At 42.4% G+C, this 230,792-nt stretch overlaps 4 protein-coding genes across 31 annotated transcripts; 2 read left to right on the forward strand and 2 right to left on the reverse strand.

The window, feature by feature from the left end:
- Nucleotides 1-3,065: 3,065 nt before the first annotated feature.
- Nucleotides 3,066-5,525, reverse strand: LOC126934153 (putative prolyl-tRNA synthetase associated domain-containing protein 1). Its single transcript, XM_050754688.1, has 2 exons — nt 5,062-5,525; nt 3,066-3,529 (listed from the first exon to the last, which is right to left on the reverse strand). The coding sequence occupies exons 1-2, from the start codon at nt 5,368-5,370 to the stop codon at nt 3,095-3,097; spliced, it is 744 nt and encodes a 247-aa protein (XP_050610645.1). The 5' UTR covers nt 5,371-5,525; the 3' UTR covers nt 3,066-3,094.
- An 11,060-nt stretch (nt 5,526-16,585) lies between these two features.
- MTIF2 (mitochondrial translational initiation factor 2) lies at nt 16,586-49,128 on the forward strand. Of its 23 annotated transcripts, none has more exons than XM_050754663.1 (17): nt 16,586-16,683; nt 17,157-17,551; nt 18,245-18,311; nt 19,742-19,809; nt 21,243-21,468; nt 22,510-22,621; nt 30,624-30,795; nt 31,258-31,418; nt 32,800-32,976; nt 35,965-36,104; nt 39,009-39,133; nt 41,238-41,442; nt 41,802-42,054; nt 42,401-42,541; nt 45,655-45,819; nt 48,339-48,479; nt 48,929-49,128. In XM_050754663.1, exons 5-17 carry the CDS (start codon nt 21,250-21,252, stop codon nt 49,099-49,101), a joined length of 2,184 nt encoding a protein of 727 aa, XP_050610620.1. In that variant the 5' UTR covers nt 16,586-16,683; nt 17,157-17,551; nt 18,245-18,311; nt 19,742-19,809; nt 21,243-21,249; the 3' UTR covers nt 49,102-49,128. The 23 variants fall into 23 exon arrangements, with proteins under 23 accessions (XP_050610620.1, XP_050610617.1, XP_050610604.1 ...); XM_050754660.1 differs by having other exon boundaries at nt 16,630-16,727; nt 17,157-17,246; nt 19,672-19,809; XM_050754665.1 differs by having other exon boundaries at nt 16,636-16,727; nt 17,504-17,551.
- A 1,498-nt stretch (nt 49,129-50,626) lies between these two features.
- RPS27A (ribosomal protein S27a) lies at nt 50,627-219,958 on the reverse strand. Its single transcript, XM_050754691.1, has 7 exons — nt 219,955-219,958; nt 53,475-53,515; nt 53,311-53,375; nt 52,778-52,832; nt 51,999-52,084; nt 51,270-51,401; nt 50,627-50,807 (listed from the first exon to the last, which is right to left on the reverse strand). Exons 3-7 carry the CDS (start codon nt 53,356-53,358, stop codon nt 50,658-50,660), a joined length of 471 nt encoding a protein of 156 aa, XP_050610648.1. The 5' UTR covers nt 53,359-53,375; nt 53,475-53,515; nt 219,955-219,958; the 3' UTR covers nt 50,627-50,657.
- On the forward strand, nt 53,586-120,010 carry CLHC1 (clathrin heavy chain linker domain containing 1). Of its 6 annotated transcripts, none has more exons than XM_050754671.1 (12): nt 53,586-53,691; nt 63,875-64,133; nt 68,589-68,776; nt 73,447-73,580; nt 76,366-76,567; nt 76,681-76,793; nt 77,180-77,264; nt 79,839-79,945; nt 107,181-107,355; nt 114,224-114,426; nt 117,762-117,941; nt 119,672-120,010. In XM_050754671.1, the coding sequence occupies exons 2-12, from the start codon at nt 63,957-63,959 to the stop codon at nt 119,866-119,868; spliced, it is 1,761 nt and encodes a 586-aa protein (XP_050610628.1). In that variant the 5' UTR covers nt 53,586-53,691; nt 63,875-63,956; the 3' UTR covers nt 119,869-120,010. The 6 variants fall into 6 exon arrangements, with proteins under 6 accessions (XP_050610628.1, XP_050610632.1, XP_050610629.1 ...); XM_050754675.1 differs by lacking the exon at nt 53,586-53,691 and adding an exon at nt 53,821-53,952; XM_050754672.1 differs by lacking the exon at nt 53,586-53,691 and adding an exon at nt 54,001-54,185.
- Nucleotides 219,959-230,792: the final 10,834 nt, after the last annotated feature.

A 230,792-nucleotide genomic window follows, 5' to 3' on the forward strand; every position in this document is an offset into this window, starting at 1 on the left:
TTTCTGGCCCTGTTTAACCATAAAGTGGGGAGGGCAATTAGACCAAACACCTAAGGTACTTAATTTATGTGTATTCATTAGTACCTTCATTTCATATGCAGAGCAACCTAAAACAGCTACTTTGTGTTAGAGATAGAATACAGAGTATGTAAAAATAAGAGGAACCTTAGAATAAAGTCCTTTTATTTTGCCTTTTAGTAACACAACTTGGTACAGATTAAGTACAATATTTCTACCAGATGGAAACTACTTTTTGAGTGATCAAACTTAGGAAAATGTGGTTCTTTTAAGAATATCCCATTTCAGAAAAAAAAAAAAAAAAAAAAAAAAAAAACTGAAACAAAAGACCATCCCATTTGGTTGTACTAGAAGGAAATACTAGAATTTTCATGACCAAACAAGAACAGGAATAGCCTACATCAGATCCTCCCTCCACTAATGAAGGATTTTGTTTACATTTAAGTGAAATTTTAAAAATGTCAACTTTTCTGTTTTAGAGCTAGCTTTTATATAACAGATGACTCCATATTTTCCTGAAATTTTATATTGTCTCAGATGCCATAACTGAAAGGGGATGAGTAGGCTGGGCATGGTGGCTCATGCCTGTAACCCCAGCACTTTGGGAGGCCGACGCAGGCAGAACATGTGGTCAAGAGATCGAGACCATCCTGGCCAACATGCTGAAACCCCGTCTGTACTAAAAGTACAAAAATTAGCTGGGTGTGGTGGCGCACGCCTGTAGTCCCAGCTACTCAGGAGGCTAAGGCAGGAGAATCGCTTGAACCCGGGAGGCGGAGGTTGCAGTGAACTGAGATCGCGCCATTGCACTCCAGCCTGGCAACAGAGCAAGACTCCGTCTTAAACAAAAACAAAAAAACTGAAAGGGGACGAGCAAAACTTTAGTACAGACTGGAGGACAGAAGAAACTTGGACACGTGTGTTCACATTTCTTTCAGTTCTACTGTCTTAGCGTCCCAAGTAGCTGGGATCACAGGGATGCGCCACCACGCCTGGCTAATTGTATGTTCACATTTCCAACCTCTGAACAAAGACTAAACACATCCTTGTTTTGGGGGTGGGGGACAGGGTTTTACCCTGTCACCCTGGCTGGAGTGTAGTGGCAGGATCACTGCTCACTGCAGCCTGGACTTCCTGGTAATCCTCCCACTTCAGCCTGTCAAGTAGCCGGGACTACAGTAGCCGGGACTACAGGCGCGGTTATTATTATGTGTGTTGTAGAGACAGGGTTTCCCCATGTTGCCCAAACCAGTCTCCTGGGCCCAAGCAATCTAACCCCACCTTTGGCCTCCCAAAGTGCTAGGATTACAGGCATAAGCCACCACGCCTGGCCCCAAATCCTTTTTAATAACAATGTATATTCCATTACCACATTTTTAAACGTAATACTTTGTTAAGACTAGTCAAGTGTAGTAGTAGAGGGGAGGAAAGAGTGGAACAAGGAGTTCCATCTGTAACTGACTGAACAATCAGTTGAGATAACTTAATACCATCAAGCCAGCCTATAACTTTTTTTCTTTTTTCTTTTGAGACAAGAGTCTCACTCTTGTCACCCAGGCTGGAGTGCAGTGGCGTATTCTTGGCTTACTGCACCCTCTGCCTCCTGGGTTCAAGCGATTCTGCTGCCTCAGCCTCCCAAGTAAGCTGGGAGTACAGGCGCACACCACCATGCCCAGCTAATTTTTGTATTTTAAGTAGAGACGGGGTTTCAGTATGTTGGCCAGGCTGGTCTCGAACTCCTGACCTCAGGTGATCCACCCAGCTCAGCCTCCCAAAGTGCTAGTATTACAGGCGTGAGCCACTGTACCCGGCCTGTAACTTTAATAGTACAATGATTATGACATAATATATTCCACCCCTAGCTGTTTTTCTGGATTAAAATTTTGTAAAGATATATTTTCATAGAAAGCTTATTTTTCACTGGAAAAAAAAATCACTGGTTTATAAACAAACCCCAATAATGGAAAGTGTTTACCTTTGCCTTCATGTTTGTTTTAATTATCTTGCTAGGGAGTTCTTATTCTTTAATCCCCATTTCCCAAAAATAGCCACTATCAACAATTTTTTTTTTTTAAAGACAGTCTCACTCTGTCACCCAGGCTGCAGTGCAGTGCTGTGATCATAGCTCACTATAGCCTTGACTTGGTGGGCTCAAGTGATCCAGCCTCCCAATATGCTAAGACTACATGTGTGAACCACCACACTTGTTTTATTTTTCAATTTTTTGTAGAGAGGGGGTTCTCTCACTTTGTTGCCCAGCCTGGTCTGGAACTCCTGGCCTCAACTGATCCTCCTGCCTCAGCCTCCGAAAGCAGAGATTACAGGTGGGAGCCACCACACCTGGCCTCAACAATAATTCCTATATTCCTTTTGATTTTTTCCCTGTATTATGCACACTATCATACTTTTATACATACTGTTTTACAACTTGTTTTTTTCAAGTACAATAAGCACCCTAAAGATGTAAGCTAGTTAATCTTAGAAGTGTTTTTAATTGTTGGAGGCATTCCTGTAATAAGTTGTTATCATGGGAGATGGAAAACTGTATCTCGGAGCTGACTAAAAGTACCTCCATACATCTTTTTAAAAAGAGCTCTTTTATAGGGCCAGTCACAGTGGCTCACGCCTGTAATCCCAGCACTTTGGGAGGCCGAGGTGGGTGGATCATCTGAAGTTAGGAGTTTGAAACCAGCCTGGCCAACATGGTGAAACCCCATCTCTACTAAAATTACAAAATTAGCTGGGAGTGGTGGTGTGCGCCTGTAATCCCAGCTACTTCGGAGGCTGGGGCAGCAGAATCGCTTGAACCCGGGAGGCAGAGGTTGCAGGGAGCCAAGATCACACCACACCACTGCACTCCAGCCTGGGCGACAAGAGCGAAACTTCGTCTCACCAAAAAAAAAAAAAAAAAAAAAAAAAAAGCTCTTTTAAGATGAAATACTATATTCCTCCTGAAGTGGTTTAGATAGTCACCAAACTAAGTGTACCAAATATTCTTACGCTTTCAATGCTTTTTATAAATTACAAATAAGAAAAACAGCTTTCAGAAAGAAATTTATTCTAAACATTGGCCCATTTAGTTGTTTTTATCAAAATTTAGTATTATGGGATCATGTCCTGTCGTCTTCACAAATGTGAGAAAGTCTTCAGGGCTCAATCCCATGGTTGCAGCATTGGTCATTGGATGAAAGTACACCTTTTCATGTCCACCTTCGAGAATAGCAGAATCCAGAACAAACTTCACATCTCCATCATCACAGAAAAGTGCCAAGGGTGTGGCACAGCCTTGACCAACTTTTAGTTTTTCTAGCATGGCTGTTTCATCAGCAAATCGCAGATTTCCACTCCCAACACCTAACTGTTTGGCAAGCTCATTTAAATTAATTTGTCTATCATGAAGAACTGTCACCAGCCAATAATTCTTTTTCTTTTTGTCTTTAAGAAATAGGTTCTTACTATGTGCTCCTTTCAAATGTTGGATATGAGGCATCATTTCTTCAACTGTAAACACCTATAAAATATCACATAATAAGTTTTAAAATAAAGTAATATGCATGTTTACATATGCACACATTTATACCTATTTTGCTTGCTGGGTGAAAACAGCAAGGTTAGGGAGTGCTCATCGCCCTGAATTTCACTGTTAAAGACCCATCTTCACCCCATTACCAAATAATTACTTATAAGCCCATGCCATCTCATTTCCTCATCTCAGGACCTCAGGCAGTTTCTTTGGTCAATTTTCTATTCCAGTGTACTGGCCAAGTCCTCCTCAGCAGCTTTTTGTTATTTCTGAATTTAAGCTTTCAGTACGGAAAGTTTACAGCAGTTCTAGACTCCTATTCCTTAGCATTCCCTTATGTCCAGACCATGTGACAACCTCCATTCTACAAATATGTAACCACAAAGAAGGTGAGTGGGGAGGCAGTAAGAACCCAGACTAACAACATCAGAAAAGCTGGCATACGCACACATAAAGAAGGGGGAGAATATAGGACTATATGGGAGGGAGGAAAGTCAGAGAAAATGATTACGGTTTTGATGTTGTATTTGTGAAGGTGAGGAATACCAACGTTATATTTCTCTACTCTTTGAAGATCACCATATTTAGCCATTATTAACTGTTAAGCCTTGGGTAAACTTCATGTCCTTGCACCACTCAAGTTACACATTCGTTCTGTGAAATATCTGCAAGTGGCCGGGCAGGTGCGGTGGCTCACGCCTGTAATCCTAGCTCTTTGGGAAGCCCAGGTGGGAGAATCACCTGAGGTCAGGAGTTCGAGACCAGCCAGGCCAACATGGTGAAACCCCGTATCTACTAAAAATGCAAAAATTAGCCAGCACGCTTGTAGTCCCAGCTATTCGGAGGCTAAGGCAGAAGAAACACTTGAACCCAGGAAGCAGAGGTTGCAGTGAGCCGAGATCGTGCCACTGCACTCCAGCCTGGGCCACAGAGAGAGATTCCGTCACAAATAGATAAATAAATGCAAGGAAGATTTCCTATCAAAACATAACAAATGTTACAATTTATGAAAATACAGGCCTGTCAGTTTTGGTAAGCACTTTTAGGGGTTGTGGTTTCTGCCATGCTGCATGCTTTGTGATCAACCCTGACCACGGTAGAAAAATATCACTCTGAACCTCAGTGTCCTGCTTTATGTATGGTGCCCGATACGTCGTACCTACTGAACACAGTGTTAACCACTTGCTTATTTTATCTACACAAAAAGTGGACAGACTGACCCAACACGCCAGACCGATTTAAGATGCATAGTCCTCCGTATGTTGTGCTAGTTCTTAACACGGAATGTAAGCAAATCACTCCCAAGAGGAAAGATTTCCTTGCAGTAACCTCATGGTCCCAAGACGTAAGTCCTCTGCTGTCCCTGCAGGGTTACCTTCGTATTTTGAGACCGGGGAAATATTCCAGGAGCGAAGTTCTCACGGTACATTGACCTTGAGACACCTGATCTTAGCCCGACGGACGTGCAGCACAGCCCACCCCGCTGGGCCTGTCTCGGCGGTCACTTTTAGGGGTCTCACCTCAGGGTGCTCCACGACTTCGGTGTGGATGGCCAGGGAACCGAGCCGCTGCTCCAGCGCCGCCCGCAACTCTGCGCCCGCCATGCAGTCGCTGTCGTGGCGATGGGCGGAAAAACTGGGCACTGCTTCCCGCGGCTGCGCAGACCGGAGCCTGAGGCGGAACTGCCAGGAGGGATCTCGGCCGATGCCGGCAGCGTGGTGCTGGTGCCTGCTGGAGGCGGGTCCGCCCTGTCCGAGCGCCTCGCCCACTGGTCCCTGAACATCGTAAGCTGAGGGCACCGACTTGCGAAGGCCTGCGGGAGCTCTCATCAGGCGCCTTGCTGCGGCGGGGCCTGCGATCTCACAGCCCTCCCTGATCCCACTTCAGGTTTCCCAGATCGCCGTATCTTCTGTTGAGGGTTTGGGAGTTTTGGGGTTTTTTTTGTTTTTCGGGACGTAGCCTCGCTTTGTCACCCAGGCTGGAGTGCAGTGGCGCGATCGCGACTCACTGCAACCTCCGCCTGCCGGGCTCAAGTGATTCTCCCGCCTCAGCCTCCCAAGTAGCTGGGATTACTGGCGCCAGCAACTACGCCCGTCTAATTTTTGTACTTTTTGTAGGGACAGGGTCTCGCCTTGTTGTCCAGGTTGGTCACGAACTCCTGGGCTCAAGCGATCCTCCAACCTCCCAAAGTGTTGGGGTTACAGGCCTGAACCACCGCTTCCGGCCGCTTTTATTGTTTAAACCGCAGGTAGGCAGTGCACGGTGGCTGACGTCTGTAATCCCAACACTTTGGGAGGCTGAGGCAGGTGGATCGCTCAGAGCCCATAGTTTGAGACCCGCCTAGGCAACATGAGACCCTGTCTCTAAAAATAAATAAATAATCATTAGTCAATCACACCCACATAGTAACTCCCAGATTAGGGAGTGTGGAGGGGGCCCAGATCCACATTGTTCTAAGGCTTTTCAACTTTTATTGTAAATTATAATTTTACATTTTACCCTTTCTGACAGTTCTTATTATTGATCTAAGAATAATTGACTGTGCCACTATGACTCACCTTTTTCCAAGGTAGTTTGACTACCTCCAGGTAGTTTTAAGCTATCTTGGTGTTTTCAGCTATAAAAAGTAAAGTAGCAGTTCCTCTTCAAAGACTTTCCTTAGGAATAAATAGTAACTTATCTTAGATGCAAAATTTATTCAAAGACCCGTGCTAACATTTTTAAATATCTGCTAGCCGTAATAAAGAAATTAATGTGCTTTAAGTTCTTAACTTCCACAATTTAGCCTAAATATTTGCCCTGGCATGCTTATATTGGTCCAAGCAAGCATTAGGTCATAGCGTATTCCTCTTCCCTATTTAAAAGTGTTCTTGGCCGGGCGTGGTGGCTCAAGCCTGTAATCCCAGCACTTTGGGAGGCCGAGACGGGCGGATCACGAGGTCAGAAGATCGAGACCATCCTGGCTAACACAGTGAAACCCCGTCTCTACTAAAAATACAAAAAATTAGCCGGGCGAGGTGGCGGGCGCCTGTAGTCCCAGCTACTCGGGAGGCTGAGGCAGGAGAATGGCGTGAACCCGGGAGGTGGAGCTCGCAGTGAGCTGAGATCGCGCCACTGCACTCCAGCCTGGGCGACGGAGTGAGACTCTGTCTTAAAAAAAAAAAAAAAAAAGTGTTCTTATCTTTCTCAGCATTCCATAAGTTACTTCCTCCTTCCTTTGTTCTCCTCTACCTTTGCCTCTTTTAAAAAGTTCTAAGTTGCTAGCCAATTGGGGCAAATACAGAATGTGACCTCCCTTTCCAGCCAATGGAAACTGGACACACCAGTAGAGTGGATGTGTCAGGTTATAAATGACGCTGTCACCTTTGCTGGGTGTACTCTTCTGGCAAAACTGCTGGTGAGTGTACCCTTTCTGCAGAAGTAAAAATAGCCTTACTAAATAAATTAATGTTCAAGTGCTGTTTCTTTATGGCAGCGGGGAACAAGCATTTCAAACACAGCTATCCTGGGACACACTCCCCACATGTGTGAGTCCTGGAATTCCACCTTAGGAGTTCATTTATGAATTTAGATTAAGGCTCAAATCCCAGATAACAGGTAGATATACCTAGGGACATTTAACCTTAGTGTGAATGGGTCATTTCTGGGGTGCAAACTGAACGGGGGGAGAAGGAACCCTCTTAAGACACAGTAAAATGTCTTAGTCCTTACCCGCAGCCCTGGAGGAAGCTACAAAAGAGGAGGAATTCAAAGTCAACCTCACAGTTTCACCCAAAATTGGCCTTGGATAGCACAATATTAAAATGTCTCAGTTTAACCTACCTCTTTAATTATTAAATCATGGTTTCCCTTCAAAAACTCCATCTAATTCTGTGATCTCTGATTATAGAATCAACAGGCCACACTTCCCATGGTCTACTAAATTCAGATCAACAACAAAAGCGACATACCACATTACAGAGGATTTAGAAAACAGGAAAGTGGAGAAAGATCATTCAGACTTTCATGGTGTTCATGCAATGTTATTGCCATTTTGGTGGCAAGCTTTCCAGTCTTGTTTCCTTTATTCTTGCTATTTTGACTATACATAATGATTTTTTCAGATAGTTGAAACTTCCTACATATTAAATTTTGTGTCCTGCCTTTTTATTACTTATAAGCATTTTCCTCTGTTGCCACAGTGTCTTTCTTTAATATATATTGTGTAGCTGGATCATATTAGCTATTATGTTTTGTTTTTGTTTTGAGACAGGGTTGCTCTCTGTCACCCAGGCTGGAGTACAGTGGCATGATCTTCACTCACTGCAACCTCTGCCTCCCAGATTCAAGCGATTCTCCTGCCTCAGCTTCCCAAGTATCTGGGATTACAGGCGCACACCACCATGCCTGGCTAATTTTTCTATTTTTAGTAGAGATGGGGTTTCACCATGTTGGCCAGGCTGGTCTTGAACTCCTTACCTCAAGTGATCCGCCCACCTCGGCCTCCCAAAGTGCCCAGAGCCACTGAGCCCTGCTGATATTAGCCATTACTTTCAAGGGCAAAAACCGCGATTACTTTTGCACCAATCTAATAATTTTCTTAACCATTTCCATATGGTGGACATCCTTGTTGTTAATGAATCATGATGTTCTAAATTGCTTTCCAAAAATTATTCTAATGTATAATTAGCAATGTATGAATTAATCTACTTTACTATATTTTTGCCCAAATTTGCAGAATATAATTTTTAATTTTCAAATTTAATAGACAAATTTTCTTTTTTTTTTTTTTTTTTTTTTTGAGATGCAGTCTCTCTCTGCCACCCAGGCTGGAATGCAGTAGGGTGATCTCGGCTCACTGCAAGCTCCACCTCCCGGGTTCACGCCACCTCAGGCGAATCACCTGAGGTCAGGAGTTTGAGACCCGCCTGGCCAACATGGTGAACTCTTGTCTCCATTAAAAATACAAAAAATAGCTGGGCGTGGTGGTGCATACCCATAGTCTCTCTTCTCGGGAGGCTGAGGCAGGAGAATCGCTTGAACCAGGGAGGCAGAAGTTGCAGTGAGCCGAGATCACACCACTACACTCCATCCTGGGCGACAGATGGAGACGCTGTCAAAAAATAAAAAGGAAAGAAAGAAAAAAAAAGGAAAAAGGGAGGGAAGGAAGGAAGGAAGGAGGAAAGGAAAGAAGAAAGGAAGGGAGGAAAAAGTGAAACCTGTCTCAAAAAAAAAAAAAGGCAATAACTAGTTAACTGGTCATACATAATACAATTTCCTTCTTTTTTTGAGATGGAGTCTCGCTCTGTCACCCAGGCTAGAGTGCAGTGGCACAATCTCAGCTCACTACAAGCTCCACCTCCTGGGTTCACGCCATTCTCCTGCCTAAGCCTCCCAAGTAGCTGGGATTACAGGCGCCCGCCACCACGCCCGGCAAATTTTTTATATTATTTAGTAGAGATGGGGTTTCACCGTGTTAGCCAGGATGATCTAGACCCCTGACCTCATGATCCGCCCGCCTCGGCCTCCCAAAGTGCTGGGATTACAGGCGTGAGCCACCGTACCCGGCCCCAGTTTCCTTCTAATTAAACCATAAAATAGGTAAACACATTGCTTGCCTGCCTGGGAAAACACTAGTTTCACGCAATGTGAACAAAACCTACACAGTAGACGACAACTGGGTTAAGCAGAGAAGGAGCATGTTTTTTTTCTTTTCCATTGACTTTAAAACACCCATTTAAAATTCTGTGGTTATAAGGAAGCTTTACCTTGGACAAGCACTGTTTACAGAAGACACAGCTGAGCCCCAGGCTGTGCTATAAACTCCCAATGTGTAACTCCTGAGAGCCACAATTACTGCAATTCAGGAAGCGTGCAGAAGGAGGTCAGGTGAGCAAGACCTGCCCTGAGTTGTTCTTTAAATCACACTTAATTTTCTGGGTCTACCTAGACCACTAAATTAATGAATAGAGTCATATATTCAGGGGTTTTTTCATTTGTTTTTCATTTTTTGTTTTTGTTTTGAGATGGAGTCTTGTCACCCAGGCTGGAGTGCAGTGATGCAATCTCAGCTCACAGCAACCTCCACCTCACTGGTTCAAGTGATTCTCCCACCTCAGCCTTCCAAGTAGCTGGAATTACAGGTGCCCGCCACCACGCCTGGCTAATTTTTGTATTTAGTAGAGATGGGGTTTCACCATGTTAGTGAGGCTGGTCTCAAACTCCTGACCTCAGGTGATCCACCCGCCTCGGCCTCCCAAAGTGCTGGGATTACAGGCGTGAGCCACTGCACCTGGCCATATATTCAATATTATTACAGGGTCTGCAGGTGGTTCTCATAGCAACCCAAGAAAACTGACTTCCACACAAAAGTACTAAAACAGAGATATTTTTCCTGCTTTGCATGTATGGACTACGGATATTTTAAGTTGTGGATTTCAGTGACTGGTTCGACTGGATTAGGTTTGTGGGAACTACATTGGAATTTCTGTCCTAGTCTTACTGGCCAAGAGAAATTTCCTGTGATTTTAATGCTTTAATTAACTTGCAAGTGAAATATATTTGCATAAATTTTAATAAAAATATTAAGTTGAGATCAGAAATCACATATTATTCCTCTATCCCTGCTGGATGGATTTACCTACTGATGGTAAATGCTGATTTGAGTAAATGTCAATAAATATATTTTGGAATGTGTTGGCTTTAAGAACAAAAAGGGCCAGTTCAATTAAAAACAAACTCATATTCAGTATTTTTACCAAACATAAAATAAGTGTCTTTTCTAACAAGTTGCATGCATTTTTTTTTTTTTTTTTTTTTTTTTTTTGAGACGGAGTCTCACTCTGTTGCTCAGGCTGTAGTGCAGTAATGCAATCTGGGCTCGCTGCAACCTCTGCCTCCTGGGTTCAAGTGATTCTCCTGCCTCAGCCTCCTGAGTAGCTGGGATTACAGGCGCCTGCCATTGCGCCACCTAGCTAATTTTTGTATTTTTAGTAGAGACGGGATTTCACCGTGTTAGCCAGGATGATCTTGATCTCCTGACCTCGTGATCCACCCGCCTCAGTCTCCCAAAGTGTTGGGATTACAGGTGTGAGTCATTGCGCCCAGCCCCCTATTTTTTTAAATAAATGTTTTAATATTACACTTTAAAAATAAAGACAAGTTAACAACATATATATAGTTAAAAAAATTAGACCACATATGAAGATACAAAAATTTAAATCACAGGTGTATAAAAATATTCACATTGCACACATAATGTACATACTCTAATGCTGTTTATTTCTAAAAGAGTGTTTTGTTTTGTTTTGTTTTGTTTTGAGACAAGGTCTTGCTCTGTGATGCCCAGGCTGGAATGCAGTGGTGTGATCATAGCTTACTGCAGCCTTGACCTCCTGGGCTCAAGCAATTCTCCCACCTCAGCCTTCCAAGTATATGGGACTACAGGCACACACCACTGCACTCAACTAATTTTGTATATTTTTAGTTTTTGTAGAGATGGGGGTCTCCCTATGTTGCTCAGGCTGGTAATGCTATTTATTTCTAATTTTTCTAATCAAGACAGAATTATATATTTTATAATCTGCTTTTCTGTTTTCATCTAAGAGTCCATGTCAACAGATCTACTTTATTACTTATAATGGCTATATAATATTCCATTTACATATCCAACTCCAAATTTGGAAATATCCAATGTCCAATGACCTAAATGTTAGTCATTTCCAAATTTTCAATATAATTACAAATAAGGCTATGATAAGTGTATTTCTCTTTCTCAGCGTATGTGTGTGTATATATATACACACACACACACATACACACACACATATATATGCACATATATGCACATATATATACACACATATATGCATAACTGTTTCATGTATTCCTTAGAATACCAATAATCTGCAAAGTTACACAGTTTACACATTTTTTTGGTTGTTTTGTTTTGTTTTGTGAGACAGGGTCTCCCTCTGTCACCCAGGCTGGATTGCAGTGGCGTGATCTCGGCTCACTGCAACCTCAGCCTCCCACACAATCCTCTCACCTCAGCCTCCCAAGTAGCTGGGACTACAGGTACACACCACTATACCCAGCTAATTTTATTTTTAGTAGAGACAGGGTTTCGCCATTTTGGCCAGGCTAGTCTTGAACTCCTGGCTTCAAGTGATCCTTCTGCCTTGGCCTCCCAAAGTGCTGGGATTATAGGCATGAGCCACTGCACCTGGCCAATTTCCATTATATATTGTTGAAAAGGCAAAAGGCAGCATTTACTGTATGAATCCCATTTATATAAGATTGTATGCATATATATATATATTTATTATTATTATAATTATTTTAGGCAAAGTCTTGCCCTATTGCCCAGGCTGGAGGGCAGTGGCACAATTTCGGCTCACTGCAACCTCTGCCTCGTGGGTTCAAGCAATTCTGCCTCAGCCTTCTGAGTGGCTGGGATTACAGGCAGCCACCGCACCTGGCTAATTTTTGTATTTTTAGTAGAGACGGGGTTTCACCGTGTTGGCCAGGCTGGTCTTGAACTCCTGACCTCAGGTGATCCGCCTGCCTTAGCCTTCCAAAGTGCTGGGATTACAGGCTTGAGCCACCAAATATACATTGTATCTGTAGGTATATTTATGCATGTTTTAGGATATCCTTCCTTCCTTCCTTCCTTCCTTCCTTCCTTCCTTCCTTCCTTCCTTCCTTCCTTCCTTCCTTCCTTCTTTCCTCCCTCCCTCCCTACATATTTTTTCCTTCCTTCCTCCCTCTCTCCTTTCCTTCCTTCCTTCCTTTTAGAGTCAGGGTCTCACTCTGTCACTCAGGCTGGAGTGCAGTGGCATGATCATAGCTCATTGCAAGCTCGAAATCCTGGCTTCAAGTGATTCTCCCACCTTGGCCTCCAGAGTAGCATAGAACTGCAGGTGCATACCACCATGCCCAGTTAATTTTTTTTTTTTTTTTTTTTTGTAGAGAAGGGTCTTCCCATGTTGCCCAGGTCTCAAACTCCTGGTCTCAAGCAATCCTGTGGCCTCAGCCTCCCAAAGTGCTGGTATTACAGGTGTGAGCCACTGCGTCTGGTCCTTTCTTTTTTAAATCAACTTTTTTTTGTTTGTTTGAGACAGAGTTTCACTCTTGTTGGCCAGGCTGGAGTGCAGTGGCGCGATCTCAGCTCACTGAAACCTCTGCCTCTCAGGTTCAAGCGATTCTCCTGCCTCAGCCTCCCGAGTAGCTGGGATTACAGGCATGTGCCACAATGCCAGGCTAATTTTGTATTTGTAGTAGAGATGGGGTTTCTCCATGTTGGCCAGGCTGGTCTTGAACTCCTGACCTCAGGTGATCCGCCCACCTTGGCCTCCCAAAGTGTTGGGATTACAGGCGTGAGGCACTGCACCCAGCAATCAACCTTTTAATTTTAGAATAATTTTAGATTGCAGAAAAGTTGCTGAGATAGTGAAGAGTTCCCATGTGCCCTTTACCCAATTTTGTTAACATCTTACATTAACCATGATACACTTGTGAGAATTAAGAAATTAACATTGAGGTATTACTGTTAACTAAACTACAGACATTATTCAGATTTTACCAGTTTTCCCACTAATGTGCTTTTCTGTTACAGGATTCTATCCAGGATACCATATTGCATTGAGTTGTTATGTCTCCTTAGTCTCTTCTGATCTGTAACAGTTTCTGAGTCCTTTCTTGCTTTTCCTAACCTTGACAGCTTTGAAGAGTACTGGTCAGGTATTTTGTAGAAGGCTCTTTAATTCGGTTTCTCTGATGCTTTCCCCATGATTAGAGTAGGGTTGTGGGTTTTTGAAAAGGATATTACAGGGGTAAAGTGTCCTCATCACATCATTTCGTGTGGGGGTGTCCATGATATTAACACGACATTGCAGGTGATGTTCACCTTGATCACTTGGTCAATGCATTGTCTGCCAAGTTTCTCCACTGTAAAGTTATTAATTTCCCCTTTCCATACTGTGTTCTTTTTTTTTTTTTTCTTCTGAGACGGAGTCTTGCTTTGTCGCCCAGGCTACAGTGCAGTGGCACTCGGCTCACCACAACCTCCACCTCCTGGGTTCAAGCGATTCTCCTGCCTCAGCCTCCTGAGTAGCTGGGATTACAGGTGCATGCCACCATGCCTGGCTAATTTTTAGGAGAGACAGCGTTTCACCATGTTGGTCAGGCTGGTCTCGAACTCCTGACCTCATGATCCATCCGCCTCAGCCTCCCAAAGTGCTAGGATTACAGGTGTGAGCCACTGCGCCCGGCCTCCATACTGTATTCTTTGGAAGCAAGTTAGTAAGTCCAGCCCACACTAAGGTAGAGATGAATTAATCTTCACTTCCCAGTGAAGGTTTTATATATATGCATATATATATAAAAGTTGGCATCTTCTGTAAGGAAGATTTGTTCCTTCTCTATTTATGTATTTATTCTATTATTTATTTATATTAGTATGAACATATGTATACTTAGTTGATACTTTTGGTTATAATCTAGTACTGTTATTTTGCTGCTCAAATATTTCCAGCTTTGGCCATTGGGAGCTCTTTCAGGTTGGCTTCTCTGTTCCTTGAACTGTTTTTATTCTCTGTCTCTTTTTTTTTTTTTTTTTTTTGCCACTTTCTATATTTTGGTATATTGCTTTAATTTTCTGCATTAGCATGATTAGAAAATCTTAATGATTAGAACATTAGAGGAACATAGAGGCATAGATGGTTATTTTCACCTTAATATTGTGGAAAAATGACCTGGCAACTACTTTGATGGTTTACCAACTGATTTCTGGTTGTTTCTCAACTGCCTTGCAAGGCAAGTAAGACAGCAAAGAATTACTTCTCACACAAATTAAACTTCAGTAGATATCTGAGAGCGGTAGGTAAAATGATAGCGATTGGAATAAACTTCAATAGTTTTCAAGTGTTGTTAGGTTCACTTAAAAAAAATTTCCAGGCCCAGTGCAGTGGCTCACACCTGGAATTCTAGCACTTTGGGAGGCCGAGGCGGGCGGATCACTTGAGGTCAGGAGTTCAAAACTGGGCAGGCCAATTGTACTAAAAATACAAAAAAATTAGCCGGGCATGGTGGCAGACACCTGTAATCCCAGCTACCTGGAAGCTGAGGCAGGAGAATTGCTTGAACGTGGGAGGCGGAGGCTGCAGAGGGCTGAGATTGTGCCATTCAACCTGCGCCACAGAGTGAGATCCTATCTCAAAAAAAGAAAAAAAAAAATGTCCAGGAGAGAAGTTTGCATTAAATCATTCAGTAACACCGATTGCACACCTTTGTAGTAGGCATTGGGAAGGTGGGGGAAAAAAAGAGGGTGGTAGGTTGGGGTGGGGGCATGAGTTAGGAGGTAAGATGATGGCAAGTATGCTTTTGAGTAATGAATTTCTGTACAATACCAATTACCTAGGGGAGTGGTAGATCTTAAAGACAAAGATTAATTGATTGATTTTGTTTTCTTCTCAAATTCCTTTTACCAAAAGACACAGATAATAAAACAATATTTATATTTGAGAGGTGGTGATGGTTGTGGTCAAAAGGACCAGCTGAAAGACATAATGTCCAAGCAAGGTGAGGGAAAGCTCTGGGGGCAGGCTGTAATAACCATAACAGCAAACACTTACTATGAACCAGGCACTATTTATCAACAGTTTATCAACCCATTAAAAGCTTATTACAGCCGGGCGCAGCAGCTCATGCCTGTAATCCCAGCACTTTAGGAGGCTGAGGTGGGCAGTCACCTAAGGCCAGGAGTTCCAGACCAGCCTGGCCAACATGGTGAATTAGCAGGGTGTGGTGGTGTGCGCCTGTAATCTCAGCCAAGCAAGAGGCTGAGGGGGGAGAATCACTTGAACCCAGGAGGCGGAGGTTGGTTGCAATGAGCCGAGATCGCGCCATTGAGCTCCAGCTTGGGCGACACAGTGAGACTGTCTCAAAAAAACAAAAAACTGTCTGGGAGCGGGGGCTCACGCCTGTAATCCCAGCACTTTGGGAGGCCGATGTGGGCGGATCACCTGAGATAGGGAGTTCGAGACCAGCCTGACCAACATGGAGAAACTCCGTCTTTACTAAAAACACAAAATTAGCCAGACGTGGTGGCGCATGCCTGTAATCCCAGCTACTCGGGAGGCTGAGGCAGGACAATTGCTTGAACGCAGGAGGCAGAGGTTGCGGTGAGCTGAGATCGCACCATTGCACTCCAGCTTGGGCAACAAGAGAGAAACTCCGTCTCAAAAACAAAAAGAAACAAAAACAAAACAAAAACCGTATTACAATCCTGTGAACTAGCTACTGTCATTACTATAATGTAGATGAACAAACTGGGACATGGACAGTTGACAAGACATCCCCAACCACACACTAGAAATGAGCTGGGATAGGAAATCAGACACTCTGACTCTATTACTCCAAATGCCATACATACAAGCTGACTTCCGAAAAAAGAGAAAGTACTGTTCGCACAATACTAACTGGTTCTACGGCCACTGTTTCCTTGCATTTCTTTTTTCCTTCTTGTTAGGAACACGTATCTTTGAAGGAGATATCATTTCTCCCACAGTTCTCCATTTAACGTTTCCTCGAGTGCAAGCACCACCGAGGCCACACACAGCCCCAGAGTAGAAGTAATTTGCTTCCTAGAAACCCTCATTGTATCCAGATTCCCTCCCAGAGGAGCCATCAGTTCTCATGGGTGGCACTTTTTTCTCCAGCTGATTACACTTTTTTTCTGTATCAGTTAATTTTTCCAACTTCTAATTGAATAAAGGCAGTTTTCTTAAAAAAAAAAAAAAAAGCGAAAAACGGAAAGGAAGGAAGAGGAAAGAAAGGAAGGAAGAAATGAAGGAAGTAAGGAAAGAAACGAGAGGGACAGAAAGAGAAAAAGGAAAGAGAGAAAGAAAGGAAAGGAAAACAAGAAATGGAAGGGACCTGCAGAAACGATTCACCACGCGCGGCTGACCCTGGGAGGAGCCACAGGTTGAACGAGCGCCTCCCAGGCTGGACGCCCGCTGCGAACACCGCAGACAGTCCCACCCCGGGCAGCTACAGCGACTCTTCTGAATTCCGGAAAGAACCTTTTCCAGCGGGACCGGAAGCCCGGCGGGGACCGTAGCGGGGACGGACTGACTTACCGACCATTCTTCCGGGTGCGGAAGGTGAGCTCCACCCGTGCTCAGAACCCAGGGGCCCGGGACAGTAGGTAGGAGTTAAGTGGGTAGGGTCCCTTAACCAGGGTTGTCCGGTGTGGGTGGTGTGTGTTGTTTCGCCTAACGTGTCAGTGGCACAAATCACGCGAACTCATAAACATTGTGCGTTCGGAAGGCTTTTCAAGATGCGTTTAATCCCTGCGTAAGCCCACGTTAAGCATTCACGAAGGCATGTGCTCTGTTCTCTCGGAAGCGGCCGGCCGGCTTCCCCTCCTCGGGCGCCGCTGCGGGCGCAGGTCCTCAAGTCCCAGCCTCCCATGGGCCCAAGGCCTTCTGGGCTCCAATTTGAGGCGAAGCCACCCCAGTTTCGTAATTTTTCTGCAGTGATTTATTTTTACCTTTCAGGTAAGTTCGAAAGCTTCCAGCTCACTTTCAGACATTTCCACTAACGTAACTACGTATTTGCAACATACTTTTTTCAGATTCCTTGACAAGAATATCCTAGTGACCAAACACCACCTTACTGGGAGTCAGAACGTCTGGGTTCTAGTCTTGACTGCCATTAACTAGCGGTATGACACTGGAGACGCCTTTTTGACCACTATGGATTTACGTTTCCTTTTCTGTAAAATGAGGAGCTTGGAATAAGTGACAAATTTCCTTCCAGTTTTGACATTTGGGTTATTGCCTCCAATATGTCTTTCCAGTTTCTGCCTCAATTACGTATCTGTGCTTTGGTTAATATCTTGTAGTGTCCTTCCTCCCATTCCCTTAATCTGTGCTCTTCTCGAATCTGGTTTCATACTCGTTTAAAAATTATTTTCTCAAGGAATCCTGTGTTTCCCGAGCACTCTACTTTTGGTCCAGGGGCACAACCGTAAGTATGTGCCATTCTTAAAAGTATTTAATGTGTGTAAATACTATTGAATGAATTTCCAAATTTTTTTTTTTTTCCTTTGGACAGAGTCTCACTCTGTCGCCCAGGCTGGAGTGCAGTGGCGCGATCTCGGCTCACTGCAATCTGCCTCCTGGGTTCAAGCGATTCTCCTGCCTCTGTCTCCCAAGTCGCTGAGATTACAGGCGCCCACCACCACGCCCGGCTAATTTTTGTACTTTTAGTAGAGATGGGGTTTCACCACGTTGGCCAGGCTCTTGAACTCATGACCTCAGGTGATCCGCCCGCCTCGGCCTCCCAAAGTGCTAGGATTACAGGCATGAGCCACCACGCCCGGCCTGAATTTCTAAATCTTAATGTGTTTATTTCGTTGGCATTAAGTCAGATTTTTCCTTGATCTTTACTTGAGTAAGCCTTTTAAGGTAAAATGCTTGCTCGATTACACACACATACATAACCTCTTAATTGTCCGAAGGTAAACAAGTTAATGACTTGTGAATATTTTTAACTTATAAGCAATGAATCCTCAAAGCTTATAAGCCAATACTGAAACGTGTGATATGGTTTTAAAATAGCTGATGATAAAGTCTTTACATCATCCCATTTTGTCCTCATAGTCTTGTAATAGGAAGGACAGATATTCAAACACTTATTTATTTATTTATTTATTAACAGAGATCCAGAAAATGAGGCCCATAGGAAACAAGTGACTTGCTGAGTCCAGATAACACTTACTATCAGAGTGAGTGTCCAGCTAAGTTTCCTTTGTTGCCCAATAAGATAATTTCTTCACTATACTGTGCTTGTTTCAGTTACCATTTATTTTCTTTCTTTTAAAAAGTATTCAATATAGGCCAGGCGCGGTGGCTCACGCCTTTAATCTCAGCACTTTGGGAGGCCAAGGTGGGTGGATCACCTGAGGTCAGGAGTTCAAGACCAGCCTGACCAACATGGTGAAACCCTGTCTCTACTAAAAATACAAAAAAATTAGCCGGCTGTGCTGGCAGGCGCCTGTAATCCCAGCTACTTGGGAGGCTGAGGCAGGAGCATCCCTTGAACCCAGGAGGTGGAGGTTGCAGTGAGCCGAGATTGCGCCATTGCACTCCAGCCTGGGCGACGAGCAAAACTCCATCTCAAAAAAAAAATTTCAGTATATTCTATTTACCATGTCAGAACCATAAATTTACTATGTTAGAACCATAAAATACACTTTGGGAAGATTGGTTGAAATGTAACATTTAGGCTAGGCATGGTGGCTCACACCTGTAATCCCAGCATTTTGGGAGGCTGAGGCAGGTGGATCACCTGAGGTCAGGAGTTTGAGACTAGCCTGGCTAACACGGTAAAACCTGGCATCCACTAAAAATACAAAAATTAGCTGGACACAGTGGCGCACACCTGTAGTTCAAGCTACTTGGGAGGCTAAGGCTGGAGAATCGCTTGAACCCGGGAGTCAGAGGTTGCAGTGGGCTGAGATCACACCACTGAACTCCAGCATGGGCAACAGAGGGAGACTCCATCTCAAAAAAAAAAAAAAGAAAGAAAGAAATGTAACCTTTTTTTTTTTTTTTTTTTTTTTTTTTTTGAGAGGGAGTCTGGCTCTGTCGCCCAGGCTGGAGTGCAGTGGCCGGATCTCAGCTCACTGCAAGCTCCGCCTCCCGGGTTTACGCCATTCTCCTGCCTCAGCCTCCCGAGTAGCTGGGACTACAGGCGCCCGCCACCTCGCCCGGCTAGTTTTTTTTTGTATTTTTTAGTAGAGATGGGGTTTCACCGTGTTAGCCAGGATGGTCTTGATCTCCTGACCTCGTGATCCGCCCGTCTCAGCCTCCCAAAGTGCTGGGATTACAGGCTTGAGCCACCGCGCCCGGCCAGAAATGTAACATTTAATGTCTAGTTATCTAGCAAAGATCACCCGTCCAGAGCCTTGATTTCTTTGGTCACATCAAATAACTATTATCATTTGTGAACAATTTTAAAGAATATCTAGTAGAAAATATAAATATATAATATATATGTTGTATATAAATATAAAATATAAGCATACTGTAGAAATGCCATATTATAAGAGAAATCATTTAAAAAAAATTTTTTTTTTGAGGCAGAGTCACGCTCTGTCTCCCAGGCTGGAGTACAGTGGTGCAATCTCGGCTCACTGCAACCTCTGTCTCCCAGGTTCAAGCGATTCTCCTGCCTCAGCCTCCCGAGTAGCTGGGACTACAGGCATGTGCCACCACGTCCAGGTAATTTTTTTGAATTTTTAACAGAGATGGGGTTTCACCACATCAGTCAGCCTGGTGTCGAACTCCTGACCTCAAATGACCTGCCTGCCTTGGTCACCCTGGTCCACCCTGGTCTCCCAAAGTGCTGAGATTACAGGCATGAGCCACTGTGCCTGGCCAAAAATTTTAAAACTTTGTAAAAGTTTATAATTTTGTTCAAGATAGCTTTATATGTATTTTTATTAGAGACGAGGTTTCACCACGTTGGCCAGGCTAGTCTCAAACTCCTGATGTCAGGTGATCTGCCCACGCTGGCCTCCCAAAGTGCTGGAATTACAGGTATGAGCCACCATACCCGGCCGGAAAACGTGTTCTTTTTACATTGTTTTTGTCGTTCCTGCCCCTAAAAACTGAAAAGCAAAGCCATAGAAATGCAGTCTTGAGAGCAGAGGCAGTAGAGGCCACTGGGGGGAAAAGAACTATTACTAATGAGTTCTGTTACAGTTTTCTCTCAAAAAACTCTTCTTTCATTCTAAGAATAATAACTCAAAAGGCATTATTCAATAAATATTGGGTGTCTTCTTCCTACTATAAAGCATCTTTTTTTAGGGGGTGAGATGGGAAGATGGAAAAGTGTTAAGAATTGAAAGACAGTTCCAACTAGATGAAGTGTGTGCAAAGTTTCAGAGATGAGATGACAAGCCATCAGAGATTATAGGTGGGTTATAATAACAAAAGCTTGAGAGGTAGGAGTGTAGAGACTCTAAGAGTGTAAGAAATAAAGTAAGGCTGGGCATGGTGGCTCATGCCTGTAATCCCAGCACTTTGGGAGACCAGGGTGGATCACTGGATCCCAGGAGTTTGAGACCAGCCTAGACAACATGGTGAAACACCATCTCTACCAAAAAAACAAACAAAAAATTATCTGGGCATAGTGGTGGGCACCTCTAGTCCCAGCTATTAGGGAGGCTGAGGTGAGAGGATCACCTAAGCCTAGGAGGTCGAGGCTGCAATGAGCTGTGACCACATCAGTGCATTCCAGCCTCCAGCTTGGACAATATAGTGAGACCCAGTTTCAAAAAAGAAGTTTCAGGGTGTTTAACAGAAAGGTGATCATTTCAAATTTGTACTTTAGAAAAATTACTCTAGTTGTGATTTGGTTAGTTGATATTTCGAGAGTGAAAAAAGTGCCTTTTACAAGTTGTTATTGTATTTCAATTCTATCATAGTAGTAACATTAACAATAATAATAATAGCTAGTATCTAGAGAGTACTTGGTATGGAATCCCATCTCTTGATGAGACTGAGTTTTTTCAGGGCAGGAACCCAGTTTTACTCGTTGTTGTAAGTCTAGTGAGTTAAGTGTAGCCCAGTGCTATGCATATAGTAAATATCCAATTAATATTTGCTAACTTGATTTGAATATTATTTTAAAACCTTTTTTTTTTTCCTAGGAGAAACATGAACCAGAAGCTATTGAAATTGGAGAACTTGCTACGATTTCACACTATTTATAGGCAACTGCACAGTCTGTGTCAAAGAAGAGCATTAAGACAGTGGAGCCATGGGTTTTCATCTGCGTACCCTGTGTGGACAGCTCAGCTGTATGCCTGGCCCTGGCCAACAGAAATGCTCACTGGGGCTGCTTTATCTCAGTATAGGTTTCTAGTAACAAAAAAGGTAGTTACAGTTTTTTTTTTTTTTTTTTTTTTTTTTGAGACGGAGTCTCAACCTGTCACCCAGGCTGGAGTGCACAGGTGCGATCTCGGCTCACTGCAACCTACGCCTCCTGGGTTTAAGTGGTTCTCCTGCCTCAGCCTCCTGAGTAGCTGGGATTACAGGCATGAGCCACCGCGCCCGGCATAGTTACAGATTTCTGTAAGTTATTTTATTATTTGATCTAAAATGAAAGTGCCTAGAACCATGAGTAGAAATCCATTTTGAGTATTTTATCATTTACAGAATATTTATTACTTAATGCTATATTCCAAGCAATAGCGCTTTGTGAGAAAGGGAAGTTCTGGTTAATTGTGTGGTGCTGATGAATTTGGTTCCTTGGGAATCAGTGTACAACAGTGAATTAAGGATGTAGGAATTTAATTTTAGCCTAAGTTTTAACTACTTATGGGAGTGTTTGTTGGTAGAAATAGTAGCTATGGTCAGACACAGTGGCTCACGCCTGTAATCCTAGCACTTCGGGAGGCCAAGGTAAGCAGATCACAAGGTCAAGAGTTTGAGACCAGCCTGGCCAACATGGTGAAACCCTGTCTCTACTAAAAATACAAAAATTAGCCAGGCATGGTGGCGCATGCCTGTAGTCCCAGCTACTCAGGAGGCTGAGGCAGGAGAATCGCTTGAACCTGAGAGTTGTAGGTTGCAGTGAGCCGAGACCACACCATGCATTCCAGCCTGGGCAACAGAGTGAGAGACTCCATCTCAAAAAAAAACCAAAAAACAAAAAAAATACAAAAACTAGTTGGGCATGGTGGTGCACACCGGTAATCCCAGCTACTGGGGAGGCTGAGGCAGGAGAATGGCTTGAACCCAGGAGGTGGAGGTTGTAGTGAGCTGAGATCGGATGAGATCTGGATGACAGAGCAAGACTCTGTCTCAAAAAAAAGAAATAGTAGCTATGATTGTGGTAGATATTTCAGAATAAATCTAAATTGTCACTTAAGTTTTTTCTTCCTTTTTGTTTATATGTTCTGATTTTTTTAATAGGAAGAAAGACCACAGAAATCTCAGTTATCTTCAACAAAATCTAAAAAGGTGGTAGAAGTATGGATTGGAATGACTGTTGAGGAACTGGCCAGGGCAATGGAAAAAAACACAGGTGAGTCAGATATTTTTACAAAGCAAAATATGGGAATGTTGGAAGACCAGGCATTTTATTTGCAATGAGATTAAGGCATTTAAAGATTAAAAACTAGACTGGCACTTAAAAAATATATTAAGTCGGCCGGGCGCGGTGGCTCAAGCCTGTAATCCCAGCACTTTGGGAGGCCGAGACGGGCGGATCACGAGGTCAGGAGATCGAGACCATCCTGGCTAACACGGTGAAACCCCGTCTCTACTAAAAAAATACAAAAAACTAGCCGGGCGAGGTGGCGGGTGCCTATAGTCCCAGCTACTCGGGAGGCTGAGGCAGGAGAATGGCGTGAACCCGGGAGGCGGAGCTTGCAGTGAGCTGAGATCCGGCCACCGCACTCCAGCCTGGGTGACAGAGCGAGACTCCGTCTCAAAAAAAAAAAAAAAAAAAAAAAAAATATATATATATATATATATATATATATATTAAGTCATCGTAATATTCTTCATTTTAAGTCATAATCCCTAGTTTCTTGACTCTGCCAAATGTAGTTCTCTAAGATTTTGCTTTTAATTAAAGTGGAAAAGATTTTCTTGTATGAATTAATTTTTGTTTCTTGGAAGTTTTGTGGGCTATTAGAATAAATCCAAAGAATGTTTTTAGACTGAGGGTCTATACTTATATACTTTCTCTTTGTTTTTCTATAATTTTCTATATCTTCTTCCTTTTTTTTTTTTTTTTCAGTTTTTTTTTGAGAAAGGGTCTTGCTTTGTCCAGTATAGTGGCACAATCATGGCTCACTGCTGCAGCCTTGGCCTCCTGGGCCCAAACAGTCCTTCAGCCTCAGCCTCCTGAGTAGCTGGGACTACAGGCATGTGCCACTATGCTCAGCTAATTTTTTATTTTTTGTAGAGACAGAGTCTTACTATGTTGTCTAGGCTGGTCTTGAACTCCTGGGTGCAAGTAATCCTTCTGCCTCAGCTTCCCAAAGTGCTGGGATTATAGGTATGAGCCACCATGTCTGGCCCTATAATTTTCTGGTTTCCTTTTTTTCACTCATTATTATTATTATTATTATTATTTTTTGAGATAGAGTTTCACTCTTGTCACCCAGGATGGAGTGCAGTGGCACAATCTTGGCTCGCTGCAACCTCCGCCTCCCAGATTCAAGTGATTCTACTGCCTCAGCCTCCTGAGGAGCTGGGATTATAGGTGCCCACAACCACGCCTGGCTAATTTTTGTATTTTTAGTAGTACAGCATTTCACCATGTTGGCCAGGCTGGTCTCAAATTCCTGACCTCAAGTTATCCGCCAGCCTCGGCCTCCCAAAGTGATGGGATTACAGGCGTGAACTCCCACGCCCAGCCTTTTCACTCATTTTGACAATATGAGAAATACTGATAGTAGCCAGGCACGGTGGCTCACGCCTATAATCCCAGCACTTTGGGAGGCTGAGGCGGGCGGATCACTAGGTCAGGAGATCGAGACCATCCTGGCTAACACAGTGAAACCCCGTCTCTACTAAAAATACCAAAAAAATAAGCCAGGCATAGTGGCAGGCGCCTGTAGTCCCAGCTACTCGGGAGGCTGAGGCAGGAGAATGGCGTGAACCCAGGAGGCGGAGCTTGCAGTGAGCCGAGATCGCACCACTGCACTCCAGCCAGGGCGACAGAGTGAGAATCTGTCTTTAAAAAATATATATACTGATAATAATAACTACAATTTGTCATAATATTATTTTTATTTATAAATGGAGCATATTATTGCCATTTTTATATTCCTTCATTGTGATGTGCTTATTACCAGTTTAGGATTTTTGAAACAAAATTTGAGTTTTCATTATAAAGTGACATTAAAATTCAGTATATGAGAAATATACCCTGTTATTGTAACAAAGTGTAACAGACTCTTGGGGAAAAAAAGAATTAATAGTAACTCATATATGTTAAGCCATTAATATGTACCAGTACTTTTTTAACTCTTGTACTTCTTCTCACAATGCCCTAAAGTTAGGTATCCTTATTTACAGGCTGGGAAAGTGAGGTTTAGAGAGGATAAGTAATTACCCACTCTTTCCAGCTAGTTGTGGGAGAACCAGGATTTGAACCTCGGAAATACGGGGAATATTTGATCTTATGAATTATGGCTCCAGAGCACATGCTGTTACTCATCAACCAAATTATCTCTCAAGAATTATTTTGTAAATCACAGCAATGCTAAACTTCAATGTATTTCCTGCCTGAACGTGTTACTACTTTTTGTGCATGTACATCCTTACAAAGAGTACAAAATTGTTAGCACACTGTTTGGCTTTTTTTTTTTTTTTTTTTTTTTTTTTTTTGAGACAGAGTTTCGCTCTTGTTAGCCAGGCTAGAGTGCAATGGCGCGATCTCGGCTCATCACAACCTCTGCCTCCTGGGTTCAAGCAGTTCTCCTGTCTCAGCCTCCCGAGTAGCTGAGATTACAGGCGTGCACCACCACGCCTGACTAATTTTGTGTTTGTAGTAGAGATGAAGTTTCTGTATGTTGATCAGACTGGTCTTGAACTCCCGACCTCAGGTGATCCGCCCGCCTCGGCTTCCCAAAGTACTGGGATTACAGGCGTGAGCCACCGTGCCTGGCCTGTTTGGCATTTTTAATAATTTTGCAGATGGATTATTCAGTCATTTTACAGCTAGAAAACTATGAAAATAAATGAATATGGCTATATCATTTAGAATTTTTTCTACAGAAAATTGTATTGGTGTGGTTTTATAAATAGTATGGATGATAGGCTTGATTTTTAGAACTTTTTTTTGAGGCACAGTCTTGCTGTGTCACTCAGGCTGGAGTCCAGTGGCAGGATCTTGGCTCACTGCAACTTCTGACTCCCCGGTTCAAGTGATTCTTGTGCCTGAGCCTCCCAAGTAGCTGGGATTACAGGCATATGCCACCACACCCAGCTAATATTTGTATTTTTAGTAGAGACAGAGTTTCATTATGTGGGCCAGGCTGGTCTCAAACTCCTGACCTCAAGTGATCTGCACACCTTAGCCTTCCAAATGCTAGGATTACAGGGATGAGCCACTGTGCCTGGCAAAACTTTTTATTATTAGCAATTATCAGACAAATATGGTAGCAGAAAGAATGGAAAAAGCTTAAATTTATGCATAAGTCAGTGACAACAGATATTTTATTTTATCCATTAGTACTTCAGTATATATCTCTAAAAGATGAGTACTCCTTTTTTTTTTTTTTTTCAAACATTACCCCCTACCCCTATACACATAGAGGAACCCATAACCATAATTCTTTAGTATGACTAATAAATAGAATGATTAAAATACAAATTTAGTCTCATGGAGCAGTACTCTAAACCCCAAACTGATTGTTTATGATGAAAATAAAGGGTGTCTATTTGAAGCTTATTTCATATTCAAATCTCTTCTGAATTAAAGATAGTTTTCATGAGGTGATTCTTTTTAACTACTATATATATTAGCGATATGAGTACTTTTTTTCCCTCTTCTCCTGGGTAATTTAAGTAGCTTGATGTAATATTTAATGTTGCAATATGTTGGATACTTTTCTACATGTAAATATTTAAGTCTTTGGTAAAAATAAAATAGTATGTTAATACCATATGCATTTAATACAGAGGGGAAATGATTATCTCTTTATGTAAGCTACTTCCCAAAAGTTCGATATAATGTATTGGAAAACTAGAGTATTAGGTATTTTTAGCATTATTAGAAATAGAATTGTACTCATATATATGTGTGTGTGTATATATATATATATTTTTTTTTTTTTGAGACGGAGTCTCACTGTGTCTCCCAGGCTGGAGTGCAGTGGCGTGATCTCGGCTCACTGCAAGCTCCGCCTCCCGGGTTCACGCCATTCTCCCGCCTCAGCCTCCCAAGTAGCTGGGACTACAGGCGCCCGCCACCACGCCCTGCTAGTTTTTTGTATTTTTAGTAGAGACGGGGTTTCACCATGTTAGCCAGGATGGTCTCGATCTCCTGACCTCGTGATCCACCCGCCTCAGCCTCCCAAAGTGCTGGGATTACAGGCTTGAGCCACCGCGCCCGGCCTGTATATATATATTTTTTTGAACAGAGTTTCACTCTTGTGCAGGCTGGAATGCAATGGCGTGATCTTGGCTCACTGCAACCTCCACCTCTCAGGTTCAAGCAATTCTCCTGTCTCAGCCTCGCGAGTAGCTGGGATTACAGATGCCTAACATGCCTGGCTAAGTTTTTTTTTTGAGACGGAGTCTTGCTCTCTCACCCAGTCTGGAGTGCAGCGGTAACGATCTCAGCTCACTGCAACTTCTGTCTCCCAGGTTCAAGCGATTCTCCTGCCTCAGCTTCCTAAGTAGCTGGGACTACAGGCATGCGCCACCACGCCTGGCTAATTTCTGTATTTTTAGTAGAGACGAGGTTTCAGCATGTTGGCCTGGCTGGTCTCTAACTCCTGACCTCAGGTGATCCGCCCACCTTAGCCTCCCAAAGTGCTGGGATTACAGGCGTGAGCCACTGCCCAGCCTCCTTGCTAATTTTTGTGTTTTAAGTAGAGATGGGATTTCACCATGTTGGTCAGGCTGGTCTCAAACTCCTGACCTCAGCTGACCCACCCACCTCAGCTTCCCAAAGTGGTGGGATTACAGGTGTGAGCCACCATGCCCAGCCAACTAATAATTTTTGTTTTGAAATAGTTTTACAGTTCTCTGAGAGCATATTCACATAGTAAATTTGAGTTGTATCATTCTTAAAATGTGTTTCCTTGGGAAAGCATGTGGTAGAAAGATAAATAGGAAATGGTTTCTTGGCATTATTGGTTGTTAAACACAACCATTTTAAAAAATTAAGTCATAAAGGTAGTAAAAACTCAAAAACTCTTTTACTGGCTGGGTGTGGTGGCTCATGTCTATAATCCCAGCACTTTCAGAGGCTGAGGCAAACATATCGCTTGAGCCCAAGAGTTTGAGATCAGCCTGGGCAACATGGTGAAGCCTCATCTTTACAAAAGAAATACAAAAATTAGCTGGGTATGGTGACGCAAGCCTCTAGTTCCTGCTTTTGAGGAGGCTGAGGTGGGAGGATTGCCTGGGAGGCAGAGGTTGCAGTGAGCCGAGATTGTGCCGCTGCATTCTAGCCAGGGCGACAGAGTGAGACCCTGCCTCAAAAAACCCCAAACAAACAAACAAACAAAACCAACTCTTCACTTCCCAATTATTTTATTGCATTTTACAATTATTTGTGTTCTCAAGGTTATTTATGCCTATCATATCTGTATGGTAGAAAGACTATATAGTAGTCTACTACTGTGCATCTCTTCCCAACTCTGTATTCAGTGACTTTATGTTGGTAGCTTGTAATCAACCATGGTGGGCATATTTGCATCATGGAAATTGGGGAATGCTGTAAATTAGAGGTTTATTTTTGACAGCATAGTTATTAAACATTTGCCAGCACACCAGTGAATAGGATGTTCTTTTAGTGTAATGTTCTGCTTATCTGAGGATGGCTTTCTTCCTTTTTTTTTTCTTGAGACGGGGTCTCACTCTTGCCCAGACTGGAGCGCAGTGGCTCAGTCTTGGCTCACTACAACCTCCGCCTCCTGGGTTCAAGAGATTCTCCTGCTTTAACCTCTGGAGCAGCTGGGATTACAGGTGTGTGCCACCATGCCCAGCTAATTTTTTGTATTTTTAATGGAGATGGGGTTTCACCATGTTGGGCAGGCTGGTTTCGAACTCCTGATCTCAGGTGATCTGCCCACCTCGGCCTCCCAAAGTGCTGGGATTACAGGCTTGAGCCACCACGCCCGGCTTTAAATATATTTTTATAGGGTGACTACAAGTCTGGAACATAAAACTACTTGTTTCATTATCATCACAGATACATTTGTTTATCATCCACAGGGAAACATGACTGAGATTAAAACAAAGCACATTAAATAAAATGAAAAAGAGAATAGGTAAATATTTTTCCTATATTTCAAGAGTTTTTGGGTTAGGTGCAGTAACACCTGTAATTCCAGAACTTTGGGTGGCCAAGGTGGGAGAATTGCTTGACCAGGAGTTCAAAACCAACCTAGGCAACATGGCAAGACCCCTTCTCTACAAAAAATTAGTAGGATGTGGTGGTGGCACCTGTGGTTCCAGCTACAATGGAGACCGAGGCAGGAGGGTTGCTTGAGCCTGGGAATTTGAGGCTACAGCAGTGAGTTAGGATTGTGCCACTGTACTCTAGCCTGGACGACAGTGCAAGACCCTATCTCAAAAAAAAGTTTTTTGTTTTTTTTTGTTTCTTTTTTTGTGATGGAGTCTCACTCTGTCACCCAGGCTGGAGTGCAGTGGCACATTCTTGGCTCACTGCAACATCTGTCTCCTGGGTTCAAGCGATTCTCCTGCCCCAACTTCCCATGTAGCTGGGACTACAGGCGCTGCCACCATGCCTGGCTAATTTTTGTATTTTTAGTAGAAATGGGGTTTCACTATATTGGCCAGGCTGGTCTTGAACTCCTGACCTCATGATCTGCCCGCCTCGGCCTCCCAAAGTGCTGGGATTACAGGCATGAGCCACCATGCCTGGCCAAAAAATTTTTTTAAATAAAAAATAAAGACTTTTTGGACACCCTAGATACATAAACAGGTAAATGAATTGAGGATACATGTATTCAGAGAGAGAGAGATATATATATAGTGTGTGTGTCTGTACGTACTGTCAGTTCTCATTATGCGTGGATTATTTATTTTAGGTGTGGATTCTGTATTTGAAAATTCACCTACTCAACAAAATGTATTTGCAGCTCAAAAATCAGTACTTGCTGGGTGCAGTGGCTCACGCCTGTGATCCCAGCACTTTGGGAGGCCCAGACAGGCAGATCATCTGAGGTCAGGAATTTGAGACCAGCCTAACCAACATGGTGAAACCCTGTCTACTAAAAATACAAAAATTAGCCAGGGATGGTGGCATGCACTTGTAGTCTCAGCTACTTAGGAGGCTGAGGCAGAAGAATTGTTTGAACCTGAGAAGCAGAGGCTGCAGCTAGCTGAGATTGCCCCACTGCACTTCAGCCTGGGTGACAACAGCAAAACTCTGTCCCAGAAAGAAAAAAAAAAAATCAGTACTCAGGTTCTCTTGCAGTTATTATTGGACATGTGCAGAACAGTGAAAAATGTGAGTTGTGCATTTTGCATGTTCTGAAGCTGAGGTTGAATGAGGTGACACTCTGTTTCAGCTGTTGTACTGCAAACAAGTGTCCTTTTTGTATTCTATTTAGTGCCACATTTTTTTTCACATTTTTATACTTTTTGTTGGTAATTTTGCTGTTTAAAATGGCTCCTAAATGTGGTACTGAAGTCCTATCTAGTGTTCCTAAGCTCAAGAAGGCTGTGATATGCCTTACAGAGAAAATATGCATCTCAAATAAGCTTGTTCCAGCATGAGTTATAGTGCAATTGGCCATGAGTTCAATGTTAATGAATCAAATATATATATAGTATCTTTAAACAGAAATGCATAAAACAAAATTATGTATTGATCAGTTAATGAAATGTCACTGAAGGCTTGCAGGAACCCAACTGTGTAGTTCCCCTCAGAACAGTGGTTCAATATTTGCTAATTCAATAGTTTTGGTGACTTTATAGAACATAATTATTGCAAATAATGGGAATTGATTGTATACACACACATATTCATATATACATGACATTTGTGACTAATTTTTAGAGAAGTAGACTACAGTCAATTATTATAAATACTAAATCTATCTTAACATTTTACTGATGATTCAGATGGCTTAGAATACATAAATTCAAATATTTATGAATATGCAGAAAAGTCAGTAAATAGAAATGTATCATATTTTGAATAATTTAAAAACATTTTTTAGCTTCCTTGTGATTTATTAATTAGAGAACCAGTTTGCATAGTTATTCCTCTCATTGAGTGTATTATTCATATAAACATTTATTAATAGAGATTACTTTCTTGAGCATTTGATTAATGATCCTAAAAGGTTTTATTTTATTCCAACCAGATTATATATATGAAGCTTTATTGAACACTGCTATTGACATAGATTCACTGGAAGCAGACTCACATTTAGATGAAGTCTGGATCAAGGAAGTGATAATGAAGGCAGGGATGAAGTTAAAGTGGAGTAAATTGAAACAGGACAAAGTCAAAAAAAATAAAGATGCTGTAAGAAGGTAAAACTTAACTGTATAGACTGGTGGGGTTTGGGAGAGACTACATAGTTATATTCACACTTTTTAATGGAAAGATTTGCTTTAAAATTTCTTTTGTAATAAAGATACGTGTGTATAAACTTTTCTTCAAAGTACTTAGAGCATTAGAAAGTATATTAATACATTCAAGTTATTATAAAACTGTAAGGTTTTTTTTAATTTGCTGAATGTATACATTGGTCTGAATTTTCAGATTTGATTAATTCTCATTCTTATGAAAATGTAAACCACAGGTAGGTAGGCAGTTATGAAATAGTCTGTCATAAGTCATTATATGTATAAGAAGGGGAAATAGGCCTAATCCACACTGAATATTGGGTTTTATTGTTAATGGTAGCTCACAGGGATAAATGTGAACCAATTCACAGGCTATAAAGTATTTCTGATATTTAAGAAATGAAACTCTTCTGCTGTTAATTGTAGGCCCCAGGCAGATCCAGCTTTATTAACCCCAAGGTCCCCGATTGTTACTATAATGGGCCATGTTGATCACGGGAAAACGACATTACTTGACAAACTTCGAAAAACTCAAGTGGCAGCAATGGAAGTTGGAGGCATCACTCAGCACATTGGTGCCTTTCTTGGTATGAACACAAATTACCTTACAATGTGCTTGGGAACCCCACTTACTATTTTCTTAAACCAAATGTCATAGTGTGAAGTATACAAATTCAAAGTAAAAGAGAAGGCTAAAGCTTACAGTCGTTGGTTTGATGAAATGTAGAGCAAGTGATTAGTAAAGCTATTTTTTAACTTTCTATGAGAAGAAAATTGTGTTAACTGTTTTTTTTTTTTTTTTTTGAGACAGAGTATTACTCTGTCACCCAGGCTGGAGTGCAGTGGTGCAATCTTGGCTCACTGCAACTTCTGCCTTCCCGGTTCAAGCAGTGCTCCTGCCTCAGCCTCCCAAGTAGCTGGGACTACAGGTGTGCACCACTGTGCCTGGCTGATTTTTGTAGTTTTAGTTGAGGCAGGGTTTCCCCATGTTGGCCAGGCTGGTCTCAAACTCCTGACCTTGTGATCGCCTGTCTCGGCCTCCCAAAGTGTTGGGATTACAGATGTGAACCATCGTGCCTCGCCTAATTTTTTTGTATTTTTAGTAGAGACAGGGTTTTGCCATGTTGGCCAGGCTGGTGTCGAACCCTTAACCTCAAGTGATCTGCCCATCTTGACCTCCCAAAGTGCTAGGATTACAGGTGTGAGCCACTGCACCTGGCTGAAAATTGTGTTAACTTCTAATTCTAGCTCATTCTTAGTTTGATTTAATGAGCCTACAATTTTTTGTTAATTAATTATGTTTATATAACCTCCTTTGCTAGGTTGTGATAATGTTGCTGATAATAATTAAATAATAGTCCCAATTATGAGCACCTAGCATGTGTCCAGAACTATGCTAAGCACCTTATATGTTTTGTCTTTTTTATCTTACAACAACATCATAAGGTAGGTATTAACAGTTGCACTTACAAATAAGGAAGCTGATACTTCTTTGAGTTAAGTAACTTTCCCACAGTATATAGCCTGTAAGTAGCATAGCCAGGATTTAAACCCAAGGTCACTGGACTCAAATCCTGAGCTACTGCCTACTAAATCGCCTTTCTGTGGCTCAGGGGGTTGTGCAATTCTGATTTGCTAATGTAAGGGTGGCTCCCTGTACAACAGTTGGTCTGTTCTATCTCTAAAATAGATTTATCATTGATACATTTATGAAAGTAGTTATGTTCTAGAAATATGGAGACTTTAGTTTAAAATTTTTACGTGGAAAAAAACCCATAAAAGTTTCACTGGCATTTTATCACTTTGCATTGTGAAATTATTATGATCTGTGTTCTGATTAAGATTAATGGAAGGAATAAAATTATTTTAAAGAATTATTGATGGTTTCAGATAATGTCACATATATTCTTTGGTATTAAGGAAGTACATGTTTGAGTCCTTGATGTTCTTGAATTTCTGTTTCCACAGTTTCTCTGCCTTCTGGGGAAAAGATAACTTTTCTTGATACTCCAGGACATGCTGCTTTCTCAGCAATGAGAGCCAGAGGGGCTCAGGTCACTGACATTGTCATCTTGGTTGTAGCTGCAGATGATGGGGTGATGAAACAAACTGTAGAATCTATTCAGCATGCCAAAGATGCACAAGGTACTGTGTGGCTGACTTAATGGATGTACTACATAAAGTCAAAGTTCTGGGGCCATTTACATATAGCTCATTTAGTCTTCACAACAATCCCAGAGTTATACCTGTATTATAGATAAGCCTCAAAGATAAATTGTTTTCCCACAGACTTATAACTAATAGGAAGAGTATAGCAGGATTCAACTTGGGACTTGTGACCATAAGTACATACCACAGGTACAGTCTTTCCTATGCTTTTTTTTGTTTTGTTTTCAACTTTTTATCATGGAAATTTTAAGCAGATACAAAAGTAAGAAGATAATAATGAAATTCTATGTACCCATCACCTAAATTCATTACAAGTTGCATAGTGGTTATATTCTGTTATTTCCTGTTAATTTATTATGTGGAATTCTTCTCTAAAGAGAAACTTTCCCTTCTGCTTTAAATAAGTTCTTATCTGATCAAACATATAAAATTGAAACTTTTGGAAAATCACTTAATGATCGTCTCCCTTATTTCTTCATTTAAAAGTTATAATAATAAATACCCACACATGTAATTACACATTCTAGGCTGGAGTGGTGGCTCACACCTGTAATCCCAGCACTTTGGGAGGCTGAGGCCGGTGGATCACCTGAGGTCGTTGGGAGTTCAAGATCAGCTTGACCAGCATGGAGAAACCCTGTCTCTACTAAAAATACAAAATTAGCCAGGTGTGGTGGCGCATAACTGTAATTCCAGCTACTCAGGAGGCTGAGGCAGGAGAATCACTTGAACCCAGGAGGCAGAGGTAGTGGTGAGCTGAGATCACACCATTGCACTCCAGCCTGGGCAACGAAAGCAAAACTCCGTCTCAAAAAAAAGTTACACATTCAATATATTCATTTTTATTCTGAAATGACTGTACCCCTACCCTTACTGAGAAAATATACTTGATGAAGTGTGTCATATTCCCCCCAGATTTACTGGCAAGATTTTTAAAAGGTTGGGAGTTATTGAGCTAGTCCAGTTCTTTTATTTTACAGCATGGAAAGTAAGACTCAGACAGCAGCCAGAACTCTCCGTAATTATATACAATTATACAACTAATTTTCAGTATGTCTGCATTTGGAATTTAGATCTGCTAGCTTCCAATGTTATTCTCTTTCCTTTCTAATTCCTTAAAACTGCCTTTGTGTGATGTACTATGTTCTTAATGATTCTAGGGAATGCATGGCAAGAAGAGAGGGATAAATTTGCCAGGGATCCCATTACAAAACAATTGGCTGAGATAGGATAAATTCATTAGATCATGCTTTGTACACCTCTTCTCTTGGTACCTACCTGTTAAGTTCCAGCTCATCAACATGGAATGTACTTTTCCTGTCTCTTTTCTTTTCTTTTTCTTTTTCTTTTTTTTTTTTTTTGAGACGGAGTTTTGTTCTTATCATCCAGGCTGGAATGCAGTGGTGCAATCTTGGCTCAGGCTCACTTCAACCTCCTTCTCCCAGGTTCAAGTGATTCTCCTGCCTCAGCCTCCCGAGTAGCTGGGATTACAGGTGACCGCCACCACACTCAGCTCATTTTTGTATTTTTAGTAGAGATGGTGTTTTACCATGTTGGCTAGGCTGGTCTCAAACCCCTGACCTCAGGTGATTTACCTGCCTTGGCTTCCAAAGTGCTGGGATTACAGGCGTGAGCCACCGTGCCCGGCTGGGATGTACTTTTTTGTAATAGTATGTTGTGGATTGCAAAACTTTTTTGTATATTTTAAAATTTCTGTTTGATACCTGAGAAAATTACAGAGATGATGAAATGCAGCCACAGAATTATCTCATAGAATTTTGTGTGATTTCTCTAAAGAGAGGATATGTCTAGTGATAAGTAGATTAAAAGATTATTTGGTCCTTTCATTAAGTAAACATTTATTGAGAGCCTATGTGTTAGTCGACTATATGTTGGTCACTGACCTAGGTGTATGAATAAATAGTATAAGTCCTAAAAGGAAATTTGTGATATTGGTACTTAGTTTTAACCTAGGATGAGATGTTGGGTTTTAACAATGTGTTAATAAACCCTGGAAAGAAGAGGCAAATGATCTAGTAGTATTGAATTGGAATCTTCTCATGATTTTTTTTTTTTTTTTGAGATTATCTCCAGTGTACTTGTTGATCTTGCTTTTATGTTTAAGGATAGGCCTTTTTCTACCCAAAATACAGTTGACCTTTGAACATCACGGGTTTGAACTGTGTGAGTCTACTTAACACACACATTTTTTTCAACCAAACATAAATAAAACAGCATTCACAGAATTTGAAACTTCCTTACATGGCTTTCTGTACACACGGTTCTGTAGAGCTGGCTGCAAGACTTGAGTATGCCGGGATTTTGATACAGGCAGTGGTGGGGGGTTCCTAGAACCAATCCACCAGTATACCCAGGAATGACTGTATTGTTTGTTGTGTTTTTTTTTTTGAGATGGAGTCTCTGTTGCCCACGCTGGAGTGCAGTGGCACGATTTCAGCTTACTGCAAGCTCTACCTTCCCGGTTCAAGCGATTCTCCTGCCTCGGACTCCCAAGTAGCTGGGATTATAGGCGTGTGCCACCACGCCCGGCTAATTTTTGTATTTTTTAGTAGACATGGGATTTCTCCATGTTGGCCAGGCTGATCTCAAACTCCTAACCTCAGGTGATCCACCTGCCTCAGCTTCCAAAAGTGCTAGGATTACAGGCATGAGCCACTGCACCCAGCCCAACTGTATTGTTTTTTTTGGATAATCTCAGGTGTCTGTTATTCACTCAAAATCTGCTTATAATTATACTTTTAACATCTTGCATCTGGATTTCTTTATGTGTAGAGAGCAGAGTAGGGTGATATGACTCTAAAGTGGGTCATTTTGGCCTTTTGTTAGATAAAAACATCCACTGAATAAAGAGAAAACTGGAACAGAAAGTTGGTGTCTTTCACTGTGAATACCTGGAATTGAAGGTGTCATCATTTTCACTCTATTTAACTCCGTTTCTTTCAGTTCCTATTGTCCTTGCCATAAATAAATGTGACAAAGCTGAGGCTGATCCTGAAAGAGTGAAAAAAGAGCTGCTGGCTTATGATGTGGTATGTGAAGATTATGGAGGTGATGTTCAAGCAGTGCCTGTCTCCGCACTTACGGTAAATGTGGGGACTTCATATGAATATGCCTGAATGGGAACGCTGTACACAATGCACACAGTATATTACATCTAAAGAACATTTTGATGTACATAATTTGTGTTGTTTTTAAAACATTTTCCGGGTGTCAGGCAAAGATGGTATTATCTCGGTTTGGCACATTAGGAATTAGGCTCAGAGAGGTCAGTCACCAGCTGATCAGTGTGGAGTCAAGTCTAAATGGAATATGTTTTTTATTATGAGATACTTAGGATGAGAATAAATGGGGAATAAGGGAAATAGTAGGATAAAGACGTGGTGCGATCACAGCTCACTGCAACCTTCACCTCCAAAGCTCAAGTTGTCCTCCCACCTCAGCCTCTTGAGTAGTTTGGGTTACAGGCAGGTGCCATCCCATGCCTAGCTAATTTTAAAAATTTTTTGTAGACATAGGGTGTCACTGTGTTGCTTAGGCTGGTCTTGAACACCTGGCCTCAAGCCATTGTCCCACCTTGGCCTCCCAAAGCACCGAGATTACAAGTGTGAGCCACTGTGCCTGACCAAAGACTGTCTTAAGCAGAAATGAAATCCAGTTGTTAACAAAAAAGTGCTTATATTTCATGCCTCTTACAAGTGGAAAACAGGCCTTACAGCATTTAAGAGATTTAAACAAAAAGTTCATGAATACCAAGATTAAATATTAAGTTGATTTTGTTGTTGATTGACTGAATGTTTTTGTGGATTAAATTGCTACATGTTTTAAAATGTTATTTAAATGAATTCCATTTTCTTTAAAATTACCATCTATTCTTTCTTGAATATAAGCACCAAGGAAAGTCAGTACTTGCCTCATATCAGTGTTTTCCAATTCTTTTACCCCGTAGAGGTTGCTGCTAAGTAACCTTTTTTGTCCATCCTTGTTATATAATATAGTCTTTTTTTTTCCTCCTGATCATTCACTGAAGGGATGGTGGGCTAATCTACACCTTCCTCCAATTAAATCTCATTTCATCTTTACTTTTCCTAAATGTGTTACCTCCAAGATACTTAGAAATTATGCCTCCATTAGTAGTAAAACTGTGCATCTTTTTCTCTGAAATTTATAAAATGCTGACTTAGACTTTGTTATCTTCTGCACTATCTCAATTGTTATTGCACTCCAAAAGCCACACGTTAAGCTTACTACAATAAGATTAAAATATTTGGCCAGGCACAGTGACTTACGCCTGTAATCCTAGCACTTTGGGAGGCCGAGATGGTCGGATCCATTGAGGCAGGAGTTCAAGACCAGCCTGGGCAACATGGTGAGACCTTGTCTCTACAAATAAACACAAAAATTAGCCTGGCTTGGTGGCATGTGCCTGTAGTCCTAGCTATTGGGGAGGCTGAGGCTGGAGGATCACCTGAGCGAGGGAGGTGGAGGTTGCAGTGAGCTGAGATGATGCCACTGCACTCCAGCCTTGATAACAGAGTGAGACCCTGTCTAAAAAAAAAAAAAAAATTAAAATATTTGAAGAGTTGACTACCTTTTCTGACCAGATACCATGAGATGAGTAGGTAGATATAAAGCTGCTTAGGCAGATTTGGAGGTGTGTCAGAGATGATTCCAAGGGAATGGAGGGCATTGGAAGAGAGTGGCAAGGAGGTAAGATGATTTTCTAAGGTATGTAAAGGATTACTTCATGCAAGTTAACAACTCTAGTTCTGCTTTTTGGAGCAGCATTTTGTAAATTGGAATAAATACTAGGAATAAGTGGGTGGGTAAGCAAAATATTTAGTCAATTTTTTTTGTTTTGTTTTACAGTTGTCTATTGTTTTATTTTTTATTTTTTGAAACAAAGTCTTGCTGTGTGTCTCAGGCTGGAGTGCATGGCATGATCTTGGCTCACTGCAACCTCTGCCTCTGGGTTCAAGCAATTTTCCTGCCTCAGCCTCCTGAGTAGCTGGGATTACAGGCACGTGCCACCACACCCGACTAATTTTTTGTATTTTTAGTAGAGACAGGGTTTTACCATGTTGGCTGCTCTCGAACTCCTAAGTGCCAGTTTCAGCTTCCCAAAGTGCTGGGATTACAGGCATGAGCCACTGTGCCCGGCCCTTGTCTGTTGTTTTATATTTGGTAACAACTGTGAGCAATCTCTTAGCTGATACGAGGAGTGGAAAAATACCTTGCCTATCAGTTCCAGTTCCATCACCAGTTAATCGGCTGTGTGATCTTGGAGCCCTAGAGAGCATAGTAAACATAGACCATGAAAGGTAAAAGAATCACCCACTCCAGCTTCTTCATTTTATGGTTGAGGTAAGAAGATCCAGGGAGGTGAGGTGATTTCTTTTTTAAAGGGTGCACAGCTGGGTGGTTATAAAGCACAGCTTAGAGCCTAGATCTCTAGTTAGTGCTTTTTCTCCTCATTTATTTATTTTCTCATCATTTATTTAATAAGGGTAAGTAATGCTTGATTTAATTTATAGGATTCTTGAGTTGATCAAATGAAATAATAGATGTGAAATCTCGTTCAGTTGGGCAGAACTTAAAAAAAGAAAGCAAGAGGAAGGAAACACAATTGTAGGGACAGACGGAGGAGAAAGAATGAAGCATTGCATGTGTTTATGAAAGGGATAGTAACAAGTACCACCAGTGGCCATACTTTAAAAAAAAATAGCCACTGATTCCTTGCAAGATCTGTCCATGGCTCAGGTTTTCTTGCTGATCCCTCCCTCCCTTCCATTCTTCCCATTCTCTTTTTTCTTATTTTCTTTTCCCCTCCCTCCCTTCCTTTCTTTGTTAAATTGAGTAATCATGCTTTTAATGATTAAAGAGAAAAGTATAATATATCTTGCAAGGATTATGTGACTTTCTGTCCTTGGTATTTATATTTACTGATAATATTTATTAACGTGTATTAACAACCTTTGTTATTGTTAAAGGGCAATAATCTGATGGCTTTGGCAGAAGCAACAATTGCTCTTGCAGAAATATTAGAATTGAAAGCAGATCCCAATGGTCCAGTGGAAGGAACAGTAATAGAGTCTTTCACAGACAAAGGAAGAGGGTAGGACTCTTAAACTGCTTGCCTTTTTAATTTGTTCTGTGGTTTTTGTGACTTGATTATATGATGATATATTATTCTTGTTGCATGTTATTGTTCATGAACAATATTTTCAAAGCATTTGTTTTATTTTATTGTTTGTACTGACACAAGAACACAAGAATGCGGTTATTATCAGTAGACCATAGCAACTATCCATATACATCTAGTAGTCATATTTAGATGACATAAGTAGTTCAATTTGTTTTATTTTTTTCCCCCACTGACTCGACTGAATTGGTAAAGTCTTACAGATAACATAAATTAGAATGAAATACCAATAGTTGCATTTTAGGGTTTGTAAATTCTTTATACCGTACCCATTAATATAATACGCAGAAAGATCTTTGAAGTGGTGTGCTTGAATTTTCCTCCGTATCAGCAAGAGAGGTTTTCTCATTGTTTTACACTCTCTAACAACTGTGAGTAATCCCTTAGCTGATGGAGACTGGGATAGAAAGTGGGTTAAGATTCTGTCAGAACACTTTGCTTCCTGTTTCTTCTCTTAGCATAACCTTGTAAGAAATTATTTTTTTAAAATTGTGGTAAGAAACACCTAACATCCCATTTATTATGTTAACCATATTTAAATATACAGTTCAGTATTGTTGTTTATTCACATTGTTGTACAACAGATCTGTTGAACTATTTTATCTTGTAAAACTGAAAGTCTATACCTTTTAAAATTACCTTAGTCCTTCTCCTGAGCCCTTGGCAACCACCTTTCTGTTTTCTGTTTTTCTTTTATTTATTTATTTTTGAGACAGACTTTTGTTCTTGTTGCCCAGGCTGGAGTGAAGTGGCCATGATCTCAGCTCACTGCAACCTCTGCTCCCTGGGTTCAAGCAATTCTCTTGCCTCAGCCTCCCAGGTAGCTGGGATTTACAGGCACCCGCCACCACGCCTGGCTACTTTTTGTATTTTTGGTAGAGACAGGGTTTTTGCCATGTTGGCCAGGCCAGTCTTGAACTCCTGACTTCAGGTGATTCACCCGCCTCAGCCTCCCAAAGTGTTGGGATTACAGGCGTGAGCCACTACGCCTGGCATTGTTTTCTGTTTTTATTTTGTGACTACTATAGATACCTCATATGAGTGGAATCATACAGTATGTGTCCATTTGTAACTGGCTTATTTCATTTTGTATAATGTTCTAGAGTTTCATTCATGTTGTAGCCCGTGAAAAGATTTCCTTTTTAAAAAAAATTTAATATTTATTTATTTTTTAATTTTTCTTTTTTTGACATGGAGTCTTGCTCTGTCACCCAGGCTGGAGTGTAGTAGTGCGATCTCGGCTCAGTGCAGCCTCTGCCTCCCAGGTTCAAGTGATTCTCCTGCCTCAGCCTCCTGAGTAGCTGGGACTGTAGGCACATGCCACCACACTCGGCTAATTTTTGTATTTTTAGTAGAGACGGGGTTTCACCATGTTGGCCAGGCTGGTCTCGAACTCCTGACCTCAGTTGATATACCCACCTCGGCCTCCCAAAGTGTTGGGATTACAGGTGTGAGCCACTTCACCCAGCCTATTTTTTTTTTTAATTGAGATGGGGTCCTGGTATGTTGCCCAGGCTGGTCTCAAACTCATGAGCTCAAGTAGTCCACCCACCTTGGCCTTCAAAAGTGCTGCTGGGATTACAGCCATGAGCCACTATACCTGGCCAATTTCCTTCTTTTTAAAGACTGTATAATATTCCTTTGTATGTAAAATCCACATTTTCTTTGGAAGAAATGTCCATTTGTCTTTTGATGGACATTTGGGTTGCTTCTACTTCTTGGCTATTGCAAATAAATTTGTTTAAAATGGTCTTGATAGGCTGACTTTGAACTCGGGGGCTCAAGTGATCCTCTTGCCTTAGCCCGCTGAATAGCTGGGATTGCAGGTGTGCCATTGCACCCAGCTTTGAAATGTTTTTATAGTATGAAAAACTGCTTAAGAAGTTAAGTGGCAGAATTAATCTTATGTATACACATGTTTATGTAATTTAAACTTCATAAAGATATCTTTGCTCTACTTAAAGTACAATTACATCCTGATTATGACATTAAAAATATACTTTTATTTTCATTTTAGTCCTGTTACTACAGCTATAATTCAAAGAGGAACTTTAAGAAAAGGCTGTGTTCTGGTTGCTGGAAATTGTTGGGCAAAAGTACGCTTAATGTTTGATGAAAATGGAAAAACAATCCATGAGGCCCATCCCAGCATGCCAGTGGGAATTACAGGCTGGAGAGACCTTCCTTCTGCAGGAGAAGAAATTCTTGAAGTAGAATCTGAGGTATATCAAGCTTAATTCCTATATGTAGGATGTAATATAATGATTTTAAATGTCAGTTTACAATGTTATACCAAATATGTGTATTACTGTTAACAAATAATTCTAGATTATAAGAGGCTGTGAGGATGCAATTGTGCTATTATAGCATTAGACTATAGAATTTTGGGGGGATAAGATTTTTAAATCATTTCAATTATATAAGCTCTCAAATTAAAATTTTACATGTTTCTTGAAACTTATAAAAGTAGCAGTTTCATACATGAGTTACGCTAATTTCCTAATGGGGGACAACACAAAGGCTTTAATCTAGCAGTTATTGTTGTCTACTTCATTAAATAACGCGTTTTTCCCCTATAAAGCCAAGGGCACGTGAAGTTGTTGACTGGAGGAAGTATGAACAAGAACAGGAGAAAGGTAAAGAGGATGTGAAAATAATAGAAGAAAAGCGAAAGGAACACCAAGAAGCATATCAGAAAGCCCGTGAGAAGTATAGCAATGTGCAGTGGAAGAAGAGATCACTTCTACAGTATTTAGAAATAAAAGAACAAACATCCTTAAAGCGAAAAGAGGAAATGGAAAGAGATTCAAATGTACTTCCTGTGATTATTAAAGGTATCTTTTTAAAGATTTTACATTACATTCTCTGAATATATATATATATGTATATATATAAACTATTCTCATAGTTTGGTCCTTTACATTTACATGAAAATTATTTCAGTATTTTAGGAGAGATTTTCTTATTCAACATATTTCTTGCTGATTTTGTTGTAAATGAACCTTTGGGCTCATTATATGCTATTAAGTCAAGTAGGTATATGTAATGCTAAGCCTACATAAAAGTGGATTTAGTGGTAAATGACATTCCTATCATGGCTTTAAATAGATTATTGTCATTTTTATGTCTGCTGATGTCTAACTCGTAAAAGCAACAATTATAAACTTTTTTTGTATTTAGGTGATGTTGATGGTTCTGTTGAGGCCATTTTGAACATTATAGATACCTATGATGCTTCACACGAGTGTGAACTAGAATTAGTACATTTTGGAGTAGGTGATATAAGTGCAAATGATGTTAACCTTGCTGAAACATTTAATGGTAAGGATTCCATTTTTTCTTGTTAATCTGTGTTCCCTAAATAACACTGAACCATCTGCTTCTGTCTTTTGTTGCTTGGCTTGTCACACCTGACATTTATTCCCATCAGCATCACCCTTCCTGCTATAGTCCAGTCCCAGCTAGCAATTTAAACTGAATGGGATGTGCAGTATTGTGGCCATAGCTCCATTTGTTGTGGTTGTATTGCAATTTTGGGGAACTATTTCAAGACCTAGTCACGTTTATCTTTTTTTTCAAAGCACCATTACTGCCCCCTCTCCCTACTCCTCCAAGTTCTTTACTATCCCACGGTTGATTCTCATATCTTTCATCAGACTTCTGAATGTTCCTAGCACTGTAATCACCCTATTCAGTCTTTCCTTCATCTTTTACTTTTGGCTTCCTATCTTTGGTAATTGATAACTTTATATGTCATATCTTTTTAGAGCAAAAGGTCTTTTTAGCTTTATAAGCCTAGAAGGCATGGAACTGTCTTTACTAGTTGAATTTATGATACACAAAAAGGGGGACTCATGACTGTTAAATAAGTGGAACACTTAGTAAAGCAAAAACATTGTTGAGTTATTAGGAATCATTTAGGAAAGAGATTTCTTTGAAACCTGACTTGATTAGAGTTAGATGTCACCTCTACTGAAAAGGATAGAGGTAACATCTAATTGATTAATTAAACGTATTTCATAGGCACTGACTGGCTTAGTACTGTGCTGTAATATAGACAGTGTATTGAATGATATTGAAATGACTTTTTTTCTTTTTTTTTTTTTTGGAGACAGAGCCTCACTCTGTCACCCAGGCTGACATGTGGCATCGTCTCGGCTCACTGCAACCTCTGTCTCCCTTGTTCAAGGGATTCTCCTGCCACAGCCCCCACTGAGTAGCTGGGATTACAGGCGTGCACCACCATACCTGGCTAATTTTGTATTTTTAGTAGAGACAGGGTTTCACCATGTTGGCCAGGCTGGTCTTGAACTCCTGACCTAGGTGGTCCACCTGCCTTGGCCTCCCAAAGTGCTGGAATTATAGGCATTAGCCATTGTGCCCAACCAATTGAATGACTTCTTTTTCTTGAGACGGAGTTTTGCTTTTGTCAACCAGGCTGGAATGCAATGGTGCAATCTTGGCTCACTGCCACCTCTGCCTCCTCGGTTCAAGTGATTCTCCTGCCCCAGTCTCCCGAGTAGCTGGGATTATAGGCACCCACCACTACACCCGTCTAATTCTTTTTTTTTTTTTTTTTTTTTTTTTTTTTTGAGACAGAGTCTTGCTCTGTCGCCCAGGCTGGAGTGCAGTGGCCGGATCTCAGCTCACTGCAAGCTCCGCCTCCTGGGTTTACGCCATTCTCCTGCCTCAGCCTCCTCAGTAGCTGGGACTACAGGCGCCCGCCACCTCGCCCGGCTAGTTTTTTTGTATTTTTTTAGTAGAGAAGGGGTTTCACCGTGTTAGCCAGGATGGTCTCGATCTCCTGACCTCGTGATCCGCCCGTCTCGGCCTCCCAAAGTGCTGGGATTACAGGCTTGAGCCACCACGCCCGGCCCTAATTCTTATATTTTTAGCATAGATGAGGTTTCATCATGTTGGCCAGTTTCGTCTCAAACTCCTGACCTCAGGTGATCCGCCCACCTCGGCCTCCCAAAGTCCTGGGATTATAGGCTTGAGCCACTGCGCCTGGCCAGAATGACTTCTTAATGATAGGAGTTTCAAGGTGATTGTGTTTTTCTCCGTCTTAAACTGTGTGGGTTAATCTTTTTTCATTCATTTTGTTTAAGACAAGAGTGTCTTAAACAAAGCTTTTTTTTAAGACAAGCTTTTTTTTTTTTTTTTTTTTTTTTTTTTTTACTTTTTGGGTTAATTTTTTTTTGAGATAAAGTCTCGCTGTCGCCCAGGCTGGAGTGCAATGGTGCAATCTGGGCCCACCGCACCCACCGCCTCCTGGGTTTAAGAGATTCTCCTGCCTTAGTTTCCTGAGTAGCTGCAATTACAGGCATCTGCCACCATGCCTAGCTAATTTTTGTATTTTTAGTAGAGACAGGGTTTCACCATGTTGGTCAGGCTGGTCTCAAACTCCCAGCCTCCAGTGATCCACCCGCCTCGGCCTCCCAAAGTGCTGGGATTACAGGCATGAGCCACCGTGCCCGTCCAGGTTAATTTTTTTCATTCATCTTTTTTAAGACAAGAGCGTTTTGCTTTTTTTTTCTCCCAAGTATTTACAGTTAAATACATTATTTGTTTTTTGGTGCAATGGTCAGCTCCATGAAACTTGCTTCTTAAAAATAACTCTTGACCCTTACCAATTAAGTCACTATTTTTCCCTCCACCCCTTTAAGTCACTATTTTTGGGCATCTTTTGGCCGTCTGAATACCTAAGTGCAAACCACAAAAATTGTAGACAATAAGATTATAATTTAATAATGTAGTGTTATTAAAATGAAGCAATAATATTTTAGCCCTGGTCATTTTTTGTGTTTTTATTTCTCTGGTATAAAAACCAAATTTTGTTTAGCATACTGCTTTACACGTTATAGGCACTTAATGGTCCTTAAATGAATGGATTTGAAATTACAAAGAAATTTTGTTAAGCCACAATACAATTTATAAAATTCTTTCATCAATTGGAAAATTTACTAGTTTTGGTGAGAAAAAAATCATAGACCTTCTAACCTCCTCTAATTGCTATTTTTTTTTTTTTTGAGACAGAGTTTTGCTCTATTTGCCGAGGCTGGAGTGCAGTGGCACGATCTCAGCTCACTGCAACCTTTGCCTCCCGGGTTCAAGCGATTCTCCTGCCTCAGCCCCCCGAGTAGCTGGAATTACAGGTGCCCGCCACCACGCCTGGCTAATTTTGTATTTTTAGTAGAGACGGGGTTTCACCGTGTTGGCCAGGCTGGTGTCGAACTCCTGACTTCAGGTGATCCACTTGCCTGAGCTTCCCAAAGTGATAGGATTACAGGTGTGAGCCACGGCACCCGGCCTCTTTTTTGCTATTTTAATTTAGAAAATAAAACAATTTAGATTCAAGTTTCTGCTTGAAAGACAAATAAATGATTATAATGTAATCTTTGTGCTACTTCATTCATCATATTTCTGTTTGCTAGGTGTTATATATGGCTTTAATGTGAATGTAGGCAAAGTTATCCAAGAGTCAGCTGCAAAAAAAGGTGTAAAAATGAAACTTCACAAAATAATTTACCGTCTTGTTGAAGATTTGCAAGAGGAACTGAGCAGCAGATTACCCTGTGCTGTGGAAGAGCACCCAGTAGGTGAGTGATCACTGGGTGTTACTTTTAAAAATTAGTATAGTAGGTGCTATAAATAGCACTTCAGCGCTTAGAGGAAATGTTTTCAATGTTGAAAGATATATCCTGTGTTCTAGAAAAAAAGACTACCATGAGAATTCATTGTAGCTTCTTATGTAAACACCTGCCCTGTGTAACACATTGTGCCTATGCCTTGAGGATACAAAAGCAAATAAGGAATTAAGAACTTGCCCTCCAGTTTAGATATGAACAAATAATTATAATACAAATTATACTACTATTGAATGCATAAAGATTATTAACAGTGTCATGGAAAGAGCTGTTGACTTTGTTGTAGGGCTGGCAGAGAAGTCTACCATAAGAAGAAAATTTACATTGAAATATTAAATATTTAAAAATACTGTTTCTAGCATATATCAGCCAGAGTAGACTGAGTTTATTTAAAATTGATTAAATTACCTCATCTGTTTTTTTTCCCTCCCCATGTAGATTTTTTTTTTTGGTTAACTTTTAATTTTGATAATAGTTTTAAATTTCCAGGTAAATTGCAAGAGAAATACAAGGAACTCCTATATATCTTTTACCTAATTCACCAGTTGTTTACATTTTGTCCTATTTGCCTCATTTTTGTCCTGCTCCATACACACGGATTTTTTTTTACCTGGACCATTTGAAAATATTTGAGATATAATGCCTATTTGCCTCTAAATATGTACATCTGCTAAGCAAAAGAGACTATCTTATAAAACCATAGAACTAATCAAACTCAAGAAACTTAACATTTATTTATACAATGCAGTTATCTAATACACAGTCCATATTCACATTTTGTCCATTGTCCCAACAATGTACTTTTTTTCCCCAGTCCGGGATCATGGATTATAATATATCCATGTTGTCATATCTCTCTGGCTCCATTTAATCTGGAACAGTTCTTCAATTTTTGTCTCTTTTGACCTTGACATTTTTGAAGCATATTGGCCAGCTGTTTTGTAGAATGTACCCTGATTTGGATTTGTCCAGTGTTTCCCCATGATGAGATTTGATTTTGCATTTTTAATCTACATAACAGATTTATTATTTTAGGTTTTTCTGACCTGCTCAACATGATTGTACAGAGATTTTTATGTTCTTGTGCTAAGAGCAATTTGGAACACTAAGTCATGAGGGTTTCTAGGATTAAGCAAACACACCAGTCAGATAACACTACCACCACCAGTAAAATAGCTCCCTAGAAAACTGGTTCATTATAGTGCGTGTTACTTCATTATTGGAATTTGTATTAATTTTTAGTCAGTAAAAAAAACAGACTCAGCCAGGCATGGTGGCTCATGCCTATAATCCCAGCACTTTGGGAGGTCGAGGCATGCGGATCACCTGCGGTTGGGAGTTTGAGACCAGTGTGCCCAACATGGTGAAACCCCGTCTTTATTAAAAATACAAAATTAGCCAGGTGTGGTGGCACATGCCTGTAATCCCAGCTACTTGGGAGGATGAGGCAGGAGAATCACTTGAATCCGGGAGGCAGAGGTTGCAGTGAGCCAAGATTGCACCATTGCACTCCAGCCTGGGCAACAAGAGCGAAACTCCATCTCAAAAAAAAGAAAATAAAAAAGACTCAATTAGTAGTTCTAAGTAGATATAAATTACCTGTGGCAAAATGAAAAATAATGAGACCAGGTGCAGTGGCTCACGTGTGTCATCCCAGGACTTTGGGAGGCTGAGGTAGGAGCATCACGTGAGGCCAAGAATTCAAGACCAGCCTCCACAAAAAAAAGGTAAAAATAAAATAATTAGTTGTGTATGGTGGCACGCACCTGTAGTCTTAGCTATCCAGGAGAATTGCTTGAGCCCAGGAGCTTGAGGTTACAGTGAGATATGATCATGCCACTGCACTCCAGCCTGGGTGACCCATCTGTAAAAATTTTTTTAAAAAGATAAAAGAGAAAGTAATGACAGATGATCTACTCTTGAAAATATATTGAAGGAAAGCTTAAAACAAGGTTTTCATGGAGCAGACAAGAATAGGCAAAGATGGCTGGGTGCAGTGGCTCACGCCTGTAATTTCAGCACTTTGAGAGTCCGAGGTGGGTGGATCACTTGAGGTCAGGAGTTTGAGACCAACCTGGCCAACATGGTAAAACCCCGTCTCTACCAAAAATATAAAAATCAGCTGTATGTGGTTGTGGGCGCCTGTAATTCCAACTACTTGGGAGGCTCAGGCAGGAGAAACACTTGAACCCCGGAGGTGGAGGTTGCAGTGAGCCAAGATCATGCCTGGATGACAGAGTGAGATTGTCTCAAAAAAAAAAAAAAAAAAGAATAGCCAAAGATTTTCATGCATTTTTATTCTTAATATTGGTCAGGAAAATAAAATTGGAGTTAAAGAAACCTAGACTTTTTTCTAGGCATGAATTTGGATTTTTGTCATACCTTTAATTCTTATACCACAGAATGTCAGAAATTGCATATTTCTCAGAATCTTTAGTTTTCTGCACATTAATGCTCTCTTCTTCCTAAAGGTGAGGCATCTATACTAGCTACCTTCTCTATAACAGAAGGGAAGAAAAAAGTTCCTGTGGCTGGCTGCAGAGTCCAAAAGGGACAGTTAGAAAAACAAAAAAAATTTAAATTAACCCGTGATGGACATGTAATTTGGAAGGGTAAGCAACATCAAAATCGCATATCCAGTCACCAAAACCTGTTGACTACATAACCATCTGAAATCTGTTCATCTTTCATGTCCATAATCTCAGCTCAGGCCATTTCTTATTGCTGTTGTAACTCCTAAATTGTCTGTAGTTGATCGGTTCCCTTTGCTTGAGATGTATGTTGGTTTTATATCTCAAGTACCATCCTATCCTCAGCAAAAAGTTTGTGTCTACCTTTGAAATAGGAGATTTAGGGTATTTTGCTATAAATTAAGTCTTAGTTACAGCAAACTTCATTTTTCAGGGGGTTCCCCTGGTATTTAGTCCCATTGTTTAACATGACAGGACCATGCAATTTTTAAGAATTTCAGTGTAATTTCCTGGTAACACCATATAATGTAGTATTTAGTAGGTACTTATCATTTATTGAATATACTGACCTTAAATTATATCTTTTTAAGGTTCATTAACCTCACTGAAACACCATAAAGATGACATTTCAATTGTCAAAACGGGAATGGATTGTGGTCTCAGTTTAGATGAAGAAAATATGGAATTTAAAGTGGGAGATAGAATTGTTTGTTACGAAGAAAAACAAATTCAAGCCAAGACTTCTTGGGATCCAGGATTTTAAAATACATTAAAGATGTAAATAACTCAACGTGTTGCTTTTTTGAAGGTAGAAATGCACTACTACTGGCCAAAAAGTATCTTAAGTTGTTCTACCATGTGTTCATATGCACAAACTGTCAGAAGTGCTCAGAAATAGGAAATCTTATTTAAGGATGCCTCCAGCTAGAAATCCTTTAATGGAAAGACTGGCAATATGGTAAAAGGTAATTGTTAATTACTTACACATCACTGATTTCTTTAAAGTGGATGCTTTAGGCCGGGCGCGGTGGCTCAAGCCTGTAATCCCAGCACTTTGGGAGGCCGAGGCGGGTGGATCACGAGGTCAGGAGATCGAGACTATCCTGGCTAACATGGTGAAACCCCATCTCTACTAAAATACAAAAAACTAGCTGGGCGTGGTGGCGGGCGCCTGTAGTCTCAGCTACTTGGGAGGCTGAGGTGGGAGAATGGCGTGAACCCGGGAGGCGGAGCTTGCAGTGAGCCGAAATCACGCCACTGCACTCCAGCCTGGGAGACACAGCGAGACTCCGTCTCAAAAAAAAAAAAAAAAAAAAAAAAACAAAACAAAGTGGATGCTTTAGTTAAGAGGCTTATCAAGTGAACCAGCTTTCCCTGAATTGAGCTCCAAAGGAAGATATGCTACCCAAGTCCTGCTTGAAACTAAACTGTCTTTTAGTGTTAACAGTACAAATAAGTAATCATTCCTTTATAGGGATCCATCCTGAACAAACATTAAATTCCCAAGAGTTGTATGACAGACAGCAAACATTCCACTGAAACCACCCAGAGACTGTGGATGCATTTTTTTTTTTTTTTTGAAACAGGTCTTGTCCAGGATGAAGTGCAATGCATGATTACAGCTCCTGGGCTCAAGGGATCCTTTTGTCTCACCCTCCCCAGTAGGCAGGACCATAGGAGTCAGCCTATGGTTTTTTTTGCAGAGATCAGGGTCTTGCTATGGTGCCCAGGCCGGTCTTGAACTCCTGGACACAAAGTGATCCTCCCAAAGTGTAGGGATTGCAGGCTTGAGCCACCACTCCCAGCCAGTATCCATTTTTGAGTTGGCAACTTTAGCCTTTAACAGAAGTATGCTTAGCCAAGGTCTCTTTTAAGCCAAGGTCTTAACACCTACACAAACCGTGATTCTCAAAGACAAGAGATAGGCACTACTGGCCACTGAATGGGTAAAGGGAAGGGATGCTGCTCATCACATGACAGACCGCACAACAAAGACTTACCTGGCCCCAAATGTCTATTGTGTTGAGGTCAAGATGGACAGAAACAAAAACTGGCTTGTATAACTTCTGCCAAAGTATAGGTATTCTAAGAAGTTACTATGAATTGAAAATATAAAGACCTTTACAAGTGGTTGGCACCTGGCAGGTATACAGAACCACTGGGTCACACAATCCCCAGAAGCAACATTCATACAGTGATAGCAGTAGCACTAATAAAGGAAATGGTGTGACCATCAATTTGGTGCTTAAAAACTATTCTTTTTACTGCAATGAAATCCAACAATAAAGGTTAGTTCGTGTCTTTTATTAACTCATACAGTTACTTGTCTTCTGGCTTGTTGAAACAGTAAGTCAGACAACATTTGCCACAATAATGTCTGTCAAAGTGGCTTGCCATAAACACCCCAGCACCACATTCATCAGATGGGCACTCTCGACGAAGGCGACTAATTTTGCCATTCTCATCCACCTGAAAAGTACAAACCTGCTGTAAGATAATTTTACAACACATTCTGAAGTCTAATTTAAGTGACTCAAAATATTTAAGCTTTTACTATGTAATACTGGTAGTTTTCGTGCTTACAAACCAAAGCACCCTAAATTCTCACCAGTTATTATTACTACAATGAAAATATTCAGAAGTCTTGGGACTTCTGAACACTAAAGGTCAGCTTTGCAAGTCGTAGACAAATGTAAGACCTGAACCCAGACCCGACTTTAAACTCAGAACCCTATTACGTAAGTGATTTCAAAAACCAAACAGGAAAAACCCCAGGAAGTCTGAATTTCTCATTTCCAGAATACCTCATTTAAACCAAAGTGGGGTAATACTAGATACTTAAGTCCAAGAAAATACTGACAAGTTACTATAAAGTTTTCCAAATAAGCCAAGACTTTGCTGACATTCTGCCCATCACTTTAACTGGCTCACCTTATAATATTTCAGGACAGCCAGCTTAACCTTCTTTCTCTTGTGCTTATTCTTCTTGGGAGTGGTGTAAGACTTCTTCTTCCTTTTCTTAGCACCACCACGAAGTCTCAACACAAGATGAAGAGTAGACTCCTGTTAATGGAAGAATGACATAAGCTTTCATGATTCCACTAAGAATGGGCACACCCAACATTATGCATCTCTTAATTAAAAGCAGTAGCAGTACACAGTAACATTTATGAGGTAATCTTGCTGCCCCATCCCAATAAAGTATCTGATTCTTAACCATTTATAGGGAGATTAAAGAATGCATTACATTACACCATGGGATGCAACTTGCAAAATTCATAATGGGAAAAACTACAGTAGCGCTTCTCAAGTATCAGTATAGGAGTTACCTAAAAATCTACTGCTAATCTAATGCCATTCTCCCCTTTTGCGTGTCAAAATGTCCAAAATACACCACATGGAGTGGCTCACGTCTGTAATCCCAGCGCTGGGAGGCCACAGTGGGAAGATCACTTGAGCCCAGGAGTTTGAGACCAGCCTGGGCATGGTGGTGTGTGCCTATAGGTCCAACTACAAAAGGTTAAGGTGAGAGGACCACCTGAGTCTGAGAGATAGAGGCTTCAGTGACTGTGCCAAAGTCAGAGCCTGTCTCAAAAAAAGTAAAATAAAAATTTTCCAAAATAACATTTTTTTAAGAGGCTGCTCTTCCCCTAGACAGACCTTTTGAATATTGTAGTCAGACAAAGTACGTCCATCTTCCAGTTGCTTGCCAGCAAAGATCAGTCTTTGCTGATCAGGAGGAATTCCTAATAAGAAAAAAACAAGAAGTCACAGCACACGAAGCCTGTGATGTGCTCCAGATTTATAAGGTAACACCCCTTAATCAAATACATGGTACTAACAGCTGACCATAAGCCCTTACTAGAGGTCAGGCATGGTTCTAAATCTTTACACATCACGTTTTACTGCATTTAATCTTAGGGACAATACTGGGCTTCTGCAGTGGCTCACGCCTGTAATGCCAACACTTTGGGAGGCCGAGGTGGGGGGTTCACTTGAGGTCAGGAGTTCCAGACCAGCCTGGCCAACATGGTGAAACGCAGTCTCTACTAAATATACAATAAATTGGCCGGGCGTGGTGCTGCACGCCTGTAATCCCCACTACTAGGGAGGTTGAAGCACAAGAATCACTTGAACCCGGGAGGCGGAGGCTGCAATGAGCCGGGACGAGCCAATACACTCCAGCCTGGGCGACAGAGGAGACTCCCATCTCACACAAAATAAGTAAGTGTCCAAATTCACACAAGTGAAATACACCTTAAGGATTCCAATCTAGGGACTGTGCTCCCCGATCACAAACATTTATTGTGTTATTTCCCAAGTATTTTGCTTTGTCAATCTGCCCTTCCCCCCCTCACCATGAGCAGATATGTGTAGCACCAACAAGTAGGCTGAAGTCTCCACAGGTTAAGTTTTCTTAACTACAAAATATTACTTGCCTTCCTTATCCTGGATCTTGGCCTTTACATTTTCTATCGTATCCGAGGGTTCAACCTATGAATGTTAAAATGAAAGTATGTTGCTTACACATTACGGAACTACAGCAGAACTCATTTAGTTTGACAATTACCACTGAACCGAACCGGCGACAGGGCTGAAACCTACTCAAGAGACCTATTACCCACCCAGTGGGCAACCTCCCAAGTCGGCTACCGGAAAGCACCTTCATCTCCCCAGCCCAGGGCGGGCGGCCGCCACAGGGCCACACGTGCTCGCGCCCGGCGGGGGGAGTTACCCGGCGCAGCTCCTCCGTTTTAACTAGCTAGCACCCCTCGAGAGGTGAGAGGCCCGCCTTTGGCCACCGAAAATCACCTTGAGGCCGTTGCTCAGCAAAAGATACTCATTTCAAAGGTTAAGTTTTAGAACCCAAATTCGGAATCATTGTCTAAGTCATGGAAAGCAGCGCCGGTCCTAAAATCCACCTCAGGACCTTATTCGGACCTTGGCTTCCTCATGACCACCTGGCCCGTACCTCGAGGGTGATGGTCTTCCCCGTAAGGGTTTTCACGAAAATCTGCATTTTTGTGGCGGCTCCACCTGAGGTTGGGGAAAAGGAAGAGATGGGTTAAGTCAGGGATCACAACAGAAGGCGGCATAGGGCGCTAGCCCCAGAGCAGCCGAAGAGCAGACACTCACCGCAGATGGCGGATCGAAAAGGAAGAACGCCGCGCAGGCCCACGGGGTTTCCCGGCGCCCCAGCCGAAAGACCCACCCCTTAGGCGACCACACCAAATGCCTGACTGCCATCCCAGCGACAATCCAACCCGGTGCTAGACCAGGACGTGAAACTCGTTTCTCCTCTCCCTAACCGGGGCTTATTTCTCACTTTAGCCTTCGGAATGCTTTCGAAATGGTAGGTTTAAGCAACGTAAAAAATGTTTTAAAAAGGTTTTTCCCGTGCAGTCAACGTGGCTAAGAGAATTTTTAAAAGGAGGTGGGTCGAGGGGGGCCTCATTGGGGAAGAGGTAGGAAATGGAAGTGTATTCTGGGAATTGTAGTTCTCCACTGCTTTCTTCTACCTTGGACTACTTGTCCCAAGATGCAGTTCCGCCTCCCAGATTCCCTAGTTACTATCTCTAAGCACTAAAGTCGGTGTTTGGAGAAAGGGACTCAGGTGAGGACTGGAGGGAGGATGAAGCGGAATAATGGTTTCCGGAGCGTGGAAACGGGCCGGAAGTGACTAGGAAGAAAGGTTAAGGGGCGGGCCGAGAGTGCGGGGCACGAAAGGTGTCCTTCACCCACTTGCAGAAGCGGTGAGGGGCAGAGAATCAGCGATCTACCAGCCGCTCCCTGGGCCTCCAAGGGAAGGGAATCTGCATGGCCTGCTCCAGGCAAACTGAAAAATAGGTGAAATCTTCGGAAGCGGGGGTTCAGCCCTTTCTCGCCTGTAGCCCCTCCCTGCTTTCAACCGCCAAGTCTCTCCCAGCCTAGGGAAGAAGAGTCTGAGTATTGTGTGTCACTCCTTAGTGTGACAAGCTTTAATATGTTTAAAAATCTCAGGAGTTTTCAAATTTTAAAGTGAAGCCGTACGGAAAAGAAACCTGCAGAATGGTTATTTAGTTGTAGAATTTCCAAATTTGGACTTTGGGAGTCTTGGATCTGAGAGGAAGTTTTGGGGATATGTATCTGGTGCCCTTCCGGCAAGGAGGCCAATTAGAAGCAAGTTCCCCCTGTCCTTTCTCCACTCCACAAACCACAGAGTCCTTTCTAAGGAACCTTCTTAATGTCTTCTGTATTTATTTCTTCATCCTCTACCGCCTGCGACCCCATCCCCAAATTCAGACTTTCATTTTCTCTTGTAGGGGTTCCGTATGTAAGTCTCTCTCTCTCCAGTCTTTTCTCCTTTCTAACCCCCCTTCACTATTGCCTCCAAAATATTCATTCTGAAAGGTAAATGTGTGTTATTATTCTACTTAAAGTACCTCACCTTCAGGATACAATTCAAATCTCTCAGAATGACATGCAGCCTCTGCCTTCCTTACAACCCAATCTGCTAAACCCATTACTCTACATTTTAGTAAATGAAGCTAATTTAATTTCCTGACTTATGCTCTCCCGTGTTTTGGCATTTCTGATGATTCCGATCATTTCTTCTTCCTGGAATGTTTTTCCTTTTTCCTTTTTTTTTTTTTTTTTTTTTTTTTGTGCGTGGGTGTGGGCGTGTGTGTGTGACGGAATTTCGCTCTGTCGCCCAGGCTGGAGTGCAGTGGCGCGGTCTCAGCTCACTGCAAACTCCGCCTCTCAGGTTCAAGCAATTCTCCTGCCTCAGTCTCCCGAGTAGCTGGGATTACAGGCACCCACCACCATACCCGGCTACTTTTTGTATTTTTAGTAGAGATGGGGTTTCACCATGTTGGCCAGGCTGTTCTCTAACTCCTGACCTCAAATGATTCACCCACCTCGGCCTCCCAAAGTGCTGGGATCACAGGCGTGAGCTACCACGCCCTGCCTTCTGGAACATTTTTCATACCAGTCGGCCAACTAGTCTCTACAACAAAATTTCCCAGAGTTGCTTGTACACATTGTCTCTAATCTTTCCCTTCTGTTGTCTGAACCCACTCCTGTCAGGCTTTTGTCCCCACCATTCTGATGGGATAGCTCTTGTAATGGTCACTAATGACCTCCATGTTGCTAAATTCAATGGTGATTTCATCTTATTTGATCTGTCAGCAGTATTTGACACAGTTGCTCATTCCATCTCTTTTTGAAACCCTTTCTTTACCTGACTTCCCCTCTTTGTGTTTTTCTGCCACCCTGGAGGCTCTTTTCCAGGCTCATTTGCTGCTTCCTTTTGATCTGCCAGACCTCTAACCATGGAGTATCCCCAAGACCCAGTCTTTGGACCTCTGCTTTGTCTGCATTTTCTTGGTTATCTCATTTTGTTTAATAACTTTTAAAGTCATCATATGCAAATGACTCATAAACTTATCTGTCACTCAGACCACTTACCTCAACTTCATATTCACATATCCAGCTACATACTCAACATCTCTAATGGACAGGCCCCAAACGGTTAATTTCATGAAATTGCTCTTCCCATCTTTATATATAGCAATTCCCATTTCTCCAGTCACTAAGGCCAAAAACTTTATGGTCATCCTTGACTGCTCTTTTATATCCCACATCTTACCTACCTTGGCTGATCTTGGCCTTATTTTCAAAATATATGCAGAACACTTCCCACTACCTCCATTGTTACCAACCTGATTCAAGCTACCATCATCTTTTGCCTTGATTATTGATTGCAGTAGCCTCCTAACAGTATTTCCAACTTTGACCCTTGCGTCCTATAATCTGTTTTCCACAGAACAACAAGAACAAAATTTTTCTTTTTTTTTTTTTTGAGACAGAGTTTCACTCTTGCTGCCCAGGGTGGAGTGCAATGGCACAATCTTGGCTCACCGCAACCTCCGATTCCCAGGTTCAAGTGATTCTCCTGCTTCAGCCTCCCCAGTAACTGGGATTACAGGCATGCACCACCATGCCCAGCTAATGGTGTATTTTTAGTAGAGACAGGGTTTCTCCATGTTGGTCAGGCTGGTCTCAAACTCCTGAACTTAGGTGATCTGCCCGCCTCGGCCTCCCAAAGTGCTGGGATTATAGGAATGAGCCACCATGCCTGGCCAAGAACAATTATTTAACATGTTAAGTCAGCTGTCACTCTTCTGCACACAGGCCTCTAAAGGCTTCGCATCTCACTCAGAGGAAAGCCTAAATTCCTACAACTGAGGCTGTTGCTCCAGCGCTGGAACAAGTAGAGGCCACAGTCCAGTGTTGCTCCTCTTGCCAAGTCTGCCCAGAGAAGGGACCTCTTTTTCTAAACCGCACAAAGATACCCCCTGGGCTGATAGTAGTTCTGCCCTCAAGACCCTACATCCTACATAATCTGGCAGTTACCTCTCTGACCTCATCTCTTCTCTCCTTTTCTCATTCTCTTCTAGCCCCACAGGCTCTCTTGCTGTTCCTCAAATGTTCTGTCTCACCCTGAGGCCTTTGGACTGGCTACTGTCTTTGCCTCAACCACTCATCTCCCAGGAATCTACATGACCTGCTGTTTTCAGATTTCTGAAATGTCACCTTATCAGTGAGGTCTTTTGTCTGTCATGACTTACTGCCCTTATAGAAAATAGCATCCTGCCACCTTCCTTACTCTCTATGCCCCATACCTTGTTTTATTTTTCTTCATACAACTTAACCCCCATCTGCCATACTATATTTCTTTCTTTCATTCTATCTATCTATCTATCTATCTATCTATCTATCTATCTATCTATCTATAATTTTTTTCTTTTTTTTTTTTTTTTTGAGACGGAGTCTTCGTCTGTCACCCAGGCTGTATTACAGTGGTATAAGTTCAGCCCACTGCAACCTCCGCCTCCCTGGTTCAAACGATTCTCATACCTCAGCCACCTAAGTTGCTGGGATTACAGGTGTGAGCCACTGTGCCCAGCTAATTTTTCTCTCTTTTTTTTTTGGAGACGGAGTCTCGCTCTGTCGCCCAGGCTGGGATGCAGTGGCCAGATCTTAGCTCACTGCAAGCTCCGCCTCCTGGGTTTACGCCATTCTGCCTCAGCCTCCCGAGTAGCTGGACTACAGGCGCCCGCCACCTCGCCCGGCTAGTTTTTTGTATTTTTTAGTAGAGACAGGCTTTCACCGTGTTAGCTAGGATGGTCTCGATCTCCTGACCTCGTAATCCGCCCGTCTCGGCCTCCCAAAGTGCTGGGATTACAGGCTTGAGCCACTGTGCCCGGCCAATTTTTGTGTTTTTTAATAGAGACTGGGTTTTGCCATGTTGGCCAGGCTGATCTCGAACTCCTAACCTCAAGTGATCCACCTGCCTCGGCTTTCCAAAGTGCTGGGATTACAGGCATGAGCCGCCGTACCTGGCCTTTTTTTTTTTCTTGTGTGTTGTCTGTCTCTACATGAATGTAACCTCTATGAGATTAGGGACTTCGTTTTGTTCAATCCTGTGTCTCCATTGTCTAAAATAATGGCAGACAAACAATAGGTGCCCCCCAAATATTGAGTAAATAAATGCAGCACAACTTAAGCATTGCCCTAGATTTTGTTTTACTAGATGTTTTCCCTCATGTTTCCTTGCGCCCTTCCACAGGCTGATGAGATGCCCCTCTGGCCTTCTGTAGCCCATTGTGCTCACCTCTGTCGCACTGCCTTTTCTGCTTTGTAGCAGTGGCTCATTTACTAGACCTGGAACACTTGACTAGGAACCCTTGTGACTTGTCAACATATCCCTAAATGTCTCATATGAATGAATGAATGAATGGTAATCTTGGTTGGTTTATGTAACTCAATGGCATTTTGTAGATGCTAAGGAGCAATCACTTTAGCTGTGTTATGGTTTGAGAGCACCACAAGTCCAATGTCTTATAAACAGACTAGATTGTTGTTCAGTGATTATTGATTATTCAGCAAACATGTTTGAGTACTGCTCTGCTAGAAACTGTATTATGCACTTGCATGCATATGGTGGAGGAGGGATAATGGGGAATGAGAACATTTTGTTTCCTAATCTTGTCAGGCTTATAGCCTAACAGATGAGACAGAATATAAACAGGAAGTCTGTAAGGCAGTGTGGTGGAAGAATAATACCATGATGGAGGAAGTGCACAGTGTTATGGGAGAACATAGCAGTGGCATCTGACCAATTTTAAGGGAATCCAGGACAGCTTTCCGGAAGCTGAGGAAAGAGTAAAAGCCAAGTGAATCAAAGTGATAGTATGTATGTGTTTTGGGGGTTGGGGCTAATGTAGGAGGATGGTCTGCAGGGAGGGGAAGAAAATTATGAAAGATCCTAAGGTAAGAGAGGAAGTTCATGGGAGTGGGGATGGGAATATGGGGCAAAGGACAGGGACATGAAGAGAGTAAATTTGTTCAAAGAACGAGAGTAATTGGTTCCTGAAGGGCACTAATAGGCCAAGTAAAGGAATTTGGATTTTATCCTAAGGGTAATACTATAGGAAGCCACTGGTGTCCAAATGTCACTACCCCCTCCCTAATGACAACACTCGTTTCTTCCTCTTTTGACTTTTATCTTTTTTTTTTTTTTTTTTTTTTTTTTTTTTGAGACGGAGTCTTCCTCTGTTGCCCAGGCTGGAGTGCAGTGGCGCAATCTCAGCTCACTGCAACCTCCGCTTCTAGGGTTCAAGTGATTCTCCTGCCTCAGCCTCCTGAGTAGCTGGGATTACAGGTATGTGCCACCATGCCTGGCTAATTTTTGTATTTTTAGTAGAGATGGGGTTTCACCATATTGGTCAGACTGGTTTCAAACTGCTGAGGCCAAAGCAGGCTGATCACTTGAGGCCAGGAGTTCGAGACCAGCCTGGCCAACATGGTGAAACCCCATCTCTACTAAAATTACAGAAAATTAGCCAGACATGGTGCCCTGCACCTCTAGTTTCAGCTACTCGGGAGGCTAAGGCAGGAGAATCACTTGAATTCAGAAAGTGAAGGTTGCAGTGAGCCAAGATCACGCCACTGCACTCCAGCCTGGGCGACAGAGCAAGACTGTCTCAAATCAAAACAAAAATAGTGAAACTATCTGACAATGGGGGAATAAATTAATGGAGCATCATACCATGAAATACTGTGTAAGCTTTAGAAGTCATGTTTTAGAAAACGATTTAACAACATGAAAAAGTGCTTTTAATAGTAAGTGAAAAAAAATGTGATGCACAACTGAATATAGAGTTTAATTTCAAGTTTTATAATGTTTGGAAGGAAATATTCCAAAATATTAAATAGATATTTATTTCATTAATTTTGTTTGGTTTTTATTTTCCAAATTTTATACCAGGAGTATTCTTCTGTAATTAGGGAAAAAGTTACAATGTTTTGCCTTGCCAGCCATTATTAAGCAAGCCAAGAGTTCTGTTTGAACTTAATATGACTAAATCTTAGGAACCAACTTCTGTATCCAACTTCAGTCAGACAATGATTTTTTTTTTTTTTTTTTTTTTTTTAGTAAAAACTCCTTTTTTTTTTTTGAAACGGAGTCTCACTCTGTTGCCCTGGCTGGAGTGCCGTGGTGTGATCTCCGCTCACTGCAACCTCCACCTCCCGGGTTCACGCCACTCTCCTGCCTCAGCCTCCTGAGTAGCTGGGACTACAGGCGCCTGCCACCATGCCCGGCTAATTTTTTTGTATTCTTAGTAGAGATGGGGTTTCACCGTGTTAGCCAGGATGGTCTCAATCTCCTGACCTCGTGATCTGCCTGCCTCGGCCTCCCAAAATCAAGCTGGGATTACAGGCTTGAGCCACCCGCGCCCGGCCCTTCAGTAAAAACTCTTTATTCATTCTTTCATCGCGTGACAGTTGGCCTTGAGTATTTACAAAGAGCAGTTCCTGCCTCTCAGAACTCTAAGCAGACATTCCAGAGCTCACAGATCAGTGCCACACCAACTGCTACCTGGAAGCTTCAGGGAGATGGGGAGCCTGGAGGAGGGGATGCTGCAGGAACCCTGGCAGGCAGTGGGGTCGGGCTTTGAAGGCACCCAGGACTGAATTCAAGATGGCAGGGGGCAAGCAGGCAGGCAGCGTGTTGGTCATGAGGTGCGGGGTGAGGGCAGGAAGCCCACAGCATTACTGACTTGGGGTTGGAAGAGACAGATTGGAGGGGCCCGAGCTGAAGCCAGAGCCTGAGGGAACTGGAGAGGCTGTAAGCCAGCACTTAGCTTCCCAGGAGACCCCAACCATTGCTGGATCCAGAGTGCCCTGGGAGAACGTCAGGTATCCACACATATTTCAGTGGAAGATTCTTTTTCCAAACATTTGCTGGTTCTTTGGGTTTTTAATTATAAACAGAGTACATGATCAATGTTAAAACCATTTTCCAAGCATCACATAAGGATGGGAAGTAAAAATTATATCCTGCTCTAGACCTTCCAGACTGGCTCCAGAAGGCAACTGCTGTCAATGATTTTCCTTACAGAGAAACCACTGCAGCCACCTACTGTGTGCCATGGCCCCGACACAGCATGGCGTCTTGCCCCACACGGACCTGCAGGTGGCCTCTTAGGAGCTGCCTCGCTGAAGGAGGTCATCCCTCTCAGTCACATCTGAGCAGCACTCACTCAGGCCTCGGCCCTGAGGGTCATGCGGGGGCGCCTGGCCCAGTTCCCTGCTGTGTCTGGTCTGGCGTCTATCTGCCTTTGGGCTACCTTTTCAGCACAGCTCCCTGGGCCTGTGGCTGCTCCAAGCTGGACTCCAGCTCCCCTGGGCTGCAGTGCTGCTCCCTATGGTCCAGAAACAAGGCCCGGCACGGAGGCTCTCAGCTTAGCAGCATCTCTGGCGCAGGCTGGCCCAGGAGCTCCCTGCAGAGTGCTGCCCATTGACTCAGCCCCAGCTGTACTCAAGTCCGTCCGAGAACCGGGCTGGCTGGGGTGCCTCTGATGGAGCTTCCCTTTTCTCCAAGCCTTGCTGAATTTCCTGAGGAAAAGCACGATGTTCTCCTGGACACAAGGGAGGCAGAATCTCTTGAAGTAGAATAAACTGCACTCCTTTCTAGTCTTCCTTTCTCAGCTTCTCCTGGACCGCCAGCTCCTCAATGCGCCTCAGACACTCCCTACCCGCACTGAGGAGGCTCCTCCTGCCCTGGCCCATCTCATGCCCCCTTGGCTGTTGATACAGCTCCCCTGTGTGCATGTCGCCCTGTGCCAGATGCTCAGGGACTTCTCAGACTCCTGGATCACTCCGAGTACACTGGCCACGCAACCTGATGCACAAACTGCAGCGCCAGCCAAGGACCAGGAATCTGACCTTGTCGGAGATGAAGGGATCCTTCATGACAGCTTTCCTCCAGGACTATCGACTGGGTGTAGGGAGCTGTCAAGGCATAGAGTTCACACTCAAACACTCCCAGAGCGCGGCACTCTGCATGAGACGCCATCCAGCTCCTTTGACTACGGAATCAAGTACAACATTATCAGCTGGCCTCTAGCTCCTGGTTGTGACCTCCCCTCTCCTGAACTGAGCTTGGTGTGTAAGGGCGTATCAAGTTGTATGGGCTTCGCCGCTGGGTGACCCCAAATGCAACTCCGGGAAGCGTGGGTTACCAATGACTTTAAAGTTTCGATCAGCCGAGCGCGGTGGCACTCGCCTGTAATCTCAGCACTTTGGGAGGCCGAGGCGAGTGGATCACGAGGTCAGGAGTTCAAGACCAGCCTGGCCAACATGGTGAAACCCCCGTCTCCACTAAAAATACAAAAATTAGCCAGGCGTGGTGGCGGGCGCCTGTAGTCCCAGCTACTCTGGAGGCTGAGAGGGGGAGAATCGCGTGAACCCGGGAGGCGGAGCTTGCAGTGAGCCGAGATCGCGCCGCTGCACTCCAGCCTGGGCGACAGAGCGAGACTCCGTCTCAAAAAAAAAAAAAAGTTACTATCCGATCGCGGGCGTGCGTGAACCTGATCCCGCTTCTCTTCTGAACACCCGGGCGTCCGAGGCCCCTGCCGAGGCTCCTGGGGGCAGCGTCTGTGAGCAGGGACCGCTGAGCGGGTCCGGGGGCGGTAGTGGTCCCCGCGAGCCTCCGCGCGCCCTCACTCGCCCCAGCGCCGCCCGAGGTCAGGGGGGACCGTCCCGCGAGGCCGACACCCCGCTCCTCCATCGGGTCCCCAAAGCCGAGCTGCCGCGCCGACCCCTGGCGCTCAGAGCACAGCAGGCCACGCCGGTGGGGAACTCAGTCCCGGCGAGTAGGAGGTGCCCTGAGGCGGCGCTGGACCGGCCCACGGCGTGCTCGCCCCCACCAGGCCGCCGCCGCTCATGATTCTTTTTTTTTTTTTTTTCTGAGATGGAGTCTTGCTCTGTCGCCCAGGCTAGAGTGCAGTGGCGCAATCTCGGCTCACTGCAAGCTCTATGTGGCTGCTTGAAAGCTCTACGCTGAAAAATACTGTTATTTTTGACATAATTGAGTGTTGGATTTTAGCAGAAGTCCTGACCTCTTTTTGCTTAGTACTTTAATATTAAAGATGATTATAATAAAGTTTATTATAAAATAAATACTTTTTATTTTTTTTTTTGAGACAGAGTCTCCCTCTGTAGCCCATGCTGGAGTGCAGTGGCACCATCTCGGCTCATTGCAAGCTCCGCCTCCTGGGTTCACGCCATTCTCCTGCCTCAGCCTCCTGAGTAGCTGAGACTACAGGCGCCCGCCACCGCGCCCAACTAATTTTTTGTATTTTTATAGAGAAGGAGTTTCACTGTGGTCTCGATCTCCTGACCTCGTGATCCGCCCACCTCGACCTCCCAAAGTGCTGGGATTACAAGCGTGAGCCAAAAATAAATACATTATTTATAGCTGTTGTGTGCTGGATGAAGCTAGGCCAGATAAGCGCGGGGGTCGTAAAGTATTTGACCTTGTTTGTGTCAAGAGGCTTACAAACTAGTTTTCCCACATGACACAAATAAATATAAAATACCAAACCTTCTATTAGAAAGTGTGAATTATACATGAGAAACCATCAATTATATGATACATGTGAGAGGAGTTGTGCACAGTTAGGAAGAGAAGAGCTCTTCATTGACTGGTGTTTGGTATTTCTGTGTTTCTGTCCCAGAGCAGCAGCATATGGCAGTGGAATAGCATAGTTTTTTGTTTGTTTGTTTGAGACTGAGTTTCACTCTTGTTGCCCAGGCTAGAGTGTAATGGCGCGATCTTGCCGCAACCTCTGCCTCCCGGGTTCAAGCGATCCTCCTGCCTCAGCTTCCTGAGTAGCTGGGATTACAGGCATGCGCCACTACGCCTGGCTAATTTTGTATTTTCAATAGAGACGGGGTTTCTCCGTTCTGGTCAGGCGGGGCTCGAACTCCCGACCTCAGGTGATCCACCTGCCTCAGCCTCCCCAAGACCTGGGATTACAGGCATGAGACACCACGCTTGGCAGCATAGACCTTTTAATACATAGGTTGAAGTATTTATCACAGCGACAGAGGGAAAATTTTTTTCTGAAGAAAATATATTTTCAGATCAATATGTGACTTAATTTTAAAAATTATTATATTAATTGTTGCTCTTTTTCTTTCAGGCTTATCGAAGTTTTGGCTTTGTTGCAAGAGCAGGTCAAGATTTAACTTTTCTTCAGTGAGCAAGTGTGCAGATTGTCAAATATGTCAGTTCATCAAATAAGAAAACGTGCAGTTCTCCCACCTATCATTTGTAGAAGTGACAAGGAATTTTTGGAAAGTATGCAAAGATACATAATTACAGAAACTGAAAGACTGGGCTGTAATGAGGAAGGACCTGCTGATGAATATTACATCATATACCGAAATGTTTTTGATAAGGTATCATAATGCTCTTAAAACAATTAAGTTTTCATGAAGATAGCAATGATCTATGTTGACAACCAATATTCCTGCTTTAGTAACACTACTGTTTGAATGATCACATTCCATTTGCCGATTTTGAGACGTTCATCCAGTTTCTCAGAAAGGCATGAATGGGAAAAATGCACTTCTGGATTTGTATTTCCTGACTGTGAATGAGTGTTTCAGTTATCTTAGCTTGAGAGCAGATTATAAGTTTCCTTTATATATATTTTTAAAGACAGAGTCTCACTGTATCACCCAGGCTGGAGTGCAGTGGCACACTCATATCTCACTGCAGCCTCAAAATCCTGGGTTCAAGTGATCCTCCTGCCTCAGCCTCCTGTATAGCTGGGACTACAGGCTTGTGCCGCCACTCCTGACTAATTTTTAAATTTTTTTGTAGAGACAAGATCTCTATGTTGCCTAGGCTGGTCTTGCACTCCTGGCCTCAAGCAATCTTCCTATCTTGGCCTCCTAAAGTGCTGGGATTACAGGCATGAACTACCAGCACCTAGCCCAGACTATCAGTTTTTGATTAACTACCTGGCTGTATCTGCTCTCTGATAATAATTTTGACCTTTTCATCTAAAAGTATCATCTGATTTATTAGGAATTAGGCTGCAAGCAGGAGCATGATGCTTCCTTGTTATTTTGAGTTTGTTTGTGGTATCATTAAAATCTTGATTTAGATTTGATCTAACATTAAATTGAGGTTCCTTGTATATTGGAGTTCTGTCTAGAATTATCTAGTCATGGTTTACAAGGAATTAGACTGGACTTAATATTGGAAATATGGAGATCAGCTTAGAAAATGCTATCACTTTGTGGAACATATTTGATTTTGCTTTTTAAGGTTTTAGAAATACCTATTATCCTTCTAAACAATTGCAGTTTGCCCACCAATCCTAATTTATTTATGCAGCGCTTTTTTTTCCACCCCATTCCGGGAAGATGCCCTGACAGTGAAATAAGTGAAATCAGCATCTTTCCTCTTTGCCAGAGGAAGTACTTACCTTAAGACTTCAGAAAGTGTTGGTCTCTGAGTAAACAGCCACAGGCAAAATAGAAACTCAGTCTTTTAATTTTTAAACATTATACACTATGACTCTTATTTCTCCTCTAAATAAAAACCTAGTGCCTCACTCTAAGGGAAAGTGAGCATATGATAGTGATATATACCTACCAGAATAAGGAAAGTTGATACATAATCATAGGAGTAATAGAGAGAAACAGTCTTTCCTTCCTTCCTTTTTTTTTTTTTTTTTGAGACGGAGTCTCACTCTGTGGCCCAGGCTAGAGCGCAGTGGCGCAATCACGAGATTTCGGCTCACTGCAAGCTCCGCCTCCCGGCTTCACACCATTCTCCTGCCTCAGCCTCCCAAGTAGCTGGGACTACAGACGCCCGCCACCACGCCCGGCTAATTTTTTGTATTTTTAGTAGAGACCGGGTTTCACCGTGTTAGCCAGGATGGTCTCGATCTCCTGACCTTGTGATCCGCCCGCCTAGGCCTCCCAAAGTGCTGGGATTACAGTCGTGAGCCACCGTGCCCGGCCTTTCCTTCCTTTTATATCATACAGAAAATCTATCTTTTAGAATTGGTACATCGGCAGGTTAGCTTCATTTTATATGCGTTATGATCAATGATACTGCTCTTGGTGTTTTAGTTATCAAGGAATGTATTGAATGGATGTTTAAATAAAGATAATGTATTGAATAGGTTTTATAAATATCAAGAGTCATGCTGCGACTCTACTGTGTGAAATTAGCAAAGGAAAGTCATAACTGTAACGTGTATCTTTGCATGCCCGAGTGCTAACACTTGTCAGAATTTTTCTTACATGAAGAGCTCTTTGCTTTGCATTAATGTAGTTATAGTGAAGTCATTTTGGAGGTATTGTTGGTAACTTTAATTCCTAGAGAAAACATACAGTGTTAAATAGAAAATAATATTGACGTCTCTAGTCCCTGTTTCTTTTCTCCTAGTGAGGAGAAAAGATTTCCTTTTGTACTATTTGCACATTACATAATTGTAAATTTTACCTTGTAAAGAATTCTGTTCTTCAGGGATCTAGAAATGGAAGTCATTTGGTACTTTGAGAAACTTTTCTTCTAGCTTCTTGATAACAGATAATTTACCTTTTTCATTTTCACATTATTTTAGCACCTTTGATTATTAATGAACTATTAATGACTGTCTTCTTTGATCTTCCTACCCTCTTAAAAGGAACTAGTTGGGCAGAAGATAAAAGTGTCAGCTTGCCTCTCTGGGTACTTTGAACCAGGGAACAAATACCAAATTGTGTTTAAAATCAAAGATAGATGGTTTGACCTGGAGAATCATGCCTGAATCAAAGCAAGGAGGACTTGAAACTCATACCAAGAGTTGGGGTGGATTGCAGGGTGAATGAAAAACCTAGTAAGCAAAGAAGACCAAAGCTTGGAAGAATGAGCTTTTTTAGAAATGGATGACTTACTCGGCTGGGTGCAATAGCTCGTGTCTGTAATCCTAGAACTTTGAGAGGATTGGTAGGAGCATCGCTTGAGGCCAGGAGTTTCAGACCAGCCTGGGCAACATAGCAAGACTCTGTCTCTACCAAAAAAGAAAAGGGGAGCGGGGCTATGGAGGTAGCTGGACTCTGTAAAGTGGCTGACCTTTTGTGTTCCTGTAGCATATTGTACAAATAGTTCAGATCCGTATGTAGGAGCTGAGGGGGAATGAAAACCATACCTCTTCTCCCTCAGACCCCTGTAACTGGTAAGTATAGCTATGGTTATTTTCTTGGATTTAGTAGCAGCCTTAATGCAGGGTTCTCAAACTTAAATGCCTGCAGAGGCCACCAAGGTAATATAAAAGAGTTAAGTGGGCTGGCTATAAGAGAATAAGGAGTGGTGGGGATTGTGGTAAAATGAAAAACCAACCTAATCGAAAACTCCAGCTATTATTGCCATTAAGGAATAGGGGTTCCATGGAGGTAGATTTTTCAGAGTTTGCAAGAGAAGCTGAAAATGTGGTTTTGGGGTGAAATTTCCTAAATTTTAAAATATTTTGTTGGTTAAGCAAAATTGCCAGCTGTATTCAACCTGTGGTGTGCCAGTTTGCATATTCTACTTTAGTGTATTTTCTGTGCATTCATAAAGGTTCCCATGAGTGCTCTTCTGAAATCTGTTTCTTCTAGCAAACAGACTTGGGAGCTGATCATGATACCACTACATATTTATTATCTACTCATTAATGTATATGAGCTGTCTTGGATTGTTGGAGCATATCAGAGGAGTGTATGAAGCAGATGGCCAGGAGCAACAGGGTACTTAATTTGGAAGGCCACAGATTGATGACCTCCGTTTTATTAAAGATTCTTGATATGGGTGGATAGGTAGTGTAGTCATCTCCATGGCACTTGCCAGGAGATCAATAATCTCCTTGTATCATTTGCTGATAGACCAGATGCCTTCCTAGATAATTTTTTCTAGATATTGCCTAGGTAAAGAAAGCCAGTGGGGGATACCAGCGGCTAGAGATGTAGAAGGAATAGGAAGCATAATTGCAGCTTTCTGAGAAAATTAGGGATTGAGCCTGTCTATTCTCTGTATTCATCAATCCCTCTGAAATCCTCATGTGCAGAACTTGGAAACCATACATTATTTATAACTTTTCTATTTTTATTTTTTGACTTATTTAAAAATATTTCTTTATTTTTGCATGGGTAATGCATATATAATATTAACAAAAAATGAATAAATAAACCAGTACAGGAGATTGTACAATGGAAAGTCTGGCCCTTCTCATCACAGATTCTACTTCTCCTGTCCTTCTCTGCAGGCACCCACTGTTTCTGTTTTCTTCTGTTATCCTTCCAGAGATTTTTCTGTGCCTAAACACCATTTGAAGCCATGAATGTATAGTGATGAGGGATTTTTCACAGTTGCACATGACATCCTGGGATTAGAAATGCAATTAGATATTGAGAATATTGATGAGCCAATAGGAGCTGATGGGTTAGAAAAATAAGAAGGTGAAGAGAATCTAGGATTTTAAGGTTTAAATGAAGTTAGAGACTACATTTGGAGGGAGTAAGAGAAGATACAGAATTATATTTAAAAGATTCAGAATTGGGAAAATTAGAACTAGTATTAGTTTTAACTGATTCATATAATGTATGTGTTCATACCAAGTAGAACAAAAATGTGGTCATTTTTTCCTCTCATATTTAAACTCCACATTATCTACCATAATGTTCCACAAAGAGCACATATTTAGTAAATATTGCCTTTAGTGTCCAATTATGTTTGAGCTTGCTGTAAAGTTTAGATTTCTAATTGCTAATCATATTTCATTTTAAAAATAATCTATAATGTTATTTGTGAGAATTTCAATCCATAGTCTTTTAGAAAAAAATATCAATACCATAGGCAGAAAAATAATATTTCAGGTAATAGAGCATGTCACTGCATACAAATCCATTCTTACTTCAATCAAAAAAGAATATGATGCCTTTATTGAGACAATAAAGAAAGGCCGAAGAACTGCATTTTGTCTTCATGGAAAACTTAAAGGTTTGGCAGCAGAGCCTACAGCTTTGGTATATCACAGGAAAAGAACAATCCAACTTGAAGCAAAGTAAGTATTTTAGTAACTAGCCCAAAAGATAGTAGTTCTTGCTTGATTATAATAACTAGCAGTGTAACTCTAGCCTGTGGCTCTTAGTCTTATTTTTCAATTTTACTTAAAAGACACATTTTTATGTTACCTTCTCCTAGTAACTTAAAGTTACTGTATTATTTACTTCAATTAAAAAATATTACTTTTGTTTGAGAACTTATAGTACCTCAGTGTGTGTGTGTGTATATATATATATATATATTTTTTTTTTTTTTTTTTTTGAGGCAGGGTTTCATTCTTGTTGCCCAGGCTGGAATGCGGTAGCTTGATCTTGGCCCACTGCAACCTCTGCCTCCCAGGCACAAGTGATCCTCCCACCTCAGCCTCCCAAGTAGCTGGGAGTACAGGCAAAAGCTACCATACCTGGCTAATTTTTGTATTTTTTTTTTTTCTGTAGAGGTGGAGTTTTGCTATGTCAGGCTAATTTTTGTATTTTCTGTAGAGATGGGGTCTTGCCATGTTGCCCAGGTTGGTCTCCAACTTGTGAGCTCAAGTGATCTGCATGCCTTGGCCTCCCAAAGTGCTGGGATTACAGGCATGAGCCACCACTCCTGCCCCTCTTAGTATAATTGAAAGCACATTGTCGTATCATAAAATGAGGGTCCACATAGGGTGGCTCATCACCTGTAATCCCAGCACTTTGGGAGGCCGAGGTAGGAGGATTGCCTGAGCCCAGGAGTTTGAGATCAGCCTGGGCAACATGGTGAGTCCCTGTCTTTACAAGTTCAAAAAAAAATTAGCTGGGTGTGGTCCCAGTTGGTTGGAAGGCTGAGGTGGGAGGATTGGTTAAGCCTGAGAGATGGAGACAAGTGAGCCACGATTGCACCACTGCACTCCAGCCTGGGTGACAGAGTGAGAACCCATCTCAAGGGGGAAAAAAAAAAGGACTAAAATAAAATAAATAAGGGATACAGGTAATTGCTCCAGGTAATTTCCTCCATGGAAGATTTAATAGTATAATTTCATAATTACTATCTGAATTAGAGCACTTAATCCTGTTATTCACAAAGGTAAATAACCTACTGGGAGAGGATAAGATGCTCAATCTTGTTGAGTAGTCTTATATTTTCAGTATTACATTTGGTCAATGATGGATAAATTATTTTTATAGATAATTTTTTTTTTTTTTTTTTTGAGATGGAGTTTTGCTCTTGTCCAGGCTGGAATGCAATGGCGTGATCTTGGCTCATGGCTCACTGCAACCTCCGTCTCCCAGATTCAACCGATTCTCCTGCCTCAGTGTCCCAAGTAGCTGGGATTACAGGTTCCCGCCACCACGCCCGTCTAATTTTTCTTTTTGTATTTTTAGTAGAGATGGGGTTTCACCATGTTGGCCAGGCTGGTCTTGAACTCCTGACCTCAGGTGATCCGCCCACCTCAGCCTCCCAAAGTGCTGGGATTACAGGCATGAGCCACTGTGCCCAGCCTTTTATAGATAATTTTAAATCAACTTGGAAAACTATGCAAAGTTTGACCTCTATTTCTGGTAATATGGCTGGCTAGATGTTGAGATAGACCTTTCTACTGGGGAAAAACACTACATAATATATTTTTTCAAAAATCTTTCCAAAAGCATCAGAAAGTCAGAATCAAGGCATAATCTAACAGAAGACAAAAGATAAGTGGAGCACTAAAACTGCTTTGACCCCGAGAACACTTTTTAAAAAACTAGTCACCATAATTTTCAGTTTTTACTATCGCATGCAGAATAAAAACCAAAGCCCAGGATCGCTCCACATGGTATAGTCTATTGGGAAACACTCACCATATAAAGCTGGATGGTAAAAGGCTAGGTATACCATCGTAGGGTGAACCAGAGGTAAACTGCTCCAACCCTGGGAATGCAGGGAAAATTGCCCTTTACTCAGCTGATTGCTGATGGGTATATAGTTTATTTTGGGCCAATGAAATGTTCTGGAATTAAATAGTGGTTGTGGTTGCACAACTATACTAAAATTCCTTGAATTATGTATACTTTACAAGGATGATTCTTAAGGTGTGTGAACTATATCTCAATAAAGCTATTATAAAACGATATGGAGGACAGAGTGAGAAGGTCATATTATTATGTCTAATCACAGCTTTACAATGAAGAGAATATGGGACACAGATAATATTTGAAGAAATAATGGCTACGAGTTTTCTGTCTTCTGTTAGATTTTGCCCAGATTTTGACTTTCTTTTGGAAAGATTTTTTAAAAATATATTATGTAGTACTTTTTCCCAATAGGAAGATCTATCTCAGCATCTAGCCAGTCATATTACCAGAGATGGAGGTCAAACTTTGCATAGTTTTCCAAGTTGACTTAAAATTATCTATAAAAATAATGTATCCATCATTTACCAAATGTAACACTGAAAATATGTGAAAGATACGGATTCACAGATTCAACAAACCCAAAGAATCCCAAGCATGATAAATACTAAGAAATACTCAACTAGGTTCATCTTAGTGAAGTTGTCAAAAATAGAGATCATAAAATTAGCATAGAAGGGAGCAACAGTTAGATACTTTCTCATCCATGTGGTAACATGTATTAGAATTTAATTCCTTTTTATGGCTGAATAATACTCCATTGTATGTATGTACTACATTTTGTTTATCCATTCATCTGTTTTTCGACACTTGGATTGTTTCCATTTTTGTCTATGTGAATAATGCCACTCTGAAAATTCATGTACAAGTATCTGCTTTCAGTTTCTTTTGAAAACCTGCCTTTTTTTTTTTTTTTTAACATATCTTTCGTTTATAAGCACAAATCAATTTGGAATAAAGCCAGTGGATATTTTATTCCCACAATCCTTTCATTAATACTGCAAGCTCTTACTCTGAGCCATCAATAGTTACCAAGAACACTATATAATAATCAGAAGCAGCAGCCAGCAGTATCTACTGACAAACTTGTTTTTTATTTTATTTTTTATTTTTGAGACGTAGTCTTGCCCTGTCATCCAGGCTGGAGTGCAATGGCATGATCTCAGCTCACTGCGACCTCCATCTTCCAGGTTCAAATTATTCTCCTGCCTCAGCCTTTCAAGTAGCTCGGATTACAGGTGCCCACCATCACACCCAGCTAACTGTTGTATTCTTAGTAGAGATGGGGTTTCACCATGTCGGTCAGGCTGGTCTCAAACTCCTGACCTCATGATCTGCCTGCCTCGGCCTCCCAAAGTGTTGGGATTACAGGTGTGAACCACCGAGCCTGGCCCAAACTTGTTTTTAATTTGCCAAAAACGCTGTGACATTTATATATTGACAAAAATTATCTTCCTGATCAAATTTTACTCAGGCTTCCCTGAACCCTTTTCAACTAGGCCCGACTTTTGGACTTCTACATTCATCTCTGCACCATTCCGTTTTAGCAAGAATCCTGTAAAGTAAGTTTAGCCAGAACTCCCCATCCATGACATGTGATCCCCGAACCATCCTCCAGGTGATGTCTAATTACCGTGGCCTGCCTTCAACAGGAATCCTCTTAGGTCCATTGATCCAGAATCTCTCCTCACATCTCATGTTTTCTTTTAGTAATTTGTCATCCACTGACCCCACCTTGCTCCTTAGCTATAAATTCCCACTTGCCATGTCATATTCAGATTGAATCCAATCATTCTCCGTTGCAGTGGTTCCTGTACCTATTGGCATGGCCCCTCTTGAAAAAAGTCTTCCTTACCATGCTTTAACAAGTGTCAAAAATAATTTTTCTGTGTGTATTTTAATATGTTATTTCTCCCTTGGGCCAACATAACTAGGAAGAAAACTTCAAATAATGCTTAAGAAAAGTTTATACTACCTTTTGGTATTCAAAATTTTCATTTCTAGGTAAACTTAGTTTTATCTCAGGGAAGTGCTGTCCTTCCTCTAGCTCTAGGATCAAAATTACTGTAGTGGGCTGAATAACAGTTCTCAAAGACATCAGGTCCTACTCTCTAGAACCCCTAAATGTTAACCTTATTTGGACAAAGGGTCTTTGCAGATGTAATTAAAGTTTTTGATACAGGGAGGTTATAAAAGTAAGCCCTAAATATGATCATAAATGTCCTAATAAGAGGGAAATAGGAGCTTTGCCACAGGCAGAGGAGAAGGCGGTATGACCACAGAGGCAGAGGCTGAAGTGATAAAGTCAGAATGCCTGCAGCCCCAAGGCTGGAAAAGGTAAGGAACAGATTCTGAAGGAAGCATGGCTCTGCCAACACTTTGATTTTGGTCCGGTGATACTGATTTTGAATTTCTGGCTTCCAGAATTGTAAGAGAATAAATTTCTGTTGTTTGAAGTCACCAAGTTAGTGGTAATTTGTTACAGTTGCCACAGGAAATTAATATAATTACCTACCAAAAGAATTTTTAAATTACAAAAGTAATTTTCTGCTAAAGAGAATAGTTTGTGGCCATATTATTGTGATTAGCACTTATGAATTTCCAGTAGGGTTCAGAATCGTAGTATGAGATTTTATTGATGCTCAGAAAGAAAATTGTTCCTCATTTGTGAGGCTAGATAACTTTTTCAGGGCATTTCACCTAGTCCATAATGGTTCAAAATAAAGTAATGATTTAAACTGTTTTACTTGAGGTTTTGTGGTTCAAGAATTAAGTTAGTTGAAAGACATAATAAAGCCTTTCTGTTTTCCAGAATGAGGATTATTGAAAATAATTCCTCGAAGATTCAATCTCAAATAGATCAAATCAAGCAGTCTAGGGCAGCGTATGACACGAAGGAAGTAAAATATTGTACTTTCTCCAAAGATCCTTCAAAACCTATTCCAGGTATTGTATTTTGTTTAAAATATTTGAGAGAAATCCTGATTATTTCCAATTTTTTACCTAAGCCACGCATTATTATAAATGTGCTGATGTATGTGCATCTTGCACATGTGTGTTGTACACAATTTTAGTCAGGACTCTAGGTAGATTCAAGGGAATGGAAAAACAAACTGTAAAAGATTGAGTTTCAGTCAGCTGGGTTATATAAAGTGTAATGCAGTGGCTCCTGAAGTGTGGTTCCTGTATCAATGTCAGCATCACCTAAAGATCTCTTAGAAATGCAAATTCATGGTTCCCATCAGATCAGAGACTTCACTGTGTCAGAAACTCGATGGGTGGAGTTCAGCAGTGTCTTAACAAGTCCTTCAGGATTTTCTTTTCTTTTTCTTTTCTTTTTTTTTTTTTTTTTTTTTTTTTTGACACCTAGTCTCTCTCAGGCACCCAGGCTGGGCGTGCAGTGGTGTGATCTCGGCCCATAGCAACTTCCCTCTCCAGGGTTCAAGCGATTCTTGTGCCTTGGCCTCCCAAGTAGCTGGGATTACAGGTGTGTGCCACTATGCCCAGCTAATTTTTGTGTTTTCAGTAGAGACGAGGTTTCATCATGTTGTCCATGCTGGTCTCAAACTCCTGGGCTCAAGCGATCCACCCGCCTCAGCCTCCCAAAGTGCTGGGATTAAAGGCGTGAGCCACTGTGCCCAGCCACTTCAGGTTTTTTTGATGCACTCTAAAGTTTGAGAACCACTGGTATAATATAAAGTAAACTGTAGTGTATTAAGTTTTGGTGGATATTGTTGATTCATGTTGATGTCAGCATTCACTGCTTCCACATTTTCAGCATAATACTGTTACCATATTTTAAGAAATTGTAGTATATCCTGGAATTCATCTAGGATATGGAGAGGTTTTTACGATGAGTGGATAGAGGAATTACAAATATTCATCCTGGAAAAAAGAAAGACTTTGAGAATACATAATGGTATTCCAAACTTTTAAAGATTTTGGCTAGTGTTTATTCTGAGGCAGGATTAATAGGTAGAATTTTAGGAAGCCAGATTTGGTCTCGGTGGAAGAAGCTATGTCTTGAAGTAATGAGCTACTCTATACTAGAGGATTTCAACTGAGGTTGAATAATCATCTTGTGTTTCATAAAAGTGGGGACTAGATTCACTTTCTTTTTTTTTTGAGACGGAGTTTCGCTCTGTCACCCAGGCTGGAGTGCAGTGGCCCGATCTCGGCTCACTGCGAGCTCCGCCTCCTGGGTTCACACCATTCTCCTGCCTCAGCCTCCCGAGTAACTGGGACTACAGGTGCCTGCCACCACACCTGGCTAATTTCTTTGTGTTTTTAGTAGAGACGGGGTTTCACTGTGTTAGCCAGGATGGTCTCGATCTCCTGACCTTGTGATCCACACGCCTTGCCCTCCCAAAGTGTTGGGATTACAGGCGTGAGCCACCGTGCCCAGCCTAGATTCACTTTCAAATATAAAATTGTGACTAGCAAATGATGAATAAGATACACATTAATAAGTACGGTATAACTGGCAAATTGCGACTAAGTGCTGAGAAGATTCTGGGTAAGGGACTGGTTAAAATCAAGTAGAATCAATTCAGGTAAGTTTTTGGAGGAGGAGTATTTTGTGATATGTACTGAAGTCAACAATTGGCCCAGATGAGAAAGGAAGATTATTTAGGGCTGGGCACAGTGGCTCATGCCTGTAATTACTTTGGGATGCTGAAGTGAGAGGATCTCTTGAGCCCAGGAGTTTGAGACCAGCCTGGGTAGACCCTGTGAGAGTCTCTCTCTCTCTCTCTCAAAGGCATTTGAAGAGAAAGAGACAGAGGAATAATAAGTAGAGGGGACAGTGAGAGAGAGGACTGAAGATTTGGCAGGCATTTATATTTGTGTTGGGAATAATAAACTGATTACTCTGGGGTTCGCTATAATAGGGTAATGAGAGATTTGTTTAGAGAGAAATCAGTTGACAAATCCTGAATTGTTAGGCAGAAGCTCTTGGTGTTACTGAGTAAGAGTGATATTTAGGGGTCTTCAGGGTATGTTAATGAAATCACTAAAAAAATTTTTTTCAGATGCTAAGGTTTGTGTGTTCTCAGTCTTCACTGAGTCTTCATTGATAATGTTTAAAACTGCTAGCCTGAGGCCGGGTGTGGTGGCTCATGCCTGTAATCCCAGCACTTTGGGAGGCCGAGGTGAGTGAATCACCTGAGGTCAGGAGTTCAAGACCATCCTGGCCAACATGGTGAAACCCCGTCTCTACTAAAAATACAAAAATTAGCCGGGCATGGTGGCACGCGCCTATAGTCCCAGCTACTACAGGAAGTTGAGGCAGGAGAATCGCTTGAACTGGGAGACGGATATTGCAGTGAGCCAAGATTACATCACTGCACTCCAGCCTGGGCAGCAGAGTGAGACTCTGTCTCAAAAAAAATAAAAATAAAATAAATTAAAATAAAACTGCTAGCCTGGCCTGGCACAGTGGCTCACGCCTTTAATCCCAGCGCTTTGGAAGGCTGAAGTGGGCAGATTGCTTGAGCCCAGGAGTTTAAGACTAGACTGTCTCTATACAATCAATCAATCAATCAATCAATAATAACCTGCTAGCCATTTACAAGTTTATGCTAATTTTACCTATGTTCAGTAAGCTGTAAGTACATACTATCATTTCTAAATTGTTTCTTAACATAGTGAACTGTCTTTCTAAGACTTGCTCTTTGAACACAGACGTCCCACACATGGCTTGGCCTGTTTGATTTGTTCCCTTTTCCCATAGGCATGACTCTCCAAGAATCCATGAATCTAGATGCTCTCACTAAATATATGAAACATCTTGAAGATAAATATGCAGAAATTAAACAAGCTATGTTGATAAAATATGTGCCAGCTCAGAGGAAGTCTGATTTAGATGAAGAAATGATTGTGTTATTAAAACGGCGAGATGTAGCTGAAAATCTGAACAGAAAGTTACAGTTTTGGTATGGAAGTTGATCATAGGTTTTTGAAGTTTGGAGTTTTATTTGTGTTTATTCTAATATTCCACCATTTGATTTTAGGCTCAGTATGTTATTGACGTTTTTTATCTTTATAGTCATCAAAGACTGCAGATAATTTCACAGGCACTTACTTCATGGGTAAAATCTGATATGAGCAGCCCATTTCAAGACTTTGTGGAGCAAATTCAGAAAACCAAATATTTACAAGGTAGATTATCTATATTTTTAAATTAGTAGCAATAATGGAAGACATTTTTTTCCCCTAGAAAGTTAGAATGGGGTTTTCTTAGGCCGAGTTAAAAAAAAGCAAAAACATACTTCAACTAGTTCTCTGTTACCCTATGGGTTCCTTCCTTCAACAGCTAACTAACAGGTAATTAGTAAAGAACAGACTTGGTGAGCCAAAGACAGAATGCCTGAAAATGTACATCAACATAAAGAGGAAAGGGAGGAGGAGGCCACTAAGTTTTGGAAGAGGTTGATGCTGTTAGGATCTATAGCAATAAGTTGTTGGTATTAAACACATGTATGTTTATTGTTTTCTATTGATAAGTAACCTTAAATATCTTCCAGTGGTACTTTCAATATTTACAGGTGACCAAGGCATTGTTGAAGAACTAATGGAAGATGATCCACACAGGGCAAAAGAAGCTGAAATTATGCTTCACTACATTGAAAGGCAACTATTTTAAAAGCTTTAATTTTTCAGAATTATATTTTTTCATAGATTCTTTGCGAATAAAATACCACATTGGGAATCTAGGAGGTTTTTCAGAGGAGATAAGAGGATTATAATGTTGATATGTTTTATTTATACAGGTTAAGCATTCCTAATCCGAAAATTTGAAATCTGAAATGCTCCAAAATCCAAAAAATTTTGAGCACTGACATGAGATAGTGATACCTGTGTTTTCTGATGAATCAATGTACACAAACTTTGTTTCATGCACAAAATTATTAGAAGTATTATATAAAATTACCGGCTGGGCACAGTGGCTCACGCCTGTAATCCCAATGCTTTGGGAGGCTGAGGCGGGTGAATCACAAGGTCAGGAGTTCGAGACCAGCCTGGCCAACATGGTGAAACCCCATCTCTACTAAAAATACAAAAAATTAGCTGGGCGTGGTGGCGGATGCCTGTAATGCCAGCTACTAGGGAGAATGAGGCAGGAGAATTGCTTGAACCTGGGAGGCAGAGGTTGCAGTGAGCTGAGATTGTGCCACTGCACACTCTAGCCCAAGCAATGGTGCAAGACTCAAAAAAAAAAAAAAAAAAAAAAGTATTACACAAAATTACCTTCAGGCTATGTGTATATGGTATATATGAAATATAAATTTTGTGTTTAGACTTGGGTCTCATCCCCAAGATATCTCATTATGTATATGCATATATTCTAAAATATGAAAAAATCTGAAATCCAAAACATTTCTGGTCCCAAGCATTTAGGATAAGGGAATCTCAACCTGTATTTTTCTTACATTTCCTAGCTATCAACCTGATGTTACAAAATGTTTTTGAGAATGTCTTCCTGATTCAGATTATTCTAGCCAATTCAGTCCTTTCTTTCTCATTATTTCTATCCCATGACTTATTAAGAAGGCATATTTCTCCCTAATACTTAAGTTATTATATATAGTATATAATAGAAAATTAAAGAGATTTAAGACTGTATCCTTTTTTATACTTTGTTTACTTTTTATCAAATATTACTTTTATCAAATCTTTTCAAGTATTCATAAAAATACAGAGAATAACATTAACAAAATGTTATTCTGTGTACCAATTTAGCAAGAAGTTAACATTTTGCAGTATTTGCTTCAGCTGTTTTTGTAGAAGTTTGTTATAGTTAACATCCCGCTGTGTATCATTCCTCCTGTCTTCAATTCCTTTTCCCTCCTTTTTTCCCCACACAGCTGCTCCCTTGGTGTTTAACATGCACGTGCATTTTTAAACATTTTTAATACATAGTAAGACTATATTCTTTAAGAGGTTAATTCACAGGCTATAAGGCTTATCTGTAATGAACCTATGTAATATTCCTGGTCTTTATATGTTAAACAGTTTTCAACTGTTAATTGGAAGGTTGGTATGTAAAAAGAAGGGGGTAAAGATAATTTTGGGGAGAGCACAAAAGCTCATGTTATTTCCTTACACTGTAATGCTTCTCTAAGTCTGACAGTTTGATATGAGAGAAAAACCCTCATTGAGATTGAAAGTTTTATGTATTTTGCTTAATATTACTTTAGTAGGTTTTCCGCCTGGGGCTCTACATTCATTTGCAGCACTATGTAACTTCTGTTTATCCTAGTTTTATTAATTGTGAGGTAAGGACTGATTTGAAGACCTTTTGCCATAGGAAGAGGAGTAGAGGCTTAAGTTATCTTAACTATTATCTTTCCTTCTTGTGTTAATCTTTGACTGGGAGCCTGTTGCCTGGCAGAACAACATAGGCTTCTGAATACCAAGGACACCTCTTGATCTCCAATTTGGCAGCTTCTTTTTTTTTTTTTTTTTTTTTTGAGATGGAGTCTAGCTCTGTGGCCCAGGCTGGAGTGCAGTGGCGCAATCTCGGCTCACTGCAAGCTCCGCCTCCTGGGTTCAAGTGATTCTCCTGCCTCAGCCTCCTGAGCAGATGGAACTACAGGCACATGCCACCATACCTGGCTAATTTTTTTTTTTTAATATTTTTAGTAGAGACGGGGTTTCACCATGTTAGCCAGGATGGTCTTGATCTCCTGACCTCATGATCCCCTCCGCCTCGGCCTCCCAAAGTGCTGGGATTACAGGTGTGAGCCACCACGCCCGGCCCAATTTAGCAGCTTCTGTCTTCAATTAGTATTTCCTTCAGGTGGCATTTCTAAGTAGATTGCCCTTCTTTCCTCTGATACCAGTACTTTTTCATGTGGAAATGATATGCGGGGAAAAAAATCTGAGTTCATAATAAATTCAAGTTCTTTCTTCCATTCTCTATGGCTTGCTGTAAGTGCTATAGGAATAAAGTTTAGGATCATGTTCAAAGTTAGCTAGCAGGTGGGAGTTTTATTCTGAGACTTAAAAAAAACCCAACAGAATATTAGAGAAAGATTTCAGAGAACATCTTACAGGGTGAATGATTCTAGTTACAGTTTATTAGAATTCCTTTTTGTTTTTCCATATCTTTATGCCACTATATTTGGTCTGTATTAAACATTTCTAATCAGTTTTTTCTCTTTTTGTGTCATTATAACACATTATAAAATGTGATGCCTATAGATTTAATGAGTTAATCTCACTTGGTGAATATGAAAAGGCAGCTTGTTATGCAGCAAACAGTCCTAGAAGAATTCTTCGAAACATTGGCACAATGAATACATTTAAGGGTAAGCATTTCTCTCTGAACCTTATATATGTATGCAAATTTACTACTTTTTCTCTCATAAAATGAAAAAAGCATTAAACTGGGAGTCTAGAGGTCTAGGCCCCAGCCCTCTCTCTACCATTTACTCAGTTTGCTTAGCAGTAACATTAGGGGTTTGATTAGATTTTCTAAATTATATTATGAACGATTTTAAGTATATAGAAAAGTATGGAGAAACATTAACACCAACGTACTCACTGTCAAGATTTAATAAATGTTAATATTTTGTCAAATTTGCTCCACATTATTTTAAAACACAGCTTCCTTGTGGTAAATTGACATAATACAACAAATTGTACATATTAAAGTACACAATTTGGTAAGTTTTTTTTTTTTTTTTTTTTTTTGTGAGACAGAGTTTCACTCTTACCGTCCAGGCTGGAGTGCAGTGTGCAATCTTGGCTCACTGCCACTTCTGCCTCCCAGGCTCAAGTGATTCTCCCGCCTCAGCCTCCCGAATAGCTGGGATTACAGGTGTGTGCCACCACAACCAGCTAAATGTTTTGTACTTTTAGTTGAGACAGGGTTTCACCATGTTGGCCAGTCTGGTCTCAAACTCCTGACCTTAGGCAATCTGCCCACTTTGGCCTCCCAAAGTACTGGGATTACAGGCATGAGCCATCGCGCCCGGCTCAATTTGATAACCTTTGACATATGCATACACCCATGAGATTATCACTCAAAAGTTCCCTCATGCCCCTCAGTATCCCTCTCTTCCCACTACTTCCTAGTTCTCTCATCCTTTTCTTGTCCTAAGTTATTTTACTTAGGATAATGGCGTTCAGTTTTATTTTATGGCTGAGTAGTGTTCGGTGGTGTGTGTGTGTGTGTTTCTGTGTGTGTATGTGTTTTCTTTATCCAGTCATCCCTTGATGGACACTTAGGTTGATTCTCTGACTTTGCTATTGTGAATAGTGCTATGATAAACATAACGAGTGCAGGTGTCTTTTTCATATAATGGTTTCTTTTCCTTTGGGTAGATACCCAGTAGTGGAATTGCTGGATTGAATGGTAGTTCTATTTTTAGCTCTTTGAGAAATTTCCATACTGTATTCCATAGAGATTGTACTAATTTACATTCCCACTAAAAATGTATAAGCATTCCCTTTTCTCCACATCCTCTCCAACATCTGTTGTTTTTTGACTTTTTATTAATAGCCATTCTGATTGGTGTAAGATGGTATGTCATTGTGGTTTTGTAGTTCCCTGCTTTGTAGATTTCTCTGCTTTGGGCAGTATGGCCATTTTAACAATTTAACTATTTTTTTTAACCCATTAAATAGCCCCACCTCCCCCACCCAACTCTCCTACTACCCTTCATAGCCTCTGGTAACCATCCATCTACTATGTTCATGAGTTCAATTGTTTTTATTTTTAACTCCACAAATAAATGAGAGCATGTGAGGTTTGTCTTTCAGTGCCTGGCTTATTTCACTTAACATAATGACCACCAGTTCCATCCATGTTGTTGCAAATGATAGGATCTCATTCTTTTTTATGACTAAATAGTACTCCATTGCCTATACATACCACATTTTCTTTATCCATTTGTCTGTTGATGGACACTTAGGTTGCTTCCTAATCTTGGATATTGTGAATAGCGTTGCATTAATCATAAGATTGCTGGATCGTATGGTAGCCCAATTTTTCGCTTTTTGAGGAACCTCCAAACTGTTTTCCATAGTGGTTGTACTACTTTACATTTCCACCAACAGTGTACAGGGGTTCCCTTTGCTCCACATCGTTGCCAGCATTTCTTATTGCCTGACTCTTGGGTAAAAGCTGTTTTAACTGGGCTGAGGTGATATCTCACTGTAGTTTTGATTTGCATGTCTCTAATGATCAGTGATGTGGAGCACCTTTTCATATGCCTGTTTGCCATTTGTATGTCTTCTTTTGAGAAATGTCTATTCAAATCTTTTGCCATTTATTTTACCCTTTTTTTAATTAAAAAAAAATTTTTTTTATTATACTTTAAGTTCTAGGGTACATGTGCACAATGTGCAGGTTTGTTACATATGTGTATATGTGCCATGTTGGTGTGCTGCACCCATTAACTCGTCATTTACATTAGGTATATCTCCTAATGCTATCCCTCCCCACTCCCCCGACCCCACAACAGTGATATTCCCCTTCCTGTGTCGAAGTGTTCTCGTTGTTCAATTCCCACCTATGAGTGAGAACATGCAGTGTTTGGTTTTTTTGTCCTTGCGATAGTTTGCTGAGAATGATGGTTTCCAGCTTCATCCATGTCCCTACAAAGGACATGAATTCATCTTTTTTTATGGCTGCATAGTATTCCGTGGTGTATATGTGCCACATTTTCTTAATCCAGTCTATCATTGATGAACATTTGGGTTGGTTCCAAGTCTTTGCTATTGTGAATAGTGCCGCAGTAAACATACTTGTGCATGTGTCTTTATAGCAGCACGATTTATAATCCTTTGGGTATATATCCAGTAGGATAGCTGGGTCAAATGGTATTTCTAGTTCTAGATCCTTGAGGAATCGCCACACTGTTTTCCACAATGGTTGACTAGTTTATAGTCCCACCAACAGTGTAAAAGTCTTCCTATTTCTCCACATCCTCTCCAGCACCTGTTGTTTCCTGACTTTTTAATGATCAAGTGTTTTGTTTTGTTTTTTTTTTGACAGAGTTTCTCTCTTGTTGCCCAGGCTGGAATGCAATGGCACGATCTCAGCTCACTGCAACCTCTGCCTCCCGGGTTCAAGTGGTTCTCCTACCTCAACCTCCCTAGTAACTGGGATTACAAGCATGCGCCACCACGCCTGGCTAATTTTGTATATTTAGTGGAGATGGGGTTTTACCATGTTGGTCAGGTTGGTCTCGAACTCCCAACCTTAGGTGATCCACCCACCTTGGCCTCCCAAAGTGCTGGGATTACAGGCATGAGCCACTGTGCCTGGCCATCTTTTGCCTATTTTTAATCAGATTATTAGATTTTTTTCCTATGGAATTGTTTGAGTCCCTTATGTATTCTGGTTATTAATTCCTTGTTAGATGGGTAGTTTGCACATATTTTCTCCCATTCTGTGGGTTGTCTCTTCACTTTGTTGATTGTATCCTTTCTGTGCAGAAGCGTTTTACCTTGATGTGATCCCATTTGTCCATTTTTTTTCTTCAATTGCCTGTGCTTGTGGAGTATTATGCCAGAAATTTTTACCCAGACCAATGTCCTAGAGAATTTCCCCAATGTTTTCTTGTAGTGGTTTCATAATTTGAGGTCTTATATTTAAATCTTTAATCCATTTTGATTTGATTGTTTTATATGACAAGAGATAGGGGCCTAGTTTCATTTTTCTGCATATGGATATTCAGTTTTCCTGCCACCATTTACTGAAAAGACTGTCTTTTCCCCAGTGTATGTTCTTGGCACGTTTGTCAAAAGTGAGTTCACTATAGGTGGGTGGATTTGTTTCTGGGTTCTCTATTCTGTTCCATTGGTCTGTGCATCTGTTTTTATTCCATTACCATGCTGTTTTGGTTACTATAGCTCTGTAGTATAATTTGAAGTTAGCTAATGTGATTCTTCCAGTTTTGTTCTTTTTGCTTAGGATGGTTTTTGGCTATTCTGGGTCTTTGTGGTTCCATATAATTTTGGGGGTTGTTTCTTCTATTTCTGCGAAGAACTTCATGGTATTTTGATAGGGATTGCATTAAATCTGTAGATTGCTTTGGGTAGTATAGATATTTTAACAGTACTGATTCTTCCAATCCATGAACATGGAATATCTTTCCATTTTTTGTGTGTCCTCTTCAATTTCTTTCATCAATGTTTTATAGTTTTAATTATAGATCTCTTTCAATGCTTTGGTTAATTCTAGGTATTTAATTTGTGGCTATGATAAGCAGGATTACTTTTTAAAATTTCCTTTTCAGATTGTTTGTTGTTGGCATATAGAAATGCAATGATTTTTATATGTTGATTTTGTATCTTTCAACTTTACTGAGTTTATCAGTTCTCATAGGTTTTTTTTTGGAGACAGAGTCTCACTCCATCACACAGGCTGGAATGCAGTGGTGCAATCTCAGCTCACTGCAACCTCCGCCTCCAGGTTCAAGTGATTCTCCTGCCTCAGCCTCCTGAGTCACTGGGACAATGGGCACATACCACCAGGCCCAACTAATTTTTTTGTATTATTAGTAGAGACGGAGTTTTGCCATGTTGGCCAGTCTGGTCTTGAACTCCTGACCTCAAGTGATTGGCCTGCTGTGTCCTCCCAAAGTGTTGGGATTACATGCATTAGCCACCATGCTTGGCCTCTAATAGTTTTTTGGTGGAGTCTCTAGATTTTTTTCTTTCACTTTTTTTTTTTTTTGAGATGAAGTCTTGCTCTTGTCCCCCAGGCTGGAGTGCAATGGTGCAATCTCAGCTCACTGCAACCTCCACCTCCTGGGTTCCAGCAATTCACCTGCCTCAGCCTCCCGAGTAACTGGGATTACAGGCACCTGCCACCACGCCCAGCTAATTTTTGTATTTTTAGTAGAGACAGGGTTTCACCAGGTTGGTCAGGCTGGTCTCAAACTCTTGACCTCAGGTGATTCACATGCCTTGGCCTTCCAAAGTGGTGAGATTACAGGCATGAGCCACCGTGCCTGGCTAGATTTTTTTTCAAATATAAGGTTATGTCATCAGAAAACAAAGATAATTTAACTTCTTCCTTTCCAATTTGGATGCCCTTTATTTCTTTTTCTTGTCTGATTGCTCTAAGTAGGACTTTCAGTACTATGTTGAATACCAGTGGTGAAAGTGGGCATCTTTGTTGTGTTCCAGATCTTACAGGAAGGGCTTTCAGTTTCCTCCCATTCAGTATGATTCTAGCTGTGGTTCTGTCATATATGGCTTTTATTATGTTGAGATATATTCCTTCTATCCCCAGATATTTTTATGGGTTTTATCATGAAGGATGTTGAATTTTATTAAATGCTTTTTCAGCATCACTTGAAATTATCATATAATTTTTGTCCTTCATTCTGTTGATATATGATACATTGCATTGATTCATTTCTGTATGTTGAACCATCCTTGCATCCCCAGGATAAATCCCACTTGGTCATGATGAATGATTTTTTTAATGTGTTATTGGATTTGGTTTACTAGTATTTTGTTGATGATTTTTGCATCAATGTTTATCAGAATTATTGACATGGAGTTTTCTTTTTTGATATATCTTTGTCTGGTTTTCGTATTAGGGTAATACTGGCCTTGTAGAATGAGTTTAGAAGTATTTCCTCTGCCTCTATTTTTTGGAATAGCTTGAGTAGGATTCGTATTAGTTCTTTTTTAGATGTTTGGTAGAGTCAGTAGTAAAGCCATCAGGTCCTGGGCTTTTCTTTTCTGGGAAACTTTATATTATAGCTTCAGTCTCATTACTTATTGGTCTGTTCAGGTTTTGGATTTCTTCATGGTTCAGTATTGGTGGGTTGTATGTGTCTAAGAATTTATTCATTTCTTCTAGGTTTTCCAATTTATTGGCATATAGTTGCTCATAGTAACCTATAATGCTCCTTTGAATTTCTGTGGTATTGGTTGTAACGTCTCCTTTATCATCTCTGATTTTATTTATTCGGGTCTTCTCTCTTTTTATCTTACTCAGTTTGGCTAAGGGTTTGTCGACTTTTTTTTTTTTTTTTTTTTTTTTTGAGACGGAGTCTCGCTCTGTCGCTGGGCTGGAGTGCAGTGGCCGGATCTCAGCTCACTGCAAGCTCCACCTCCCGGGTTTTTACGCCATTCTCCTGGCTCAGCCTCCCGAGTAGCTGGGACTACAGGCGCCCGCCACCTTGCCCGGCTAGTTTTTTGTATTTTTTAGTAGAGACGGGGTTTCGCCGTGTTAGCCAGGATGGTCTCGAACTCCTGACCTCGTGATCCACCCGTCTCGGCCTCCCAAAGTGCTGGGATTACAGGCTTGAGCCACCGCGCCCGGCCTTGTCAACTTTTTTTTTAAAACTCTTCATTGATTTTTATAATTGTTTTCATCATTTCAATTTCATTTATTTCTGCTCTGATCTTTATTGTTTCTTTTCTTCTAAAAACTTTGGGTTTGGTTTGCTTTTGCTTTTCTGGTTCTTTAAGATGCATCATTAGGGTGTTTATTTGAAGTTTTTCTTCTTTTTTGATGTAAGCACTTATAGCTATAAACTTTTTTCTTAGTACGGCTTTCATTGTTATCCCATAGGTTTGGGTAGGTTGTGTTTCCATTGTTGTTTGTTTCAAGAAATCTTTAAATTTCTTTCTTAATCTCTTCATTGAGCCACTGGTCACTCAGGAGCATATTGTTTAGTTCCCATATTTGTATAGTTTCAAAAATTCCTCTTATTATTGATTTCTAGTTTTATTTCACTGTGATCAGAGAAGATGCTTGATATTATTTCAATACTTTGAATGTTTTAATACTTGCTTTGTGGACTAACATATGATCTTTCCTTGAGAATGATCCATGTGCTAAGAAGAAGAATGTGTATTTTTCAGCTGTTGGGTGATATGTTCTGTAAATATCTATTAGGTCCATTTTGTCTATAGTGCAGATTAAGTCTGATGATTCTGCATTGATTTTCTGTCTTGATGATCTGTCCAATGCTGAAAGTGAGGGTGTTGAAGTCTTCAACTAGTATTGTATTGGGGTCTATTTCTCTCTTTAGCTGTAATAACATTTGCTTTATGTAGCTGGGTGCTCCAGTGTTAGGGGCATATATATTTATAATGGTTGAATATATATGCAATTCAACAAGAGGTCCTCTTGTTGAATTTAACCCTTTATCATTATATAATGACTTTCTTTGTCTGTTTTTATCGTTTTTATCTTGAAATCTATTTTGTCTACTCCTGCTCTTTTTTGGTTTCCATTTGCATGGAATATCTTTTTCCATTCCTTTATTTTCAGTTTATATGTGTCTTTAAAGATGAAGTGTTTCTTGTAAGCAACAGATCATTGGATCTTATTTTTTTTATCCATTCAATCACTTTTTTTTTTTTTTAAGACAATCTTTTTCTGTCACCCAGGCTTTAGTGCAGTGGTGTAAACACAGCACACTTCAGTCTCAACCTCCTGGGCTCAAGTGATCCTACCATCTCACCCTCTCAAGTAGCTAGGACCACAGGCATGCACCACCACACTTGGCTAATTTTTAAAATTTTTGTAGAGACAGGATCTCGCCATGTTGCCTGGGCTGGCCATGAACTCCTGGGTTCAGGTGATCCTCCTGCCTTGGCCTCCCAAAGTGCTGAGATTACAGATGTGAGCCACTGTGTCTGGCCCACCCTATGTCTTTTGATTGGAAAGTTTAGTCTGTTAACATTCACTTGATATTGTTAAGTAAGGACTCACTCCTGTCATTTTGTTATTTTCTGGTTGTTTTATGGTCTTCTCTTCCTTTCTGACTTTCTTTTAGTGAAGATGATTCTTTTCTGGTGGTATGTTTGAATTTCTTGCTTCTTATTTTTTGAGTGTCTGTTGTATGTTTTTTGATTTGAGGTTATCATGAGACTTGCAAATAATGTCTTATAACCCATTATTGTAAACTGATGACAACTTAACACTGATTGCATAAACAAACAAAAAAGTAACAAAGAAACAAAGAGAAAACTAATAAAAACTCTACACTTTAACTTTGTCCCCTAGCTTTTTAATTTTTTTGTTGTTTCTATTTATTTCTTATTGTACTGTCAATGTCTTAAAAAGTTTTTATAGTAATTATTTTTGATCAGTTCATCTTTTAGACTTTCTACTTAAGATATGAGTAATTCACACACAATCACAGTGTTATAATACTGTCTTTTTTGTGTGAACTTACTATTACCAGTGAGTTTTGTACCTTTAGATACTTTCTTATTGCTTATTAATATCCTTTTCTTTCTAATTGAAGTGCTCCCCTCAGCATTTCTTTTTTTCCTTCTTCCTTTTGTTTTTGAGATGGAGTCTCGCTCTGTTGTCCAGGCTGGAGTGCAGTGGCATGATCTCGGCTCACTGCAACCTCCACCTTCTGGGTTCAAGCAGTTCTCCTGCTTCAGCCTCCCAAATAGGTGGGACTACAGGTGCACATTGGCACATCCAGCTAGTTTTTTTGTATTTTAGTAGAGAGGGGGTTTCACCATGTTGCCCAGGCTGGTTGCGAACTACTGAGCTCAGGCAATGCTCCCGCCTCAGCCTCCCAAAGTGCTGGAATACAGGTGTGAGCCACTGCACCTGGCCACCTCAGCATTTCTTAAGGGACAAGTATGATGTTGATGAAATCTCTCAGCTTGTTTGTCTGGGGTAGTCTTTATTTCTCTTTCATGTTTGAAGGATATTTTTTGCCAGATATATTATTCTAGGGTAAACGTTTTTTTTTTTCTTCAACACTTTAAACATGTCCTGCCACTCTCTCCTGGCCTGAGAGGTTTCCACTAAAATGTCTGCTGCCAGACATATTGGAACTCCATTGTATGTCATTTATTTTCTCTTGCTGCTTTTAGGATCTTTTCTTTATCCTTGACCTTTGGGAGTTTGATTATTAAATGCCTTGAGGTAGTCTTCTTTGGGTTACATCTGCTTGGTGTTCTATAACCTCTTGTACTTGAATAATGATAGCTTTCTCTAGGTTTGGAAAGTTCTCTGGTATTATCCCTTTTGTTTCTTTTGGATTTTTTGAGACAGAGTCATGCTCTGTCACCCAGGCTCGAGTACAGTGGCATGATCTCAGCTCACTGCAACCTCTGCCTCCTGGGTTCAAGCAATTCTTCTGGCTCAGCCTCCTGAGTAGCTGAAACTACAGGTGCACCACCACACCCAGCTGATTTTTGTATTTTTTAGTAGAGACTTGGTTTTGCCATGTTGGCCCAGCTTGTCTCACACTCCTGACCTCAGGTGATCCGCCCTCCTTGGCCTCCCAAAGTGTTGGGATTACAGGTGTGAGCCACCGCACCCGGCCAGGTGTTACCCTTTGAATAAACTTTCTACCCCATCTCTCTCTTTCTACCTCCTCTTTAAGACCAATACCTCCTTGATTTGCACTTTTGAGGTTATTTTCTAGATCTTGAATATGTGCCTTATTCTTATTTATTCTTTTTTCTTTTGTCTCCTCTCACTGTGTATTTTCAGATAGTCTGACTTCAAGATCACTAATCTTCTGCTTAATTCTGCTGCTAAGAGACTTTGATGCATTCTTTTTTTTGTTTTGTTTTGTTTTGTTTTTGTTTTTGTTTTGAGACGGAGTCTGGCTCTGTCACCCAGGCTGGAGTGCAGTGGCGCAATCTCGGCTCACTGCAAGCTCCGCCTCCCGGGTTTATGCCATTCTCCTGCCTCAGCCTCCCGAGTAGCTGGGACTACAGGCGCCCGCCACCTCGCCCGGCTAGTTTTTTTTTTGTATTTTTTAGTAGAGACGGGGTTTCACCGTGTTAGCCAGGATGGTCTCGATCTCCCGACCTCGTGATCCACCCGTCTCGGCCTCCCAAAGTGCTGGGATTACAGGCTTGAGCCACCGCGCCCGGCCTGATGCATTCTTCAGCATGTCAATTGCATTTTTCGACTCCAGAATTTATGCTTGTCTCTTTTTAATTATTTCAATCTCTTTGTTAAATTTATCTGATAGAATTCTGGATTCCTTGTCTGTGTTATCTTAAATTTTGTTGAGTTTCCTCAGAACAGCTATTTTGAATTCTCTGCCTGAAAGGTCACATAACTTTGTCTTTCTGGGATTGGTCCCTGTTACCTTATTTAGTTCGTTTGGTAAGATCATGTTTTCCTGGTTGGTCTTGGTGCTTGTGGATGTTTATCTGTTTCTGGGCATTGAAGAATTGGGTATTTATTGTAGTCTTCAGTCTGAGCTTGTTTGTACCCGTCCTTTTTGGGAAGGCTTTCCAGATATTCAGGGAGACTTGGGTGTTGTGATCTAAGTTTTTGGTTACTGCAACCATATCTGCATTAGAGGTACCACCTTTGTGGTTTTGGATAAGATCCAGAAGAATTCTCTGGATTGCCAGATAATTCTTGTTCTTTTCCATTACTTTCTCCCCCAAAATGGAGTCTCTCCAAGTTGCAGTCCTTGTGAGCTAGACTGCCTCAGATCCGTGCTGAGCTCCCTGGAGCTGGAGAAGGGGTGGAACACTAGCACCACTGTGGTCACCAGCTCTGGGAGTATACTAGGTCAGACCTGAAGCCAGCACAGCACTGGGTCTTGTCCAAGGCCCACTGTAACCACTACATGGCTACCTCCTAGTTTGCTGAAGGCCTAGGGCTCTACATCAACAGGTGGTGAAGCCATCTAGGCTTGTTTTTTTCCCTCCATGGTAGCAAGTTCCCTGGGCCTGGGTGGCTCCAGAGATACCATCGGGAGCCAGGGCTTAGAGTTGGAAACTTTAGGAATCTACCTGGCACTATATGCTATTGTGGCTGAGCTTGTACCCAGACCATAACACAAAGTCCTTCCCATTTTTTCCTCTCCTTCCCACAGGCAGAGGAGTCTCTCCCTATGGATACCACTGCCACAGGCCCACAGGAAGTACTGCCAGGCTACCACCAATGTTCACCCAAAGGCTCTTCAGTCAGCTAGTGGTGAATGCTACCAGTCCTGAAACTCACCCCTCAGGGCAGTGGGCTCCCCTCTGGTTCAGGGTAGGTCCATAAATGCTGTCCAAGAACCAAGTGCTGGAACTGGGGACCCCAAGAGCTTGCTTGGTGCCCTACCTCACTATGGCCAAGCTGGTACCTAAGCTGCAAGACAGTCTTTTTTACTCTTCTGCTTTTCTCAAGAAGAAGGAGTCTCTCCTCATAGCCATCACAGCTGGGAATGTGCTGGGTCACACCTGAAGCCAGTATATCTCAGAGTCTTACTCAAAGCACACAGCATGTACTACCTGGCTACTGCTTCTGATTATTCGGGGCCCAAGGGCTGTTTAGTCAGCAGGTAATGAGTCCTGCCAGGATTGGGTCCTTCCTTTCAAGACAGTGGCTTCCCTTCTGACCAGTGTGTGTCTAGAAATGTTGTCCAGGAGCTTGGGGGGCCTAGAATAGGGGCCTCATGACTCTCCCTGGTTTCCTATCCTATTATGGCTGAACTGGTATCCAAATTGCAAGACAAAGTCCTCTACTCTTCCATCTCCTCTTCTCAAGTGGAAGGAAGGACTCTCTTTCACAGCTGTGAGCTGTACTCCCTGGTTTGGGGGAGTGGTGGCACAAACACTCCTTCGGTCACGTCATCTGATTTCTTACTAGGTAATATGCCCTCCAAGTCCACTGGCTGTGAGTCCAGCACAGCACTAGTACTTACCTAGGAGTTGCAGTCCTTGTGGTGTAGACTGCCTTTCAAGTTTATTTAGGACCCCAAAGCAGTTGAGGGTGTAGTGGTGAGGCTTGCCAGAACTCAAATTCCAACCTGCTGGGATAGATGATTCTCTTCTGGCTAGGGCTGGTCTAACTGCTTCCCACATGAGAATTGGCTGAGTTCTGCCTGGTGTCGCTTTCCACTGTGGAAGGGCAGAACTGAGTTCCAATGCAAACTCCTACAATCACTGCACTCTCCTTCCCCGAAGCACAGGTTCTCCATGGCACATGGCCACTGCCAAAGGATGGGGGAGTGGTGAGTTGGCAGTTCAGTACTGTCTTTCCTACCCTTTTCAGTGCCTCTTTCAGTAACATGAAGGTATAATGAGGTGCTGTGATTACACAACTGACTTTTGGTTCTTATGAAGGTGCTTTTTTGTGTAGACAGTTTTTTTGTTTTTGTTTTTTGTTTGTTTGTTTGTTTTTGAGACAGAGTCTCACTCTGTCACCCAGGCTGGAGTGCAGTGGTGCAATGGCTCACTGCATCCTCCGCCTCCCAGGTTCAAGTGATTCTCCTGCCTCAGACTCCCCAGTAGCTGGGATTATAAGTGCCTGCCACCATGCCTAGGTAATTTTTGTATTTTTAGTAGAGATGGGGTTTCACCATGTTGGCCAGGCTGGTCTCGAATTCCTGACCTCAAGTGATCTGCCTGCCTCCCAAAGTGCTGGGATTATAGGCATGAACCACCATGCCCAGCCATATGGACAGTTAAATTTGTTGTTCCTGTGGGGAGGGCAATCAGTGGAGGCTTCTATTCAGCCATCTTGCTCTGCCTTCCTGGATATTTTAACAGTATTAATTCTTCCAATTCATAGCATGGTATATCTCTCCATTTATTTGTGTCTTCTTTAATTTCTTTCATCAAATACAACAATATGGATAAACCTGGAGCACATTACACTAAGTGAACTAAACCAGGCACAGAAACACAAATAGTACATGATCTCATTTATATGTGGAATCCAAAAAAGTCAAATTCATAGAAGCAGAGAGTGGAATGGTGGTAACTAAGGACAGGGTAGGTGGGGGAAATAGGGAAATGTTGGTCAGAGGATACAAAGTTTGAGTTATGTAGGATAAATGTACAGCACGTTGACTACAGTTAATAATACTATACTGCAAAATTGAAATTGCATAGCTGAGCATGGTGGCACATACCTGTAGTACCAGCTAGTTGGAAGGCTGAGGCAGGAGGATTGCTTGAGCCCAGGAATTTGAGGCTGCAGTGAGCTATGATCACACCACTGTACTCCAGACCAGCAACAGAATGATACCCCATCTCAAAAAAAAAAAAAAAAAAAAAAAAAGTTGCTAAGAGAGTGGAGTGTAAGTGTTCTCAACACACACATGCACACACACACACAGAAGTAATGGATATGTTGAGTAGCTTGACGTATTAATCATTTCAGTATGTATATCAAACTTCATGTTGTAGACCTTAAATATATACAGATATACCGTTTTTATTTTTAAAAAAGAAATTTTTAAAAATTCAGTTGACTTTTGTATATTGGTCTTGTATCCTGTGACTTTGCTAAATCTTTGTTAGTTCTAGTACTTTTGTGGCTTTCTTAGAATGTTCTATATAAGTGATCATGTCATCAGCTAATAAAGACAGTTTTACTTCTTTTTGAATCTGGATCAATTTTTTTTTTCTTGCTTTATTGTACTGGCTAAATCCTCCAATACAGTTTTGAATAGAAGTGATAAAAGCAGATATTTCTGCCTTGTTCATGATCTTAGGGATAAAGCATTTAGTTTTTCATCATTAATTATTAGCTATAGGTTTTTCATAGATGCCCTTTAAGAGGTTGAAGAAATTATCTTGTATTCGTGGTTGCTGAGAATCAGAAATGGATATTAGATTTGTCAAATACTTTTTTACATTTATTGAGATGATTATGTTAGTTTTGTTCTTTTCTATTAGTATAATGGATATGTTGCCTTTGTGGGAAAATCTCCACAAAATTCAGTGATTTTACTCTAATACAGAGTTGTGAAACCATCACCATAACCTAATTTTAGAACATTTTCATCATTACAAAAATAAACTTTGTACCCATTAATTCCTCATTCCCTGATCTCTTCTTTTTTTTTTTTTTTTTTTTTTTTTTTTTTTTTTTTTTTGAGACGGAGTCTCGCTGTGTCACCCAGGCTGGAGTGCAGTGGCCCGATCTCGGCTCACTGCAAGCTCTGCCTCCCGGGTTTACACCATTCTCCTGCCTCAGCCTCCGAGTAGCTGGGACTACAGGCGCCCGCCACCACGCCCGGCTAGTTTTTTGTATTTTTAGTAGAGACGGGGTTTCACCATGTTAGCCAGGATGGTCTCGATCTCCTGACTTCGTGATCCACCCGCCTCGGCCTCCCAAAGTACTGGGATTACAGGCTTGAGCCACCTCGCCCGGCCAATCTCTTCTTCCTCTCCAAACTGTAGGGAACCACTCATCTATTTGCTGTCAGTATAGATTTACCTGTTTTGGTCCTTTTGTGTAAATAGGATCATGTACTATGTGGTCTTTTTAGTACAGGCTTCTTTCACTTAGCATAATGTTTTTGAGGTTTGCTCATGCTGTAGCACGTATCATTTCTTTATATGGCTAAATAATATTCCATTGTATGAATGTACTGCATTTGTCTATACATTCATCAGTTGATGGTCATTGGGCTTTTCCCACTTTTCGGCTATTATGAATAATGCTGCTATGAACATTTGTATACAAGTTTTTGTGTGGTTACATGTTTTTATTTCTTTTAGGTAGAGACTTAGGAGTGAAATTGCTGAGCTAAATTATGTGGTAGCTCTGTATTAACACTTTGAGGAACTGCTTATCTGTTTGGTTGCACCATTTTCCATTCCTGCTAGCAATGTATAAGGGTTCCTTATGAACAGGATGTGTTTTTACCTATCTTTTGATTATAGACTTTCTCAAAGTGTGAAGCAGTATCTCATTGTGGTTTTTATTTACACATCCATAATGACCAATAATGTTGGGCATCTTTTGACTTGTCTCTTGGCCATTTGTATATCTTCTTTGGAGAAATGTCTATCCTTTGGTCATTTGTGTTGCGGGAAGTCAGTGACCCCAAACGGAGAGACTGGCTGAAGCCATAGCAGAAGAACATAAATTGTGAAGATTTCATGGACATTTATTAGTTCCTCAAATTAATACTTTTGTAATTTCTTATGCCTGTCTTTACTGCAGTCTCTGAACATAAATTGTGAAGATTTCATGAACATTTATCACTTCCCCAATCAATACTCTTGTTATTTCCTATGCCTGTCTTTACTTTAATCTCTTAACCCCATCATCTTCATAAGCTAGGGATGAATGTCACCTCAGGGCCCTGTGATGATTGAGTTAACTGCATAAATTGTTTGTAGAGCATGTGTATTTGAACAATATGAAATCTGAGCACCTTAAGAACAGAATAACAGCGATTTTCAGGGAACAAGGGAGATAACTTTAAAGTCTGACTGTCTGTGGGCTGGGTGGAGCAGAGCCATATTTCTCTTATTACCAAAAATGGGTAAGACAAATATCGCTGAATTCTTTCCCCAGTAAGGAATATTAATAATTAACAGCCCTGGGAAAAGAATGCATTCCCAGGGCAGAGCCTCTAAAATGGCCACCCTGGGAGTGTCTGCCTCATGCAGATGTAGATAGGGATGAAACACGCCCTAGTCTCCTGCAGCGCCCCCAGGCTTGCTAGGATTAGGAAATTCCAGCCTGGCGAATTCTAGTCAGACCGGTTCTCTCCTCTTGAACCCTGACAATTTGTGCACAGCGGGACATGGAGGTTCATTAGTGATTCTAGTTTCGCCCTGATCTTCTGCCTTGTGATCTGTTGTCGCCCTTGAAGCATGTGATCTCTGTGACCCACACCCTATTTGTGCACTCCCTCCCCTTTGAAAATCACTAATAAAAACTTGCTGGTTTTACAGCTCAGGGAGCATCACGGAACATGCCGACATGTGATGTTTCCCCCAGACACCTGGCTTAAAAATTTCTCTCTTTTGTACTCTTTCCCTTTATTTCTCAGACCAGCTGACACATAGGGAAATAGAAAAGAACACACGTTGAATATCGGGGATGGGGTTTCCCCCAATAATTTGTCAATTGTGTTTTTGTGTTTTTATTATTGAGTTTTAGGAGTTCCTTGTATAGTCTGAATTAAAACCCTATTTGATTTGCAAATTTTTTCCCCATCTGTGGGTTATCTTTTCACTCTTTTTAATAAAAAAAAAGTGTTTCACTGGTTTCTTTTGAAATTAAAAGTTTTTAATTTTGATAAGTTCCACTTATGAGTTTTCTCTTTTATGGCTTTGCCTTTGTCAAAAATTTGACTATAAATATTTGTTGACTTTAGTTCTATCCCATTGCTAGATGGGATGTCTACCCCATGAGATCTTTGCCTAACTTAAGATCACAGATATCTACTCCTGTTTTCTTCTAAGAGTTTTACACATTCAGATACATGATCTACTTTTGGTTAGTCTCTACTAAAAATACAAAAATTTGGGCATGGTGATGGGTGTGTAATCCCAGGTATTGTGAGGTGGGGTCCAGTTTCATTCTTTTGCCTATGAATAATCCAATCTGACAATCTTTGCCTTTTTTTCCAGCACCATGTTTTGGGAGAAATACTTTGAGTGCTGGTGCTTATTTACATGTAAGTGGCTATTCACAGGCACAGTCATAGTGCATTGAACTTTTTAAGGTGCCTCTTTGTAACTGGGAGTACAGGTGTGCACCCACCACACCACCACACTTTGCTGGTACTTTTCTTGTCTCTTCTTCTTCTTCTTCTTCTTTTTTACCTTTTTTCTGCTTTTTCTGGCTTAGCATGAATACCACATCTAGTCTTCATTTCTGTAGGTTTTTGTGTAAACCTATTTTTCCGGATATTATACCCTTGATGTATAGCGCTAAATAGTGGCTCATGCCTGTAATCCCAGTCTTCATTTCTTTGTGTAAACCTATTTTTCCGGCCGGGCGCAGTGGCTCATGCCTGTAATCCCAGCACTTCGGGAGGCCGAGGTGGGCGGATCACAAGGTCAGGAGTTTGAGACCAGCCTGGCCAACAAGGTGAACCCCTGTCTCTACTAAAATACAAAAATTAGCCATGCATGGTGGCATGCACCTGTAATCCCAGCTACTTGAGAGGCTGAGGCAGGGGAATCACCAGAATCCGGGAGGCAGAGGTGCAGTGAGCTGAGATCACTGCTTTCCAGACTGGGTGACAGAGAGAGACTCTGTCTCAAAAAAAATTATATATAAATTATATATATATATATTTCCATCTGGTATCATTTTACTTCTGCTTGAAAAGCTACCTTTAATCTTTTAGTGCAGATTGGCTTGTGTTACATTCATTCAGCTTTTAAATTCTGCATTTTACCTTCACTTTTGAAAGGTATTTTTACTGGGTATAGAATTCTAGATAGACTTTTTTTTCTTTCTATACTTAAAGGATTTTTGTTTCACTGTCTTCTGGTTTGCATTATTTCTGCTGAGAAATGTTATTTCATCTTTATCTTTGTTCTTCTGTACATATGTATCTTTTCTCTATTACTACTTTTAAGATTTTCTCATTTTTACTTTTTTTTGGCAATTTGATTATGAGCATTAGTATAGTTTTATTTTCATGCTTCTTATGCTTAGAGTCCATTGAGATTCTTGGATCTGTGGGTTATGATTTTCCTCATATATGAAAATACATAGCCATTATTTTTCAAATATGTTTCTGCCCCCGCCTCCCTTCTCCCCACTCACCATTCAGGGACATCAATTATATGCTTGAAGTTGTCCTACAGCTCATTTATTCTTTGTCCAAGTTTTAGTCTTTTATGTTTTATTTTGGATATTTTCTATTGCTGTCTTTAAATTCACTAATCTTCAATATCTAATCTGCAGTTAATCCCATCCAGTGTATTTTTCATTTCAGACATTGTAGTTTTCATCTCTGTAACTTTGATTTGAGTTTCTCTTATACAGCTCATGTTCTACTTAACATATTCCATCTTTTCTCTCCCTCATAAATATGAAATAATATAGTTATAATAACTTTTAATATCCTTTTCTACAAATTCTATCATGTCAATTTTGATTTATTACATTTTTTCTCATTATGAGTAATATTTTCTTGCTTTTTTGCAAGTTTCATTTTTGATTGGATGCAAGACATTAAGAATTTTATGCCAGGAGCGGTGGCTCATGCCTGTAATCCCAGCACTTGGGAGGTCGAGGCAGGCAGATCACGAGGTCAGGAGATCGAGACCTTCCTGGCTAACACAGTGAAACCCCGTCTCTACTAAAAAAATACAAAAAAATTAGCTGGGTGTGGTGGCAGACGCCTGTAGTGCCAGCTGCTCGGGAGGCTGAGGCAGCAGAATGGCATGAACCCGGGAGGTGGAGCTTGCAGTGAGCTGAGATCACGCCACTGCACTCCAGCCTGGGCAACAGAGCGAGACTCCATCTCAAAAAGAAAAAAAAAAAAGAATTTTACCATAATGGTGCTGGATTTTGGTAAATTCTTCTTAACCTTTGTTCTGGGATATAGGTAAGTTACTTGGAAACAATGTGATCCTTCTGGAGCTTGTTTTCAAGTTTTGTTAGGCAGGACTGGAGCAGTGTTTGGTTTGAGGCAAAACCTTTCTGAATATTCTACCTCATACTTGAGGATTATGAAGTTTCCCATTCCGGTGGAAGAGTTATTCTCAGCTCTTTCTAAGCTCTAGGGATTAGTCCCTCTAATCCTTCTGAATAGTTCTTTCCCTGGCCTTAGGTAGCTTCCTCACCTGCATGCGCTAATCAGTACTCAGCTGATGACCTGTGGGGGACTCTGTGCAGGTCTTTGAAGCTCTTACCCCAGGCAGCGCTCTTCCTTCTGGTAGTCTGCCCTGTGATCTTTATCTACATCGACCTCACCAGACTTCCAGCTCCATGTCCTCAATTCATGTTTAGTCCTCATGAATTTAGTCCTCAACTAAACATGGAATGTTTAGTTCATTTGCTGTAACTAAACATAATTAACATAATAACTATTTAACAAAAGCATTGATATATTTGGTCTTAAGCCTATCATTTTGCTATATTTTTTCCAATTATTTTCATCAGTTCTTTGTTCCTTAGTTTCTTCTTTTCAATTTTATATTGTGTGAATTGAGTAGTTTTTAAAAATTCCCTCTTTTGTCCTATCTTGGCTTTTTGGCTACACTTCTTTGTACTATTGTTTTAGTTGTTGTTCTAAGGATTATAATATTCACTGCTTGCCAGAATCTACCTTGAATTAATAATTTACTACTCTACATATAATGCATGAACCTTACCATCATCTTTCTTCTTTTGTGCTATTATCATATACATTGTTACTATTTTTGCCTTAAATATTCACTTGTGTCTTAAGGAAACTATGAAAATAAAAATATGTCTTTTATATTTACTGAGGTAGGCAGCTGGATCACATCCTTGTAATCCACTCCACTTAAATGTGAATTGAATTATACTGTATATGTTCTTTAATACTGCATGTGTTCCTGAATTGTACTATTGCTTATAATTATATTGTTTTATGTCTTTTTTTCACTCAACATTAGTTGTGAAATTTAGCCTTGTTTCTACATGTAGCTGTGGTTTATTTTAAATCTTCTAGAATGAAATATACTACAATGTATTTATCTGTTCTGTGGCGGATGGACATTGAGATGGTTTCTAGTTTGGGGCTATTATAAACAGTTTTGCTATGAAAATATATCCTGGTGCATGTATGTAAAGTTCTCTGGGATATGTATCTAAGATTGAACTTTCTGAGTCATAAGGTATGCATATCTTCAGCTTTTGAATATAATGACAAACATTTTCCCAAAGTGTCTGTATTAATTTATATTCTCAATGGTAATGTATACGATTTTGAAACTATGTTCCATATCTTTGATAATAGTTGGTAGTGTTAGACCTTTAAATGTTTATCATTCTTGTGGTCATGTAAATTTATTATGGTTTTAATATGAACTTGCCTCATTACCAGTGAAATTGAGTATCTTTTCATATATATGTGTACACATATACCCTTTTGTTAAGACAGGGTCTTGCTCTCTCACCTAGGCTGGAGTGCAGTGGTACAAACATGGCTCACTGCAGCCTCAACCTCCTGGGCTCAAGTGATCCTCCCACCTCAGTGTCTCAAGTAGTTGGGACTACAGCTGTGAGCCACCATGCCTGGCTAATTTTTAAAATTCTTTTGTAGAGATGGAGACTTGCTATGTTGCCCAGGCTGGTCTCAAACTCCCGGCCTTAAGCCCTCCTCCCATGCTGGCCTCCCAAAGTGCTGGGATTACAGGTGTGAGCCCCTGCACTCAGCTCATATATATTTTTGTATTTGGATTTCCTGTTTTATGAAGTACTTAAGATCTTTTGCCCAATTTGCTAGTGAATTGTCTATATTTTTCTCAATGATTTTTAGGAGTTACCTACGTATTGTAAATATTAATCTTTTGTTAGTTAAAATGAGTTACAAAAATCTTTTCTTATTATGATATCTTAAGATGAACAGAAGTTTTTAATTTTAATGTAGTGGAATTTATCAGTCTTTTCCTCTTAGGTTAATTATTTTTATGTATTATGTAAAAGTCCTTCCCTACCCTAAGTCATTTTTCATTTTTCTTTTTTCTCGTCTGAAAATATCATAGTTTTGCTGTTTACATTTAGGTTTTTAAGCTACCTGAAACTTGTTTTTGTGTTCAGTATGATTTGGGAGTTCAGTTGTTTTCTTTAATAGTAATTTTTTTTTTTTTTTTGAGACAGAGTCTTGCTCTGTCGCCTGAGCTAGAGTGCAGTAGCTCGATCTTAGCTCACTGCAACGTCCTCCTCCCAGGTTCAAGTGATTGTCATGCCCCAACCACTGAGTAGCTGAGACTACAGGCATGCACCACCACACCCAGTTAATTTTTGTATTTTTGGTAGAGATGGGGTTTCGCCATGTTGGCCAGGCTAGTCTGGAACTCCTGAGTCTAAGTGATCTTCCAGCCTTGGCCTCCCAAAGTGCTGGGATTACAAGCGTGAGCCACTGTGCCAGGCCCAGTTTTACTTTATTTTATTTGAGACAGAGTTTTGCTCTTGTTGCCCAAGCTGGAGTGCAATGGCATGATCTCAGCCCATTGCAATCTCCGCTTCCCGGGTTCAAGCAATTCTCCTGCCTCAGGAGTAGTTGGGAGTACAGGAGCATGCCACCATGCCTGGCTAATTTCTTTTATTATTGTTTTTTTGTTTTTAGTAGAAACGGGGTTTCACCATGTTAGCCAGGTTGGTCTCAAACTCCTGACCTCAGATGATCCGCCCACCTCAGCCTCCCAAAGTATTTTTTTTTTTTTTTTTTTTTTTTTGAGACGGAGTCTCGCTTTGTCGCCCAGGCTGGAGTGCAGTGGCCGGATCTCAGCTCACTGCAAGCTCCGCCTCCCGGGTTTACGCCATTCTCCTGCCTCAGCCTCCCGAGTAGCTGGGACTACAGGCGCCGCCACCTCGCCCGGCTAGTTTTTTGTATTTTTAGTAGAGACGGGGTTTCACCATATTAGCCAGGATGGTCTCGATCTCCTGACCTCGTGATCCGCCCGTCTCGGCCTCCCAAAGTGCTGGGATTACAGGCTTGAGCCACCGCGCCCGGCCCTCCCAAAGTATTGAGATTACAGGCGTGAGCCCCTGCCCCCAGCCTTATTTTTTTAAACATATAGTTTCTCTATTTTAGTACTATTTATGTAAAGTCTGTACTTTCTCCACTAATTTGTAGTGCCACCTCAATGATCATATCTTTTGTTTCTAGAAAATTTCAAATCTGCTTGTTTTAAAAATCTGTTCCTCTTTATTATGGCTTCCATTTCTACCTTTATATTTCTAATAATTTTAAATATATAATTTTTTTTTGAGACAGGGTCTCAGTCTATCATCCAGGTGGGAGTGCAGTGGTGTGATCACAGCTCACTGCAACCTTGACCTCCTAGGCTCAGGTGATCCTCCCACCTCAGCCTCCCAAGTAGCTGGGAGTATAGGCACACCCACCATGCCTGGTTAATGTGTTTTGTTGTTGTTGTTGTTGTTGTTTTTGTAGAGATGACATCTCACAGTGTTGTCCAGGCAGGTCTCAAACTTCTGGGCTCAATCAAGCATTCCTCCCACCTTGGCCTCCTGAAGTGTTGGAATTATAGGCGTGAACCACTGTGCTCAGCCAAACATAGATATTTTATACTTTCTTTTATAGTCAGTTGTGTGTAGTTCTGAAGTATATAAATTATCCAGATTATTGGGTATCCTAACTCTTGCTCATGGATGCGCTTTGATTTGTGTGACTGATAATTTTTATTTATAATATTGTAAGCTTTTTACATTGATAATATTGTGAACGTAATTTCTCCCCCACTGTGGGATTACTATGTATTCTCTGGAAAGGCTTTATGTTTGTCTCTGCCTGGTCTCTGATGTTTCACAGCCTTAAACTGATCTTCGTTAATTTCTTGGCTTTGGCTTCATGAATCACATACATAACTGAAATTCAAACTTCATTCCCATGTGGATGTAGGTTGTTTTATTTTATCTAAGGAGAGGGAAAGATATAGCCAGGAATAGTAGTCCATGTGAGCCACACTGTCACGTTTTCAGAGTCTTAGATCTTTAAAGGCCCATCTGAAGTTTGATAGCTTAGAATCGATTAAAATTACTTAAATCTTAAAATACTTATTTTTTAGACAGTTGCTTTCTGTTTTTAAAAGTTTGTATAAAACCTAGTTTTTAAGACATATTAAAGCTCAAAGATATCATTGGTAGAAGCAGAGCTTCCAATAAAATAATGTTCACAGAAGTACATTCCTATAACATTTTCAGAAAAGTTTAATAAATAGACTATTTTTAACTGTAGCTTAAACTGTTATGACCTAGGTATTAAGATACAAAGATTAGTAAGACCTAATCCTTTCAATGAGATAAAGGACTAACTGGGAAGAGAGATAAAGAGACAGACAAGTGTGGAACCAACTCATTCATTTGTTTATTCATTTACTCTTCATTCAACAAAATTGATTATCTAATATACGCTGGGCATTGTTCTAGGTGCTGTGGATGTAGCAGAAAATAAAACCTGCAAAAATGATTTGCATCATGGAGCTTATATGTAGTGTGATTCTAGTAATATGAAGAAAGTTCTCTGGAAATTCAAAAAAGGCGTATTAATAGTTTGGCATTTCTACCCTCAACTGTGTCTGCTGTCTTCATGTAGACACCTTTTGTTTTATTTTTTTCAGAGAATAATCCTCAGCTTTTTCTAGGTACTGGAAGGGGGTATCATCTGACTGGGTGAGGGGTAGCTTTTTAAACAGCCTTTCAGCCAAGATTTCTAGTTTCAGCTCATCTCATTACAGAGGTTCCTGGTGCTGGCAATTCCTGAGGCTTTCTGTGTTGTTTGGTGTGAACTGGATTGCTTCTTCTTGGTTTTCCTTATTGGTAGTTTAAGAATCAAACTTTTTTTTTGAGACAGAGTCTCCATCTGTCATCCAGGCTGGAGTGCAGTGGTGCAATCTTGGCTCACTGCAAGCTCCGCCTCCCAGATTCATGCAGTTTTCCTGCCTCAGCCTCCCAAGTAGCTGGGACTACAGGTGCCTGTCACCACGCCCGGCTAATTTTATGCATTTTTAGTAGAGGCTAATTTTATGTATTTTTAGTAGAGACAGGGTTTCACCGTGTTAGCCAGGATGGTCTCCATCTCCTGACCCTGTGATCTGCCGGCCTCGGCCTCCCGAGTGCTGGGAATACAGGTGTGAGCCACCGCTCCCAGCCAGGAATCAAAGTTTTAAGGCTCTTCTATGCTAATTTCCACTCTCTATTTTCTGGTTTTCAGAATTTTGTTTGTTATTTCCTTTTAAATTTGTTCTTATGAAATCCCTTTACTATTATTTTAATGATTTTAATGAACTAGAATTGAATGTGTGTGTTCAGTCTGCCATCTTTACCTGAAAGTCTAATTGAATTGCCCTTAATCTTGTTAATCTATAGTAGGTATAGGAAATCTTTTTTTTTTTTTTTTTTTTTTGAGACGGATCTCACTCTGCCGCCCAGGCTGGAGTGCAGTGGCGCGATCTCAGCTCACTGCAACCTCCACCTCCTGGGTTCAAGCGATTCTCCTGCCTCAGCCTTCTGAGTAGGTGAGATTAAAGGCACGTGCCACCACGCCCAGCTAATTTTTGTATTTTTAGTAGAGATAGGGTTTCACCATGTTGGTCAGACCAGTCTCGAACTCCTGACCTTGTGATCTGCCTGCCTCGTCCTACCAGAGTGCTGAGATTACAGGTTTGAGCCACCATGCCTGGCCTAAGAAATCTTCTGCCATCATATGTGTGTGTAAATGTATATATATTTAACTTATCACAAAACATGAAGAGGATAGAATGTTATAAAATGTTGGGTAGGAGGCACAATACCTTTGTTTCAATTTTATCTTTAGTATACACTTGCATTGTGTTCTTTGAGCAAGCTACTTTATCTACTTGAAATTCAGTTTTATTACTTGAAAAACAGGAATGTTGGCCAGGTGTGGTGGCTCGTGCCTGTAATAGCAACACTTTGGGAGGCTGGGGTAGGCAGATTGCTTGGCCCAGAAGTTCAAGACCAGCCTGGGCAACATGGCGAAACTCTGTCACTGCAAAAAATACAAAAAAATTAGCCAGCCGTGGTGGCACATGACTATAGTCCCAGCTACCCAGGAGGCTGAAGTGGGAGGATCACCTGAACCTGAGAAGTTAAGACTACAGTGAGCCATGATCGTACCACTGCACTCCAGCCTGGGCGACAGAGTGAGACCCTGTCTGAAAAAACAAAAAGAAGAAGAAAAGAAAAGAAAGAAAACAGGCCGAGCGTGGTAGCTCATGGCTGTAATCCCAGCACTTTGGGAGGCCGAGGAAGGCGGATCACCAGGTCAAGAGATCGAGACCATCCTGGCCAACATGGTGAAACTCCGTCTCTACTAAAAATATAAAAATTAGCCAGGTGTGGTAGCATGCACCAACTAAATGGGAGGCTGAGGCAGGAGAATCGCTTGAACCCGGGAGGCAGAGGTTGCATTGAGCTGAGATTGCACCATTGCATTCCCGCCTAGCAACAGAGTGAGACTCTATCTCAAAGACAAAAAAAAAGAAAGAAAGAAAGAAAAGAAAACTAGGAATTTTAATGATACCCACCTTATTAGAGTTATTGGTTAAGACCAGTTGATAATTTCAAAGCACTATACAAGCTTTAGGGGTTTTTAGCACCACACCACTTATTCAGAATTAATTTTATTTACAATACAGTATATCTGAGAGTTGAGAAATAAGTTTAAAAAGTCTGTGAACAATTAAAAAATAGATATTATATATTATCTTGTGAAAATCCATACATTTCATTAGTAGACCCTCAAGCAGATGCAGAATCAATTTTTATTCTGGTTTTACCAGCTTTGATATCTATAAAACTGGATCATAGATCAGTTAGACATGATAGAGTCTAAAGTTCAAGCTAGACTTGATAGAGTACAAAGCAAGAAACAACTTTTTTCTTCCTCACCATTGCCCTTTAAAAGGACTGTGTTGACGTTCCTATTTATTTTATTGGATAATATCTTGGTCATGTCACATAGCTTTTTTTCACTCACTTTCAGATATTAATAGTTTTATGTTTAGGTACCGAAAAGTCTAGTCTAAACTAAATAGAAACTGCAGTCTCTTGTTTAATCTAAAAATTTTCCCCTTACCCTGGTTTGGCTCTGGTTTGGCTCTAGAACCTGTTGAGGCTCAGGAGACATGTTTGATTCTTCTTTACTCTGCTGCTCCCTCCTCTTCTAATCACTAGGCAGCTTTACAGTGGGGTTATATAAGGGACAGGAAAGGTCTTACTCAACTGGTGCAGTGGTCATTTGGCTTTGGTTTCTTGGGTGTGGTAGATGCCCAATGATGGCTCCTAGTTGACTGCTTTAGTCTTTGCTTTTTAGGGCCTTCCCTCACTGGGGACTTTCCATGGTGCCTTTTATTGATTCAGGAGGTATTACTTTAGCTGGCTGCTTATGACTCCCCTTTAGCTACTTCTGGTGGTGTGTACCCCCAAAGACTCTCAGGTGGGGTTATCTGACCTCTCCAAGAGAGCCTTTTCAAGACAACCAGCCTACCTGCCTTTCATGGAATCTCCTTCACCCTGGAGGAACATGCAATCTTGTGGAAGTAGAATTTGCTCGTACTTTAATTCTCTTTACTCACTCTAGCCTTTCACCTTTACACTTTCCAGGCAAATATCAGGCTCTGGTCTTTTTGTTCTCTAAATTCCAAGACATCCATATCCAGTTGTTCTCTCTAAACTGTCTCACTTGACTTTGAGGAGGAGAACTAAATAAAAATCTAGGAAATAAGATATGGTGGTAAATTTATTTTCTGCTCACAAAAAGGAAAATAATCTAATGGATTAAGAATTCAAATTAGGCCGGGCGCGGTGGCTCAAGCCTGTAATCCCAGCACTTTGGGAGGCCGAGGCGGGCGGATCACGAGGTCAGGAGATCGAGATCATCCTGGCTGACACGGTGAAACCCCGTCTCTACTAAGAAATACAAAAAACTAGCCGGGCGAGGTGGCGGGCGCCTGTAGTCCCAGCTACTGGGGAGGCTGAGGCAGGAGAATGGCGTGAACCCGGGAGGCGGAGCTTGCAGTGAGCTGAGATCCGGCCACTGCACTCCAGCCTGGGCGGCAGAGCGAGACTCCGTCTCAAAAAAAAAAAAAAAAAAAAAAAAAAAAACAGAATTCAAATTAACAGTCTTCCTCCCCTGCAAGTTCAAACATTGAGTGTACATACAGCTTAATAAAAAATGAATTGTAGGCCGGGCGCGGTGGCTCAAGCCTGTAATCCCAGCACTTTGGGAGGCCGAGACGGGCGGATCACGAGGTCAGGAGATCGAGACCATCCTGGCTAACACGGAGAAACCCCGTCTCTACTAAAAAAATACAAAAAACTAGCCGGGCGAGGTGGCGGGCGCCTGTAGTCCCAGCTACTCGGGAGGCTGAGGCAGGAAAATGGCGCAAACCCGGGAGGCGGAGCTTGCAGTGAGCTGAGATCCAGCCACTGCACTCCAGCCTGGGCGACAGAGCCAGACTCCGTCTCAAAAAAAAAAAAAAAAAAAAAAAAAAATGAATTGTAGTCATGCTGATTTGGGATTGGCATACTTTATTTGGTCACTGGCTGAATCTACATGTAAATTTCAGGATCCTAATTTGTCATTCTCATTGAATTATTTTCCAAGTTAGGTTATGTTAGTCTAAGTATATACCTTTAAATGTCCAGTTTTATATTTGCCTCATGTGATTGGTCATTAGAGCAGGTTAGTTTGCATTAGGAATTTTATCCTCAGTGTATCTGCAGCTGCACCTTTTGTTTTCTTTGGTTATGACCAAAGAATGAGGTAAATTGGCCTCATTAACAGGAGAACCCTATGACTTAAAAGAAAAATATATTATCTCACAGTTCTGGAGGCCAGAAGTCTGAAATCGTGGTGTCAAGGGTTCATTCTTTCTGGAGGCTCTAAGGGAGATTCCATTTCATGCCTCTCTCCTAGCTTCTGGTGGTTGTCAGCGATTTTTAGCCTCCCTTGGCTTGTAGCAGATCATTCCAATCTCTGCCTCCATCTTCACATGGCCCATGATATTTAGTCATTATCCAGAATATAAAGTTTAATCTATAAGCATGAGTTAAAAATTATAAATGTGTAATTTTAGATTGTTAAAGTTTTAGAAAAGCAAAGGCACGAAAATAGTAATATGAAATAAGAAAAAGCAAACTATTTCTTAAAGTATTTGACTCAGAAAATTTTCTCCTTTCTGTAGCTGTTGGAAAAATTAGAGGAAAGCCTCTTCCATTACTCTTATTTTTTGAGGCCCTCTTTATCACAAGTCATGCTTTTCGATGTCCTGTTGATGCAGCTCTAACCCTGGAAGGAATCAAATGTGGATTATCGGAAAAACGGTTAGATTTAGTTATCAATTGGGTTACACAGCAAAGGTAAGCAAAATTAAGCTTTTAACTTAATTTTGACATTTGGTTAATAAAGTTGTTTGTTCTAAAATATTAATAGTTTTATCAATATGTTACTTGAACATTTACTTCAGGTCCCTATGCAATTAATCAGAAAGTGTTTAGTGGTCGGGCATGGTGGCCTATGCCGCTAATCCCAACACTTTGGGAGGATGGCTTGAGGTCAGGAGTTCAAGACCAGCTTGGCCAACATGGTGAAACCCTGTCTCTACTGAAAATACAAAAATTAGCCAGGCATGGTGGCCAGGTGCAGCAGCTCATGCCTGCAACCCCAGCATTTTGGGAGTCCAAGGTGGGCAGATGACTTGAGGTCAGGAGTTCAAGACCAACCTGGCCAACATGATGAAACCCCATCTCTACTAAAAATACAAAAATTAGCCAGGTATGGTGGCACACGGCTGTAGTCCTAGCTACTCGGGAAGCTGAGGTAGGAGAATCATGTGAATCAGGGAGGCAGAGGTTTCAGTGAGACGAGATCGCGCCACTGCACTCCAGCCTGGGTGACAAAGCGAGACTCAGTCTAAAATATATATATATATGCATTTAGTTTCCTGTAGAAATCTAATTTTCTTAGCAAATACACAACTACATTCCAAATAACTTTATTTTCATATTGACTATTATCGGGGTGATAGAAATTGACAAGAGTTATCAATAGACATAGGCAAAGGAGAGGAGATCCTTTAAAGTAACATTGGCGGGAAGATGGCTCCCATCTAGAGCAGAGAACAGAACAGCATCATTTCAACCAAATGTTTGGCTTTTCTGGTCTATGAACTTTCCTCACTAGTTACACAGCTGCAAAGGGTGAAAATCCTATCAGGTCATCTAAGAAATGAATCCTAGGTTTTCCTGTGAGCTTTTTTTCTCCTCGTGGATACTTCTGGCTATAAGTAGAACAATCGCTATGCCTGCTGGCTTTTCATAATTATGAGCAAACCATAAAGCAATTGTAGGAATGATTGTAAGTATATACTGACACTGGGGATATACATATTCATATACATATCTATCACAATTATAAGCTTGGGAGCAAGTAAAGACCTTTCATAGAACATTCCTGTGTGAATACCTTGGGGTAGGGCAGAGTCAGTCTTCAATTTTCACACAAAGAAGAACCACATCTTGGCTGGTTGCAGCAGCCCACGTCTGTAATCCCAGCACTTTGGGAAGCCAAGGCGGACGGATCACCTGAGGTTGGGAGGTGGAGACCAGCCTGACCAACATGGAGAAACCTTGTCTCTACTAAAAATACAAAGTTAACTGGATGTGGTGACGCCTGCCCGTAATCCCAGCTACTTGGGAGGCTGAGGCAGGAGAATCGTTTGAACTCAGAGGTTGCAGTGAGCCGAGATTGTGCCATTGCACTTCAGACTGGGCAGCAAGAGCGAAACTCCATCTCAAAAAAAAAAAAAAAAGAAAAGAAGAAGAAGAACCCATCTTAGGGCCTGAGAGCCTATTCCCATGCACCTAAAATTACCATGTTTGGCAAAATTATACAGTTTATTCAGACATTGACTTTTTATTTAGAAATGTTTTGAATTTTGTTAAGCCTTGAACAAAACAAGAAAATCAGTTTTGTTAGCTTATAAAGAAAATTTGAAGGCTGGTCATGGTGGCTCATGCCTGTAATCTCAACACTTTGGGAGGCCAGGGCAGGAGGATTGCTTGAGCTTAGGGGTTCAAGATTAACCTGGGCAACATAGGAGACCTCATCTCTATGAAAAAAATAAAATAAAACAAAATAACCCAGACGTGGTGGCACATGCCTGTAGTCCCAGCTACTTAGGAGGCTGAGGTGGGAAAATCACTTGAACCTGGGAGATCAAGGCTTCAGTGAACTTGAGCATGCCACCGCACTCCAGCCTGGGCAACAGAATTAGATATTGTCTCAAAAAACAAACAACAACAACAAAAGTATACACTAGGGAAAATGAGAAAATTATTAAACGAATTATGTTAAATTTATTTTGAAAGTCTATCAGTATTTTCTAGTACCACTTATAGGTCATGTACTCTGTTAGAGTGGTCATTTAAAATTGCTGTTATAATAAATCAGATTTTTATATAGTCTTCAGCCCCTCCCTCATTGATTTCTCACAAAAAACACTGGAATGTTTTTCCCAGTGTAAGAATAAAGTAAGTGTGGAATGTTAAGTATTACCTACACAACAGAGCCAGTTGCCACAGAGTAAAAGCTTGCATTGCTTTTGACATACTTTCTAATTTCCTGTTCTGGTAATAGCACTAATGTCAGAGAAGGAAACCATTAATTAAAATGAAACTTTATAGAATGTGTGAATGACATCTTTATCAGATGAATAAAAGTATATATATTAACATTGTCATCTCAACAAAAAAATTGACAAACTACATAACTCATTATAATAAGTGTAATCTCTTTTTTAGTACTGTTAAAATTGACATTACAATTTGAAAATAAATACTTGCAAACTAAAAAGAAAAAGTTAATCTCATCCCAAAATACCCCACAGACACACCCAGAGTAATATTCAACCAAATATTTGGGCACCCTCTGGCCCAGTCAAGTTGACACATAAAATTAACCATCCCAGGAAATGTGTGCTTCCCATGTCTGCAACTTTAGTGTTTGTGAGTCAGGAAGTTTTGACTGACTTGATTATCATAAACAGGTAGGACTGTTGCTATATAATGGAGCAGAAAGGAATATTTTTGGCATTCAGGTTCCCTATTTCCTTGAAGAGAACTTAAGACTTAGATTAGGGTGCAGATCATTTACTAATAAACTACCCCTCAGGAAAATTTTTAAGGGGAGTGAAATAGGATAGGACTTAGAAAAGAGCCAAGCAGGATGTGAACTCAGTTCAAGTCTGGTATTAGCCATTATCACAGGGAGAGGGTTATAGAGCATAGACATTACACAGAGTTCTTTCCTTTTATTAAGGGGCTGGCCTTTTGTAACCCCTATCAGTCAGTCCCTGGGGGTTGAGTGTAGACTACTGGGGGTTGTGGATAGGCATAATTTTCTAGGTGAGGAGGCTACAGACACCTGAGGACAATTCTTCAGAGAAGGGGGCAACTGTGAGCTCTTAGTAGTCAGCTGGAGAAGGGGCACCAGTTCAGTAAATGGGACCTGGATGAGGCACCAGAACAGTGTCTACCATAACAACGAAACAACTTCCGAAGATCTGTCAGAGAATAGATAGCAGCTGCTTGTACTGTGTCTTTGTGAAGATGGGCTGGGCTGTGCATATTGGAAGGCAGAGTAGGGAAAGGCCTCCCTGTCATCTGTCTAGTAGTTATAGCCTGCTGCTGGCAGCATAAGGGCTGTGCTTACTTGGCTCTGAATGCATAGGGATGTAGAACACATACTAGGGAATAATGAAGAGCTCTCATCTTTAAGAAGGGTATCATAAAGAGATAAATGGACATTAGTAAGCAAGCACTTCCTAAATAAAGTCATGACTTAGAAATGTCCCAAACATAAAAATGGTAGGTTTGCATACTACTACCTACTACCACTCATTTCAAATCCACCATTTCCCCTATACAACTTGATAAAGCTATCTTGATGGCACTATTTACCAGTGCAAAGTGTTTCTCCCACCCATTCTTATTATGACCTTCATTTACTGTCCACATAATAGTTTGTTTGTTTTTTTTTTTTTGAGATGGAATTTCACTTTTGTTGTCCAGGCTGGAGCATAGTGGTGCAATCTCGGCCGGGCGCGGTGGCTCAAGCCTGTAATCCCAGCACTTTGGGAGGCCGAGGCGGGTGGATCATGAGGTCAGGAGATCGAGACTATCCTGGCTAACATGGTGAAACCCCGTCTCTACTGAAAATACAAAAAACTAGCCGGGCGTGGTGGCGGGCGCCTGTAGTCTCAGCTACTTGGGAGGCTGAGGCGGGAGAATGGCGTGAACCCGGGAGGCGGAGCTTGCAGTGAGCCGACATCACGCCACTGCACTCCAGCCTGGGAGACACAGCGAGACTCCGTCTCAAAAAAAAAAAAAAAAACAAAAACATAGTGGTGCAATCTCGGCTCACCGCAACCTCTGATTCTCGGCTTCAAGCGATTCTCCTGTATTAGCCTCCCGATTAGCTGGAATTACAGGCATGCGCCACCATGCCTGGCTAATTTTTTGTATTTTTACTAGCAACGGGGTTTCTCCATGTTGGTCAGGCTGGTCTCAAACTCCCGACCTCAGGTGATCCACCCGCCTCGGCCTCCCAAAGTGCTGGGGATTACAGGCATGACCCACCGTGACTGGCCTGTTAATTTTGCTTTAGGAGATTTCTTCTTCATATGTATGCCCTTCTTTTCTCTCTTTGCGCCCTTCTCTCTTTCTCTGCCTGATCATGTTTCTACACCCTCCACAAAAAGTACTTATCAGGGAGCACTGGAAATGGTTTGGACTTGATGACATCATCAGAAAGTGTATGTTCTTTACCAAAACCTGTTTTAAAAAGTTCTAGTGCAAAGACACTTCAGATAAGACTAAGTTTCTTACACATAGTGATGGTTCTTGACCCATTCTACCTCTTAGTTGTAAGAATTTAAATTCTTTAATAACTATGCAGTTCTGTGACTACATGCATTGAGGAAATGCCACTAGTTTTTTTTTTTTTTTTTTTTTTTTTTTTTTTTTTTTTTTTTGAGACAGAGTCTCGCTCTGTTGCCCAGTCTGGACTGCAGTGGCCGGATCTCAGCTCACTGCAAGCTCCGCCTCCCGGGTTTACGCCATTCTCCTGCCTCAGCCTCCCGAGTAGCTGGGACTACAGGCGCCCGCCACCTCGCCCGGCTAGATTTTTGTATTTTTTAGTAGAGACGGGGTTTCACCGTGTTAGCCAGGATGGTCTCCATCTCCTGACCTCGTGATCGGCCCGTCTCGGCCTCCCAAAGTGCTGGGATTACAGGCTTGAGCCACCGCGCCCGGCCGGAAATGCCACTAGTTTTAAGGATCCTGAGATAATATAACAGGGAATATTAAAGGCAATTCACATTCTTCATACTTAGTCTCTGTTTCCTGGCTTCTGCCTCTGATTATCTGGCCTCTATCACATAGCTGCCTTAAAAAGCCTTCCAGTTCATTCCCAGAAGCTCAGCATAGAGCTAGCCCTTTAGCAGCCTGCCTAATGGGCTAATCATGGCTCTCTTAGTCATTCTTACCTGTGAAAAGTCTAATCACTTGGTCTACAAAGTCTAAATTTTAAGGAACCATCCTTTACTGGTATTACTTCTCTTAATTGCAGACATTGCTCCCAGAAGATAAATACTCTCTGAAATTTTAACTTTGCAAACTCAATCCTAGAAAGTAACAGTAAATAAATTTTATGCATGGATTTAGAGATTGTATATTACCTTTATTTTGACATTAAAAATTTTTAAACCAAATTTATAATCCAATATGTCTTAGATTACTGTGGGGTTAAGCATATTTTATTTTATTTATTAGCTGTTCATATTCTCCAGAGCTAGCCTGGTCTCAGATCCACTTTCAGAAGTCCCAGAAACAGTCCTCTTTGAGTTAGGAGTAAGGGTGAGAAAACCCAACAAGGGGACTTTAGGAAAACAGAAAGAGGGTATGATGAGGTGATTGGAGGGAAAAAGGGGGAGGGAACTTCCCTGGTCCCCTTCCCAGCCCTGGCCTTCTCTGAGGTGGTGACCCTTAAAAAAATGGCATTAGTAAGATAAATAAATACTAAAATACTGGCGTTATGACTTTGCTACAGTATTTCAGTCACTACATAGACTGAAATAATTAACTTGTTCAGCCTCAGGAATTGTCGCAACTGTAGCTACTAAAACCTTTATTTTGGTATTAAAGTGTGGAAATCAGAGAACTGCTTAATTAAATAATTGATTTGTACTCAAGCTGCCTTTTGATTTAGACTCCCCCCTCTGCTGCCCACCCCAATAAACACAGAAGGCTTTATTTACTGAATTTTCAGTAAAGAGACATCGTGTAGGGGGTTCAGGATTTCATTTTAATGTTACCAGCATTTTTAGATGTATACAGACACCAATATCATACGATTGCCGTTATTTTGTAGCTATTAATTAAAAATATAAAGTATAATTTTCATACCATTAGTAATTAGAAGTGATATCTTTAATCATGCACAGATGTTCTTTTGGCTATGCTTATAGTTTCTAGGGAATTTACTCTGATAGTACAACAGATGATTAATTTCAGTTGTGTATAAAGGTGGTACACTAAAATAGGACAAGTGAAATCTATTCTGTTGACCCATCTCAAAAGAACTGCTTCTTCGGTCTTTCCTAATAGGCACAATTATGTCCATTTTCCCCTCTTGCCTCTTATAAATCTATAACAAATTTAAAAAATAACAGTGCTGTCACACTTTCTGTTTTACTTTTGGTAAAAATGCTTGCAATATCTACCTCTATGAGCTGAAATTGCTGTCACTATCTATAACCAATATTTAATAAGCTTTTATATTCCATAGGGTTTAGAATCTCGATAACTGCTTGAGAATATTAAGACCCCCAATTATGAGAGCATTTTTGTTTACCTCGTAATTTTTAGACCTATCAGTCTTTTTAGGAGAGTTTTAATCTTGTTTGTGGTTTTTTTTTGAAACTTGAGCTTTTGAGGAGCCAAAATGTCTTCCTCCAAGGGAATACACACTGATTTTTTGTTGTTGTTGTTGTTAAATCTCAGATATGTTTAATTTCTCCTACATAATCAATGGCCTATTAAATTGTAACTTGGAATTCTTGCAGGCAGTAGAAAATCCAGTTCTACTGTGCTGAATTTTCAAATATTTCAGCCTCAGCCACTCATCAGGAATTTTCTAACGTATGTCTTATTGATCTGCTTGTTCTAGACTGACATTTTCTGAGGAGGCTGGGGATGTGATTTGTGATTATGGGGAGCAGGATACTTATAACAAGGCCAAGTGCCTGGCTTTAGCTCAGATTATCTACAGTGAATGTGGCCTGCACAAGAAAGCTATTCTTTGCTTGTGTAAACAGGGTCAGACTCATAGGGTCATGGAGTACATACAGCAGTTCAAGGACTTTACTACCGGTAAGTTAAAATGTCTGCCATTTGTATACATTTGAATTCTGGACTTTAATTGTAAAATTACCCATGATAGCAGGCACTACTTTAAACTTACGTTATAAAATCAATTTTATATATACCAATAAGTGGGAAATTTGTTTTGTAATTTTTCATGAACACAGGTAAGCTAGAGCTGATTGGCTTTCATGCTAGATGTTCAAAAATATTATGTATTTCCTCAAAATAAAAACATTTAATAAACCAGATAGTCCTGGAAATATATAGTTTTAAAGATAAATTTATACAGAGTAGAATACTACATATGTGATTTTTAAAAATAACTTATTTGTAATATTTTATTTTATTTTTTATTTATTTATTTTTTGAGACAGAGTCTCACTCTGTTGCCAGGCTGGAGTGCAGTGGCGTAATCTTGGCTCACTGCATGCTCCATCTACTGGGTTCACGCCATTCTCCTGCCTCAGCCTCCCAAGTAGCTGGGACTACAGGCACCCGCCACCACGCCTGGCTAATATTTTGTATTTTTAGTAGAGATGGGGTTTCATTGTGTTAGCCAGGATGTTCTCTATCTCCTGACCTCGTGATCTGCCCACCTTGGCCTCCCAAAGTGCTGGGATTACAGGCGTGAGCCACCGCGCCCAGCCTGTGATATATTTGAAGTGTAATATAAGCATTAGAAATGAAGAATTTCTAATTTATTTCAAAATTTTAAAACACAATTGAGCAGTAATCTGAGATTACAATTGAGCAGTCATCTAAGAGAACTGTGGACCTTAGGGTGACCCTAGCTGGATGAGCAGATCTCTTACTCTGGATCTAGTTTGGCAATAACTCTGAGTACAGGCATTGCTGACATCTCCCCATCTCCCAGGCCACTGCCCGTCCTGATTTGCAGGCTGTGTATCCCAGTTCTAAGAAGATGCAAAATGGAACCAAACATAGCTGTTTTAGGTCACATTCTTCCAGGAAAAAGGAGTTTTAGTGGTTGTTGAATCTGGTCATTTTCAAGCAATTAATTGACTTTTTCTTAGAATCTATATTTTTTTTAAGTTACAAATTTCTTCGTTAATAGCAGCATGCCCTATACTATTATTGTAATAATAGCTAGGCTTTTTTCCATGGATTATCTCACTTAATCCTTATTTTGACTCTATGAGGTAGATTTTGTTATTGTCCCATTTTATAGATGAAAAAAATAGTATGTTGGCCGGGCGCGGTGGCTCAAGCCTGTAATCCCAGCACTTTGGGAGGCCGAGACGGGCGGATCACTAGGTCAGGAGATCGAGACCATCCTGGCGAACACGGTGAAACCCCGTCTCTACTAAAAAATACAAAAAATTAGCCGGGCGAGGCGGCGGGCGCCTGTAGTCCCAGCTACTCGGGAGGCTGAGGCAGGAGAATGGCGTAAACCCGGGAGGCGGAGCTTGCAGTGAGCTGAGATCCGGCCACTGCACTCCAGCCCGGGCGACAGAGCCAGACTCCGTCTCAAAAAAAAAAAAAAAAAATACTATGTTTCCATACAGAGGCTAAGGCACAGCTAGAGGTAAGTGATTTGGTTGTGTAGTGACAGGACAGAATCTGGCATAGTAGGTATTAGTTAATATTCCATTACCTAAGTATACAGTTTCAGTTTCTGTGTTAACTATTATTTTTCCATAGGTAAGAATTATATTAGTTAATGTTTAGACATGGGATATAGATTTTAATTACTTTTAGAATTTAAAAATTTTAGGGATAGGATCTGTAGTCCCAGCCACTCAGGAGGCTGAGATGGGAAGATCGCTTGAACCCAGACATTCTAGGCTGCAGTGAGCTGTGATTGTGGCACTGCATTCCTGCCTAGGCAAGAGTGAGACCTTATCCCATAATAATAATAATAATTTTTTAAAAAGAAAATGGATTTTGAAATGTAGTAAGCAAAAGGGATATGAGGAATTCAAGACCAGCCTGGGGCAACATAGTGGGACCCTGTCTCTATATATTAAATACATTTTAAAAACCCAAGGCTTTCAGAGTTAAATTATGTTTATGGTAGTTCTTGAAAGGCTCTCAAAGTTATTCTGAAAATTACCTCTATTGTGGCCCCAAAATAATATTTTTACTTAAAAAAATTTAGGAAGTTAATACAAAGTTTACAAATTTGAGACTATAGAGTGGGGCACGGTGGTGCATGCCTGTAGTCTCATTTATTGGGAAGGCTGAGGCGGGAGACTGCTTGAGCCCAGGAGTTTGAGGATATAGTACACAACCATTATGCCTATGATGAGTGATGCACTCCAGCCTGGGCAGCACAGTGAGACTTTGTTTTGAAAAAATTTAAGAATACAAATCATAATTGTAGCTTTAGATTACCTCAGTGGTTAACTAGTAGATTAACCCATATGGAATTGTTTTTTTTTTTTTGTGGTCAAATATAGGCAACTTCATATGGCTCCACCTCTAGCTACTTGAAATAGCTAATGGCTTCTTAAAGTTTTCATTTTTGAATTTCTAAATACTTGATAGTTTTAGGAAAAAAATTACTGAATTGCATTTTCTGTGCAAGGCACAGAAAGACATTATACTCACCAGAATTTGGTCCAAATATGAGCAACAAGATATAGACAAACAAACTGTAGTATTAGATGGAACCTTCGAAATTATCTCCACTTTGGCCGGGCACGGTGGCTCACGTCTGTAATCCCAGCACTTCAGGAAGCCGAGGCGGGCAGATCACAAGTCAGGAGATCGAGACCATCCTGGCTAACATGGTGAAACCCCATCTCTACTAAAAATACAAAATATTAGCCAGGCATGGTGGCGGGCACCTGTAGTCCCGGCTACTTGGGAGGCTGAGACAGGAGAATGGCGTGAATCCGGGAGGCGGAGTTCGCAGTGAGCCAAGATCACACCACTGCACTCCAGCCTGGGCGACAGTGAGACTGTCTCAAAAAAAAAAAAAAAAAAAAAGAAATTATATCCAATTCTAGCGCTTTTCAGATGTGAAAACTGAGTTCCAAAAGAGTAAGTGACTGATGGAGCTATGATTAGAATTCAGGTTTCCTGATAGCCAATCTATATTTTTATTATACCACATTTCTTTTCGTTATAATTATTTGATTGTATTTTGGAGACTCTTATGGGTAGTTTTCCTTTGTTTTTTGCTATGCTGAGCATGATTTTTTTTAGGGGGGGCTAGGGGATAGTACTGTTGAGTTTAGGTTGGAGTGGGTCATTGAGGGCTTTGAAAGGATTAGAAAAACTGTTGATTGGCAGGTATAGACATTAGCTAGTCCTAGTTTCTAGTTGATTTATCATGTTAGGATGTTGAGATAAAGTTCTTTCATTTTTGCCTTCAGATGACCTGTTGCAGCTATTAATGTCATGTCCCCAAATTGAATTAATTCAGTGTCTCACTAAAGAGTTGAATGAGAAACAAACATCTTTATCTTTTGGTCTTGCCATACTTCATCTGTTCTCTGTAGATAAGAAAAAAATTGGCATTAAGCTACTTCAAGAAATAAATAAAGGCGGGATAGGTAAGTAGAGTAAAATGTTGTGGAAGAAATAGTAGTGGGTTATTTAGGGAGAGGTTCAAGATGATTATGCATGAGTTAACTCAAATTTCCCTAAGAGTTCCTTCTTAGCAAGAGTTAACTTTAGGAGTTTATAAATATAAAGATTGCCATGTAAATAATAATCTGTTGGCAATAGGATATGTTTCTTGAGAGAATTAAAATGAAGAGATAATCTTTATGAAGCCTGAGGGAGATGTTACAATAATTGTAATCACTAACACTAAAAACTTTATATATATTGACATGTGTATATTTAGCTATCTTTTATATGTATTTTAAATGTTATGTAGATATAAACTATATGTTTTAATTCCTAAACCAAATGTCTGTGTGTTCACATATGATATTCACTCTGAACCTAACTCTGCTGTGGATTAGAGAATAACTGATTAGGCCGGGCGCGGTGGCTCACGCCTGAGCTTAGGGAGGCAGAGGCGGGAGGATAGCTTGAGGAGTTCGAGACCTGCCTGGGTATAGCGAGCCCGTTTCCCACTGTAAAAGACAGAGCTGATTACTGGGTGTGGTGGCTCACCCCTGTAATCCCAGCACTTTGGGAGGCTGAGGCGGGTGGATCGCTTGAGCTCAGGAGTTCAAGACCAGCCTGGGTGACATGGCAAAACCCTGTCTCTATGAAAAAAATACAAAAACCAGCCAGGTGTGGTGGCATGCACCTGTAGTCCCAGCTACTCAAGAGGCAGAGGTGGAAGGATCGCCTGAGCCCAGGGAGCTCAAGGCTACAGTGAACCGTGATTGTGCCACTGTACTCCCTGCCTCAAAAAAAAAAAAAGAGAGAGAGAGAGAGAATAATTAAAACTCACTTTTATTTTCTTTTCATTAATTTAATATAGGAAGTTGAGCAGACAACTTGATTTTAAATTACTTGAAAACATATTTTGGAAGATAACTATATTTTGAAATTATCATTACAAATATCAACTAAAATATTTTTGTAGAAAAATGATAATTATGGTAGAAATAAAATTATAGTGATGACAGTGTTCTAAAAAGTGATCCTCTTTTATGAAGTACCATAAGTAATGCAGGTAATAGATAAGAAATGAGTTCCATAAACTGATAGATCACTAAGATATTTTTAAAAGTAAATAATATTAAATTTCTTTAACAAAATGATTTTATTTCCTTAAGAAAAATATTTGTTATAGAAGCCCCATCATTAAGAGGTCTCCATCTAGAGACAGGATGAAGAGTTTGTCAAAGAGTTTCTTAAGTCCTTGGGTTAGCAGCACTAAGGCATTTATATAAGTGTTTGAAATCATGAAAACTTCACCTATAGGTCCACAGTTATTTGATAGTTTCTAGTGGTGCCTTATAGACTCTTTGAATAAGAATGAGCCCACATTCATCACTTTCTGAGCTCCTGCCTTATAGCCTTCAACATCTGCTACCATAACAAGAAGGCAATGAGTGGAGACGTGGAATGTGAGAAGTGGTAAAGGGTTGAATTGAGACATCAAGAGGTTAATGATAAGGGAGGAGGAGAAGGAACTAACATGAATACTTACCATGAGCTAGACTGAGCACTGCATGTTATATCATTAGTCTTAGGGGAATCAGGTAGAGTTTAACAGTAACTGAGTTGAGATTATATCCTTTTCTATTTTTGAAAAATCACTAAAGTATGGATTATCAAATAAGTGCCATACTGTAATATTGTATTTTTTTCCCCACAGATGCAGTAGAAAGTCTTATGATAAATGATTCATTTTGCTCCACAGAAAGGTGGCAAGAAGTGGCAAATATATGTTCACAGAATGGCTTTGACAAATTATCTAATGACATCATGTCTATTCTTCGATCTCAGGCTGCAGTTACAGAAATTTCTGAAGAGGATGACGCAGTTAACCTAATGGAACATGTGTTTTGGTAGTTCTATGTCTTAACCAGCTGAGGGAGCTTGTACAACACTTTATGTATGCTGGTTGGGCAAACTGATTTTAACATAACTAACTTATAAATAAATTTAGAGTAAGCTCTCAGAAATAAATCACACTTTTGTTATGATGACATTTGGATTTGTCTTTGAAATATTTATACCATTGCTTCCTTTTTCCCATATGGTCATTTCTTATATTGAATCTTGATAAAATCCAAGATTATAACTTTGTGCGAAACAGTGTAGGCATTTTTATCTAAGGACATAAGCTAATGTCCAGATATATTACTTTCTGATGATGTAATATGATAGCAAGAACTAAAGAAGGTGCAGGTAGTATCCTGTATATTAGACTGTCTTCCCAAATGTGAAATGCTACAAGCCTGACTTGACAAGAAAAGCAGGATATCATTTCAAGGTTGGACTTGCTGGCAAAAACCTGGAGTACAGTAATTTTGTATTGCTGATTTAAAGATGTGCCCCATGCTTTGATATATATAAATATGGCAAAGCTTAAGCTTCTAGTATAAAAGCTGGGAATCTTGGCATATTATTACTTAAAGAGAGGACCAGTCGAATTTTGCATAGAAGTAGACCTGTGATACCTATAGGTATGGAAAATATGTCATAAGAAGTGGTTTTGGATGATTTCAAGTATCTGAATAAGTATTTGATTGAAAATTCTGAAAGTTCTGTGCCGTGGACTGTTGTAATATTTAAAATATTTAATGATTAGTATGGCATGGGCACAAATCGAACAGAACAGATACCTGATTAATCAGAACAGCCTTTAGCCCTTATGTCACACCAGAGCATACTAGCTAAATGTTAGCCTGGACCATGCAACATGGTTAAAATGAGCTGCTGGCTGGGCGGGGTAGCTCATGTCTGTAATGCCAGCACTTTGGGAGGTTGAGGCAGGAGGATCACTTGAGCCCAGGAGTTTGAGACCAGCTAGGTAACACACTGAGATCCCGTCTCTGTTATTAAAAAAAGAAAAAAAATTTTCAAGTAAAAAATGAAAATGAGCTGCTATTAGAATAAGAGCAAAGAGCATAACTTTTCCCCTCCTAAACTTAAATTGCATATGTATTTTTATGTTATAGTGGAAAGAAGATGAACAGGGAGTCAGACAGCTTCATATTAAAATTCTGGTCCTACCTCTTACTCATTTATAAAATATGGGCAGTCCTCCCTTAGGCTTGTTGTGAGGATTAGTGATAATGTATGTGTAGTGTAAGTGTATAACATGATAGAGGAACTTAGTAAAAGATAGCTATAATTCCTTTGTAATAGGCCCCAGAAACACACATTTCTCTACTTAGTTTGTACTTACTAAATCCCATATGTCTATTCATTTGTATTTATATGTTTATCCTTCTTTAAAGTATTTGATATATTGGTACAACTTACTGCTGATATTATCTGTCCACACTCGTATTAGGGTTGCCTGGCTTATTTTATAAATTCAGAAGCATTCAAGCTGAGTTTTTAATTTTTCCATTTGGTGCTAAACAGAGTACTGGATAATTATAATTCAGCTTTCTAAAACATAGCATTTTTAAAGTAATACATGTGCATAGTTTAAAAAGCAATTTATTACTAAAACACTTATCAAAATAATATTTTGATTTTTGGCCTTCATGCTAGCTGTTGAAAAGAGCAGATAAAGGATGGAAAAAAGGAATGGAAAGGGAGAAGTATTTCGGCAGCACTGGTTCTTTGTGTACCAATGGCTTAAAACCTTTTTTTTTTTTCTTTGAGACCTATATGATTGATAGAAAGCTATTATGTGTCCGTTGACAGAGCTTAGAAAAAACATGTCTCCATGAAAGCCGGGAGGATGAAGTAAGTATATAAATCTAGAGAAAGCTTAAACAGCCGTTGTTGTTCTTCATTTCTAATTTTGCCTTGTTTTTCCTTTGCTCATTATTACTCCTTCTCAGCTAGCATTGCCGTTGGCAGCTTTCCCAAGGAAAGTGAAAGTTGTTAAGTGAATATAAATTAAAATGCCTGGTGATGGAAAATGGAGTTGGGAGGAAGAGCAAGATTATAAAGTTAAATGAGAAAGGAGAAAGAATTGAGTTGTGAGCTACAGAGGGCTTTGAAGCTGTCAGAGCCTCCGTGTAAGCTACACTGAAGGAGGTATCATCTGGGCCTCAGCACAGAAACCTGCATTCTAGACCAGCCCCACCACTGTCTAGCTACGTGTCCTTTTCCTCATGCTTAAGATAAATTTATTTTGAGTAGATAACTCCTCTTGTCATTTCCACCTCTAAAATTCAGTAATTCTGAAAAGGTACAAATTATTTCCCAATGCTTCTTGACCTTCAGCCTAAATTTGAAATACTACAATTCAAAATCAGCATCAACAACATCTACTGAATACCTATTTTGCATACAATTTCTGCTAGCAAGATTACAACTTCAATGGAAACACACAGCATATTTTAAAAGTTACTACTAATAATTCCTTAGCATTATCTAATAGTCCATATTCAAATTTCACCAGTTGCTTAAAAATGCCTTTTAACATTTGAATTGTTCCAATGAAGATTTAACCAACGTTCGTGTGTTCCATTAGGTCTTGCTGTCTTGAGCGTGTCTTCTCTCTTTTTTTCTTCTTGTCATTGATTGCTTTACATAGCAGTTGCATAGCAAGAGCCGTGATGAAGTAAGTTTCTCTGATTTCACATTAGGTTTTCTTTCTACCACACCATTGAGGAATGGAAGGTATTTTTTCCAAGATTTAATTGTAACTAGTTACATTTTTGTTTATTGTAGTCATGCATGTATCAGAATGAATTTCTATTAAATTCATTCATTTGGAAAGGTTTAGAGACGTTCTGAAACAGAAATCTAATCTAATGAAAAAAATTTTCTTAATATTTAGAACTTTTCCTAAATCCTGAATTAACTAAGAAATGAACCATTAAATTAATCACTTTTTTAACTTTTTTTTTTTTTTGAGACGGAGTCTCGCTCTGTCACCCAGGCTGGAGTGCAGTGGCCGGATCTCAGCTCACTGCAAGCTCCGCCTCCCGGGTTCACGCCATTCTCCAGCCTCAGCCTCCCGAGTAGCTGGGACTACAGGCGCCCGCCGCCTCGCCCGGCTAGTTTTTTGTATTTCTTAATAGAGACGGGGTTTCACCGTGTTAGCCAGGATGGTCTCGATCTCCTGACCTCGTGATCCGCCCGTCTCGGCCTCCCAAAGTGCTGGGATTACAGGCTTGAGCCACCGCGCCCGGCCCACTTTTTTAACTTTAAAAGATGAAAAACTGATACTTTTTAGGTGCCTGGAATTCTGTTGGATTCCTAAAGCATATGTTAAGTCAAAAATCATAGCAGAGGCCTTATTTTTTTTTTTTAACTTTGTACATTTCATAGAAAGCTCGTACGTTTCTTCCATTCTTTCTCAGAAAAAAACAGCATTTAACAAATGTTCGGTGTAGCACTACTGAAAATATAAAACTGTCAATTTGCTAGTAGTTATAATGTGTTGTGTTCTTGAATAAAAATATATTGGATACATAAAAAAGACACTATTTTTTATATAATTTTTTTCATTTTTTTAAATTGATAATTATCTGCAGGTACCCTCCCTACCTAGAGGATCTGTGTCTACCTATAGAGGTCTGGCACTACTGTAAATGATTGAAATGTATCACAGTCAGGGAAAGGAGGATCTGAGGACTTTTTGAATGGGACAATTGTGATAAATTCCACGCAACTTTTATTATGCAGGACTGTGGACTCGGTGTTACCTTCTGGGAGGCTGGAAATGTAGATTTGATGTAAGCAGTCCTGATTTTTCAGAATACTGTGTGGGCCAAAGAAAACACATCAGCAGACCAGACTTGACCTGCAGGTCACTCATTTGAAACCTCTGTCCTAAACTGAGGCTAGATTTGATTTTTTGTTTCCATCAACTTTATTTTTATTTATTTATTTATTTATTGAGACAGTCTTGCTCTGTCACCCAGGCTGGAGTACAGTGACGCAATCTCAGCTCACTACAACCTCCGTCTCCTAAGTTCAAGCGATTCTCCTGCCTCAGCCTCCTGAGTAGCTGAGATTACAGGTGCCCACCACCACACCCAGATAATTTTTGTATTTTTAGTAGAAATGGGATTTCACCATGTTGGCCAGGCTGGTCTCAAACTCCTGACCTCAAGTGATCCATCTGCTTCGGCCTTCCAAAGTGCTGGGATTACAGGCGTGAGCCGCCATGCCTGGCCTCCATCAACTTTAAATGAAGCTTTTTGAGTGGATAAAGATAGTAAAGAATTACCATATTTTCTCATTTGGTGCCGGGCACGGTGGCTCATGCCTGTAATCCCAGCACTTTGGGAGGCTGAAGCAGGTGGATCACGAGATCAGGAGATCGAGACTATCCTGGCTAACATGGTGAAACCCTGTCTCTACTAAAAATACAAAAAATTAGCAGGGCATCGTGGCAGGTGCCTGTAGTCCCAGCTACTCGGGAGGCTGAGGCAGGAGAATGGCATGAACCCGGGAGGTGGAGCTTGCTGTGAGCCCAGATTGCGCCACTGTACTCCAGCCTGGGCGACAGAGCAAGCTCCGTCTCAAAAAAAAAAAAAAAAAAAAAAAAAAAAAAAATTACCTTTTTTTCTCATTTGGAAAAGCCTACTGCAGAATACCCAATTTACTGATGTAACAGAAGCAGAAGGGAGGATAAAGGATAGAGCTACTATGTGGAAGCCAATCCAGTATGGAGGCCATTTTGGTTTCTAATGCAGAGGAACGTGTAAGATAACATAGATGCAATCTGTGTGTAGAAAGAGAAAAAGGTACAGAGTCCTTAAGTAATTTTGACTTCCCCCAACCCCACTCTAAAAAATTAATCTATAGTATTCTTCCCCAACTGTATGCCATAAACTTGGTTAAGAAGTAGTATAGTTTTAAAATAGAGGCTACAAAATTACATTTTGAAGATTTGCCTACATGGATCCTTGTCTCTATCCAGTTAGCTCTTCAGTGGAAATTCCACTGTGGCTGTGGGGGGGTTTCCATTATCATGTTGTATATAAACTGCAGCAATAATCACCACCAAGCATTTTTAGCTCTCCATTGGGTGCAAACGCTACCTTTAAACTCCCATGTGTATTAATGTGTTAAGGCCACACTGAGAAGGATCCACCTTTTCCACTCAAGGAACAGTTGTGTGGGCTAAATTCTGTTTTCTTGTTTTATTAGGTCAGATAATAAAGATACTATCATAAATAGAGTGAGCTTTAGGTGAGTTTGTGCTTAACAGGAAGGGCATGGCACCCTTCCACCACTTTGGTTGTACACAGATCAGAATGTGTAACAACACATTCCCATCCATTTTCTCCTGGAACTCTTCCTTCACCTCATACTGCTCACACATTTTGACTATGTTGTTGTTGTTGTTGTTGTTGTTGTTTGAGGTGGAGTTTCCCTCTGTCGCTCAGGCTGGAGGGCAGTGGCGCGATCTCGGCTCACTGCAACCTCCGCCTTCCGGGTTCAAGTGATTCTCTTGCCTCAGCCTCCTGAGTAGCTGAGACTACAGGCGCCCCCCACCATGCCTGGCTAATTTTTGTATTTTTAGTAGAGATGGAGTTTCACCATGTTGTCCAGACTGGTCTCAAACTCCTGACCTCAGGTGATCTGCCCGCCTCGGCCTCCCAAAGTGCTGGGATTACAGGCATGAGTCACCATGCCCGGCCTGCTCACACATTTTGAAAATGTACATTTTGGAAGCAGCCCCCAGCAGTGGGACTGAATTGTCAAAGATTTTTGCCAAATTGCTTGAAGAGTTAGGCGTTTATGAATTAACGATCATGAGTTTTGATTGCAGGCCCTGACCAATCCAAAGAGTTTAAAAAGTCAGTTTAAAAAGTCAGCTTGAAAAGTCTTCATGCTGTTTTTGGCCAGCCTCCCTGAGGTGAGTACTTAATATTGATCAGCTTCTGAACACAACATCAAGAAACAGGTTCGTGCTGCTACTAGGATCAATAATAAGGATGGGAAAAACATTGGCAGAGAGATTCCAGTGGCCTTCCAGATTGCAGTGCAGAGACCCTGCTTGCATCAGAGCTTTAATCTTGGCATCAGAGAATGTGACTCTCCCTGTTTTCATGAGGGTGCAGGGACAGGGAGAATAATTGCCAAGGCTATTCCTTCTATTCCTTTGCCCAGGTTGGTCCCTTAGAGATGGGGAAAACTCCTTTATGCTATTTGTGTATATAAATAGTCTCCAAGATTCCTCTACCCTCTGGGTATGCTTTTTCAGGTGTCAAATGAACATGATAATATTTTCTAAGAGATGATTTTCATGCTGACCATTTCTGTAAGGCACAAGAGGTCTTGAAGAGCTCATAACACCAGTAGCAAATACCAGAAAAAGGTGCGTTATCTTAAACCCAAGTGACACATAAATTAGATATCAATAAGATTACAGCTACTCCTATTCTGTGATTTGTAATCCATGAAAAATTGCTCACAAAATGAATATTTCCTAAATGAAATAGGACTGAAATAGTTATTTTGAAGAAATTTTCCTGGGAATGCTCTGTTAAATGAATCGCCAATTCCTAATTTATCTGCCTGATAAATGTTAGCTTTGCCTAATGCAAGGTATCCCATTGATAGGGATAATAGCAGGCACCACAAGCACTTGTTAAAATCATCTTTGCTTAAATGCTAAATAGAATATTGAAACTAGTTTTGAGGCTTCACATTAAGAAAACTATTACTGGGCTGGACGCGGTGGCTCAAGCCTGTAATCCCAGCACTTTGGGAGGCCGAGATGGGCGGATCACGAGGTCAGGAGATGGAGACCATCCTGGCTAACACCGTGAAACCCCGTCTCTACTAAAAAATACAAAAAACTAGCCAGGCGAGGTGGCGGGCGCCTGTAGTTTCAGCTACTCGGGAGGCTGAGGCAGGAGAATGGCATAAACCCGGGAGGCGGAGCTTGCAGTGAGCTGAGATCCGGCCACTGCACTCCAGCCTGGGCGACAGAGCAAGACTCCATCTCAAAAAAAAAGAAAAAGAAAAAAAACTATTACTAATTTTGAGCATGTATAGATCATGGAGATGTAGAAAGAAAAGTTGGAGGAATGGGGTTATTCAATCTGGGAAGAAAAGAACAGTTCTGCCTTTGAGTGTCCAAAAGCCTTCACATTAAGGAGACAACCAACTCTAAGCCACATGAGCCACAGAACTAAATAATAAACAATTTTTATTTGACACAATAATTTGCTGATGGTGGAGATCGTGAAGGCTGATTTTGGGTGAATAAAGAAAGTTGTAGAAGGAGCTACTCTGAAGGTCTTAAAAAATAAATGAGTTGCTCTCTTCCGTTTGATATAATTATGGTAGTTTCTGGGTTTTGGAGGAGTCCTTAAGAAAATTCTTGAGATTGGCCGGGCGCGGTGGCTCACGCCTGTAATCCCAGCACTTTGGGAGGCTAAGGCGGGCGGATCACAAGGTCAGGAGATCGAGACCACGGTGAAACCCCGTCTCTACTAAAAATACAAAAAATTAGCCGGGCGCGGTTGTGGGCGCCTGTAGTCCCAGCTACTCGGGAGGCTGAGGCAGGAGAATGGCGTGAACCCGGGAGGCGGAGCTTGCAGTGAGCCGAGATCGCGCCACTGCACTCCAGCCTGGGCGACAGAGCGAGACTCCGTCTCAAAAAAAAAAAAAAAAAAAAAAAAAAAAAGAAAATTCTTGAGATGATCTTTTTTGAGAAGACTTGTGCAACACTCAAAATTACTTAATCCAACAACCATTTCCTGATTACCTACTAAAAGATGAATAAGACATCCTGTCTATCTCGTGGGTACTTGCAATCTAGAAGTAAAGTTGTACATAAACAATTGTAATACAACATGGTAGAGTTAAAATGGAAACATTTACAGAACAATGACCTTTCTTGGTTAGGATTTACTAGAATATGTGCCAGGTTGACTCAGTAGATGGCAGCAGAGATGCCAGCAAGACCTTCAGTGATTTGAATTGTTTCTATGGGGAAGAAGTGAGGCTGGTCCTATTGTTTCTAGTCACATTTTTCAATACAGTCATATTTTCTGGTTGGAAAGCTTGAGCAGCTCGAGGACCATTATTGGGGGATTTGTGTTCTTAAGAAGATGGCCCGGCCGGGCGCGGTGGCTCAAGCCTGTAATCCCAGCACTTTGGGAGGCCGAGACGGGCGGATCATGAGGTCAGGAGATCGAGACCATCCTGGCTAATACGGTGAAACCCCGTCTCTACTAAAAAATACAAAAAACTAGCCGGGTGAAGTGGCGGGTGCCTGTAGTCCCAGCTACTCAGGAGGCTGAGGCAGGAGAATGGCGTGAACCCGAGAGGAGGAGCTTGCAGTGAGCTGAGATCCGGCCACTGCACTCCAGCCTGGGTGACAGAGCAAGACTCCGTCTCAAAAAAAAAAAAAAAAAAAAAAAAAAAAAGAAGATGGCCCTTTAAAGAGAAAAGTTATATGTAAACATCCAAGCACTTTTTAATATTTAGCTTTTCAGTGAAATAGGGATGAGGGTGGGGTGAGTGGGGTGAGTCCAGGCCTGGAGAGAGGGCTTTGTTTTCTAAACATAGAATTTATTTTCAAGGCACTTCAAAGGCTGTATTGTAGTAGGATCCTGCTCGTTATGCAGCAATCCTACACTGTTAGACGCTTGACCAGGCCCCTCGTGGCTTGGCTGACTTTTCTGTTTGTGCTGCTTTGGGTTGAAGCACAGGCTAGTTGAAGAGTTGTTGCTGATGCCGTAACTGTAGCTTTGAAACCTTCTGGCATGCCCAGTGTATTCTTCAGGAAACTAAGAAATGTAGACTTGAAAATAACCCCAGCCGGACAACTTGTTGCCAGATCGTGGGGAGTTTGTTCTCCCAAAATCATTGAGATGGTTTCAAAACTAACTGAAGAGAGTGCCTGGTTATTCTGCTTGCACAGTACTCAAGCCTTGATTCAAAGTGGAGCAGTGAGATTAGTACAGAGGTGAAAGCAAGAGGCATCTCTGTATGCCTCTGAAGCAGACCCTAGCCTAGGAAGTAATTCTGAGACTTCTTTATTATTTTCTGACCAGAACTGCCAGCTCACGGATCCCCACATACCACATAGCTTTTGAAGGGAGACTGTAAGCCAAGGTTAAGTCTTCTTTCACCCCACAGTTGGGGTTTTCTTTGTTGTCTTTGTTCCTCAGCTCTGTCTCCATCAAAAACAAGATAATGAGCTTGTTGGTCAAGCGGCTTGTAATTTTCCCAGGTCAGCTGAGTGTCTAGAGAAGGAGAAACAAGGCCTGAAGATTCCTGAGTAGTTGAATACATTTAGGAGGACAGAGAATTATTTGTAAGTCAGGGTTTCTCAACCTCAGCACTATTGATAGTTTGGACGGGATAATTCTTTGTTATGTGAGGTTGTCCTGTGACCTTGTAGATACAGGACACTAGATGCCAATAATCACCCTCCCCCACCCCAGTTCCCCTGGCTATCAGAAATGGTGTGAGGCCATGCCCAGTGGTTTAGCACCACTAGTGTGAGTTTTCCTCATGAGTATAAAAACTACCATTCCACAGTTAAATGTCATAATTACTGGGTGGGTCTTCTGTAAAGAGGGTCAGAGATTGCAAAGGGCCTGGACCTCCATTATTTCTTTCTCCAACATAAATACATAAATTACTACTCATCATTGCAGATCCAGAAGGCATCTTTTTTTTTTTTTTTTTTGAGATGGAGTCTTGCTCTGTCGCCAGGCTGGAGTGCAGTGGCGCCATCTGGGTTCACCCAACCTCCGACTCCCTGGTTCAAGCGATTCTCCTGCCTCAGCCTCTTGAGTAGCTGGAATTAGGGGCACACACCACGGCGCCCTACTAATTTTTGTATTTTTAGTAGAGACAGTGTTTCACCATATTGGCCAGGATGGTCTCAATCTCCTGACCTCATGATCCACCCACCTCAGCCTCCCAAAGTGCTGGGATTAAAGGAGTGAGCTACCGCACCTGGCCCAGAAAACATCTTGAGCTTTTTTTTCTTTTTTATTTTTGAGACAGAGTCTCACTCTGTCACCCAGGCTGGAGTGCAGTGGCCGGATCTCAGCTCACTGCAAGCTCCGCCTCCCGGGTTCACGCCATTCTCCTGCCTCAGACTCCCGAGTAGCTGGGACTACAGGCGCCCGCCACCAGGCCCCGCTAATTCTTTTGTATTTTTAGTAGAGACGGGGGGTTTCACCGTGTTAGCCAGGATGGTCTCAATCTCCCGACCTCGTGATCCGCCCGCCTTGGCCTCCCAAAGTGCTGGGATTACAGGCTTGAGCCACTACGCCCGGCCACATCTTGAGCTTTGCGTGGAAACAAAGAAACAAACGAAACAAAACAGGCCTTATCTCACTTTCAACTCAGAAATCTAAGTATGTCAGGGATTCTTGCTAAGACAGAAGTAACTGATGTGCTCAGATTTCTCTTGTAGGCAGAAGCATATCACCTTCAAGCATGAGCTGCCTGCCTTCCGAACTCTGCAGACCGCCTCTTCCGTTCTCTGGGGCACCTTGGCTTCTCTGTTCCTAGGTTTAACCTTTCTTCTTCCCATCTCTTGATCCCTTTATGTCTTCAGCTAGGAGCCCAGTCAGAGTCTCCAGGCTGTGGAAATGCTTGCTTGGAAGAGTGGGAACCAAAGTGCCCTCAGTGGCTTTAGAATGTGATTTGTTATTGCATCCACTTGTGCCATTTGCCACAGAGGATGATAAAGGTGGCTCTAATAGGTGAGAAATTGGCATAGCCATTAAACTGACTGACATTCAAACCAAGCTTTATTACAGAAAGCTACAGAGATGATAGGATTGAAAACATGACCTTTTGCCAGAAAGCTAGTGGGAAATAGGATCATTAACCTTGAAGAAATATTAAAGATTAACCATAAAGGATTACTGAATGGAGAACCTTATACATGTTTTCTACTTCTGCTTGAGACAACAAAAAGAAATTAACACAGGAATTTAATTGAAATTAAAACTTTAAATTATTGCAGGGAGGCATTTTTGAGAGTTAGGGTTTATGAACTTTATAGGGGTGACAGTACCAAGGGTGGGTTTGGAGCGCTCTTTAAAGGTTTTTTTGGTTTTTTTGTTTGTTTGTTTGTTTGTTTGTTTGTTTTTGAGACGGAGTCTCGCTGTGTCTCCCAGGCTGGAGTGCAGTGGCGTGATCTCGGCTCACTGCAAGCTCCACCTCCCGGGTTCACGCCATTCTCCCGCCTCAGCCTCCCGAGTAGCTGAGACTACAGGCGCCCGCCACCACGCCCGGCTAGTTTTTTGTATTTTTAGTAGAGACGGGGTTTCACCGTGTTAGCCAGGATAGTCTCGATCTCCTGACCTCGTGATCCACCCGCCTCGGCCTCCCAAAGTGCTGGGATTACAGGCTTGAGCCACCGCGCCCGGCCTTTAAAGGTTTTAAGAAGTGGCTGTACCTATATCTGACTGATGGGTTGAGGAAGGGCAGGTCCTGTAAGGGAAGGGATCACCTTTTCAGTCCCCCTGCTCTGATGTTTTGATGGCCCAATACACATGTTGTGGTTGACCGTGAGGTGGCACCAAACTTAATTCTCTAAATAAGGACTTGGGCACTGTTCTTCACGGTGTGAGTTACCTGACCAGACTCAGCAGATGACAATCTTCTCTCTGCCTTCAGCAGGGCTCTGCACATTGACTTCACAAGCAGTGTTGTGGGTAGGGCTCCCCGAAAAGCTGACTCTGAGACAGAGGTTTGTGTGCAGGCTGTTCATTAGGAAGGGCTCTCCATATCCACACTGTGGAAGGGAAGAGAAGAAAGCAGGGTTGGGCAGAGGGAGAAGCTAAGCTCTGAAGCAGTCCCAGCAAAGAGCTCAGCTGACCACTTGGAATGCACTGAAGCTGGGAGGGCTCTTCTGAGGTATCCCCAGTTGGTGTGTGGAGCCAGGCCTTTAGACTCCTGTGGATGAGTCACTGGATAAGGGGCTGCCACTGGAAGTAGGCATGACTTGGGCAGGGTAGTTTCCTTCAGCCCAGGGAGTCCCTAAGAGTGCTGATGGCCAAGGATCTTGCTCTAGCAGCTTTTTGACCATGTGGGGGAATAACTCTTCATTCACGAAAGGGGATCTGGGAGCATCACAGCGTCCACCACAGCAGCTTTCCCTGGCTTCTTCTTGGGTCTGAGTCTTTCCTTCACTCTTTACATAAGAAGCCTTTTCCTCCAGGAACATATTTCCCTTCCCCTCATTCCCACCAAACCCTTTGCCACCCCAGTACAGGGAGTGAGTGCAGAGCCACAGATTCTGTTTATTCTGAAATGTATTCCTCCCTCCCTCTTTTCTCATCTTCTTCATTTCTCTCTTTCACCTCTCATCAGGCAGATTCATGGCCTTGTGACAGCCAGCCTAGATGGCAAGCTAAATGTCAAGCTGATTTATTCCTCTTTGGAGAGTTTCCATTCTCCCTTTCATGGCTGTGAATTCCCTCTCTGTCCTTTGCAAACACCTTGTGGATGAATCCCCAGCGCAGTAGTGCAGTCGACAGAATGCTGGACTGCAGCCTGCGTTAGCTGAAGCAGTCGTTTGTAGGAGCTCAGTCAAGGCCTGTTTCCTCCATTAGTTCTCCAAAACAGGCAGAGGCCATAGAACCAAGTGATCTCCTTCTAACTCCAGCATTCAATAATATTTTGATTTGAAGGATTTTCACAACAGGAAATGGCAACAAAAGAGATGCCAGATTCTTTGCTGCTTATCTCACCCACACAGAATACCAAAGTCTCTTTTCCCAAATAAATGCAAGATGTGGGATTAGTTATGGCATAGCCTGAAGTGTTTGGGGGAGTGAAAGTTTTAAAACCCCAGAACGTCTTGGAAACCAGTCTGTATCGAAATCAGCAAGTTCTTAGCAGCTCATCTTGCAGCTGCACCTAGCCTGTCTGGGAGGCTCCTGTGGAAGGGTAAGTGAAGGTGAATCAGGACTTGTGTTGGGCTGCATTTGAAATGCACGGAGCAGCACACTGCAGCAAGAGAGGTTTCCTGCTGGCTTCATTCTACTGGCCTCCCTCCCCTTTTATTAATCTTAATTTAATTGAATTTAGCTATCAGTGTCGGTATTTTCTGTAGCGAATTTTTTTTTTTTTTTAAGGCATGAGGCGGAGCCATTGTAAACACTGGCCCTTAGAAGGAACTCGGCTCAGATACCGGGTAGAGACCCCCTTCAAACTGTCCTTTCTATTCCAGGCTGGGTGTCTCATTCAGTAGTGACAGACTGAGAAATGAGCGGCACAGGTTAAAGATAGAGGAGGTAGAAGCAGGAGAGAAAAGGTTAGTGGAAAAGTGAACTTGACTGTTCAGAGGGCAGAGCTGAGCTTATTTGCATAGTAACTCAGGTGTGGTTACTTATTTACAAAACACATTTCTTATGAGGTGTGGAAAATAGGCTACCTGTGAACCTGATCTCTGGCCTAGAATGCTCATGGTCAGGAGGCAGAGCCCAGCAGGGACCCCACTCCCAAGACCTTCCATTTCACCTCTTTAATTACCTGCAGAAGCAGCAGAATCCGAAACATCTTGTTTGCTTGTCTTCCCCTCCTGGCGAGACTCTGAGGTCCTAAAGAGCCGGGATAAGTTTTTGGTCACTATTGTTTTCCTTGGCATATGGCAGGCCTTCAGTAAATAAATGGGTAATGAATGAGCATTGGAGTAACCTGCTGAGTGACTTGGCGGTGAACCTGGAAGCAACCTGGAAGTTGGAGACCGGTAAATACAAAAGAGAAGGAGAGGTTTTGGATCCAGACTTAGACACATACCCTGAAGTGAGAGGAGGGAGTTACATCAGAGCCTGAGGGACAGAGCGGCACCATTTGAAGTAGAGGTCAGCTGTAGACACGCTGCAGGAGAAAATCACAAACAAACTTGACCTTCTACCAAGTACATGGACTGACTTCTTCAGAACAAGGCAAAAACCAAAATAACACCTTAAAAAAGGCCTACCCCCAGACAGGAATTCCCCCAGACTCACGGTAATGCTGTAGTTACATGCCAGAAAGAACAAAGAAGTGATTTAAGCATCCTGAAATTGAAATGGCTATTGCTAAACGCGGGAGAATCAGCAGAATCATTAGATTCCAGAAAATGCCGAACCTCTAAGGCCTCTGTTTTCTTCCATCCTGATGTTAGATTGCTGGCAGCCCACGCTGAGCTGCTTTATGAGAATGTGCAGCTAGGCCACTGCCTCTAGAGAGATGAGGGAGGAAGGAAGGGCAAGCTTGACTTGCTTGGAATGTGGAAGCTCTGTGTTGAAGATGAGTGAACCAGCACCGGGCACTGCTGTCTCTGCTCCTGCTGACGAATGAGGATATGGCTGGCCTTTTCAGCTGATTAGATGCAGACATGGGTATCTCCGAGTATATATATCAGTCAGGGCCTGCCTTACAGGAAAATAGAATTTATCCATAAGGGTTCAAATAAAAAGACTTTAATAAAGAGATTATTACGAGAGATTTGGGCAAGGTTAAGAGAACCACTAAGGAATGTTGAGTACCCAGAGGCTGCCTCAGTCAGGAACCATTACCTCCCATGGAGATAGGGCATGAGGAGGAAGGAAATCACAGTAACAGAACCAGGAAGAGCTAGAGCTCTGAGAAGGGGACTCTGTGGGAGCTGTCACCATGCAGGGCAGGGATGCAGGGACTGTCAGAGATAGGGCACCAAAGAAAGATAGGGGTGAGGAGGAGAGGTACCCCGCCATCACTGGTGTTATCACTGAGGAAGGAAAGAGAAGCAGAAAGGCCTAAAGCCTGGTGGTCCTGAACAGCACGTGTGGGCCGGGTACGTGGGGTGCGTGGCTTATCGAAGATATGGATCTCCGCTGATTGGTCTGTTTCCCCAACTGAGAGGCTGGAATGGCTTCTGTGCAAGCTGGTGTGAGTGACCCTCCAGCGATTTGGGGACAGCAGGCAGCAGACACTGTCATTAGGTCTACTTTACTGTAAGGTAATCCAGGCAAGAGTGGACATTTGATCTGGAACACAAGGTCTTATCACCAAATAAATATTTTATCATTCAAGTCCCCTCTGAGCTGATGCAGGGACAGGGCTTTGGTGCATGCCTGAGTCCTCTGCCTCCTCTCAGATGTCCAGTGACCCCAGCGGGGCTGGGGCTGAGCCACTAGAGAAGGTGGGAAAGGGGTGGGTCAGGAGACAGGGGCTGGGTTTTCCTTTCAGGACTTCTTTTCTTTTCAGAAAGATCAAATACGATAACACGTGAAAGCATTTTCGAAGGCAGAAAATATCGTAACAAACTGACCATGTCTTTTCAGAAAATGTCCCTCAGGAGGTCTAAACCATAGCTGAGCTTCTTTGATTCATTCATTTAACAGGTATTTATTGAGCACGTGCCATATGCCAAGGGCTTATTTTCTGCCTTATTGGATTGGCAGAGTTCTTTGTATATTCTTTTCCACTCACCCAGCCTGAACTTTAGAGGTTTCATGTTAACCTCTGCTGTCTAGGGTTGATGGGGAGTATAGAAGAAAGTAGAATGCTTGTCAAGGAGTGACGGGAAATATGTTGGCGGAAATGAGATTTCAACACCCGCTTCTCATTACCTCCAGCCTCATTGGCATTCTGCCTTTTTGCTAAGGAGCTGCAGGCTGGGTCTGCATAGGGAGCGAGGACTTGAATGGCACTGCAGGGCACCATGGCAATCACACAGGTCTGCCACCAGGGAGTTCATGTCAGGTTGTACCTTGAAGCTCATCAGCTGTGGGCTCAGCAAAAAAAAAAAAAAAAAAAAAAAAAAAAGAAGAAGAAGAAGAAGGAAAGAAAGAAACCCTTTCCCACTCTGTGAGGTGGAGAAAAGGGGAAGGGAGGTCAGCGTGATGGATACAGCTCAGACAGGGTGCTGTCAGTAGGGATGCATTCCTCAGTGGGGACTTGTCACTTTCAATGGCAGCTCTGCTTGTTGGGAACTTGGGATGCCGGGCCCTAGCATGGATAAAGGCACACATGTCTAGCTTGGGTTATGAAATGCCAGGATGTCCTGTCAGGATGTTTGTCTTTGAGCAAGAATCAAAGGAGTAGATGGCTTTCCCCTGGTGGGGCAGTTCAGGAATCCTGCTTGTCTTGAAGGGGAACCCGTTTGAGCAGGTCCTGGATAAACCACCCACTTCCCCCATGTCCCAGACCCATTGCTTCTGGGTAGGTAATATTTTGCTGTTTCTTTCTCTAGTCAGTAAATCAGTCCTCCTACCTCATTCATATCCTGGTAAAACATGTTGGTGGGCGCCTAGTATATGCCTGGATTATCTGATGAAAGTAGCCCTAATCCAGAAGAAAGTTGTCTGCAAAGTTTCACTAAATAAGCATAAAATAGTGTCCTTACTGTAACAGAAAAGGGAAAGAAATGTAGGGCAGGGTCTTGGGAACTTGATGTGCCTTGGTACTTTAAAAAATGCCCCAACTCAAGGATCCTGCGACTTGGTGAGGGAGACAGAAGCAAAGTCCTTGCTGTGGGCCCCCCCACCACCTAATTTTTCCCAGAGGAAGGCCAAGGACTCCGTGGAGTCTCAAATACCTCGGAGTGAGCCTTATCTGCTAGTAATTCGTGCTTCTACACTGCTCTCCTTTTATCCTGCATTCTTGTCATCCCCACAGCAACATCTTTAAACACATCTGGTCTCTTTATTTGCCTCATCTACCTGCAGGCAGGCCAGGTGGCTGTGTAGGAGCCAAGTCTAGTGGTTAAGCAGGGCTGATGTTGGCTGAGGAGGAAGGTACAATAGCCTCCCTCTCGTCACTATCATTACCTAAGAGGGGCCACATGATGATGACGACTGACAGCCCTTCAGGGGATTTCTCTTGTTTCAGCTTCTGTTTGCAGAGGTGCATTAGGACTTTATAGAGACCCTCCCAGAGCTCTGGGAGGGTTTGTCTTTTCAGTTTCTCAGACCCAGGATACTACTTGGATTTAGAGAGTTTGCTTGTTTGTGCTGCAGGAGATGGTGGCTGCCAGGTTCTCGGAGGAGAGGACCCATTGGTTGGCTATTTCCATAGGTGCTGTGTTGGCTGCCCAGTCGGTATTGATTTTTAGATTGCTCCTGTAATCACACTGCATTATGCTGCACTGGCCCAGGGCCTGGGCAGGCCTTTTAACTTGAAACGTTTGTTCTTTGGAAGGTGCTGGTTCTCTTCCTTGGCTGGCCCTGCCAGGTCTCCTGGGGTTCCCAACTTGTCACTGACATTCTTCCTACTGGCTCATTTGGAAAGGTCTGAGAAGGGCATCGATGCTGATGATTTGCTAGGCACAGCAGCTTGGCTTCAGCTCTTAAAGTTGCTTTAGTTTTGGAATGAGAAGGGGCTGAGCCGAGGCAAGTTCTTAAAGAAAGATCATGCATTTACATCAGAAACCTGCAGAGTAAGAGTTTGAAAATACCCTGGTTAGAAGAAATATACTGTATTTGGAAATAAAAATAAGGATTAGTGGCCAAGTTTTTCTTTGCAAAATTAGCACCTCAACCATACTGTTGGGGGCATTTGATGATTAAGCGAAAGGGGTTCCAGCCTGGGCTACATCGCAAGACCTTGCCTCTACTAAAAACTTAAAAAAAATTAGCCAGGCTTAACCAGTGTGGTGACGCACACCTGTGGTCCCAACTACTCAGGAGGCTGAGGCAGGAGGAATGCTTGAGCTCAGGAGTCTGAGGCTCACTGTCACATGGCCGTGAGCTATGATTGTGCCACTGCACTCCAGCCCAAGTGACTGTGAGACTTTATTTCACAAAAAAAAAGAAACAAAGAGAGAGAGAGAGAGAGAGAGAAAGGAAGGAAGGAAGGAAAGAAGGAAGGAAGGAAGGAAAGAAAAGAAAGAAAAAGAAAGAAAGAAAAAAGAAAGAAAGAAGGAAAGAAAGAAAGAAAAGAAAGAAAGAAGGAAAGAAAGAAAAGGTTGTGCTTTTAAGAAACAGACACAAAGGTCTTAGAAGAGTCCTGGGTATGTGGTAAATACTATATAAGTATATAATATAATATATATTTTGTATAATAAAATATACAGCAGAACCAAGGGCCAGAATGGGACTGGAGGAGCTGCAGATAGGAATATGCAGCTGGTGTAGCGAGAACTGTATTTGGGGTTTAGGGAAGGTTGTCACTGATGGTGCAGAACAAGATGTATGAGAGGCTGATGCTCCATGAGAATTCATGAATTGCTGCTGGGAGGAAGGGACACTTCTTCCCTTAGCTGAGTACCCAGTGCATGTTAGGTGCTTCACAGACATCATCTCAATGAATCAGCACCATATTCTACGAAGCAGGTGTTGCTGTCACTTTTTTACAGATGACAAACTGCTGAGGGTCACACAGCTGCTGCGTGGAGCCGCCTCTTCCTGTCTGAGGAGGAAATCGGAGCAGAGGATAGATCTGGGCCTGTTCTCCCTCCCACCTTGTTGTGGGGAGAGGCAGTACCCCCTCAATCCCTTCCCCAGTGGGCTCAGTGCCACACATGGGAAGCAGGTCCCTGCCCAGTGGAAGTGGAGGCGGCAAGGTCATAGTGGTGTCACTTTAGCCTGTGCTCAGGGGGCTGAGGCTGCCCTCTCCCTGGAGTTCTCTAAAGCTGCCCCTGACTCATTGCTCTCCCTCTCTCCAAGGACTTGTTAGCCAGAGGGCCAGGCTCTGCTGATAGAGAACTGACTGATTTCCCAAATAGGAAGCCTCAGCACCCACCCATTCTCTTCATTCGGCTGAGCTGGGTGGGGGCCTCCTTAGTATAAATCTCTCTTTATAGGTTTGTTTTACCAGAAGAAACTTTGGCAAAAAAGAGTGGAGCTTGGCCAGGCACGGTGGCTTACACCTGTAATCCCAGCACTTTGGGAGGCCGAGGCGGGTGGATCACCTGAGGTTGGGAGCTGGAGACCAGCCTGACCAACATGGAGAAATCCCGTCTCTACTAAAAATACAAAACTTAGCTGGGCGTGCTTGCAGGTGCCTGTAATCCCAGCTACTCGGGAGGCTGAGGCAGGAGAATTGCTTGAACCCGGGAGGCGGAGGTTGCAGTGAGCAGAGGTTGCGGTGAGCCGAGATCACGCCACTGCACTCCAGCCTGGGCAACAAGAGTTAAACTCCATCTCAAAAAAAAATTAAAAAATAAAAAAGAGTGTGGCTGAATGGATACCTGTGGCCCTAGGGCCAGTTTGCAGCCAAGGAATGCATGGCCATGGCGCCTGGGGGTTAACTGAAGTGATAGAGGAGTGGTGGTGGCCCAGGGGTCTGTGCAGTCCCTGATTACAAGAGGAAAGAAACCTGAGGAGCTTCACTGGCTACCCTGCTGATTTCTTCCCTTCTTGCGGCAGCCCAAGGCTGGGAGCTCCAAGCTTGGCAATAGAAGAGTCAAATGTTATTTCCAGTCTGCAGGGCCTGGAGCAAATCTTCCTGAGACTTGGCTTTTTCATCTGTGTAATGGCTGCAACAGCCCTTGTCCTGCCTTCTCACGGGTTTATAGTGTAGGTCGAGAGAGGTAGCCTTTGCATACATTCAGTGCTGGGTGAGGTGCCCTCGTTACACTTCTCAAACTAATAAGAGATAAGCTTGTGCTGGCTCAGAGATAACACATGCACTCAGGGCCTGGAACCGGAAAGGTAAGCCCCGGCCAGCCTCACATAGAGCTTCCTTTCTGCGGCTCCAACTGGATCAGCCTCTTCCCCAAGCCCTGCCTCTCTTTCACATTGATTTTAAGAATAACCATGCAATTCCCTGCTCTGCTGTTTGGGTTTTGCTTGGCTGCTTTAATTCATCATTCTGTCTTACGGGTTTTTCTCTCTTTCCACAATCGGTTGATCTGAAATAGGATTTTACCTAACGAAGCAGAATTTCCCACTCTTTTGTTTATGAGAGGTGTGGGTTTGGTTTTGTTTCTTAATCTTTATTTTGGTTTTACTGTTCAGAATTTACCTGATGTTCTGCGTTTCCAACTTTGCTTGTAATTAGAGGGAGAGGCCATAGTAAGAACAACAGTATGAAGGACACTTTCCCTTCTCCTGTGTGTGTTTCTGCCTTGAAAAATAGTAAGAATTGGGAAGGGACAGGCCTAGTCTTACAGTCAAAGTCACGCTTATATCATCCCTGTTCTTTGGTGCACTCTATTAGTGGTGAATTTGGCAGGACAGACAGCGTCATAAACATGGGCCCTGATCCCTCTGCTGATGGCTATGGGAATAGTCTTGAGGGCACAGTTGCCACCCACTCTCACTAGAATAAGCAGGGGCTGGGAGAAGGCTTGTAGGAGGGGACCCTGCTCCCCTCTTGGCATGGTTGGCTTTCGGTGTTTGGGATGGAGGTGGAGAAAGGGATAACTGTGGTAAACAAGAGACAAAGCAGAATGACTAAACCCAGAGAGGGCTCCCAGCCACCTTTGCTAAACTGGAAGCAGAATCTTGCCCAGAGCCCCTGGTGAGCAATGCAGTGAGACCTCCATGTCCAGCTTGGAAGCTGGAATCAGTACCCACTCCTCAGTGGCAGATATAAAAAAAGCAGATCGAGTCTCTGTGCATAAGGACCTGAAGATCTACCAGAGATTAAAATAATCCCCAAAGCATGAAAGATGTGGCAGTTCTTACAAAACAACTAGGTGTGTGGGTGGCTCTGAGGATGGCATTTTCCCTGGGCTCACTTTGGCCTTCGAACTAGCAGAAGGGATTAGATTAACAACATGTCTCTCTTCTTGCCTCCTTGCTTCCCTTCCTAATTGAAAGCCTACTATTTGTATAACACTGTGCTAGGTGCTGGGTGGGGATTAATGTGTTCCAGTAAGGGATTCAACAGTTTCTATACAGGGCTGTCAGTGCCAGAGTTGGGGAGCACCTTCAAGCTATGCCACCTGAAGGAGCAGGGACTGGACTTTCAATACCAGTATCAGGACAAACCTTGTCCAAGGGCATCATTCTGGACTGACCACTTCCTAACCTCAGCTTCTGTACCTGCTCTGTTTTTTTGTTCCTGCCTTTGAATCCAACTCATTTTCACAGATCCCTTCTCCACATGGGCCTTTCTTTTGTTATCTTAGTGTCTGACTTAGACCCCTGATATCACTCTCTGAGGCTAGGCTTGGGGCCCCTCTCTTACCTTGGCCAGACTCCTGGTTTGGCTCCTGGCAAATTGCTTGGGCTGACATTGAGAATACAGGGCTTCAGTCTAATTGAAGAGACAAGACCTAGACACAGACCAATGTTTTGTTTCTTTTTTAAATAGCATGTGAATTGCCAAAAGAACAGTGTTCTGTAAGATCTCAGAGGGCTTGATTTTGGTCCTGAGAGACAGTCAGGATTTGCATAAATGGAAAGGAGCAGGGAGTGAGTACATTCTTGGCAGGAGAAAAAGCTTCAGCAAGGGCTCTGAGACGGGAATGTGCTTAATGAATTCAAGAAGCAACGAGTAGACTGGTTTGCTAAAAATACTTTCCAAGCACCTTCCATGTGCGAGGCACATAGCAGACACAAAGAAAGGGTAACAAGTGATCTTTGTCCTCAAGAATTCTGTAGGTCTTTGACTATGAAATGCCCCCATCAAAGCAGAAAAGCCTGGAAGAAGTCTAAGGAATAAAGCTGGAGGCAAAACTCGAGGGTGCAGGAAAGTGTCAGCTCTCCCATCCCAGAGATTCAGATGACTAAAAAAATGTGTGCTCAGGACATAATCTTAGTAAAGCTGCAGATTATGTTTAAAGCAAACATTTACAAAGAGGATTGGCATGAGGAATGTGCAGAGAGAGTGAGCAGTTCTGTGTTACAGAGCTTCTGAATTGCTGCGGTAGAATTAGCCAGCAAAAGTGGAAAGAAAAGAAATCAGGGTTCAAGCATGAATGTATTTTAATAGCAATCCTGCAGCCTGGGCTGATGCGCCCAATACTTGTTATGTTGCTAATGTCTTAGTGACTGTGGCAGCAAAGTCTTATAGGCCTGTGGAGACCTTTCTAGCTTGGTAAATTCTTTGGCTTTTTGAACTTGTCCCAAAAAATTGCTTTGGTTTCCTCTCCCTGAATACAGAGGAATGCCTGTGGTCTCTGAAATGGAATAACAGTTGACAGAGCTCTGTGCTATTTTACAAGGAAAAGTTACTAATGAGATGGATAATTTTGGTCCTTGCATTTGCTCTCCTGAGCATGGCTAAATTCTAATGGCTTTTCTAAAGCAACTTAATTTGGCTGGAGTGCAATGGGCGATCTCGGCTCACTGCAACGCCATGCCTTCAGCCGAGTTGTATTTATAAAAGTTGGTATATTCTCACTCAAGGTACAATTTTAAAAACAGCCAGACATGATATAAGAGGTTAGGAGTGCCAATAAAATGAACATTCATTCAACACATACTTTTGTCCCTACTATGTTCAAGTCGCTCTGCTGGCACAAAACCAAATGTCTACTCATAAAAGCCACACTTGTACTATCCTACTAATGTTCAACATCAGGCACTATCCAGCTAAATGAACAAGGAATTCCAGACCGTAGATCTTCCAATGGAAGTATTAACTGTCCACATACGGGAAGGACACAGAGACAAGCAAATTCTTCAGTTATTTCTGGCAGCGTCATCCCCCTCAGGACTTTGTGAGGCTACCAAGTCTCAGAAGAAAAGGCCCTTGTCCAGAGCTGGGTATCCAGAGGCATTCAACCAGGAGAGGTGGGAGAATAATCCGCAAAGTGGAGAACAAGACCCAATGTGGAGTCCTGCAAGGTGGTGGAAACTGGCTCAGCTCTGATGAAGCTGGTCCCTTTTACACAACAAGCAGGAGCACTCTGCCTGTTCTTGACCCAGGCTCAGCGAATCTCATCTGAATTAGCCTACTGAGAAGAAAGGTAACACACCTTTCCCCAGAACTGGCGATGGTGATGCAAGAGCCAGGATTTGAGGGATAGACAGATGTTTGGAGTGGACACAGTTCCCCATGGGGCAGGGAGGGTCACTGTTGGTTGAGTTCAGAAGGCCATATGGAGGAAGGTGTGCTGTGGGATTTAGTCGTTTTGTGCTCCTGCTCACTCCCATGGGAACCAGACACAACTAAGAGAGGAAGGATTGACAGAGGATGGTGTCAGAGCATGTGCTGTGGGAGATGAGCTGGGGCCGTTGGCAAGCTCTAGCTAATAAGTGGGAGAGCCAGATTGTAAGCCAGGCTCACCTGGCTCCAAAGCCATTCCCTTTCACAAAACTCCACTGGCTCCTGGCCACCTGTCTCAGATAACTGAGGGCAAATCAGTGGAATCTGCCCAGAGAAGGTGGCTCCTAGCAGAAAAGGTGGCTGCAGAGCCCTTGGTGTTGAGCACTGGTACCAACACTAACCTCGAGGTGTACTTAGGCTGGTTGTGGTGAGTACAGCACAGTGCCCTTTCTTTCCTAGCCTCTGCCTTTGACTGAAATACCATCTGAAACTGAACTCACCCTTTTTGCGTGTAGAAACCTGCAATGTTTCTGGTTCCCAGCAGCCTAGAGGACAACAAGGCTAGAAAAGGAAAGACTTTGTCTGGGGCAGACTCACTGCATACCCAGGTCCCTCTCCCCTCTTGTACTTTGAAGATACAGCAAGTCTCCTTTTATGCCATGTGACCCACTTGTTCAGAAGAATAGAGGCAGGGGGCGTTGAGGATTGGGTTTCTGTCCTGCTGCTTCCAGAAGGCCCAGTTTTCTGGCAATAACACTTATCTGGAAGCTGTTAACTTTGCCCTAGTTCATTTTATTACATGCATACTTTCCTTTTAGAGATACTTTCAGACGATGGGTGTGGTGGCTGATGAGTTAAAACCTGTCTTAATTATGCACTGAAGCCTGGTTTCGGAGTGTTATTACTTGCTTAATGATAGCAGCTTGCAAAACAGTTTCCATGGCTCTCAGCACAGCTAGGCCTGCATTGCCATACATCTGCTCCTGAAAAGGGTTTGCCATTTGAAAATGCAAGCATTTGGATCTAACAAATGGCGCCCTGACAGAGCTATCCTAGCATTCAGTGCCCTTTAAATGGTCATTGTCTAGTGATCAGTGCTGGTTTGGGTAGCTCTTTCAGCTGCTGGGCTGCCAGCAACCCCTCGAGGGGATCGCAGCCTTTGATACCTAGGGAGCAGCTGCTGGTTTTTTGTTTTTTTGTTTTTTTTTTTTTTGAGACGGAGTCTCGCTCTGTCGCCCAGGCTGGAGTGCAGTGGCCGGATCTCAGCTCACTGCAAGCTCCGCCTCCCGGGTTCGGGCCATTCTCCTGTCTCAGCCTCCTGAGTAGCTGGGACTACAGGCGCCCGCCACCTCGCCCGGCTAGTTTTTTGTATTTTTTAGTAGAGACGGGGTTTCACCGTGTTAGCCAGGATGGTCTCGATCTCCTGACCTAGTGATCCGCCCGTCTCGGCCTCCCAAAGTGCTGGGATTACAGGCTTGAGCCACCGCGCCCGGCCCAGCTGCTGGTTTTTAATTGACGGGTTGCCGGGACCAGAATTCCCCAGGCCCTAACATTAGCTCTTCAGAGGAGTTTCTGTATACAACATTCAGAATACTTGTGAAATTTCTGTATTATGTAATCACCACCAATATTGCATGCGTAAGACGTTTTCCCTATTTGTGGCACTCGCCACCTTAATAGTGACTCAGGAAAAATGCACAATAAGGCAGGCATTAAGAGCCAGTTCTTTTTTTTTTTTTTTTTTGAGGCGGAGTCTCGCTGTCGCCCAGGCTGGAGTGCAGTGGCGCGATCTCGGCTCACTGCAAGCTCCGCCTCCCGGGTTCCCGCCATTCTCCTGCCTCAGCCTCCCGAGTAGCTGGGACTACAGGCGCCGCCACCACGCCCGGCTAATTTTTTTGTATTTTTAGTGGAGACGGGGTTTCATTGTGTTAGCCAGGATGGTCTCGATCTCCTGACCTCGTGATCCGCCCGTCTCGGCCTCCCAAAGTGCTGGGATTACAGGCTTGACCCACCGCGCCCGGCCAAGAGCCAGTTCTTATATATGGTAACATTCTCCTTTCCTAACTTTCTAGCCTTCTCAGGGAATGATATATTGCAAATAGTATATTTTTCTAGAATCCAAAGCCTGTACCTCTTGAAGTACAAAATTTAAAGATTTTAAACTTTTGTGATATAGCCTTGGCTTCTTTACATGTGACATATTTATTTATTTATTTATTTATTTTTATTTTTTTTTTTTTTGAGACGGAGTCTCGCTGTGTCGCCCAGGCTGGAGTGCGGTGGCGAGATCTCGGCTCACTGCAAGCTCCACCTCCCGGGTTCACGCCATTCTCCCGCCTCAGCCTCCCGAGTAGCTGGGACTACAGGCGCCTGCCACCATGCCCGGCTAGTTTTTTGTATTTTTAGTAGAGACGGGGTTTCACCATGTTAGCCAGGATGGTCTCGATCTCCTGACCTCGTGATCCACCCGCCTCGGCCTCCCAAAGTGCTGGGATTACAGGCTTGAGCCACCGCGCCCGGCCTACATGTGACATATTTAATGTAATATTTTTATTTTCATGACTTGGGACCGTCAGTACAGGAGACTGTACAATAACGCTGCGGCTTGGTGATACTTGAAAGTCAGTAGAGATACACGGGGTTGGCCCTTTGTCCCCTTCACTAACTCTCCCCAAATAGCTATATTTTTATTCCCCTGGGGCCTTTCACACTCTCTACTTTCATTTCTCCCTGTTGCCTTATGTTCTGTTGCTTCTCCTTCATAGCCTTATTTCTCACACAGTAGGAGGAAGAACTTGGAAATGGCCCTCCTGTTTTGAGAAGTTAAGCACAGGAGTCCTGCTGCTCAGAGGTCCTCTTTGTTCACTCCAGATTTCTTTGCTGTTTATGGTGGTGGGTGGAGGAAGATGGCACCCACAGTTTTCCAGGTGTTACTGGAGTTGACATGAAGCAGAGTTGCCACTTGAGAAAACACCTTCTGGCCTGTATGAGGACCTCCCAGGTTATAGACACCTCCTACATATCAGAAGGCAAGGTCCCTTTGTTTCTTGGTTTGCTACTGCTCTTATTTCTGTTTTACCAAGCAGCTGGTGGTTGGTAGAGCAACCTAAGCCTTTTCCCTCCAGTCTCAAAAGGGAAATATGACCTGTTTTGCCTTATGTATTACCCCCAGGTAAGCAGGAAATGCCAACATGGTACCAAAGCAAAGAATTGACCACTCTGAAGTTAAATCTCTGCATTTCTGAGCACTTCCAAGAATGCTAGCTTGCAACCCTCATCATGCATGTAATTTCCTGTTTAATGCGTATCTTTCACAACAGACTATGAGCTTCAAGAAATTGGGACTGTCAGGCCTCTGAGCTCAAGCTAAGCCATCACATCCCCGGTGACCTGCACATATACATCCAGATGGCCTGAAGCAACTGAAGATCCACAGAAGCAAAAATAGCCTTAACTGATGACATTCCACCTTGTAATTTGTTTCTGCCCCACCCTAACTGATCAATGTACTTTGTAATCTCCCCCACCCTTAAGAAGGTTCTTTATAATTCTCCCCACCCTTGAGAATGTACTTTGTGAGATCCACCCCCTGCCCCTAAAATATTTCTCTTAACTCCACTGCCTATCCCAAAACCTGTAAGAACTAATGATAATCCACCACCCTTTGCTGACTCTCTTTTTGGACTCAGCCTGCCTACACCCAGGTGAAAAAAACAGCCGTGTTGCTCACACAAACCCTGTTTGGTGGTCTCTTCACACGGACATGTGAGACATTTTGTACCAAAGACCCCGGGTTCGCGGGACTCCTTTGGGAGACCAGTCCCCTGTCCTCACCCTCACTCCGTGAAGAGATCCACCTACGACCTCGGGTCCTCAGACCAGCCAGCCCAAGGAACATCTCACTGATTTTAAATCGGGTAAGCAGCCTCTTTTTACTGTCTTCTCCAACCTCTCTCACTATCCCTCAACCTCTTTCTCCTTTCAATCTTGGTGCCACCCTTCAATCTCTCCCTTCTCTTAATTTCAATTCCTTTCATTTTCTGGTAGAGACAAAGGAGACACATTTTATCCCTTGGACCCAAAACTCCGGCGCCAGTCACAGACTTGGAAAGGCCCTTGGTGTTTGATCATTGCGGGGACACCCCTCTGATTATTCACCCATGTTCCATTGGTGTCTGATCTCCGCGGGGACGCCTGCCTTGGTCATTCACCCACGTTCCCTTGGTAGCAAGTCAATTGCAGGGACGCCTGCTTTGGCTGGTCACTCACGTTGCAGCCCAGGACTGCTCCTCACCCCCTTCTCCATGTCTCTACCCTTCTCTTTAAACTTATCTCCTTCACTATGGGCAATCTTCCACCCTCCATTCCTCCTTCTTCTCCCTTAGCCTGTGTTCTCAAGAACTTAAATCCTCTTCAACTCTCGCCTGACCTAAAATCGAAGTGTCTTATTTTCTTCTGCATTACCGCTTGGCCCCAGTACAAACTCGACAGTAGTTCCAAGTGGCCAGAGAATGGCACTTTTGATTTGCCTATCCTACAAGATCTAGATAATTTTTGTCAAAAAATGGGCAAATGATCTGAGGTGCCTGACGTCCAGGCGTTCTTTCACACATTGGTCCCTCTCTGGTCTCCGCTCCCAATGAGACTCGTCCCAAATCTTTCTTCTTTCTCTCCTGTCTGTTCCTTCAGTCTCCACCCCAAGCTCTGAATCCTTTGAATCCTTTTCTATGGACTCATGTGACCTCTCCCCTCCTCCCCAGGCTGCTTCTCGCCAGGCCAAGCCAGGTCCCAATTCTTCCTCAGCCTCTGCACCCCCACCCTATAATCCTTCTATCGCCTCCCCTCCTCACACCTGGTCTGGCTTACAGTTTTGTTGCACAGCTAGCCCTCCCTGACCTGTCCAACAATTTCGTCTTAAAAAGGTGACTGGAGCTAAAAGCATAGTCAAGGTTAATGCTCCTTTTTCTTTGTCCTTCTACAAAACAACTCCTTTCCTTCCTGGGAATGGTGGGATACTTTCGCCTTTAGATACCTGGTTTTGCCATCCTAATGAAACCATTATATAAACTCTCAAAACCAAACCTAGCTGACCCCAAACCTAGCTGACCCTATAGATCCTAAATCCTTTTGCCACTCCTCTTTCTGTTCCTTAAAAACAGCCCTAGAAGCTGCCCCCACACTAACTCCCCTAACTCATCCCAACCCTTTTCATTACACACAGCCGAAGTGCAGGGCTGTGTGGTCGGAGTTCTTACACGAGAGCCAGGACCCGCCCTGTAGCCTTTCTGTCCAAACAACTTGACCTTACTGTTTTAGCCTAGCCCTCATGTTTGCGTGTGGTGGCTGCTGCTGCCCTAATACTTTTAGAGGACCTCAAAATCACAAGCTATGCTCAACTCACTCTCTACAGTTCTCATAACTTCCAAAATCTATTTTCTGCCTCACACCTGACACATATACTTTCTGCTCCCCAGCTCCTTGGGCTATACTCACTCTTTGTTGAGTCTCCCACAGTTACCATTGTTCCTGGCTCGGACTTCAATCTGGCCTCCCACATTACTCCTGATACCACACCTGACCCCCCATGACTATATCTCTCTGATTCACCTGACATTCACTCCATTTCCCCATATTTCCTTTTTCCTGTTCCTCACCCTTTTCACACTTGGTTTATTGATGGCCGTTCCACCAGGCCTAATCGCCACACACCAGCAAAGGCAGGCTATGCTATAGTTTCTTCCACATTTATCATCGAGGCTACTGCTCTGCCCCCCTCCACTACCTCTCAGCAAGCCGAACTCATTGCCTTAATTCAGGCCCTCACTCTTGTAAAAGGACTACGCGTCAATATTTATACTGACCCCATATCCTGCACCACCATGCTGTTTTATGAGCTGAAAGGTTTCCTCACTATGCAAGGGTCCTCCATCATTAATGCCTCTTTAATAAAAACTCTTCTCAAGGTCGCTTTACTTCCAAAGGAAGCTGAAGTCATTCACTGCAAGGGCCATTAAAAGGCATCAGATCCCATTGCTCAGGGCAACGCTTATGCTGATGAGGTAGCTAAAAAAGCAGCTAGAGTTCCAACTTCTGTCCCTCATGGCCAGTTTTTCTCCTTCACATTGGTCACTCCTATTTACTCTCCTACTGAAGTTTCCACCTATCAATCTCTTCCCACACAAGGCAAATGGTCCTTGGACCAAGGACAATATCTCCTTCTAGACTCACAGGCCTATTCAGGTTTGCTCACACAAGCCATGTTTGGTGGTCTCTTCACACGGACACGTGCGAAAGGGACTGTGTGTCTTCTCACTGTAGCTCCAGTGCCATCAAAGTGCCTGACATATCGTGAGCACTCAGAATAGCTGTTAGATTAGTTTGGAAGGGCACTTAGTTAACTGTCTCATCTGAGCAGCCCTGTGAGAATATTTAGTTTACAGATATATCCTTTGGACAGATATATCCTTTGGACTAGGTGTTTCAGTTTGAAGAAAGGTTTTTAGGGTGGCAAAATTAGTGCTCTCTCCTGCAAGGCTGATTGGAAAGTCTGCACCACTTTTCTGGTTTTCACCTCTGATTGCAGTCCCATCAGCAAGTGTCTGCACTGTGCTCACACCCTTCTAGGTGTTGTGATGGCTGGAAACTCATTGCAAGATGTTGCTCTTGCCAAGAACAAGTGTATACTCCAGACAGGGAGGCAGCTGCACTCTCATAGGCGAAGTATGATAAATACTCTTAAGTCTTGTGGGATCCAGAAAGGATAGACAATGCAGACCAGAACTAAGACTAGGACCTCTACAGTGGATTTTTAGATATTTGGGCGACACAGACTCTTATTCCTGCCTGTCTTTGGAGGACAGAGTCATTTGTACAGAAATCCCAGATCATTTTCTTACTTGTTTATGTTGAGACTTCTCTACCCTGGTCCTCTCTGTTGAGTTAGCTGCAGGCTGGGCAAAGTAGATATTTGGCATCTTCCCACGTTGACTTCTTTTTCTTTTCCTGTCTCATTTTTCCACGTGATTGTTTCCCTCTTTCAGCCCCAATATATCAGTTTTCTTCACATGCCCTTCTCCACATGCCCAGGCCTCAGGCCTCTAGCCTCCCTTCCACCTACATGCCTGTGCCCATCTGAGTATGCGCTGCCCAGGCAGGAGCCTGCCCAATTTTCCTTCTACTGACTTTTTCCTACAAACTACCTCTATGGCCCTTCTCTTCTGGGCTTTGCTTTGCATTTTCTAAGATGAGGAGAAGTTTTGGATAATGCATTTATTTGCTTGTCAAACATTTCCCTTTTATAGTGAAAGTGCCATGATAGGCACCACAGAGAAGCAATGTAATGAGGATCCACCTCTCCAGGAACTCCAGGCCATCAGGAAAGGCCATCAGCGCTTATCTTTTTCTGAGAGTCTCCTAAGATTTACTTTGAAACTTAAGTTGAGTCCAAGGATTGTAAAAATGTCATGTATGTTCATAATTATACACCGAGAGGGGAGGCAGTAGGTGATCCTGATTTCCTACATGGAGAAGGAACTTTCATAATTATACACTGAGAGGGGAGGCAGTGGGTGACCCTGATCCCTACATGGAGAAGGAACTTTCATAATTATACACCGAGAGGGGAGGCAGTAGGTGATCCTGATTTCCTACATGGAGAAGGAACTTTCATAATTATACACTGAGAGGGGAGGCAGTGGGTGACCCTGATCCCTACATGGAGAAGGAACTTTCATAATTATACACCGAGAGGGGAGGCAGTAGGTGATGACCCTGATCCCTACATGGAGAAGGAACCTATCGTGGGGTGGGAGAATTTCACGTCTCTGCTTATCCTGACCTTGAACAGCCAGCTCACAGCTGGGGGAGTAAGACATTGGAAGGGATTATTTAATTCTGTCTTGTCTAGTTCTGAGAATGCCTCAGTCATCTGCAGACAGAGCTGTCAATACCAGATTTCTTTTTTTCCCATCTTTTCACAGGTGTTGAAAATGTCAGATTTCTTTGGCAGATGGGAGGAGTCTTATAGGACTCAGGAACTGTCATCACTGGTGAAAAGAGATGCTTCCACTTCTGCAATGAAAGACAGGAGTGAAAGCTGTGAGACATGGTGAGCGACAGGCCAGTGGGAGACAAGGCCTTGGTCTCTGCTGCCAGCAGCAGTGGGCTCTATAGGTCTCCTCTTTTCACTAGGGGAAGTAGTGAGGGACCAGAATTCTCTCTCTCTCTCTCTTTTTTTTTTTTTTTTTGAGATGGAGTCTTGCTTTGTTGCCCAGGCTGGAGTGCAGTGGCAAGATCTTGGCTCACTGCAATCCCCGCCTCAAGTGATTCTCCTGCCTCAGCCTCCCAAGTAGCTGGGATTACAGGTGCCCGCCACCACACCCGGCTAATTTTTGGTATTTTTAGTAGAGATGGGGTTTCTCCATGTTGGCCAGGCTGGTCTCAAACTCCTGACCTCAGGTGATCCACCCGCCTCAGCTTCCCAAAGTGCTGGGGTTATAGGCATGAGCCACTGTGCCCAGCCTTTTTTTTTTTTTTTTTTTTTTTTTTTTTTGATTAGTCACAGCTCACTGCAGCCTCAACCTCCTGGGCTCAAGTGGTCCTCCCACATCAACCTCCTGAGTGGCTGGGACTACAGGCATGTGCCATAATGCCTGGCTAATTTTTTGTAGAGATGGGGTTTCACCATGTTGCCCAGGCTGGTCTCAAACTCCTGGACTCAAGTGATCTTCCCACCTTGATCTCCCAAAGTGCTGGGATGACAGGCATGAGCCACTGCACCTGGCTTCATAATTCTCTTGAGCAGTGTAGTCAGGGGGCATGTTTGGGAGTAGTGGGGACCCAGTGTGGAGCTTGAACTTCTTTTTTTTTTTTTTTTTTTTTTTTTTTTTTTTTTTTGAGACGGAGTCTCGCTCTGTAGCCCAGGCTGGAGTGCAGTGGCCGGATCTCAGCTCACTGCAAGCTCCGCCTCCCGGGTTCACGCCATTCTCCTGCCTCAGCCTCCCGAGTAGCTGGGACTACAGGTGCTGCCACCTCGCCCGGCTATTTTTTGTATTTCTTAGTAGAGACAGGGTTTCACCGTGTTAGCCAGGATGGTCTCGATCTCCTGACCTCGTGATCCGCCCATCTCGGCCTCCCAAAGTGCTGGGATTACAGGCTTGAGCCACCGCGCCCGGCCTGGAGCTTGAACTTCTAATAACCCAGTGGTGACTGGGTGGAGAATCAGGAATCAAAGACCCTGTGGTTTTGCCATTAATTGTTTCCCTGGGTTTGATGGGCACAGAAAACAAAGATTACATAAAGAAGAAAAAAACTATGGTTCTTGCTCTCAGAATCACAGTGTGATGGGGCAGTTAGGATGATTGACACATGCATAACACAGGGGAATGAACAGAGTCGGGGTGATGGGAAAGGAGAGAAATGTTGTGTGAGCAGAGTATGGCATTGGCCAACCTCAGTGATCTGAATGGGAAGAGTAATGTTGTGGCCTCCTTGGATATCCTTTAAAGGGATGGATGGTGTTTGTTCCTCTTTGTGACATCCATGCCCTCAATATTGCTGATGACGCGATAAGGACTGAACATAAGATCTCTCAGATGGCAAGCTCCAGAGGGTACTTAATGCTTTAGTCCAGTGTTTGTCAAACTTAAATGTGCACCAGAATCACTTGTACATGAGGGCTTGTTAACACACAGCTTGCTGGGCCTACCCACAGGGCTTCTGATTCAGTGGCTCCAGGGTGGGGCCCAAGTATTTGCATTTCTTTTTTTGTTGAGACAGGGTCTCACTGTCGCCCAGGCTGGAGTGCAGCGGCATGATCTCAGCTCACTGCAACCTCTGCTTCTCAGGCTCAAGTGATTCCTCTCACCTCAGCCTCCCAAGTAGCTGGGACTACAGGTGTATGCCACCATGCTGGCTAATTTTTATGGGGGTTTTTTTTTGTTGTTTTTTTTTTAAAGACAGGGCTTTGCCATGTTGCCCAAGCTAGTTTCCACCTCCTGGGCTCAAGCAATCTGCCTGCCTCGACCTCCCAAAGTGCTGTGATTACAGGCGTGAGCCACCATGCCCCGCCAAGAATTTGCATTTCTAACAAGTCCCCAGATGATGATGGCCCAAGGACCACTCTTTGGGAACCACTGGTACAGTCATTCAGTAGCCAAGAACAGTTTTGAGTAGGGAAATAAGAGCTGTGCATTTATCATCTTTAATAGACCTATTTGGAGAGTCCATAACTGTGTGAGAAGATATGTAGGGAAATCAATTTGTAAAAGATGGGTTTAGCCCAGGGAGTGGCTCCATGTTCAGTGCTGAGATCTGATAAGAGCATCTCACTTTTCCTCCAGCTGCAATGGGGACTAAGGGAGATGAACCGCATAACCCATATTCCTCAAAGGAGAACACTGAGCACCAGAAGCTTTAAAATTATTTGTAAAGCTCTAGAGCAGAATTTTTAACACAAAACATGCATTTCTTAGTGTCACTTTTTCTAAAGACATTTATTATTTTAGTCATCAGTGACCAGAAGAGCTGGTAGGAATGTTTTCCATTCAGCTTTGTGATGCTCACCTGTACATGTTCTGTGATCTGGTGAAGTAGAAAAGGCCTTCCATTTTCATGCCTCCCTGTCTTTACTCAAATGGCTGCCCTGCCTGGAATTAGCTCCCCTTCCCTACCCGATAGCTATTTGAGCAATTCTTTACCCCAAAGCTTTGACTGCCTTAAATGCTGGCAGGCGTGTTTCTGATGAGGGATGTTTTTCAGTTTTAGAAGCAAAGATGACTATTTCCAATTATTCACAGGCCCATTAATCACCCTAATAGAACCCCAGCAACACTGAAGGCTTTCTCCAGGTGACAGTGTGCAAACAGCCTCTAATCAGGACACAGGCTACCTATCATTTGCTCATTGTTTCTTGTTTCCCTTCTGGGAGCCTTCAAAGGCAAGTGTTGTGACAGAAGAGGAGATGATTCAGTCCAGACCTGATGGGAAAACAGGAAACAAAATCCAGTACCACTGATGTGAGCAATGAACAGTAAAGACAACCTGTATTTAGATGGAATGAATCTTGATAATTATCTCTCGGAGTATCTAGCCTCTCAATCTGATGCATCCTCAGGATGTGAAACACATTCTAATATTTTAAGCGCTAGTGTCATAAAAAGTGCATACTCTAAATGCATGATGTTCTCAGCAATACATTCACTTTTGCCAAGGTTCATCTGCCCAAATGACTGCCTTCATTCCAAAGACGGCAAACAAATTTGAAGTAAAAATTCTGAACTCTTAGCTAGTCTCTGCAGTGCAGTGATCAAAATGGTGTCCACCAGCATGACCCCTACTGTCTTCAAGGTGTCACTCATTAGGTCTTCAGCCATTTGAAAGCAGAAGTTTGGGTTTGAGTCACAGTGTCACAATTTATTAGCTTTGCAATTGTGGGGAACCAGGCCACATTTCACTCTACAAATGGATGATAATGACTAACATCTAACATGTCTTGCTTCCTTTGCAGGGCCATTGTGGAGATCAACTGAATCATGGGTCTCCTTGTAAATGGCAAAGCATAGCGGAAATGTTAGTTAATGTTATTATTTTGATCACGCACTTCTTGCTGCCTACTCCAAAACCAGAGACCTTACTGTTTCACCTGACAAACTGAAAGTCGTTTTTGTTTGTTTTTGTTTTGTTTTGTTTTGGAGACAGGGTCTTGCTCCATCACCCGGGCTGGAGTGCAGTGGCATGATCTTGGATTCTCATCTCTGCCTCCTGGGCTCAAGCAATCCTCTTGCCTTAGCCTCCGGAGTAGCTGGAACTACAGGTTTGTGCCACCACACCTGGCTAATTTTCATATTTTCTGAGACAGGTTTTCACTACGTTGCCCAGGTTGGTCTCAAACTCCTGAGCTCAAGTGATCTGCCTGTGTTGGCCTCCCAAAGTACTGGGATTACAGGCGTGAGCCACTGCACTCAGCCTGAAAGATATTTCTTACGTTTATTTAAAAAATTACTCAGTGAGTCCTGGATTATAACCCTAGGTGACTGGGGTTTGGTTGGAAATGGGCACTGGCTTTCAGTTGTGATATTTAGTTGAGATGTTGTGATTAGGATATGGAAAGACTTAGGAAGGACAGATTTGATTCAGGGCACTGATTTTCCCGATGTAATCCTTAGGCAAGCCTCTTTGTTTATAGAATTGTAGGCTCTTTGGATTGGAGGGACTAGGGCTTTTGGATTAGCAGTGAACCAGTCTAGCATTTCAAGCGTTTCAGAAACCCATACTGCAGCATTGTGACAAATGTCTTGCTTGGATACCTCTAGAGTTCCATGGGCTTTTCCTCTCAATAGCTCATTTTATTGTTTGATATTTCCAATTGTAGGAATATCTTTTCAACTTTTGAGCCAAAATAGCCTGTTTTACTTCCAACTGCTGATGCCCCTTGACTTACAATGGGGTTATGCGTTCAACCCATCATAAGTTGAAAATATCGTAAGTCAAAAATGCACTTAAGGCCGGGCGCGGTGGCTCAAGCCTGTAATCCCAGCACTTTGGGAGGCCGAGATGGGCGGATCACGAGGTCAAGAGATCGAGACCATCCTGGCTAACACGGTGAAACCCCGTCTCTACTAAAACATACAAAAAAACTAGCCGGGCGAGGTGGTGGGCGCCTGTAGTCCCAGCTACTCGGGAGGCTGAGGCCGGAGAATGGCGTGAACCCGGGAGGCGGAGCTTGCAGTGAGCTGAGATCCGGCTACTGCACTCCAGCCTGGGCACCAGAACGAGACTCTGTCTCAAAAAAAAAAAAAAAAAAAAAAATGCACTTAATACAGCCAACCTACCTAACATCACAGCCTAACCTAGCCTACTTTAAACATGCTCGGAACACTTACATCAGCCAACATTTGGGCAAAATCATCTAACACAAAGCCTATTTATAATAATAAAGTGTTGAATATCTCATGTAGTTTATTGACTACTGTACTGAAAGTGAAAAACAGAACGGGTGTGTGGGTACTTGACATACAGTTTGAACAAATGCATATCGCTTTTGCATCATAGTCAAAAATGGTAAGTCGAACCACTGTAAATTGGGGCGTCTGTGTGGGTCTTCATTCTTACCTCTGAGAAAACACATTGCAGGCTGCTCCCTTCTTGATAATGACAGGGCTTCCTGAGGACATAATACACAGCTAGCATGCTTCTAACAGGTCTTCTCTTGTTTGAATTAAACATACCCTGGTTTTGTAACTGTGTTTTGTTGATATGGTTTCCAAAACTGCCTCACAATCCTGGTTCCCTCTTCTGAATGAGAAGCATGAATGTTTGTAATGTGGTCGTTGGGGTAATAATAGACAGGCAGGGAGTAACTAGGTCTTTGATAGTCTCATAATTCAGCAAACTTTCCCTCACCCCCACACCACACCCTTACTGCAGCATACAACTGTAAGAATTCAAAAATTCAAACCCAGCAGTGACTGAACCTCCAGCATTTCAAGGCTTCAAGAAATCAACACAGTGACATCAGGCTACAAGGGCAGCCTGATACTGTCTAATGTGCAGGATATATTCACTTGATCTAGTTCCTACTGATTATTGCTTTATTTGAAGTGATGGAATTCTTCCCATTAATTCTGTAAAAATGTATACAAATGTTTAAGCAGCAGATGGTGCAGGAAGTTGGATGCAGTGATAAAGTACACAGGCAGAGAGATCCAAGTTCAAATATGAATTTGAACTTTGGCACTTTACATCTTGGAGTCTCCATTTTCTGACTTGTAAAATGAGGATGATGATTTCTGCCTCATGAAGTTGATGTGAGGACTAAATGCACTATTTCAAAACAGAGCCTGGATTACCAGTAGGTGCTTATGAGTGGACTCTGATGTTCTTTTGTTTTTTGTTTTTTGTTTTGAGACAGTCTTGCTCTGTTGCCCAGGCTGGAGTGTAGCAATGCAATTTCAGCTCACTGCAACCTCCACCTCCCAGGTTCAAGTGATTCTCCTGACACAGCCTCCCAAGTAGCTGGATTACAGGTGTGCACCACCACACCCAGCTAATTTTTGTACTTTTAGTCGAGATGGGTTTCATCATGTTAGCCAGACTAGTCTCGAACTCCTGATCACCCTGGCCTGCCTTGGCCTCCCAAAGTGCTGGGATTACAGGCGTGAGCCACCGTGTCTGGCCAACTCGGATGTTCTTAGCACATTAACTTTCTGTATTTACCTTCTTCCTTCCAAAGCAATCCAGGTAAAGGTGTTAAGTCATTCTGGTGTGGTGATAAGAGCCCAGAAGAATCTAAAGTGAGGGTTGGTGAAGTTCTCTTTTTAAAAGGTGAGATGTGATTTCTTTCAATAGCCACATATCTTGTGACTACCGTAGTGAACAGCAACGTTAGAGCACATGAATTAGAATTGTGATATGCAAGGCTAAGCCCAGCCTGTGGACTGAGTGACAGACCAGTGGGCAATCGGGAAACATTTCAGGTTTTCCAATGGAGAATATTAAGATCAGAAATGTGGAGAATGCCATAGTGACCAGCCACTGACACCCTCCTTCAGGGTAGACGGGAATTTCAGAAAGCTTTGTGGATTATACAGACCCTGCTGCAACTACTCAGCACTAACATTTGAGTGCAAAAGCAGCCATAGACAATAATGAAATGAATCAGTGTGGTTGTGTTCCGATAAAGCTTTATTTACAAAAACAGGCAGCAGGCTGGATTTGACCCACAGGCAATAGTTGTCAATCCCAATCTAGAGTCTTATTTTCTTAAAATTGTAGTAAGAGCATGATATAGTTTGAGTATTTGTCTCCACTCAAATCTCATGTTGGGATGTAATCCCCAATGTTGGAGGTGGGGCCTGGTGGGAGCTGTGTGGGTCACGGGGCTGTATTTCTCAGGGCTTGGTGTTGTCCTTGAGATAGTGAGTGAGTTCTCACAAGATCTGGTCATTTGGCCGGGCGCGGCAGCTCATGCCTGTAATCCCAGCACTTTGGGAGGCCGAGGCGGGCGGATCACCTGAGGTCAGGAGTTTGTGACCAGCCTGATGGTGAAACTCCATCTCTACTAAAAATACAAAAATTAGCTGGGCATGGTAACACATGCCTATTATCCTAGCTATTCCGAAGGTTGAGGCAGGAGAATCGCTTGAACCTGGGAGGTGGAGTTTGCAGTGAGCCCAGATTGCGCCGTTGCAGTCCAGCCTGGGCGACAAGAGTGAAACTCTGTCTCAAGAAAAAAAGAAAAGAAAAGAAAAGAAAAAAAGGGTGTGGTGCCTCCTCCTGACTCACTCTCTCTTGCTTCTCTTGCCAGGGGACATGCCTTCTCCTGCTTTGCCTTCCACATGAGTAAATCCTCCCTGAGGCCTCCCTGGAAGCCGAGCAGATGTCGGCAGCGTGCTTCCTGTACAGCCTGCAGAACTGTGAGCCATTCACACCTCTTTTCTTTATAAATTACCCAGCCTCAGGTATTTATTTACCACAGTGCAAGAACAGCCTGACACAAACACTTAACATAAAATCTACCTTAACAAATTGTTAAGTGTACAATACAGTATTGTTAACTATAGTCACAATGTGGTACAACAGATCTCTAGAACCTGTTCATCTTGTATAACTGAAACTTTATCCCACTGAATAACAGCTACCATTCCCTGAGCCCCTTACAGCCCCTGGCAGCCACCATTCTATTCTCTATACGAGTTTGACTATTTTAGATACATCATGTAAGTGGAATCATGCAGTATTTGTCTTTCTGTGACTAGTTTGTTTCACTTAGCATAATGTCCTCAAAGTTCATCCATGTTGTCATGTATGGTGGGATTTTCTTCTTTTTCAAGACTGAACAATATTCCATTTATATTCATACCACATTTTTTTTAGACAGAGTCTTGTTCTGTCACCCAGGCTGAAGTGCAGTGGTACTATCTTGGCTCACTGTAACCTCTGCCTACTAGGTTCAAGTGATTCTTTTGCCTCAGCCTCCTGAGTAGCTGGGATTACAGGTGCGCACCACCACACCCAGCTAATTTATATATTTTTAGTAGAGACAGGGTATCACCATGTTGGTCACAGGCTGATCTTGAATGCTTGGCCTCAGGTGATCCACCCACCTCAGCCTCCCAAAGTGCTGGGATTACAGGTATGAACCACCACACCTGACCCCTTACCGCATTTATTGACTTGTCTGTGGATGGGCATTTAGGTTGTTCCATATCTTGACTATAATAATATAATGATAATGCTGCAATGAACATGGGAGTGCAAATATCTCTACCACATCTTGATTTCAATTATTTTGGATAAATACCCAGAAATAGGATTGCTGAAACATCTGGTAGTTCTATTTTTAATTTTTTGAGGAACCTCCATACTGTTTTCTATCATGGCTGTACCATTTTACAGTCCACCAATGGTGTACAAGGGCTCCAATTTCTCCACATCCCACCAACACTTGTTATCTTTTATTTTTTTCATAGTAGCCATCCTAATAGGTGTGAGGTGGTCAGAGCCTTATTTTCTAATCTCAGCCCTGGGGACTTGCTTCTGCTGCATTCCTCTTTCCAAGAGCATCTTTCTCTCACCCCAGGGGGTTCTAGGATCCCCGCAGGGGTCACCTGGGCACAGAGCCCCAAATCCTGTCTGAAGATTTGCTTCAAGTAGTTTTGGGTCCTGGAGGGGCCGGGAGCTCTATCCACCATTTTTGAGAGAGATGGGAGAGAGGATGTGTGCAAATCCTTCAGGGGAAACCCCCTGAAGACTTTATTACTGGGAGCAAAGTATCTATGTCCTGTGTTTCCATTTGATCATCTGTTAGGTGTGCAGTTATATGCCTCCATGATACCCCATATCATTGCTTTGTAGCATTTAGATCAACTATAATTATTTGTGTGATCGTCAGTTTAATGTCTCCCTTCCTTCTTTCCCTCCACCCCTCAAGAAAGTGCCCTGAAGGTAAGGCCATGTTTGAGTTGCTGTCCATGGCTGTATACATAGCATCTAGCAGAGGGATCAACTCAAGATACATGCTCAACAATAAATACCTGCTAAATGATGAATGTAAAAGTTCAGTCCCTCAAGTCATCCGCAGAACTTTCTCAGATTACATTCACCAGACTTCTTCTTTCTAGCACTGTGAGGGAAAAGTTTGATTTTCAACTGTTAATGGACTCTAAGCCTGAAAAACAAGACATATATTATAGGGTTGGCTTTGACCAAAGGCCTGCCACCTCTGGCCTCAGAAGTTTTCTTGGTAACTATGACTGTGAGCTGGAAATAAACAGCTGCTCTGTTTATTTACCAATTGGCAATGATTTCTTGGAGGGAGATAACATGAAGAACTTCAGGAACACTTCCTTTGAAACTTGGGAATAGTTATTCATTCAATACTTTTTTTATCTCTCTCGGAGAGTATAACTTTTAGAATTTTTGTAGCTGTTGTGCCTTCCTTTAAAAATCTTTTTTGTTTTTGTTTTTGAGACAGGGTCTCACTCTGTCACTCAGGCTGGAGTGCAGTGGCATAATCTTGGCTTACTGCAGCCTCGACCTCCTGGGCTCAAGTGATCCTCCCACCTCAACCTCCAGAGTAGCTTGAACTTCAGGTGTACACCACCATGACAGGTTAATTTTTTTTTTTTTTCTTTTTTTTGTAGAGACGGTTTCTCACTATGTTGGCCAGGTTGATCTTGAATTCCTGCTCTCAAACAATCCTCTGCGGCCTCCCAAAGTGCTGGGATTACAGTTGTGAGCCACCCTGCCCAACCTGGTGTGCCTTTTTCTGATCTATTGTCAACTGAGGATTTTTCCTCTTCCTTCTACAATGTAAACATTAACAGCAGCAGAAGAAAGTGAAGTGCCGAATCCTGTATTAATACACCTGTTGTGGAAGTGCAACCACTTGAGCAATCTCAGAGTGGACAGAGTTAGCTAACCTTTACAAAGCAGGCCAGCAAAGTCCTAGACAGAAAAGGCCATTGGGAGAGTTTCCTGGGGCTCAGCCAGGCTGCTGCCTTGTTCATACCCCCAGGAGGGTAAAATGCTCTGGGTTATCCATAGGTCACTCAGTAGTGGTAAGTGAGAGGAAGGGGAGGTGAGCGGGAACAGACATATTGAGGACAGGGCTCATACAACGTGACTTTGTCATTCCAGCCACCTGGTGTCCTCCGTGGGTTTCAGATCCCAAGCTAATGCCCCCTTTTCCCTACTATGGCAATGTTGAAGGCCCCTTCAGCACCCCTATTGCCCTTCATACCATAATTTGGCTGAATAACTCCAGTCCCCACCTTGTCCCATGAATTCTCACCGGTTTCAGTGTGGGGTTCAATGTGGTTTCCTGGTCTTCTCCCTTCCCCTTTGCTTGAGTGATGTAGTGGGTTGAACACATCCCCCCACAAAAGTATGTCTAAGTCCTAACACCTGGAACCTATGAAGGTAACTTCCTTTGGATAAAAAGTTCTTTGCAAATGTAATGTAAGGATCTTGAGGTCAAATCGTCCAGGATTTAGCGGGGGGACCATAGATCCAAGGATACCTGAAGAAGAGGAGAGGACACACAGACCCAGAGGATATGGTTATGTGAAGATAGAGTCAGGAATTAACAAGCACCATAAGCCAAGGAACACCAAAGATGACCAGCAGCCACCAGAAGCTAAGAGAGAGGCACGGAACACATCCTCCCTCAGAGCCTACAGAAAGAGCCAGCCCTGACAACACCTTCACTTTGGACTTCTGGCCACCACCAAACGAGAGAAGAAGTTTCTGTTGTTTTACGCCACCCAGTTTGTTAATTTGTTATGGCAACGCCAGGAAACTAGGAGAGTTTAATTTGGAAAAGACCTTTAAGACCTGAGTGTTATCTACCCACATTGTCTTTTCAACAGCATTGTGTAAGCTGATGCAACCAGCACTTGCAGGTGTTGAGGAAGAGTGCAGGGTCTTGTGTTGTTAACCATCAGCCCCTAAAGCCAGTGGCTGTTCATGGCAGATAACACCTCTCTTATTCTTATCACCTGAGAAAGTGAGAGAACAGCCATGCAGCTTAGGGACCACTCAGCTGGGTGGGGAGGGGTGGAAAGGGCAATCATTTGAGCAGGGTCACAGGACTGTCCTCTCCCCACGTCTCCTTTCTGCTTAGCACATAAGCAGGAAAAGAACAGTGTCCCTGTCCACAGCAACCGCACCAGTTAGACTGCAAACACAATCCTTTTCTTTTCTTTTTTCTTTTTTTTTTGAGACAGAGTCTCGCTCTATTGCCCAGGCTGGAGTGCAGTGGTGTGATCTCAGCTCACTGCAACCTCTGCCTCCCAGGTTCAAGCGATTCTCCTGCCTCAGCCTCCCGAGTAGCTGGGATTACAGGTGCCTGCCACCACGCCCAGCTAATTTTTGTATTTTTAGTAGAGATGGGGTTTCACCATCTTAGCCAGGATGTCTCGATCTCCTGACTTCGTGGTCCGCCCGCCTCGGCCTTCCAAAGTGCTGGGATTACAGGCATGAGCCACTGCGCCCAGCTGTCCTTTTCTTAAAGGATAGAATTTTTCTCAATGGGGCAAAGCAATGCAACATTCACAGTCAGAGAAAAGAAATCCTCCCATCCTCACTGTTCTCTTTGGTCCTTTCCTCTCCCAGGCACCAGCCCTTTCACCTGATGGCAGAGCAGCACGGCTGAAAGCTGTAACCTGGGTGATGTGGAGGGCGACTAGCAGGCATGCACAGGTGAGATCCCCTGGGGCAGGCCTGCAGGGCCAAGGTGGGGCATGGCTCGCTTTGGCTGTTTTGGTTTTCAAAATATTTAAATGCTGAAAGTTCATGTTGGTAGTTGGTATGTAATGATCTTAATTTGTTCTGTTGATTGAAAAAAACATTCTCTCATTTTACAATAGAGATTTTTGGCAGTCACTAAATGGTGCAGTGCTATTGCCTCAATTAAGACATTTCTGTCATCGTATTTATGCCACATGTGTTTGCTTTCGTGTCTCATTTCATTTGAGTCTCCCAGTAGCCCATGAGAGGAGTAGAGCAGGGATTATTACCCCGTTTTAAAGGGAGAGAACTGAGGCTCACGAGGCTTAGGGGATGAATAGTGGGAAAATAGGAGAGAATTTCAAGCTTGGGGAGGAGCCTGAAACAGCCAAGAAATCTTTGTGGCTAGAGAGCAGAGCATGTGGGTGAAAGACATGGGGGAAAGCTCTGTCATTTGAAGAGGTGCCTGGAGAGGCAGCTGGGGGTGACTGGGAATGCTGACCAAATGGTAAGAAAATGAGGGAAACCTGTGGTTTGTGAGCAGAGTATCCTTCCTGGAGTCTGAACATTCAACAAGAGGTGAATTTGGGGAAACCGTCTCTCCTTAACCAAATGACTGCCCAATGTAATGATGCTTCATGATAGTACAGTGGATGATCTTTTTTCTCTGCCATGAAGAGTAGAGGCGGGTACTCTTTATTGTACTTTAAGGCAGTGTGTCATTGCATCGTGGGCCTGGCTATCAAACGGGGTCCCCCTGCACAAGGCGGCATTTTGGGAAGTTGGCTCTACCGGGCACCAGGAGGCCTGAAGTAGTGGATGTGACCGTTGGGTTGTTAACCAGAGCGGCCCTGAGCTTTCAGAGGAGGAACTTGGCACCTCAGCAGGAGGCCTGTCCTCAGCGGGTCTGACACATCACATTTGCTTTTTGATTTGCACACATAAAATGAATCTCCCCAACAACCCTCTCCCCAAAGCCTCATCAATTAGAACTGCTTTTGTCCTTAGCATCCTTTTGTGGACCAGCTTGGAAATTAGTTAGAAGGAAGAAGAAAGGGAAGTTGTCTTTGCGGGTAGTGGCACTGGAGAGCTGGCTGCTAATGAAGAAGTCCTGAATGGTGCAATTGTGCTGCTGTTTATATAGTTTTTATTTTAATTTGCATCCGTACCAGGCTCGAATCCCAAGAGTCATTCAGCCGTGTTTGGAGCTTTTATCTCCTTCCATGGAGCCAATTCTGCCAGCTTATCATTTGCCTCAAGGAAATTAATGTGGCTGTCCCCTCCCTTCACTTTTATCATGTGCTGTTGAATTGTTTATACATCCATGGAGAGAAAGAAAGACTGCAGAACTGTAGAAGGAAGTTTCTCTCCTCACGTTGCTGGCTCATCTGAGACTCAGCTCTCGGTTAAAAGGCTTATAGAGCCAAGGTCTCAGAGAGCAAGGCCTGGAATTCAAGCAGGAGGATGGAAGGGAAGGGAGGGGACACAGCATCAAAGGCCCAGGCCTCCTGCTGTTTTTTTCTTGTCTCCATATAGCTGTTTTCCTCCTTGACAAAGTACGCCTTCCCCCAGGACTTTCAGAATAGAGAGCAATGATTGTATCTGGAAAGATCTGGAAAGACCCTCTTCTCACATTGTATTGGGTCAGAAATCCTGGTGCATGCAGGGGGCTTTGTCCTTGGGGCCCCTCCCTCATCCCTATCTTAGCTTTCATAAGGCAATTCCTGCCAACTTCAGATGATTTCAAATCTCTATCTCCAGCATTCCAGTTCCAGAAATGAAAAGACTTAGATGCTGCCCTCCAGGAGTCATGGTTTGGTGGGCATGAAAGAGGTTATAAAAGGCAGTGTACAGTATGCACCAGGTTACAGAGGAGCTCGTGGGTCCAGAGGCCTCAGGGAGAGCTTCTGGAGAAGGAGCCTCCAAACCATGCCTGGAAAGGGAGGAGGCTTTTCAGTCTAGGTCAAGCTGTATAACCAAGCACATAGGCTGAGAGGACATGAGGATGGAGGGACATGCACGATTGTGCTGTGTTTGTGGGCGGGGGGGCGGGGGGAGGGTCAGTAGGGGGAATGGGGAGAGCCGCTGGAGTGCTCTGGGCTGGCAGGACCACGCTGCATAGGCCTGCGGCAGGTTCCGCTTGCCCAGGGCTTTGTGCCCATGTGAAGGAAAATGAGATTTCAGTCTACAGCTGAGAGGTCGGGGGTGAAGAGAGAGCCATGGGGGAAACCGAGCTGGTAGAAGACACTTAGGGTGTTTAAATCTCTCTGTGCCCGCAGTGGGGTGGGTGGTCTGGACACGGTGAGAGGGCATCTGTGGGGAGGCTGTAGTCAGAGTCTAGGCAAAAGAGGCAGGCATCTACCCAGAAGCAGCAGCCACCGCACATTTCAGAATCCAGCCCTTCCACATGACTCCCATCTAGTCAGTCACCATTTCCTGCCCAGTCTTCTTCTGAACACTCCAGAATTTAGTCTCTGCTGTCTATTCCCACTGACATGATCCAGGTATTGGTTACTCCTGTGTTCTCCTAAAGTGTGGTTCTGGTCTGGCTCTTTCCTGGCTCCGTAGTGTCACTGCATGGAGGACACCCTCAGCACGGCATGGCTGGCCCCCTCTCTGGCCTCCTCTCCAGCCACACCCATTTCATGCCCTCCTCTTCTTATGCCCTCCTCTTTGCTCTTAGTCTCCAGTTCCTGGAAGCTGCCTTGCCCTGGGGCGTTTCAGTTCCTTTTTCTGCATTTAGAAACACTCCCTCTGCTTGGTGAATTCTCATCCTCTAAAATGTAGTTCAAAGATCATCTCCTGGGAAACCTTCCCCAGCTCCCCAGACAGAAGTGCCTGCTTCCTCCTCTGCCTGGCCAGAGCCCTGTCTTTATGCATCTCTCCCTGGCTCCTCCTGTTGAGTTCTAGGTGACAGTTTATGCGTCTCTCTCCTCCGCAGGACTGCCAGTTCCTTGAGGCTGTACCTGGTAAAAGGCCAGTGTAGAGGGCAGAAATGGGTCTCCCCAGGCTGTTCACCTTTGTAACAACAGCTCCCCACTCTGCACCTGGCCCAGGGTATTGATTTGTTTTTTTTGTTTGTTTGTTTGTTTTTTGTTTTTTTGAGACCGAGTCTCGCTCTGTCGCCCAGGCTGGAGTGCAGTGGCCGGATCTCAGCTCACTGCAAGCTCCGCCTCCCGGGTTTACGCCATTCTCCTGCCTCAGCCTCCCGAGTAGCTGGGACTACAGGCGCCCGCCACCTCGCCCGGCTAGTTTTTTGTATTTTTTAGTAGAGACGGGGTTTCACTGTGTTAACCAGGAATGGTCTGGATCTCCTGACCTTGTGATCCACCCGTCTCGGCCTCCCAAAGTGCTGGGATTACAGGCTTGAACCACCGCGCCCGGCCATGTATTGATTTGTTGCATTCAATTAAGTAGGCAGTCGGCATGACTCAGGAAAGTGGACAGCCTGGAAGAGAATCTAGATGTGCACTGTCCATTAGAAATAATGCGAGTCACATTTTAAATTTTGTAGTAGCCTCATTTTTAAACAACGTTAAAAGAAACAGGTAATCAAATGTTCATAGCTACTTCATTTGCAGTAGCCCCAAGCTGGAAACAATCCAATGCCCAGCAAGAGGCGAATGTATCAGCAGCAGTGAAGCCGTCTGGGTCTGTGGCAGTTTGATTCTTGCCGCCTCAGGGGAAATAATTCATCCAAGGGGCATAAGGTATGGTGAGAGACCAAGGCAAGTTTTAGAGCAGGAGTGAAAGTTTATTAAAAAGTTTTAGAGCAGGAACAAAAGGAAGTATAGTACACTTGGAAGAGGGCCAAGCGGGCAACTTGAGTCCAAGTGTGCTGTTTAGCCTTTGACTCGGGGTTTTATACATTGGCATGGTTCCGGGATTTGTGTCTCTTCTCCCCGGATTCTTCCCTTGGGGTGGGCTGTCCGCAGGCGCAGTTGCCTGCCAGCACTTGGAAGGGGCCGTGTGCACAGGTGTTTATCAAAGTTTTGCACATGCTCACTTGAGGTATTCTTCCCTTACCAGCTGAGTGTTCCTAGAGGAAGGTCATAGACCAGTGAAACTTTGCCATGTTGCCTCTTAGTGTGCATGCTTGAGCCCACTCACCCAACTTCTGACATCTTATTAGGAAGCGGCTGATCACCAGCTGCAGGTGTTTTCTATCTATTGGGAGCCTGCCTTTAAGTCCTGGCACTGGCTGTGACTAATTATTATTTTAGAGAGACAGTTTAACAACCACCTGATGGTCACCTGACATGCCTGGAGGTGGGGGCCCTCTGCTGCCTTGCTCATATCTGCCTAGCTAACTGCTCTAACAAGTGGATAAACTATGATATATAACAGAATACTACTCAGCAATAAGAAGGAATGAACCACTGATACATGCAACAACATGGATAAACCTCACAATAATTAAGCTAAGTTAAAGCAGTAAAAAATACCTGTTACTGTATAATTTTATTCACATAAAATTCTAGCAAATGCAAACTCCATATGCAGATCAGTAATTAGGGATGGGGGATTGGCAGGAAGGACTACAGCAGGGCATGAGAAAACTTTTTGGGGTTGACAGAGATGTTCATTATCTTAATTGTGATGATGGCTTCATGGTATTGTATATGCACATGTCAAAACTTACCAAATTGTGCAGTTTATTGTATGCCAATTATACTTCAGTAAAGTGTAAAAAAAATGAAGCAGAATAATTTAAATGTTTTAACACCATATATTGAAAATGTTATCTTTTAAGCATATAATTAAGGCTGGGCATGGTGGCTTATGCCTGTAATCCCAGCACTTTGGGAGGCTGAGGAGGGCAGATCACTTGAGACCAGGAGTTTGAGACCAGCCTGGGCAACATGGTAAAACCCTGTCTCTACTAAAAATACAGAAATTGGCTGGGAATGGTGGTGTGCACATGTAATCAAGCTATTCAGGAGGCCGAGGCATGAGAATTGCTTGAGCCTGGGAGGCGGAGGTTGCCGTGAGTCAAGATTGAGCCACTACATTCCAGCCTGGGTGACAGAGCAAGACTCTGTCTCAAAAAATATATATATATACATATATATGTATATATATGTAATCAATATAAAAATTACTAGTGAGATTTAAAAACTATTATTTTTGTGCCATCTTTGAAATCTTATGTGCATTAAAAACATTTTTTTAAATAGAAATGGGATCTCACTATGTTGCCCAAGCTGATCTTGGCCTCAAGGGATCCTTCCGCCTTGGCCTCCCCAAATGGGATTACAGGTGGGAGCCACCATGCCTGGTGCTATGTGCATTTTACACCAACAGCACAGCTCACTTCAGACTCACATTTCAAGTGATCAATAGCCACATGTGACAAGCGGCTACTGTGTTGGACAGCAGAGATCTAGACCCTCTAGTGAAAGCCCGGAATAGAATTGTTTCCTCCTCAGGACTGGGCAAACCCTGAGCAAGTAACTCCTCACATTTATGTCTGAAGTGGTTTTGAGCTGCCTCAAGAGCCCTTTTCTGTGGGCCTGAAAAGCTTGGGCACTCAGGGGCTGCAGGTCAGAGGCTGGCTCTGGAAAATTAGATTGTAAACCTAGAACTCTGTTAGCTCCCACCTCCCGTTCCACCCACCCTTTCTTCTTCCTCATTTAAACTTGAAGAATAACATTCTCTTTGCATATTTGCTTTCTGAGAACAGCTGTTTATGTCAGGAAGCAGACTGCACTTCACTGACTGCATGCAGGAAGTTGGTGCTGCTCTGAGCTAAGGTGAGCGCCTGCTGGGTGGGCATCAGCCTCTGAGAGATGGAGTGAGTCTGGGGGCTGCCTTTGGACTTTGGACCTGGGGGAGTCCTATTACTGAGTGGCCTTGGACTCCACACAGACCTTCTCCAAGTCTAGGATCTGCTTTCCTATTTCTTCAGCTTCTGTCAAGAGGTCAGGAGGAGTGGGGGGAAGAAGGGAATGCTGATGGCAGTGAGATAGGAGTTCACAAGATACAGGTCTTAAAGACCCCACAGATAAAACAGGATGCGGTCAAGAAGCTGGTCAAAATCTATCAAAACCCAGATGACCACAAAAGCCATTTCTGGTTGTCCTCACTGCTCATTACACACTAATTATAATAAATTTGCATACTAAAGGAAACTCCCACTAGCGACATGACAGTTTACAAAAGTCATGGCAACCATCTGGAAGTTACCATATATGGTCCGAAAGGGAGTGGAACTCTCAGTTGTGGAAATTCCCCACCCCTTTCCCAGAAAGCTCATGAATAATTCACTCTTTTTTAGCGTGTGTTCAAGAAATCACCATCAAAATAGCCACCCAGCAGCCTTTGGGTTGCTCTGCCTATGGACTAGCCTTTCATTCCTTTACTTAATAAACCTGCTTTCACTTTGCTCTCTTGGCTCCCTCTACCTATTTGGAGCCAAGAACCCACGTGACTTCCTGGGCTGAATCCCAGTTTTGGGGTTCACCCTGTGACATCTTGATAAGCAGTGCCTTTACCAGCCCTGTGGTTGCTGGGTCCCCTTAAGGGTTATCTGGCAAGGGCTATGTTAAGGACAGTGAGAGAGCTATTTATCGTTCTGTCACTTAACCAGCTCAGGGTCCCTAAGTTTCCCTTCTTCTCAGGGCCTCAGTTTCTCCCTCCATAGAATGGAGGAATTGGAATAGATACCTCAAGGGTAACTTACAGCCTTACCAGATGCGTGCCATCACGCCCGGCTAATTTTTGTATTTTTAGTATCACCTGACCTCAGGTGATTTGCCTGCCACAGTCTCCCAAAGTGCCGGGGTTAGAAGCATGAGCCACTTCGCCCGGCCTAAAAGTTTCAAACACACATAAAAGTGGAGAGCATAGTATAACGAATCCCCATATTCCCATCACCCATCTTCAGCAATTAACGTACTGCCATTCTTGTTTCACCTGTTTCCCCCAGCTTCTACTTTGTTTTGTTGGCAGTTCTAATGTTTTTAAAGCAAATTTCTGGTGTCACATCATTCCTCCCATAAATACTTGAGTAGGTATCTAACAGATAAGGACTTTTGACAAAACATGGTATACCATTAGCACAACCAACACGGTTAACAGTAATTGTTAAAATATCATGTAATAAAAAAAGAAATATGTAATAATGTTTTCAGTTTTTTTTTTTTTTTTTTTTTTTTGAGATGGAATCTCACTTTGTTGCCCGGCTGGAGTGCAATGGTGCCATCTTGGCTCACTGCAACCTCTGCCTCCTGGGTTCAAGCAATTCTCCTGCCTCAGCTTCCCAAGTAGCTGGGATTACAGGTGCACACCCCCACGCCCGGCTAATTTTTGTATTTTTAGTAGAGACGAGGTTTCACCTTGTTGGTCAGGCTGGTCTCAAACTCCTGACTTCAGGTGATCCACCCACCTCGGCCTCTCAAAGTGTTGGGATTACAGGCGTGAGCCACCATGCCCGGCCAATGTTTTCAATTTTTCTGATTGCCTTCAAAATATCTTTTACCACTAGTTTGTTCAAAATGGTAAAAGAATGTTTGGGGCCTTAAAAAGTATTAAAAATACTTTAGGCTGGGTGCAGTAGCTCATGTAGTAATCCCAGAACTTTGGGAGGCCGAGGGGGAAGGATCACTTGAGTCTAGGAGTTAGAGACCAGCCTGGGCAATATGGCAGAACCCCGTCTCTACTAAAAATACAAAAATTAGCTGGGCCTGGTGGTGCACACCTATAATCCCAGCTACTCAGGAGACTGAGACAGGAGGATCACTTGAGCCCAAGAGGTGGAGGTTGTAGTGAGCTGAGATTGCACCACTACACTCCAGCCTGGGTGAAAGAGTGAGACCTTATGTAAAAAAAAAAAAAAAAAAAAACCCAAAAAACAAAATTTTTTAAGAGTATCATCATATGATATGTAGTGAATTAAATGCTTGTTTTTCCTTTGTACACTGAAGACAGATGGGGGCCCAGGACTTTTGCATGACTCTTGGACATCTCTGTTCCAACCTACCATCAGGAGAGTGGTATTCATTACTTTCCTAATAACTTCCTGTTTTTGCTCTAATCTTTCTTTGTCCTGGCTCATCTTTTTGAGTTTTTGCAAGCCACATCCCTTCATGGCAGCTCTTGAATCAGTCAGGCACGAACTGAAACCCTTCTGTTACTTGGTAGCTCTGTGACCTCAGGCAAATTACCTCTCAGAGCCTCAATTGTTGTAAAATTTGGCAAGATCTATTGTAAACGTGGCGAGATCTTGACTTACTGCAACCTCCGCCTCTTGGGTTCAAGAGATCCTCTTGCCTCACCACCGTGCCTGCCTAATTTTTGTATTTTTCGTAGAGATTTTTGTATTTTTTGTTGTTCTGGCTGGTCTCGAACTCCTGGGCTCAAGCAATCTGCCCACCTCATCCTCCCAAAGTGCTGGGATTACAGGCATAAGCCACCACACCCAGCCCAACATGATATTTTAATATATGTATACATTGTGAAATGATTAACACAATCAAGCTAGTTAACATATCCATCACCTCACATACTTTTTTTTGGCCATCTTAGTATGTGTTTTTCCTGACGTATTTCTATTTACAAATACAAGTATGCCCTATAGAAATGTATGATTTAGTGGGATGTGTACATGTTTAAATATAAGCATAAACATTGTGCATATTGTTAAAACAATTCACTTTTTTCACTTAATACATCTTGGAAATTTTTCCATGTCAGCGCTCAGTGAACAACCTGGTCTTTCTAACTGCTGCATAATATTCCTTATTACGACTGTTCCATAACTTATTAAGCCATGCCTTTACTAGAGGACATTCAGGTTGTTTTCAATTTTATGCCTTCACAAACAGTTTTATAGTTAGCATTTTTGTACGTGCTTTTTCAGGCACACGTGCAAAGTATTTCTCAAGGTTAGACATTAGAAGTAGAATGTACGATCAAAGAGCATGCACATTTTAAAATTTAATGTAACCTAATTGTCCTCCTAACTTCCAGTGCTGGATGTTTTTAGTCTTTTTAATTATTGCTACTCTTTTTTCTTTTTTCAAAAGACAGAGTCGACCGGGCACTGTGGCTCACACCTATAATCCCAACACTTTGGGAGGCCGAGGCGGGCGGATCACGAGGTCAGGAGGTTGAGACCATCCTGGCTAACATGGTGAAACCCGTCTCTACTACAAATACAAAAAATTAGCTGGGTGTGGTGGCGCACACCTGGAGTCCCAGCTACTCGGGAGGCTGAGGCAGGAGAATTGCTTGAACTCGGAAGGCGGAGGTTGCAGTGAGCTGAGATGGCACCACTGTACTCCAGCCTGAGAGAAACTCCGTCTCAAAAAAAACCCAGAGTCTTGCTTTGTCACCCACCCAGGCTGGGTGCTGTGGTGCAATCATAGCTCTCTGTAACCTTGAAACTCTTAGGCTCAGGCAATCCTCCTATCTCAACCTCCTGAGTAGCTGGGACTACAGCTCTGTGTTATTACTACTAGCTAATTAAAATAAATTTTTTTGTTTTGTAGAGACAGGATCTCTCTCTGTTTCCCAAGCTGGTCACGAACTCCTGGGCTCAAGTGATCTGCCTGCCTCAGCCTTCCAAAATGCTGCGATTACAGGTGTGAGTCACTGGCCCGGACTAATGGTTGCTAATCTGATGAGAAAACAATGATATTTTAGTATTTAAGTGTATTTATCTGTATACAGTGAGATTTGACATATTTTCCTTTGCTGTTGGCCATTTGTATTTCTGCTACTGTGAATTGCCTCTTTATATCCTTTGCCTCCCACCCCTTTTTCTTTTTTTCTCTTTTTTCTTTTCTTTTTTTTTTTTGAGACAGTCTTGCTCTGTCACACCTAGGCTGGAGTGCAGTGGCGTGATCTCAGCTCACTGCAACCTCTGCCTCCTGGCTTCAAGCGATTCTCCTGCCTCAGCTTCCTGAGTAGCTGGGATTACAGGCGCCTGATATCACACCTGGCTAATTTTTTTGTATTTCTAGTCGAGACAGGGTTTCACTATGTTGGTCAGGCTGGTCTCGAACTCCTGACCTCAGGTGATCTGCCCATCTCGGTCTTCCAAAGTGCTGGGATTACAGGCGTGAGCCACTGCGCCCAGCCTTCCCTCCCACCCCCCCGCTTTTTTTCTTTTTTCTTCTTGAATTGTAGGGATTGTTGGTATACTGAATGTTAGTTCTTTGCTTATGATACCTGCTTCAGATATTTTAATATGTCACTTGTCTTTTTAACTTTCCCCGTATCTTTTATTGTTCTGAATTGTGGGTTGCTATGTTGCCTGGGTTTTTAATCCTTTTGTCTTCCTGGCTTCTATGTTTTTGTACCTTTCTTAAGAAGTCCTTCCTTATCCCATGGTTATAAACATGTGGAAACCATTTTTAGGTTGCAATGAGTTGGGACTGTCCCCAGGGGCCAGAATCTGGTTGGCTTTTGGGACTTAGGAGAGAAGCTCAAGTGGATTGGGTTTGCTCTGGGGGTCTAGAACTCCACATTTTCCTCATCGGAAAGAGCAATGCACAGAAGCCATGGCTGCATGGATGGTCACCACGACCAGAAGCAAGTCTAGACAGAGTGCTTTAAGCTATTGCTGTTGTCTTCCACCCTAGAAGGGTGCAAAAAAAATGTGAGGCCACCCTGAAGGCCCAGTTTTTGGAGAGTTCCATCCTTTCCCTGCAAATTCCTTGACATAGCAGTCCCAGAGCAATGCAGATAAGTATAACAGGAGTAGTTTTGAGCACGTGCTCTGTCCTCAAAGGCAGCTGCCATGTAGTGGAAAAAACAGTCACAGTCCCAGTGTGGTGGGTCATGCCTATAATCACAGCACTTTGGGAGGCCAAGGCAGGAGGACTATTCAAGCCCAGTAGTTCAAGACCAGCCTGGGCAACAAGGGAAGATCTCGCCTCTACAAAAAATAAAAAAATTAGCCAGGCATGGAAGAACACTTAAGCCCAGGAGGTCAAGACTGCAATGAGCCATGATGGCTCCACTGTACTCCAAGTCTGGGAAACAGAGGGAGACCCTGTGTCCAAAACAAACAAACAAACAAAAAAAACCATCACAGAGAGGTGTGGTTCTGAAGCCAAACACAAAAGCATTTATCATCACAAGGTTTCACTGAAGTATCTGCATTTGTAATGCACCATGCTAGGCAGGGTGTAGAAAGAGTGATTCTGGGGGAATGTCTCTTCTTTTAGAAATGGCCCCATCCACAGAGGTGTTGTAGAACAGTAGAACAGAATCAGACATCTGTGATTGAGTTCTAGCTCTGTCCTTTAGCAGCTATGAAACTGTGGGCCAATCAGTGAGCTTTTCAAGACCTCAGTCTCCTCTGTGCAAAATGGGAATTACCCCAGCTTGTGTGGGGTATTATGAAGATGGATGACATGATGAATGGGAAAGTGGGTTTTATGTGCCCTAAGAAGTATAATATGGACTTAGTGTTTGGGGACACATGAAGAAGAGGATATGGTCTCTGTCCTCAAAAAGCTTGTGATGTATACACGTAGAAACATAAAACAGGACAAGACAGGAAATGATCAAGTTGTCAAATTGTATGGTAGTGGAAGCTGGAGAAGATCCAGTGTTCAGGACCAGAGTAAAATCCTATCTGTGGCTGTGCTCTTATGAAAGCTGCCAAAAGTGTAAAATGAAATGAAATCATCCAAAGGTGATCATCTTGTCAGCCTGAGTCTTTTTGTCTTGTCTTGTTCTGAAGGACAGTGGAACACCTCTTGGGGCAGGTTTTGTCCTGGGCTCCTGGCTCTAAGGTCACCTCTTTCTTTTTTTTAATTAAAAATTATTTTTAAACTTTTATTTTAGATTTAGGGGTACGTGTGACGGTTTGTTACATAGTTAAACACGAGTCACAGAGGTTTGTTATACATAATATTTCATCACCCAGTATTAATCCCAGTACCCAATAGTTATCTTTTCTGCTCCTCTTTCTGCCCCTACTCTCCCGCTCAAGTAGACCCCAGTGTCTGTTGTTTCCTTCATGTTCATAAGTTATTATTATTTAGCTGCCACTTATAAGTGAGAGCATGCAGTATTTGGTTTTCTGTTCCTGCATTAATTTGCCTCCAGCTGCATCCATGTTGCTGCAAAGAACATGATTTCATTCTTTTTTATGGCTGCACAGTATTCCATGGTATATATGTACCACATTTTCTTTATCTAGTCTGTCATTCATGGGCATTTAAGTTGATTACATGTCTTTGCTATTGTGAACAGTGCTGCAGTGAACATTCACATTAATGTTTCTTTATGATAGAATCATTTAGATTCCTCTGGGTATATACACAGTAATGGGATTGCTGGGTCAAATGGTAGTTCTGCTTTTAGCTCTTTGAGCAATTGCCACACTGCTTTCCACAATGGTTGGACCAATTTATACTCTCACCAACAGTGTATAAGTGTTCGCTTTTCAGGCTGGGCATGGTGGCTTACACCTGTAATCCCAGCACTTTGGGAGGCCGAGGCGAGTGGATCACGAGGTCAGGAGATCGAGACCATCCTGGCTAACATGGTGAAACTTCGTCTCTACTAAAAATACAAAAAATTAGCCAGGCGTGGTGGTGGGCGCCTGTAGTCCCAGCTACTCGGGAAGCTGAGGCAGGAGAATGGCGGGAACCCGGGAGGTGGAGCTTGCAGTGAGCCGAGATCGCGCCACTGCACTCCAGTCTGGGAGACACAGCAAGCCTCCGTCACAAAAGAAAAAAAAAAAAAAAAAAGTGTTCGCTTTTCTCCACAACCTCACCAGTATCTGTTAGTTTTTGACTTTTTAGTAATAGCCATTCTGACTGGTGTGAGATGGCATCTCATTGTGGTTTTGATTTGCATTTTTTTAATGATCAGTGATATTGAGCTTCTTTTTCATATGCTTGTTGCCTGCATATATGTCTGGTTTTTTTTTTTTGTTTTTTTGTTTTTTTTTTTTTTTGAGACAGAGTTTTGCTCTTGTTGCCCAGGCTGGAGTGCAATGGCGCCATCTCGGCTCACCATAACCTCTGCCTCCCGGGTTCAAGCGATTCTCGTGCCTCAGCCTGTTGAGTAGCTGAGATTACAGGCATGCACCACGACACCTGACTAATTTTGTATTTTCAGTAGAGATGGGGTTTATCCATGTTGGTCAGGCTGGTCTCAAACTCTTGACCTCAGGTCTCAGGTGATCTGCCTGTCTTGGCCTCCCAAAGTGCTGGGATTACAGGTGTGAGCCACCATGCCTGGCCTTTTTAGAGACGGAGTCTCTCTCTGTCGCCCAGGCTGGAGTGCAGTGGCGCCATCTTGGCTCACTGCAAGCTCTGCCTCCCGGGTTCATGCCGTTCTCCTGCCTCGGCCTCCCCAGAAGCTGGGACTACAGGTGTGCCATGTGCCGGCTAACTTTTTGTATTTTTAGTAGAGACGGAGTTTCACCATGTTAGCCAGGATGATCTCAATCTGCTGACCTCGTGATCCACCCACCTCGGCCTCCCAAAGTGCTGGGATTACAGGCGTGAGCCACTGTGTCGGGCTTTTTAAAAATTTTTGAGACAGTCTTGCTCTGTCATGCAAGCTAGAGTGCATTGGTGAGATCTTGGCTCACTGCAACCTCCGCCTCCTGAGTTCAAATGATTCTCCCACCTCGGTCTTGCGAGTAGCTGGAATTACAGGCACGTGCCACCATGCCTGCCTAGTTTTTGTATTTTTAGTAGAGACAAGGTTTTACCACTTTGGCTAGGCTGGTCTCGAACTCATGACCTCAAGTCATCCACCTGCCTTGGCCTCCCAAAGTGTTGGGATTATGGGTGTGAGCCACTACACCTGGCCGTATGTCTTCTTTTGAGAAGTATCTGTTCATGTCCTTTGCCCACTTTTTAATGGAGTTGTTTTTCTCTTGTAAAGCTGTTCAAGTTCCTCGCATTTTACTTTTAAGGCTTTAATTCATCTTGAGTTGACTTTTTTCTTTTGTTTTGTACAGCAGTTTGCATTATTGAATTGATTTTTGTGTATGGTATAAGGAAGGGGTCCATTTTCAGTCTTCCGCTTATGTCTAGCCAGTTATCCCAGCATCATTTATTGAATTGGGAGTCTTTTCCCCATTTTCCCCATTTTCTCAGTTTTGGTGAAGATCAGATGCTCATAGATATGTGGCCTTATTTCTGGGCTCTCCATTCTGTTCCATTGGTCTATGTGCCTGTTTTTGTACCAGTACCATGCTGTTTTGGTTTCTGTAGCCTTGTAGCATAATTTGAACTTGGGTAATGTGATACCTCCAGCTTTGTTCTTTTTGCTTAGGATTGCCTTGGCTATTCAGGCTCTTTTTTGGTTCCATATAAATTTTAAAATAGTTTTTTTCTAGTTCTGTGAAGATTGTTGGTAGTTTGGCAGGAATAGCATTGAATCTGTAAATTGCTTCGGGCAGTATAGCCATTTTAATGATACTGATTCTTCCTATCCATGAGCATGGGATGTGTTTTCCATTTGTTTGTGTCTTCTGTGATTTCCTTGAGCAGTGTTTTGTAATTCTCATTCTAGAGATCTTTCACCTCCCTGGTTAGCTGTATTCCTAGCTATTTTATTCTTTTTGTGGCAATTGTGAATGGGATTCTCTTTCTGATTTGGCTCTTGGTTTGAAGCCTGCCTCTTTGTTTTCCTTTGATTTAGCCTTACATGCCTGCAAGGTTTTTATCTGCCAGAGACTTTGCCTCCTTGGTTAAATGACCCTGTGAGAGCTTCTAGGTCTCAAACCAGGAGCCATCAAACTGGATCTAGATGGAAAGGCTGAGAAACTGGCTACTGGGGCCTCAATACACCCTATGCTGTGCCCCCTCCTCAGGAATTCAGTCTTGTTCCATGGTGCGTCCCCAAAAGAATGAAGAAGTTCATCAGAGAAGGATACTGACAAAAGAGAGGGGGTTAGGGTGATTCTCTCAGCTCAAACTTGCTGCAGCATCTATGTGTGGGGCTGGCAGTTGCACTGTGGTCTCTGGAGAAGAGTCCTGTGACTGGCTTCTGCATTATTTTGCCTTTGCTCAGCTGTGGGCCAGTACAATAAAGATACAAAGTTCCTAGTCCATCCCTGAATGGGCCATTTTACTTCCCAAGACCAGCTGCCTTACAGAGAGATGCTGGACTTCATTACAAAGGGAGGTGGTGACTGAATAGTCCTGGTTAGGGATAGCTACACAATTTGCAAGGCCCAGTGCAAAATGAAAATGCAGAGTCCTTATTCAAAAATTAGGAAAGAAAAGTGCTATTAAAGGTGCTTTATATAAACTTTTTCCTTCAAAAAGATCTTGTTACTTATAAACGTAATGGGCATAATAGTGTTACATGAGTAACAATATAAACTTAAAAATGCAAAAAGCCATTTTTGGTGTCATATGGTATTATATTATATAATAAGTGATAATTACCAATGTGATATCTTGATCATAAGATTTTTCTGGCTTACTTTTTTGCAAATTCATTTATGAGGTCATCAAAAGTTTTACTTTTAGCAACTTCATTTTCAATTGATATAATTGAAAGTGACAGTCATTTTTGGCAAATACAAGATCTCAAATAATTTTTGACAGTTTTTAATTTTGCGAATAATCTTTCTGCTGATGTAATTGTTACTGGAGCTCTTAAGCGTATTTTATAGGCTGGGACAGCATTGGGGTAAATTTCTGATAAATTATTTTAAAATATAAATTTTAGTACATTTAGAGTTGATGATAGCCTTGAAGTAAGTCTGAATTTAATTTCAAATATAAATTTATGAGTGACATTTTAATGTTTCCTTTGGCATTTTTTGCAACTTGCTGAGGTCATACAAGAATCAAAAGTGGTTTCATGATTTGTATATAGTTTAAAATGCCTATTTATGCATTCTATTGCTTTATCTTCCATTATACAAATTAATTTTAGATTTTCTTTCTTGTTAATAATTGGCTTATTCCTTATAAAATAATGCTCTTTCTGCTGATGCAATGGTCTCTACATTTAATTTCTATTTCTAAGTCTGTGGATATTGGATTTGCAGTGCTGTAATAATTTTAAAACTAGAGATTCCAAGCTCATTGGATAATTCTAATAACTCTGATTGATAGACTTTATTGCAATGTCTATGTGTACATTTGTATTTTGTGGTATTAACTAATTTAACAACAAGGTTTACTGCTTGAGCACTGGCAGTTCCTGTCCCAGTGCTCTGGCTGGAGAGTTATTATTTGTGCAGATGGTGCAGGGACAGGCTCTGGGGATGGGTGTGTGTGCAGGTCTCCCACCTCTGTCCTCGTGCTCCCTCGTGGAGTTTCTACCTCTTCTGGGGCTGTGGCCACTACTGCCACCTAAGCTTCTGCTGCCCCCACCACCACTGTCACTGATCTGGGCTCAGCTCTGTTTCTGGGTGCTGCCCAGCACACTGCCTGCTCGTGCCCATAGGACTGACCCATCTGTGTGTGGACTGCTGCCAGCTTATCTTCCCTACTGACATGCCTGCTCCATCCTCTCATCAGACGTCACTTACAAAACACAAATTCAAAGATAAAATTATTATGAATTTCAGACAATAGCCACAGAACGTTAAACCAACTATGGGGTTCTTTTGGAGCCTTGGGCTTGTGCAAATGACTACACAGGTTGCAGGCCCATGGAGCCAGCTCTGATCAGGGCCATGTGTGCAAACCTTGGTGGGGAAGTAATGACTTCTTGGTGCTATAAGCCAGAAAGCACTCTAAGTCAGGGAACCTGTAAAAATCAGGAACATGGCCGGGCGCGGTGGCTCAAGCCTGTAATCCCAGCACTTTGGGAGGCTGAGACGGGCGGATCACGAGGTCAGGAGATCGAGACCATCCTGGCTAACACGGTGAAACCCCGTCTCTACTAAAAAATACAAAAAAAAAAAACTAGCCGGGCGAGGTGGCGGGCGCCTGTAGTCCCGGCTACTCGGGAGGCTGAGGCAGGAGAATGGCGGGAACCCGGGAGGCGGAGCTTGCAGTGAGCTGAGATCCGGCCACAGCACTCCAGCCTGGGTGACAGAGCGAGACTCCGTCTCAAAAAAAAAAAAAAAAAAAATCAGGAACATGTTCTAAAAAATGGAAACCCAAGGCCGGGTGCAGTGGCTCATGCCTATAATCCCAGCACTTTGGGAGGCTGAGGCAGGTGGATTGCTTGAGTCCAGGAGTTTGAGACCAGCCTGGGCAACATGGCAAAATCCTCTCTCTATAAAAAATACAAAAATTATCCTGAGGGGCCCCTACTTGTGGGGCTGAGGTGGGAGGATCGCTTGAGTCCAGGAGGTTGAGGCTACAGTGAGCCAAGATTGCACCACTGCACTCCAGCCTGGGCAACAAAGTGAGACCCTGTCTCAAAGAAAAAAAAAAAAGAAAATACAGATAAGTAAAAATAAGAAATCCCACCTGGCAGAAATACCGCTAAAATTTTGTTATGTGCTCTAGCAATCTTTTTGTATTTCTGTATGTTTTCAGAAAAAAAGTTCAATATAGAAAAGTACAGTGAATAACATGACATGACAAGCACTCATGTTCTCAGTATCCTGGATGAGTAAATATTTATATTTTGGTATATTTATTTCAGGTTATTTTATATAAAAGAAAACATTACTGATAAAGTTTAAGTACCATTGGTACCTCACACAAATCCCATTTTCCTTCCTCCTTCCCTGGTAATTGTCATCATCAGAGGAAGAGTAAGAATAATGGTCGATGACAATAGCATGATAATAATAATGACCTCAGTGGATAAAAGGATCTGTCATGCTTCCCAGAAAATTCTGTATACTTTGATAGATGCTCTATGATTATAATGATCTTTTCTCAGAGCCTTCTGTTGAAAAGACTGGTAATAAATAGAACATGAATCAAATAGGTAGATATTAGCTAAAAATTTAATTAGCCGAAGAAGGAGATATAGTGGTGATGGTCTTGGGCTGACGTCTCCTGAGACCCTAATCACAAACTTCATAGTATCTCTTAGTGATAGTTTTCTTACCAGGGCAATTCCTTGTCGTCAGTTAGATTTTTCCTGATGTTGTGCTCTTGGCTCCCTGAGCTGCTTCTATCATAATACTGAACACATGATTACCAGTTTAATTGCAGGTAATTTTTACCAGACTGTGAGCTCCATGAGAGCAGGGATCGGGACTGACTCTCTCATTCATTGGTCTATTTCCAGTCCCATGTATGGTGTCTGTCAGACACGGCACAATAAGTATTTGGTGAATGACTGGAAAACAGTCTCAGGACATAGAGCTGTTGCTATTGTGTGGGATTCAAGGCTGATTCTGGGTTCTGGGGTTTAGTCTGGGGAAGGCATTGGATGCTGAACGTTTTTACTGGGGGTGTTTGGTTCTGTGGCCCCATGGGAATTTTCCCAGCTGTCCTAGTGGCCACCAGAGTTTCCTTATTGGTCAAGTCAACCCTGAAAGGAGACCCTGGGGACCCCTGCGGTTGAATGCCATGTCTGGAGCAGCTGCTGCCTGCAGCTATGTGTGTGTGAGCTGGAGACCCGAGCTTTTCTTAATCTCTGAGCCAGGCTGCTGACAATAAACAAGCTTTCCGCCCAGCAGCTGCTGGTGGTTGCCTCCCACACGGCCCACCCTAGCCCTGCCTGGAGATGGCATGACTCCTTCCCGGTTGCTCTAATAATAACAACATTATATTCTCAGTCAGAGCTTGAGGGCTTCACCCAGAGACATTTTTTCACTTGCTTGAGAATGGGAGTCAGAGAAAGCATAGACACATAGAAAACTCATTTGGACATTTATTTTTCTTTTATTTTTATTTTTTAATTAATTTATTATTATTATACTTTAAGTTGTAGGGTACATGTGCATAACGTGCAGGTTTGTTACATATGTATACTTGTGCCATGTTGGTGTGCTGCACCCATCAACTCGTCATTTACATCAGGTATAACTCCCAATGCAATCCCTCCCCCCTCCCCCCTCCCCATGATAGGCCCCGGTGTGTGATGTTCCCCTTCCTGAGTCCACCATTTGGACATTTATTGAAACCATCTCCAAGTTCATTTGGTCAGGTTCAAGTTTTTAAATACCCCTGCTTGTCTTCTGGCTGCTGAGCAGTGGAAAGGGGACAAGCTGAGTGGAGGGACAGTGAGAGGTCTGGGGGCCAGCCCCAGCCTGGAGGAAGGGCCCCTTGTAAAGCCTGGGCCGGAGGGAGGTTGGCAGGGCAGGGCCCGAGGCTGGGCTCCAGTTTCCCTGAGCCTGCCAGGGTGCCCAGCCGGGAGTTTCTTTCTGTTTGTGCCCACCCTGGTGAGCTGAAGATAAGGGGAAACCCGCTGGGAAAAGTGGCTTCGGAGAGCTGAAGTGAGAGGGACCGGAAGTGTTGCTTTCCTTCTAAGAACCTTTGCTTCCTTCGGCCTCGGCCTCTGCCTGGGGTGGCACAGGGTTGCTTTCTTCAGAGATGCAGCTGTGCTGTTCAGCCCCTCCTTAGGTTCTGCCAAGGCAAGGCCTGGGTGTCCAGAGTGGGCATGGGAATCATTCATCCACCCCACCTCTCAGTGCCATGGGCCAGTCTGGGCCTCACACAGCCCACAGTGAGGCATGGGTTTGCATTTTACAGTCACTTGCAATGACTGTGCTTTTTTCCAGTTCATGAGAGCAAATGTAGAGGTGTTCTGGGAATCCCGTCTTTACCCTCCTGCATCTGAGGCTGGTGAGCAGCGGAGAGAAGGAGAAATGAGAAGCCAGCTGGTCAATGGCCTGACTCCTCCGCCCCTGCTTAATTATGGGTTGGCCATACAGCTAATCCCATTTTCTCAACAGCCCTATGACATGAGGGAGGAGGAGGTAGTTGTGGAAACCACATGCCCTAGATCCTAGTGGTGCTCCAGCAGCCTGGGAGCAAGGTTGCCCTGGGACATCCCTGGGGAACTATTGACTTCTCTCCCTGATCTTTTGCTTTTTTGCTCCCTGTAATACTTTCATCATTTTCACTATGGCTAAGCGAGATTCCAAGTTGGGCTGGTCACTCTGCCCAGAGAATACAAGTTCTGTGCAATAAAATGCTCTATAAATCCAAGGCATTATGAAATTTACTTCTACTATAAGGCTTTTATACTCGCATCCAATAAGTCTGTGTCCCCTAGCTAAGGGATGAAGCCAGCCAGCTATCACATGAGCTCTCTGTTCTTGAATAGACTCAAGGCTTTGTTCAAAGCTTTTCAGATGGATTCATTTAAAACTGCAGCTTCCCTGCCACTTTAAAAAATTCACCCTATCCATCAGCCTGGTACTGTTGAGTATATTACCATTACACGTAGAGGCATAGACTGTAACTCCCAGTGTAGAGAACAAAACTTTACATTGAGTAATTGCAGGAAACTTGACTGCAATTCACTAAGAATGTGTTCTGATGAATAAGGAAAAAAAATTTTCAAAAAATAGGTCAGGGCGCTTTTAGGGAGCCCAAAAACCCTGCAAGGATTCTCTGCAGGTATAATGATTGGGCAGTCCATCCAGCCTCCCACCTCTGTCTCCTTCCCTTGTATTTCTTTTCCAGGCTGCTGTCTGTGACAGCTCAGGCAGGGGCCCCAGGCAGCTCTCCTCTGAATTCTTCCCCTTGACATCTCTCTGCCTTCTTCGCACTGCAAATCAGCCTCACTAGCACCTCAGCTTCTAATTTTAGCTGCTGTTTTGCATTCTGTGTAGCATACAAGGAAATGTAATGCGGAATTTAGACAGGAGAAAAGGCAGGCTGCTTGCTTCCTGACAAATTGTCAGGGACCCATATCTGATGGTTGAATTCTGATAGCAATCAGAACAACAGGGAACAGAATGGTTGTGTCCTCATCTGCATTAGAGATCAGTCTCTTTTTCAGGGTTCCATGAGCTAGGACCTTTCTGTCCTTTTCCCTCTGCACTGATGGCTGGTTGCATGATTTCAGAAACCACTAGACTTAACTCCTGGTTTGGGGAAGATTCAACTTGACACTGAGAGGGAGTTTGTGCGTGTGTGTGTGTTTGGGGGGCAGGGAGGATTGCTTTACAAAAGAATCCTGAACTAAATTCAATAGTCTGTCCACTAGAAGCAGAGAACCATAGTGCATACGCTTTATCATGTGAAACTTCTTCCTGGGTGTCTTTTTTTTTTTTTTTTTTTTTTGAGACAGGGTCTTGCTCCATTGCCCAGGGTGTAGTGAAATGGTGTGAACACAGCTCACTGCAGCCTTGACCTCCTGAGCTCAAGCAATGCTCCCAACTCAGCCTCCTAAGTAGCTGGAATTACAGGTGCACACCACTTCTCCTGGCTAATTTTTAGAATATTTGTAGAGGCAAAGTCCCAGTATGTTGCTCAGGCTGTTCTTGAACTCCTGGGCTCAAGCAGTCCTTCACTTTGACCTCCCAAAGTGCTGGGATTACAGGCATGAGCCACCATGCCCAGCCCTGGGTGTCTTTTAAAAGACAGGGCAAAATTTTGAGAGTAGACTAGATCGGTGCTACCCAAAGTGTGGCAGCATCAGCCACAATTAGAAGCTTGTTAGAAATTCAGTCTTTTCAGGGGTGGGGTTGCTACACATTTCATTAGTGAGACAAAACAAAACATTCCAAACAAACCAACCTTTGTTATTATGAAAGATAACACACAGAAAACTGCATAGATGCATTATATAAAGGGAATCTTATAAAACCAAATGAATTATAATAAAAGGAACCCTGTGTCATTTCCACCCATGTTAAGAAATAGAACATTGCTAGCACCTCAGTAGACCCTTGCCCAGTGGAATTCCAACTCCCTTCCCTACCCCAAAGGTAATCACTCTCCTGGCTTCTGTGCTTTTTTCTTTTTTATATTTTTATCATCAAAGAATGCATCCCCGCACAGCACAGAGTAGTTTGCCTGTTGACCTTTATCTGAATGAAATCATGAAGTACGTACTTCTTTGTGTCTGGTTTCTTTTGCATATTTTATCTGTGAGATTTCATGAAGCTTTTAACACAGCAATTCTTGCCCCTTCTAGAGCTGCCACGCCCTCTCATTGTTTAGATCCATAGCAACCCCTCAGAAAAGCCTAGATTCTCCTTTAAAATTACAGCAAGTTAAAATTAATTTGATTAATGAGGATTTCATTGTGCTCCCTGAGCCAGGTGTTATTCCCTGGGATGCTGCTGAGCCAGGATTGGGACTTGCTGCTCCAGGGCTGTGTCTTCTCTGTTCCAGGACGAGCTTGAGGTGATGGTTAGGAGGCCCTTCAGGAAGGTGCTGCTCATTGAAGGAAATGCTGGAAGCTGTGAGCTTTCAGGAGCCTCAAAACCCAATACTCAACCAGTGTGTGACATTGGATCAGGTCCGAGATGACCCAGGGCTATTTCAAGGTTTCATATGTCTGTCTTTATGCTTTTTTCATTGAAGTTTTCTGATCCATCACATAAGAAACAGCTATCCGGTCGGGTGCAGTGGCTCACACCTGTAATCACCAGCCAAGGCAGGTGGATCACTTGGGGTCAGGAGTTCGAGACCGGCCTAACCAACAGGATGAAACCCTATCTCTACTAAAAATACAAAAATCAGCTGGGCATGGTGGCAAACACCTGTAGTCCCAGCTACTTGGAAGGCTGCAGCAGGAGAATTGCTTGAACCCAAGAGGTGGAGGTTGCAGAGAGCTGAGATTGTACCACCGCACTCCAGCCTGGGTGACACAGCAAGACTCCTTCTCGAAAAAAAAAAAAAAAAAAGAAAAGAGGCCGGGCGCGGTGGCTCAAGCCTGTAATCCCAGCACTTTGGGAGGCCGAGACGGGTGGATCACGAGGTCAGGAGATCGAGACCATCCTGGCTAACACGGTGAAACCCCGTCTCTACTAAAAAATACAAAAAACTAGCCGGGCGAGGTGGCGGGTGCCTGTAGTCCCAGCTACTCGGGAGGCTGAGGCAGGAGAATGGCGTGAACCCGGGAGGCGGAGCTTGCAGTGAGCTGAGATCCGGTCACTGCACTCCAGCCTGGGCGACAGAGCGAGACTCCGTCTCAAAAAAAAAAAAAAAAAAGAAAAGAAAAGAAAGAAAAAGATACAGCTATGCATAAGGGAGAGTGCTGGGAAGTGTAGAAGAGATGAGACATCTAAGGTGCAGTTATTGACCAGTCTTTTCGCCTAGAATCTTGCTCCCTACAGAGGTTAAGGGCATGGCCTTTGAGTCAGACCAGCCTGGATTCTGGTCCTGCCTCTGCCACTCATCAGCCATGTGACTGTAAGTTCATCCTCATCTTAGAATGGAGATTATAATAATAGTACATACCTCATGGGGCTATTCTGATGATTAATTAAGAAATGCTTGGAAAGTGCTTAGCTTAGCATCTGACTAATAATTCCAGCTAACAGTGAATGCTTCCAATGTATTAGCTACTGGAATCCTATATGATTGATTCTGTTGTTATCCTCAATTTCAGATGAGGACACTGAGGCTCAGAGAGGTTAAGAAACTTGCCCAGGATCCCATGGCTAATATGTGATGTGGAGACATTTTAACACTCTTAACCACTGTGTTGTGTATCTATTTTTATCATCATTTTATGTCAAGGCTTTGATATTCTTGATATATTTCTCCCATTATCTGTTTCAAACCTCTGACATGGCTTCTAGCACAGCCAGAGTCTTATCAGCTGCTGGTCTACGATCAGCCTGATGAAACAATTAGAAATGAGGCCCCAGCAGTGACTCATGCCTGTAATCCTAGCACTTTGGGAGTCCAGGCAGGAGGATAGCTTGACAAGGCCAGGAGTTTGAGAGACCCGCCTGGGCAACAAAGTGAGACCCAATCTCAAAAAAAAAAAAAAAAAGAGACTAGTCCCCATCTCCTTGTTATATGATCCTCTTTTGGGGTTGTCTCTCACAATAGAAGCTAATGGCCACAACAGTAGCCATGTTGAATGCACCCAGAGGGTCCTACCTGTCACTTTACAAAGCACTAGCTTACCCTGAAGCCTTGAATCACACTGAGCTGGGATTCTGCAGCACTGAGTCATCAAAATGTTTCAAGGGTTAGAAAATGGTCCTAAGAGGATGGCATAAAGAAACTGTGAGGAGGAGGTAGTGGTTTTGTAGCAGCACACTGGTGACTTTAACTTTGAGCCAGATGTACAAGTTGCTGGATTTCCCTGCCCATATATGGTAAGAGGAGAAGCAATGTACAGAAAGGATGAGCTAGACAGAATGCTTTTCTTCTGTCAATGACAAAAACATAGTGCCCCGGAATAGAATACTGAGGGGCTATTGGGAGCAGACTGTGCTTTCTTGGGCAGTAGCATTAGTAGCTTAAGATGGGGGTGGACCCCAGCCTTCTTTTCTCATGATTTTGTGATAGATGGGCCCAATGTAATCACAGAAGTTCTTATAAGAGAATGAGAGAAGCAGGAGAGTCAGTTTCATAGTGATGTAAAGTGAGAAAGACTCAATCAGCTATTGCTGGCTTTGAAGATGAAGGAAGAGGACCAGGAGTCAAGGAAAATGGGAGCTTTTAGAAGCCAGAAAAGGCATGGAAACAGATTGTCCTCTAGTCCTTCTAGAAAGGAATACGGACCTTCTGACATCTTGATTTTAGCCTAGTAAGATTCATGTCTGACTTCTGACCTACAGAGCTGATAAGATAATAAATGTGTGTTGTTTTAAGCCACTAATTTGTAGTAATTCATTATATAAACCATAGAAAGCTGATATGCACCATTTAACCCATATACCAAGAATATAATTTGGAAAATCAAATTGTCTGAAGGGAGAAGTTTTTATATTCTTTCCCAGCTGTGACTTCTATATCCCAAGTGCATGAAACCTGTAAGCCCACATGCATGTGCTGGTGTGGCATCTACAGTGGTAACAGTTAATAAATACTTCTATCTCTTAAGTCATCTTTAAGCTGATGCACCCTCTAGTGAACCTGGGATTGACAAAGGGAGATGAATGGGGGTGGCTATTCTTCATGCTATTGCCACCCCTGAGCCTTTGCACCCACGGAAGCTTTAGAGGAGGAACGTGCCTTTTCAAAGGCAGTCTAGAGAATGGGTGTACTAACTTTCTATGGTTTTCTGGAGTTATTTATTTATTTAGAGACAGAGTCTCACTGTGTCACCCAGCCTGGAATGCAGTGGTGCAATCTTGGCTCACTGCAACCTCCGCCTCCTGGGTTCAAGTGATTCTCCTGCCTCAGCCTCCCAAGTAGCTGGGATTACAGGCGTGCATCACCACACCTGTCTAATTTTTGTATTTTTGGTAGAGACAGGGTTTCACTATGTCAGCCAGGCTGTTCTTGAACTCCTGACCTCAAGTAATACACCCACCTCGGCCTCCCAAAGTGCTGGGATTACAGGCGTGAGCCACCACCCCTGGCCTGGAGTTAATCAGGAGACATCAACCATGACCTGGACTTTGGAGCCTCCTTGTTCCCTTCCAGCTCCATCCCCTGCATAGAGAAATGAGTTTCTCCTTTGCTGACTCACGTTTCAAACTGCAAAGTGGAGCTGCAGACTAATTCACAAAAGAGGGAGGTGGGACAAATCAACACTTGGTGCAAAGATGCACCAAGTCCCAGAATGAAAAAGTGACCTGGTAAAATGTTCTAAGTGTGCCTGTCTTATCATAGACTAATGTATAATAGTCTATAATATTATTCCAAATAGTCTATAATATTATTCCAGCAGACGATTCTAAACTGCTGACTGGGAAAATATAAATCTAGCTATATCTTCCGATAAATTGTATATTTAGCATTTTAAGATGAAAACAAAACTTTCAACAAGTACAAAGAAAATCAAGCTTTGAAAAATGCATGGTTTCCAAAGCACATTTGTGAGGCCATTTCAGGGAGCAATAGGCTCAGCATGGATGTTTCTTTCACAGCCCAGTTTAGTTGTGTGGGACCCAGGTTCAGAAGCAGTTGGTATTCTGTTTTTGGCCAGAGAGGGGTGGCCAAGAACACTCCCAAGAGCAGCGAAGGGCCTATGTTTGGCACCAGACTTTTAGACAGGTGGTTCCTTAGCCTTCTGATCCTGGACTGGTCAGTCGTGGTCTCCAGTCACTTTGGACTGGGGGTCACCTCTCCCTCACCTTCTACAAGAGTCATAGGTGCTTCTAGCAACTCTTCGGTAGGGCAGGGTTGGGATGATGTGGGTTGTAAACCAGGCAGATAGAGCAAATTTACCTACGCTGGACTGCATGGACCCTACAGGTCCGGGGTGAAAGGTCACCTGCGGGACGGAAATCCATAATATTGTTCAACTGGAGCAAGGGCCGCTGCAGCAACTTCTCCCCCAGAGCAACTACCATCACCACCCTTGTCTCTTTTATCCCCTGCAGAGAGACAGACAGAAGCTTTCCAGAGGAGGATGGAGTAGCCAGGGATGCTCACCTGAGATCCTCCTCTGTTGCTTGTGATTATTGATAAGACTTGAATTCAGTTCCACATGGGCCTGGACATGCCCCAGTCTGTAGAAACCACAGTTCTGAAGTCCTGAGGGATCCTCTTCTACAGGTAAGCAAGGCTTCCACACATAAAGTAGAGAATACACCCTTTCCCACCCTAGGAAGCCTTGGACTGCACTGCTTATCCTCCTCGCAAAAGAAAGGAGAGGGCTTCTTTTGGTGGTGGCCTTTTTATTTTCCTAGCAGCAGCACAGGGCATAGCCTTTCTCTTAATGTCAGGTCATGGTCTTCCTCCTGCTCACACCAGTGCTGGTGGTTTTTGGGGCCCTGGAATCACAGTGTGGCCAGGGCCTTCTATCTATGGACCATCCGCTGAGCTCCCAGATGCCACATTGATCTTGCCACAATTTTTCTTTCTACAGTTTGTTCTCATGTGTCTAGAGACCAATTTCTCCATCTTTGTAAATGTCAGACTCTTGCAGCTTCCTCTTTTTGTTTTTAGCTATTTGGTTGTTCCAGAAACTCCAGTTGGGGGTTGGCAGAAGAAATAAAACAAGGAAGCCAGAGTCATGAGCAGCTCTGATGAATTCTCTAGCAGAGGAGAACTCTAACTGTATCATCAAAAGAGAGTTGGGGATTATCTGTTATTTTCATTGTCCTTGCCACTTCAGCCCCTATTTATTCAGTTATAGAAGTACAGGCCTATTCCTGAACCTCCTGGGTTGATCCATTTGGAAATTGTTTCATAGAGACAGCTCGAGCTGCAAGACGGGGCTGGGAGCCAGTGGCAGCATGGATGCGGGGAGCTTCAGGATCAGGTTCCGGCATGGCCTGTGAGGACTGCTGCAGACGCAGCTGAGGCAGCCCGGCTCCAGGCTCGCTGGAGGGGCAGTGTCTGGGGAGATGCTTCTCTATAAAAAGCTTAGAGGTCAATGTGGAGTTTCCTATTCTTTCCTCTGGCCATGCTTAGATTTAGAACAGTACTAGTGTGGAAAGTGCAGCTGCTGTAAAGCCAGTCGTGTTGACGTGGCTGGGAGCCTAGACCCCGAACCCCACAGTCTGGGCTCAAGCCTTGCTTAGTCACCGCTTGACTTTGGCTCTGTGACCTCTGGTTTCCTCACCTGTAAAATGAGGACTTTACTGGGTTGCTGTCAGGGGTAAATGAGGCAACATACACCAAGTGCTTAGCAAATGATAAGCGTTCAGTCAGTGGTACCTTTATTCTTAGTATTATTTGTCGTCGTCACCACCATCATCTCAGCCCAGTGCAGGCGAGCTGGGAAGGCAGGCCTCGTATAGTCCTGAACACGCTCCCCCCCAGGGGGCCTCTCAGAGCCTCTGAGCTCCTCACAAAGCCAAGGCACGTTCTTTCTGGAGGTCAGTAGCATTTAATAGGAAGGTACTGCCTTGGTGGTCGCTTCCTCTTGAGTGTTGCCATTGGAGCAGGGTCCCCAGAGACTCATTGCAATTAGCTGCTTCTGGTGGTTGAAGCAGTTCTGAGAGCAGTGCGTGCCCACAGAGGCAGATTTCAACACGCTGAGTCATACTGCAGGGTCTGCCGGCAGAGCTGGTCACAAGGCAGGAGGCAGGCAGCAGTCGGGAAGATGGATAGACATGGGGTGAGGTAGATTTTCTGAGGAAATTTCAGTGAATATCTGTTCAATGTGTCTGGATAAAGGAAGGGTGGGCATGAACATTTTTTCAACACTTACTCTTTACGTGGCCCCTACTGTTGGGCTTTGATTTCGTTGAGTTTCCTCCAAACTACCCAGTGGAGACCCTTCCTAAACAGCCCCAGACACCGTCCTGAGTGGGTCCTTGGGAGAGGTCTCTGACTCCCAGCAGAGGGTGGGAGGTGCTGTGGAAGGGAAAGCCACTTTTGTGGGCCTGGATTGGGGAGCAATCCTCCCTCTGCTCCCACAAACACAAGCTAGGTGGATTTATGGGAACAGGAGTGAGGAGCATTTATTTCTGTCTGAGGTTGAGTAAGGTGTCACAAAAGGCAGTGACTTTATTTATTATCTCACTATGGGATGTGATCTGCTTTCCACAGTTGCTATGGATATTTCGTTGTTTCTGTTAATACCACCATGTATTTGGGCCTAAGATTTGAGGATGCCTCTGAAAAAGGTTTCTTTGTTATCTCTGTGCTTGCTCTGTTTTTAAAATCTGGGAAGAGTGAGGTAAAAGTGAAGTTTTTTTTGTTTTTTGTTTTTTGTTTTTTTCATGCAAGTATTCCAGTGATCCCTCAGGAATTATTGGAAAATAAAAAGCAATTTTGCAACTAGCAAATTTCCCAAGGTTAGCAGGCAAGCAAGTAAAAATAAAGATGATTTATTTTTATTTTGTTTTTATTCTTTTCTTTTTTTCAGACCTTATCCCCCATGCAGAGACATTTATTATTATTATTATTATTATTATTATTGCTATTGTTATTTTGAGACAGAGTCTCGCTCTGTTGCCCAGGCTGGAGTGCCGTGGTGCGATCTTGGCTCACTGCAACCCCCACCTCCTGGGTTCAAGCAATTCTCCTGCCTCAGCTTCCCGAGTAGCTGCGATTATAGGCATGCACCACCATGCCCGGCTAATTTTTGTATTTTTAGTAGAGACAGGGTTTCGTCATGTTGACCAGGCTGGTCTTGAACTCCTGACCTCAGCAGACCTGCCTGCCTTGGCCTCCCAAAGTGCTGGGATTATAGGCATGAACCACTGTGCCTGGCCTGACCTAGATATATTTTTAATCTGTATTTTTCCTGATTTGAGGTTGGCTTTCTATCTTATTTCTGGAGTAAACAGCCTTGACATTTATTTAAAGAATGAGACAATTTTTTTTAAAGGATCCAAATGGACGTATATGCGCCCTGAGATAGATTGACATTGGTCTGCATTATTGATAAGTAACCAGGAAATGCTGTTTGGGAACATTTGTTTTCTTCAAGAATCAGCAAGAAGTTTTTGAGCCTTTATTGGCTCTGATGTGTCACAGTGTATTCCTGATTGTTCTGTTTCTTTTGATATTATTATAACCTTGGGCAGATATCTACCATTCTAAGAAACTGGAAGGTGAGAAGGGGTACTCAGGGGCCATTTGGGCTGTGCCTCTGCTTCTTTTACAGCTGCTTTCTATTGATGACAGGGACGAGATTCCATAATTTTTTATATTATTTTTATTTATTTATTTATTTATTTATTTATTTATTTATTTATTTTTAAGCGGGGTCTCCCTCTGTCATCCAGGCTGGAATGCAGTGGCTCAAACTCGTCTCACTGCAACCTCTGCCCCCCAGGCTCAAGCAATCCTCCCACCTCAGCCTCCCAAGTAGCTGGAACTACAGACGTAGGCCACCATACCTGGCTAATTTTTGTATTTTTTTGGTAGAGGTGAGGTTTCACCATGTTGCCCAGGCTGGTCTCGAACTCCTGGGCTCAAGCTATCCACCAGCCTCGACTTCCCAAAATGCTGGGATTACAGGTGTGAACCACAGCGCCCAGCCCTGAGATTCCAGAATTTCTTTTGTTCGTTTCACTATTTATCATCTTTCCCTTACCCAAGGTTTTTCTTACCACTTATGAGTATAAATTCAATGTCCACTCTCTTTTGGAGGAGAGAAACAGTTTTCTCCCCAGGGAAGAAAGAATATCCCTCTAAAGAGCTAAGATTGGTTTAGGGTGCTCCCTCAGACTCCTCTTTTCGTGGCTGGATGATTCTCTTTTTCAAATATTTAGAGGATGTTTACTCTCTTCCTGGAGCTCCTGTTTGCCCAAGGGCACTCGGGTCACCATGTGCTCTGAGTCACTAGCCGTCTGTTCCTTTTTCTTGGACAAACCCCTAACATGGAACATACACAGTAACACCCCTTTGCTCCAGACCATCAACAAAGTAAACACCCTGCTCCAGTGCTTCCTTTTCTAAACGGTATTTTAGCAGAATCAGGGAACTGGGGCATAGCAAGCGAATATCAGTAACAAATATTTTCAGAGGACAGAAATTCCAGAGATAAATGTCCTTGTCAAAGCTGAGGTACCCTTTTTTCTATTCAAGGCCTACCTAGCTACGTGATACTGTACCTGTTGGTTTTTCTATAGAGTGGAAGAAATATGAGGTATTTGCTTTTGTAAGCACAGTTAATACCGGAAGTGATCAGCAGAGAAGCTGCATTTGAGTCACCCTGAGCAAGTTATTATCAGCGTTGACATTTCTTTAACTTTGCATCTATTATTGAAGGGCTCAGGCTGTTCAGTGACTTTCTCCCATGCAGGCATCCGATTGCTGGGTTTTAAAAATTATGGCTGTGCTCTGAAACATTTAGTGCATTTTCATTTTTAAAGGAATTTAGCACTCTTCTAACATATAAGTGTTTTTCTCATTTCAGTATTTCAGGAACTTATAATTTATCAATCTTTTAACAGTTGTGGCTGAAACTTTTTTTTTTTTTTTTTTTTTTTGAGATGGAGTCTTGCTCTGTCGTCCAGGCTGGAGTGCAGTGGCCGGATCTCGGCTCACTGCAAGCTCCGCCTCCCGGGTCTATGCCATTCTCCTGCCTTAGCCTCCCGAGTAGCTGGGACTACAGGCGCCTGCCACCTCGCCCGGCTAGTTTTTTGTATTTTTTTAGTAGAGATGGGGTTTCACCGTGTTAGCCAGGATGGTCTCGATCTCCTGACCTTGTGATCCGCCCGTCTTGGCCTCCCAAAGTGCTGGGATTACAGGCTTGAGCCACCGCGCCCAGCTGAAACATTTCAAAAGTGTGTGTGTTTAAAATAAGAATTCGATGTATAGATTTAAAACAATCCCACTTCTCATAATTTGGAAATTGTACTTGGAGACGTGTCCAGCTGAGCCTGCTGTCACTCAGAAATGCTGCAGACCTGAAAAAACTGCTGGCCTTGATCTTTTCTTTGCCACAGAGTTTCCTTAGGGATGTGTTTAGCACAGAGCTCCTGGAATTATTCTGTGAGGAATATGGCTGTAAAGAGCTCCTGTAGATTCTTTATTCTTACTATTTTCTGGGATTTTAGTCATAGAAATTGGCCTATTATTAGGCTGGTGCAAAAGTAATTGCGGTTTTTGCCATTAATGTTTTTAATTAAAAGTAAAGACAAACACTGCAATTACTTTTGTGCCAACCTAAATATTTATTTCTTTATGGGAGTCAAGTAATAAGAGAGGAGAGGTAGGTAAGGATAGGGGCATGGCCCTGTGGCTTCTTATTTCCAAATCCAGTGGAAATAAGAAATACTTTTATTAGCCCCTCTTCCCCCATCCCTCCACTAAAGCTGCTCTTAACTGGTTCTTCTCAAAATTCTGTAAGAGAAACAAACCCTATTCAATATGGCTAGCGAGGGACTCTGAACCTACTAAACCCTCAGTTCTCAATATGTCATTCACCCTGAGTGGAATTCCAGGACCATCCCAGATGCTGGAGCCCCTTCACCCTTCTCCCTCTCCTGCCTTGGCAAGAGATGAGCACTCAAGTAACTACATGCTCTCTAGCTTAGAATTTTGGGATTACAACTGAAATGGGCAATTAAAAAAAATGCTTAATCACACTTCCCTAAAGCTGTCCATATATCTATATACATAGAGAACTGGGCTGGGTGGATGGCTCAAGCCTGTAATCGCAGCACTTTGGGAGGCCGAGGCGGGTGGATCACCTGAAGTCAGGGGTCCGAGACCAGCCTGGCCAACATGGCAAAACCACATCTCTACTAAAAATACAAAAATTAGCTGGGAGTGGTGGCACCACCTGTAATCCCAGCTAGTTGAGAAGCTGAGGCAGGACAATCACTTGAACCCAGGAGGCAGAGGTTCCAGTGAGCCAAGATCGCGCCACTGCACTCCAGCCTGGGCTACATACAGAGCAAGACTCCATCTCAAAAAAAAAAAAAAAAAAAAAAAAAGGACTGAATTTAACAGGATAGGAAACGTGTGTTTTAAAATCCAGTCTCTAAGTAGCTAAAGGTATGATGAGGTTGTACAGAATCTGACGTATATTTAACTATACCACACACAGGCTTTCCAGAGTCATGCAGAACTATTCACAATCTCTGTTTTGTAATTATAGTTGACCCAGGGTGAGAAATCCTGAGTTGGGATCCCTGTTTGTCTGGGGAGTGGCACAGACATTCCTGATGTTCATAGATACTGGGCCTCTGGATGCCCAGGGCACCATTTATCCACCCAGAGCCTGACTGCCATCTCTGCTCACTTTTGTATCTGCTTAGCCTGAAGTGCCTGACCTCATTCTATAAATACCAGCCTTGTTGTTCAAATAAGAACTTCCTTGGATTCCTGGCCACCACAAAACCCCCAGATGTACCAGCCAGGCAGTCTCATACTGGCTGTGAGGTTTGTTCTGCCTTCCCCTGTGGAAGGAGCAAGGGCAAGAAAGTAGGGCCTAGAGTAGCCATCACTCACCCTTCCTTCCTTCCTTCCTTCCTTCCTTCCTTCCTTCCTTCCTTCCTTCCTTCCTTCCTTCCTTCCTTCCTTCCTTCCTTCCTTCCTTCCTTCCTTCCTTTTTGAGGTTCAGTATTTACATTCAGCAAATTTAAATCCTTACATGATTTTTGAAAACTTATTTATGAACTGAAAATATTGCTTGCTGATAAAACTTGCTTAAATGCTATCACTGAATGTACGAGTCACTGATTATGCCAGTACAACAAAGATAACCACATGTTTGATGATTGCAACGTGCCAGACATTCACTGAAAAAAAAAAACAAAACACACAGCTAAACAAAATTCACTCAACAAACATCTGAGAATCTGGGCACTTCATATCAGTGTTTTGAAGTGTTTCATTAATATCTTAAGCCAAGTGTATCAAAACCTTGGCATGATTTAATTTCGAGTCACTAGTTTTGTTTTTATTAACATCAGAAAGTTACGGCTACACTGCCAATGCTGGGTCTGCTTAATTTGATTTAAGAGTTTAATATGACTTAACATTAAAAGCTCACACTACTCTAAAATATATAATTTTACACATATGGTGACATTCAACATTCAGGTGCTAGTGCTTTTGTACTATCTTTTGGTTACCTTTCTTTAAACGTTCAAAGAATGACTTTCAGGTTTACAAAAATAAATATTTGTCAAAATGTTCGATAAGGCGGGGCATGGTGGCTCACGCCTGTAATCCTAGCACTTTGGGAGGCCTAGGCCAGTGGATCCCCTGAGGTCAGGAGTTCGAGACCAGCCTGGCCAACATGGTGAAACCCCATCCCTACTAAAAATACAAAAATTAGCCTGGCATGGTGGTGCACGCCTGTAATTCCAGCTACTCAGGAGGCTGAGGCAGGAGAATCGCTTGAACTCAGGAGGCAGAGGTTGCAGTGAGCCGAGATCGCACCACTGCACTCCAGCCTGGGTGACAACAGCAAAACTCCATTAAAAAAATTTTAATAAATATTACATGAAACTTGCAAGAAAATGTATCTAGAAATTTGTCATTATCACTTGCTCTTTCCTCTCACAAATGTATGGAGGCCCTGGATGAGGGCTTTGGGAGACACAAAGAGGACAAACTCAGTCCCAACTCTCAAGGAGTGTACAGTGTGGTGCAATAGAAGAAATATGCACAGATGATTATAATATGAGAGAGAATGAAAAGCTACAGGGGAGGAAGAATAGGAGGAGGGCAAGAAATTCAGGGTAGGGTGAGCTGTCTCCCAAGTGGAATATGTGCATTGAGCTGGGACTATAGATGAGGAAGGATTTGAACACAGGAAAATAGGTGAGCTATTTAGAAAATTATGGTTTTTGGATCTCTAGCTTATATGACAAACTGAATACCAAGTCTCAACAGCATGATATTAAAAAGTACAACCCCCAAATAGTAGAAAATATAATTGTATATGTGCTTTTGAAAAGGTGAAGTATATTTTAAGCATAAGAGAAAAGAAATAAGATACAAAATAAAAGATTGCTTTAAAAATTTATTTTAGAGATGAAGGTCTCCTCCTGTCGCCTAGGCTGGAGTGCAGTGGCACGACAATAGCTCACTGTAACCTTGAACTCCTGGGTGCAAGCGATCCTCTGGCCTCAGCCTCCAGAGTAGTTAGGACTACAGGCATGTGCCACTGTACTTGGCTAACTTTTACATTTTTTTGTAGAGTCTGTGGGGGTGTATCTCTCTATGTTGCCCCGGTTGGTCTTGTATCCCTGGTCTCAAGTGATTCTCCTGCTTCCTTCTCCTCCCAAACTGCTGGGATTAGACATGAGCCACCACACTCAGCAGAAAATATTGCTTTTGACTGCAATAAGATTACCTATCATTAACATGCTCCACAAAATAAAAGAGCAAGGGAGAATGGGGAAATATTTGTTACTTAATAATAGATAAAGGATCAGTAACAATATACAGAGCTTGCATAAAATAAATTAGAAAAACAATCTCAGCCGGCATGGTGGCTTACGCCTGTAATCCCACCACTTTGCGAAGCTGAAGTGGGCAGATCACTTGAGGTCAGGAGTTTGAGACCAGCCTGGCCAACATGGTGAAACCCCATCTCTACTAAAAATACAAAAATTAGCCAGGCGTGGTGGCAAATGCCTGTAATCCCAGCTACTCGGGAGGCAGAGGCAGGAGAATGGCGTGAACCCAGGAGGCGGAGGTTGCAGTGAGCCAAGATCGTGCCATTGCACTCCAGCCTGGATGACAGAGCAAGACTCTGTCTCAAAAACAAAAAACAAACAAACAAAAAAAAACTCAATGAAAAAATTGGATGGAAGGCAATGAGTAATTCACAAAGAAGAAATATGAAAGGCCTAAAAATGTGAAAAAGTTCACATGAGTAGTAATCAAAGAAAAGCTAATGAAAACAATGAGCAGGGCCAGGTGGCTCAGCATTCTGGGAGGACATGGTGGATGGATTGCTTGAGCTCAGGAGTTTGAGACCAGCCCGGGCAACATGGCAAAACTTCATCTCTACAAAAAATACAAAAATTAGCCTGGCGTCATGGTATGCTCCTGTAGTCCCAGCTATTTGAAAGGCTGAGGTGGGAAGATCGCTTGAGCCCAAGAGGTTGAGGTTGTAGTGAACTAAGATTGCACCACTGCACTCCAGCCAGGGTGACAGAATGAGACTGTTTCAAAAGACATATATAACAAAAAACTAAAACCAAACAATAAACAGATACTGCTTCTTATTATTAATCTAGGAAGTTTCTTTTTTTAAAAAAAATTATTTCCCAATGCCCAGCAAGATAAATAGGAAGGAATGGATGCCTCTTCATTCAGAGCTGCCCTTAAAAAATAAAAACAAGCCCAGGCATGGTGGCTCACAACTGTAATCCCAGCACTTTGGGAGGCAGGTGGATCATGTGAGGCCATGAGTTCGAGACCAGCTTGGTCAACATGGTGAAACCCTGTCTCTATTAAAAATACAAAAATTAGCCAGGTGTGTTGGTATGCGCCTGTAGTCCCAGCTACTCGGGAGGCTGAAGCACGAAAATCGTGAACCTAGGAGGCGGAGGTTGCAGTGAGCTAAGATCGCAGTGCTGCACTCCAGCCTGGGCAACAGAGCAAGACTTGTCTCAAAGATTAACATAACGGCCAGGCGTGGTGGCTCACGCCTGTAATCCCAGCACTTTGGGAGGCCGAGGCAGGCGGATCACCTGAGGTCAGGAGTTTGAGACCAGCCTGGCCAACATGGTGAAATCCTGTCTCTACTAAAAAAAAAAAAAAAAAAAATTAGCCATGTATGGTGGTACATGTCTGCAATCTTAGCTACTGGGGAGGCTGACACAGGAGAATCGCTTGAACTTGGAAGGTGGAGGTTGCAGTGAGCCCAGCTAGTGCCACTGCACTCCAGACTGGGCAACAGAGCAAGATTCCATCTCAAAAAAAATAAAAATAAATAAAAAGAACCAAAACACTGTATTGAGGTATAATTTACATATATAAAGCTACTTATAGGCCAGGCACAGTGGCTCATGCCTGTAATTGCAGCACTTTGGGAGGCTGAGGTTGGTGGATCACTTGAGGTCAGGAGTTTGAGACCAGCCTAGCCAACATGGTGAAACCCCATCTCTACTAAATATACAAAAATTAGCCGGGTGTGGTGGCAGGAGCCTGTAATCCTAGCTACTCGGGAAACTGGGACAGGAGAATCATTTGACCCAGGAGGCGGAGGTTGGAATGAGCTGAGATTGCGCCACTGCACTCTACCCTGGGTGACAGAGCGAGAGTCCATTTCAACAACAACAAAAAAGCTACACATTTTTAAAGTATACAACTCTATAGAAGTCTTCTGTGAGACATGGAAAAAGAGGGAAAAAAAATAAAGTACACAACGCTGTGGGTTTGAGGATAAGCATATACCCATAAAACCATCACTACCGTCAAGACCATAAATATATTCATCACCTCCTGAAGTTTTCTCCCAACCCCTTTATTATTATTATTATTATTAATTTGTGTGTGTGCATGGTAAGAACACTCAATATAAAAGCTACCCTCTTGGACACATTTTAAGGTACAATACAGTATCGTTAGCTATAGGCACTATGCTATATAATAGGTCTCCAGAACTTATTTATCTTGCATTACTGAAACTTTGTACCCTGTAATCATCACCTCCCCATTTTTCCCTTTCCTGAGTCCTTGGTAACCACAATTCTACTCTCTGCCCTGAGTTCAACTTTTTTAGGTTCCACATGTAAGTGAGATCATACAGTATCTTTCTCTTTCTGGTTTATTTCACTCAGCATAATGCTCTCCAGGTCCATCCTTTTAAAAAATTATTTATTTATTTATTTATTTATTTATTTATTTTACTTTAAGTTCTAGGGTACATGTGCACAATGTGCAGGTTTGTTACATATGTATACATGTGCCATGTTGGTGGGCTGCACCAATTAACTTGTAATTTACATTAGGCACATCTCCTAATGCTATTCTTCCCCCAGCCCCCTACCCCACAACAGGCCCTGGTGTGTGATGTTCCCCTTCCTGTGTCCAAGTGTTCTCATTATTCAATTCCCACCTATGAGTCAGAACATGCGGTGTTTGGTTTTCTGTTCTTGCCATAGTTTGCTGAGAATGATGGTTTCCAGCTGCATCCATGTCTCTACAAAGGACGTGAACTCATCCTTTTTTATGGCTGCATAGTATTCCATGGTGTATATGTGCCACATTTTCTTTTTATGTATTTATTTTTTATTATACTTTAAGTTCTAGGGTACATGTGCACAACGTGCAGGTTTGTACATGTGCCATGTTGGTGTGCTGCACCCATAAACTCATCATTTACATTAGGTATATCTCCTAATGCTATCCCTCCCCACTACCCCCTCCCCACAATAGGACCCGGTGTGTGATGCTCCCCTTCCTGTGTCCAAGTGATCTCATTGTTCAATTCCCACCTATGAGTGAGAATATGTGGTGGTTGGTTTTCTGTTCTTGCGATAGTTTGCTGAGAATGATGGTTTCCAGCTGCATCCATGTCCCTATAAAGGACACAAACTCATCCTTTTTTATGGCTGCATAGTATTCCATGGTGTATATATGCCACATTTTCTTAATCCAGTCTGTCACTGATGGACATTTGGGTTGATTCTAAGTCTTTGCTATTGTGAGCAGTGCCACAATAAACATACATGTGCATGTATCTTTATAGCAGCATGACTTATAATCCTTTGGGTATATCCCCAGTAATGGGATGGCGGGGTCATATGGTACATCTAGTTCTAGATCCTTGAGGAATCGCCGCACTGTCTTCCACAATGGTTGAACTAGTTTACAATCCCACCAACAGTGTAAAAGTCTTCCTATTTCTCCACATCCTTTCCAGCACCTGTTGTTTCCTGATTTTTTAATGATTGCCATTCTAACTGGCGTGAGATGGTATCTCATTGCGGTTTTGATTTGCATTTCTCTGATGGCCAGTGATGATGAGCATTTTTTCATGTGTCTGTTGGCTGTATGAATGTTTTCTTTTGAGAAGTGTCTGTTCATATCCTTTGCCCACTTTTTGATGGGGTTGTTTGTTTTTTTCTCGTAAATTTGTTTGAGTTCTTTGTAGGTTCTGGATATTAGCCCTTTGTCAGATGAGCAGATTGCAAAAATTTTCTCCCATTCTGTAGGTTGCCTGTTCACTCTGATGGTAGTTTCTTTTGCTGTGCAGAAGCTCTTCAGTTTAATTAGATCCATGTGCCACATTTTCTTAATCCAGTCTGTCATTGATGGACGTTTGAGTTGGTTCCAAGTCTTTGCTATTGTGAATAGTGCTGCAATAAACATATGGTGCATGCGTCTTTATAGCAACATGATTTATAATCCTTTGGCTATATACCCAGTAATGGGATGGCTGGGTCAAATGGTATTTCTAGTTCTAGATCCCTAAGGAATCACCACGCTGTCTTCCACAATGGTTAAACTAGTTTACAGTCCCACCAACAGTGTAAAAGTCTTCCTATTTCTCCACATCCTCTCCAGCACCTGTTGTTTCCTGACTTTTTAATGATTGCCATTCTAACTGGTGTGAGATGGTATCTCATTGTGGTTTTGATTTGCATTTCTCTGATGGCGAGTGATGGTGAGCATTTTTTCATGTGTCTGTTGGCTGTATGAATGTTTTCTTTTGAGAAGTGTCTGTTCATATCCTTTGCCCACTTTTTGATGGGGTTGTTTGTTTTATTCTTATAAATTTGTTTGAGTTCTTTGTAGGTTCTGGATACAGGTGCATCCTTTTAAAACTCATTGTTTCTTTAAATGTTTTATAAACTTAAAAATATACTTTATGGCCAGGCGCGGTGGCTCAAGCCTGTAATCCCAGCACTTTGGGAGGCCAAAATGGGCGGATCACGAGGTCAGGAGATAAAGACCATCCTGGCTAACACAGTGAAACCCTGCTCTACTAAAAAAATACAAAAAATTAGCCAGGCATGGTGGCGGGCGCCTGTAGTCCCAGCTACTCAGGAGGCTGAGGCAGGACAATGGCGTGAACCCGGGAGGTGGAGCTTGCAGTGAGCCGAGATCATGCCACTGCACTCCAGCCTGGGTGACAGAGCGAGACTCCTTCTCCAAAAAAAAAAAATATATATATATATACACACACACTTTATGATAGTAACTTCCTTTTTTTTTTTTTATTTTAACAGAGTTTTGCTCTTGTTGCCCAGGCTGGAGTGCAATGGTGTGATCTCAGCTCACCGCAACCTCCACCTCCCGGGTTCAAGCGATTCTCCTGCCTCAGCCTCCCTAGTAGCTGGAATTACAGGCACGCGCCACCACGCCTGGCTAATTTTGTAATTTTAGTAGAGATGGGATTTCTCCACGTTGGTCAGGCTGGTCTCAAATTCCTGACCTCAGGTGATCTGCCTGCCTCAGCGTCCCAAAGTGCTGGGATTACAGGTGTAAGCCACTGTGCCCGGCCATGATAGTAACTTCTTAGATTAATAAAGAGGTTTGAATTGTTTTTAGAAAAACAATAGAGTTTTATTTTATAAATCTCTTAGATTCTCCTCTCCTACCTCCTACCCTTCAATACCAGGACCAAAGAGAAGCCGCAGATCCCAAGCACCACACACTGGCCTATAGCAGGGGCTGGCAACTGGCCATGTGTCAAGTCCAACCAGCCACCAGATTCTTGTGAGGTCTGCCAGCTAAGAACGAATTTTACATTTTAAATTATTTTTTAAAAATCAAAAGAATAATGACATGTGAAAATTACATAACATTAAAATTTTTGGCATCCATAAATAAAGTTTTATTGAAACACAGCTATGTCCCTTTGTTTATGTGTAGTTCATGGCTGTTTTGCCCTAAAACAACAGAGTTGAGCCATTTTGGCAGAGACAGCATGGTCCATGATGCACAAATCCTAAAAGATTTACTATCTGGCCCTTCACAGAAAAGGTTTGCTACCCCCTGGCCTAAAGTAGTAGTTTATATAGCATCTTCAAGGGATTTCAACCTTACAAAAACAAACTAAATTCCATTTCACTGAACATTTTGATCCCTCATTCCCTTTCCCCCTTAATCGTCATCTGCTCCAAAGAACTGAAAAATGATTTAGGCATGATTTGGACGGAAAATTATGAAATAAGAATATCTCATCTTTAAGGAATTTGGTTCTCATGATTTTTAAAAACGGACTTGTTAACTTTATGATTCAAAATAAAAGCAGAAGCTTTTTTTTGTCTTAGATGTCAGATGTCACATCTAAAAGGGAAACATCAGTAGAAAACGATAATAAGGTTTCACGTCTATTTTTCCTTTTCTTTTATATTTGATTTGGAGGTGTCAAGATATATGAACATACATCCTACAGTGTGTGATGATTTTGTGAAATTTGAATGTGCTGATGAAATGTATAATCTTTCTAGTCACTTAGCCCTTATGAAATGAAAAATTCACTTTAGCATAAAAAATTAGTTAATTTGCATATTATTTATTCACATATAGCAGTTCTTCTAGTTAATTATTCCTATGCTCCAGGGTATACACAGGGCTGTTTCAGTCCAGCAGATGAGGACAGAAATGGGGTTGATCTTTTTCATCTCTGTGTAACTGGTATTTGCATGCCTAGCACATTGCCTGGCACAGACTATGTAGCAGAAATGTATGCTTAATGAATGAAGTGGTTTGTTGATTGTTCTAAACATTTCAAAGTTTTAAATTCCATTTGGTTTTGCATATGTATAAAAATATATACTAAATTATTTTGGATTCTGAGAAGACTAAGTATACTGTTTTTCAATTCTTCAGTAATTATATTAATAACTTCGATTTTTACAGAAACTTATTGGTATTATAGAATTTCCTGAGAAGCTACCATGAGAAATCTCAGTAAAGTTATTATTACAATGGATAATGTATTACTTCACTCTTCTGAACAAGTTATAACAACATTGATTTTCAAAAAAATAAACATTTTCTGATTGGAAAACTAATAAATATTCATAAGAAATTCAGAGACTATAGGAATATGTAGGAAAAGACAATGATAATCTCACCCCTGGAGATAACCCCTATTAACAACTTGTTTCTTCAGATTTTTTTCTATACATATGCCAACATGTAAAATAATTATTATTTTACTAAAATTTAATCCTACTATACAAACTGTTTGGAGCTTGTTTTTGTTCTCTCATGTTTCTATGTCAATACTTAAAAATGCATTTTATAATTTTAGTGGCTTAATAGTTTCTATTACATGAATTTACCATTATTTATTCACACTTTCCTGTTGACAAATATGTGATTAAAATTATATTTTATTCCAAAGTGTTTTAAATGTCAAGTAATCTAATGACAGCTACTTTTAAAAAAATGCTAAGAGTGCTGTTAAGAGAAAGAAGAGAGAAGAGAATAAAACAAGCAAGTGAATTTTTGTTTAAGCAAAAACGAACCCTAGTGCATCCTGAGAATTTCTAGCCAGCGAGCTGTAGACAACTTGGCACGGCTAATGCAATGATAGCACAATCATATGTCAGTAATGCAAGTATATGAAATTGCAGGTAAACAAATGCCTTTGCTTTAAAGAAACTGTGATTTAACTACTATAGAGACTGTTCTTGTTAGAGCTCCATAGGGTTTTTAGGTTTAGAGAAACTATACCTTGAGGTTTTGTTGGGGTCTAACGGACCACCAAGGAAACAGCCGATGGGTCTGCTGCTTGCCTTTCACTGTCTTTGGTTGCAGCAGTGCTGAGATCTTAACTCCTCGAACCTGAGGACAGAGTTATGGCAAATGGCTGAATAGATCAAGATTTCATAATATGCATGGGCTTCCAGACAGAACCAACATTAAGATTTATGTGATCTGGGATATGTCTTGTAATTCTACCAGTTTGATTAGAAAGGGATCTGGAGGGCTTGGGGAATGCCACCCCTAATAGCTCCCTGTGTTCAACTAGTAAAGACAAGACCAGTGGGGCTTGTCCAAGCCCCCAGTGCAAAGTAAGACCTTAACTCCATAGTGGTTAAGGTCTAGCCAGGCTTCTGCTAATTTACCCCTTTCTAGACAAGTATAAAAAGCAGAAAGTACGCTGGTGCTTGGTGACCTTATGAATGCCATTAGTTTTGTTGAATTTGAATTCCTTTACAGGAAATGTTCTAATATGTGCGAGTGTTGCATCATTTAAAGTAGCAGATTAGTAGGACAAATGTTGCAGATGTGACTTAGACTAGTTCTCTAAAATAAGTCAGTATGTCACTAGATACAAATAAAATGTAAGTCTGTATTACATATCAGATGACCCACAGTGTGAGCAGGCAACAATGACAAGGCTGGAAAGAGACTAGTAATAAGAATAATAATAGCCGATGCTTACACAGCCTTATGTGCCAGGCCCTATTCTAAGCATTTTACATGAATCACTTCATTTAAACTTTACCAGGATTCTACAAACTTAGCTACTGTTATTATTCTCTTTTCACAATTGAGAAAAACTGAAGCACAGATAAGTTAGTAAACTAGCGCCGTGTCCATACATAATATGTGGTAGAGTGGTGATTCAAACCCAGTCTACCTCTGGCACCTGCACTGTTAGCCACTAGTATGTCTGAGAAATTCAAAAATTTAAAGTCAGTCTCTAACCAACCCAGGTGCAATGAGCACCCCCAAATCCCTGATCGATGTCCTGAAATACCATTTCCCACGTAAAAGAGCGAGGCTCCTTAAAGAAACGGCTGAGTCAAGGTCTAGGGCAGGACATGAACAAGGGAACCCTGAAGCACCTTGTCGTATAGATAGTGAGGAAGATATTGAAGACTACAGGGTCATTCTCAAAAGGACAGCAGAACCAACTTAAAGAGGCTCCCAATGGCCAAAGGTGTCACAATTTTGACATCAATAGGGATAATACCAGCAATAGATTGAAACACCTCAAATATGTTTAAATCTATGAGTCCATAATGATGCTCAAAAAACTGGTCATGTTTAGAAGATTATTGGGAGGCAACTCATTATTGAATTGATAACCAGTAAAAAAATTCTACCATTTTTTTTTCTGCCTTTCTTATATGAACTGTATGCCCCAGTAACTAAATAGTGCATGAGGCAAAGTTCCTGTTTAAAGAACTAATTCAACCACTAAACAACAAAGGAATAATAGAGTCCCCTTCCGATAGCCTCTAAAGAACTAATGGGTCTAGGCCTTAAGGAGAAGTGATTGCTAACATAACAAGAATACAGACAACCAAACAGTATGGACCTCCTGATGGAAGAAGGAAGAATATACCCATTCGTGAAGAAGTCTTGACAAAAAAGCAGATTCAAATCTTACCAAGTTTCTTGTTCAAATACCAATTTCAGAAAATAGGACAAAGAAACATGTTGCACTACACTGGGAGAATGAAGGAAGCAAACAAACTAGACTATGAGAAACTCTTCAGAACAAATGACCTGATTTATTCAATTAATAATTTTCAAGAAAGGGGGTTCAGTGGGAAGCCTATAGATTAAAAGAGATTTAAAAGGCATATTGATGAATTGCAACAAGTGGACCTTATTTGGATCTTAATTTTTTAAAACTGTAAAAGAACTTGCATTTACGAGAAAATTGGTCATTTGAACAATGAATCAATATGGATGTTAAGAGATTATTGTTAATTTTTTTAGGTGTTATAATATTATGGTTTTAAAAAAGTCTTCTCTTTTACTGATATGTTCTCTGGCATTTGCTTCAAAATAATATGCAATGGAGTTGGAGGTAAAGATAAAACAGAATTGACCCAGAGTTGATAATTATTGAAGTTGAGTGATGGGTATTTGGAAGTTTATTATTATTCTATTATTACATAATAGTTTTTTTTTTTTTTTTTTTTTTGAGACGGAGTCTCGCTCTGTCGCCGGGCTGGAGTGCAGTGGCCGGACCTCAGCTCACTGCAAGCTCCGCCTCCCGGGTTCCCGCCATTCTCCTGCCTCAGCCTCCCGAGTAGCTGGGACCACAGGCGCCCGCCACCTCGCCCGGCTAGTTTTTTGTATTTTTTTTTTTTTTTAGTAGAGACGGGGTTTCACCGTATTAGCCAGGATGGTCTCGATCTCCTGACCTCGTGATCCGCCCGTCTCGGCCTCCCAAAGTGCTGGGATTACAGGCTTGAGCCACCGCGCCCGGCCTACATAATAGTTTTAAATTATTATAGTAATATGCCCTTTCTGTGCGATGCAGTGATATGAAAAAGATAAATTTGGGTAGCTATTGTTAAAATAAAATGTAAGAACCTTGAACTAGAAATAGGAAGACAAAGGCCAGATGGTACTGTCAAGAAATACCATCAGCAATAATTTATTATAGCTTGGCAGCTATTGTTTGAGTAGATTCATTTATACTTTAGACACTAGAATTATGAGTCCAAATGAATGAGTCATCCTTAAATCTCCACCACAAGATCACAAACATTTACTAAACACCAACTTTGTGCGGGGTGCTAGAAATCCAGACACGCTTCTGCCTCTAACAGGTGAAAAAGAAAATGGGACAACACTAGCCCCAATCTAAAATGATTGGAGATGTGATAAAGGGAGTACAAAGAGATACCGTAGCACAATGCAGAGGTTAATTCCATCTAAGGTAGTAACGGTTGGGAGATGGCCTTTGATAAAATTGTGTGAGGTAGAAAAAGAGATTGGGGGAAGGGCACAGAGGAGAAGGATGAGGCTGAAGTTTGATGAGGAGGGTCGGGAGTGCCTCCATATGTCATTCCTGGCCCTTCAGACTCCACCCGCTTCCTGGGGGAATTTCACTTTTCCTCCTCTCACCTATATACTAGTGATTCAAATGATTCAGAAATCCTTATCTCCAGCTCTGACCTCTATGCTGAGTTCCAGAACAGCTTGTCCAAATGTCCACTCTTCATTATGGAATTCACTTCAAAGTCAACATGTGCCAAAACTGAGCTCATTATCTTTCCCAGCAACCTATTCTGCCTCTCATATTCCCAATGTTTATGAAAGTGTTCAAGATACAATCCTTAGAGGCCTGGGTGGTGTCCTGCAGCTCTACCTCTGACAGTCTGCGTCTTCAAGGCTTCCTGAAGCCGCCTCTCCTCCTTCCCCCACTGCTGTTGCCTTGGTTCAAGTTTTGCCATCTCTCGGGCAATAGCAAGTGTCTTCCAACTGCTCTTTCTGCCTCTAGTTTCTTCTTGTTCTGATCTTTTTTTTCTATTATTCTCTTAAAGTACCAGTGTTCCAAAGCTTTCTTCACAAGAAGTGCCTGGGGTATTGATTACAAATACAGAATTACCAGGCCTTCGCCACTGGAAATTCTGATTCTGTGAGTCTGGATTGGGGCCAAGAATTTTTTTTTTTTTTTGAGACAGGATTTCACTGTGTCATCCAGGCTGGAGTGCAGTGGCACAATCATGGCTCATTGCAGCCTTGACCTCCTGGGCTCAAGCAGTCCTCCTACTTCAGCCTCTCAAGTAGCTGGGACTACAGACATGTGCCACCATGCCCAGCTAATTAAAAAAAAATTTTTTTTTGTAGAGATAGGGTTTCACCATGTTGTCCAAACCTGGGCTCAAGCAGTCTGCCTTCCTTGGCCTCCCAAAGTGCTGGGATTACAGGTATGAGCCACCACACCCGGACGGGCTCTGTAAGTTTGAGAAATACTGTTTGAAAATACATCCCTGCTATATATCCTTGCAAAACCTCCATATAGCAGTATTTTATGTAAAGGTGATTTCCAGTAAGAAGTATAGTTTACATTGCAAACCACACATAAAGATGCATATGTGTGCAGTAATGGAAATGACATTTTCACAAAACAAATTTTTCTACTCTATTTCATTTTAAAATAATCATAGGGACTCACTAAATTGATTTCAAGACCTACAGCTTGAAAACACTGTGCTTTAACTGTGGGTTAAAATTCAAGTTTCTTTTTTTTTTTTTTTGAGACGGAGTCTCCCTCTGTCGCCCAGGCTGGAGTGCAGTGGCCGGATCTCAGCTCACTGCAAGCTCTGCCTCCCGGGTTCACGCCATTCTCCGGCCTCAGCCTCCCGAGTAGCTGGGACTACAGGCGCCCGCCACCTCGCCCAGCTAGTTTTTTGTATTTCTTAATAGAGACGGGGTTTCACCGTGTTAGCCAGGATGGTCTGGATCTCCTGACCTCGTGATCCGCCCGTCTCGGCCTCCCAAAGTGCTGGGATTACAGGCTTGAGCCACCGCGCCCGGCCCAAATTCAAGTTTCTTAACTTGTTTCATCACAGTTTAGCTCTTACTCATCTTTTGCAAATATTTCCACATTAAATTGCTTAGTGGCCATGCCTTAGTGTGTGCTGTGCCCTCTGCCCAGAACTTCTCTTGGCCTCTTGTCTGCTTGGTGAACTTTTTTCTTTATTGACATCATTGCTTAGGTATCACTATCTTAGTATAATCTCCCCTAAGTACTGGGGCCACAGTGAGGGGCTTTGGCCTAGTTGCTCCCTTTAAAATTTGTACATGCCCAAATAAATGCCCCGCATCTACCTAACCACCTTGCAATTATCCATTTACAATGACTGTCACTCCAACTACACCTCATTCCTTGAGTGTAGGGAACCCTTTCTTAGTAGTTTTTGTATTCTTAGGCCCAGAAAAGCTGCCTGGCATAGGACAGAAGCTTAATAAGCAGTAACTACTGCAGCATGATGGAATGAGCAGAGGGTGTGGCGGAGGAGTGCTAGCACAGTACCCAGATCTCAGGGCAGGAGCTGAAACTGGAAAGTAGCTTGCATTCAGATTGAGAAAAAGACCCCAAAGCAACACTGAAAACCTTGGACCTTAACTTCCAACTAAGACAGAAGTTTTATTCCTAAGTGGGATTATTTAGCCAGAGAAAGGCTATGATTAGAGCTTTGATAATGTGGTACAGGATGCTGAGAACAGTCTGGGAACTGAGACTTGAGACTGTAGAGGTAATGTTGATGAGGAGTGGGTTCTGAGCGAGAACGTTGAGAGATGTATCAGATGAGGCCTGATGAATGATAGATTCCAGGGATGGGAGAATGAGGCATCAAAAATCACTTGGAACCTCAGCCAGGAGATCAAGGTCAGCATCAGCAGTGATCAGTCATGGTGGCAGCATGCACTCTCTTTTTTTTTTTTTTGAAATGGAGTTTTGCTCTTGTTGCCTAGGCTGGAGTGCAATGGCACGATATCAGCTCACTGCAACCTCCACCTCTTGAGTTCAAGCAATTCTCCTGCCTCAGCCTCCCGAGTACCTGGGATTACAGGCATGCGGCACCACACCCGGCTAATTTTGTATTTTTAGTAGAGACGGGGCTTCTCCATGTTGGTTAGGTTGGTCTTGAACTCCCAACCTCAGGTGATCCACCCACCTCAGTCTCCAAAAGTGCTAGGAACAGGCGTGAGCCACTGTACCCGGCCCAGCATGCACTCTTATGTGATGGGATGAGAATGGTACTTTACCACTGTGATCTCTCTTCCAATAACCCATAACCACTGTCTCATTAGGAGAAAAGCATCAGATAAATCCCAAGTGAGGGACAGTCTATAAATTGCCTGATCAGTCCCTGCTCAAAACTGTCAAAGGCAGCAAAAACAGGGAAAGTCTAGGAAACTGTTAGAGCCAAAAGTAGCCTAAGGAAGCATGACTAAATGCAATGCAGTATCCTGGATGGGATCCTAACAGGAAAAGGGCATTAGAAATCTGAATAGAGCCTGGGCAATATAGTGAGATCCCCATCTCTACAAAAAATTAAAAAATTAGCCAGGTGTGGTGGTGTGTGCCTATAGCCCCAGCTATTTAGGGGAGTGGGGGGCAGGGGGGTAGGGAGTGCCAAGGTGGGAGGACCACTTGACCCTGGGAGGTCAAGGCTACAGTGAACCCTCATTAAGCCACTTGCACTCTAGCCTGGGCAACAAAGTAAGACAGGGTTTCACTAAAAGAAAAGAAAAAAATCTGAATAGTGTGGACTTCAATTAATAATAATGTATCAACATTGATTCATTTATCAATTGTGACAAATGGACCTCACAATTATAAGATGTTAATTTTTAAAATTATTTAACAAAAATTGTCTCATAATGATGTTTGTGTGTGTGTATGTTTGTTTGTTTTTTTTTTGAGACAGGAGCTCACTCTGTTGCCCAGACTAGAGTGCAGTGGCATGATCTTGGCTTGCTGCAACCCCCGCCTCCCAGGCTCAAGCAATTCTCCTGCCTCAGCCTCCCAAGTAGCCAGGATTACAGGCACATGCCACTACTGCCCAGCTAATTTTTGTATTTTAAGTAGAGACGGAGTTTCACTATGTTGGCCAGGCTGGTCTCAAACTCCCGGCCTCAGGTGATCCACCTGCCTTGGCCTTCCAAAGTACTGTGATTACAGGTGTGAGCCACCGCGCCCAGCCTTATTATGATATTTGGATATTGCATGTTGTGTGGATGGTGGATGGCAATAATGCAGGAAATACAAGGGGAGGACTTGTGTGGAGTAGGAGGTCACTCAGAAACCATGGTTATTTCATTGGTATTCAAAATCTGAAGCTTCTTATATGAATTTCTTGCTGTGCATCTCTTGCTTTCATTTTTGGACATTAACACTCAAGCCTGTCTCAAGTCCCCTTCATTCTTTGCTTGACCTAACTCAGAGGTTAACTGTCGGTCTTACATAGACATGATGTTAGCACCATGGTTCCCTGTGCCTGGAACGTTTTCCACCAGGTTGTCTCCTAGTCAGCATTTCCTTGTCATTCAGCTCAAATGTCCCCTCCCCAGAAAGCCTCTTTTGATGACCTGATCTAAAGTATCCACTCCCCAGTCCCTCTACATAGCATGGTTCTGTTGTTTTGTTCATGGCTCTTCTCACTATCTAATATTTACTTGTCTGTTAACTTTTTTATGGTATGTGGTGTATTTTCCCACTCAAACTGAAGTCCCATGAAAGCAGAACCTCACCTGATTGATCACTGCTCTATACTTAACTGCAGAACAGTACCCAGAGTACTAGTGATGCTCAGGAAATATCTGCTTAATTAATTCATGTAAAACACTCTCTTAGTCAGTTTGGCGACTGTCACAAAATAGCATAGCCTGGGTGGCTTCAACAACAACATGTATTTCCTACAGTTCTGGAGGCTGAAAGCCCAAAGTGAAGGTGCTGATGGATTCCTGGTGAGGGCTTTCTTCCTGGCTTGCAGACAGCTGCCTTCTCGCTGTGTCCTCCTGTGGTGGAGAGAGAGAGATCTCTCCTTAGAAGGCACTAATGCCATCATGGGGATTCCACTCTCAGGACCTCTGTAAACCTAAATACCTCCCAAAGGCTCCACATCCTAATACCATCACACTGAGCATGCAGCTTTAACATATGAATCTTGGGGGAACATGATTCAGTCCATAATAAACACCATTATGGCTCCATCCGCTCTGCCACCCAGATACATTAGTGTAGAATACTAGTGATTGTAAGAAAATTGTGACTCTTTCATGCTATTTCCATGTCCCTCTCATATGCCATTTATAGACAGAATAAAAGCAAGAAAATTCTCTTCCTTATAATTCCTTCCCCAATTCTATTTCCTTTAGAAAAAAGCAAGCCATTCAAGTAATAGAAGCATAGATAAATGAAATGTGTTATATCCTTGCCAGACTTTAAAAGGGAGTTAGTTAAGGGGCCCTCAGACTGCCTTCCTCTGGCTGTAATCAGAGGAGGAAAGAATTGAGCACATTTACCCTTTTTCCTCTTACCAATTTCTCTTCTCTTTTTCTCTTTCATCTCTGACTCTTTCCTAATCCCCCTGGCCTGGTGGAGGGAGAGGTGTGGGTACCCTTGCACTCTCCAGATCTCAGGAAAGATGCAGAGAATGACTCAGGGCTTCCTCCGGCAGAAACATCAGCTCTAAGCTGTGCTGGGGAATCACTTAGAGGTTATGAGTGTGGGAACTTCCCTCAACATAGTAAACACCTTTCTGGCATAACAGGAGAATGAAGAATACTTTCTTTGGGCCCAGGGACATTATTGCTTAATTTATTCTATATATGTACAATAAATTAAATATATATAGAATAAATTATTTAAATATAGTATACACACATGTATGTGTGTGTAAATAAAACAACATACAGGTATACATTCATTTAGCTATTTAAAGTTCAACAGCATTTCAGTTGTATTTTTTAGCATTTCAACCACAGAAACTGTTGAACTAGGCACTTATAGGTATTTACTAAGAGCAAATATAAATTCTACATTAATGTATATGTCATTTCTTCATTAAAGAGCTGTCACTACAATTGGCTGGCCCATGAATGTGCATCATGAGGTATCAAAACACAGGCATTTTCAAGCAACTCTTAGAACAATGCAAGGCCCTCATTGTCTGCTGTTTTACACATGCACACACATATACACACACACAATGGTTATTTTTGTCAGTGATCAGAACTCAGTAAGCAACACCGAATAGATGAGTGAAAAAGTCATGGTCTCACTCTGTCGCCCAGGCTGGAGTGCAGTGGTGACATCTCAGCTCACTGCAGCCTCAAACTCCTGGACTCAAGCAATCCTCCCACCTCAACCTCCCAGGTAGCTGGGACTACAGGCACGTGCCACCATACCTGGCATGGTTTGACTGTGTCCCCACCCAAATCTCAACTTAAATTGTGTCTCCCAGAATTCCCACATGTTGTGGGGAGGGACCCAGGGGGAGGTAATCCAATCATGAGGGCCAGTCTTGACTGTGCTATTCTTGTGATAGTGAATAAATCTCACGAGATCTGATGGATTTATCAGGGGTTTCTGCTTTCGCTTCTTCTTCATTTTCTCTTGCTGCTGCCATGTAAGAAGTGCCTTTTGCCTCCTGCCATGATTCTAAGGCCTCCCCAGCCATGTGGAAGTGTAAGTCCAATTAAACCTCTTTTTCTTCCTAGTTTCAGGTATGTCTTTATCAGCAGCGTGAAAATGGACTAATACACTGGCTAATTTTAAAAAATGTTTCTTTTTGGAGAGACAGTGTCCTGCTATATTGCCCAGGCAGGTCCCAAACTCCTGGGCTCAAGCAATCCTCCTGCCTTGACCTCTCACAATGCTGGGATTCTAGGTGCAAGCTACTGTAGCTGGCCTGAGGTTACATTTTAATGAGGACAGGAAGATGAAAAATATGTAATCAAGCAACAAATAAGTGTTACAGGAAAATAAGATAAAGGGTAGAGAGTGAGCAGGGGCTAGAAGTTTAGTGATTGGGGCAGATAGATGAAAATTTAAGGGAAAAGCATTCCAGGTAGAAAAATAGCAATGTACAGAGCTTCTGAGGCAAGACGAAGCTTTGTGTGTATGTGGGAAGAAAGGGCCCAGTGTGGATGACACCGTATGAATGGAGAAAGAAAGAGGTCAGAGTGGTGAACAGGGCCCAGTCACATGGGGTCCCCTAGGCCACAGAGAGGAGTTTGGATTACAGTGGGAAGCCATGGATGATTGTAAATGGTGGAGTGATATGGTCTGATTTATACACAAACATACCCCTTTCTGGCTGCTACCACCAGGTAGTGAAAAGGCCACTGGGGGCCAGAGGAAAGACAGGGCAACTGGTTAGGGAGTTTTTGCTATAACCAGTTGAGCAAAACTGGGAGTTCCATTGAGGAATGGTGGCTGAGACTTCTTGGGTGAAATCAATGGAGATGTGCAGAGAAGGTGAGAAATGTCAACTTGGGATGTGTCTTGGAGGAGGGACTGACAAGGCCTGCTGATCTCCTGGATGGAGAGAGTGAGAGAAAGCAGAACCAAGGATGACTCGTAGATTTGGTGCTTGAGCAACTGAGTGGATGTGGGGCTGGTAACTGAGGTGGGAAAGACTGAGGGAGAAGCATGTTTAGGGGGTGGAGCCAAGTTTGGTTTTTGGCTGTTTAAAATGGGAGTTACTTATTAGACATCTAAGAGGAGAAATTGTGTGAGCAATTGGGCCCTGGGTCAGTGTGGAAGACAGGTCTTTGGGAACCATCAGCTGTAGTCCTCCTTGGCCTTCAGAATGGGCCCAAAGCCCTCCTCCACTTTTCATGGAATTTCCAAGCTCTTGAGATGATTTTGGCGGAACTTCCAGGTGGATAGAGGGGAGGTGGAGGCTTCATTCTCATTGTCGTCTCTAGCTCCAGCTTCTGCTTTGGTTGAATTGGCTCAGTTTAGCAACTATGTCTTCTTCCTCCGTGACATCCTCTTCTCAGAGAGGAAATTCAGCCACTTTCTCTATGTCCATACGCAGTCAAGATATTGAGTGTGCAGGGAACTGCATTAAAGATTTGCTGGAAGCAGATGTGAGCGTGTGTGTTTGGAAATAGTGCGAAGGTGATACTGTAACACAAATTATATTAAATGGAATATTGGGTCTCTCTGTTTTCAACTCTCTCGGGCCACTCTACCTGGGGGACATTTGGGGATATTTCTATGGCCTTATCATACCTCCTATTCCCAGATCCTGGACTTCTCTGGATAGAGAAATTCTGCTGTCTCCACTCCAGCCCTATCCTTCCCCTCAAAACAGCTCCAAATCTATTTTACAATTCAAATCTACCGCAGACTCAGGGGGAAAAAAGGCTTTCATTAAATAAATCTCTCCTTAGAAAACATGTGTTGTTTATGAAAAGTAAGCCTTTCTCTGCTTTAACAACTCCTTGTGCCTATTCTAACATTCAGACAGCTGCTTGGGGTGGGAACCAGAGGAGGGGAGTCAGTCTAGTTGCTGCTCTCAGTCAGTGATCTCAGTCATGGGGAAAATGTTCCATGTCCCAGGTGTGCCAGGGGGACCTTTTTACCGCATGCCTGGAGAGGCCAGTGACAAGGAAAGGAATAAGACTTCCTTCCCAGGCACAAGGACCACAGTGCTGTGCTGAAGAGCGGTGGCCAGCAGAAGGCAATTTGTAGAATGGCCTAGCTTTGGAGGAGGCTTGTATCTCAAGCGTTTCTGCATTTCGCAGATTTGGGAAATGACGACTAGAAACAGAAATAGCTAAAGCACTAGACATGCAGTTGACAGCATTCACTGAGTTGGAGCAGAACGTCTCTGTTCCTTAAACGCTGAATTTTAAGTACATCCAGACAAGGAGACAGATTTTTTCCGTAATTGATAAATCCATTAATTACCTGGCAGATAATGCCAGAAAGTGGCTGAGCTGACCAAAACGGGATGTGCCCAGAAAGAACCGTAGAAGTAGACAAGTCACATTCAGGAGTGTGACCTCAAAACCAGAACAGAGACCCTCCTCTAGCCCAGAGTGAAGGTTTCAACAGTGCTGTCCCGGGAGGGGAGGTATCTAGCTACCACATTGGCTATACTTGTACTGATTTTTAGCATCCATACTGATGCTCAGGTTAATTATAGATTACATGCTAGGGTTCAGCCCTTTTCAACCCTCTTGTTTTGCGATATCCTGAGTTAAAAGAATCTTAAGGATAGCCCTACACTGGCCGGGCACGGTGGCTCACGCCTGTAATCCCAGCACTTTGGGAGGCTAAGGTGTGTGGATCACCTGAGGTCAGGAGTTCAAGACCAGCCTGGCCAACATGACAAAACCCCACATCTATTAAAAATACAAAAATTAACTGGGTGTGGTGGCGCATTCCTGTCGTACCAGCTGCATGGAAGGCTGAGGCAGGAGAATTGCTTGAACCTGGGAGGTGAAGGTTGCAGTGAGCCAAGATCACACCACTGCACTCCATCCTGGGCAACAAGAGCGAGACTCCATCTCAAAAAAAATAAATAAATAAATAAAAAATAAAAAGATAACCCTATTCTTGTGCTGTCAGTCTGGCCAGAGGATGGGAGACCAATAAATTGCCCTGTAAAAAATGTTGCCTAATGAGGAGCTCTTCCTAATGAATGAGCCCACGTTGGATAAATTTCACCTTTCAATCTCCTCTCTCCTTTTCTGTGTTCCTCCCTCTGGCTCTATCCATCTCTGTTGTTTTACTTTCAGAAGATTCTTTTCTTTCTGCCTTTCACTAACTCCCAGTCATTATTTTGAATGTATTTTGCTTACTAGACCCTTTGGAGGAGAGCTCCAATGTATGTGCCAAGTGGTAGAATATTTTCAGCATGATAGCATTTCTATGAAGTTTTGAAAATATGCAAACCAATGTTATGTATCATATGAATGCATCCATATATTGTCCAGGGAGCACCCTGTTCCAAAGTATTCAGTATGTAATCCTTCTGAAAGAAAGCATGAGGAAATACTACAAAATGGAAGGCTTTGATATGTCATTCATTAGGCCAAGTTGAAAATTATTTATATGAAGGAATATTATTCAACCCTTAACAGTTAATAGAAAAGAATATGTGTATGGTGTGCATTTTTAAATAAACAAACTTTATGTATCTCCAGATCCTCTAAGATCTGATGCAGAGCAAACAGAAAATAAGTTATCATTCCTACTTTCCCTTCCTTCCCTACATCCATGAATACTCAGAGTTTCCTCTGTGGGCTGGGCCCTAGGGATACAAAACTGTCATAGAATTTGTCTCTGCCATCCAGCAGCCCATGCTCTAGCTGAGGAGAAGATAACATAACCCCTAAGTACTTGAGATAACTGCTCTAGCTGTGCATACAAGGCACTGAGGCAACATTCCTCAGGGTCTTCTGACATCTGCATGCAGTCAGGCAGATCCCCAGGCCCTGCTTAGATAAAGAACACTAAGGTTCCAGAACCACAGCTCTGTGTGAACAGAGAAAAGGAACGAACCTCTCTTCCTCTTTGCAAATATAAGTGTATATATTTATAAAGTATTTGGAAAACTTATTTAAGAAAGTTATTAGGATATTACACACCCATTCAATCAACAAACATTAAAAGAAAAAAATCCAGCCATACAAATCATTGGTGAGGATCTGGAGCAATGGACACCCTCACAGGCTGCTTATAGCAGTGTAAGTTGGCACAACAATTTTGGAAAGCAATTTTGCCAATATTTAGTATAGCTGAAGATATACATACACTGTGACTCAGCAGTTGCACTTGAGATATTCTCACAGATGGGTACAAAGACTCATGAATAAGAACAGTCTTTGTGTCATTTATAATCATGAAAAAATGGAAACAACCTGAGTGGCCATCAACAAGATTCAGACTTGAAAAACTAGAATGGTGTGTAGCAGTAAAAGAGAATAAATTGGAACTATATGTACCAACACAGATAAATCTCAGAAACAAGTGGTAGAATATTTTCAACATGATATAATAGCATTTCTATGAAGTTTTGAAAATATGCAAACCAGTGTTATACATTGTATGGATATATCCATATGTTGTAAAAGTATAACATTGAAAGCACAACAATGATAAAAGCTAATGAGTGGAACAACTGGAAATCTCATCAACTGCTAGTGGTTGTACAAATTAGGACAACCACTTAGGAAGCTGTTTGGCAGTTTCCAGTAAAATTGAGTGCATGCAGATGAATGACCCAGCAATTCCACTTCAAGGTATAAGATGGACCACAACTTGGGTACAGAATATTCACAGCAGCACTGTTCACAGTACCCACAAACGTAACCACCCAAATTGTTGGATGACCAGATGAATAAATTGTGGTACATTATACAATAGAATGCTACACAGCAGTAACATAACTGAACAAACAAGTGGATTAATCTCACAGACATAGAGCAAAGGAGCCCAGATATCAAAAAGCACATACAGTAGGATTAAGTTGAAAACAAAGGCAAAATTGGTTGATCGTGAAAGATATCTGGCTGGTGGTTACCTTTGTGGGAAAGATGATGGCTGGGAGGGGGTCCCAAAAGGGCTTCTGAGATGCTGATGCTATTATTATTATTAAATGTTATTATTATGTTGGTTAGAGACAGTGTCTCCCTCTGTTGCCCAGGCTGAAGTGCAGTGGTGTGATCACAGCTCACTGCAGCCTCAAAATCCTCGACTTGAGTGATCCTCCCACCTCAGCCTCCCTAGTAGTTGAAACTACAGGCGCATACCACCATGCTTGGCTAATTTTTAAATGTTTGTTGGAGAGATTGGATCAGACTATGTTGCCCAGGGTGGTCTTGAATTCCTGGGCGCAAGTAATCCTCCTGCCTTGACCTCCCAAAGTTCTGGGATTACAGGTGTGAGCCACTGCACCCAGCCCTGGTCATATTCTATTTCTTGATCTTGGTAGCAGTTACACAGGGGTATTCATTTTGTGAAAATGTATTGAGGTGTAAACTTATGATCTGAGTAGCATGCTATACTTTAATAAAAAGTTAAAAACAAAGCTAAGCACTACTTGTAGACAGTGATCAATTCCTAAGCTTGTTATACAACTTTATATTCCCGGGCAGGGGAATAAGCTAGGCATCTTGACCTTTGTGTCTTTTCAGTGTAGATTAATCGGGAAATAATAAAATAGCTGCTATCCTTGAGGACCTGTGTTACTTCTGTTCACGGTGTCTATTTGATGAAGAAAGGGCTCTATTTAATGAAGAAATGTCAGAAGATCTGATTCTTCTTGGCTTTATCACCTGTTGCTGCTACGATCCTTGATGTGTCAGAGTATTCTATCTCGCCTTATTTTTGGTCAAGTGAGGACTACAATAATGACTTGTGAATATTACACAAGATATATTTATAAACATATTTTGTAAACATTAAGGGGCTACAGATTTGATTTCTTATGATCCAACAAATGTGCAGTGAGATTATATTTATGTCTCATAATGGGCCTAACATTAGAAAGGGGCCAGGCCTTCAATAATGTTTGTCAAAGGAGGGAATGAGCTGATATTTCAGGATCTGAAATACACATTCATTTTTTTTCTATGTAGATTGGGGAAGGATTATATTATTATTCATTTTGATGTTTGAATTTATTAGGCTATAGTGCCCAGTTATTTGGGCAAACATGTCTAGATGTTGCTGTGAGGTACTTTTAAGACAAGATTAACATTTAAGTTGTCAGCTTTGAGTAAAACAGTTTCCCCTTTATTATGAGGGTAGGCATCACACAATCAGTCGAGGGTCTTAGTAGGCTGAGATCCTCTGAGGAGAAAGAAATTCTGCCTCTAGGCTGCCGTCGAACTTAAAACTGCGGCACCCCTCCTCTCCAGGTCTCCAGGCTGCCCTGCAGATTTTGGACTTGCTAGCTCCCACAATTGCCAGTTTCTTGAAACAGATTTATCTACCTCTCTTTCCATCTATGTGTATGTGTGGGTATATATGTATATATACACACCCCCCCACACACACCTATTACACACTGTGTCAGGGTTCTCCAGAGAAACAGAACCAATAGGATGTGTGTATATATATGTATCTCCTGTTATGTGTATGCACACACACATGGTTCTGTTTCTCTGGAGAACCCTAATTAATACAGTGTGCAATAGGAAAAAACTAAAATGTCTTTTCCTACTGTTTATACTCTCAAAGCAACACAGAGCTAGGTGCAGTGGCTCATGCCTTAATCCTAGCACCTTGGGAGGCCAAGGTGGGAGGATTGCTTGAACCCAGGAGTTCAAGACCAGCCTGGGCAACATAGTAAGATCTAGTCTCTACATAATTTTCTTTAAAAATTAGCTGGGCATGGTGATGTGTGCCTGTAGTCCCAGCTGTTTTGTTGGCTGAGGGTCGGGGGATCACGTGAGCCCAGGAGGTTCAGGCTGTAGTGAGCTGTGATTGCTCCATTGCACTCCAGCCTGAGTGACAGAGCAAGACCCTGTTTCAAAATAGCAACAACAACACAGAACATTTCTGGTCACCAAAATGTGTGGGTTTTGGCCACATTAAGCAATTCTCCACTTCTTGGCAGACATTGACTGGGTATCCTACAATTTAATTCAGTTCTGACACTAACTCTAGTTAGCACAAATGCCACAGGTTAAGGGCTCAGTCCCATGAGACTACCCCAAACATCAGATGCCAAGTGCAAACAGTAGGTTCTCAGATTATCCACACCTTTTGTCTGACTTGGTTACAAATCGGAGGTTCCCATGACCCCTCAGGGGTGCGATCATTTGCTAAAATGGTTCACAGAACTCAGAGAACACTTTTTGTTTACCTGTTATTAAAACCTGTTATTATATAATTGTATCCTGTGTAACAGGATACAATTCAGGGCCAGGCATGGTGGCTCACACCTGTAATCCCAGCACTTTCAGAGACTCAGCCTGGCGGATCACATGAGCCCAGAAGTTCAAGACCAGCCTAGGCAACATACAGAGACCCCACCTCTATTTTTTAAAAAAAGGAAAAACAAAAGGGATGCAACTCAGGAACAGCCAGATGAAAAAGATACACAAGGCAATGTATGGGGAAGGGGTTGTGAGCTTTCACGCCCTCTCAGGGGATGCCACCTTCCATGTTTTCAGCAACCCAGAAGCTCTCTGAACCCCGTAGTTTGGGGATTTTTATGGAGGCTTAATCGTGTAGGCATGATCAACAATTAACTCAACTCCGATCCCTCTTTCCTTCCTGGAGGTTGCAGCGTAGGACTGAAAGTTCCAAACTTTTAATCATGGGATGGCCTTTCTGGTGACCACTCCGCTTCCAGAAACCCGCCAAGAGTTACCTCATTAGAACAAAAGGTGCTCCTTTAACCCAGGAAACCCCAAGGAATTCGCTGTTTCAGGAACCGGGGGGTCAAAGACCAAATATTAGAACAAAGAATGCACCTAGCGATTGAGACACTCAGGAAATTACAAGGGTTTTAGGAGTTGTGTGCCAGAAACGGGGGTCAGACCAAATATCTGCTGCTTCTTATTTCACATAGAAGATAGGATGATGAGAGGAAATTTTTAAAGTAACCGTTAGGGAAAAGAGGATCTAGTCCCCATTTTAAATAGGCTTGGGTCAACTGTTTTGTCTGAATCATATGTGAAAACACAATTTTTCCCCTTATACTTTCCCTTAATTTTGAATTATTTAAGTGAAAGTGCAGGAGATTTACCTATTTCTTAAAATGTGCTTTTTATTCTAGTACGTGTGTGTGTATGTGTTTTAAACATAGCTTAAATCATAGTATACGAATTCACATCCTGGTTGGTTTTTTTTTGTTTGTTTGTTTTTTACTTTGAGACAGAGTCTCGCTTTGTTGTCCAGGCCAGAAGTGCAGTGGCACAGTCTTGGCTCACTGCAACCTCTGGCTCCCAGGCTCAAGCAATCCTTGTGCCTCAGCTACCCAAGTACCTGGGACCACAGGTGCACGCCACCATGCCTGGCTAATTTTTGTATTTTTAGCAGAGACAGGGTTTTGCCTTGTTGGCCAGGCTGGTCTCAAACTTCTGGTCTCAAGTGTTCCTCCCACTTTGGCCTTCCAAAGTGCAGGGATTACAGGCATGAGCCACTGCACCCAGCCCCACATCCTGTTTTTATTGCTATATTTATACACAAGCAATTTTCTGTGTTGTGACAAACTGTCATAGATATCACTTTTAATGGCTGCATATCCAACCTATTGATATTAACTTATGTACTCACTCCTCTGTTGTTTGCATTAGATGGTTGTTGATGTTGTTACTATTATTTATTTTTTTATTTACTTTTTTTTTTTGGAGACGGAGTCTCGCTCTGTCGCCCAGGCTGGAGTGCAGTGGCCGGATCTCAGCTCACTGCAAGCTCCGCCTCCCGGGTCTACGCCATTCTCCTGCCTCAGCCTCCCGAGTAGCTGGGACTACAGGCGCCCGCCACCTCGCCCGGCTAGTTTTTTGTATTTTTTTTAGTAGAGACGGGGTTTCACTGTGTTAGCCAGGATGGTCTCGATCTCCTGACCTCGTGATCCGCCCGTCTCGGCCTCCCAAAGTGCTGGGATTACAGGCTTGAGCCACCGCGCCCGGCCATTACTATTATTTAAAACATATAATGCAGGTTGGTGGGTAAAGCATGAAATTTGAAAAGCTTTAGCCCTGAGTTTGAATCTCAGAAATGCTACTTCTTAGCTGTGTGACTTGGGACAAATTACTAAACCACTTTAATGTGAGATGTGGGTGATACTACTTGTATTTTATAGGCTATAATGATTAAGTGAGATAACACATATAAAATGCCTAGTAGAGCACCTGGTACATAGGAGACATTCAGTAAATGATAAGTATAAAATTTCCAGTTCACTTTATAAAGTTCATAGGGGCAAGCAATAATTTTATTGTTTCTAACACCTACCGTGGTTTGTGATGCATAGAACTAAGCATAATACATATTTGCTTTCGTGAGCTTTGCAGAAATTTAGGATTATTTTCTTAAGTGGAATTACTGAGCCAAGGCTTATAGACAGATAAGGCTTTGGAAATATGTTATAGATTGGTCTCTACCTGGCCAGGGGTGGGTGAAGTTGGGCCAGTTGCCGAGGCTGGGCTTGCTGGGGATCGCCTGTTTCAGGAGCATGTTGGGAGTGTGGGGGTTTGGTCTGTGGTGGCTGCTCCTGATTTGGCTGTTCTCGAGTCTCTGGGTTTTGGGAGATATATGAATCTACAATAGCATTTTGGTTGTGATATAATTTCTGAGTACTTACAAAACCATTGCCGAGGTGATATACAATTGTTTCCATGGAAGAGCTTAGGGAGACCGAAGCATCAGGTGAATGCACCTTGGTTGCTCCATTCTGAGCCCTTTGGATCCAGCTCTGTCAGCCTGATCCTGTGCTCCATACCTGGAAGTGGTATGGCCAGTGAGAAATAATCTCTATAAAGAGATTAAAGATACTGTCTTTATACAAATTATTGCACATTTATGCTTCTTGATTATGTTAAAGACTGAAATTCAGTTTAGGCCTTCTACCAAACAAAGTACCCATCTACCTGAAAGAATAAAATGGCTGTTATATTTAAAGGCAGCATGAGGGGAAAAAGCAGAAATATGTAAGGCCTCTTTTTCATCATACTTGATAAAAATGAATTAGCAATCTTGATTAGCAGAAAGGCAGGGAATAGATCTCTCTCTCACTCACTGTTTTTTTTTTTTTCATTTGAGACAGGGTCTGACTCTGTTGCCCAGGCTGGAGTGCAGTGGTATGATCTTATGCAACTTCCACCTGCCAGGCTCAAGGCTCAAGTGATTCTCCAGCCTCAGCCTCCTGAGTAGCTGGGATCACAGGCATGCACTACCATGCTCAGTTAATTCAAATTTTTTTTTTTGAAAGATGAGGTCTCATTATATTACCCAGGCTGCTCTTGAACTCCTGGGCTCGAGCAATCTTCCTGCCTTGGTCTCCAAAATGCTGGGGTTACAGGTCTGAGCCACCACGCCTGGCTGGATATCTCTTTTTTAAATCAATGGGATGAAATAAATAAATTCTCTGAGTTTGCAATTAGTGTAGTAATCACAAATGTTTAGTATTCAAAATGACATGTATATATTTAGGTATGAATAATGCTGTTCTGCATATATGCCATTTAAATTAGACAGAGTAAGTTTTGAATTCACTTTCTGGTGTGTAGTAGCTTAAAAGAGAGTGAAGGCTGGGCATGGTGTTTCATACCTGTAATCCCAGCACTTTGGGAATCTGAGGAAGGAGAATCACTTGAGCCCAGGAGTTCGAGACCAGGCTGGACAATATGGTAAGACCCTGTCTCTACAAAAAAAAAAAAAACAAATTAGCTGGGCATGGTGGTGAGCACCTGTGGTCCCAGCTACTTCAGAGGCTGAGGCAGGAGGATCTCTTGGGCCCAGGAGGTTGAGGCTGCAGTGAGCTGTGATCCTGCCACTGCACTCCAGCCTGGGTGACAGAGTGAGATACTGTTTCAAAATAAGAAAGAATGAAAGAAAGGAAGGAAGAAGGGAAAAACAGAGAGTGAATACAGTGTACCTTTTGAGAACACTGAATATTTTTCAAAAAGCATAATGTCGCTTCCTTCCAAAAGAATTTTTTTCGTTAAGACCACGATATTTTCAAAAGATAAAGATTACATATTCTTTACATAGTGTAAAATTAGTTCTTTCAAATCATTTGAATTAAGCTTGAGTAAACAGATCCTGTCTATAGCACAGTTTGTGGATATGCATTATGTATGTATAAATGTGCCAAAAAACTTTATTGGCTATTTATAAAAGACAGAAGGGTCGTATGCCCAATCAGTTAGGAAAGGGAGAATATTGTAAAATAAGATTTAAAAACTTTTCTTAGAAAGATGGTTTCAGTATACTTAATTTTTCCTACCCTTTTCTTTCAATAGAAGATTGTCATCTAAAATAACAAGACTATTCTGGATATGAGTAACATTGAGGAATGTGATGCTAAGCCATTAAAGAAGGGTATAAAAATTTTATTTGACACAGGGTATGGAGAGAAATACTATGATGAAGATGAAATATGACAACAGAATCAAGGTAACTGGTATGAATTTGCTCTGTGATACACAAATACAAGGAATGTCATATTTCATTTTTTTATATCAAATTAAATTTTGCTCAAGACTGCCGCCTATCCAGGATAATTAGAAATCTAATCAGTCATTTTGCAGAGCCCCTTAGGTTTCTCTTGAGATTCATCAAAAATATGGCTGGGTGCATTGGCTCACACCTGTAATCCCAGTACTTTGGAAGGCTGGGGCAGGAGGATCGCTTGAGCCCAGGAATTCGAGACCAGCCTGGACAACATGGTGAGACCCCATCTCCAGAAGAAATACAAAAAGTTAGCCGGGTGTGGTGGCTTGTACCTGTAGCCTCAGCTACTAGGGAAGCTGAGGTGGGAGGATCACTTGAGCCTGGGAGGTCAAGGCTACAGTTAACTGTGATCATGCCACTGCACTCTAGCCTGGGAGGACCCTGTCCCCGCACCCCAGAAAGAAGAGATTTTTCACAGATAATGCTAGCAAATGTTTACATAGCACTCACTCTGCACCAGATAAGTCACAGTATTATTACATTCATTTTTAAATTGAGGATACTATGGTACAGAGAGTAGTTTGTACTAGACTGCCTGGCTAGTAAGGGACCAGGATTTGGATCCAGGCAGTCTGGTTTGGGAGTCTGTGCTCTTAACCACTATAGTATACTGTACCGTTTCCAGAGTTTATGCATTTCAGCAGTATTCGGACAGGGCTATTGGTCTCTTTATTCCTAGGCATCATCCCTCTGAACTGTTGCCTCATGATCTGATACCTGAAGTCGGAAAATTGGTGATCTCTGATCAGATCTGACAGCATACATATTTTATTCTATGAATATAACACCTTTTAACACTCTCAACTGACAACATTAAAAGATGGAGATTTCATTAAAAAGCGAAGATTTTCAGTTTCAGTGAAGACGACGAAGTTCATTGTCTTCTGCCACTTTACCTGACATGTGTGTTTTCCTCGCTCTCCCTGTTTCTATCCTTAGGCCCTTTACTCTTCTAAGTTACTTGACGATTCAGTGGTCAGACTTAAAACAAAACAAAACAAAACAAAAACACCAAAACAAACAAAACAAAACAAAAAACTCTCCTTGCTAACAAAGCCCAGTCTGTCCTCCCAAGAAGTGGAAGAAATAACACTTGTTCCTTCATGATGAGTTAACCACCCAGGCACAATTCATTTTCATTAGCACTGGGATAACTTTTTGCTTCCATAAAGACTGAGATTGGTTTGGTTTCCCTCATCATCTCCCCAGGCACTGATATTTGAAGCTTTGGCAACCTCTTCGGCCCTTCCCTTGTCTTTGCCTTATAGATAAATGAGTTGCCAAATCCTAGATTCCACCACCAAACCTCTGTGACCACAACCTCCTCCAGGTTCACTACAGCCACTTGCAAGACGCCAGCTTAATGCAGGCCCTCCTGGCCCCTTTTCTGGACTGTCCTAATACATGGCCTCTTAACAGGTCTACTGGCTCCCGTTTATCTTATTCTTGTTTTCCATTTCCCATTTCCTCTCCTTATTCCAAGAATGCTCAAATGAATCGAACCTCTTTTTCCCAGTACTTGCCCTGAGTTTGTCTACTTTTGTGATCATCCTTTCTTTTAATTTAAATATTCCCACATATTCAAACACCCACATATTCAAAATCTACCTCTCTCTTAGTAACCTTAAATTTCACATTTTCCATCTTTCCATGATCCCAATCAGAAGCAATTTCTCCCTGCTTTTAAAGCACTTAACACATTTACTCTGTGTTTACAAATATTGTCCCTACTTGTCAGTAAATCCTTTGAAAGTAGAGTTCATTTTTGAGTCATTTTGTATGCTCACAACTCACAGGATAGTATCTTGCAAGTATTACTAGCAGGTTTTCAATATTTTCTGAAGGAAGGGAGAAAGGAAGACAGGCTAAAGTCTCCTATGAAGTAAAAAAGTATTTAGCCATAGGAAGTTGTTTACTTTTTGTTACTGTTTTTCTCCTCTATAATGTAGAAGAAGAACTGGAATATCATTTCTAAATCTATACTATTCAGTTTAAAAATAATATGGCAAAACTAGGCTGGGCACAGTGGCACATGTCTGTGGAACTAGCTACTCCAGAAGCTGAGGTGGGAGGATCACTGGAGCCCAGGAGGTTGAGGCTGCACTGAGCCATGATTGTACCACTGTACTCCAGCCTGGGCAGCAAAGCAAGCCTCGAAAAATAATAAATTAAATAAAAATAATATGATAAAACTATTAAAAACTATTATTTCTTTCTTTAAAATTTTTAAAATTTCAATAGGTTTTTTGGGAACAGGTGGCGTTTGGTTACATGAACAAGTTCTTTAGTGGTGATTTCTGAGATTTTGGTGCACCCATCACCTGAGCAGTATACACTGTACTCAATGTGTAGTCTTTTATCCCTCATCCCCTTCTGCCCCTTCTCCTGAATCCCCTGAGTCCTCAAAGTCCGCAAAAGTCCATCGTATCATTTTTATGCCTTTGCGTCCTCATAGCTTAGCTGTCACTTATGAGTGAGAACATACAATGTCTGGTTTTCCATTCTAAGTGAAATGGGTTACTTCACCTAGAATAACAGTCTCTAATTCTATCCAGGCTCCTGCAAATGCCATTATTTCATTCCTTTTTATGACTGAGTAGTATTTCATGGTAAGTATGTATATATATACATATATATAACATTTTCTTTATTCACTTGTTGATTGATGGGCATTTGGGCTGGTTCCATTTTTTTGCAGCTGTGAATTGTGCTGCTATAAACATGTGTGCAGGTATCTTTTTCATATAATGACTTCTTTTCCTCTGGGTAGATACCCAGGAGTGAGACTGCTGGATCAAATGGTAGATGTACTTTTCGTTCTTTAAGGAATCTCCTGTTTTCCATAGTGGTTATTTTCCATAGTGGTTGTACTAGTTTACATTCCTACCAACAGTGTAAAAGTGTTTACTTTTCACCACATCCACACCAATGTCTATTATTTTTTGATTTTTTGATTATGGCCATTCTTGCAGGAGCGAGGTGGTATTGCATTGCGGTTTTGACTTGTATTTCCCTAAGTAGTATATTAGTCCGTTCTCATGCTGCTATAAAGAACTGCCTGAGGCTGGACGCTGTGGCTCACGCCTGTAGTCCTAGCACTTTGGGAGGCCAAGGCAGGAGGATCATGAGGTCAGGAGATCGAGACCATCCTGGCTAACATGGTGAAACCCCTTCTCTACTAAAAATACAAAAAAATTAGCAGGGCGTGGTGGTGGGCACCTGTAGTCCCAGCTACTCAGGAGACTGAGGCAGGAGAACGGCGTGAACCCAGGAGGTGGAGCTTACAGTGAGCCGAGACTGCACCACAGCACTCCAGCCTGGGCAACCAAGCGAGACTCCGTCTCAAAAAAAAAAAAAAACAAACTGCCCAAGACTGCGTAATTTATAAAGGAAGGAAGTTTAATTGACTCACAGTTCTGCATGGCTAGGAAGGCCTCAGGAAACTTTCAATTATGGTAGAAGGGGAAGCAAACATGTCCTTTTTCACAAGGTTGCAGGAGAGAGAAGTACCAAGCAAAATGAGAAAAGCCCCTTATAAAAACATCAGATCTTGTGAGAACTCACGATCATGAGAACAGCATGGGGGTAACCACCCCCATGGTTCAATTATCTCCCACTGGGTCCCTCCAAAGACACGTGGAGATTATAGGAACTACAATTCAAAATGAAATTTTGGTGGGACCAGGCACAGTGGCTCTCACCTGTAATCCCAGCACTTTGGGAGACAGGCAGATCACCTGAGGTCAGGAGTTTGAGACCAGCCTGGCCAACATGGTGAAACCCCATCTCTACTAAAAATACAAAAATTAGCTCGGTGTGGTTGTGCACACCTATAGTCCCAGGTACTCAGGAGGCTGAGGCAGGAAAATCCCTAGAACCTGGGAAGTGGAGGTTGCAGTGAGCCGAGATTGTGCCATTGTACTCCAGCCTGGGCAACAGAGTGAGATTCCATCTCAAAAAAAGAAAGAACAAAATAAATTTGGGTGGGGACACAGCCAAACCATATCAAGTAGTGATGTTGAGCATTTTTGCATACATTTGTTGGCCATTTGCTTATCTTCTTTTGAGAACTGTCTATTCATGTCCTTAGCCCACTTTTTGATGGAGTTGTTTGTTTTGTTCTTGCTGATTTGTTTGTGTTCCTTATAGATTCTGGATATTAGTCCTTTGTCGGATGTATAGATTGTGAATATTTTCTCCTACTCCATGGGTTGTCTGTTTACTTTGCTGATTATTTCTTTTGCTGTGCAGGAGCTTTTTAAATTTAATTTAGTCCCATCTGGTTATCTTTTTGTTACATTTGCTTTTGGGTTCTTGGTCATGAAGTCTTTGACTAAACCAATGTCTAGAAGGGTTTCTCCAAAGTTTGTTGTAGAATTTTTGTGGTTTCAGGTCTTAGATTTAAGTCTTTAATCCATCTTGAGTTTTGTATAGGGTGAGATACGAGAATCCAGTTTCATTCTTTTACATGTGACTTGCCAATTGTCCCAGCACCATTTGTTGAATAGGGTGTCTTCCTCATTTTATGTTTTTGTTTGCTTTGTCAGAGATCAGTTGACTATAAATATTTGGCTTTATTTATGGGTTCTCCATTCTGTTCCATTGGTCTGTGTATCTATTTTTATACCAGTACTATGCTGTTTTGGTGACTATGGCCTTGTAATATAGTTTGAAGTCAAGTAATGTAATGCCTCCAGATTTGTTCTTTTTGCTTAGTCTTACTTTGGCTATATGAGCTCTTTTTTTGGTTCCATATGAATTTTAGGATTGTTTTTGCTGGTTCTGTGAAGAATGATGGTGGTATTTTGATAGGTATTGCATTTAATTTGTAGATTGCTTTTGGCAGTATGATCATTTTCACAATATTGATTCTACCCATCCATAAGCACGGTATGTGTTTCCATTTGTTTGTGTCACCTATTATTTATTTCAGCAGTGTTTTGTAGTTTTCCTTATAAGGGCCTTTCACCTCCTTTCACTTAGGTTAAGCATATTCCTAAGGTTTTTTTGTTTGTTTGTTTTGTTTTGTTTTTGCAACTATTGTAAAAGGGGTTGAGTTCTTGATTTGATTCTCAGCTTGGTTGCTGTTGGTATATAGCAGAGCTACTGATTTGTGTATGTTAATTTTGTGTCCTGAAACTTTGCTGAATTCATTTACCAGTTCTAGGAGATTGTTGGATGTCTTCAGGGTTTTCTAGGTATATGACCATGTCAACAGCAAACAGTGACATTCTGACTTCCTCATTACCAATTTGGATGCCTTTTATTTCTTTCTCTTTTCTGATTGCTCTGGCTAGGACTTCCAGTACTATGTTGAACAGATGTGGTAAAAGAGGGCATCCTCGTCTTGTTTCAGTTCTCAGGGTGAATGCCTTCAACTTTTCCCCATTTGGTATAATGTTGGCTGTGGGTTTGTCATAGATGGCTTTTACTACCTTAAGGTATGTCCCTTCTATACCAGTTTTGCTAAGGGTTTTAATCATGAAGGGATGCTGGATTTGTCAAATGCTTTTTCTGCATCTCTTGAGATAATCATGTGATTTTTTAATTTTTAAGTCTGTTTATGTGGTGTATCACATTTATTGACTTACAGACTTACAGATGTTAAACCATCCCTTCATTCCTGTTATGAAACCCACTTGATCATAGCGGATTATCTTTCTGATATGCTGTTTGATTCTGTTAGCTAGTAT

Source organism: Macaca thibetana, chromosome 13 (assembly GCF_024542745.1).
Source record: "Macaca thibetana thibetana isolate TM-01 chromosome 13, ASM2454274v1, whole genome shotgun sequence".
NCBI classification, from domain to species: Eukaryota; Metazoa; Chordata; class Mammalia; order Primates; family Cercopithecidae; genus Macaca; species Macaca thibetana.

Excerpts from the sequence above, each read along its gene's own strand:
- LOC126934153 (XM_050754688.1), bottom strand. The coding sequence starts at position 5,370 with ATGAGAGCTCCCGCAGGCCTTCGCAAGTCGGTGCCCTCAGCTTACGAT. Across the intron at positions 3,530-5,061 it reads AAGTCGTGGAGCACCCTGAG|GTGTTTACAGTTGAAGAAAT; the intron begins GTGAGACCCCTA and ends GATATTTTATAG.
- MTIF2 (XM_050754663.1), top strand. The coding sequence starts at position 21,250 with ATGAACCAGAAGCTATTGAAATTGGAGAACTTGCTACGATTTCACACT. Across the intron at positions 42,542-45,654 it reads CCTTGCTGAAACATTTAATG|GTGTTATATATGGCTTTAAT; the intron begins GTAAGGATTCCA and ends TCTGTTTGCTAG. Across the intron at positions 48,480-48,928 it reads TGGACATGTAATTTGGAAGG|GTTCATTAACCTCACTGAAA; the intron begins GTAAGCAACATC and ends TATCTTTTTAAG.
- RPS27A (XM_050754691.1), bottom strand. The coding sequence starts at position 53,358 with ATGCAGATTTTCGTGAAAACCCTTACGGGGAAGACCATCACCCTCGAG. Across the intron at positions 52,085-52,777 it reads CAAGATCCAGGATAAGGAAG|GAATTCCTCCTGATCAGCAA; the intron begins GCAAGTAATATT and ends TTTTCTTATTAG. Across the intron at positions 51,402-51,998 it reads CTGACTACAATATTCAAAAG|GAGTCTACTCTTCATCTTGT; the intron begins GTCTGTCTAGGG and ends TTCCATTAACAG.
- CLHC1 (XM_050754671.1), top strand. The coding sequence starts at position 63,957 with ATGTCAGTTCATCAAATAAGAAAACGTGCAGTTCTCCCACCTATCATT. Across the intron at positions 76,568-76,680 it reads AACAGAAAGTTACAGTTTTG|TCATCAAAGACTGCAGATAA; the intron begins GTATGGAAGTTG and ends TTATCTTTATAG. Across the intron at positions 117,942-119,671 it reads AATAAATAAAGGCGGGATAG|ATGCAGTAGAAAGTCTTATG; the intron begins GTAAGTAGAGTA and ends TTTTCCCCACAG.